The sequence below is a fragment of the Balearica regulorum genome, chromosome 6, assembly GCF_011004875.1.
Source record: "Balearica regulorum gibbericeps isolate bBalReg1 chromosome 6, bBalReg1.pri, whole genome shotgun sequence".
Taxonomy (NCBI): domain Eukaryota; kingdom Metazoa; phylum Chordata; class Aves; order Gruiformes; family Gruidae; genus Balearica; species Balearica regulorum.
This window is the reverse complement of record NC_046189.1, coordinates 2,949,627-3,184,530: the sequence shown is the minus strand read 5'-3', so window position 1 is coordinate 3,184,530 and position 234,904 is coordinate 2,949,627. Positions and strand designations below refer to the sequence as shown.

General features: G+C 46.6%; 2 protein-coding genes and 4 long non-coding RNA genes across 23 annotated transcripts; 1 reads left to right on the top strand and 5 right to left on the bottom strand.

Moving 5' to 3' along the window:
* Positions 1-19,298: 19,298 nt before the first annotated feature.
* LOC142602311 (uncharacterized) lies at positions 19,299-42,554 on the bottom strand. 2 transcript variants are annotated; one of them, XR_012836001.1, is made up of 3 exons: positions 39,123-42,554; positions 38,220-38,427; positions 19,299-19,433 (listed from the first exon to the last, which is right to left on the bottom strand). It is a non-coding gene; the product is annotated as an uncharacterized LOC142602311 (long non-coding RNA). The 2 variants fall into 2 exon arrangements; XR_012835999.1 differs by lacking the exon at positions 19,299-19,433 and adding an exon at positions 19,969-20,132 and having other exon boundaries at positions 38,218-38,427.
* A 5,867-nt stretch (positions 42,555-48,421) lies between these two features.
* Positions 48,422-51,610, bottom strand: LOC142602309 (uncharacterized). The gene is made up of 3 exons (XR_012835997.1): positions 51,411-51,610; positions 50,722-50,876; positions 48,422-49,431 (listed from the first exon to the last, which is right to left on the bottom strand). It is a non-coding gene; the product is annotated as an uncharacterized LOC142602309 (long non-coding RNA).
* A 7,405-nt stretch (positions 51,611-59,015) lies between these two features.
* LOC142602308 (uncharacterized) lies at positions 59,016-168,231 on the bottom strand. Of its 15 annotated transcripts, none has more exons than XR_012835983.1 (9): positions 167,930-168,231; positions 167,176-167,280; positions 166,894-167,093; positions 162,541-166,208; positions 160,240-160,355; positions 153,570-160,108; positions 153,058-153,171; positions 151,206-151,272; positions 144,786-145,552 (listed from the first exon to the last, which is right to left on the bottom strand). It is a non-coding gene; the product is annotated as an uncharacterized LOC142602308 (long non-coding RNA). The 15 variants fall into 15 exon arrangements; XR_012835990.1 differs by lacking the exon at positions 167,930-168,231 and having other exon boundaries at positions 153,570-154,682; positions 155,195-160,108; positions 167,176-167,262; XR_012835986.1 differs by lacking the exon at positions 167,930-168,231 and having other exon boundaries at positions 153,570-155,255; positions 158,626-160,108; positions 167,176-167,262.
* On the bottom strand, positions 81,837-90,614 carry ACKR3 (atypical chemokine receptor 3). Of its 3 annotated transcripts, XM_075755930.1 has the most exons (3): positions 90,344-90,614; positions 90,050-90,255; positions 81,837-83,853 (listed from the first exon to the last, which is right to left on the bottom strand). In XM_075755930.1, the coding sequence occupies exon 3, from the start codon at positions 83,824-83,826 to the stop codon at positions 82,732-82,734; it is 1,095 nt and encodes a 364-aa protein (XP_075612045.1). In that variant the 5' UTR covers positions 83,827-83,853; positions 90,050-90,255; positions 90,344-90,614; the 3' UTR covers positions 81,837-82,731. The 3 variants fall into 3 exon arrangements, with proteins under 3 accessions (XP_075612045.1, XP_075612044.1, XP_075612046.1); XM_075755929.1 differs by lacking the exons at positions 90,050-90,255; positions 90,344-90,614 and adding an exon at positions 88,128-88,236; XM_075755931.1 differs by lacking the exons at positions 90,050-90,255; positions 90,344-90,614 and adding an exon at positions 86,937-87,170.
* On the top strand, positions 128,578-234,226 carry DRC11 (dynein regulatory complex subunit 11). Its single transcript, XM_075755934.1, has 19 exons — positions 128,578-128,810; positions 139,263-139,587; positions 143,167-143,280; positions 145,448-145,636; positions 146,363-146,434; positions 156,448-156,632; positions 180,024-180,108; positions 187,593-187,718; positions 192,199-192,274; positions 197,997-198,103; positions 198,317-198,412; positions 205,173-205,234; positions 208,028-208,110; positions 210,675-210,782; positions 214,020-214,219; positions 222,505-222,591; positions 226,264-226,441; positions 229,624-229,862; positions 233,670-234,226. Exons 1-19 carry the CDS (start codon positions 128,800-128,802, stop codon positions 233,781-233,783), a joined length of 2,457 nt encoding a protein of 818 aa, XP_075612049.1. The 5' UTR covers positions 128,578-128,799; the 3' UTR covers positions 233,784-234,226.
* Positions 170,271-214,159, bottom strand: LOC142602310 (uncharacterized). Its single transcript, XR_012835998.1, has 4 exons — positions 213,967-214,159; positions 183,270-183,384; positions 182,731-182,802; positions 170,271-170,493 (listed from the first exon to the last, which is right to left on the bottom strand). It is a non-coding gene; the product is annotated as an uncharacterized LOC142602310 (long non-coding RNA).
* Positions 234,227-234,904: the final 678 nt, after the last annotated feature.

Here is a 234,904-nt window from a genome sequence, read left to right as displayed (position 1 = left end):
CACTTGAGGGAACAAGATATGCATCTCCTCATCCCTGCATCTTGATAGGCTCCAATCATACCCACGGCTCCCTGGCATATTTCCTTTGGCGTGGCCCGATATCTTAAAAAACCATGTTTTAGAGCAGTTTTCCACTGGCCAGTCTCAAGACATCTTCAAAAGGCATGAGAACTGCACCCAGAGCAGCAATTAGACTGTAATTAAGCAGAGACTTTCCCAGTGAATGCCCCGAGAGGCTATATTCGTGATGTGGGAGGGGGTCTTCAGGTTGGCTTGTCCCATCCTGCTAAATTCATCCCTTCTCGCCACCCTTTGCCAATCTTTTCCACAGCCCAAGCCATCAGTCGGGTTTGTTCTTTGAAGTCCATTAATTGGTTGGGAAGGACTAATTCCATTTTTAGCTTCATTTCCTAGGGAAAGCGTATGTGCGTTTGCCGGTCCTCCCTCAATCGTTACTGGACATATTGGCCAACTTTGTGCAAAACCTAACAGAAGGAGAGAGGTCTCGTTGCCACTCTGTGCCAACGAGTTTCATGAAAAACAGCCAGCCGGGGAGAGGCAAGAGAAACCCATCTGATGTCCCCAGATCAGTGGGTGACTTTCACCAGGCTTGAGAAACCCAACGCACGGACGGACCCCAGGCAGACCTCACGCCTCCGAGCCATCATATTTCAAATGCGAAACGTTTCTGCCGCTTCTGGTTGGGAACTCAGCCACCACTTCATAAATCAACACCCCCGCTATCGCGTTTGCTCTGCCAAGCAGACGGTTTGATGTGAAACAATACAGTCCTGGAGGCGTCAGCTTCCTTGGGTTATCTTAGTGGAAAGCAAACATCAGAGACCCACTTTATCCGCTGGGACCGTGGTATTTTCGAGCTCCTTGCCTCCAACTGAAATTCCCTTGCACGACACCTTGAGAGGTCTAAACTGCCTCTATTTTTAAGCTGCGATAGAACAGCATTTTCAAAAAGCTTAAGATCTCTTGTATCTTAGCACCTCCGCCTTAGAGAGGTTTGCAGATACGTTCAGCTTCAGGCATGCGATCTTTCAATTGCCTGAGCCTGAGCTGGGACTTAAGCACGCACATAAAACCTGCAGGATCAGGGGCTAAAGTTAGGGGAAGGGTAGAAAACAAACTCATCGTAGTCCTGGGGTATTTGCATTTCTCATAAACAGGCCTGCAAAACCACTTAGCAAATGAATGTTAATTGTTCTGCCGAAATCCCACCCTGTTCAAAGGAGAAGGTGGGGGGGGGGGAAAGCCCTAGGTAGATGTTGCCAATTTTTCCTCTGACTGCCCAAATAAAATTCAGGTGATCTCATCCCACGTTGATCAGCAGAGACCAAGTAAGAAAATAAAAAGGAAATTACTTCATCTTAAGTGCCTATTAACTGATGTTGAGCAATAAAAATAAAAAAAGCTCCGTTCGACAGTAAAAATCCATGTGACGAGCCCACGAATACCAGAACAAGCTGGGTATGGCTGGAGCTGTCACAGTGGCTGTCAAAGGCATGTAACTGCAAACCTTTAAACCAATTTAAGTGCTTTCGGTTGGGTTTGCGAGACAATTACGGCCTGAACAAACATTTACATGAAAAAGGCGGCAGGCCTCTGCTTTTGTTGCTTTTCCAGCCCAAAGCTGGCGGAGTATTTTTGCGCAGCTGCTGGGGTAGCAGAAATAGATAAAACTTGACAAATTAACACGGCATACGCCAAACAAAGAAAGAGACCTTTGAACTTGCGGCTGCAAGGATGGCGAACCCAGGACTGCTGCTCTGGCTTTGAGACTTGCCCCCGCCACTGCATCTGGTCTCGGTGAGGAGAAATGCAGCAGCGATGCTGGCTGAGAGGCCAGGAGCAGGGATGGATTGGAGTGTTATCCTTAGCCGGGGAGAAAAGCAGAATAAACCTCAAAAACTAAGCGCGTCCCTCAGGATTCAGGGATTCAGAACCCCCCCCCCCCCAAGAAACGCCTTAACTCCAGCAGTTTCGCAGTTGTTTCAGGCGTTGTTTCCGCAGAGCGAAGTAATTGTGCTGTATAAACCCAAACCGAAACGATTATCGCGAGCCAACGCGTACGCAAGAGCAAGGAGTCACGTTGGGCAGAGTTCAGGCACGAGCCGCTGAACTCGGTTTGACCTACCGACTGCGTGGACCGGTGACTCTCAGAGCAGCCGAGGTTGAGGACGAGCATCCCTCCGGCTCTTCTTTTCTCTCTCCTAGATCCTTCCTACAAGCTCTCCTCAATTTTTGAAAGCCTTCCTTGGTGAAGGTGACTTCTGCCTAGCTTTTGCCTTGCCCAGCAGCCCCACGTCAGATCTTCTTAAGGTGGGAGGGAAACCCCTTCCTCCCTCATTTTTCCAGGGCTTTCTGTGCCTGTTATATATTAGTTAATCCATTGCTCAAGCCGTAACCTTGACTTTTGTTGTGGAACAAACAGAAACTGGGGTGTCTTGACAGCTCTACTGCTTTTTTTTTTTTTTCCCCCCCTCTCCGGATTTCAACTTTCATAAATGAACCTGTCAAAGCTACGCCTCGCAATGCCCCAGTGCTCATTGTTTTGCGGTACGGATTGATGATATTGTATTAAAGCCACTTGGCAGGGATAAGGTTTGACTTTTTCTGTTCGGGTGAGCAGCAGCGTGGATGCTTCAGCGGAAAGAGCATCACTTGGCCTGCGTCCATACCTGGCCACCAGCGCTTCCGCAAGCCAGCGTCTCTGTGGTTAAGTGCATGGCATCATCTCAGGGCATCCTGGAAAATGGAAACCCTTCTCCTTCCTGAGATAAACTCTCTCTTTCAGACCTTCTTCTTTATATGGAAATACTCATCAAGTTCCTTAAAATACAAACAAACAGGAAATTCTTTATGTGCCACTAAAATAGAGTCAAAATCCTCACTAGATTGACACAAAGGTAAACAAAACATGGACTATGTAAAAAAAAAAAAAAAAAAAAATTACTGCAGATCTCACCAAATAACTCATTTTTTTAAAGTAAAACAGATTCATCTTTCTTAATTTTGCCCTTCATTGCTCCAATAAAAGCATTGCCAAACTTTGTGGCAGTTCTCATTTTCAAGAAAGTGACCCACATGACAAATTCTTCTTACGTTTTTTTTTTAAAAGCAAGTTTCTGACCATTCCCTTTCTGTAACATCTTTGGTTCATCACCGATGCCGTTCAGTTTCCAGACAGTAAAAGCCAAAAAGAGAATCCTTAAGCACATAACCCCTAACCCCCTCCTGGGAAATCCTGCATGGGGAAGGTGCGACCGGGAGGGATTGCACAACGGTTCACGTGCAGATGGAGGAGAAGGACCGGCCGCAGAGCTGGGAGAGGTCTGGGGAGCGTCTAACCCCACACATCCCATCATACCTCTTGGCGCTAAAGACTCGCAACGCACAGTGGTCTCGCTGTGAGGTCTGGCCAGGTTCATGCAATGAGGGCTCTGCTGAGGGTTAGTAAATACAGAGCAACTACCAGAGCAGAGCAGCTGGTTTTGTGGGATAATGCCTTAAAAGCAACGTCACCCCTTCACGGTCATCCCCACGAGTCCCACCAACCTCGGCAGGGGTAGCGTAGACTGGGGCTGGGTGTTTCTGAGAGCCCTCACATCACCGTAATCCCACAAAGACTCTCTTCTTTCTTTCTTTCAAGTCTCCTCTGCCAAAACTACGTGAGGTTTTCACTTTCTTTCGGCAGGGAAATTCGAAGACCTGTGCAGATTCCCTCGCGCCGTGCTGGGAGAGGGGAGCGATGACTGATTGATCTAGATTTTTTTCCCATCAAGAGCACCAACGGAGGCACTGAAAGTATCCGTCTTCTGGAAGAAGGTTAATTACAGAAGCTCAGCTTGCACACAGTGGTCCCACCAGTCGGCACAAGATAAGCAGCCTTGGGAGTATAAATTATTACAGATGATAAGGCAGAATTTCCCCTTAAACAGCTTTGTACATATGTTCCTAAGATTGACTCCAGAGACGCCTGTCATCGCATGTCAAACAAGAAGCAACAAAAATTACAGACAATTAATTTCTTGTCTTTTTTCTTGCAATCATGTGACAGTTTCTCCCTTGTTGAGATTAACCGAATGATTTCAGATCCTAACAAGATGTGGCTAGGTGACAGCACCTGGGAACCCGAACTGACGCCCGATCACCTATGCTCAATCACAGCAGGTGGCGAGAACTCCACCACGCCATCACATCTGCAGAAACGGGGGCTGGTTTTAGCCCTAGAAATGAGATAAATTACAGGCAGCAATTGCTACAGGTTTTGTTGTGACTCTCTCTTCTGCAAGCGGTGCATAAACAGGAAACCACGGCCCCATGGCAGGCAACTGCCTCAATACTGGCGAACGCTGATAGAAATCAGATCATATTGACATCCTTTGTTCGCTCCCTGCTTTGATAACACTGTTTACCCTTAGCGTCCTGGCCACGTATTTGGAAAAATTCCCACTTTTCCACCTATCTACCACTCTTTTGTTCCCCAAAACCGTGCCACTGCAAACCCCTTGCCCCTAACCATCACCAGCAGCGTCTCCTTCAGACCCAGACCTAAGGCGACGCATGCTTTTCAGGTACAAACCAACTTGCTCCACTCTTCCAGGAAGTTTTCTTTCTGATGTCCAGGAGCTTGCTATTAGCTTTTGACTGCAAGTGGGAATTTCTCTCCCACCAAGGAGCCAAATCTATTCTAAGCAATCGAAACTGAACCGAACTGCAGCCCACCGCGGGACAAATCCGCAGCCTGACTGTGCATTGCACAGCAAAGATCAGCCTACATTTGGCTGTCGGCTGTTTACTACTACCTGGTAGTTTATTCCAAGCCTGAATTCATCCTACTGGAATGAGGAGTTTACATGCATTATAAATCTCTTCCAATGTTATTAACGCACCAACATCTGCACTATTGCAAACATGATTGATTTGGGATGTTCTGTGTTTTACAGCAGCAGTTCATCTGTTCCTAAACACGTTCCTCCCCCCTCCAGATATGCCAGAAATATCAAGGTAGCGTTCCCACCGTCAGCTCTGGGACATCAGAAATAGATGACACGAAAAGACCCTCAAATTCCTGCGTTCGTGTTTGAAGGATTCCTTGGCCCAGCTGAGTCCACAGCAGGTCATGGGCTTCTGCTGGCAGTTCCTTTTTTTGCATAATTTTGGCCTCTAGAGGAGGAAGGCTATTGCAAAAGTCAAAACTTTGGAGCTGAGAGGAGAAGAAATTTCGAGTGTAAAATCTTATTATCCCACTCCCATCTTTACCAGCTAGGGACCTGCTTCTCCACCCCCACATTTCTGCTGTCTCACATTAGCTCTTGGTCTTTGCAATCTAATCCGATTCATTTTTAAGCACTGCTTCTATCAAGGGAGTTTTTATTAACCACACAGCACGAGGAGTTTAACCTTTACCGTGGGTTAGCTGTACACTGAATTCCTCCCTGCGAATCATCCCCTCTCCTCCGCGTTTACCACGAGTCAGCCAGGCTCAGCCTCGGCGATGTCCAGCCGGACCCTCTGCAGATAGGCAACGCGTTGCACGTTGGTACCCAAAGCCATCGGCTGCACGAGGGGGACCTACACCCCGTTATTGGCCCTAGGCTGGGGTCAGAGAGCCCAGTCCCAAAGCAGAGAGTTTGGGACTAAGCAGCTCGATACCTCAGGGGTGGCAGGATGAGGAAGAGGATGAAGGCTGGGAGGCATTTTGCCAAACAATGACCTACTAAAATTAGCGATAGGGATATGCAGAGAAAGGCTTTGTTCAGGGGAGTTAGTGCCCGGGGAAGCCTCTATCTCTGTCTCCCCGTATACGATACTGGGAGATTAACCGGCCACAGCACCGTGAATGCCTTGCAGGGCTTCATGGTGGGCTTTTAAAACACAAAGAAACATGAAGAACCAGCAAAGTTTGGAAAATGAGCGCTAAAACCTTCAGCGTTCGAAAAGAAAGAGGCCATCTCAGGCTTGAGGACTTATTAGGATGGGAAATACCCTGCTGACCCCTGCCAGCCCAGCGCTCAGTCTCCCGTGGCAATAGGAGACGCTGGTTTGGGTGGTCCGTGAGCCCGGGCTCTCTCTGCTGCCCTTCCCCTCAGATGCCTCCAGCAGCCCCTGCTCCTGCCTGCATCCATCGAGGAAGAAACGTTCCCCCGTTGGCTTCTCCCACTGCCATTTTGCAGACCTCCATCATCCCCTCCAGCCTGAGCAGCCCCAGCATTTCCAGTCCCTCCTGGAAGGGCTCCGTCCCCTCCGGGGTTTCAGCTGCCCTTCCTGATACTTGCTCTACCTCCACTGCCCTCCTCAGGATGATGGAAAAAAAAAACCAAACCAACCCCCAAACCCTTATTACAACTCCGAACCGACACAATTCGGAGCGGGGTCTTTCCAGTTCTCATGGACAACCACACACAGTTAACAATCTTGCAGCTGGTCAGAGCAGCCAGATGCGATCGCCGCAAATTTCCTCAGCCCCGTGCTCCTTTGGTGAGGGGAAAACTCTGGCTTGAGTTGCAGCCGTAAAAAGGTCTGCTAAAGATACGGGGTGGGTTTGGGTTTGTGCTCCTTCAAGGCTGTGCTGGCAAGAGCAGCTCTGCAGATGCTCAGATATTCCCAAGCCGCATCCCAGCGGAACCAGTGTGAACTGGGAAGCTGGGCTCAGGAGGGCCATATCCAGCCTCTGCCCAGAGCATCCTGAAGAAAGGTTCAGAAGGGCCATGCCACTGTGTGGGGCAGGGGTCCATCCTGTCCTCAATTTGCCTGTGGGATCCGAAAGGAATTTTTTCCTATTTCTCTGCCAGGCAGGAAAAAAAAAAACCCAAACACTTTGTTGTTGTTTATACTGGACGGGATTAAAGTTTTCAGTATCTGTTATATTTAGATGTCTTTCAGACCCAGATTCAGGGAAACGTTATGCGTGATTCTTGCTCTGTTTACCCTTCGCTCCCTTCCCTCGCTTTTATTGTTCCTACAGTCTATTCCTCTTCCAATTTAGGTCACGTTCCCCGAGGACCACGGCATAACCCCAGCTTTCCCAGGGAAACCAGCACCCCGCGGCAGCAGCGAGCGGTTCTGCGCCTCCGACCAGACCACCTCGGTCCTGCCTAAAGCAAAGTGCATCCTCATGGCAGAGACCGGGCAAATCGCTCTTTCCTCAATCGCAGCCTAAACGACCCCTTAAAGTGGATAATTCAACCCAAGATAAAGGCACCTATCCACTCGAGCATGACGTTCTGCCTGGGGTCCCCAAAGAGGGGCTCCCGATGCCCATGATGCCGCGGCAGATGTGCAGCATAACCCCAGCTTCTCCAGGGACCGAGGAATTTCTGTTTCTCTTTCCCTCCTGAATTTCTTGAGGAGGAAAGGACGCTGACCATCCCTGCAGCGAAGGACTTGTGAGCAAAGCCCAGGCTGCAATAGATTCTCATAAAACCTTCCCAAAGACGAGCATATGAACGATCACTTTATAAGACAGGGCGGACAGGAGAGAAGTTTACATCCAGTGCCCATTTGTCAGTAAATCATTCCCTTCAACCTAGCTAAAAAAAAAAAATAAATTTTTTTTTTTTTTTTAAAAACTCTGTCTCCCCTACAGTTTTGCAGAGCAGACGCACGTTTCGGTGCGCTCTTCCTTCATCCTCCCTCGCAGGCAAGGCAGGATGGAGCGCGTGATACCCGATCTCTCTGCTGTGCCCTGGCTAATGGAAAAAAGCTGCTCGCTTGGAGCTGCTCTGATTTATTCCACAATAATCTCTCTGACGAGGAGTCTTTGACCTCCCCACAGAGGCTCCATTAAAACCGGGCCTAGTAGATGGGTAGGGACAGGTAGTTATTTTCTCCTGATAGCAACGGTTGTGCACAGTAATGCACCATTTCTGCACCTCATCTTCACCTTAAATATAAAGGCAGCCATCAGGGCAGAAGCTTATTTATTGGTTTTTCAAGGTCTGGTCCAGAACCCGTCGTTTGCTTTAGCTCAAAACCCCGCGCACGGAGCCTGGCAGAGCTCCTGCGCGTGTTTAATTTGAAGAGCGCGGACTATCCGCCCGCTCGAAGCTGAGCTTGTGCAGAGCTGCGTGGAGGAGCAGGATGCAAAAGGCACTTTGACTCCAGCTGAGCCTGACCTATCCCTTCTGGCCACGGGAAACCCAGGAACAGATGTTTGGTGCTGGGATTTTTTCTCCCAAAATATCTCTGCTGTTTAATTCCCAGTTTACAGATCTGCACGAAGGAGAGCACGCTGTCGGGTTGCGGGGAGGTGAAGGTGGTACCTAAAAATCTTTCCTCCTCTTTTTAAAAGATGACTTCAGAGAAGTTTCTGGGTTTGTAAGCAATGGCCAATTTTTCAAACGCGTTCACTACGCTCTTGGGAAGTTTTTGCTACCTTCCACCTTTAAAGCAGCGTTACAGCCTGAATAGCCGAGCGTTGAGCATTTACATCTTTCATTAGCCCAAGCGATGTCACTGGGTAAAATAACCAGATGAGCTTTCAAGCGCAAAAGTCCATCTGCAAGTCTTATGCCTGACTGTTCGCCCAAAGATCACGGGATTATTTAGTTGGTGGGGGTTTCCCCCCTCACCTTCAAGTTTTCTGCTGCTTGCAGTGATTAAATGATTTCGGACAAGATTTTTGCTAGCAGTTGATTGTCACGCTTGCAGGAGTCTCTGCTACGGCAAACGTGGCAAATTTTAAGACCTCCACTCGCTGCATCCCCTGATTTCTTTCATTTGCGCAGAAGCCCACCTCTAAGCTGGCACAGAAATATTAAGGTGCACAGCTGGGTTGTTTACTGGGTTTTTGACCCAAAAGGGAAAAGCGGCTGCGTGCACTAACAGCTACGGAACAAAGCCAGAATATTCCATCAGAAGACAAACGATGTGCAGGAAATCTCTTAGGAGACCAAATATTTACTACATCAACAAAACTGCCCCCCAGAAAAAAAGTTCCTGCTCAAAAATCCTTGGAGTTATCAGACTTTTCCCCAATTTTTCTTTACGTAGTTATAAAGTCCTGGCTGAGTTTTTAAATTTCCTTTTCTGTTTTCGTTTGGGTTTTATAATATAAAGAAAGCAACGCGAAAAGTAACCGGGGGTCGGATAAAGCCTTGCTGCACCTTTCCGGCGGGGCTGGAGGGGGTACAAAGCGGCAACGCAGGGGAGCGTTGGTGGGGTGCTGGGTCATCCTGCCCCCCCCAAGCAGGGGGTTGCTTTCCAGCGTGTGAATCGATGAGGGTTGTTTTCCCAAGCGTTGCAAGAAGTCGGTGGTTGTTACGCCCTCTGATCAGCAGAATAACGCTGTCAGAGCGGGGAGTGACCAGCATCCGCCTCCGCACGGTTCTTGGCTCCATTTAAAGGTCCCGTGGGGGCTACAGATGGGCTTTAACCTGCACGGCGAAGGTGCTGAGCATCCGTCCCAGCTGCCCGGCTCTTCAGGCGGCCGGTTACCGTCCGCGGCATCGCTCAGGTTCCCCGTGGCCACGCCAGCACGCAGCCCGGCACTGGTGCAGCCGCGGGGGCGCGCATCCTCCACGCGCCTTCCCTCTTCTTTCGGGTATTTTTCAGACCGTGAATTCCTCGCAGGCTGGACAGACTGTCTGCAATTACATTATTGCAGGGCATGAAAACCATTTTCCGCCAAACCCTGGGGATCGCGGACGCCAGCCCTGCCGGTGGGCAGGGGGTGGGGATGGAGTGGCGATGTTTCCTGTCCTCCCCTGCCCAGGGGGAGCTGCTTTCTTGGATGGCTCGGCTCCAGAGAGGGCTGACGTGACAGCCTTTACACGTGTGACAGCCTTTACACGCCGTATTATCCACGTGGAGCTGAGCCGCCAGCGACCGAGCCAGAGGGACCCCGCAGCTACCCCCCAGCGCCCACGGGAGCGACGGCACCGCGGCAGTCAGATGTCTGCGTGCCCGGTGCCCTTCTCCGCTCCCCCCGAAAGCTTTTGTCAGCCTGACACGCAGCGGGACACACACACACACACCCCCCACACACACATGTGAGCGCAGGCAGCTGCCGGCACCCGCCGCCGCTCCGCTAAGGCTTGGAAACTTGCTAAAGCGTGTTTGAGCCTTGCCAGCCAAAGGCCAGGGAAAAGAGGGGCTGGTTGTCTTGCCCGGCTGCTCCCGTCGGACAGCTGGTCATGGCTGGCTCCTTCCCCTGGCTCCATCCCCACCGACAGTCTCAGGCCGGCAGCTGCCACAGGGTACGCGGTCCCCTGCCTGCTCCAGGGCGCCCGGGTGGCATTTCCTTCGGGACGGGGTACCGACTCTTCGTCAGCCTTCAGGATCCCGAAACTATCTCGCTTCCCACAAAAGTGCCCGGACCCCCAGGACCGGGCTTCATGCCCCGCCTGGACCCTGCAAGCGGAGTGGTCCTGCACAGCCAGCTGAAATGCCTGGACCCAAAAAAGCAACTGAACCCCCCTGGGGCTGGAGCAGCTATGCCAGGAATGCTCCGGTGGGCTGCCGGCCAAAAATGCAAACTCCTCCAGCAACACGGTGCTGGATAGTTTGAATTGAGTGTTTTGCTCCTTCCATCGCAGTTTCTTTTTTTTTTCTTGGGGTGTTTTTTTTTTTTTTTTGCCTCGGTTCTGCTCCTCGGTAGTCCAAGCACGCGCGCCCCTTCTTCGCAGTTCCTAGCTGCATGTGATGGACCCACATCTCCCGCGATCGAAGTGAGAACAAAACAGAGTTAAAGAGCTCGTATCGTGCAGGCGAGTAAACGCAAAGCGGAGAGCAAGGGAAAGCTCAGCCCTCCCGTGCTCCTTGGCGTGACGATAGGTGTGGGACCTTCCAGCCAAAATCTTGGGAGCTTGGGAAAACACGGGATTTGGGGACCTCACCGAAAGAGAAGACGACAACAGAAAGCCAAACCCTTGGCTCTGAGGAACCGAGCTCAGAGCTGGGACCCTGAGTGCCATCCGGAGCGATTTCCCGAGGGAATTCACATCGGCCCTCGCCGATTCACCCAGCCCTCGCCGTACGCCTCGCCCCGCAGCGAGGGAGGAGACACGACTTCAGGTGCCGTACGGATGACGGGGACTAACACCCTGACGTCCCTCCATCCTGACACAAAACCGGCCCTGCCAGAGAGCAGCACAGTCCTGCTGCCGCAACTCCGACCTCCGATCCTCCGCTAAAAGCTTCCCCCCCATCAAAAAATGCCGCGTTTCCAAGCAATTCCTCCTGCCAGCACCTCTATTTATACAGTATCGAGCGTTGATGCCATTTAACAACCCCCTCCCTTTTCTTGACATTATCTTAAACCGCGCTGCCAAATTAAGCAGACCCGCTGCCCGGCATATGTTATTTCTCATCTTTTTCTCCTCTCCCCACTGCCACCACCATCCCTCAAAGAGACCGAGTACAAATAATTCAGCCTCTGCCACTCGGACTGGTTTTAATCAAAGGATTCTCTGGGGAGAATCCCCAGAGTGGGACACCTCATTAACAACTTCACACCTTTAAGAAGGGGGAAAAAAAAAAAAAAAGAAATCATAAAAAAAATAAACGTGGTGTTACCCATTTCAGCATCGCTGCGCTTAACGCTGCTAAGCTGGCATTTTGTACCAGGGTCCCCTGCCGGGATAAAGTTTTATTTTGGTGGGGAACAAAACAACAACAAGATTAAAAAAAAAAAAAAAGAAAAAGAAAAAAAAAAGCATTGCTGGGCTGAAAGGGCTTAGAGATCGGCAGGAGCGTATTTGTCAGAAAGGAGATTAGAGCCTAATGAAATTTGTCTTTGTGCATGTGTCTGTTTCTCTCTTTTTTGGGGGGGTCTTTGTAAAAAGCCAGGCTTATTAAAATTCAGGGCGAACCCCACACAAAAGACATTTCTTAGGGTCCAAAGGCACGCTTATTAATGCGGAGGTTTTCGATTCAAATTGGACAGAGCGTGCCAGTTTCGGGAGATTTTGGGTATTGTTTGGGGAGAAGAAAGCAAGCCTCACTGATCGTTTTCTTTTCCAGTTTTAATCGCAGCAGCTGAAGCAAGCAGGTGCTGCGATTCAGAGCCCACGGAAAAAGGCAGGAGACGGGGTGGGAAGGGAAACATCACGGTGGAAAACTCACCGACGTGATGGGATTTTACTATTTTGGTTCCTGAAATTGCAGGAGCAAATTGCAGGAGCAAATGGGCGCATTTTCCCACGTACGTCTCTACGGATACCCAACCGTCGGCGCAGAAGAACTTGAGGGGTCGTGGCGGAGATGCCGGTGTGGAGCACGACTCCGATTCCTTCCGTTCGTTTCCAAACACACCGGGATCGACGCCGTGCTGCAGCGAGCAAGCGCAAACACCGGTGGGCAGCATCTGCAGCAGCGTAGCTGCGTAGGGACGGTTTACCTTAACAGGGCCTTCGCGTTGGGAAAACACGGCGCTGTGCACGTAGGGGCTTTTGCGCGGCCGCTGAGGACGGACCGCGACGGCGACGGCAGCCCAGGCACGTTGGCAAGGGCTTGGGGAAAAGGAGGACGAACCTGCAAGAAAAAGTCTGCCTTGTCACCGACTCTTGGAAAAGCAGACGCAGGGGTGGGGTGTGTAGGGTTGGGACCCCGCTTGCAAGAGAAGACAGACTTGAAAATCTCCATGAGGCACTTTTAGCGCTTCCCATGACTCTCAACCCAAAGGGAGAAGCCCACATCTACCTTCTGGTTAGGAAATCTGCCCGAGGCTCTCGCTAACAAGTGTTTCTCGAGCGTGACTTGTTTGCAGAGCCCTTGGGAGTGTTTACTCAAGAAGAGCAACAGTAGGAGTTTCTATTAACTAGCTTTTGACATTTTGACAACAGAGCTGGGTTCACCCAGCTGGCTTTTTTTCCACCCCGCTTGCATGTTTCCACCTGCTACGCTATGAAAACTATGAGAAAAATCTCATGTGTTTTCTTGTGAGATTTTTTCCTTCTAAGAAATCATGGGAACCGGTCCCATGCTGCCTCAGCTGAGAGAAGAGCATACGGAGGGTAAACACCGAGGAGGACACAAGCGGAGCGTGGAGCAGCAAGCTCCAGGAACCGAGCAGCACAGAGAACCGACGGAAAAGCATCCCGGAGAGGCACGCCTGCAAACTGCCTCGGTACTAATTTTTCTCTTTATGTTTGATCTAAGCTCATCGCAACAAAAAAAACCAGCACCGATGCTGAGGATAAAATACCATGGGCTACCTCCGTTATTGAACAATTCACATGAATTATGATTCTATGAAGTATCTGATGGCTATGTAGAAACACCACAAGTAACAACAATAAAATTCATGGTAAGCGTGTTACAGAACATCACCCAACTTGTTCTGCAGAGCCCCAGAGCCAGTCACAGCACATGCTCAGCAACGCCATCCCCTTACGATATAACAAATTTGTGGGTTATACTCACTTATGCCTCCAGTCAAACTTGTGCCAACATCTCCTTCACCTCTTGCAGGTGCAAAAACAGAGCAGACCATAGCAAACACCTTTGTTTATTTTCTAAAAAAACCAAAATGAAACAAAAAGCAAACAAAAACCCCACAAAAACCCAACCCTGCCATCACCCACCCATCGCTGCCAGCCCAACAAGGCACCCCATGGGCGAGGGAAGCAGAAAGCTGAGGCTGGGCTAGAATTACTTAATAACCCTGATTGTTTTCACTTTTGCTCGGAGGATGTTTTAGTGGAAATCAGATGGCCTGAGTCTGGGGATAGGAGATCAGCTCAGAGAAGCAGGAGCTTCTCTCCCTGAGGCGGACAACGGCTCGAGACCTCACAAAATCTTTATTGTTATCGTACTCTTCATATTGTAGCCCTGCTTAAGTACCTCCCTTGAGCTGAGGCCCCAAATTTGCACCAAATTGCACAAGCACATAGAAAGACGTGTTCCCTGAGAGCTTGCGTATAGGAAACACATTGAAAAAAATAAAAATTTATACAATAATAGCATTAAGAAAGTGCCCGGGATAGTTCATCCCTCATCGTGTTGGATGTGGTAAAGGAGGGACCTCTCGATCAGACCCATGGCCAGCAGCGAACGGGGCAGGCGAAGGAGCTCCAATGCTAAGGAGCATCTTTGACTTGCTTTCAGACAGGTAGAAGGAGGATCAGCTGCCTGGCAAAAGCCACGTAACATCTTGGGAGGACGTTTCCCACCCCAAAGCACGCAGAGTGCGGGGGTTATGCCGAAGGATCGATGAAAAGATTGAGGTTTTTAAAAGGGTGCATGATTTGCACAGGGTTTATCTGCTTTTTGAAGGTCACTTTTTCTAGGTTTTGTTCAGCAACGGCAAATGGAGGGTCTTTGTAAGCGTTCATAGGGTATCACAGGGCTCTGGACAAAATCATGAGGACCAGCAATATCGTGGCTGGTCCAAGTAACTCGGGCTCTGCTAAGTCCCTCTCTCACAGGGAAAGGCTACGGATGGTAACATTGAACATCAGCCACATTAAAATGGATCTATATTTATAGATATATGGAAGAGAAATATATATATACACATACATAAACACACACAATCACAGACCCGTGGAACTCATTGCCACAATAGAACTGATTTTAAGATTTTATCCGTATTCAAAGAAAGGATGGATATTTATGGTAGAGGCCTAGTCATCCCAGCCAGGGCTTTCTCCGCACTTCAAGGAGCACATTGAGCTCCATCCACCCAAGGGCAGGAAGAAAGGCTGTTTGTTAATCGCTGCCGTGGGGCTTATTTCCACCTTCTCCTTGAAGCTGCCAACTGGTGGCTGTGGGAAGCCAGACCAGGTGGACCACAACCACTTGATGGCCCTGACCAGATGCACTTCTGGGTTGTTTTCAGGCCCCAAGACCCATCCCTGGCTCCGACCGTCCACGTTACCCGGCCCCGCAGCCCACCAGATGGTGCTCTCGGTATTAGTTAATACCGAGTTAATCTGCACCTTTTCCTACCACTGAGAAACTCCAGCACAGGTGGGGTGTGGAGAAACACCACCAAGAGCAACCGATTTTTGCATTTTCCTAGAGCACCAGCCAGATTGTGTGGCTTCATCCCAGGCATAACGTGGTCCAAAAACCAGAAACATGTTTTTGAAGCATCTGGAGGCGATGGTGGGTTACGGGCGCCGGCATGCACCTTCAAGCCCAAATGCAACGCGTGGGACATTGGTTGTATCGCAGTGTTGAGCCAAAGCACGAGGAGAGATGGGAGAAGCAAAGGCAGAGGGGAACGTGAGCATGGCCCAACACTCAGGACATCGTTCCACGTGCCAATGGACCTGTCAGCACATTGGAAACCCTCTGGTGCATCATTTCTTGAAGGCCTCCTCAATGGGACCAGTTTCTTGAGCTTTTCGGGAGTGATACCCCACAGCCAAGAGAGCTGGCTGGGACGTCGGTGGACTCTGGTATTTCTGCCTGCTAGAGATATGAAACGTTTTCTATTTGAGGGCAAATGTAACAGCAGGGAGAGGTTGCGCAGGGCCGTTGAGGGAATCTCCATCACCCAACGTGATCGGCTTGCACCGACACCCACCAGCTGCGAGTTTTGATGCACTCCGAGGTCCCTTTGCGCCTCTGCTTCTCCTCAGTTTTCTACAAGAGGAATGCCTGCGGTTCCCATACCCTTTGCAGACTGCAACCCTCGTAATTACATCAGGTCCGGAGAACTGGGCTAGTGTCGTAGGGTTGATCCTGAGGCTGTTTCTTTGGCCCAGCAGGATGGACTGTTTTCCTTCCGTATTTCCAGCTTAACGAGGCTTTTTTTTTTTTTTTTTTAAATTTCTCCTTAATAAAACTTGGGGCAAAGGGGAACATTTAATGTGCAGTTAAATAAAAACCAGAAAGCGCACCGTACTGGCTGACTACTTAAAAACTAAGTGTATTTTCTACAGCCATCCGTGAGACATCAGCAATGAAATAAAACCTCAAGCACAGAAGCCTGACTGCTGAGCAAACCGGCAGCTAACTCCGTGGCTTTTGTTTTTTACCAATAATGTATTTTTATCGCTGAGAAGCCGGAAAGGGGAGAGCATTAAAGGTTGCTTGCACGGGTTCACGGGAGCGCTCCGACCATTTACGCCTGTAATGAGTTTTGCTGCCTCTGAGCAGAGCACAGGTAATAACAGATCATAAAGTGGGTTTACCACCCGAATTGCCGGTCTCTGAAGGTTTCTAAAAGCCTGTTCAAATGAGCACGGTCAGATCTGCCTGACCGTTTTTGAAATCACCGCTTTCTTAACGGTTTAGTGGAAACCTCTGTTTCTGCCCTCATTGAAATGGGTGAAAATCAGGAGTGCAGCAAACGGACCCAGCCTGGTTTTGTCCAGGAGAAGAGTCTGGCCAAAATCACTTAAATTTGTCTGATGATGCTATTAGTTTGCTTCATCCAGAGCCGTCCTAACAGCTCGTTGACTAGTTATAAAACTTCCCCGGTTCATGAAAACTGCTTATAAAGCATCTCCAGATTGGACAGTGTTAATCCAAGCCTGGGACGTGTTTTTTCAAGCATTGTACCTGGAAAACCCTGCAGGGCTCAGGGCCCCTTCCTGGGTGGAAAGGGCCACCGCTGTGGCCCAAGGGCTGAACCTCCCCTGGGCAAAGGGGGTGAACCCCCAGGAGGGGGGCTGCACAGAGGCTTTGGGCACAGACAGCCCCCCTGCAGGAAGCTGCCCAGAAAAGCCATGGGTTGATTATCTATAGCGGGGGGAAGAAAAAAAAAATCCATCTCTCCTTTTCTTCTAGGATATGCAGTGGTGCTGGAGATGTCTCCAACAGCCCTTATCACACGAACCCTCTGATTAAAGCCCTTTTCCAGCCCAAAAGGCTGTGAGAAGGTGGGCCACGCTTCATAAGAGAGAAAAAATCCTCCGACACAGTCGCTGCTGTGGTTTCAGTGCCGCATTTCGCTGCCCCTCCACGGCACACGGAGAGCATCGGCCCACCTTCCCTTGTCCTCCTGAGCTGACATACCTGGCACAAGCATCTCCTTGAAACCTCCACCAAGACCAAAAAGTCCTTTTTCTGCTCAGCTTGGACCAGAATTTCTCCTCTTTGACCCAGGTGCTGAGAGAGGGGGAAGAATTGCACTGATTTGGTGGGTGTCCTGGCATGGCTGTGGATGTTAGAGATTACTTCACCTCGGGGTTTCTCTGCTCCTTCGTAGAGAAGCAGGGCACACCACCACCCAAGGAAAAGCAGCATCACTGCGGCAAAGTCGGTACATCGATATCTTGCTTCAAAATTTGGCCCCCAAGAACGGAGCGGCAAAATGCCGGAGATACAGTTACTTAGGCGTGAGGTGTATGAAGTTCCTTGAAAACTCATTAATAATTTTAGAAAACAAAATAGATCTGTTTGTAGTGGTCTGTCTTTGGTCTTGCATTAGCAGATGTGTGCAGCTGGTTAAGAACAAGACGTTAAAAGCACCAAGAGATCAGTTCAAGCTTGGACTTGCCCCGAGGGATGGTGCCCAGGGCCTTGGACCACCTCTGCAGCATCCCATAGCGCCCTTGATGCAGGGCAGGGTATGCACTTGTGCGCATTTTATTCAAGAACCATTTCACCTTTTGGAGAACCAAACTCCATCCTGTGCACATGCCTTTTCATTTACAGCCAAAAGAAAAATTGGGGGGGGGGGGGGGGGGGGGGGGGGGGGGGGGGGGGGGGGGGGGGGGGGGGGGGGGGGGGGGGCGGGGGGAGAAAAAGAAAAAGCTGCATCTCAATTGTTCATTTAGCGCTTTGATTTCTCTCCATTTTCCTTGCCTTTGTCTGTGTGGGAATGCACATTTGTGGGAACGCGTAATATATTTTAATGTTTTCTGCAGTTGTTTAGTGGGTCCCCTTCTGAAGCCTTATGGACCACCATGGGCTGAGAAACTGGGATAGAAGATCCAGAGAGACAGCCTCGTGCAAATCCAGTGTCATCCCTTTGAAGTCCTTGGGGCTTCCACGGCAGCCAGAAGTAATTAGTGAGAGAAGGGAGTTGTAAGAGCCGTGCTGGCTCGCCGTCAGCGCTTCCCGCTGACTTTGAATAAAGTGGAGCTGAGCCAGTACCGAGCGCTGTCGGAATTACGACACCGAACGTCCAACCTATCTATGGAGCACGCTGTGGGGCTCCGAGACGGCTCTCTGCAGCGGGACTCGCGCCGTCAACCTCGCAACACTTTAGCACCAAAGCTACTTGGCCAAAATACAGCAGGCATCCAGGTGCTGTGGCCACACTAAGCTCACTGTCACTCCTACGCCACCGTCCCTTCAAGTCAGCGTGGCTGTAGGCTCCTGTTCCCTTAACCCACCGAGTTCAAGGAAGACCAGCACAAGCAAGAATTACCGAGCGACTTTATGCAGCTCCCAGACTTGCAGAGAAACTGGATAACCAAAATGCTCCTCCTTACCTTACCAAAGCTCTCATACGTCGAGCGCTCCCTCTGCCACGGGGCGCTGGGCTTCCGCGACCAGGACCGCTCCTCTCTCTTGCTTCATGCAAGGGCTCCTGACGTATGATTTGGTTGTTTCTGCTTGCTGTTTGCTCTCTATAAAGCAAAAGCGGGTAAAATTAAAGACACTTGGCTATCGTTTAACATGCCCACTCTCCTGTGCCTTCCCCGTAAACAGATGCTCCCCGTGGTTGGGGATGTCACCTTCCCAAAGACGCTTCACGCACCTGGGAAAATCCCTGCTCCACCGCTGAGCTGGGATCAGGTCTGCAGGGTGCCTGGAGGAGATTACTTTGGAGATATTTTGGAAGAAAAGCAGGGAAGGAATTTTAAATTTTTAGCCTGGAAAGGTACAAATACTCTTCGTGCTTTTTCCCCCCCTCTAGGCATGGTTTTGAGAAGCACGTTCCTCTACCTCTGTTTTTCTTCTGCTATCTTGCTTCCCTTTCCCTCCTCTCTCGTTTTCCCCTTCCCCCTTCTTCCTCCCTCATTATCTCTGAGCAAAGTTACTATTTTCCATGGCAAAGACTGTGGGCATCACTGAGGTCAAAAGGTATCTCGGAGGTCTTTAGTCCAACCTCTTGCTCAACGTAGGGCCAGCCTCAAAGCTGGATCCCAAGTTTCGCGTGTGGTCATCAACTCCGCATTGTAAAGAGGAGCACAGATGCGACAGCAAGCTGTGTCTGGGGCAAACCGCTAAAATTCCCCGAGCGGTTTTCCAACAGTAAATTCTGATTCATCCAAAACAATTGGACAGGCAGAAGAATTTTGATTTTGAAGAAGTCGGACAGCAAAACTTCAGAAATATTTATGTTTGAAACCAAAAGCTTCATTTTTCCTTTTTCATGTCGGTTATTCTAGCCTTTGCTTTCGCTCTGATGCCCGGGTTTTATATCACTTTACCTGGTATTTAGACTGAAACTAAATGGTCCGCTTCAATAACGTCGCTCCCATGTTTCTGACTCTGCATTTCACAAGAACTTCTGCTCAGTGAAAAAAAAAAAACCAAAAACCAACAAAAAACCTTTGACTTTTCTTCCTGATCTGGAACAAAAGCAAATAGAAAAACATCAGGAAAATTTAACTCCATGCAATGGGAATTCGACTTTCTGGACAGCTTTCGTTGCTGTCAAGAAGAAGGGTGGCTGGCTGAGACAGCTCGTGAAAGCTTTGAAAGTTCATACAAAGGCTCTAAGCTGGCAACGCGTCCCCTCAATCCTTGCATCGACTGCCAATATCGTGGGGATGGGATTTTCCAGGGTCCCCTCAAAGAGCTGAATATACAGCTCCCAAGAGGCCTGAGGTCTCTAGTTCTTCAAACTCTCTTTTGAAGACTTCTAGCCCCCTTTTTAAAAAAAAAAAAAAAAAAAAATCATTCTGCTTTAGATAACCAGACTGGGCCTCTAGCTCATGGGAAGCATTGTTAAATGTGTCACCTCCCACCAAGAGAAGAGGAGGGGGGAAAAAGCCACATAAAGATATTAAAACAAGAAACTGGAATGTCTACAAACTGCTTGAAGAGCTCGTTCTTAATTCACATATCCCTATTTACTACGAAAATGGCTATTTATGGCATCGTAAGCAATCACCCTTGGTTTCCACTTAGCCTCAGATGGATGGTTGGCCCATATGTCTCATGCTGTACTTAAGTAGGAGGGGAGAAAAGAGAGGGTGTAGAAGTGAACAGACCTTTTTGGACAGCCACATCTGGTCCCCACGTGTAAGCCCAGCCTCGTGGAAAGCCTGCTGACAGAGAAAAGCCGCACGCTGTGGTTCTAGACAAGCTTCTTTTATAGATATATTATATATATTACATACACACCCATTTTCTATAGGTGTGTAAAAATATATACAGATAGGTATTGAGCAAGAAAGAGCTTTTGATATTTTCCTGTCACGCTGCTGGATGGTGAGGGGCTGGGGAGCAGAGAGGAACTCCGAATACCCCCAAGTTTGGCAGGGAAGGACCTGGGACAGAAAGCAGAAGGGCTGACGTGAAGTGTTGGATAGGTTGATGTGAACTTTCCAACCTGGATGCAGAACGCAGGTTCTGGGGATGGATGAGACATAAATTCTTTGCCATCTCCGCTTGCATGGAAAGGAGATGCCTGGAGATGCCTCCACTTGGTTTTATAAAACACCGCCATCATTTGTGCACCCTCCTTCTTTAACTCGAGACCTCCAATTCACTTATCATTTTTCCCATGTTTGCTTTTCAGCCATCTCACTCTCATCAGCTAGGGAAATCCACACCACCAGCCACGAGCCTTTTTTTTTTAAGGCCAGCTTAACACTGACGCCCCTTTTCTTAAGACCAGAAGCCTCTCCTTTCTCCATCTCCACGGCAGAGTTGGTGTCTTCCTTCCTTAGCACCCCAGGACCCCAATCTCGACTGTGACAGAACAAATAATGCTGCTGGGATGTTATGGCTGATCAGCAGGACATCTTTAACCTATTATTAATTTGGATGAGAAACAAAATAAACAGGAACAAAACCAACTTGTCTCCTCGTTCCAAACATTCGTCTCCCAAGGAACCCATGCTCAATACGATATTAAGGAGAGAGCAAGCCACGAACGTGTGAGCACTGCCGATGACCTGGCGCTTTGCTGAATTAGGGCCAACGGCCTCCTAATATTAAATCCTCGTCAGAGGAGAGATTGCTGCTGGGACTGAAATTCACTCGGATGGGATAAACTAGAGCACGGACGGGCACTTGAAGGAGTATTTTCACTTGGCGAGACCGTAGATTTGTTCCTTGCGAGGCTAAAAGGCATCCACATATTTCTGCAAATTGGAATTTTTGTGGCAGTCCGGGGAGGGGGGAGCGGGATAAAGCCTTTATTTCCCTTTCCGCTTTCACGTTGGAGATGGGTGTCCGACGTCCCTGCGCCTTTCTGAACCCTCGTCCTCGAGAGACCTTCTGCGCGGCCCCCTCCAGGGACCCCTGCAGCAGAGAGAATTAACGCGCCCTGCCACGCAAACGCGCACAGCAAAACCCAATAAACCGGCCCCGAGTTGGCAATTACATCTGGAAGAGCACATCAAGCACCGAGCCAAGCGATCTCAAGTGATGGAGCAGCCTCCAGCCCCCCGGGCAGCTGACTCAGGAGCTATTTACATCACGCTACCAAAAACATTTCAGCTCCCCCCCACCCCCCAGTTCTCGTGCACCCTGGCTTGGAGGAGGCTCACAGCCCTCCCCGTGGAGGGAGGGGCTCCTATGGGTGCCATGGGTCCTCACCCCAGCCTTTGGGGAGGTGAGGTTGAGCTAAAAGCATCAACACGAGCTCCTGTTACCCCACTGCCGCGCGACAGAACACGGCGGGCGCCTGCTACCCTGGGAGAGATTTTTTGGCGGGATGGGGATGCCACAGCCCAGCCCCTGCTCTTTGCGAGGGCAAGGATCTCGCCAATCTCCTGTTTTCCAAACCCAAAGTGGGATGGGTGGAAGCACGCGCCAGCTCTTTGCGATCCCAGGGGACGAACCGGTGGACATCGAGAATCTCACGTGGGAAAGAGGACGGGCAGAGAGTAGAAGGGGGGCTGGCAGCTGGAAAAGAGTGGAAAAATAATTTCAAAAAGTGGAACCAGTGGAAAATATTACAAACCACCACCCATTTCCTTCCACAGCCAGTGACTACAAGACTGACCTCCCCACCTGTCACATTAGGTGGGATTTTTATTCATCAAGCCATCCTCGAGCTGCACGGCAACATCTCGGGGCAGGATCCCCGGAGGACCGGGTCTGAGCAGGCTCGTTTGCGACGCGCCCAGCGACTCGCTCCGACGCGGCGATGCTTGCCTTACGTACGCGCGCACCAAAGGGCCAGCCTGCCCGCAAGGCGTTTTTCTCCATCCCCGACAGCTCTTTCTTCAGCTAGTCTGCTATGGAAACCGGGTCAGGGATTCACATCAGCGAGGATGCGGGCTTATCCATCATCTGCTTTTTCGGGAGAACCCTGCTCGCAGTACCTCTTTGTGCCATATCGGAGCAAAAGGGCTCAGGACCCATAACTGACCTGTTCTTCTCTGCTGGAAAAAAGATTGTCACGTCTTCCTATGAAAAGCTGCCACTCTGAGGCCCCGATTTAAACCAGAAAACTTTTTTTTTTGCCTTCCCCCCTTGCTTTTTTAAAGCACCTGAAGATGATCTTTCAATAAGGCAATGATAAATACCAATGAGTCTCAAATATTCACATTACAATCTGCCATTTGTTATAGCAACAAAGAAAAAAAATCCCAATACGTGCTCAAAAGCCTCTATTTTCCCCCTAGCAGACCCCAGAATGGTTTTCAATGTTTTCTTGACGTTTTACAAGTCAAATCATTCTAGTCTGAAATTCTGTATTTCTGCAGCATCTACCGATATTGAACACGCTGTTTAAATCAGCCTGCTCACACTCATAAGTGAGCAACACGTATTAATTGCTGCTGGCTTTTTCCAGGGACAGGAGCGTGGTTCCACAAGGGCATTAAAGCAAATGTTTCCCGAGCGTTTGCTTTTTTTTTTTTTTTTTTTTTTTACACACTACAGAACACCAAGTAAATGACCGAAAAAACATGTTGTTAAGACGTTACGCAAGCATTACATTTTCTTTTCTTTAGATCAGGCCGTAACTCTTGCAGCAGGGGGAAATTTCTGTGGCTAAAAATGATAATGAGAACCAGGGTTCGAATAAATGGTCCTCACACCCTAGGATGGATGCTGCGGACCCTCTGGTTGGGAGCAGAGGGTTTCTTTGGGAGTTCATAAGAGAGGGGCTTTGCTCGTACGCAAATTTCTTTGCATTTGCCTGCGTTCTTTGGAAAATTTTCCAGTTTTCTTTAGCGGTAAATTTGACTTGAACGAAAGCAGAAGCAATTGGATTATGCAGAACGTACACAGGAGTTGAAAAGAGGTCAGGTTCCCCCCCGGCTCTACGCTATGCACAGATCTGGAAAGCGGCGGCTTGCAAGATAGAAAGATTCCTGGGGATCATCCAAAATTCAAGTCATGTTCCCATTATAAGCGGACTGAAACTTGAGCTGCAAATCCAACCCTCTTAAAAACTGAGCTGCGGTTTGGATGAGACGCCCAGAATCTGGATCGGTTGACTCCCATTTTGATGTGGGAACCCAAGTCAGACCAGTTTCATAATACTGTTTCAGATGTGGCTGAAAAACTCATGCGAGCGACAGATCTTCCAATGTCTTCCTGCTAGCAAAATGGCTTCAAGTCTTGGTTTGAGCCAAGAAGCACGAGTACCGCTAGCAAAATCTGTCAGCGTCAAGTCCAGGACCATTTTTCAATGAAGTTACGAGCCTTTCGGGAACCTAATTCCCAACCAAACTACACCACGGCAGCTTTCCGTAGCTTTCTTGGAGGCTAGCTCCTTTTGGAAAGATGGTTCTGGAGGCGTTTCCTTCATTCGCTTGGCTCTCCTTCCAGTTACCGCTGTTAACGTTCCCGTCTGGTTTGCAAGCTGCAAAACGTTTCCCATTCGCAAACTGAACAAGTTTTAATTACTCCCATAATTTTGCCTGGAAGGGAAGAGCCAACCGGATTCATCAGATAACGAGAGCAATTGCCCCGCGTACCACACTCCCAAATACACAAGCCAGGGCTTGATCTCAAAAAATAAACCTAAAGCACTATTTTGGATTAAATGAATGTGCATTAATACAAAGAAAAATTTACTTGGGAACCTTCTCTCCAGCTGTGGGTCTTAAATATCCTTAAGGATCTCTGCATATAACCTCTCCATCCTCCATCCCCAGCCCCTCTCTGTGCAACAAGGACCTTTGCCAAATAATACTTTTCGCTCTATCTGCAGGATAAGGCATACGAAGCTATAGCGCATTCAAATAAAGATTGGAAATAATTTCCTTACAGGAAGGAGTTATCCCGGTTTGTCTTCCTTTCCTTTTGATTATACAGCTCAGATTAGGGATAGTCAGGAAATTACATCGTCTTCGGAAAAATTAAAAAAAAGAAAACAGAAGAATATGAAGGAAAAGCAAATTTTTTCATTTCCTGCCAAAAACAATCCCACAACTTTTTTGATGTTTCAAAGGCTCAGTTACATTTTTTTTTTTTTTTGAAAGTTTTACTATAACAAATACCACTTTGCACATGCTCCTTGTTTTTAAACAAAACATGGGTCACTATAAGAATGTGCGTACATTTTCTTCCAACTTAATACTTTATATTGAAGACGGATGGATACTGATGGAGCCACCAAAGGGCCAACATCTGCCCCATGATCTAGGGCAGGGCGCTGCTGAGATAACTAAATTTGGCTCTGTGTGTTTAAGGCCAGAGGGAAGAATTTTGGGCTTTCATAGGAAAAATTTGTCCCCAGTGCTTTTTGGTGAACAACTGACCTAGAGAAAAGCACGTTTGTCACTGCGGTGCGTGACCTGTGTTTTTTCTAACCTGAAACGCAAGCAAGCTGAGCATCCCCTGAGCAAAGGTAAGCCTGTCTGGGTAATAAAGTAGGGAAAAAAAGACAAATTGCTGTGAAAGACGTGCCTAAACACAGAATCTATGATTCCGATCAAGCAATGGTCGGTCGGTCAGCATGGACCAACCCGTTGTTTTACCTCTGCTCCTGACAAAACTCGGTGGGGAAGAGGGAGGGAGCCGAGCTTTCCGACCAGCGGCGATGAAACGTGGCTGAGTTATTTACTTCCAGCATTAGATAAACCGCACCGTGGGAACAACGGGACCAGGCGGTTAAAATACTTGCATCAAAATGATTTAAGTTTGGCTTTTGTGAGAAGATATTATCCGACAGGCTATACCACGCTCAGGTTAACTCGACCTGAACAGTCTTAGCGCTACCGGTTTCTTGCAGTTTACACATATATACGATTTTTCTTTTGTACCAATGTTGCAAATAAAGCAAGTGAGCTGTGTGCTCCTGCAAAGAGGATCTCTCGGCTCTCCGTCACCCACCCGGAATAATTTCCAGCCATCACCCCCACGGGCTCATGAAACCTGCTCAGAGATGGTCACCCAAATTTTTATGGCAAACCTGGCCCCAGTTTTTTGGGTTGAACCTGCAGCGAGGCAGGACGAGCCCCCCGCAGAAAGGGAAATGAGGGCGAGCCCTCAGCACCGAGCTGGCGAAGGAATAAATCTTCCTGACGGAGATGACCGGATCAGTCCCGTCTGACAACCCCAAGTCAAGGGTGGCAGGCGCGAGGGCTGGCGGCTCGCAGGGACAACCGGGAGCATCAGGGACTGCCAACGCGTATTTCGGCAGGGGATCAGAGCTCGGCGTAATTCCCCGATGGGACTGTGCAGGGTGTTTGCCTTCAGACCTTTCCGTCCAGGCAGGACCCATTTGTGTATCATAGCCCTGTTTGCATCCAGCCTTAGGTACGTGCACCATCACATCACGGGAATTAATTCCCGATGCGCAGCTGGCAGAGGGGATGCTCTTACCCTTCCCCCCCCCCCCCAAAAAAAAAATTAAAACCTTTGTTATGGAGGCTAGGCGCAACACCAGCAAAAAAAACCCCATTAAAGCATATCTGAAATTTCTGGTGACATGAGGACTTTTCCATGCGCAGGGCAATGAATTTCTCCGGCACGAACGACGACTCCCTCTACCTAAGGTACCGTTTGCATTGCAAGCTGCTGGGGAGGGGGGGACAGAGCGAGCTCAGCCAGCTCCTGGCTGGCCAGCAGCACAGGAGAGAGCAGCTCCCCAACTTTCTGATCAACTCTCCTGCCTTACGCTTTTTGCAGCCATCCTACGCTTGAAAAATATCCACCCAAAACCTTTGATGTTGCTGCCGCCGAGCCCTTTCTAAGGGGAGGAATGCCGTCTGAGCATCCCAGTCCCGTGGAAGAGGGATGCCTCATCTCACAGCTTATCTAAAACCTGTGGGCAAACCCCCTCGCTGTGACTTTGGTAATGGGTTTTTTTTTAGCGTTTCCCTGTAAAAGAAATGTTCTCAGTTGTGCGTTTATCATCGCATTAAGTCCCACGCTTTGCTGGGTGTCCGGCGTTGATGGAGGATGCAGCTGCCTGGAGGAGGCTGGCTCGGGGCTGAGGGGCTTTTCCCAGCTGGCTGCTCTCTGCAAAGCGTTCCTGCTCCTTTGGGGCTCCGGTGGGATGCTCTGCTGTCACTTGTGTTCGGGGGAACGACAGCAGCAGAGCGACCACATGGAGATCCTTCCTTGCCAGGCCAGCGGGTGCCGGCCGTACCGGGGAAGGAAGGAGCAAGAGGGAGAGATTTCATATCAGGAGCTGCAGAGAAACCACTACATCTTCTCTGTCCGTTTTTAAAATATTTGCTCTGGCGTGAGAACGACTGAACTGGGAAGGTCCCTTGAAAGGGCAAGGCAGAGGGGAGCAGTTGCTCTTCAGGTCCCATCTCGTGGGGTAAAATTTCCCCGTACAGCTCATTTTCTCGCCCAAGGGCTGCACCCTGTGCTCTTTGGGCTCTGAGCATGGCAACTTGCACCCTTTGGGAGAGCAGCCCCAGCCCTCTGATCCCACCCTGGCTTTACACAGCATTGCATTAAAAGCCTCGGTAACCTACAGAACACCCCGATCCCGCAGAGACGGTGATTTCCCAGAGAGGAAAAAGCACCGATGCCAGCGTGGTGCTGCGACAGCCCACCCATCCCCGTGCTCCTCTGCCAGCCCTGCTGCTGCAACCCCCCCGACCGAACCCCCCCTTCCAAGAAGCTCCTGGTTAATCGTTTTAAGTATCCCTCCCCAGGGAGCGCTCATTAGACACGGATCTTAGAGCAACAACCAGCAAAGTTGTTGGCATGCAGGTGTTTGACACGGGCTGGAGAAAACCCCATCTCTCATCCCCCACCTAACGAGCATCTTCGGACCAGGGCGAACGCGAAGCATCGGTTTGTTTTCTTTTGTTATTACTGAAGATGAAAACAAAAGCTGGGAGCACGGCAGAGGGTCCCCAGCATCAGCAGGGACACGGGAAGGGGTCAAAGCAGCATCGTTAACAGGGCAAGGCACCGCACGCCGGCTCCCTCATCCAAAGCTGGGTGAACCAGCCTGGGAAGCCCCTCTCCCTCCATCCCCTCCACGAGGAGCTCACGGGGGGTCCCGGCTCCATCCCAGAGCTGCAGGACCCTCGCCACACCAGCAGTCCCTACACCATCCGCAACGACCTGATCACCGCTCTGCCGCAACCGAGACGAATCCGCTTTCACAAAACATCCCAATGCAGCAAGTATTTTTTGGCTAGCTCTTCGGTGGGGTAAATCAGCGCGTCAGGGGAACCACGGGGTTACTTCTGATCCGGCGACACAGCTTGTCCTAACTTCATTTGTCTCTTTGAAAGACAGCGCCAGACAGTAAATCACGCTCCCTAGCCTATAGGGCAAACCATCGCTGCAGCTCCTGATGGCCAGAAGACGACAGTTTTACAGCAAACACCCCGCTGCCCTTCACCCGGGGGCTGTATGCCAGTGTGGCTCGTCTCCCAGAGCCCTCGGGCACCCCCCAACCAGGGCAGGTCCTCCCCGGGACCGGCCCCTCGGCGCCCAGCCACCCTTGGTTCTTGCTCCCAATCCCGGCCAGTCCTTTTGTGTCCATCTGTCCTAACATCATCACTCAAGAACAGCTGGAGCACTGACATATATTTGCAAAACATCTTTCCCCCCCCGCCCCCTCCTTATTTTAAGCATTTGGTTTAATATTATATATTAATATAAATATTATTCAATATTCCACCCCTCCCTTTGAGTAGCATCAAGTGTCCTGTAAAATATAAATGCTGGTAGATAGCGGTGGTTTCTTGACCTTCTCTGCACCACTCACTATTTCATAAACTCTCCGAAGACACCTCTTACTCTGCTCCTCGCTAAATTAAACAGCTCTAATCTGTTTATCCACCCCCTCCTCCTCCTGAGGAGGACTTGCCGAGCTCCTCATCGTCTCTTCTTCCCTTTGCCGGCCCCGCTCCCGTCACGTTTCCCTCTGGCTTGGGCATAGGAGAGCTGCCCAAGGTGATAGCGTTCCTGTCAATTTATGGGATGTAATTCAGATACCCTCAGGGTTGCTCTCCAACTCTTAAAGCAGTCAAACAGCTCCCGGGAAGGGAACCAGGCGTCACCGCTCCCGGCCGTACCACCACGCAATGCAACATCTGGGAATAACCATCGCCAGGGCCGGTGCTGCAAATTATTTCAGGAAAGCATTTTTCTACTTAGGAAGCGTAAAGCTGGACATTTCTGCCGTGGGAGGACACGGTGAAAGAGCGAAACCTGCCTCTGGGATTGTCATTTTGGGGTTAAAGAGTTGATGGGGAAATTACCATCTCCCTTAAGTTCTCTGCCATAGATCCCAAAGATCCCAGTTCCCCCCATTTTGGGTATCCTTTGGACGTATGAACGGTGCTCGTCGCAGCCCTACAGCTGGAATTGAAATGTCACCTCTGGAGGGACAACCCCAGAGCACCAAAGCACTCGGCAGCCTCCACGAAGTCCTGGCAGCTCCCGGCACGCGGGGACGTTCAGGGACTTTGGTTTCACAAAAAGGATGGGTTTGGCAACGCTTCAGTCCCCGGCAGCTGCTCTGTCAAAAGTATTTTGCCAAGGAGCATCCCTATAGCTGAGGGAAAAGCATATTTTCCTCTTCCACACTGATTTTCTCTGGTTTTCCCACTAAGAAAACAAACCAGTTTTTAAAGGATGTAATGGAACTGAAAGCAAAATTATTTTGCTTTTCTAACAAATCCCCCTTCCCCTTTCTCTGGTGGGGAGATGGAAAATTATATGGGAGGTGGGAGGAAAATAAGGAAAAAGTGTTATTTAGAATAATACTTTTTCCACATGAAAACCTGAAAAAAAAAAAACCAAACCCCCCACTTAATCAAAAAGAGCTGAATTGCCGTGCCTCTCCTGGGGTCACCTCATCCCCCTAAGCCTCTCACCCCGCAGTGACCCAGATATTTGCACGCCTGCTCACACCGCAGCCTTTGGGCTTTCCTGCAGTACGATGGTTTAAACCGAAAAGGCAGAGGTCACAGACGGAGGAAGGGGAGGAAAGAGCGAGTTGGATCCCTCCACAGATAAATACTGCCTTGTGGAAACTCGGATGGCTGTAAGCCTCTCACAGCTCATTGCCCCAGAGCAAATGAGCTGGTGGTCTCCATCCAACGACGGGCAAACATCCAACCTGCAGACCCCCCCGTCCCAAAACGACGGCAGCTGTTGAACGTCCCAGCTGCGTCGGCTGGACGCGGAGAACACCCGGAGACGGGACACATGCACAAGCCCTCGCCAACCCAGAGGAGGCCAACGCTATTTTGACGATGCACAGTAACCCGCAGCATGATGAAGATGGTCACCTGGATGCAAAAGAAAACTGCTGGTTTAGATTTAAAGGGTAACAGGGCTTCCCAAGAGAGGTGCGTGCAAAAGAAATTAAGGACCGAGTCCAAGACCAGGCAGGATCTAATCAGCCCAGCTTAAATTCTGGTGTCACCTCCAATTGGCCTTCATCCCAAGATGGGATGTGCAACTCAATCAAGTCGTCCTCCAGCACATCAGCAGGGTGGACTCTCCCACCTCAAACAAGGCAACACCCCTAAGATCGCACCACCAGCAGACGGGCTAGTGCTGCCTACGGCTCTTGGGCCAAGCTGGTGACAGCTGCCACATCCATCCATGAGACACCACCAAACAACCGGAGTGATTTTTGCAACTTGTCGCCGATCTGTTTCTCAGTGTATGGGGATTTCCATAACTTTTCACGCATACGGAGATTTTATTTTTCCCTTCTTTTTCAATTACATGTTTCATTAACCCTCTGCACCTCCTGATTTGCTGATGACTAGCTGAGGTTTCCAGACTGAAGAAATGAAGAGGGAAATAACGCAATGATCTATTACCATTTACAGCTGCCATGGGATGATGCGAAACTTAATCAGTTGTTTGTAAAACGCTTTCAGTAGCAGGGAAAAAAAAAGCTGGAAAAATAGCAGTCCCTTGCTGAAGATCATTTCCACCCCATCTCCTTCTCAGTTCTCTTTCAAGGAAATGCCTAGGGAAGTGGAAATCCTTGAAGTGTGTCCCACTGATGACAGCTCTAAATTCTCTGCTAGAGAAGGCTCCCAAACTCCATCAGGCAATGCCATTGCGGCTGACCCATCCCACCGGTCACACACAACCCATCTGCAGGCAAAAGAGTCACCCTTGAGGGCCAGGAGATCTCCCCCTGGCTTTGCCCAGCAAGGAAGCACTAGCTGTGGTGGGCTCTCAGCAAGACATGGGGTAATTTGCACCAGAGACCATGCTCTGAAGTCAACCCCTTCAGCCCTCCCCTCGGTCTGCCTCAGGTTCAGAAGTCCTCTTTGGTCAGCTCTGCCCATGACAGATGAGTTTAGTCAGCACTCCTCAGATGGGCTTTTTGAGGACAAAGCCATCAGACCCATTTCTGCCAAGACCAGTCCAGTGAGATTTGTTGACCTGATGCAATCCTGCCGGGACAGGGACAACAGATAGATACGGACCTCTGAACAAGACAGTCCCTCTGCTGAACCGTGCAAGGAGCGGCTTCAGCTCACCATCAGCCATCACCACTGTCCCAGCAGCGTTAGAGGAATTCAGCTGGTCCCACACTTGCACGTTCCTCCCTGATAATACCTCTCCGCCCCTCGACTCAGCCCACGTTAATTGTGTACGACATCTTAAAGACCACCCAGCTTGAGCTGCAAAGCATTCAGCGATGGATAAAAATAACAATTGCATTGAACGAGGCTACACTCCTTGCCAAAAAGATTAGCAGTGGGAAAATTCCTCCTTTAGGGAGCTTTGCAGCCAAGGACCAGCCCGTAGGGTTCATGACCGACAGCACGCCCCACGTACGTTTAACAGCTATGGGGGAAACGTGGGAAGAATTACGAGTCTGGTGACTTCCTCTAAATCTTGCTTTTGTCCTCAGATCCTAAAAGGGAGAGCGTGGTCAGGTCAGTGATCCCGGCAGGACGGCCCGCAACTGGCACCGAGGTTCATTTATCAAAGACGTTACAGGGGGAGCTGGTGACAGTACGGGAAGGCTGTACCAACTGCAGCCTCTTCTTTCTCTCCAGCCCATTTTTTGTTAAAAACAAACCAAACCAAACAGAGGATATGACAGAAGAAGGAACAATCACCTCATTCATTTGTCAAACAGATTTCCACTGAGCATCTCCAAGGACGGGTCCGTAGGTAGCCACCCCAATGTGCCAGTGAAGAGCGCGTTGTATTAATGAAGAACCACGAAAAGGCAGGAGACAAACTATGGATTACAGAGAAAAATAGTCCTGGGAGATGGAAGATGAATACTCACACACACACACCCCCTTCAAGTATTTTTATCTTTGCAGAAATGCAAGGAAAGTAAAAAAAAGGCTTGAGAGTTTTGTTAGGTACAAGTGAATTAACCTGTCACTGTGCTGGCAGAGACACACTGCTGCAGTACCCAAAAGGGTTATCATGATCTTACCCGTTGCCTAAAAAGGTGAATTCGAGACCTGATACCTTCGCTAGCTTTGAATATTTAGAAATCTGTTAAAAATGTTTCTCTTCCTTGGGAATCTCAAGGTCAAGGACTGTTGAGTCCAGCCCGTCTAGAGAAGGTGTTTGAAAGAGTCAGCTGTTCTGATGTTTGTAGCTTTAATGATCCTGTTAGAAGAAGGAGTTGAGGTGGGCACAGAGAAGCTTGTCCTCTACACGACCAATTGTCGACTGTTAAAACTTCCCTGCGAGGCTTAAATGATATGTCCGTTTTCCAACCCCCTCCAACACTTGCTCTCAAAATAATTCAGGAAAGTCTATTACATGGTCTTACACCTGGTTTTGCTGGAAAGAGCGCTTCAACGCTTGACCAGAAAGGACTTTATGCACAGAACTGGATTTGTCTGGCTGCCTTTCATCCTTCACGTAAATCAGAAGTTACTTGGCTAATTTGGGTATTTTACAGTGCACTGTGGATGTCACCTTTACATTACATCTCAAAAAAAAAAAGACATGCCACATCAGAAACACAGCAGGGTCTTGCAGAACCATTAGCTTAAGACACAGAAGGCCACGCACGCATGAGCTACGCAACGTTTTTTGTTTTCTCGTTTTCCTAGATAATAGAGTTCTCTTTCCCCATCTCCAGCCAGGCTCTAATCACTGCTGAGAAGCAGCACACCTTGTGAAGGAACAGTAAAACACGGCGACAGGAGAGCAGGCAACAGTAATATTTAATTATTAAAACCATCTCCCTGAATCTCAGACTATTAGGAACTTGCCAAAAATTCTTCTGAATGAGTTTAAGAATTGCATAGGATGACAACTGTGTCTAGACAACCATGTCTAGACAACCATGACAAAAAGACACTTCTAAACACCTTCCAAAATAACTAACAAGTCCGTCCGCCCCCCAACAAAGCCTTTTTCTGAGAGTCCCAGGGCCCGGTTTTCCTGCTTTTGATTGATTTTCCTTAATCACAGAGCTTGTTAGTCCCTAGCAAGCACCTTGAATTAATGGGGCTGCTGCATCACGCTTGACCTCCTTTGGATTCCACGCTTGGGATTCAGTGATGGTGCCACCCAGCCAGATGTTTCCAGCGCCTTTTGAAAAGAAATGTGTCTTTGCTTTTATTGGACACCCTGGCAAGAGAGCCCACATGGAATGTAAACTCTGTGTGCAGAGATACATATTTTCTCTCACTGTTTATAAACACATAGAGCCCGGTTCTTCCCCCACTGGGGTTATATGAGCCCAGAATTTATCAACGTTGGAGAACATACTCCTGATTTATACTGAAGCGAGTGAGCAAATTGTTTGCAGGAGAAAAAAAAAAATAGATTAGGCATGGAATCGTCACTTTGCATATAGATTTGAATACATGTACAACGCAATATTTAGATTACTTGCAATAAACAAACTTGCCTCAACACCCACAAGAGCAAACCTCAGATCCAGAGGGGAAGGCAGGGGTAAAAATACCTTCATCTTCCCCAGGAGGAAGGGAGGCTGCTCAGATGTGAAAAATGCCCTTGGCAACGCCTTGATTTGGCATCTGCTTTGACTTCTCTGAGCCAGCCCTCAATTTTTCTTTGCTAAAAGAGCAGGGCCAGGATGTCACGAACCGTACGCCCACAGACTTACAGAGGTGTTGCTGGCTTCTCACCAGCTCGTTCTTGCTCATCTGTGGCTCCAAGCTCCCTTTCCTTGCTGCCTCTCCTGCCTTGCTCTGCTCCATCCCACGTTTGTTGCCCCACAGGTCCCCAGGTTGGTCCCAAGAGGGCTAGGCTGGTTCTACCTTCTCCCACCCAACTGTTGGCCTAGCCTTCAGTACCTGCAAAATCACCCTGCGATTCTCATGGAAACAGGCGTGCGGTTTCTGTTCATGGGCTAAAAAGCACGAAAATCAAAGTACATTAATTTGATAGCTGGTGAGCATATGGATGAGGTAATAAGGATGGCTAGCATCAAGGGTCCTTACAAGACATTTGAGAAGCCACTAATTTTTGGACATCAAAAAAATTACGATACTTGCAAGCTCTGATAATGATGCATTTTCTGGCCCCAGTACTGCTGTTATAGTTGAAACACCATGAGTGTACTGGTAATGGAATAAAGCATGCTATATATAAATATGTTTACAGCCACACATATTTATAGATGTACACGCACACGTTCACAAATGAGCAGTTTTAGGAAACCGCAGGACACGAGAGAGGATTTTGTTTAGAGAAGAGTCTCCCCCTTCCTCCCCGCGAGAGGAGGTCTCTAACATCTGCCGTCCATCATCTACCAGCCAAGCCAAAGTGGTCGCGAGCGCAAAACAGACGCCGCACAGAAAAGTCACGCTTTGGTAGTGGGGTATTCACTTGATTTCGGATGGATGAGGAGCACCAACTGTGCTCCCCCCGCCCACAGCTTCTGCCTGCCAGGGCTGCAAAGATCTGCTAGGGTGCTGCTCCTCTGCTGCGTTGACTTAAAGGGTTGGGGACACCTCACACAGCCGAAATGAGCCAGAGGTAGGTTTAATCGCCAACACTGGATCTCTCTCCCTTTGCCCTCAGGCACCATCTCGTGACTGTATCTGAATATGCCTGGAGATGCCTCAATCCTTTTCTTCTTTTTTTTTTTTTTTTTTATAATCTCATGGGGGCAATCTGGGATCATCAAGCTTAATAAAGCTCAAAATGTTTAGAAAAGCAGAGGAGGGAAGAAAGAGAGTAGACAAATATACATAAACACACACGAATAAAATCCCAGGAGGAGGAGGAGGAAGGAGAAGCTGTATTACAGCAAAGGAGCCATGTTAGCACAGGACACGGGTCCGTGCATTGCCAGGAGCAGGAGAAGATTAAAACAGGCAGCTCCCGAGCGTCAGGACAGCATCCCTCCCGGAGCAGGCAGAAAAAACCCAACTGTTCCAATGGTGGAACAGGACCAAACTGGTTTCTGAAAGGGCTCTTGGAGGGGAGAACATGGAGGTGGTCTCCATGGCCCAGGGACCTGCCTCGAGCTCTGACTCAAGCCCAGAGAAGCCCCAAAGTCAAGTGCCACGTTGGAGCATCCACCAGCACCGCGCTCGAGGGACCTCTCCTGGAGCAGCGCGGATGCGGGGCTCTCCCACATCACTTGTGCCAGGGTCCCTGGTCCATTCATTTATTATTTGCCAGGCAGCGCTTGCAAAGCGCCCAACGGGCAGCACCCAGCAGAGCCTTCTGATGCTTGCAGGACCTTAACGCTGGAAAAGTTTGGGTGGCTCCCTGTAAACCGACTGCTCCAGGCTGCCCGTAGGCACGCAGGGCTGAAGTAGTTCCACGTGGGGGTTTGTAGGCAGTAGCACCACCGACCCCAGCTAAGCCTTTCCCCCTGCAAACCGTCCTGCCAACTCATCCCCCACTGGAGACGTGGGCAGGTCCAGGTGATTTGCCCAGGGCGGCAACAGTCTGAATATCTCAACGTCTGATGGCTTCCGGTGCCGCATGACAGGAAAAATGGATGGCCATCAGCCAGAGGGACAGGGCCACCGCCAGAACCAGAGATTACATTAGCAAAGGCTGAAGTACGCGTTGCACCCCGAGAAGCAGAGAGCTCTCACAGCTTGACTTCAAGCTTCTCCCAGCTGCTCCTTCAGGAGATTAGGCGGCAGGAAAAGATTGATATCAAACATCTCCCCCTGCTCTGAGATATTCCTTTAGGAAGGTGGTGCCAAGCCGCATGGAAGCACACTCTTCCTTCGCATCAAGCCGCAGGGGACAGCCTCCAGCGCGGCCGCTCAGAAATCCCTGCTGGGGCTGAGCGGCAATCCAAACCATGAATCATACGTGCTTAACAAATTCCTATCATAAACGTCTGGCAGCTTAACTTATAGTGGGCTTCTGCAGAATGAGAAATGCATGCCATTTTTCCCAGGAATAAAATCAAACGAGGCCTCCTTCTTCGTTCCATTATCCCTCCGAGGGGAGCTTGAGCTTTCTCTTTCTGTTCCAGGCTGTCTGGAAGCATATGATGGGGCAAAGATGTGGGAATAAAAATAATAAAAAAACCAAAAACAAAAAAACCCCACCACCCAAACGACACTATCTGTACTTATGATACTCCTGCTTTGCAGCTGACTCTCTTGGTCCTAGCCCAAGACCCATCTTCCATTTAGCCCCAGAGAACCGTTGCAATGAAGTTGCGTTGGGTGGTCTATTAAAAACGCAGACCGGAAGATGAGCTAAACAAACACGGTAGCTGCTGTCACAACCATTTCGCCTATAAGGTTTGTTGTTCTTCAGTGCATCCTTACAGCTCTCCTCTTACCGCAAGAGCCCAGAAAGGACACATCCATTATCCCACAACACGTCGGGACGCGCCACGAGCCCTTGGCATCGAACACGCGCACCAGGGACAGGGCGGACGCTGCAGTCTGAGGGTTATTTTGCGGAGTGTTCGCTCTCGTAAGCCAGCCAGACTAACGTGAATTACCAGGGATGCAGCGAGCTGTGCGCGGGGCCACGGCCAAGCACCCCCAGAGAGGTGGCAAGAGCAAACTCGCCGTGAAAGCCAGCTAGAAAGCTTCTGCAGGAGAAGCTTTCCGACTTAAAAAGCATAAAATCAAAATCCTTCCCTGGATAATATCCCTTTTGTTTAAGGGGGAAAGTAGTCCTGAAAAAAGCAAAGTTTTTCTGTTGGAAAACTTGAATAGCTGAGCCCTGGGAGACTGTTGAACTCACTTCCCACAGCCATCAGGAGGAAGGTGAAGCTGCAATACTCCATCCAGGAAAGGCCCTCGGGAAAACAAAACCTATTTGTTCATTGCCAATTTTCCTCCTCTTTCTTTCTTAGGAGGAAGGGACCTTCTTGATGCAATCACCCACATGGGGAGCAGGGTCCTTTTTTTCTACTCGGCTCCACCTGCCACCAGTTTACACACTCACGCACAAAATCCTTTCCCTGCCGACACACGAGCTGCACCCATTCAGCCCCGTTTCTGTGCCGCGCAAAGACCCCTTTCCTCCGGGTCCAGCCGCCCGACGGAGATCGCAAGCCCAGCGAGACAACCTTTCTCGTTTAATTAGTGTAACCCTCCTCATTCAAACCCTCTGACCACGCTGCAGCAACAGCGGAGAGGGAAAAAGAGCCAGAACAATGCGATTAGCTCCCCCGGGCTCAAGAAAAGCCCTTGGTGGGTCAGGGGCTGCAGAGCATTGAGGTACCCAGCCACCGGAGACATGCCCAATGCTTTGAGCACTAGATGCGAGATTTTGGGGTATTTTTCCATGGGATGAAACAAACGGCACCACCCAAATATATGGTAGTTAAAAATAAATAGATTGATAAAATCTCTTTGCAGACCAGCTCTAGATGGAGCTGGAGATGTTCCTCCCCCAGCCAAAGCACGGGATGCGGGGGAAGACCTTGGCTTTTATAGAAGTCAAGCACCACATGAATGCTGTTAAGACAAATCTCTTGTCTACAAGGCCAAACATGCCTCCAGGGCAGACGGACCTCTTGCCCCCTAACCCCCAAACACCAGGAACAGAAGAACGGGTGCCACAGGAGGGAGGGAGAAGAGCAAGGGAAAGGACCAAGGGGACCACCACGAACCCAGAAGGACTTGCCCCCACATACTGGGGGTCCTGCCCTGGGTCCGGTCCCTTTTGAAGCCAGCAGGACTTTTGCCAGCAATGCAAATAGAGGGGGTGCAGGACTAGAGCAAGGATGATAAAAAAGGGAAACCTCCACGTTTTTTTAAGGCAGCGCGTTGTTAGATTGCCTCCAGCCGCCTCTCAAACCCTGGGAGCCTGGAAAGAACAGGGCAGAGGAGGAAATTTCACAAATTGATGCGAAACCTGGAGTCATCCACTGCATTTCTAGGGTGCACCATGAAGACAGGAAACCAACCAGCAAGGACGAGCTGAATTGTTAGAACTACTGGCAAGCATAAAACCAGACAATTTCTTCAATGTTTTGCCTTGAAAGTGGTGGGAAAACAGCCCACTCCAGGAGGGCAAGAAACAGCCAGCTGCTACCAAAACCACCATGCAGTAAACGCAAGGATTAAGAAAGGAAGGGAAAAAGAACAAAACACAACCTGCCCAAGAATCAAATTCTGGGTTGGGCAGCCTCAGAGCTTGATAAAGCCAGCTAGAAGAGATAGCCCATGCAGACGCATTCACAAAAGAAGAGGCTTTCTGGAACCATTGCATTTGGCCTCAAGATTCAAACTCCAGCCTAAAACTCTGTCCACGGGAGGAAGAAAGCAGCCAGCCAAAAGCAGAAGGTTCTTTGCATTTTTTCAGGTTGACTCTCAGAAACAGAACACAGGAAACCCTAGAAGACCCCTCTCGAAACATCCCCACGCACCTACTCACACGTTACAGAGAGCTGGTATCTGATGATCACGATGGAGACGGTCTTGTAGGGGCTCCTGGACCATGGAGGGAACGAGGAATCCAACAGCTACTCCTCTTCCAGGTTCTGACGGCCACATGCATGACAGCTCAGCATAAAACAAGTCTTCCCGAGTGGCGTGTAGACAAGATGTTCTCGTGTAGCTCTTCCCATGAACAAAAGTTGCTAAGCTGTGTATTCAAAGCATCAGCCATGACATCTGGAGTGGGTGGAACAAGAGAGAGGCAAAATAAAAACGATTGAGAAACAGTGAAATAAGTTCAAAAATAAAGTAGAAAAAGCGTAAGAAAAATGTTCTCGGAGCAGATGGAGCAGGTTGTATCTCCTCCCAGGCTCCCTCTGGTTTCACCAGGTGGACCCACTTATCACACACAGGGGCTGGTGAAGGACAGGCCCACATCTCCCTTTCCTGCTGACTTTGTGATCTTGTAAATCTCCCCTTTCCCTTCTCCAGACCGAGCAAATCCCACGTTTCCAGTCTAACTGCCTGCCTCCCACCATTTTACCTCTACCTAACTCCACCATGCTGCTCCTCAGATGCAAGAAGTGCCCTCGGTGCCCAAGACCCAGGAACACCAAAGCTTTATTGATTGGCAAAAGGCACTCTGTCTTATTCTCATCAGCCTCCTCTGGGAGGCTCAAGGTCTTAAAGCACCTGGTCCCAACACCTGGGGCCATTGGCTATTACTGAGCATCTCTCAGACCAACTTCTCCTGACCTAGGTCTTAGATACCACCAGGACCCAACCCAGAAAGGCCTCTTTTCTTGTGGGTTTTAGGACTGTACAGGTTCCTCTCATTGCTAAAAGACCTCCCAGTTCCAAACACAGCAATATCCCTGCTCTCTACACCACGCTCAGACCTACCTTGCATATGTACACAGAGCCTTCCTACGTGCAGGTGACCAGAGACACCATGGGCTGGACAATAAGTAAGGTGACCCCCACTGCATCGAGGCTTTCTGCCTGCCTCCTGGGCTGCAGATGTTTGCTCTCCGTAGCTAATTATCAACCCAAGTGGGGAAAAGCGAGGTGCAGTCTAGCTGAGACAGCATAGACAGGGACATGAAGAGCAAGAAGCAAACTCAGCTGATGTCCTCAATAGCCCCACTGGAATGCAAACAGCCTTAAACCCTCCTTCTCCTCCCTTGCTATCCCCATTCCCAGACTTGCTGCTGGCTCAGCTCCTGCCCTATATCCTCTCCTGAGCCAGCTCCACCCCATCGTTAGGATGAAGTCCCACCTTGCTCAGCTCCATCACTCCCCTTGAAGGGGCAGCCCCATGGTCAGCACCCATAGTGGCCATGCCAGGCAAAACTGCAGGCAAGGTCCCTTCCCTTGGGGCAGCTCCACCAGCCACACGTGGTTTGGGTTAGGGTTGGGGTATCTTTCCTGCAAGTAATGCCCACGCGGTCTCCCAAGTAGTACCACAATCTGAGATTAATTGCAGCAAGAAGTCACACATTTCGTACTTCTGCTAGCAAGATTCAGCACTTAATTGCATGGCCCCTTGAAAGCTCCGAGGAAGAGTGTGACCATACCTCCCAGCCTCTCCTTCAGGAGTCTTGAAGTGCCACGTAAGAAAGAACATCATTGCTGCCATTTCAACGATTGGGGAAACTGAGGCACGGGAGGTGACATGACCGTTTCTGCTCATCCAGCTGGCCCATGGCAGAGAATCCATCTCCCCAGAGTTATGGTCCAATCTGAACCCCACAGGACCAGATGCAGGGTCATTTTCTGCAGCTGCCTGTAGTGAACATCCCATGGGGGAGACCTGCTCCGAGCGGACTGCCCCCCGATCAAACCATGAGGGTTCCTCTTTGCCAGATCTTCCTGCGGGGAGGACTGGTTGGGTTTTGCAACCTCTACAAAGCTCAGAGAGGTTCAAAACTTCTATTCCAGATTTAAGGAAAAAGAGATACATTTCAGTTAGGGTTAAGTGGGGAAAAAAATAAGTACTTGGAGAGCTCTTTGTCAGCATAGGGGGTGATTTTGGCTCCCAATAGCAACGGGCCTGCTGACGGCCAAGGGAACTGCATATTTGGCTAGCACCAGGATGTCCTTTCAGAGGGCGAAACCCTCTCCTTTAGACATCCACTGCACCCTTATTCCATCCATCTTTCTCTCGGAGAGGAAGGCGGTGAGCTTTGCAAGCATGGGCTGTCACCTGGACCAGGCTTGAAGGTACCACTGCAGCCTAAACGGTCGCCGCTTCACGCCTCCTCGCCCTGGAAACAATCGCTCTGCTGCATCCTTAGGGATTAAAGTTTTAATTCCCCAGGAGATGCCTCTTGCCTGGCTGCTGGATGGTGCAGTTCCATTTGCACCGCAGCACACTCGCTTCCCTCCGGAAGGTCCCGAGGTCCGTTCGTGCTCATCGACCCCCGAATCGCGTTCCCCTGGGTGCGAAGCGGGGCACGGGGAGTTAATAGATGGGATTTTCCTGGGGGTCCCTGCAAAGGGGACTAGCGGGTTCCTGCGTGAGCCGGGCAGCGGCAGGCACGGCTGCTCTCTGCTCTCCCAGCATCACCCGACGCGGAGAGGTTCAACGCAGGCGATTCGCATTTCGTCCAGAGAAAGGTGAAAAGCTAAACATCCCCCGCCTTGGGGGAGAGATACATAGCCCTGGAATTCCTGTTTATAGAACTGCAATCAGGGCAAGCGCAAATTAGGTAGAATCAGTCAAGAGTAGGAAATTGCCATCAGATTTATTTTTTTTTTTAAATGAAAAGAAAAAAAAAAAGCAATTTAAAACCGCTCTGGCTGCTGAGCTTTCATAAAAGCTTTCCAGGATTGCATTTCTATGTTGCATGTCACCATGGAAGACACCCGAGATGCAGTGAATTCCCCCAAGTTAATTTGAATTATGCCACAAACCAGATGTGCTCTTCGGTGCACAGAGAACCTTTTTTTCTTCCATTTCAAAATGACTGCTGCCGCATCCCGTCAGCTCTTATTACCCCACCGCACCGTCTGACGTGACATAACCAGTCATGACACCCTCGTATATCATCGGGAGAAACGGTAGCAACTCCACTCGAGCTGGGAAGAGCAGTTACAGCACTGTTGCGTTGTAGGAGCGGGTTTGATGGGGAAGCTGGGGCTACTGTCTTGAAGGTATTTGGGAAAGGAAAGATTCCCCTTTCTGCACCAATTAAGACCCCGGGCGTGCAGGAATGACGGTGGAATTAATCGGTGAATCGTATGGAATTTCACCCTCTGGGCTCGGCTCCCAACTTGTGGGAAACGACACAGATTTAATCAGAAGCTTGGAAAGCAGGAAGAAATCGTTAGGAACACCCAGCCTGGCCTCCCGCGTTAAAGCAGGTTGTGCTTTTCACCCAGAAATTCCTCCATCAAGTCCCGTAACCCAGGGCTGAGGAGGAATCTGCCGCGGCACGATGGATATAAGCTTGAGATAAAGCTGAAAAAAGAAAAAAAATGCACCAGATCCTTTGGACATCCATTCTAACAGTTAAAACCCTCTCGTCTTTAAAAAGCGCTAATCTAATAGCCATTTTATGACTTCAGCTTGCTGCCACCGTACCTGGATGGGTCTCCTCCTGCTCGGTTGAGGGCATCTCTGCAGCCAAGGCTCGGTGATGTGCGAGCAGCTATGCCAGGCAGCAGATTTGCGGAGCCAGGAGCGCAGCGACATCCAGCGACGTTTTCCAAGTGCCTTGTTGAGCTAAAAGCAGCACCGCTCCCTCCTACGGTGTCCTCCCTGGAGATCTTTCCACCTCCAAGTGCTGGTTCAAGGACCTCAACACACCGCACTGCCACCAGCCACACTTTTCTGCTATCTTTCCCTTGGATGCCCTTAGAGCCCAGGTAACAAACATCTTGTGTCTGGTGCTTTTTGCCTTGCCTGATGAGCACATGTCCAACCTTCTCCATGCCTCCAGATAACCCAATCAACTGGCACATCACATTTCTCCTTCCCGCTCTTGCCACGCTGGGTATGGATAACCACGACCATGGGGAAACACGCCCTTCAGCATGCCCTAACGTTGATTTAACCAGTTCTTCCCCCGCTAAAGCCTACAGAGCCTCCGCAGAAGCCCGTATCTCTCCATTTCTGCTGTTACCGTGACTCGAACTAACCCTCAGCATACAAAGGCACATTTGCATGCTCGCTCTTGCAGGGCAGCAACGCGCAGGGTCACGTCTGGGGTTTTTTTTTCCCCTTTAGGTAAGTTGCTGTAAGAAGAGCTCGGTAGCGAGCTGTAAGGTAAATTTTCCAGATGCGAGTCGTTCTCTGCATCACATTTAGAGGCGGGGGGGGGGGGGGGGGGGGAGGAATCCAATTTTACAGCACTTTTGGTAAAGGAATGCGGAGAATGTGTCATAAACACTTCCCCCATCAAATAGGTGGTAAATTGAGCCATGAACGTTTGAAACGCTGTACTATGGAGAACTGGTGGGGATGGTTTGGAGTTAGCAGGCTCTTTCACCCAAATTGTTTGTTCTTTCCATTCCTCAATTTCTTTTTATTACATTTGAGATGAGGAAGTTTCTTCTCTGCCTGATACGCTATGCTGGTTACTCATAAGAAAGCTACCAGAATTAGTAAGCAAGAAAAAAAATTGTGCCTCTCTATCTCTCTATATTTTGTGATTGGCTCCTCCAGGAAATCACAGCCCAAATGATGCCCAGGGGCTGCGCTGGAGAGCACCTTCCTGCCTGTCAGACGGAAGACGGGCGCTTTCCCATCTTCAGAAGATCTTTATCCAGAAACAGGCAAACAAACCAACCACCCAGCAACCTTTCTTCCCCTAGTGAAAATATTTTAACTATCCCAGATGAAAGAGCCAAGCTTGACAAGGCGTTACATGTGCTTTTCATGAATTTTTTTCCAGGAGGCGGTTTCTGGACTGACTTAAGGAATGCACTTAGCATGCTGTTTCCCCTATATAAAAACACTGAATTAGCATTTCTCCTTGTGATTCTCAGCATGATATTGCTACACGCAGAACAATACAGGATAAGTAAAAACCCATAAAAAGGCTCTCATAAAATTGCACAGTGCTTGGTTTTCTTTCGTTAATCCCTCGACTTCATCGGTCGTCCCGTCTGCTGATAGGAACGAGGGTCTCCTCCGCAGTGCTCTTAGGCTTATCGAAAAAAAATCTCTTCTTTCCAAGAGACAAGTGGAATAGGTGGCCATCAGCCAGCTGAAAACGATCCCAAAGAGCATCTGAAGATACTAACCCTGCCCCGTTTGAGTCGTTATCAGGCAATAGGATGACGGGACACCCCCCCCCCCCCCCCCCCCATCTTTTGACCCTACGGGCAAGCAGACCAAACGAGAGCAAGGCAGCGTCAACAAGGGGAACATAAGTATTTTGTGCTTTTATGAGAACGTCAGCTGGGAGCCGATCTTCAGGGTCCGTCCAATTATTCCTGAAGAGCATTTTAATTCGCAGGCGGTTCTGTTCCTCTTTAATACCTGGCGTCTAATTTATGGGGCAATGTTTCTTTAAGACTGGCATTAAGAGTGCAGAAGTAACAATCTAGGGTTAAGAAGGTTAGGCATTATGTCCAGATTAGAATTACCAGATGACCTGAAGCAGGGGTTATATTAAAAAAATGCCTTAATTAAAAAACTACAGGTCAGAACCAGTTTAAGCTCCAAACCTCCGGTTATGTTCGCTAATTAGAAGGCTTAGACACATGCCTCGGAGTGATGGATGAGCCATATCTGCCTCATGGCATCACATGAAGAGATGGGACACGGCTCCCCAGGCTCAGGCAAGATTGCACCAATTTTCTTCATTTCGACTCACCTCTCTTTTTCTTTTTTTTTCTCCCCCAGAAATGAATAGACCGCAGGCATTCAGGAGCCAGAAATCAGCAGGGCACTATCTCCTCGCGGTTGCTTCACTCTGAACTTCAACTTACGCGCTGAAGCCACGCCAGCTGTAGAAAAGCAGAGAAAGCCGATAGTTTACCGCATTATGAACTCTCCTGAGGAACCTCCAAAGCTCCTACGCAGGAGGCAGGAGATGTATTTTCCTTCCTTTGCCCAAGCAAAAGAGTTTCATGCCTCGGAAGATGCCCTACGCCTCTGCGGGGTGTTCTCGAGGTCTCCAGCCTTGCTCTGATAGCACAAGGAAAGGTTCGCGTAGGAGACAGACCACGAGCAACTACACCTAAAGAGCATGAGTTGAGCAATCTCGAGCAAGAGGTGGGTGTTAAGGCTCAATCCCAATGAACGCCTCCTGATTTTCACCAGACGGCAGGAGAAGACACAATGCTGGCCATCCCCACCCCATTCATAGACACGCGTACAGATGGCCCACCTGGTTCAGATGCGGTAGGGAGTTTGTAGCTAGGATGTAGGTTTTATCCTCGTCTCCTTGGGACCACCACGCACATGCAAGACCCACACCAGAATTGCCAAGGACAGGCTTGGGCCCTAGGTAGCCCCACACTCCACACCCAGATGATTTCACCGGGTGGTTTGAGGTGAAGCCAAACCCCTCCTCGCCAACATCATCGCAGTTCCTTGTCAGAGGAGAGCGAACCCTCCCCACGAACCTCACCAGAGCGGTCCTGCTTGAAAGGTCCACCTGGCGTTTGGACAAAACTGCTTTTTCACTCAAAAAAAAAAAGAAAAAAAAAAGGAAGAAATTATGAGAAAAATCTCTTTCTTTGTATGAAAGAATTGGAGAAGGCCATGGGGAAGTGTCAGGAGACAGAGCGAGGAGCTGAGCAAAGAGACACCTAAAACACTGGCAAGGAGGGAAAGCAAGGGGGTCACCAGGCTCTGTGCTAACAGCTGCAGGTTCTCCCGTTCGCATGAATAGTTCAGATGCCAGAAACCAGATTGTGCCCTCAGTAAGAAGCTTGTAAAAAAACACAACAAAACAAAAACAACCCCCAAAAAACCCTAAAAAACCTTCCTCTTTTTTTTTTTTTCTCCTACAGTTTATTATAACCCATTGAAAATTCAAATACCTTGCAGGTTTCATTTGTTTATCTGCTGCCCTAAGTAGAGATTTTGGTACACAGCTTGTAATTCCTTTGGGAAAGCAAACTGGTAATCTGATAGAGAAAGCCACAAATGGGAGAAGGCCTTCCAATTTTAAGAAGGAAAAAAAAGAAAAAAAAAGAAAAAAAAGCATTTCCTTGCAAAAAAAGGTTCATTACTCAGTTATTTCAGCATGCAAGGAAATTTAGCGAGTTCTCGGTAGGTATTTCAGCTGAAATGGGAAAGGGAGTTGTCACAGCGCCAATTGATTTGTTTGGTATTAGTTCTGCTGTGCTCTGTCAGTGTGTTTCTTCATTAAAGGACATTATTGCTGTCCTCCTGGTTCATTTACATAATGAAAATAGATGAGTTGTCAAGGCCCGCCTGGCGAGGCACCTCATCCCCTTTCATGTTGTTAGGAGGAGAAGACGAGGTGGACTCCATCCCACCACCCTGTCAATCTACCCGGGGCGCACCTTTCAATTAGGCACAGCGTCAGGAGACGCCAGGCAACCCAACCCTAAATTCTTCCTGCCCTCCGTTTCCATCGCCCTCACCCTTACGCCGCACAAGGAATAACTCAGCAAACATCTCCCGCCTTCAACAACGACGGCAGAAACGACCCGGAGCCCCCACGGTGAGATTAACAGCCAAGTACCGCAAAAATGTATAGGGCAAAGAACATCTCCATCGGCAGCACTTTGTCCGGCCCCTCGCACCGCGTGGCTCTAATCGCTGATCAGAGCCGTGCGCTCTCCCCCTTGACAGATACTACATTTCTTTTTTGTAATCCCCGTTCCTTTTGTAATCCCCGTGGGCTCCAGCCCGTGCCCAGGGAGCTCGACATGCAAGTGCTCGTGCGTGACGGAGGGAGAATGACGTTCGGTGAGAGCCGTTGACAGCTGAATGTGTTAGATGAGCGTCGACTCAATGGCATCTTCCAGCCAACGCGGTTGTAAGGCTCCAGCATCCCAAAAAGCTGCGGAGGAAAGAAACAAAGAGGCAACGTCTCCTTTTGGAGAGCATCGTCAGGGTGTTCGGTCCTTTCCCGATGCACCGAAGCATCGCAGAGGATTGGGGCAGGCTTTCCTCCATCCCAGATCTATCACTGGAGAAGAAGTCTCCTAGGAAGCCTATGAGGTTTCTGGTTCTCATCTCCTCCTCCCTGCAGCTGCCGCATCGCTCGGCGCCCCAAATTGCATAAATCTGCAGTAACAGCCAGGAGATGAAAGCGCAAAAAGGCCATCGGGGAAGTTACTGACACGAAAGGGCAAATCCCACCCTGACGGGCACCCTGCGACCCCCCGCTCGTCAGAAGGGAGATGGAAGGGGTGACAGCCAAACCTTGGGACTCAGGGTGCGATGACGGCAGGTCCAACTGATGTGGGCGCCTGCGGGCCATAGGGGAAGATGCTTCAGCCCTACCTGCTTCCCACCGGCCAAGATTTGGTTTTAGCAGCTACCCACCATTTAATGACCCCAAATCCCATTCCCATCTCATAGATTCCAGGGATTTATGCTCGAGCAGGACAGTGGTGCTTGCAGTGAGGCTGGCGAGGATAAACCACGGACAAACCTCGCCTCGGGCTTCAGGAAGATGCTGAGAAATCCCAAGTGCCTCATCTGAGACCTAGTGAGGATGGGGAAGACGGGGAGAAAAGCTGAGCGCGGAGCACCGAGCCCTTTAATTCCAATCTCTGCTTTGATACTTGTATCTTAAAATCTTTTGTTCTTGACTTGCGGGTGAGAAGCCTGGCTTTCTCTGTTAAAGGGAGGGGGAAATCGTTCTACCCTTTAAAAGCTTTAAAAGCTGTGAACTGGCAAAGGAAGAACCCACGCGCGTTCGTATTTAAAACTCCTCCGGGATTTTAAATGCTGCTCCTGAGGGTGAGGAGACCAGGAGAGTCCGCCAAGGGGAAGCTGACACCCTGGGCTTCACGGCTCAGCTTTAGCACGCTGCAAATTAAAAACAAAAACCAAATGAGCAAAAGGGATTCGAAACAACCCTGAACCCCAAAAGGAGTTTCCAAGAGCTTCACTAGAGCGTTTGCACTCAAATTGCCACCCAAGGGAGCAGCAGGACCAGTATCACCAGATGTTTGCACCAGCTTTTTCCCCTCTCTCCTATCTTGCTTCTTTTCACATCACGCTTCGGCTTTCCCGGGACCGCGTCTCCACCGCAGCAGCAGACAGGAGGAATGTGGCGCACCGGGTTTGTTTGGATAAAGCGAGAAGCGGGGATTACCGTTAGCTTTCGAATGGAAAGCTGGCACCACCCGTCAGCTCTTAGATCGGTACGAGGTTCTGCAAATAAAAACTGGACACGGGACGGGGGGAAGCCCCCCAATTCCCCAAACAAATTACGGATCCTCCAGGAGGAGTGATTAGGCAGGATGCCAAGCCGTAGCTAACGTTTTCCAAAAAAATCACTAAGTCAAAAGTCCTTAAGCGTCAGGAATTTCTCGCACGGACGCTACAGCCCGCGCGTCCTCCGATAACGGGCTAGCGGCAAGCCTAGCAAAGCCCTAAGTGGGACTTAGGTGGTCCGGGGAGCCAGCCCCGAGGAGCTGTGTATGTGGCCGCCTTTCGCCCGATGCCCTCTTGCAAATGTTTTCCCGCCGGCGAAAAGCAAAACAGGAGAGGGAAGGGTCAAAAGGAGCTAAAGGCCGAGTTCGGCTTGTTGCTGCATCCCCGCAAGGCAGACCTGCAGCGTGCCGGTAGGGAAACCCAGCGGGGAGGGTTAAATCCTCACCCGCCGAGCCCACCGCAGAGGCACATTATGCCGACAACTGCTCTTCCCGCGCTCCAACTGCTACTGAAACAGTAGTTTAAGGGTTGCTGAGACAGCCCCTCTGCTACCTCGCAGCAACTGCCGTGGGGGAACGCTCTTCCTTTGCGGAGATCGATCTCTCTTCTCTCCCCGGCAGCGCTGTCTGCTCCGCGTAGCGGGGGATTTCGTACGGAGCAAAGATAAAGAAACACAACCGTAAAACTACTTTTACAACCCGCCAGAAACAGGCACAGAGCCGGAAAGCGTTTCCTATCCCTTAACCCCTGCGCCTTTCGGGGTCCCGGTGCTGCTGCCGCACGGCGGAGCGGTCACTGCTCGGAGCCGAGAAACGCGAGCGGATGCTACAGCTCTGCTTACGGACGTACACGGCGTCACTCAGGATGACCACCACGGAGGTTGACCACCGCGGAGGTTTTCCTCCTCTGCTTGCAGACCATCTGTTCCTGCTGGCGCGGTGCAATTAGGCGGCAGCATTTAGGGAAAATCCGAAGGAACGCACGTTTTTCTGCCACGCAGCCTGCCCAGCCGGGTCAAGAAGATCTGTGACATGCCGCTGCATTCGAAACGCGCACGTTTGTTTCTCACCAAACCCGACTTAGCTCGGGCCATCGCCTGGCGGAGATGAAACTCAGGCCATGAAGTGGCTGAAGGTTTTTGCTTCAAGATGCAGAGCTGTCTACGTGGAAACATTTGCAAGGCTCAGCACTTTCCCCAAAACAACCTGAGGAGGAGAGGCAAGCGATCGTACCGAGGCTTTAGCCCAATTCCTATATAAATTGTATTCTTCCAGCGGTACTGCTTTATTTTCCAAAGTGATAAACCATAATCTCATTAGCTTGGCCCCGTTAGCAACGCAGAATCTCCCCTATCTGATCGGCAAAAGGAGGCAGGGTTTCAGAAAGTCGCCTTGCATCCTCGTTAAAGCACACGGGCAGTATTTCTTTTTTTCTTTTTTTTAGCCTTCTCCTGTTTCAACAAGACATTAGTATGTACAACGTGTGCTCTGGAACTAGTTTGGCCTAATCCTCTTCTTTGTTTGCCTTTCAGCGTTGCAGTTTTTAAATTAGCACGGCATTAGCCTGCGAGGAGAATGCAAGGCTGGCTGACTCCGAGTGAGTTAGGAGAGCCACGAGCTCTGGTTACGTGCGGCAAATCTTCCAGAAGCGAATTCTCTCCTGAGCGAGGTCCAGGAGAAGAGGACAACAGCAGCCTAGGATGGGTTTCCATCGCCAGTGACAATACAAGGCGTTAGGGATGGATAAGGCCCTATCCAGAATCATGGTTATTTTTTAATTAAGCATCTTAAAAAAAGTTGACAGCGTTTCCTGGATTTTTTTTCACATCTCTCAAAAGTAGCGACGTTTCAAGTGAAGTTGTCCAGAAGTCTCGTTATCAATAATTTCAACTTTCTGTTAAAAAAAAAAATAAATTATTGTAGTTACAACTTACTTTGACATAAGTGCTTATAAGAAACGCTCTTAAAATTACACCTATTTCAAACCCTGGGTGGGGGGAAAACCCCAAAACTCTAAGTTTTGAACTCACATTTGAATTCAAATTATTCTCCTTTTCAGATGCAGAAAATACTGTTGATTGACGCAGAGGTTCAAACACTTGGCAACGAGTCTTCTATGAGGCGAAGCGCAAAGAAAAAGAAAAATCTGCTTTTAAAAACCTATTTTTAACAGATAAAACCAATGCCACGAAAGAGATGCCATGACGTGCAACCAGCAAAGCGAGTTCCAAAGGATATAAGATATTGAGGCAGAGCTTGGAAGAAATAAAGAGAGAACTGGTGATTATCTGGAAAATAAGAATATTGATTACCAAGCACCTGTTTATCTCCATTTACCTCTTTTTTTTGGGGGGGAAAAAGTTACCCAACTGCAGTATTCCTCCAGTTTTCCTCCCTGCCGTGCCGTGGGACCGCAGAGCAGAGCCGCCGCTGAATCATTCCCTAAGCTCAGCTGCAGGGAGCTGGAACAGAGGAATTACCTCTCTAGTTAATAAGGCGATAGCTCTGCCGGGATATTCAGCCTGGAGTGAAGTTGTATTCATAAAATCCAGAGTTAGAAGAGAATATGGCGTCTGGCAGGTGCCGCAGAGTTTGCTAGCCCATCCTCGCTTGTTCGCACTGGGGAGCGTTTCCAGAGCACCACAGAATTTGCACTGGCTCAGGGTTTTATTCAACGTTTTTCCTCTTTAGTAAATTTTTGCAGATTTTTCTGCCTCTGTGCAACCTCCATAATCTAGCAGCCTGGAAGAAAAGTCAACTGCAAGGCAGAATTGCTCGTTAGGGTGGGCTGGCGTGACCAAAAAGAAATGCAAAGTAGCCCTAGAGACTGCCAGAAATCAGTGGGGGACGGCGCGCAGGCTCTGGGAGCCCTCCGGCCCCTCTGCGCGGCCGAGAAGGAGCCCTGGGATCGGGGAGGGTAACACAAAGCAGGCAGAGACCCAAGCGCTGCCCTGGTTTCCGGGTGCGGGGACCGACGGAGATGATGGCCCGTCTCCTCCATCACCGCTTTTTCCTGCCGAAAGATGACGGGAGGGAGGAAGCGAGCCTTCAGGTGTCCTCGGACAAAAAAGCCCGGGCAGACCCTCAGGGAATTTGCCAAGCAACGAGATATTTTTCTCTCCGGATTCCAACTTGCTTGATGCTAACAAAGGAGAGGTAAATTATTAAAAGCAATTAAAAATACCTCAAAGGCTATCGAGCCCCTGAAGCCTTCTGTCTTCAGAAAGATGTCCTGCTCCCACCTACACCATCCTGCTGTGATTTGTGATCCCGGTTAGCCAGGGTCCGTACCGGCTGTCAGGAGCAGAGCTTTTCAGTCCTCCTCTACCAGGTGACACCCTAGAGAAGAGCAAGAAGAGCAGTTTCCATCCTTTTGGGTTTCTTTTTTTTTTTTTTTTTGCCTGTTTTCATCCCCTCGTCCTTGAAGCCTTTCCCCCAGAACCACAGCAGCTCTGCTCAGAGGACAGCAACGCCCAGAGCGGTGGAAAAAAGGCAAAGCCCCCACGTGAAATTCCTCTCCCGCTTTCGTGCCAAGTCAGCCCGATTTTATTTGGCACGCCTCCCAAAAAAAGGCACTCAGATCAAAGGATGGAGACGAGCAGCCGGAGGGCCGCTGCACATCTGCAATGCCCTTCACCCACTATTCCCTTCCCGTCGGTTACTGGAGTTGATGGACGAACCCAGGCAAACAGAAAAATTCTCAATTCAGGTGCAAATCAGCACACAAATTGCACTGATTCAGCTAAACGAGGGGGCACCGCGTAACCCACAGCAACCTCTGCAGCTGCACGTCTTCAGCAGCCCCAGCGGCACCATCGCTTGCGGTCCCTGTTTCAATACGGCGTATTTTCAGGAAAAAACCCCACGACCTACCAAAATAAATGACTCCAGCGTAAGCGCAATTGAGGAATTACCCCAGAGTTTGCCGTCGGGTCCGTTAAAATCACCGCCGCTGGGTAAGCTGATGCCAGCGACCCTGGGCAGGAGAAGCCAGGGTTGATCTCACGGACCGACGCGCTGGGCACCAGAAGGTTTTACATCCCGCTTCATCAGACTAGCTTCTGGACAAGTTTCTGCTGGGAGGAAAAAAAAGAAAAAAGAGGAAAAAAAAAAAGAGAACATTACTGACAAATGCAAGATGACAGGGTTTGTAAGAGGTGTGGATCTATAGTCCGTGATCATTTTTGTGTTTCACTCTATTTCTTTAGCTTTAGGCTGCGCGGCACATCCATCGGCTCCGATGGTGGCTCCTCCATTAGCCCTGCATGAAAGTTATTTGCCTTTAACAAAAACTAGGAAAAAAGTCAAAAGCAAGTATTGACACCAGATGTCATTTGGACTGAAGGGCCAGGCTACACAGCGCTGGCGGAGGGGAGCCATACAGGATATTAAGCAGGTCGCCGGGTTTCAGGCATCATCTGCCGCGTTTTGAAAAGCAGGCGACATTTCTCAGGATCCCAGCATGGCTTCACGGGAGCTGCACCCTCAGCTGACATAAAAACCATTGCACCCGCTTTCTCCAGCCGCAGGATCTGGTCCCCGAATTTTCCAGCTCAGCATCCTACGATCCTGGCAGCCCTCTACTTCTTCCAAGACAACCCAAGTCTTGGCAGGAATGCCCCTCCATTCAAGTGAAAACATTCCCAATGTTGTGATTTTCCATCTATAATTACTGAACAGATTAAATTCCTCCGTCGTGAACAACCGTGATTGCTCCCTTAAGACTCCCCCGTGCACGGGTGCTTGCGGAGAGGGGCAGACAGAAATGCAGAGACGGGGGGAAAGAGGCTGAAAAAGAAAATCCCACCAAAGCGTTGACTTGTTTTTCTGGAACCGGGTTGCAGTAACGCAGCGGATTGTCCGAATTCGGTATATCCCTCGGCTCGAGACCAACCGGCCCAGGGGAGGAAGGTGGTTTCAAAGCCACGTTCTCCAGCAGGACGGCTGCTCTCCACCCGGCCTTCTGCAAGCCACCAGCTCTACGTGGAGGCTGCGGAGCCAGACGCTCCTCCTGCACAAAGCAGCACCCTTTCGCTCGAGGATCCAGACCTTTGAGAGGTGGGTCAGAAGCTTTTGTTTGAGTACCCCGGTGGGAAAGGTCGCAAGTTGCTCCTTATCCTTCTGCCCTCCGCTGCCGGCAAGCGCGTTTGAAGGCACGTGGGCTGAGCGTCCTTCCTGCAGCCCTGCCCTGGGTGGTTGCCTCCGGTCTGAGCTTCAAGGCAAATCAAGGCCATTTACCCTTTTTTTTTTTTAATTATTTTTTTAATCTTTTTTTTTTTTTTTTGCTAATAGCGCTGCGTATCGGAGTGTGAATTGCAGCCAGCAGTAATAACGCACTCGCAAGATAATGCCCCTGGGGAGCGAGCAAGGAAATTCGGGGCTGGGATACAGAAGCTCTCATCAGGCAGACGGAAGCCTCGCTAACGAAGGGTTTTGCGGCAGGGGAGGGTTTGGATTCAAGCAGCCTGACGCATCGAGCCTTTTACATCTCGTACTTTTTTTTTTCCACCCCCCCGTGCTTTCTACAGGCAATTCTTGCCAGAATTTTTCAAACTCCGCTCGGCGGCGAAGTGTTTAATCAGCGTTCAGGCTCTTTACAGGGCTGTCTCTGGGGGAACGGATTCAGGCTAGCGATAGCAAGTGGTAATTCTGGCTGCTTAATCTGGGTTGATTCATTTTAGCAGTCTGCTTAACAATAGATACCGTGTGGCCACGACCAAAGAAGTTTCATGGTCTTTACTGAGATTTAAAGTAGGTGCGAAACGCTTTAAAAATGCATCATTAAGGCAAAAGCGATAAAAGCTTCATTGCCCTAATGAGTAAAAGGATTGGGCCGAGTTCCAGAGCCATTATTGCTTTTCTCTGTAAGGTCATTCAGTGTCGCCAGACTCCTGAATTCCTGCTATAAACTTGCAGAAGAAAAGACGAGAGTCCGAAAGCTCCAGATCCTGGAGTCAAGTGATGGCGTGCGTCGTTCATACTCTTGTATGAACTTCTGCACCACCTAGGAAGGAGAAGCTTAGATCTTTCTCGCAGCCTCGGAGCATCACCTCTGTGAGGCGGTTCAACTAAAGGAATCCCCAATCTCTCTACGACAGACACTTCTTAGTCCATCCCATCCAAAGCACGTCCTCCTCCCGACCCTCTAGCCGATACTCGGACGGGCAAAAATGTTCTGCACCTGATTCTAGCTTTGACACTGTACACGTATTTCTGGTATTGCTCTGGATTTTTTAAATTTTTTTTGAGGCGAACAACAACGATAGCATGTCTTATCTCACATTATAAAGCATGACAGATGTGTTTCTGTAATACATTTTGCAATTCAGGATTGCAGTCAAGGAAAAGGTTTTGAGATGAGATAGTAATAAAATCATTTTGCATTCCTAAATCAATGCGTGCGCTGGTTTTAAATTACATTTTGTTAAAGTGATCTTTACTCCAATAGTAACGTGGGGTATTATATGAGTAACTGAAGGTCCAAGACCAGAGCTGGCTCAGGTATCGAGTTTCCAAGCCACAGTAATACCAACATTTTTGGAAAACAATGTCATTTTTAGTCCAGCTAAAAAGCAAAGAACTCCAGTATTTCTAGACCTGAAATCACACTGCAGGGGGTTGTTTCTGAGACAAGAAAATACTGCTTTTTTTCCAAACGATGTAGGACTGTCTGCCCAACACCCTTGGGCACTGTTGGCCTAAACTGGCCCGAGACACAGCTACGAAACTTATGACCCGTGTTCTCCTGAGCGACCACTGCAGATTTGGGGTTGTTCACGGGAGGTCGGGGTGGGTGGTCTGGTCCAAAGGGCAGCTGTTTCTCCGAGCTGCGGAGCTCAGCTCGGCTGGGAGACACCCGACTCAGGACACCACGTCCTAGGGCATTGCTTGTGAAGTTCAGACCTGGAAAATACAGCAGTGCTCAGTCCTGGGACAGCCGTGCAACAAAGCTGCCTGAGAGCCGAGGGACCCAAGGAGCATCAGTTCTCCTCCTATTTCTCCTTCACAGAAGCGGCAATCTAAACATTTTGATGATTACCTTCATGACACTTACAATGACAAAGCCCGGAGCATTTACCGGAGAGTTTCCAGCTTTTTATTACAGCACCATTCAGGTCTGAACTTCCCAACCCGCTTTGAGGTCAGCAGCAAACACCAAACCTCAGCGGCAGAGCTGAACTCCAAATCCCTCGGTGCTCATCCGACTAGGATACACGCATAAAATCAGCCCCGCTCCGAAGGCACAAACTGTAACCGGGTCGGTCCCTACCCACCCAGGGCTTTGCTTTAGTACAGCCTCGCCCTTGTGCTTACGCGCACATATTTTTCCATCCTTTCTTAGAAAACACGGGCAGAGCGCGAGCACGTGTGTCAAGAGAGGCAAAGAGGACAAAGGAAGAAGCCCATCTCCAAGAAATCACTGATTAAAATTGCTCCCAAGTTCCCGTTTCCTCCACAAACAAAACAGCTTGCGAAAGTCCAAGTTGGGGGTGGATAAAATATCAGCCACGTGCCTGACTTACAGCGCTGGGACTGAGGTTTGGGCACCACTTCAAGACTTTCCCCTAGGAGTCTATCCAAACCCTCTTTGCTTCTGATGTGGAATAATTTGGAAGTGTTTTTAGGCAGCCGGCTGGGATAACACAAGGACTATTGTAAACACACATGCAGCCGATCAGCACCGAACCCACACAAATATGGTCTGTACGCACATAAGTAACTAGTAGGTACTCCTTTTAAAAAAATAAAAATAAAAATAACTGAAATGTGGAATTAAAGAAAGAGATGAAACCACTGAGCAGGTCTTAAGAAAAAACAGTGTTAGTTTATGGAAAGAGATATGCTTCACCTAATTTTAATAAATTAAATGCACTTAAATGCAGGTCACTAGATTTAAAGAGCTACAGATAAGATACAGCCATCACCAGCTATCATCCAAGCGTGTGCAATGAAGCAAGACCATAATTTCCATGGATGCCGTTTCAAAAATACTGCTGCTAGCCAAGAAGGTTTGGAAACATAGGAGAGCGTAACCAGGGCACGGAGACCCGCACAGACTCGGAAATAACCTGCTCGAGATACGCAACCCAGCCTGGGGCTCTAACCCTGCGTAACTGCTGTTTGCCTGACCTCTGCTTTGGGTAGAAAAGGAGAGAATTGATCTTTCAGAGTCATGGCTCTCTGGGATACTTTGGGTTTTCTCCACTACAGGGGCCAGGAGGAAATTCATCTCACCTGTGAGACGTGTGCCAGCTGGCACGAATGTAGAATGGTCTTTTGGACCTGTCCCAGCTTTCAAGACAGGCTGATGGGAGCCTAAAAATGGGTGTCTTCAGAGGTGGCCTCAAGGGAAGCCATAGCCAGATGTTGACACCATTTGGGCACAGCCACGCTAGGAGACGGAGCATCTCTTCTGAGCATCTTCTGCCAAGAGCTGCGATGTGACAGAGGTTGACAGACCTCACATCAAGGCTGCTACCTACCACGACAACCGCTTTCCCTGCAACGAACGGATTGCCTCCCTATCTGGCCCCAAAAGGACTAAATATCTCCAGGCGTTTCTGTCCACCACGCCAAGCCTAGGCTGGGATTTAAAGAAAACAACAGTGAACCAGTCCGTCAAGTTTATGGATGTTGAGTTTTTTGCGTCTTGCCACTGGATGGCTTTTGCGCAGAACCATTCCACACATCCGTGGGCAGAGTGAACCTCGGGAGAGGGAGGAGGGGAAACGAGATAGCAGAAAGACTTCTCCGCAGCAATAAAGCCTTCTTGATAATAACGGAGCTGCGTACAACCATGTTGTGGCCGCACCATCTGCAAACAATATTTCCCCGAGTAGGAAGTAGCTGGAAATTGAAGTAACGTTCCATGCGGAGGGGCACAAGTTCTTTGCTCTTCCACCGCCAGTGCTACTTTGACCAACCTTGTACTTGAAGCAACGCTTAAAATAAACAAAAGGAGTTATTCAGCCCTTACAGGGGTCTTTGGTATCTGCTGCAATCAGAGCTTAGGAGTTGGATCCCACTTAACAGGCCCAGAGGAGAAGAGAAAGACTGATTAGAGCCCTCTGAATGAGAAATCTTCTGATTCCTGCCCCAAGCTAAGCTGGTTTTGCAGGAAATAGCACTATGTTGACGCTGTCGTCTTAGAACAGCTTTGTTGTAGACTTGATCCAAAGCCTGTTGAAGTCTGTGATTAGACTTCCTCTGCTACAGCAGCCTCTGGGCAAAGCAATGTCATCAACAGCTTCTGTCCCATTCGCGGGGCTAGTCTGATACACCTCCCAAAGCAGAGGACTGGTGCCAAGATCCCACCACCAACCATGGTACAAAGGTAGACAAAGTCCCTGATGTAAAGCACGTCTCAGACAACATGCAGAAAAGGCTGTAAAGCAATTAAACCACCTAATAAAGCACTGAGGGATGTCGAGAGCATGATATTTACATAAGTTCATCATGCATAATGCTTAGTTTAATTTAATCAAGATAGCAACCAAAGTCTGATCCTCCGCAGTAAAATCCTCCCTCAGATCTTTGCCTTTGACCTTGCCTGAAAGGCTTTGCTTAAGCCATCCAAACTGTAGGTTGAGACCAAAAAAAGCCTGAAAATCACCCTTTGTTTGGTGACCAGTCAGGGTTACACATAGAGGGGAGGACTGAGAAGAATTTAAGATACAATCAAGCGGCAAAGAGTCCCAAAGCTTTTCTGGTGGCAGGGGAAAGCGCCTAAAGAGAACGAACCCAGTGTGTAAGGCTTGACTTCTTAAGATGAAGTCATTCAGCTCAGAGGTACTTCTGCAGGGTACACCACTGCGGGGTGACAGAAGGCTTCTGCCTGTACCAACATGGGTTCTTCAGTTGATTCCACACATTTGCCAGTGAGAAATCGCATGAAATAGGAGGAATTTACCCATCCAGCTCCGCCACAGAGAAACCCTCCCTGCTTTGACCTGTCCTGACAACATCATCAGATGATTTCAAGCACTACTTTTATCCAGGATAAACTTACAGGTTACATATGAAGCAATCAGGATCTTGCTTTTAGCTCCCCGGATTCACCATGACACAGTAAAGCCTCTAACCTGAACCAGGAACGAGTTCAAATTTGAGCCTCCTTTAGACCTAAGCTCCTGTTCTGAGCCGCGGTGGGGGCTGCAGTCTGGGTACTGGCTTATCTCCGGCCGGTCAACAGCAGGTCTTCAGGACAGAGCTGTTTGGCTTGCGTTTTTTCATGCTGCGACCCATAGCACCACTGAGAAGACAACTCCTGCAAGAAAACTTAGCTCCTCTTTGGGAGCAGAAGAGATGCCAGAGTGTCCGCATGGGTCTTGCTTTAACCAGCGATTTCCTAAACTACCTGCAGCGCGCAAACATTTTCCAAGGAGAACCTGTGCTGGGCAGAACATAGGATCCGAGGACCTTCAGGGCAGCATGACAGCTGCCCCAGGAAGTGGAAGGAAAGCCAAAGACTGACAAGGAACACGTAGGCTGGAGAAGCAGCAGGAGGCAATGATCTCCACAGGGCCCGTATTCATTTGGGCTTATAAACAGAAACATTAAGGAGACTCTCTCCAGACTTCAGTGACTTTTTTTTTTTATGTGAGAAACATTAGGAGTACATGGTCTGCAAAGTCATTATCATCATCCACAGAAAGGTAAGGAACATTGATTCAACCCAAGGTTCAGGACAGTTTAATATGGGACAAGCATCCTTCACCAAGCCAAGGTTTAGGGGCGGTGGGAGGGGGGCGGGACGAGCATTCATGCACGTCCTTTGAAGGGTCAATTAGCAAAACAGCCTAAGAATATTCTCAAGGCTGGAATAAATTAAGACTTACATTTTCCTGAGATGCCTGGAATGCTCTGTAATTTTATGACATCCGAAGTGCTAAGAAAAGCAAGGCGCTGCCAAGATCGCATTGCTATTCACGTGCTAAAGGTCAAAGAGTTGCAAAAAGGTCAGTTTTGTAGGTTATGAACATCTGTAGCAGCTATAACCAAAATGCGTGCGGTGTCTAAAGCTCTCCTGATGGTTAAGTGACAAGCAAGAACTACGGTCATGATGTAACACCCCACTTAGAGCACCCATCGGTACCAGCGTAGCACAGGAACCCGTGTCTGGTGCTATAGATACGCTGCGGCATACAAATAAGACCTCGCTATTTGCATAGCCCATTAAGCCTTTTCTCGCCTCGGATGAGAGGAGATGGCACGGCGCGTTCGGTAACGGGAGCTAGAAACGCTGATCAGTCGAAGCAGCTCGTCGGGCTTCTTAACGATTTGGTTCTCTTAAGGCCATTACAGAGGTGTCACCTAAAGAAGCTTCTTCCCACCTCTACGATGCTGTACCGTAACGAAACGCCAGACGAGCAGCAGGATGGCAACCACCTCACCGACAGTCAGAAGGCAGAGCAGAAAGGAGGAACTTAAATAGCTTTTATGGCAACAAGATGAAAAAAAAAAAAAAAAAACCCAAACAAAACCATATTTCTAATTTATTTCAGAGCTGCCTCCTCTTGACAAAGAACAGCAGAGATGACAGTCGGGTTCCTGCTGTTCCCAGCAGCCATCTAGTAACTCACAGACAGCTGAAAAGTCACAGACAGGAGGGCAGAAATGGATGTGGTTGCAGTCTCTTTTTCCTGTAATGATCATTTTACATGATCTCAGCTCCATTCCACCCCCCTCCTCCGTTTCTGCTGGTGGAAGCACTGATGGTGAGGACACCGAGCGCGCTAACCCTGCTTCGGTGAAGCCAAGCTCTGGTTGAGGTCGTTCCAGCTGGAACAAGGGATCCTGTAACGCCAGATGCACGTCCGAGGAAAAAAGCAGCGTTCCTGCTCCTTGCTCTGCCACAGACTTCTTGCGGGACCTTGGGCATGTCGCTTAGGGGAAAACGTGGCAAAGTCGGGTTAGGTGCGTGCTGAAATGGGTATTTTCTTTAAAGGCATCATTTTGCAAAATCTCTCCAGTTTTTCAAGGTGCTTTCAGCTGGAAATTTCAATCTGCAAAAATCACTGTATATCAAAGTTGGGAAATTCCCGGTCAGGTCTAATTAACATGATAATTCAAATGCGAAGGGGTGTGTCTGCGCGGACTTCAGTTCAGACGAAAGCAGATGAGCTGCCACATCAGACACTGCTCCTTCTGCAACACGCAGAAATTCCCCCTGCCCATTTCCAACCTACTTCACGGAGCTTTGGATCACGAGACCTCAGGCCATCTGCAGATTCCAAGTCCTGACCCCACTGCCAGGGTCTTGCACAACACGAAAGGGAGGAAACTCTACCAGTAGGAATTCAGTTTAAAACCTTAGCCTGGGGAGAAAAAAAATGAAAAAAAAAAAAAAAAGATCTGCCTAGAGGAAATGCATCTGGCTCGGTAGCAGGGTGGAAAGCACAATTCTTCAAACTGCCATCGCATATTTTTCACTGCAAGTCAGCGCAAAGTGAAACACGTATCCCAGGAAGCAAGAGGCCAGAACCCCCGTCAGAAACATTTTCAGAAGACATCATCAGAAATCCATAGTCTTGGCATACCAGAGGCGCATTCCTTCCCACTTCAGCGTAAGGCATTGCCCGCCGTAGAGGAGAGCACGAGCTGGATGAATCCAGCTTGACTTGCATACGGGCCAGGATTTCAAGAGCTGGATGAGCAATTAGTAGGAGCTACACGAAAACCCTGTAGCTAAACCCCCCATTTTGAGCACATCAGCCCAGGCTCTTCAGAAACATCTACGTGAAGGTGTTTGTTCAGCCAGCCTTTCTTCCCCGTGTTGTGATGACAGCATGAACTGTTCCCAGCGCTGGCATACCTCCACCGTTATTAGCAGCTAATAACCCAAGCATTTCTGGGCTCATCATCAGAGGGTCTGAGGGTCTTTCAAGAGTTCAGAAGTATTTCAGAGTTTGGTTTGCTTTGGCTGTGGAGAATCCAAGCTGGAAATCTGTGTGGCTTGATCCTGGACACTCCTTGTAGGGAGACATGGATGGTGCTGGGCTCTCCAAAGGGGAATCACAACCCAGTGGGCAGCACCCTTGTAGTGCCCAGGAAGAACCAAGTGCTCCAGGTGGTGGGAGGAGGAGGTGCTGCTTGCTTTCCTTACCCATCAGCCTTGCCACCTTTTTTTTGTGCCGTTTCAGAGGTGGAGTTGTGGTGGGGATCTTTCGGGCTGGGGAACAAAAAGCAAGTGGCCCGAGTTGCCTGTTCCCTTGGGCAAGCATTTCAACGCAAGTCCTTACAGGTGGAGAGGGGGGGCTCACCGAGTCCTGCAGCTCCATGGCCAATGGATGGAGCCACAGCTGGATTTACAAGGAGGTCTCATCCCATGAGCTTATACCGGGGAAGCTGAACCTTCAAACTGAGACACGCAGGTACCTGATTTCTCTGTCCTGATCATCCTCGGTCAGTAGACAGACTCCAGGTGGTTGAGACCAATGCAGAGGTAGAACCTTAAGGCACCCTAAAGACTCCAAGATCAACCAGGTTGAGTAGAGATACTCACAGCATCAGCTGGGAGGCGAGTAGGGAGGCCTGTGCGGTTTCCAGGTTTGGACTTTGAACCCTCATGACGGCTTTCATGAGGCCGTCTCTAGAGAGGATCTGTGCTGAATCACTGCATCTTCCAGAGACTACGCTGAAGCCGCTGCTTGGGTGGTGGATCCATCTGAAATGCTGCTAGAGAATAAAACAGCTCAATGGTTACGTGCCACCTGGTCCTGCTCCGAAGGGGTAGACTCACCAACTGCACCTGGATGGAAAGTGAGGGTCCTCCGTACTACATCGAAGCCTTGTCCTCTTTCACCTTCTGGGAGAACTACAGCTGAGCACCAAAGCCACTCGTAACACTTGTCTCCATTCCAGTTATCGTCCTAGAGCTCATGCACATCTGGAAAAGCAAAAAAACCCAACCAACCCAAGAAACATACTGCACTGAATAAGATGCCTTTGACCTGAGTCACCAAGCGGGACGAAGAGGAAAAACAATCATGTGGAGACAAGGTGAAAGGCATTATGCCAAGGAATTGCGCAATGAACAAAACAAACCAAAAACACACACCAAAAAAAATCGCACCCACTGGGGAAGCTGCCTGCCTTGAGGAACCCCACAAATCAGAACCTCCCATGATAGCTCAGCTATCTCTCAACATCCCTGTAACCTGCAGAGCCAAGACATACAAGCACGCTGCGATCTCCTGGAAGAAATCTCAAGGCTCAGTGGTGAGCACAAATCACATCTTAACGCACTTACACTTAAACGTCTCCAAAGCAGCTCACAGTGTTACAACACGGCGCTCTCCCGTTCGCTTTCTAAGTGGGATACGTGAGTATCGGAGGCTTGGAAACGTACTCGCAGCGCAGCCCTTAATTGCCGCGAGGGTCTTCAGAAGGGAGCCGTCGGCCCAGATGGGGAGGTGGAAAGTCAGGGTGCCATCGCTTGTGGAGATGGTGTTTCTTCGAGCTGCTGTTAGCCTACCACCCCGGGCTGTGCTTAGCAAGAGATTATGGTCACAGCTAATACAGATACGGGCTACTTTCTACCTGTAAAAAAAAAAAAAAAAAAACAAAAACAAACCAAAACACAATCCTGTTGTGGTTGGTTTGGGTTTTTGGTTCTTTTTTTCGCATGTTAGTCTTAAAAAATGTAGTTCTTCAGGGCAAATGAAAGATGTTGGATCAAAAGCATTTCCACCTTTCCTTCCAAGAGAAAGGCCTTCAATAGAATCAACTGAAATTGCCTTTTTTTTTTTTAGCTAGTCCAGCCAACCAACAAACATTTTGACTATCTACTTTGACTTTTCTTTAACCTGCATTTCTTTTTTGGCAAAGCTGCCTGGTCCTCAAGTAGGTCTCCTTACCATCTTCTACGGGGACGTATTGCCACGCTCTCCAGCTCGGCAGACTTTGAATCCTCAATATTAATGAGATTTGTCAGACGTAATCTGCTTTTGTTAGATATTGCTCTCATCCTTAGGGGACTCTTCTCTTTCCTTTGAATCTGGCAGGACAAGTCCTGCCGCCCACAGATGTGTATGGAGGTACATCAAGTTCTGCTTCCACAGAGGGCTGTAGCACATAGGACTGTATAATCAATTCTGCATGAAGATTTGGGGGGGGGGGCACCAAAAAAAAAAAAAAAAAATCTATTCTCTGACAGAGCCCTCCACAGCAGATTTTTAAACAGATTTTTAAACTGCTTCCATGTTGCTGTTGAAGAGAAAAAAGAAAAAAAAATATGCAAATAATGAAGTGTTAACAGCTTTTGCGATATTTGGTGCTTTTCCCAAAGCCGCAGCTCAGGGGGGTTAAGCCGAGAACCCAAGCGACTGTGTGTGCTCCTGAGCCTCGCGTTTGCAAAGAAAGAACGTTTCGACAGTCCCAGAAACAGGTTAAACAAACGTGCACACGGAATCACAGAGGTATCGCCGAGCTTGCCTTGGAACGAGAGGAATCTGCTGGATGGGGTCTCCGGTGCCTGTTCCAGGACTGTTTTCTCCTATCCTTTTTAAGTCTGTGTTTCTGAGAGTTAAAGCCACGCTGGTTTTAGCCAAACTCTCATTTTATTTAAGACATGAAGGGAACAATATTTATGACTCAAAGGAGCCAATTCTCTTTCCTCCCTACTCCTATTTTTACCTTCTGCTTCTAGACAAGAGCATCCCTTCCCTGTGCTAATTAATAGGTGGATAAAGGTTCGCCTTAAGCTTGAGAGAGTTTTATAGAAAAATTAATTACGGATCCTGACTTTACAATTACCAGTCGAGACGCTCACGTTATCTGCCACAAGACACCCCCCCCCCCGCCCCGAGGCTTTGCCCAGCTAGAAAGAAGCAATCTGCTGAGAGATGACTTTGAAGGCTGGAGTGTAAGAGCATGGGAAGGGCCACCAAAGACCTCCGTAACGATGACCCGTAGCTGGGGGACATCAACAGGTCAGGAGGAGAGAGAAACAATACTAGGTCAGATACATCACAACGTACTTGCCAAAATTCTCCAAGAGAATGGAGACTAAGACCATAAGAAGATAACGAAGCTACTGCACTGACAATGTGCTGAGTAGGTCTAAGTCTACTGAACAGGCTGGGACAGAGAGTGATCAGAAGATGCAAGATCACAGCAGAGAGAAAGCTCTCCTTGGAAAAGCCATCCCAAAATGTTGATACACAACGTGTGTTGCATGTTCTCAGCTCAGCCTTTGGACCCAGCAATACGCGGTGGCTGAAGATCAAGACCAGTTGTGTACTTACGTCTCCGACCTGCAAACGCTTACGTACGCGCTTTGGTATTTGCTGAGTTGGTGCCTCATGCTCCCCGTTCCATAAATCCTCTTCCCTTTCAGGCTCAAGCGATGGAAAATGCGGTCTGAGCACACAAAAATGCTCACTGAAGTCAAAGGGGAACTTCAGCTAGAGAGGTACGGCAGAAAGTCACGCTCTGGAGAACACAAAGGACTCCTCATTTATAAAACCAAACTTTTAATAACCAGAAGACCTAGGGAAAAACGCTATATTGGCACTGTACAGCCGGGGTTGCACGGACTGATCTGCGTGGGGGTTAGCAGCACGCTGGGAGCTCGCGCTGCTGCCGGCTGCCGCAGGCTGGGACATCCTTGCGCTACGTGTTCGTACAGCCCACGACACATCTGGGGTCCCTTCTCCGTAGGCAACTCGGGGCACACACGTGACTTAGAAAGCAGTTTAAAGTCAACGCCTTACCTATGCAGGTTGATACGGCAGGACAAACGCCGCAACTCGTAAGCTGGTACTAATTCTTCTCCGTGCCCAAGGTGCTCAGAGCAGTCAGGAGCACATCTCCCAGTTTTAAGAGGAACCGTTCATTAAGGACAAGCGGGTCCGCTGTAGAAAGAGCTGCACGTCTCAATGTATGCAAGGCTTTGCCAGCCAATTCTATAAATCAACTTGTTGGGAAAATTACCAAGAAAAGAAGAAAAAAAACAAAGCAATTAAGTGTCACGTCAGCAACATATCAATGCAAACGGGAATTCCTCACACCATATAATCTCAAGCCGTTTTTATAGTCCTTAGTCGAGGCACTGTTTTGCTGTAGATAAATCCTTTAAGATTGTCTTTCAAAAACCCTGTGAGATTAAAAAAAAAGAAAAAGTTCCCGAGTGACTGTCACTGGGAAACAAAGCAAGAAAAGAAGAGGAAACGGCGAGTTGTGGACCACCGTTGGTGGGCACTTGAATAGGAGCCCTGTGCTTGACACCACCGCGACTTTGAACAAAACCGAAGTCAAACAGCTATTTGTCAAGGGGTACAAATGCACACAAGTGGTGAGAACCTGGCCCTGCTGTAAAAACGTGTCAGGGACTTTTCTGTCGGGCTGTGGCCAGCCCCCTGATGGATCGTTGTAGCCGGAGGACAGCATTGTGAGCGGCAATAATAAGACATCTGGTCCGTTCTCTTTTCTGAAAGCGTATTTTGGCTCGACCGAAACCACGTGAGCAGCTCCTCGTACAATGCACAGACGTGGCGTCTCATCGCCACCGATCCGCAGCGCCGGGTCCGTCCTCCCCCGCGCCCGGCAGCATCCCTCCCATCTCAACTCCACCAGCCCGGCTCCACGACACACAGCCGGCAGCCGGCGCGCCCTTCGCGTCTCCGTCTAGACGGCTATGAACGCACCGACGTCGCGTCACCCACCGCAGCCTCCATTACCCCGCTACATCCCCTCCTTGTAGGTGTTGCCCGTTCCTCTTGCACGGCCGCGTGACGATGAGCTGGAGGAAGAGCCAGGCATCGGTACCAGCTATTTCCACACACAGACTTTCCCCAGCAAAGGGGACAACCTCTAAATAAGAAAAGTTTCTCGGACACGATGCTCAGGTCACCGCGTCCGAGCTGACGCACGGCACAAGCTCACGCAGCACAACCCCTCCGCGTTAAATCCGCCTCACGGGACCGCAGCGCGCAGCATCATGTCCCCAGCCGGAGAGGGAAGGACGCGCAGCGGGACGTGAGGATTTTAGCAAGCTGCCAGCGCAAACAGGGTCCCCGTCCGCACGTAAAGCAGCGGCTCTGGGGAAGCCACCCGCTTTCCTTCCCGTGCACGGGCAGGACCCACGGCGGCCAAGCTCACAGGCACAGCCCCAGGGAAGCGGGCGTAAATTATAAAGCCTAATTTATGTAAAAAGTACAACGGTTCTATAGGGAGTTTCGGTTCTGAATGCATTTTACCAAAAAAAACCCAAAAAACCCCTGGAAAACAGGGACGCGAGGCGCTTCGGCAGACCTCCCGTGACGCCCTGCGAGTGACGAGGGGAGCTGGGAGCTGGCTGGGGACGGATGCGAGGCGTGACGAAAATGAGGGTAACGGGAGCAAAGAAAGGAACGGCAAAGCGGAGGAAGTGAAAAGGATGTGTCTGTGCTTCAGGGATTTCGAAACAGAGGCCCCACTTTCCAAATAACGTTTCTCTGGGGGAAGGGGCGGGGGAAGGAGAGGGTAGGCTGGTTTTCATTTCATTTTCACTTTGAAAACACCATTTTTCCACACGTCCACTGAAGTGCAAATTTCCACCGAAAAGAAAAAAGAAAAAAAAAAAAGAAAAGAAAAAAAAAAGAAAAAAAAAGAAAAAACAAAAAACAAAAAACTGAAAAAAAAACCAACGAAAGAAAAAAGAAACAAAAAACAAAAAAAAAAAAAAAGCTGTGGAGACGACACAGAGACCGATTTCTTCTGCTCCAGCTTTTGGCATGGGCCGTGCCAGCGCTGGGAAGAGAGATAAGGAGCCGCAGCTGCCGGGAGATGATAAACGGGGTGTTTGGTCACACAGCCCCCGCGCTGACCACCGCCACCTCCGCCGCTGCTGGCTCGTCCGGAGAGCACGAGGCCGCCCGTCTTTCTCGTCCTTCCGTAAGGACGAAGCGCAGGCAGGACGGGGGTTTAACGTTACGGGAAAAGGGATGTCGCCCATCGCTGCGTCTTTCCAGCTCCGCCACGGCTGTGCCGGACCCGGGCTCGGTACCTGGCGGGGAGGGGGGAGCAGGCAGATGGCTTTGTACAAATGGCTCACGGGGTCTGGAAATCTCTCCAAATTCCCCACCGTCACGGCCGGCAGTCGGCAGCGGTAGCGCTGCGCGCCCCAAGGTCCCGCGTGCGCGGAGGAGACCCTTGTCCTGCGGCTGCAAGGGGCCGGGAGGGGAGGACCGGGGCCCCGGGGACGGTCCCCGCGCTGGCAGCTGACGGCAGGGATGCCCGGGGGGAAGCAGGTGCCCCCTTCTCACCGGCTGGGCGGGAACGCTGGCACCCGGCTAGCCTACGGAGCAGACACACCACGGTCTTTAAATGCATCCAGAACGGCTCACGGTTTCCTCGGGGAATCATAGAATGGTTTGGGTTGGAAGGGACCTCACAGCCCATCTAGTTCCAACTCCCCCGCCGTGGCCAGGGACACCCTCCACTAGACCACGTTGCCCAAAGCCTCATCCAACCTGGTCTTAAACACGTCTTTGGGAAGACCCAAAGAGGACAGTAACGCATCCCAGTCCGCTCTGCTGCGGGTTTCCAAAAGCCCTGTAAGCGCAACACTCCGTTCGTTTCCCGGAGTCGAATAAAGACAAGGGCTCCGAGATACTTCTGGTGAGCAGCCACCAAGGAGGGATGTGCCACCACCCTTCTGCAGAGAGGAGGTCACTGCGGAAACATCTCATTGCCAACCTTTCGGCGCCAGCCACCTCCAGCGCTGAGCTGTGCGTGGAGAAGGGGGACATCAGAGACCTCCCTGCCAAGGGAGCCGAGGCAGAAAGTCAAGGGGGAGGCTAGAGCGGGATCCTGTCTTCTGGCTGGAGGCACCCCTCGAGCTTTGGACGTTATTTAACTCATTAGTATTTCTCTTCCAGAAGAGCGGATGGGGGCCAGAGAACGGGCTCACACACTGATTGCCTGCACTAGTCAATTCCTAATGCTCTCCGGTTCAGTTCAGGCCACAAAACCACCTTCTGTATGAGTATAAGTATAGCCCATTAATCCATTTTTTCTGAATTACGTGACTCCTATACCACACTCAGATTTCCCTGTGCACATTCCTGCTGTTTCAAGGAGAAGATTGTGCCCTGTCTGTCCTTCTCACCATCACCCCATGCCTCTGGTCTCCCCCTTTGACTTTTGCCAGGTGCCGAGAAAGGTCTATAAAGCCTTTTTTTTCCTTTTTTCTTTTTTCCTTTTTTTCTTTTTTCTTTTTTTTTCTTTTTTTCTTTTTTTTTTTCTTTTTTTTTTTTGGCACAGAGCTCCCTGCAGCCGCTGCGCAGCAAACTCAACGTGCTGGGCCGAGCAACCTACAATTTCCCTAACCCGTGCCCTTGAAACCAGATGGCAAGCCAAAGTTTCCTCTGACAAGCAAAGGAATCAGAACTGACATGATTGGAAAAAAACAAGCTCAATTCCTCTTGGCAGGATATTAATTTAGAAATCTCTGGTGTCGTCGCCCCAATTCACAATGAATTTGGATCCGAGCTCTCCTAGTGCCAGACGATACGGAGGTTTGACAGCGAAGGTAATTGGAGGAAATGGCTTTGTAATCTAGCTATTGTGCTGGCAAGATCCAGCTCTCCTAAAGAACAAGGTTCACTTCCTGGCACGGCTGATTCATCATCCTTTATTTGTCCCCGGTGCCTCTTAGCTTTCCTCTGCCCGGCAGGGACAGCACAGACCCTTCAAAGCAGCGTGGGAGGGAGGTCCGCTGGGCATTCAGGCTTTCCCCCAGCCTGGTGAGCGGCAGCAATGGGGTGACAAGCCCTGCAGGGTCTACGACCCCAAGCGTTCCCGGGGCAGGGTGAAGAGCACGCTTGAGCAAGTCTCGTGGTCTGCACGCCCCTTGGGCAACGCGCACACCAAGGCCGTGGAGCCAGGATCCACCGGCCGCGTGGGTTTGTGCCGTGCCGGTGGCAGGAACAAGGATGGGGGACGTTCAGGTGGGAGCAATCCCACCTAGAGAGCTCCAGGGCTTCCGTCCACTCCGCATAAATAACCAGGAGGGTGGGCAAACCTGAACTGGAGCAGAGTCTGGACCAAAGCTTGTAATCGCATCCTTAGTGACATCCCAAAGCGGTACGTACTCCAGAAAGAAAGAGCGTGCCCTCTGTGAGGTTACCTGCAGTTACAGGTCCTGATCGTTGGATCATCCATTCTCACCCTTCTTCTGAAAAAGATACCATAGACACAGACTGCACTACTAGGGGGAGAAAATAAGCATTGAGGGACAAAAGAGTCTGCTCTGGTCCCACCAGGAGAGAGGGAAACAGGGTGGAGAGGTTCCAAAACGTGGTCTGCTCTGAGCTGAGCAGCAATTGCCCAGAAACGTTCATGTACGCGGGTCCCAGATGGTCATACGCAGCATTTTTCCACTGCTCTAACAATAACCACCATTTTATTGGGCTGCGTGTTCACGCCCTTCCACTAATCACCTTGTTTTTCTAACTGCCGTTATCTAGGCTGGATGGTGAGCTGCTCTGGGCGGATGTCAGGTCCGGTCCCGAGCTGCAGCTCCGAGATCTGATCATTTGGCGGCTGGGGCAGCGTGAAACCTGCCAGCTCTGCAGATCCCACCGATGACCCGAAGTCCCCTTCGGGAGCCCTGTTAAAATGAGCTCTTGCCTTTCAGAAGGCTCCTCTCTATTTAAATAAACAACTTGGAGGACTGAGCACAGCAGCAGCCTGACGTACCCCGGTATGTGAATATATCCTTTAGCTCCGTGACCCGATTCCCTGACGAAGCTAGCACCAGCACACCGAGCGCGTGCAAAGCCAGTGATTTTGGGGAGGAAGAGGGGAAGAGCGTTTTCCTACATCTGCTAGCAAAAAAATTATTAGGATAGTAAACAGCTAGAAGTCACGTAAGAATGCCTGGGAGAGCTCTGACCTACTGGCGTGCAGATCTCTCATCCAGAATTCGTTCATTCATGTTCACTATCGGTGCGGTTAGACTAGAGGTGGTTGGGGAAGGACATATTCCAAAGAGACACGAAGTTATCGAAGAGGCCAATTTCCGCCGCCGATGTCACCTCCGGAACTAACGTAACCGAACCAGCAGACTAGCGTTTCAGAAGAAGAAATGCCATTTTCAGCAGCACCAGCACCACCTAAAAATCCAGCGTTACCAAACAGATACGGCTCCCATCACCCTGAAAGGCAGGATGCTTCTGCCTCCTGTCTGCCAAGTCATCAGCGTTACCAGAAATAGAAGGCACCGCTGTTATACGGCAAGTCACAAACATCCAGGTTCATCCATGGGATCAACCAAGACGCGCTAGGGACGCGGTGTCTGGTTCTGCAGCTGGTAATTGCCCATCGCACCTGGCATGACCACTGAACAGCTGAAGTGGGATGAATCCTGGGGGGTCTCAACCTCCCGGAGGAAAGACTGCACAGAAGAACAGCGTATTTGCCCGGTGGGTTTTATTCTACATCCCATTTTGCTGCTAATTCCCTCGGAAAGCTTCACTAGTGCAGGGGGTCGCCTGCACCTTGTTTAATTACATTCGGTAACTTCAACTGCTGGAGAAAACCCGCTTTACCTATAATCATTTTGAGCTCTGAAGAAATCCCATAGCTTGGGGGAAAACGCACATCTAATCTGCGTATCATCCTTAGGCGCCGTCCTACGTGCCTCGCAATGACGCATACGTAGGTACGTACGGTCACTCACCTCGCTTATCCTGAACGTGGGTCCTACAGGGTCAGCAAAGCAGGAGATATGTTGCCTACCTTTATTTTCGGGGCTGTAAATGGAAGATCCAGGAGAAAAGCAGATGCCCCCCCCCCCCGAAGCCCCGCACCGCTGTCCATCATGACTTTCGTGAGCTCCAGGCTTAGGCTCAGCTCTAGGCTTACGCTCAGCACTGCCCTAGGAAGGGACCACACATACTCAGGTTGAAGGAAAAAAGAGAAAAAAAAAGCACATGAAGATCATGGAAGTCTCAGGGCAAGTAAATTACTGTTAATTGTGAGATATTTGATTGCAAGAAGCACCAGATGGCCAGCCATCTGGTTTTTATTATAAAATTAAACAAGATAACCCAAACAGGATTTCCTCAGCATTCTTCTCTGACTGGCTCACAAATACATCTTTAACACCTATGCTACAGATACAGCACAATCAGAAGCTCTTCCTGCCTTTCCCTAATGTACTTGGGCTAAATACTCTGCTGAGTAATGCCCTTGTACATAAAGATTTCCAGGGGATGGATTAATTAAGAGACAACTGGGAAAAGTCAGCTCAAACAGAAGCAAAGTAACCCCAGCAGAACACCTTCCTTTTGCTCTGCTGCACCACCAAACTCAGGTTTGAAGGGCACAAGCATCAGGGCAGGAGAAGATGTTGCCAAGGGCAACAGGTTGCCAGAGGCAACCACAGCTGGGGTACCAACCTCTCCTGCCAGCATCATCAGCGCCCGGTCGGTGCTGGGATGGAAAGGGATAGAATAACAAAAGCTGGGGAGAGTGGTCGGAGCCCCCCCATCCCCTGTCCGTCTCCTCTCAAGGGTAGCAAGACCCTCCAAGCTCCCCTCCTCCTCCTCCTCCTCCTCCTCCATCTCCATCCCCAAGGCAGGGAAGGCCCAACCTCGCTCCCTAAGATTAATTCAAATCCACACACCCCCCCACACGCCCCGAGAAGCGCTGCGGGCAGCTCAGCACACAAACTCGTCCCGCCAAAGCCACGCGCGTGACAAAGAGAGGTGGCAGCACCCTCGGGGCTGGCGGGGGCACGCACACGTCCCAAGGAAAGCCCGTGGCCTCACGTCCCTGCTGAAAAAGCCCCCCCTCGCTGGAGTGCCTCCGCAAGCTCAGGCGTTTTCTGTGCCTTTTTACAAACTTGAGGACTTTCCCCCCCATCCTCTGTACCACCGAAACACCGCTCCTGCCTGTGTCCCAGGAAGGTCAGCACTGCAGAAGCTCGACTTCCCTTTTTACGCTTAGCGATAACGATGCCTTTTGCAGGCTTCGGCTGCTCTTTGCTTCAAGACACGTACGTTCTGAGAGCAAGCCCTGCAGATAGCAGCTCAAATTTTGCCTAGCAAGTCGGACTTGTGGGACCCACTAATGCAGCGAGTTTTCAGTCCTCAGCCCCCCTGCGGGGCTTCCCTGGAAGCTGGGCTGCCGCCCAGAAAGCCTTTTTCCCAGCCCGCCCCGTTGCCCTGCGCACACGTACGGTACCAGATCGGATCTCGAAGCTGAAGTCGGGTGCCCCGTCCCTCTGCGAGCTTTTCTCACGCAGGTGACGCACGGCTTCATTTGTTGGGAACTGAACATAAAGGGTGTTCCAGGGCAGATGTCCCCTTCCATCATTCCCCAGCGTAAATCCCCAGGTCACGGTGCGTCCAGAAACTATCAATAATTCCCCACTCGCGCCCTCCTGTCTTATCACCTACAGACACACAACCTGTTTCACTGCCCGTCAGCCGACAGACAACGGGCCGAGGCTCTAGCTCAGTAAACATCATTTTCTTTTTTCTTTTTTTTTTTTGTTTAGCTTTGAATATCTTTACTTTCAGGGCTATCCCAGAGAGAAAACCACCGTGGTTGTCTTTTTTGGATAGCAGCCAGCTCGCTGCACCCCCAAAGCTCTTTGTGCCCCCCCCCCCGCCGACCGCCCCATCGCTGCTATCGGAGGCTGGGAAACACGGTGCACGATTCCAGCTTGCACCCACTCGCAGGGCGACAGGGCTGCTCGAGGGACGCGTCCCACGCCCGCTGCCCCTTCGGCGCCTTCTCCGAACGCGACAGGAGAGAAGCGCGGCAGGGTTTTGCCTGGCTGCTCGCCCGTAAGCCGGAGCCAAGGTCGCTGCCGGGCGAGCTCGCGGTTTGCATCTCGGCTCTGGCCAAATAGAGCAGACCTGGACCTAGGGTCTGACTCCCGCGCCGTTCATCTCTGACCTTGCATTTGACCGATTCGCGGTCATTCTGCATGCAGAGACACAGGCGTCGCTGCAGGATCTCTGCGGTTTGGGGTGGAGTCTCTAATAAACAACGGTTGGACTCCCCTGCCACAATACCAAGGAAAATGAACCCAAAAGGCAGACGCTGACGGAGCTGATCTTTCCACCCGCAAACTTTGGACGGCCTGGCTCGTTCCTCTCCTCTCCAAACCGCAAGTCCCGGGCTGGAGGTGGCCCAGCAGCGTAAGCTGCCCATCATCTGCTGCACTTGGATCTCCACCAGTTCTTCACTGGTGCTGCTCCTCGCCAGAAATACAGGCAGGACCGCCGCAGGTCCTGAACGAAGCCAGCTCCAGCCTTCCGGTGGGAAACTTTGCACCCCCGGTGGTTTTAGGATGATGGGCTGCCCCAGGCACATCCCAGCGTGATTAGCTCGTCCGGATTTTTACGTGTTCTGGAAACCATATAACTTCTTCCGTTTTGTGATATGGTCTGCCTTTAAAAATAAAAAGGTCGCAGATATGATAAAAGCAAACTGCTCGCATTTCCAGCCAGTTCAACTGCTGCTTTTCATCCTACTGGGAGCCACCGCCTGGAGATCAAGTTCCCCCAAGGACAGGCCACCCATCTCTTTCTGGCCAAAGCCCTCGGGCTCGCACAAACGCAAACACAAGGACAATTCTGCCACCTATTCCTGGGCGCAGAGGAAGACATTGGTGAGATAAAACATGGTCCACGCTCAGGCATATTCCGGGAATTAACTGAAAAGCTCTCGTACATCTTTCTCTTCTTTTCCCCTTGCCTTTTCCACGAGAAAGAGCCAAGCTTGCCTCAACGTGGACTCAATTATTTGGTTTTCCACAGTCTTATTCTCAGAAATTACTGTTTGACTCGGAGCTGGTGTTTCCCCAGAAGAACTCAGTCCAAGGCAGACACCTCAGGTGGAAACCTCCAGTTTCGACAGGCAAAGGTACGTGCCACTGAGAAGGGCATCCCACCAGGAGGAGGAGCAGGGAATTACTAGAGAAGCACGTACTTACAAAGCCTAGCTTAAAAAGCCAGTTTTTAAACGCAGGGAACAGATGCTCCCAGAAAAGCCCTGCGCAAAATGTTCCTTTTGCCAAGAGTGAAAGGAAACCCGCTTTAGCTGAAGGATCAGTTTTTAAAGGCAATCCCTAGTAAATGAGGTATAAAACTGAATTCAGAGCATTTCCACTACTTACTTGTCTTTCCAGCAGAGCGTCCGCTGGGCTGGGTTTGCGCTGACAACCATTCCTCCAGCTGGGGAGATGCCCCAGGAGGTGCAAGCACACAAAAAATAAAATTAAAAAAAAAAAGCAGTAAAAAAAAAAAAAAATTACAAGCTTTTTAACCATGATTTATCCATGCTGAGTACTTCTCTATCTAACCAGATGCTTCCAAACGTCTGGCACTAAAGAAAACCCTATAGCGTTACCCCATGATATATCACTAACCCGTACTAGGCTCGCACGGAAACAACTGGCTGCTGTTGCAACCGGAGGCGGGGAGGGAAGCGGATTGCGCTATAAAACAAAAGTGACTTCAAATAGCTACGGTATTGTCTCAGAGGAGTCACGTACAAAGCCGGTTCGGTCTGTCAAATTGTGGATTTGGAAGGGGGCTGCCTGGGGAACGCGCTTCCAGGGATGCTTTCTACCGAGAGACGAGACCCTCGCGTCTCCGTAAGCGACCGAATAACGGAGCGCGGATGGGAAGCCCCTGGCCGAGCAGGGATCACCTACCAAGGGGCTTTCGGACCAAAACCCATCACAACCGGACTCTACCAGATCACAGGGCCCTGCCGGTAAGGGGGGGGCGTACAACTCCTGCGACGCCTCGCAGCGTTCAGTAGCGCGGGGACCGCGGCGCGTGTCTGTTATCAGCTGGCTGTACACGATGCACAGATACCGTCAGAAAAACCAGCGCTGGTACAACCGGGGAAAAACAGATGTGCTTTTAGCCCGAAGGATGGCTTGTCTGGGGTTTTCCCCCCCCCCCCAAATCTATCTGCTAATCTAACAAGAGATATGACTTCCTATGAATCTTGCCTCGCTTCTGGGAGCGCTGCGGGCAGCAAGACCATCAGCGCACCAGGGAGGAAGCTGGCTGGAAACACACGTACGGTATGGCTCCAGAAGGGCTTTTAGAAAGCATCACCACCCTCAACAGGAAGGGACCTGCAAGGGAAAGGGTGAGCGGAGAACCTGCAGCACCAGAGACGGGACAGGGGCCTGCTCCTGGGTGCAAGGCAGAGATAAGGCCCCCGGGACCGGGGGAAACGCGGGGCACGAATCAACCCCAGGTTAGCGGGAGAGGGTGAAGGAGAAGGTGGCCTCTTGCCACCACGCGAGGCAGAGGAAGAGCACGGTCAAGCCAAGCCAGCAGAACACCTCAGAGGAGTTTTATCCATCCTAACGAACGCAAGGCTGGTTAACGAGCAAATAGAGATACTAAAAATGGTGCAAAGCCCTACCACGTCAACGTGGGCTCCTTGGCCCTCCCAAACGCACGCTCTCGTCTTCACGCCCTGCTCTTCCCCCAGCAGCTGTCTCCAACCTTCTCCTCCTAGGAGGCGTGGGACAATGCGTGACTTCGGAGTCTTGTTTTGAACCTGTCTCCCTCGCTGTCTTCCAGCTGTCAATGGAAGGGGGAAAAGGTGATTAAATCGGCTAACGACTCCCCGCAGGAAGGCACCGTTTGCGTAACACAAATCTGACGACTTGCGGTTCATTCAAAGTTCCCTTTTCCATCACCATGCAAGTTGAAACAGTTTTCGCTCCCAAGCGGCACGGATGTAATCCGATGTCCACCCGAGTAAAGGGCGAGGCTTCTGCAAGCCTACAACTTCAGAGGAGTCGCGGAGCTGAACCTGTCTTGGGGTCTGGTTTTTGTTCTTTATTAATAATTTTCACGGGCCTTTGCGCTTTTGGATTCCAGCCTGACTGGAAGCAGCAAACGCTGGAAACCTCGCAAAGCTTTCCAAGTGTGAAACTCCCCATCCCTAGAGAAAATTTAATGAACTTTGGGTTTGCATCCAGACTTTCGGGGGCTGAGCCAAGCAGTCGCTCCTCTCAGAAGCTCAGGACGTTCACCTGTCGGAGAGTTTCCAACCCAAAATACAGGCTCTCATCCTGAACCGTCTTTTGCAGAAGCAGGACCAAGAGATCACCGGGTGCAAAGGAGTAACGGGGCTGACAGAACTGAGACCGTGCCCAGAGAACAGCTCGTGATAGCAAGCCGTCGGGGCTGCTGATGCTTTTCTCGCTAAATGCCCGCTTTTCATCCTTTCCCAGGGACGTCCAAGGCTCCATCACCCTCATCCCATAACTAGGTTGAACAAACAACGCCCGGCGTCGACACAACTCTCGGGCGAGGTTTAGGAAGCCTCAAGTAATGCCAAAACCAAACGTGCAGAGCAGAGCCGCCTCTCGGCCAGGAGAGCTGGAGCGTGCACGGGGAAGAGCCTCCCTCCCTCCCTCCGTGCTATTTTATTCTCCAGACTTACAATGGGGGCTATTCTCTCCTGGAAGGAGGAATCCAAAACACTCCCAGCTTTTTGATTCACTGCAAAAGAGAAGGTATAGATTCTCCTCCACCGGCCAACTTCCCATTAAAGCAGCCACCTCGGGCCCATGATGAACCGGTCGAGCCGAACCAAGAGGAAGCAGCAGCCGGTGGCTCTCGGGAGCTTGCAGAATCGGCGTTTCCGACTGACTGCCTCCCGCGCTCCTTCCAACTCCTCAACCACAAACACCGCATTCACCGGCCCAGACGGGACGGGAAATGAGAAGAAAAAACAACTTTCTCTCCATCACCGCTCTCTTTATAAAACCGCCACCCCCGTCTCTCATCAAAGCAACAAGGCAACCTTGACATTCAAGCCAGCCATTGGAACAAGTTGGCTGGGTTAGAGACGAGAGCTCCGGACCACGTCTCCAAGGGCTCAGCATCCTCCGCACAGCACAGGATTCCCATACCTTTCATCCTGCGTTGGTTTTAGAGCGAGGCCACGTGGAAAAAGAGAGCCAGGAGGGCGCGCGGCCGTGCCGCAGAGGGCTCACGGGCTGCTTCGTGAAGTCGCGTCCCACATTCAGGTGGTGGGGTCTCAGGTATTTGATGAAAGGAAGCAAAAATGATGACGATGCCCTCCAGAGGAGGTTCATGTGGCTGCCACAGATAACCCCGAGCTGAGCAAATCCACTTTGCCCCAGTCACCACCCGGGACAGCGAGTGACAGAAGGTTGCCGTGGGGTGCTTGGGAGAAGGGAGATACCAGCTCGCTGGTCGGGAGACCAGAAGTTGGACTTTCCTTCCCTCTCACGTCTTCTGCTCTCTGGAAAACAGCATCCCACAGACCCAAAACCAAGCAGCCTGCAGCAGAGCCTCTTTGGGGACAGCCCAGGGGACGCATTAGTCTCAGACTGGGACCCCCCCACCCCGCAGATCCGCACGCACCAGGCAAGTGCTGGGACCAGCGGAGCTCCCCCACCTCAGAGCCCACCCTACCCATCGTCAACAGGGCTGGGACACGAGGTCTGTGGGACAGGCACCGCCTCCGGCGGTGTTCGCACAGCCCGGCGCCACGGGTTCGCTCTCTCAGGACTCCTGCAACCCCAGCCCTAAATAACGAGGATATTGGAGCGTCGTGCGCCCATCGGAGTAAGAGCCGTGGCATCGCCCCGATCGATAAGGAGCTGCTGGGAACAGATCCCGGCGAGCTGGCGGCGATGGGAGCAGACAGACCCACCCTGACGCACGACGACCGTGACTTTGGCTCATTGTGCATCCCGATTCCCCGCCGCAGAAGACATAAATGTGCCCGTAGGTGGCCCAGAAACACTGACTTCTTAAAAAGGAAAAAAAAAAAAAAAAAGAATGAATGCAGCGTCTGTCATCCTTTCGCAGAATTGTTATTTTTTGTGTGTAGTTGGTGCTTGTTTTCCAAAGATTTACATTTTTGTGCATGTGTCATTCGCTTTTCACGCATTTTGAGACCTTGGCGCTTAGAAATTCAAAACACTTGTCAGTCACGTCAATCCTTCTGGACAAAACAGAGCTGCCACTTGGATGGGTAAAAAAACCCCAAAAAAACAAAACACACTTTTCTATCAAGCTGTGACTCGGTCACCCTACTCAATGCAAGCAAGACAATGTTTAGAGAAAGCAAAAAGAAAGATCTGAGTTTTTCTACTCGTCGGTGGAACTAAATTGATTAAGGTCATTTCCTAGGTAGGTTTGAAATCTTCTGCAACAATTTTTTGAAAAGAGAAAGAAAAGTGTGTGTGTGTGTGTGTCCCAAAAGAAAAAAAAAGGGGAAAAGTCACTACTGCAAAAACATTAAATCTGCTTGGGTAACTCAGAATATATGTTGGCAAGGCAACATATCTCAGCTTGAACAGTAAACCTGCTATGTCAGAGGCTCTGCAACATACGAAAGAGACTTGGGTTTCAATATATCATGCTGAATTTGCTTCTTTTCAGCCTTTCACGGCAAAGTATTTGATGTCTGTCCTTTCACTGTTGCAACTGATAGGGTGACCTTACTTAAAAGTTTCCTGACCTTTGCTGTTGTCCGTATTGTTCTGCTAAAATGTAATTTAACTCTTTTTTCTTTAGTCTGGAAATAGCACTGTACAGACAGCAAACGTGATAGGGGTTTGGGGTTTTTTTTCCCCCCTAACCTAGAGGCGAGAGGTAAAACCCATCCGTCATCAGAACTGGCTTAAAACCAGATGATGTCAAGAAGCGTTATGACATACAGCGGCCCAGACCCTCTGCTGAAGTGGACCCGTTGAGTTGCGCTGATCTCATACTTCACGTCAAAGCTGACGTCTTCAGAGGGTCCGGCAGGTTTCCATAAAGCACTTTCCCATAAAGATATATACCTTCTCGGTAAGGTAAATACCCCGAGGGGCCTTATTCTCATGCTCTTACTCCAGTGATGAAGAGCACCCTACTCAGTACTTTAGCCGTAGGATTGAGCGGTCCCCCAGGATTCACAGCATCACCGGGATGTTGGTATCTCTTCGGTACTATGAAGTTACGACGTTTCTAGGCTAGAGACCTTTAGCTAAGACCTTGGACGTGTTCCACATAACCCCAGAAAACAAAATAGGTCAAAACCTACATGAAAAAAGCAAACTGTTTTCAAACAGCAACTACCAAAATGAAGGCAGACTGATTTTTATTTTTTTTTTCTCGTGACAGAAGGTGTTAGAAGAGTCAGCCACATGCTTTAGGGTTACAGCTGGATTATCCATCACACAGGAGCTTTGTGAGCCCGGTAGGAACAATATTATAACCCTGTCACACAAGTACTTGTGCAAAAACGAACTCACGTCGTTATCATCTGTTTTGTCGCTATTATTACGTCTTTGCGTTATGGCTGTACGCGGGTATTACACTGCATTAGTGATGCAGATGCGCACATCTGCACTCAACACACGTACATTTGCACAGGATTATGGCTAAAATTCCTGATCCTACTTATAAAAAGCCCTATAAATCCTGGCTAGCTCCCTTTAAATCAGCAGCGCTATCCTGCTGCAAATCCTGGGTGTAAATCAGAGCAGACCCTGGCTCAGATACTCTTCCAACCGCGCACCGTAACGGAACGGAGGGGGCTAAAACCAAACCCTGGGCTCCGTACACATCAGTTCCCCCCCAAAAAATCCATCCCCGTTGCATCATGCCCTGCTCGGCCCCGGAGCCCGTCCCAAAGCACCAGCTTTGGCACCGCCGCCACGTGCTTAAAATATTGCTCACAGCTGAGTTATTTCTTGCTTCTCGGGAACTTTAAACTGCTTTTACGCGCAGTGAGCTCATCAAAGGTTAGTATCTAAAGGCAGCAGCGTTGAAACCGTGAATTAGCCGAAGGAGAAACGGGCCGCTTAGGCGTTTCTTACGATACATTACCTAGACGGTTGCCAGAGGAGGTGATTTAAAGTCACTGTGCTACACCTGAATGTCGTTTATGGCTCATAAAAGGAAATCTGTGTTTAAGTAACAATAAAGCAGGACTGCACTTTCTATATATATTTTAAAAAAAAAAAAAAAAAATCCTTTCTCAGGGAGCAGATGTATTTTTATTTGCTCAGTGCCTGCCTCCAAGGGACGTGGAGTCTGACAGCGCTGGGATGCTTTCAGCCATAAAGTCCAAGAGTTAAGCAGGAGAACTTGCTCCAGCACGGATTACGGTCAATTTTTACTCGTTTTTCCACCGAGACCTTTACACAGTGAATTTGACCTCGTGCAAAGGCAAGATCTGAACGCCTACATACATCTGTAGCAGTCTGAGGAGCAAGGGAGATCCCCAGGAACGGGCAGCCAGCCCCAAAGCCACAGCCCTGCAGCGGGAAGAAGCAGGGACCCTTCATTAACATCCCCAGCTCCCAGGATGGGGACATTTGGCCAAACAAGGTGTAAGTCACTGTCACATCTACCCGAGGACCTGTATCTGCTGATACATTCCCTCCCATCAGACTCCAAGGGGGCCAAACCCCCTTTTTCGGCATCAGTGCAAATACAAACCGGGGTACTGTGGCACACACAGTCATGAGGAAAGCCTCCTAGAACATACACGTACGGGGTTTTTCCTGTTATACCTCTGCCAAAGCCTGCTTTGTCAGAATTTTCTGCACAAAAACAAGTCCTAATGAAAAACACGCAACAGTAACAGACAAAACTCCATCCTCCCGTCCCTCTCATGTTTTGCCTTCCGCTGGTTTCCCATCACCTGCCCGCTACCGCCCTCCTCCCAGAGTCACGGCCACCTCGGGGCTGCCCACCTCCGCACAAGTAGAGCCGATCCCCGGAGAGGACATCGCGCGCCCTTCCCGAGCCCCGGCGCTGCTGGAAAGGGAACCGGCAGGCAGCATCCTCCACCTGCCCTTTCAACAACAAGGAGACGAGGTGGGTGCTCAGCCCCAGGTTTTCTCACCCGAGGAGCTGGAAAGGACCCACGTGTGTGACGCCGCAGCTGCGGACAGCGAGGGTCGCGGTCCCGACCATGCTGCAGGTACTCGACTGCAGAGAGAGAGAAAAAAAAAAAAGTTGTGAGCATCTACCAAGCTACAGCACGGCATGAGAACATCACGCTGCCCGAGATGGGACCCGAACTGAAATAGTTACGCTGCTACAAACTCAGAAATAGCCTGCAGGCACAGCCCAGCGCAGGGGAGCGGGACGCCAGAGCCGTACCCAGCACCTCTGGGGAGGACACAGCTACGCGCACGGGTGCTGGGCACGGGAAGCAACGCCCCGCTAAATCGGGAACAGTGACTTTCTCGGGATTAACGCACCACCTCCGATTTTAGCTCTCGGCGCTTTCCTCGCCGTTCAGCAGGACCTTAAGGAAGGCTCACGGGAATTTCAAAATAACCATCTCCGTGCAAAACGCTATATGCTGTGACAGTTACGCTGGCAGGCCTCCTCTGCAACCGGCTCCTCCGTTTGGGGACAGATCGGCGCTTTTTCAGAAACCCAGGACAAACGTCAGAAATACAAGGAGGGGACAGCAGACTTCGTAAAGTTGGCAAACGTCCGTTTTTATAAGATCATCTTGGAGAAGGCAGTAACGCGACGTGCAGAAAGAAACAAAGTACAGTCATGACAAAACCATTTGGCTGTTGGGATCTGGGAGGGATAACGGCACGCTTTGATTTAACAGGAATTTAAGCATAGCCTTCAAGGCAAAGCAGTTAGCACCGCGCCAGAGCAGCAAAACATGCAAACCAGCGCGTCAGCCGTGGCTGCGAGACATTGATTTATCCTTAGTTACCTTGTCCTGAGACGAAGGCGACCACGATTCGCTGGCTTAAAGATCGACTTCATAGATCCCGCAGCGGCCGAATCCTGCCCCACACTTCGGCAACGCGGCATTGCAAATTTAACACAAGCCATAACAAAGAGAAGAAGAGATAAAAAGGGATTTAACGCTGTCAGGACTGCTAACCCCCAAATTCCAGCGGGAGCAAACACTGCAGGGACTGAACCTGGATTAGTCCAAATATACGCTCCATCTGCCTGCTTCCGTATTTTCCTTCCACGCGTTTATTCCTAAGCTACAGACTCAGCCTTTCATCGCTCCCAACAGCTTTCCCCTTATAAATCCATCAGCTCTACCTCCCCAAACAGCACAGCCCTCCCCCAGACCCGCTCCTCCCACCCCTTCCCCTCTCGCCGCGCACCGGGGCCGTCTCACATTCCTCCCTTCGAGGGTTTTTCTGCCCACCGTCAACAAACACCAGGAAAATACAGACTGACCCCTTTGCTCCCGCACCAAAAGAGAGAAGGCGGCTTTGGGATTTCTTCTTTTTGGCTTTTTCTCCTAAGGAGGAGGAGGAGGACGGCAAGTCAAACCACCGGCAGGCATAGATAATTATTTTTTTTTTTCTCCCCAGATCTTTATTTTACAAAAATAACTTACAAATAGAGACAACTCTCCGAAGTAAGATCATTCATTCTGTGCATAAGGATACAGCTTTGTGAAGTACAGGCGTAGGAGTTACCAACTCTTACAATACTGATAATTTTAACATGACGGTAACTATATTACAGGACATACATTTCATGCTCCAGACACGTGGGTATGACCACCACATGAAGCTACAGTCGATAAAGTGTGCCAGCCAGGGAGGATGCACCTAAGAGATCATTTCCATACTGCTAATTATCGGCATCCTCTCACCTACGACAGTTTAAAACCAAACGGCAATCTAACACTCAGACTACAGCACTCTGGATACACTCATCAGCAATATACTCCAAATACATGATAAAAATATATTTAACTTTCAAATACAATTGTATAAGGTACACCAAGAGCCAGAAAATAAAGTCTCGAGCTTTTAAATACAACACACTATATATATATAACATATACAAGGAGACGAGAGGGGAATCTAGACGTGGAAGAAAAAGCTTATCCTGGAAATGCATGTTATCTATGGTACACAATGGCTTTGTCTGCTAGAGAGTCCTTTCCATTTGCATAGCGTTGTCGAGAAGTCCAGGCTGGGGCAAGAAGAGATCAAACAACACACCACCAAAAGGCGTAATTTTGGTACCACTTCCATTTCACCCCTGATTCTAACTCTTAAGTCATAGTTTGCTATTTCTCTTTTGTAGGCTGGAATTCACACCCCGTTCGTAACAAGCACAGGCAAAAGGGGGATTAAAAAAAAAAACAAAACAAAAAAACAAACCAAACACAAAAAACAACAAACCAACACAAAACCCCCAAGTCAAACAGTCAAGGTTTCTTTATGGGGTTGCAGTCATTTGGCATTTTGCTCCAGAGCAGAGTATTCTGCTTCCGACACTCTGGAAGCATCGATAAGTTTAGTGAGACCAGTTTTGGCAGAGTACTTGAAAATAAAAGCTTTCATGAGCTCGTATCTGTAGTTGCGGTTAATGAAGCTGTAAAGGATGGGGTTGACGCAGCAATGGACTAGAGAGAAACACTGAGTGATGTGAAGGGTGGCGTACAAAAAGTTCTCCATCTGACAACTGAAAGGTATGAAGTGAAGGCTATAGAAGATGTCAAGAAGGACAGCTATGTGGTAGGGTAGCCAGCAGACAAGAAACACGACCACGTAGGAGAAAATGATCTTCCCGTTGCTCTTCCTCTCTTGGTCACTGGAGGCGGAGATGGTCTTCGCCAGGAGGAAATAAAAGAGAGCAATGATGGGAAAAGGGATAAGAAAGCCCAGCACGATGGAGATGAGCTCCATGCCAATCAACCACTCTTTGAAGCTCTCCTCTGGATAGACAGGACGGCAATAGGTTTCGTTGTTGGAAGAGACGGTCTTGAGATAATAGGTGTCCGGGAGAGACGCGGAGAAGGCAAGGAACCACACTAAGATGCAGATGCAGCGACGGATTATCTTCTTCTTGCGATTGCTGGAATTGGTGAAATAGGCAACTGAGAGGTAGCGGTCCACGCTCATGCACGCCAGGAAGAAGATGCTGCCATACAAGTTGATGGAAAATATAAGGTGAGTTATCTTGCACGTGATTTCTCCCATGTACCACTGGTTATGCTGGACGAGGGAGACGACCCACACCGGAAGGGTGATGACGACGCACAGATCGGCAATAGCCAAATTGAAAATGTAGAGGTGGGTTTCATAGCCAGTCATTTTGGCTTGGAGGTTGACCCACACCACAACCGAGTTGGCCACCAGCCCTATGACAAAGATGAAAATGTAGAAGAAGGACAGGGTGTATAGCAGGGCGCTTTTGTTGAGCGTGCCAGGGCATGTTGTCGCATCAACCGTGATGCAGTCACCGTTGTTGCACGTCCAGTTGATCTCTGTCAAGTTGGCCGTTTCCAGAAAATCAAGGATGGAAGTCAAATCAAGTGCACTCATGTTCGCTCAGTTCAGAGTTCGAGCGACCTACAGGCAAAATAGGATCAAAAGAATCGATTTAAGTTAACAGAGATGTTTCTGCTGCCATCGTCATACCGTAAAGCACACGCAGGACAGGCTGGTTTAGTGATGTCCTATTCTTGTAAAGCGCTTTCCATTAAAGACACTCGTGGAGTAAAATGACCAAAACAGACACATAAAGCAGCTCGTCTGGTCGACAAGAGAGGAACTAGATTTTTGTGTGTGTGTGTGATTTTTTTTTTTTTCCTTGCAGCTCACGTCTGACATCATCAGGTTGGCTATCGTCCCCGGGTGTGAAATCCGCAAAGTACACCGTGGCCAAATAAATGTCAGGTGACTAAATCTGTCTTCTCCAGCATAAATGATGATACTATCGCTTTCAGCAGGGGAATCTTTAAGCCATTTTATCTGCACTCCCTCGAGCGTAGTAGAATTGATCTGGCTGATACACGGTACCGTAAAACATTTACCACGAGCTCTGGTCAGCATCTTGTCGAGCCCAGCTCCAGCTGCATTAAGCACAAATGGGGAACTAAGGGGCTTTGTACCCTCGTCCAATTTTAAATTTAAATCCTGCTCTATCCCCCCCTTTTCCCTTGAATTCTGTTTTACAAAGCATCCCCTGCGTTTAACGATTATCACGTAGCTTTGAGAAAAGAAAAAAAGAAAAAAAAGTCAGAGCTTGACCGCTGAGCAGATCTGCTGGGCTTAAGTTTTCTTTTTAGGAGAGCGCTTTGATTTACAAAACACTCCCCCATCACAGCTGGCTCCACAACAACTGCTTCCTCCCCACCCTTTTGCTTTTCTACATCTATTTTTCTTGCCTCTGCATCGCCTTCTTCCATCGGCAGGCAGCAGACAAAGCAAGGGGCTCCTCATTAACTTCCTCACCAGCAGACCCACGCGGCTTACCCAAAATCCGAGGCCGGGCTGCTAATTACCGTTGCGCTTTTGGGGTGGTATAAAACCACTGCCTCCCCTGCCAGGACCCTCCCACCCTGCAGGGCCAACAGTACCACCCACAGGAGCAGCCGGCCGCCTTGGCTCGTGACCACCACGCTTCAGCCAAGCAAGTTTTGGAGCCCCGTGTCCGTGGGCTCCGGCTTGGGACATGCCAAAATAAAGATGGAGAGGTGAGTTTCTGAGAGATGGACCCCATCTCACCCATAGCTTCGCTTGAGGTGGAGCATCAGGTCAGCCAGCCCACCCATAGTCCCCACCACGGACGCTTCTAGCATCCTCAATGGTGGCCACCTTGTTCTTCCCCATGACCCCAGCCACGAGAGATACCCCCTGATGCCACCCCAGCCCCGGGGAGAGCAGCTGGAGAGAGCAACTGGGGGGAACAACTCCCACAGCCACCTGTATCGCTGAACATCCTTGACCCCACCGTAGGACCTCTTGGTGGGGATTACAGGAGCACAGAGGGGACAGCGAGCAGCGAAGAGCTCGGACACGCTCCCGTGCTGAGCATCCTCTTCTCGCCCCCGCTTCCCGAAAAGGGATGTCGGTTGATACAGCACCTTTCGCTCCTCCATCTGCATAATTGGCTCTTCCCAAACCTCCCACCCTCCCCGGGACACAGGCTACGGAAGAGAAGGGAGATAAGGGGGGAGATTACCGGGGGAGAATTAGGCACTATTGTCCCAGTGGAGGGGAAGCTGGTGGCACTAACAATGAGGGGGGCTGTGCACACATCCAGGGGAGATCAAATCTCCCCGCAAACAGAGCCCAAATTGGCCCCGCGAGGAGATCTAACCTCTCACTTCAAACCTATGCAGCCTTCCAGGCTTTCATCCCGCCGGCCTGCTGAAAGACAGAGTTGAGATTCAAACCAAGCTAAGTGTGGATTCTGCTAAAACGCTGGCTAAAGAGGGAGCCGAAACAGCGGCAGCTTTCTGTCCTGGGACAGATGATACCCCGTCTCCTGGTATCATCGTGGGTGATCTAACCCCGGTCTGCGCAGGGCAGAAGGGCTGATCCTGCCCCCCGCAGAGACGCAGCCCACCCTCAAGCTGGCCGTACCACCCAGCTGGCGCGGGCAGCAGGGACGCGTGCCGCCCAGGCGCAGCTCCCCAGGATGCTCGCTTCAGCCCAGGGCTGCAGGTGGGAGAGAGGGATGAGTCTCCCGACAGACCTCATCCAGGGTCCCACCACTACTGCTGCGTCCCCAGCGCAAACACTTTTCAAGGCCTCTCAAGCACGGGGAGAGGCAGCACCGTCCCCAAGTCCCCGTATCTCAAAACTAAAGCAAACTCCCTAAAAACCACAGAACTCCTGGCCCTGCGGCATGGGCCACCGTCTCCTGCTGGTATTTGTGGCCAGCGAGGCAAGCAGAGCGGGAGGAACACAGGCCACCCCCGTACCACCCCACAGAAGTAGCACTGGTGGGCCTGGGCATCTTCTAGGAAAGCACGTGGTCCAACAAGGAGAGCGGGCTCATTCCACATCTCGAGACCCCAACTCAAGCCAACCTCCAGGACGGGGCCATGACCATCCACCACCAAGCCTCTAGCACATCCCCTAAGGGAGGAGAAACTCAGACCCGGCTGCAGGGCGTCAGATCTGAGGCAGCGAGGGCAAGCAAGGAGGCAAGCAACAGGGCAGCAAAAATCCCATGAAGTTGGGGCTCACACCAATACTGGGGACACCATGGCCACCACGGCCACCAGTCGAGGACAGCAGCTAGGAGAGGGCACCACCATCCCAGCTGCTCAACTCACAACCACTCCGGGGATCTTAATGAACACAAGCGATGCTCAGCCCGAACCTCAGCCTGCATCCACTCCACAAGCAGGTCTGCTGCACGCACGTGCATCCATCTGTCCGGGGCCGCCCGCATGCCTCTGCGCTTTCGCGTCCCCAGCGCGGTAATAAAAATCTGAAAGCGATACGGCCTCCCAGGCTCAAAGCCCTGCCGAGGAGGATGGCTATATTCAGAGATTACAGCCTTACAAGGCCGGGCTCTCTATAGTCTGGGATTAGCTGCTGTAACCCGAGCTCTGATTCCCACCCAGATTAGCTGGGAGGTGTGGGGGGAACCCACCAGACAAACTCAATAAAGCCGCTCTGTGCTCCTAAAAAAATACCTTTAGCGCTCTCTGCAGACAGCACAATATCCTAAAAACTCACGAAGGCAGCTGGAATTGCATTTTGCGTCCGCCGCGCTGCAAAGCTCTCGCAGGCCGTCGCCCTCTGCCCAGCAGGCACGTGTGTCGTGGCCGGTCCCTGCTAGTTCGCAGGAGTTACGGCACGAAGGAAAGGACCTGCACCCGAAATCCTGCTCCAGACACCCAGAGGCGTCCCCGAAGCCGACGCAGCCTGCAGGACTGCACCCTCCCCATCCCGCCCAGGACCAGATGCAGGCTGCGAAGCAAGCAAACAGGCACGAGCATCCCCAGGGCTGCCCAGCACTGCGTGGCAGCGTGCAAGCCCTCGACGCTTTGGGGAACTTCTCAGCATCCCCGTCTTCCACCCAGAGCCTCTTGCAGCCCGGTCCTGCCTGCACTCAGACCTGCCTCCGGGCAGCTCAGGGGTGCGGGCAACCTGGACTTTGCCCTTCCGAAGTGGAAGAGAAAATGAGTTATGCCAGGAAAAGCCAGGACGGCTGGTCAGGTTGTCACCTACACACCTGCACACCCCACCCCCCCCCCCCCCGTGTTAAAGGACCACCCCGGTTCTCCAGCATGGGGAGGTGGGCAGCACGGCCCCTTTCAGGCCACCCATACCCTCAAGGGGCTTTGCAAACTGAGCCCAGCACATTTAAACTCTCTTCTACAGTTCTGAGTTGGGAAAAAAAAAAAAAAAATAGTCTAATTGGAGAAACAAGGGCCCTGCACAGCTCTGGGTCCCACCCAGGCAGGCAGGGGAAAGCAGCACCCAGGGGTGAGCGGGCTCGCTGCCGGGATGCTGCAGTGGCCCGACGCAGGTGACTCCGAAGTCTCAGACCCTCCCAGCACACCGCCCAGCTCCGCCACGGCCAGGCGTGCCAGCCCGCGACCCGGCCACGGGAAAACCAAGTGGGGTGCGAGAAGAGGAGGCTCCCTCCCTTCCCCCCCAAATGCGACCCCGAGACGGGGTGGGACCCAGCCCAGGGAGCCGGCGGGGAGCTCGGCCCGAGGGAGCGTGGCTGCGGCGGCCGCGCTGCTCCAGCCTCCGGGGGCTGTCACCCTGCTCGGCCCGGGGACACACGGACACCCGCGGCGCGCACACCCCCCCCCCAACCCCGCTCCCCCTCCAGAGCCGGCCGGGGGGAACGGCTCCGCTCCGCCCGCCCTTACCTCCCGCAGCCTGCGCGCCGGGCGAGCGACTGAGCGGGGCCGCCCGCCGCCCCCTTATATCCGCGGCGGGGAACCGCCTCTCGGGGGCGGCACCGGCACCGGCCTCGGCACCGCCCGGCCCCCGCGGGGGGGCAGCGTGGGCAGGGAGAGGGGACGGGGCGGCCCTCGCTGCACCCCCGGAGGGGAACGGGGCGGGTGTCTCCGCCAGGACTTAAGAGGAGGGCGGGATCGAAGGGTTGGGGGGGGGGAGAGAGAGGGTCTGGGACACGGGGGGAGGAGGGAGGGAAAGGGGACTGACACCGGGACGGGAAGAAAAAGAGAAAGAGAAGGGAAAAAGATTTTTAAAAAAGGGAAAAGAAAAAAAAACTAAACAAGGGAAAAGAAAAAAAAATTAAAAAGGAAAAGAAAAAATTTTTAAAAGGAAAAAAATTTTTAAAAGGAAAAAAATTTTAAAAGGGGAAAATATTTTAAAATATAAAAAAATAATTTAAAAGATAGAAAAAGTAAAAAATAAAAAAAGAAAAGTAGGTTTATATATAGTTGTTTTCTGTTTTGTTTTTCCCCCCGCCACTATAAAATACTGAGAAGACAAGGCAAGGGGAGGCAGTGCAGTCTCACCTCTACTCCCTCACCCAGGGCAATAACAATTGAGACCACAGAAAAGCAACACGAAGCCAGAAACTCGCTAAGACTGAAAATCCACTCCTTGGCACTCCTCCTCAGCACAGGACAGGCCGGTGACTAAAACGGCCCGTGGAGAGGAAGGGGTTAGGCCTGTACTCAGCTCCAGCGGGGTCAGCCTGTCTGTCTGTCCCGGGGAAGATGCGAGGATCAGATGATCATCTACCTGCCGGCACAACAGCCGCACGATACCGCTCGCTGAAGCCCAACAACGGCACTGACAGCTCCGAGGGATCTGACGCACGTACCACCGGGCTGCTCCGAAAACAGCCGATAACCCGGAGCGGGGGGCTTGGCTCCCCCCTGCCCAAACCTTGGTGCTGGGATGCACCCCGACACGTACGGCTCCGAGCCCCCAAGTCACCCCATCATTCCTGAGCCACTGTCCAGCCAGGAGAAAACAGGTTCGCTAACACATTTTAACCAGTGCTTTTTGGAAGATTCAGGACATTTTAGCTCTTGCAACCCGAGAGCTTCAACACCCCCAGAAAGCACATATTTTGTTTTCCCCAAAGATGCTTAATCCTGTTGTCACAGGCAATTAAAAGCTTGCATTAAAACCTGCTGGCAAACGGCGTACTTAAAAAGAGAACATGTTTTCCCATGCAAGCGCCTAGCACAAGTTCTCAAGCTTAAAGCAAGTCAGGGATGCGGCAAAACAAGATATTTTATTCCGTGGCAGGAGGGACCCATTTAAAAAGAGCGAGGGTGCGGGTTAAAAGGACTCTTAGTTGCCAGCAGAGCAGTCTTAATTCTGAATAAAATAATAAAAAAAAAAAGATTGCTATTTTAACTGTGCTTCATTTCTCAGCCCTTAATTCTGCCCCCATGGAGGAGCAGAGTCAAATACATCAAATTTACACCCCTGCAAGCGGAAGCACAATTAGCTTCGGCTTTTCCACCAGCAAAGGGAGGATCAAGCTGTAGATATTGCACCTCCCACAGCTCCACGCATGCGCTGAAGCTTCCCAGCGCATGCCCAGAGACCTCCAACATCCGACACCGCGCCGGGGAGGGAAACATGCTGGAGAAAGGCCTGACCAGTTGGGCGTTTGGTGGTCCCTCTGTCACCACCGAGATCTGGGCTGCCACCGGCTCCAAGCGTCACCCTGCAGGAAGACCGCAAGAGGCCACCTGGTCCATCCCACCCACCACCACGCTCACAACGCTGCTGGGGAAGGAGGAGGACAGCGGGATGAGTCTCGCCATCCCATGGATGGAGAGGGTGAGATGTCAGGTACCTCATCTCTCCTCTCCCTGAATGAGATCCTCCAAACTTCACAGCTGTCGGTGAGCAAAGCGTTTTGGCATCCGCTTAAATTCTGAGTGCTCGCCCAAGGCCGTGGACGTTGGCGGAATTGAAGCACGATGAGTTCAGACGACGACAGGATTAGGTTTAAAAATAAGCATGTACTGAAGCATTTGGCTAAATCAGGCTCTGAAAATCCTGGGGAAAAAAAAAATAAAATAAAGGCACTCTAGCAGAACTCCAGAGTCGCTTAGCCAAAAAAGCAAGCAGAACGGTTTTTCCTTACTTGGTGTGCCAGAAAATAACATCAAGTAGGACAATCTCTTCCACAGCTCTCCAAAAATACTGGCCAGCATCTGCAACCGCAAAGCTGCTGGCTGTCCAGGAGTCGCAGACAGCCTCCCCTCTCCCGCATTTGCCGAGAGCAGAGCCCTCGTTGCCCTTTCCAGGTTCCTCCCTCCAGCTATCTTTTTATAGCGAGCACGTTCCTCACGCAGGAGAGACAGAGCCTGTTCCCTTTCCGTTATGAAAGCCAGATTTTGCTCAGCGCTCAGGGACAAAACACTTGGGCGGTAAGCAAAACAACACAATCTTGGAAAAAAAAACCCAAACAAAACCCAAAAACCCACATGATATGAAACCACCTCCCTAAAACACAGCAGGAAGAGCTGGGGAGAAGCTGGGCACCCCAGATAAGATCAGCAGAAGGTCGAGATGCTACCTGCTTGCTGTGATTAGTTGGTATCTGCTGCCAGTCCAAGCAGGTGTCCCAAGAGATGTGATCTCAGACCAGATGCAGCTATCCAGGCGAGGCGATCCATCGCTCCTTGAAACCAAGTTGCCTCCAGATATTCAGGAAAGGGCGAAAGCAAAGCTCGGCAGTTCTTTGCCTTGCTACGGAGGAGTCTGTGGCAACGCGACGGGGAGAGACGGGGCACCGGATTTGCCTCGCTGGGTTTTTCTTGGGGTCCTCCCACGAGGAGCCTCTGCTTTCCCTGGACCACGGGGGGCCCCGCGCAAGGTCAAGGCTCCACCGCGCTCAGCGCTGCAGATAAACACACGTGAGGGCGAGCTCTGACCCGCGGAGATAGGTACGGCAGCAGGGGCAGGCACGGGATGTCGGGCAAAGCGCGGCACTGAAAGCCAGATTACGATTAGTTTAACTGCTTACCCAATTGTTTTGCATTTATATTTTGTTTAACTGCCTGAACTACAGATCTTTATTTTTTCTGCAAAAGCACAAGTTTTTACTAACATGGTGGGAGGGAAAAGGAGGAATTTCTCACAGTCCCCGCAGCCTCTCCCTGCTGGCACTGGGAACATGGGCTGAAAGCATCCTCATTTCCCCTTAAGGCTTCCCTTTCCAACTGGGAGGCAGATGGGAGCTAACACCCAGCCCTTGGGTGTTAGCTCAAGTCAACAGAGAAATTCAAGAGAAAAAAATGCAAGTTGGCAGCTTTAAGTACTAGAAAGATTTTTTTTTTTTTTTGGGGGGTGAGAGAGAAAGCCAGTAAGGCAAAGTGCATGTATGTGTTGGGTGGGGGAGCGTTTCAATAGCACAGTAAATATCAAAAAGGGACAAAGGGAAACCGTTCCTCATTGCACAAGAGAGGATTTGCGTGCAGCAAGAGCGGGGCGGGAGCAGCATCACCGACCGGGCGTCCAAAAGCAGCAGCTTCACACGCAGGCGGAGAACAACGTGCCGGCTAGGATTGCAAACACCCACATCAAGACGATAAAGCCAGGGAGAGCCCTGGAGGAAATCAGGCTGTGATCCGTGAAGTGTACGAAGGTAAAAAAGAGCTTCCTGCAGTCCTGGGAGCCAGCGCCAGCGGGCTGCTGGATGAAAACGCAGCGCTCATTTCCTCCCTCTTCCAAGACAGCTAGTTCTCTGTCCTCTCCCGGTCACGTTCCTCGCTGCATCGGTTGGATGATGGATGGAGGAATGAGCCACCGGACCAACAAAAGGGATAAATAGATGACTACATCAGGAGTCACCTCTGAAATCGCAAGCAGAAAGGAAACGAGCGGCAAATTTCCAGCAGGCAGCGACTGCGGTACTGCCCAGCTCCACTTCCCCTACCAACAGAAAACAATCAAGTCATTTAACACCAAACCATGCCTAAAGCAGCATCAGCAGCCCCGGGCAGCCGTCAGGAAAGCCGCAGAGCCGGTCTCCTGTCCAGCCCCGTCCTGTCCGGTTTGGAAGGGACACAAGATGAAGAAACCAAGGGGAAGAGAGCAGGGAGAAGCACCCTCCCCGCTGCTGCACCACGGAAAGGGGCTACTCACGCTTGCGGCAGCGCGGGGAAAGGCGCTCGTACTCGCGGGCAGTCCCGAGGAGATCAGTGTCCTCCTCCACGAAGGACAGAGAGCGCCGGGGTGCCCCAAACTGAAGGAGCCAAGGAGGGTGGGAAAGCGAAGGCGAGGGGCACGGTGGCGGTGCTGGGTGGGATGCTGAGCCGATGCTTGCGAACGCGCGGCGCTACCCTATTTTATGGCTGGGGCAACTGCAGCGGAAAGAAGTCAACCTCTTAAAACCGGAGAGCAAGGGAAGAGATGTGCAGGCAGAGGCTGCCAGGGCAATCGCAACCCATCCTGGGCAAGGCTGCAGCTTCCCCTAGCCTAAACGACAAGCAATTAAAGAGAAATTGTAGCGTGGGACACCTCCCTTTCTCCTCCATACCACCCACCCATTAGTTTAAAGGTTCATGAGATTTTTTTATTTATTTTTGTTTTCTCCCCAGAAAGCCCCTCACGGGCTGATTTCCATCTACGCTGCAGCTCCAAAGCTCTATTATCAACTTCTCTACCGCAACAATAAGAACCAAATTTAAGAAGAAGATTTTAGAGCACGAACGCTGAGCTCCTTGGGATGTCACAGGCCTCCAGCACCTACGGTTTCGAAGCACCGCACACCGACAGGCTTTCGGAAAACCTGCCGGTAGAGTTTTCCAACCCAGGGATGCTGCCGTCAGCATTTACCTCTTGACAAGTGATGGTGAACAGCGCCGATTCAGAGACAGCGCAAAGCACGCAGCACTTCACATGGGACTCGATCAGCTGGGCCACCCAGGATTTTAACCATTCTTTGACTTTTTCTTCCCAAAAGATGCAGCAGGAGAGGTGAACACTCCTGTCCGGCCACCCAGCAGGGCTCCTCCCATCAATCCCAGCGTGAATTGCAGCCGTCATTCCCAGCGAGCTTCCCAAAAAGCCAAGCACCGGTACGGCATGCATCCCAGCAGGATCTGTCAAGCAAAGGGCTGGCAGAGCAATCAATTTACCATTTTCAAGGCGATGAGAGCTCTTAGGAGAAATCAATTGGTGGTGTAATTAGAAATATTACCCGTGTAGCTAATAATTATCGAAGATGGCTCTCTCCTTCACAGTTCATTTCCATCTTACCCTTCCACTAAATGAAGGTGTTACCTATGGATGTTATTTGCAGCTTCATAATCCGCTGTCATAGGCATTATTGCCATTTATTTGGGAGCGTGCGGGAGCGTGACCACAGGAAAGATAAAACAGGACCCCGAGCCAGAAATCCTGCCTGGAGCAGCTAAGCAGCCAGCAGCAAAGATTTTTCAGAGGCATTGATTTTTACATAAACACTCTTCATAAACTTCTCCTCTCTGCACAGCGCTGTCTCAAATTAGCAAGGTGACATTAACATGCCGGGGGTTGGTTTTGACAGAAGCCGTGCTACGGAAAACCGGAATAACTTTGCATCGGCAGCAAGGGTTACAAGTGGCACACCAGGGATGGAGAGGGAGGAAAGGGATTTGAATTGGGATGATGGGATTCCCCCCCTGCCTTCGCTTGCGTCCATGGGAAAGAATCCTGCTAGGTGTAAAACGACTAAATACTCCATGCTGGTAAGAAATAAAAAAATTCATGAAATCATAAATCTTTTGGAAAGGGGATCTACTGGGGAGATTATATTCGCTTTTCATGGACATATTAATTCAACGGTGGCATATCGTATTGTTCTCTGCGGGGGAAAAAGACATATTGTTTTAAAGTATGATATTTAGAGCGGTCCTTTAGGAAGGAAAGCAAATATAATCTTGGCAAGGAAAACCGACTGCATGAGCACCGAGTAAGGGACATTAAAAGCAGGGCCCAAGTCCCAGCTGCCGAAAGTCAGCATAGCTTGACTGGAGTTGTTGGAACTAAGCCCACGCATGGGAGCTGAGAACGAAGGTCATCCCCATTTAGCCACAACTCCTTGAAAATGTTAAGTAAATGAACACAAAGGGTCATTTTCTACTGGGCCCGTTGTGAACGGTCACTGTCTGGCCCGCTAGCAAACACCGACGGCAGGTGAGAAGACAAAAATGTTACAGCTGCGTTCTTCACGAATTTGGTGTCTGTTGGTTGGGAGGTATCTGGCCATCTCCTCCTAGATTGCTTCTGGCTCAGCACTGGAAATTGCTGGGCTCTCCTGGCTCCCAGTCCAGCCAGACACTCAGGATTTGGGTAGAACCAGCCAGCCAGTTGCAAAACGAGGGCTTGCCAAAGCCCTGCTTCAGCTCCTGCCTGGTCTAAGCTCCCTACGTGCCACCCTGGTCTCTGTTCTCCAGGAGGCTCCAAGTCCTACTGTGGCACGTGCCCAGAAGCACCTGCAGCGGATGGACACCTATCTCCTGCCTACACTGCAATTAGATGGAGGCCAATAAACACCTCCCTCCCCTGAGGTCTGACAGACATTTTAGGAGCACCCTGCACGCAGCCAGCCACAGCGTATGGATGAGGTCTCCTCGCAACAAGTAGAGGGGACTGGTCTCACAGCCATAGTCATGCTCCACCTTGGGCTCCCCACCTCTCCCCTGACCCCACAAATCCTGTACTCCTTTCAAATGGGAGCATCCCTCCCCATCTTTCTCCGTCCGTACCTTTAGCGTGGTGGTTAGCGCAGCCCCACAGGCAATGTAGGTTCCAGTCTCCTCCAGCTTGGCTCCAGGCGTGGAAGACACTGGGACAGGACTCCTGCCCACAGTGCACGTTCTCCAGACACTCAGCCCACACTCAAGTGCCCGATGAGCCCAGCTGTCTCTTGGACCACATCTTCTCTCATGAGAAAGCTGTGGATCACAGAAGGAAAAACACGCGCAGACCTGAGCTCAGATCAGATTCACACAGCACCGTAAGCACGCTGCCAAGCATCGTTCTTCTGCCATATGGCTGCTGCCGTAATAGCTACGGGAAGATCTTCATCACACATAGAAGTTACCATATATGACCACGTCCTTCCTCTGTGACAACTCACTAAAGTAGCTTATTCCAGAGAACAGGGCGAGCAGATAGTTTAAGCTTCCTTCACCGAGGGCAGTCGGTCAGTGGAATAGGGTCCCCAGGGAAGCGGTCACTGCACCGAGCTTGTCAGAGTTCAAGGAGCATCTGGACGACACTTAGTCATACAGCTTAGTTTTAGGTAGTCCTGCGAGGAGCAGAGAGTTGGACTCGATGATCCTTGTGGGTCCCTTCCAACTTGAGATATCCTGTGATTCTACTGCAAAAAACAACAGCGACTGTTGAGCAGCTCTTGCACCGTAAATTCGTGCCAGTTCGATCACGTCACACTCAACCAGCTCAGGCACAGGAAACTCAACTTGGCCCATCAGAAAAGAAGGGATTTGCTTATCAATCTGAATTGCGTGGGACTCTCTGCACAAGTCAGAGGGCACACATATTTACAAACACCTGCAGGACTCAGACTCTCACTTTTCTCCTTCCTTTTGCCAACACAGCTATCTCGCTAAAAACTTTTCCATCCATCCCAATGAGGTGTGAAATCTGAAGCATCATTGCTCCCACCGACAAAAGCGCACACAGGACTGTTCCTAGGTAATTAAATGACTAGATAAAATAAAAAGGGCTGATGCAACATTAACCATGAACAGTCAAAACGACAAAGTCAGCACGCACAAACCACAAAGACTCTTAATGCAACATTAAGCCCGTTGTACGTTATTTATGTATTTGCCAGAAATGTATTCAACTACCTGCTCGAGATGAAAAGAACTAATAAGGCCATATTTTTCTCCCTACCTGGGCCAGGTTCTCAGTTGAGACAAGCAGTTTATACTAGTCAAACACTTGGACGATTTTAGTTTCTGTCGAAATCCTTGTAGCTGGGGTCTTTAAGACAGGCTTTAGGCGCAAGGCACATTGGCGGCAGCTCATGGCCCAACGCCGTAGGAAGCCAGAGAGGTCTTAGACTACTCAAATTATCCAATGCGAGCACAAGGAGGAGGCAGCCTGTGCTTTAGCTTCTGTCCAGGGCCCCTGGAAAGTTAATCCTATCCAATTACACTACTACTTTTTTTTTTTTCTCTATAGAAAAAATAAACAGTCTTTTGTACTAAACATAAGGCTGCCTTCTTTTGAAGGAAGATTTATCATCCAGGATAAATTCATGAGTTCATTCCGGTTTTGTCCCAAGTCTTCAAAGCAGTGTTTTTACATTCTGATGCAGTACCAGTTGGTTCTGCCTCTGCACCAGGCAGTCCCCACAAGATATCCCGCTATTCCTTCAGAAAAAAAAGAGAGCACAAATGCAGATCATCTCATCAGCTGCTTAAAGCGTGCACACCAAATTCCACACACGCATGTTACAGCCATACAAACCCATACGTACGGAGCTGGGACCGGCTTTTCCCTTCGGACCACAAACACCACGAATGCAATCAATGACCTTGTTCGATACCGAGAAGTGGACTGGTGGATCGCAAAATCTGCTGGGAGCTGCCCCAGGAGAGGACCCAGCGCTGAAATAAGAGGGATGGCTTGGTCGCCTTCCGCACACCAACAGGGACTCCGTTGTACTGAGCTGAAACCTTGAACTCATTACAATGTCACTCTGTCTTTGGATGCGATATCCTGTGGGGGAATCTTCTGGGAATGTATTTTGGTTCAGACTTGGGTCAAGGAGAGTTGACTTGACCTGAAAATAAATCCAGGCGATCTCAAGCTGAAGAGCTATTGACTACTGTTTGCAATACAATAAAGCGAGGAGATCAAACTCGGCTGAAACCCAGGGTTAACATAAATCCAAGGAGAAAGGAGAACAAGAAAATTCATTCACCACCATGACAAAGGGGACATTTTTTGCACTGGCAGAATTCAGAGCAGGGACTGAAATCGCTTCCCCAGCAGCATTTTTAGCGTCCATATGGTAAGTGTGCGCTGCTTAGCTGTGCTGATATCTTCAACAGACTGGCAGTAAGATAAGAGGTACGCGACCGTGTATGTGTGTGAAAAAGGTTTTGTGGGCTTCTTTTTTTTTTTTTCCTTTTTTAACGTCACTAGATGGAGTTCCTCTGCTCGCACACAGGGCAGCTTTTGTGAAAGGTATTTTATATGGATCCCCAAGGAAAGACCCCAGCGACAGGCTCTGAGCACTATTGTGTGCACGTGTGCGTAATAACTCTCAGCAACTTTCGGTTTACGGTCCAGGAGAAAAGCCGGTTGTACTCACTGGAGCTCCAAGAAAAAAATCCTGCTCCTGGCTTGTGCTAAGGGAAGTTGTACCATTAACTTCACTTAAGCTAGATTTTCTCTTCTTCCAGCAGCTTTTTTTTATTTTTACGTTTGTTGACTAAAGCAATTCTTCCATCGGCTGATACATCCCAGGTCTGTACTGCAGGGAGCCCGAGAGATGCTCCATACGCACGCTGCAATATATCCTCAGAAAAAAGTAGCACATCCCCTCCGACTCTCCCCAGACCTCAGATCCAGAAGCAGCAGTTTGACTCACCAGCCCTTTGCCCAGACCTCTAACACATACCCCAACTCATTAAGTTTTCCACCTTCTCAACGTGGCTGGAGCTGCTGGTGGTCCAGGAAACGCTCAGGAGGGATCCTCTATCCACCCAGCAGTCAAACCACAGTCATTTGGTAATTTTACCAAAGTTAATACTTTGATTGCAACCCCAGAACGAGTCAGGGATAGTAACAAGGTTTAGTGGTGCTTGAATTTAGGTCTAGCGGTCACCTTTTACTGTGCCTGATGAGCGTCCTCAGAAGTATCCCCAGCTCAAGCTTGCACACATTTCCAGCCTAGAACAGCTGGCTCATCTCAGGATTAAAATTAAATGTAGTTTAGTCCTTCCGCTAGCATTCATTACCCACCCTATTTTGCAATAAGGATCTGGTCAAATCCCTCTAGATTTTCCAGTGCCTTTCCATCATCCCCTTCTCTCAAGCATGCAAAGGGACCAAGACACCTTCTCCCACCCTTCGCCAAGGAAGATGCAGAGGAGCTCAGCTCACTGCAGGACAGAGATACACGGGGCTGTGCCCAGGAGCCTTGGCGAGATGGACAGGGCGGGAGCTTCACCAAGGACACATCAACCCAGACAAGACAAAACCCATCTCATTCCAGACCACTCTGACCAGGGTAGCTGCTTAACCACAGAGACTGGTTTCACCTCCCTGTAAGACATGAACGCCACATTCCCCATCTGAGTGCAACTATTTCTAAACACAGCCCAGGGGAAGCTGCGTATTTGTTTTTTTATTTCACTAAACCCCATTTTATTAACCAACTTGCACTCTAATGTAGATGAGCCCTTTGTTTATGGAATAAATTATGCTGCTTCTTCTCATCTCCCACTGTGATTGCACGATTCCTGGTCAGATTGTATAATGTTTGATCTAAGAATGTATAAACTCCACTAAACAAAGCTGCAATAGAAAGTTGAATAATAAGTCAAGACTCCAACCTCTCTAGGAAGAAAAAAAAAAAAAGGTGAGTTTGACAAAGTAATACACTGAGAGAGCCTGGGAATCTTGCAGATGAAATAAAGTATTTTAAGAGGGACTCAAATATTCAGACTCAGCCTTTCACATCTGCACCCGTTAAAAGTGTCAGGAACTTCACCCCTGACTCAAGTGAAATCTTCGCAAAGTAGGATTTCTTTTAACCGCCGTGTGAAAATTAACACTTTCAATTGCAATTCGCAGTACCACAGCCCTGCTCGCACTTGTGCTCCAAAAACAAGTCGCGCATGAACATTCACAGCCAACCAATGTCATCTAACAGCAGCTTTCTGGCACTGGCGTTCCAGGCATACGTGTCTCCTCCAGATCAGGAATGAGAGAAGAAAGGCACGGGCCAGTCTCCCCACAGTGGCTTTACTGGTCATCTCGGGGAGCTCTGGGACGATCGCTTCCCATCTAACCCGCAGTGCAGTGGGGATTGCTCTGCTGAGGACAGGTCGAGGGGTTATACACACGGAAGCACAAGTATTTTTAACAGACACATCTTTCCTTCACAAAAAATATCCATTACCACAGCCCCTCTGCTTCTCAATCCCTGCAAGATGTACGTCTGCAGGACCCACTTAACCCTCCTTTTTAACAGTCAGTTCCACCTACAACAGCAAAAACATGAGGAAAACCAATCCTGGAGTTTTTCCACCCATCAGCAGAGGTCACAGTGAGGAGTGGACCTGCACAGTGTTTTTTATCCATTACCTGCCCAGGTATCGAGTGCACTGCAGTCAAAGTATCTGAGCCCTTTCTGCACGGCATGGCACCCAGCACCAATAAAACTAGTTGGAAGAGGGAGAGAATTATTGATTTTAATAACTCCTTCTCCATCAAACATACGATAAGGGGTTCTTTTAACAGAACAAACAGTCTCCAACTTAAAGCTGTAGCCATTTCAACTCCATCTCTCCTGACCGGTGTAATCAAGCCTGAAGCAGGACAAGAAATGCAAAGAAGGGAAGTCCCTAAGGAAAAGAGGCTGGAAAAAAAACCCCAGTACTACCTCACGGATAGTCACATTTCAAAGCACATGAAGAAACCCCCAGTGAAGCAGTGAAAGCCAAGCATTCCCTCTTAAAAACATAAAAAGTTACGAGCTCAGTTACGAGCCTTCCCAGCGCACGCTGACATGCTACCAACCGGACTTGGACCAGAGACTCTGCCTAGAGCTTTAAAAACGCAAGTAAAACATCATCCCTTGGTGGTGTTTCGTCCCCAAGCCCGTCTGAAGTCATCCACAGAATCTGATGGGTGGCGTTACATACGATTTACTGGAGAGCCAAAGAAGCCACCTCGCTCCACCCTTTGCAGGCAGGATGGTCCATCTTCTCCTCCTTCTGCAGGACCTTTCATTTCCAGGGTCTGCTCCATCACCTTTCGGCTGGCACCAAGTTCGCGAGGCAGAAAAGAAAAAGAAAAGTAATTGTTTTCCAAGTGTGATGTTACCAGCGCTTGTCAAAGAGAAAAAACAGGCTCCCCGAGGCTCCTTTCCACTCTCTGAATAGCAAAAAAAGTTGGTTCTCCACCAGAATAGCTTTCAAATGCAAAGAGCTGATTTCGAGTCCATCAGATAAATCGGTGCAAGCCCTTGCCGTCCTCAAGGAAGGCAGGAGAGCAGAAAGCAGAGAACCACGGTCCTCTGAGTTTAAAAATATTTACTTAAAACTGGACGCCAGGAAGGTGAACAAAAAGTAACGTTTGAAAGGAGAGGGTGACTATTTAAGGGATGGAAAAAAAGATTAAATTTATCCCATGACCCTGTAAAATATATGTCTCATCTGAAACAAATTACAAACTGATTAGGCACTCAAAATGAAAGGAACACCTAAGCCATGTTTGAACTCCTATTTACAGCATTAGAGGAAATTCAGTTTTAAAAGCAAGTTGCAGATGGCTCTGGAAAATGTCTTCTTGCTTTGCAGATAATTTTACAAGCATGAATCAGGTACTAAAGTTCTCACCAGCAGTTGTTTTGCTTGGCCGTCTTAAAACAAACAAACAAAAAACCCCAACAACGCCTTGCATTGCCTAATGGAAACTTCAGGCTAGCCCTGGAAAATTCCCTGGCCCACCAATAGAGCTGGCGGGGAGCATTCCAAACAGGCAGGCTTTGGATAGAGAGAAAAAAAGAACAGAAAAAAACCCCCAAAAACCAACAAAACCCAAAATCCACTGAAGTTTTTGTGTTGGGTTTTATGGAAATATTCCAGTTTTCCAGCAGGAAAAAAAAAAAAAAAAAAAAAAAAATTGAAGGAACAACATCTTAATTTTCGGGCAAGGTTAAGTCATCATTTGGTCTAGATCAACTGCTACTCCCCGCCCTTTGCGGGTGAAGCTTTCTGCTGGAGCTCCGTCAGCATAACTCATCCAACTCTCTCCCAGGAGAGACATTGCTTCATTGGCATCCCTCCTGTATCTTGAGAAACACAGTCCGGCCGAAGGAGAATGAAGACAGCTGCTCCAAGTGGATTACTTTTTTTCTTGCATGAGCCCATCGTGTTTCTTGCACACAAACAGGAAGAGTTAATCATGTTCTTGACACAAAAAAAAGAAGAAATACGTTTGTTTTTTAAGCCAGGCTGCAACGACGAGAGTTAAGATGCTGATGTCAACCACAGCGGTGTAATCGGCACACACCCACAACTGGCTCCAGAAGCAAGGGAGGGTTATTCATGAATTATTACACGAAGCCAGGAGACAGAGCTGCGAGCAGCAGGATTGCTACCAGGCCAGCTGCAATTTCTGCCGGTCCGTCTAAATCCTCTGGATCCCCGAACAAGCTATTAATGGCCAGATGGATGAAAGCAGGGTCAAAAGGCACTTCCAATAGGTCTGCGAGATCTTCACCGAGCAGTTAATTCTTCAAGGCAAGAGGCCCACACATCAAGGATGACTGGTCTTGCGAAACAGACGTTACGCACGCTTTTGGGGCTTTCCTGGTTTTTCAGGGCAAGCATTTTGCTTTATTCTTCAAGATTTGGGTATGAAATATATATTAGCACAGACAGGTGTTTGGTTAGCAGGGACAGCCAGCCACGGCGGGGCAAACATCTGGAGCCCACGACCAGTCACTTCAGAACAACTTCTTGCACAAGCGAGGACACGCTGGGAGGTCGAAAGCAAAACAAGAAGCGAATTTCACTCCCTGGGACTCATTATTGGTCTCACAAACACAGAGCAAAAGGTACTGCTTACCACGTTTGTGCTGTAACCATCCACCACACTTTGTGACTGCCCAGGAGTTCAGGGCAGGTCAACATGCCACGAACAATTCCTTTGCTGCAGAGATCAACGTTCTGCCGTGACGGGTATTTACCTTATGCTGCGGGTGATACAACCATTACCAGTTCTGCACCAGTTGATATAAGTAGACGGGGGAGGGGAGATGCTGATGATATCTCAAACCCTTTGAAATTTGTTTTGTCAAAGGACCGCCATGCCCTGCCTTACCTGCAAGAATTTGCTGGCATTCATTAAGCACGCCTGGAAGAGCGGTTAGCTAGAAATCCCAACGTCAAGCCAGAAATAAAGATTATTTCTCTTTGTTTACTTACTGACCAGCAATCACTGAAGAAAAACACGCCCTTGTAAGATTTCCACCAGCATTTACATCCCCATAACAAATGCACCCAGACTAACACAGAACTTCAACAGGGGAACACAGCCAGATTAAGTGGTGATGAGTGTTTTTGAGGCGATTAAATTATGATTAAAAGCTACATAATACAGATGATAAGGAGCACCGAGAAAAGGAAAGTGGCAGTTTAGAGAAAGAACTGAACACAAAACAGCGTGTCCGATGCTCTCGTTCAAAGCCTCAGATGGTCGATAACTCGGGGAGCTGTTACACAGGGCTGCCGAGCTTCGAGACTCTGGCACAGCAAAGCCCCTGTCCTTTTAGAAGTCAACGGAGCACTCTTCCGGCAAATTTCACGCCGGGCTTCTCTCAAATAATGGAAAAAAGCCATTTATTTACCCTCAAAAGGTATCTGAGGGTGGCATAAGCCTCCCTCACCAGCAAGAGGCAACTGCGGCTTTTCATCCCTTGCATACATTTGTTCATTGAGGTCTTCTCTGAGTCACACCTGAAACTTCACCCTTTGGGACAGTCACTATTGACATCCTTTAGAACCTGATGCTACCAGCCCATCACAAAATAGCCCATCAAGTACTTAATCAGAAAGAGGATTCCCTCCCTGGCAGTGTTCAAGGCCAGGCTGGATGGGGCTTTGGGCAACCTGGGCTAGTGGAGGGTGTCCCTGCCCAGGGCAGGGGTGGCACTGGATGGGCTGTGAGGTCCTTTCCAACCCAAACCAGTCTGTGATTCTATCACAGCATCTAGCAATGTTACTGAGAGTCAAAACAGGCTGAAGATAAACACAAGTTATCGCCCAAGCCATCCAAGGTTAGACCTGGACAAACACACTTTTATTCCCTAGTGATATCTCATCCACAGAGAACGACGCTCTGCGAAAAGGAATTGCTCACCGAGGTTTGCAGGGAAAACACTGAGCTGCTCTTTGCTTCTGTGGCTGAGAGTCCCACCAGCAGCAGCTGTACTTGGCAGAGACAGTCCCCTCCACAAAGCCCTCTGCTTCTCAGAGGAGCAGCAGGGCCATTAAGTCTTTCACCTGTACCTCATCACCAGGGCACAGATGAGCACAAGTTGGGGGATGTAAGCACTGATGCTAATTGGTCTGAAGAGTTTGGCTTGCACCTGCCGAGATTTTCACCAGGTCAGGAGAACAGCTAACTTCAGAGCATGAGCCACAATGCAGCAAGGAGAGATTCCAGTAGGAACCCCAGGAAAAGGATCCAGGAAGCAAAACTGCCACATTTATAACCTTTATCAGGAGCTTCAGTGCCACAAAAGTTCAGGAAAATTTTAGACTTACCATTTCTATCTTCCTTTTCTTCCTACAGATGATATGAGGGTTTTCATGCGAGCCTGGTGCACGTCAGTGCCATCTGTAAGGACCCTCCTTCCCGGGTCTTTACAAATGTTTTATTGCACAGCTGAAAAACATAAGAAGAAATAAATTACAAAACATCTTGAGTGATCATGCACTCCCATGAGGCACTTAAGATACTTATAGGAATAATTTACAACAGCATTACCAAATCCCTTGTCCTTTAAAGTGATGCTGCAGAAAAAATATAAATCAATACTGCAGAGGGCTTTCAAAACAGCTGTTACTTTAGGTCTATGAGCAGGCTGCGATGTCCGAGTTAAACGTGGGAGTTGCATGCCTACAAACCAGCTATGATGTTCTCTTCCGTGGGCTTCAGGCTGTCAAATCAAATGCAGAAATAGCTTCAAAAAGGGTTCAGAAGATGTAGGCGCACCCCAAGAACCTGAGAAACTGTGCCTGCTCTTACAGACACAAAGCCATCTAAACTACTGAGGAGCAGGAAAGCTTTAACACATGGAGAGCTATAGGCTTTTGGTGACACGGAGCTATCGGCAGCTGCCCAACTCATTATGCCCAGCCATCCTTTGAAGGCCATCGTCCTGTGAAACAGAAATCAATACCCCACGCGCTGCTACAAGCTGAGCCAGGGGGTCGTGGCATTATACTCATCGACAAAGCAGAGAACGAAGGGATATGTCAGCGGCCCCAGGTGCAGCCGGTCCCCCCTCGGCACGGGATAACGCGTTGGTTATTCCCGCAACCCGGAGCAAAGGAGGGGAGCTCCTAACACGGCACCTCCAGGTCACTGCTGCAGGTCTGGGTAGCACCGGGGAGCCTGGGCTGCAGTCCCTGCGGGCTAGCACAAAGGCACACGCTGCTGGTGGGTATTTGCAATAAACCCTGCGTGACCGAGCTGACATCATCGGCCCGGTGTCAGACCGATGACTCTTACAAGCAATGCCTCCACTCAAATCACTTAATAAAAGAGCACGCCTTTATCATGAAAACATCATTACAAGTTGCAAAGGAAACGGTCCTTGAAGTGAAGCATTTTAATATCGATCAATCTGAGGAATCTGTGTTAGCAATGAATAAAAATTTAAAAAAAGCTTTAACCATATCCAACAGGATCACCGTTGTTCAAGTCTTTGGATCTCCTCGCTCCCTATAAGACACTACACCGACCCGCTGGGCTAGAACCATGCGATGCCAGAGGCTGGCTCCGGCCGCTTTTCCTCGCTGTCTAAGAAATTATCACAGGAGACTTCACGCAATTAAGCCTCAAAAATGCGGATGTCAGTCCTCCGGGGGAACTAAGCCTGCCTCATGAAAGCTACTTCAGCCTTTGCTTTCGTTGCACAAGGTGGTTTTATTTTTTTACCCTGAGGATTTATATCAAAGCAAGACACTAGCCAAGGCGCGGCAAGCCACTGTAGTTTTTACCTCTTTGTAGCTTGTCAAGGTGAATGTCAGTGGGGAAAAAAACCTCAGAGGTGACCAGGCACAGAGATGGCCATCTAAAGTTACATACCTCGGTACAAGAAAAATAAAAAACCCACCCCTATGTTTTTAGTAAAAGCAAACCCCGTCTCTCCCAGCGACGGGACTCCATTTAGAAATCGGCAACGGGAGCGTAATGAGCTGCACAAAGCCAGCCATCTCACACCTCCCCATTTCTTCACACAGACCGAAACCTCTCTCAGGATCCACCGCCTTTTTACAACCTGGCTGAACACTGCCCAGCCCAGGGACGCTGTACCTTTCACTCACCATTTCTATTTTCCTCTTCACTGGCCTAGTAAAGGATTTTTTTTACTTTTTCTCAGGGTAGCTCTAGCATCTTACGGGATTCAAGGTACACGCTGCAAACTTGCTGATCCTGCACGCAAGAAATAACGGGGAGGACGTATAGGGATAATATTTGTACTGAATGTACGTTTTTCAAGAGCGTACTTAAAAACCAGCTGTGTAAGCAAAGCGAGTAAGGAGAAGTATCTCCGCGAAGCCCAGCTCTGCAGCACGTGGGCTGGAGGTCAGCTCAAGAACAAGGTGGATGGTCGACGAGGAAAATTTAAGCCTCTGGATAGCACGTTCATTTTTCCTGCTCCTTCCGTTCCTGATCTGTGCAATCTCTCAGCTTGCAGAACAAACAGGGGGCATCCCTAAAAATAAGAAGCCTGCAATGATATGACTGCTTTAAAAAGAAAAAAAAAAAAATCCTTACTGAAGCCAGGCTGCTGCATCTGGCACATTCAACCTACCTGGACAGGAACCAGTGCTCCAGCAAGACATACTGTCTGAACTGAGATGATGTTTCCATTTAAGCAGCCACCTCTTACTCGGCCCATGTTGAAATCCCACGGGCTAACGAGATTAGGGAGAGGAGACGCCAGTTCTCGCTTCATCACTCCCCTCAGCATCTTCCTCTGAAAAGCCTAAAGCTTATTACGTAGCCAAAACATATCTTGCATTTGCGCCAATCATGAAAAGCAGCAACAAATTGAGGACGGAGTAGAATCAAGGTTTTTTTAAGAGAACCAGCCTTGTAAAGATTTCCAAAGTCACAGCTGACATACCCACTGGCTAGATCCAAGCCATTCCTAAAGGAATCACCTGGAAGGCAAACAGTTCCGTCTAGAGAAAAACCTCCACGTTGCATTTTGGATGGACTGGACTCCCGCAGCATGTATTTCACAGGGAATTTATGCCTCTGCAACAGCCCTTCACCTACAGCATCCATCACTCCCCCAGCCACCCAGGCATCCCAGGAAATGTGGTCCAATCCCTCCTTTTTCCTCCTGGATATGGCATTTATTCTGAACTGAAAACAAAGAAAAGCTAAATATCTATCAGCTAGAATGACTGCAGGGTTTCACTGCAGAGGTTTTATCCAAAACATTTCCGAAACATCTTCACTCAGTAAAATAGGGCTGGCAGTTTAACTTCTCATTCTGCTTTAAATTTTTATTGCGTCTCTGAAATGGAGACACCATAAAAAAAAAAAAAAAAGCTAGCCTTAATCCATTTCTTCCCTAACTCTGTGCTCAGGGGAAGCTACAGAGAGAACTGGAACAAAAATTTGCAGATTAAAAAAACACATTTAGCTTTATGCAGGGGTAAAGCTCTTCATTGCTGTACAATTATTTTGACCCAAGTAAAAAAAATATCTGCAAAATTTTCCTTTCATTTTTCATCTGGATATGAAATGCCAGTGATAGAGAGGATATCGACATCTGTAAAATCTCCAGCCTTTCTGGCCCTTACCAACAAGCAGAAATTGTTTTCTTGTCAAAACAAGAAATTGATTCCTGGTTGAACTACAATTAAGTTATAGCCTTACCTTAAATTCCAGAGCTTTATTACACAGATTATATTTGATAAAATCAATTATACAGTACACAGGAGATAAGTTAGTGAATTAGCTTTGCTTATGCTAACGCCTATCACTTTCGGGGTGGGTTTTGCCTGGCAGAGAAGATGGGGAGAAGCTGCGATATTTAGTGTGATTTGTTTAGGTACAAGAACATGCCTCGTTATTCCAGGACGGGAAGACGGCTGCGGGGAGGCTTCCACACAGGAGAATCGAGGGCAGAGCTCCTCACGACCATCACCCATGGCATGGGGACGCAAGACCCTGCACAGCCTAACGGCAGCAGTTTTATTAATACCAGCTCTAGTTAATGTAATACCAGCACCAGAATACCGCAGAAGGGTACAACAGATGAATCTGCTGGTGCAAGTAGAGAGCAACTGCTTTCCTCTCTTCTAAAACTGGTGCGTCCACCCTAATACAGCATCAAGCGCTGGAAAAAGAGAAAGGACAGATTTTCACAGTTCTTATGTTGAGATTCTTGGGAACTAACCACTGGACAGGAGGGAGATCTTACAGTGCTCTGACACTGGACAAATCAAAAACAAGTCCAAAGGCTTCACCTGATTTCCAAAGGGGACAATTATCTGCTAACGATCCTTGCTGCAAGGCACACAGTCACACCGAGCTGGACACACCACTTAGAAAGCACAACAGCGCCGGGCGCCAGAGATAGGTGCCAGCTCTCCTTTAAACTTCATTACCCAGAGACTGCTAATAAACCCGAGCGCAGCACGTTTGTACCCCATCCTGCAAAATGCCGAGCGCTCCGGTCCTGACCCAGCAAGCGTACATGTCAAATAGCTTTCTCATGGGTAAAGCGACGGCCGCCGCGCAGAACGTATTGCAGGATGACGCTGTTGGTGACACTCGGTGCCTCAATTGCTAAATCTGTAAGAGGGTCCAGCGGTCCGTCCTCAGCTGACTGGATGTGAAGCACAGAAATCATCTAAAAGGAGAAGAAATTGCTCGAGCGTCCTACTGCAAACCAAGTTTTTGGAGGCTTCCTGCACCGCTTGATGAAGCGATACATTTCCAGCAAAAGAAAAACCAAACGAGCAAAGTCAAAACCAAGGTTTTGTTTGCTTTAGAGCAACAGGAACCAACCCCCAGAAGTGAAACCTTATCTTGTGCCTCTAACCGGCTGGATTCCTGTCTTCACCTTGCTCCTAGACTTTCCTCCACCAAGGCTGGCCTCTGGAGGGTCGTCCTCCGGCCACATGAAAGGCTTTTCACACCGCTCTATGGCACCAGCCTTTAATACAGCCTAAAGGTCAGACCGATGTTTAGATCCCTTCCTGCAACATCCGAGCTCAGGCTTGAGCTTTAAGTCTCCTACACGGAGCCTAAATGCATCGTGAAGAGATCTGGAAACAGAGGCATTTAGGGTTTTCATAAATGGAGATTTACTTAATTTGAAACTCAACATCAGATTGCTGCTGTTCCTAAAGTAAACGCTATTCACTGATGGAGAAAACATGGGATTTTTTTTCCATAAAAATAAACACACAAGACATTTAAAAGCTACAGCCCTTAGCTTTCTAAGCATTATTTCCAATAAATTCTATATCTACCCGTTTTCAGACATGGAAATACTCTAGTCTAAAAAAAACCCAAAACAAACCGTTCCAGCGCTACGCAGCCTTTTTCTCCAGCTCCACAGAAATGATGCTGAGTTCAGACTACCCAAAGCGAGACACGTCAGGGAAGTTCCTACAGCTTGCCACTGCGTAGGTCCCCGTGCCAGGCGAGCTCACACCTACCCACGGCGTACTGCTGGGGCACGCGTAAGTGGATGAACCAGACAGACCGAGGCAGAGAAGATGGTGGAAATTTAAAAAAAAAAAAAAAAAAGAAAAAGAAAATCAAAGCTTCCTGAGTGGGTTCCCAGCTGATATAAAATATCGGCACCAGCTGGTTGCTAGTGGATACAGTCCACACAAAAAGGAGAGGTCTGGTTTCTGTAATTCACAGCAAGAGCAAACGGGCTAAGCCCCACGAACGCGACGAGCGAAGCTGTCTTTGGGGAAAGCATTTGCAAGGCAAGCTGACTCTTCTTTCCGCACGCTGGCGAGGGACACCTGCTTATCACCAGCACTTCTGCGCCGGCCAAGGACAGCGCGTGATGGCACGTAGTGCCAGAGGCTGGTGCGCCAAGACAGGGAGCAGGCGCTCCTGTTTCTCTGACAGCTGAAAGTAATATAAATCCCCAAGGATTGCACCCATCTGCAAGTGTTTTAACCTCATTTCACCCATCGCTGCAAGTTATCCTTATGCATTTCACCTTCGGAGACTTCCCTGCCACCTGCAATAGCATTTCTCACAGGTCCCGTCTCCATGACCTTTCTGCTGTCCTACTCCCCCACCACGTATATATGAACGTCACCTGTAAAATACAGTCTCGGTCAGGTCTCCCTGACCTATCTGCACCATACAAAAATTCTTCGTGCTAAGATTAGACACGCTTGAATTAGCAGGGAAATGAAAACAGGCCACAGGAAAGAAGCGGGCTGGGGGAAAAGATGGAGATGTAATGCTAAGCAACCATGTCAAGTCATGGCTGGACACGTCCTCTTAGCTGTGCTTGAGGGTTCCTCGTGTCAAAATTGCATCTCTGTAGGAAAGGAAGAATCCAGCGTGCGCCCAGTCCTGCAGCACTTTGGGCTCTTTTCTCGGGCACAGGCTCCTTTGAGGCATCAGCATCCAGCGGCCGCACGTCCCATAGCTCCATGGCTTTGCACCAGGAGAACCTAGAAACCACCGAAGGCTCAGTCCTGTAAAATCAACGCTTTCAAAGATGCTTTACAAAGTTACTATGGAATTCTGGGAAAGGAGTTTGGATAGGAATGAATTCATTTTGCTTGGTATTAAGAAATTGGAAAGTCCTGGTAAAAGTCATGAAAATTCCTGAAGAAAAAAAAAAAACAAACCCAAAACTATGTCAAAAACAAGCTTGCTTTCCCCATGGCTAGTTCTAACAAACACCAGGAAAGATTCCAGCACTGACACAAGCAACTCTTAAGCACCTCATAAAAATGGCTGAAAGTGAGATAAGAAGTTCATTTTCTTTTCTTCTAATATCTCCTCAGCCTCCTTTTGTGCTCGTGGATCTCAGGAGACAGTGCAGAGGTGACAAGAACACCGATAACCCCCCTTTTAAGGTTGAGTAAATTGAGGCACTGAACAGTTTCTGTGATTTACCCAAGCAGAACCATAATCCCAACTTATTTGCATGTGAAATACTGTCTCCCAAATTAACGTAGCCTGTTGAAAATATGACTCTGTGGGGGGCAGGGGGGAACTGTCATTTAGTATATGTATATTTCCTAGCTCAAGGGGGTATAAAACTATTTCCAATATTCATTATGCCCATTTCATGAATGTATTTTTAATACTGTGATGTAATTTAGCATTTTTTCATTGTGAATGCTCTTAATAACCCATGTCCTCCAAGAACCCCTTCAGAAGAACGTGAGCTGCTGGAGCAAAAACCACAACCAGAAGAGGGGGGGGAAAAAAAAAAAAAATCAAGCTTTTGCTCTTGGTAGGTTAATTAACTGAGAAATGAGGAGGACTTGCTTCCCAGGACAGGCTATTTGCTCCTCACCACATAAACGAGAAGGATCTCTTGTGTTCCTAAGCTCTCCAGATCTCACCATGCTGCTGTACTGTAGTCTTCAACGTAATATGGAAAGAAATAAAGTGCCTACCTTTAAAATAGCTCCACAGATTATATAACCCTGGGAGAAGACACTCAACAAACATTAAAGATCAGATTTAAATCCACAAATATAATGAAATGAGCAGCTACAGATGAAACTTCCTCCTTAACAGACTGGACCAAATTCAACCCCGCTACAAACCACCCAGCAGACGAACCTAGCCCAGCCACGGCTCAGATCTCCAGCCATAATGAAAGCTTGTCCATGGTTTGAACCCAGCAACAATTAACCTTAACAGAGGGAGATAAGATTCAAGTTTCAAAGAACAGAGAGTTTACTGGGTTTTTGTGTGCTTTCATGAGGCTTTGATTATTATTTTAATGCAGTTGTTTGTGGTTTAATTTCCTTTTTTTTTTTTTCCCCTCCCTAATGGTCACATTGAAAAGATAAAAGTCTATGCAGTCATGGCAGGAGCCAAAGGATGGCCGAAGTCCAACCTACCTCCACCCCACCACGCTTATCTGATACGCTTGCAGAGAAGGGGGAAATCAGACAAATAGATGCTGTGGATAGTTTAGGACTGACTCACCTCAGACTTTTTGGAAAAGGGAGAAGAACTCATTAGGCTAAAAGGAAAGCCAAAAGTAGTTATGAGAGCGCTGTTTTAGGGGACTAAAATAAGAAGCCAGCCGATCTTTACATACTTCCTAGCAGGAAGCCTACAGTCATCCATAACACTGCCGATAGCCCTCCATGCTTGGCAAGGATCCCACTCAACCATCTGGAGCTCATCCATCGAGGTGCAACTCTGAGGAAGGAGACCGAGCGCCTGGCAAAGGTGTTCAGACAACAGCTGGGAAGAGGGTTTTGGCTCCCAAGCTTCAGCGCGGTTTCACTTGACAGCAACTGAGGGTACATCTCTTCTGCAGATGGCGCGAGCAGTCCTAAGCTAACTTTGAGATAACTAGCTGTCACCGCTGACAGCGGAGTTCAGCGCGTGCGTTGAAACCCTCCCGAGAGGCTAAGCAAGTAGTTGGGCCGTTCGCCCAAGCGGCTGCTGCACTTTTATCGGTACCAAAGCTAGTTAAAGCCAGTTCACCTCGTGTCTCCAGGAACCACAAAGCCACCGCAGCTCCTGCATCATAGAGGAATACCTGCATCACTTCTGTTCTCACCAGCCGACGTTTTGATCTTGCTGATGTCTTCGGCAGAGCTCCATCCGACTGAGGGCCAGGAGTTTGCTCTGCACCTCTGTCTCTCCTTTGAAGGCAGCGGCGATATTCACCCTCCTCGAGGGCTGTTAATGAGAGCGTGTTCTCCAGTTAGGGGGAAGTACGGCTCTGAAGCCTCTACCGGAGCTGTTCCAGACAATGCAGCCACGGGAGGTCTTTAAATAAGAGGAAAGAATCAAAGATGGGGAGTGACCTGGTCAAATCAGCTGGGGAAGAAGATGTAGGGGGGAGGTGGGAGAGAGCAAGCGCACTGGAAGCATTGCAGTTTTCTTCACGTGTCCGTTCGATGGCAAATAGCAGCCGCATAAGAGTTCCCAAGAGCCCTCGATATTGGCAAATACCAGATAGGAGGGCTTGCCATCTACCCTGCCAGAAAACGTGCCACCGGCACAAGAGAAAAGCAAACTACAATCTAATATAGTGCATATCTGTACACCCATTTATAAACCTCTCCCAACACACTTGTGTCCCCACGGTGTTTTCTTGGCTGCACTTCCAACCCCTGCTTTTCATTCACACAGCATGGACTGAACCCCGGCATTAAGTTAAACGCGTGGACTTTGCTTCTCTTATCCTAAAGTTCACTTGGAGGACACCTTGCTGGAGGTGAGGGGAGCAGTGGGGGGGAAAAAAAACCAGAGGAATGAGAAAGGGACACGTTTTTCACCATGAAGCCACCACTAGAGCGCGTAACAGCCACCCATAGCAGTAATGGAAAGATAGCCTAGGTCAAGCTGTTCCTCCCCAAAACACACCTCCGTTTTAAGATGAAGCTGCCACATCCTCCCTTCCAGCCCACTCCCATACCTCCTCCCCATGGAAGCCCTCAAAGATGCAATTCACCCACCTCCAAGTAAGGCTCAGTCCTACCCAGAGCAGCTCCTCAAGGCTTTTTCCCTGTACTTTTAGGTATTTTGTTCTTTGTCACCATGCTGCAAGGCACACTCAGTTCTCTCCTTAAAGCTCCTGCAGTTCTCCGGCCTCACGCTAGGAGCAACCACTTTCTCTTTGATGACCATACTCGGCCAGAACCTGGGAAGCTCTTTTTCCAAGGGATGTATAGAGCCCAGGCCTGTAACACGGCTTTTAAAGCATATTGCTCTCACCAAGACCACTAGCCAGAGTTAAAGCAGAGCCTGTTTTCTAAATACCAATCCTAGGAGGATCTGCTGCCACAACTCACATCACCTGGCAGAGGAGATTGGGGGGGATGAGGAAGGCAAGACCCAGGGACGCACCTGGCCAGACCCTGCAGAAAAGATGCACCTACAGAACTCAGCCTCCCTCCCAGAGCCCCAAGCAGCCCCAAAAGCGCGGCTGAATCGTGTCTTTTTTCAGGTTTTCACAGCCACGAGATCACAGAACAAAGGCACAAGGGCACAGTAGTAAGCTGCAGCCTGACCTGCCCCAGATTTTTTGAACTACCCTGGAAAGCTACTGCAAGGGCTTTAGGGGGGAAAAAAAGCAAAACCCTCCCAATAACACAGAAGAGCTAGGTTTTAATATGTTCTGCATCATGGTCTGGCTCACAGCAGGTCACCAACCTCAGACAAAACCAGGTTAGAGGGGGAAAGTCTTTCCAGTGGCCCTGGAACCTCTAAAAAAAGGAAGAAATGGGGCATTGCACCTCCAGAAAAACAAGGCACACTAACAAACTGACTGCACACAGATCCCAAGACATAAACGAGCCATGGGCAGACTTGACTTTTAAGAAGAAATCGGTAACGGTTTAGTACAGACCTATAGAAATAGCTCCTGGGGCCAAACCACCAAACCAGGACTACTTAAATATACCACAGCTTGCGAAACCTTGCAGAGCAGCGCTCAGATGTGCTGCTGAGCACGGGATGATTCAACCTCTGCCACATCCTCCCCTTTCCAGCTTTAAAGTGCCATCCGAGCACGGCTTTTTTCCTGCTGCTTGATGCTCTCAGATCCTTGACCTGGTAACGATATCACATCTGCTAGCTATTATCCGAGGAGGAGAAAGGCTCTCCCCCCATACACAAGCTGGTATGAACCCAGCACGGCAGTGTTGTGTCTGAGAGAGCTGAAAGCCGTCAGGCTATAATTGAAACAAATCAGATCTAATCACCCTTATCAGAAGGGCAATAAAATCAGCAAAATTGAGAGGCTACAAAAACACAAGCCGGGGAGGTATTTTGTGATGGGCACAGAAAGCCAACACCTCTCAAGAGCTGTTTCCCCCATAGAGATCCCACCCCGCAGAGGACATCAGATCACAGTGGGACGTTGCTGAAGATCAGTGTCTGTGCAGGTTCTCTGGCATCTTTTGCAGACCTAAAAAACATTATTTCTCAAACTCTGCTGCTGAAAGAGGGGTTCAAAATGCAGAGGGCTGTGTTCCAGAATCCCCTGTGGCTCCTAAATTTTGGACAGACACCACATTGTCCAGACAGTTAATAGGTGCCGTGATGTCCAAACAAAGCACGGAGACCGATCCAGGTGCTGCAGAGGTGACTGCTGCTCTTATTTTCTTCACACACCTCCCCAGCCCCAGGCTGGACCCTGGCAGAGGCACGCAGCTGGAGATGAAGGTTTCCTGCGACCGGGACCCCACTTCACAGGACAATGAAGTCCTGGATGTTCAGAAAAGCATAGCGGGGCTGTAAGCATCAATCCTATATCTACGTATAGCAGTATCCCACAGCTGGTTCTCCTTTGCCTGGTCAGCAAGCCATCGCCTGCCCCTGATCCCGGGACAGTCCTTGGCAGGTTTCCTGCCTTGGGCTGCTTGTACTTTCTGGACCAGGGGTGCAATGAGATTTTTCATAGCTCTAGAGGAACCACCTGGAGTCCTTGGCCAGCCAAAGGAGAACCTCTGCCCTTGTATGACTCACCTTCCCATGGCAGAAGAGCCTGAGAAGCATTTAGGGGAAGAGCCTTTTGCAGGATGAGGAGCATATGAGTACGCAAACGGACAGGGAACTTCCTGACACACACCCTGTAACTGTCTGTTAGTCACGACGGCCGCCGAGCCCTGACCTCCCCTCCAGCGAGCGTGATGCAAAACAAAGCTCCGCTTACCGATTTCAACACTAGCGGCGAATGTCACGCAGCGACGGAAAAAATAAGGGTTGGAAAAGACCTCGGGAGGTCAGCTAGTCCAGCTCTGTGCCCCGTGGAAGAGTCAGCGCTGTATTATCCCCATCAGGCACACGTCTAACCTATTCTGAAAGGCCTCTGGTGATAAAAGCAACGTATTCTAGGCTTTTGCTATTTATATCATGATTTTGAGCACTACTTGAAGAATGGAGGGCGCAGAGGGGAATAGCAACATAATAGCTGAACATTGCATTACAGGAATGTTGCAAGACCCGGGGGTAAGCTGCTGAGCAGATAAGCTTATCTCAACCATACATCAGTGCAAAAACGTAAGGACGGGACCACCAGCAAGGTAACAAGGGCACGAGAGCGGAGTGCCTCAACTGATCTGGCCTGGCCACCTGGCAGGGTTGTGACATCCGTGACATCGTGCAGGTACAGACCTCAGCGCCGCTCACGTCCTGCATCCACCGCTTGCCACAGAAGCTGGTCTGACATCCTTCTCGGGGATTAAAAAAAAAAATCCAGATAAACAGAAAAATAAAGCCGTGCTTCTCAGCGGCATGGGAGAGAGCGTCTCAGCAAGACGAGGGTCTGGACATATTTACACAAACACGCAGACTGTTGAAAAGAACAGTGGAAACGCTTTGCACAAAATCCCATTAGCAAATAACGGGATTTCTGGGAACACCATCTGTGCACCACATTGAACACTCGCCCCAGAGCACGGAGACTAAAGCATGTTGCACGTAGAAACCCAGACAAAAGAATATACAATAATACACAAAGGCAGGGGAGAGCACATATAGGACGGGGAAGAAGCCAGAAGAGATGTTTTCCTCCCCATCCTCACAATACCCAAATCCCATTCCCTCCGCAGCGTCCCCACAATGGTTCCTGAGGCATCTCACGTCCCTTCTGTGCCCACTGCGAGGCCCCGTGGTGCTGCCACGGAAGGGGAAAAAGCCTTGTTGTGAATGGGAATCAGCTAGCAAACCAAAACCGCTCAGTGCGAGGCGATGCAGAGGTCTAATATTGGAAACATTTCTTTTCCTTGAGTGTTTTTCGAGGAGGCATCCCATATTTCTAAGTCGAGAGGTTACCTGGGAAAGGCTCTGTGAGCTCATCTGTGAGCTGCTTCAGCTCCAGCTCAGCAGAAGCGGCCCTGGGAAAAGTCCAGGAGTAGCCACGCTGGGGTAACTCTGAAACAAGATTTGGTGTGAGTGGGTTTTGGAGAGCAAAACAAACCCAACTTTACAAATCAGCAGCTTGAATGAGCCATCCCCAGTGACTCTCAAGCACCCTTTTCTTCACACTTCCAAACATCTCCCTCTTTGTCCACGCTCCCAAGGGCTCTTCGACAGCATCCTCCAAAACAGCTATTACGGCAATTACTGCAATTAATTGATTTGCATATCCCCAAAGCCCCATCATTAGTGCAACACAGCCAAGCGTGTTAGTGTTTAATAATATCAATCAACAATTATTCATAACATCCCGCCCCAGCAGACCTAAATATAGAGACATGCATTCATGCGAAAACAAAAAGGAAGAAAAAAAAAAAAACCAACCCCAAAACAAAACACAACAACCCAGCAGCTAAACAAAAGAATTAATTTAGAGCAGAATCAGGATCATAGAAACAAGACAGACAAGAGACAAGGTCAGATGTCTCGCCCCCGGCTCACGTACAACTCCCCTAACCTGCCTGCTCTCAGTTACTTAGCTAGCTGCAACTAAATAAAGTGATTTTTCTCCTCGCCTAAGTAGCCGGCGAGCCACAATAAGCATCTACGCAGTGGGGTAGAAACAAGAGATGACTTTCACAGCCTGCTGGCCCTGCTTCAGAAAAGCATTTCAGTAAAAGCTCGAGAGAGTCTCCATTCAGGACAACACTTAAGCACATGCTGAAATTGAAGTCCGTGCTTAAATCCTGCTCCTCCTCAGGCCAGGTACCAGTAAGAGGCAAAGGCTGCTATCCAGTTTTCCAGGCATTTTTAGCAACACAAGCTGCATCTCTTAGGGATGCTCTTTGCTAACCTCTGGATTCGGAGCAAAAGCCTGTTCGCTTAACTCGTGAGCCCAGCGGTCCTTTCATGCTGGGACTGGAGAGCACCTTGCGCCAACACCGGAGCCCGGAGGTACCATCTGCACGGAAATAGCGTACGACAGCACGAGCCAATGAGAAAATTAGCATCAAGGCTGCTCTTCTTTATCAGTGCATTTTACGTGATCCAAAAAGAAAATAAGGCTCTAATTAAACCTGGGAACCTTGCTCACGAGACAGGAGACTCGGTGAAGGAACCACATCTAACCGAGGCATAGCTCAGAAGAGCCAGGAACCCGCACTACTGATACGAACCTGCCGCATTTCACACGTCAAGAGGGAGACGCAGCCGCCTCAGCCTGGTCTCCCTTCTCTGTGATGCAGCACCCAACATTTATGCATTTGCCATTTCTGTGGTCCCTTCTCCTCTTGTTATGGGACCTCCTCCTCACCAGTGCAGGAATGAGATGGTCCACGGCCTGTCCACACAATACACGTGGCCAGGACCAAGGTACTCTGCTATGGGATGGTGAAGACCTGGACGAGGAGCCTTGCCAGAAGGTACATTTCCCGGCTGCAGCTGTGCAAGGCGATGCGAGGTCACTATGAGACCATCACCGCCGGCATGACTCCACACGCACACGAGGACATCAGAAAGCTGACAGATCTTCACCATCCAGCGTGTTTCACGTGGCTCAGATGTCCCCAGATCTCCCACCCACCCTCTGATCCCACATACGCTGCTTCATCACTCGTTCCAGTGAGGGTCTCCATCACCATCTTCAACAGCAGGAGGAGGTCTTTGCAAGAGCCCGGCATCAGACTGCATTAACATAATCAACAGACACTTTAACGCGCACGCTGATCAAGCAAAGAGAACAGCATCTTGCTCTGAAACAGCTGCCGAGCAGAATTCAGGCGTTCAGCACCTCTGCTGGTGTAGAGGGATGGAGCACAGCAGGCAAAGGCAAAAACATCGCTTGCACCACTGGAGGAGCTGGCATGACCATGGTGACACAAAGCCACAGCCTTGCTGCAAGTCACAACTTTTCACCGAGCTGGTGGAATCCTGCTCTGAGAACACATTTTTTAAAGAAATTAGGCCAGGAGGAGCTCAGTAGGTGCTTCCTGCTCTCGCAGACACGGCTGGATGGCTGGTGGGGCAGCAATGTCTTCAGCCTTTATCACTCGGTACGTCCCCACCATCCAGCAGCGCCCCACGCTGCGGCTCCAAAGCCATCTTAATCTTCCTTCATCCTCACCCTGTGCATCCCGAGGTCCCACAGACAGCTCCGCCAGCACAACCACGGGGCAGCACAAGGACCAGATATCGCAGAGGGCGGCGGGAAGGGAAGAACTGGCCATCAAGAGAAATGTCCCTGCAAGCATGGGCGTGGGGAAGGAGCAGCTCTGTCCTCGCACCTCACCCTGTGGCACCAAGACAAGCTCTCCAGCACACGTTTCCCCTCTGCTTTGGCTCCGTCGATCCCGCAGCTGCGCTGGAGCTGTATCCCAACACTGTAAATCACGCCAGCTTGAGAAGGAGGACACCTCGCTTCCCAGGGCTCACGCTAAGAGCGACCACCAGCTACCGACCGCAGACTAAACAAAGCTTTTTTGACACTGCCCACAGTCTGGACTCCTAACTGGGGGCTCATCCAGCATGAAATCTCTCTCCTATTCCCATTTCTTTCATACCCCTCCCTGCCTCCATCGGTGCTGACGCTGGGGGAGATATTGCACCTTGATGGTAGGAAGGAATAAAACGCCAATGTCTCGTTAGCAGCATTCTACATAGAAAAGGAAATAAATAAGGTTTTAAAGCCTCGCCTCTTGTTGGCCTTCCAACTTCCCCCAACCGCCTGTAACCACACACAACGTGCCGGGAGGTGTGCCCAAGAAATGAACTGCCAAAAGCATAAGCAGGAAGCAAGGCAAACTACGATTGCAGCAAACCACTTCAAAAAGGCTTTGGTTTTGCTCAGAATCGCTTGAAAGGAAACTTGCTGCTCACGGATGTTCATCTTCCATCTCTTACTCATTTTAAAAGAAATACTAGTCTGATTGTCTCCATTTTTCTTGGGCAAAAAGGGTTTCTGGAAGGTAGGGTCTAAAAGCAAAACACAAAGAGGAAATATAAACGCTTCCTTAAAACCATATTTGGTTTCTTTGTAAAAATACCTAGCAGCTTTCACTGCCTCCCAACAGCAACTGATAGATTTTAGGGGAAAACTAAGACAGCAGCAGCCAGGATGCAGTTTTGCAGAAGAACATGGAAGGGGAAATCCAAACCAAGTCTCTAAATGCACAAGCTGAAGAGCTAAAGAGAGGTTTGCCTGGGGCAAACGTCTCCTAACTGCTGTAATTACTGCGAAAGGTCATCAAGGACACCTCCCTCTGCAAGCTCGAAAAATTCATGTAAGCATTTCATGTGCTTAGTGCAGCATTTTTAGTAAATGTAGCAAAGCTCTGACACAGAGCCGTACAAGATGATATCAGCAAACAGGCATTTTGCTCAGAAAGCACGTGCATAAGCAAGCTGAGGACATTTAAGCATCTTCCAGCCCCTTGCTATCTTGTTCTTAAACACGGCCAGTAAAAAGATGGTTCAAACCAACCAAAACGCCGGGTAAAAAGGAAAGGCTTGCACACGCGGCACTTCGCAAGGACAGAGCCACATCCTGAAAGGAGTACAAAAGAGTTCGCTCTGCAGCTATAAATGGATTTAAGACACAAATTCCTCCCACGTGCTGCTTATTGAGAGGTTATCGTGCCCCACCTCCACCCCAGGAGGGTCCCTGTGCCCCCCTGTGCTCCAGCAAAGGTCGGCTTGTAGCAGCTCTCCTGCCCGCGGTGCCTGTGGGGTGGCATCCTCCAGCAGCCAAATAACGACAGGCACGCTACGTGCCGCTTGCTCCGCGGTCCAGGGACAGCGTGTGCTCTTCTCGCATGTGGACGTTCACACACGCCAACACAACACTTTGCACGATGGGGTTTTTTGGGTTTGTTTTTTTTTTTTACACGTGGCTTAACGAAAGGCAGACGCACAGGGCGCTTTGCATGGATGTTTATCTTCAGGTGCTTTCCTCCCTGGGACCCCGCTCGCAGGCTGGGGGCCGAGGAGCAAGAGCAGGAGGGTGGGCTCCCTCCCCAACAGATTATGGGTCTCTCCATGGCTTCACCCCACAGCTGGAGCAGTGTCCTCTCTTCTAGGACACCCCTAAGAGCCCAGGGAGTGCAGGAGGACACGTGGGATGATTGGAGCAAGGAGTCCTTCGAACCCTGCCCTCTGCTCTGCCCAACATCTGGGGCTGGCCACGTCTGTTCAAGCAGGATGAAGCCACGGCACATGCAGGTCTGGCTCCCGATTTCACCTGTCTCAGACAAAAATTATTATTTTGGAGCTGGACTGCTTTCTTTCTAATCCCAGATCTCATTTTTAGAGGTGGGGGGAGAAAGCCTTTGACCCATTAAGTGCTTTTGTAAAGGACCCTCTGTTGGCATCTGACTCTCTCGGCAAGATAAATATACAGTCGTTGAGGATGGAAGGGACCTTTGGAGGCCATCTGGTCCAATTCCCCCGCTCAAAGCAGCAGTAAATAAATCGCAGCACGTCTCCTTTGCTTGTGCAGCCAAAGGCACAGGTGGGGGACGCAGGAAGAGCGGGGAAGTACAGAAGAGACCTCGACACCAGAAAAATCTCTCCTGCTCTGAACAACACTGTGGAAAACAAGTTTCCTATCCGAGAAGGGGCTGCTAAACCGCATGTTGCCCTCACTGACCACCTCATCTCTCCGACCTCTTGCTCCAGAGCCTGGGAGGGTCTCCCCTCCCCAAAAAGCAGCTTTTAGCCCTCAAGTCCCAACCAACGAAACATTCAGGTGTGTAGAAGGTGCATAACTGACCTATACCTGCAGAAACAAGCATACTCGGTGCCTTCGGTCCCCTTTCTTCCAAGGGCTGGTGGCATTATCGTGCACCTTGTAAAGCAGACCTGTCCCAGCGAGGGTCTACCTGACTTCACTTACCCTACGTAGGGAAGAGCTGAGACTGCAGTCTCAAAGGCATTACACCACCGTGGGCTAGTGCCAGATAAAGAAAATAGTGCAAAGCCTCCGTTTAACTGAGCAAATTCACCTGTTTCATGCTTTGATCTTGATGCAGGAAGCAGAAAGACCCCATGCTACCCTTCAAACACAGATAAAATCTTTCCCTGTGCTCACTCCCAGCTACAACATTGTGATAGCTACGAGCTGTTTTCTCTCTGGCCTTTTTATTTCATCTCATCATACCAAAAGCAGAGACGGGCCTGGAAACTAAAACTGCAGCCACCAGTTTCATTCATAAATTTGGCTGCGCCCTTGCATAGTGAACTATTGTTGTTATTTCTCACCGTTGAGCACCTCGAAGCCAGCAAGTATTGTTTTTATTGCTATTGTGAGAACGAGAGCAGGGGAAAAAAATAATCTTGAGCTTCCCTTCCCCTCCCAATCAAATATAATGAGGAAAAAAAAAATACAACAACAAAACCCAGGGCGGATGTCAGATCCTCAAGGATTTTTTTTATTTTTTTTTTTGAGCTATCTACAGGAGCTCAGCCTGGTGCTGCAGGTTTCTGAGTCTGAATTTTATCAATGGGCTGGCATTGGGTCCATTTGAAAGGACAGCAGGTGTTCAAACAATGAACCCAGGCTGCTTCTACATCTGGGCTACAAAAGCCATCGCCAGTGTTTACAAGAAACAGGATAATCAAGAAAACATCCTGCCACAGGCACCTAAAAAACTACAGCCCCTTGTTATTCATTTTTCTCTCACACTGCGCCGTTTATTTATAGCGCGAGAAGTTGAACCTGGAGGAGGGAAGAAAAAAAAAAGAAGTTTCACACTCATTTCCACGCAGAAGTGACGCACGTGCAACGCGGAAGGGACGGACGGCTTGTATTGTTCCTTCAGCTCTAGGTGGGACATTGTTAACCCTTGAGATCTTGCTGTCACTAATGAATCAGCTGGGCATAAGTGGTTGGTTTTGCTTCATTAATACAACCATGTTAGTTAAACCTAACTCATTCGACACTCCAGATGGAAACTGAGTCACCAGATACTGGATATTATGTCCCTAGAGCCTAACCACAAAGAGAGGAGCAGTTATGGGGAGGGATCGAGGAAACTCCTCATCCACCTTAGCCTTCAGCACTTAAGGTTGGATCCTGATGGCCAGGGGAAAAACTCTTCCAGACCTTAGAGAAGACACAGAGGGTCCCTTCCCAAGACACCCTCGGGAGGAATCTCTTTCCCTGCACCAAGCACATCTGCAGAACCAAAGGTTGCCACCAAATTTCAGCTGCTGATGGCTTGTGGCTCCCTACAAAAAAAATCACTGTATGCTCAGGTTACTTTCTGCTGACATTTTGTTCTTTCTTCTTGCTTTTCAGCACACAAAAACACAGGATGCATCCAATTTAGTCAGACACTGTTTTGTTTGCTTGTTTTTTAAATCAAATTAGTTTTCATTGGAACCTCTAGAACATTTCTCACCATCCTCAAGAACAACTTGGGAAGCTCCAAAGTATCTCTCCCTCCCAGGCTAACATTTCTTGACTCAAGTCATCCTTATGTCCAGCAAAATTAAGTATTCCCTCCCCTTGATATCCTCCCTTCCCTGCTTTGATAGTTTCGCTTCTGGAAGCCTTCAAAACACACCAGCTAGAGCCCTCCCCCAGAAACCTGGGGAAATGAGAGCTGAGCTGCTTGGCCTCTCAAGGAGTTCGACTTCCTTGCTTCTGAGTTGAATCAAAGAGGATTAACTCAACAGGTGCTTTTCTGGACAGCAGAAGGGAAAACAAAACAAAACACAATGAAACGACAGCCTTCGTGCACGAGTAACAGATGAATTCCTCCTCTTCTGGGCAATGAACTGCTAAAGCAGATGGTTAACATCCCCTTCTCCTTTAGGCCCAAGCCACTCGCAGTTGCTGGCTTTACAGACATCGCGTCCCAGAGCTCAAATTCTTCCCTTTGACCAGGCAGTGGGACTGGAAGATCTTCCTAATCCAGACTTGACCCCTGAAGGGTTGAGCTGCCTCTCCTGCCCCCTGCTCATCGTCTTCTCTACCCTGGTCATCCTCCGAAACACCAGCTCCCCAGCCACTTTCCAACAGCCTCTCCATCTTACGCATCAAGGAGGACAGCTGAAGCCAAGACTTGCCCCATAAATTCACGATAACACCTCACAGCTATTTTTTTTTTCCATGAACAGAACCACCAAACGGCGCACGTATAAACTGACCACATCAGAGACCAACATCTTCATCCTCCTCCCACCATGGCACACAAGTGGCACTTTGCTGTTCTGAGTTCTCGCCAACCTGGCGCTGGTCCCACCAAGCCTCCTGCCCGTTCGCCACGGCGTGAGACATGGGGGCTCAGCTCAGCTAAAATCCCACCACAATCGAAAGGCGCAGCTAGCAGCTTACGTCATGTAGCATTTTCTCCTCATTTGCTTAAAAAGTGAGAATTCTTGAAGTTTTCAGTGATTAATGTACACGTAGCCAGTGTTAACAATCAAACTTCTTGTCATTTTTCCATCAAAACCATAAGCGAGAAGCATATACAACATTTTAAATTGCTGACTGGTGAGTCTATAAAGTGAATAAGTGGTTAGAGGGTCTGTATATCTTAAAAGAACTGAAATGGGTCCTTTCAGAAGTGCCATTTCACGTGCAATGTTGAATACATCTTCGCATTACACAACCAAAAAAAAATGCTACTTATTTACACTATTTGTTTTGCAGAATAATGTAGAAGCAACCTTTGCCCTAAGTGACTAAAGCTTGACACAGTGTTTGCATTAATTTATTAAAAATTTGCTAGCTGAAGCCAAACGTTCAAGCCAACCAGTTTTCTAAAATCTCTGCTAACAAATTACTTGGATAATTGCCAGAAGTCCATGTCTGATCTTTTTTTCTCTTTCTTTTGCACACACAAAAATAATCAAAAAACCAAAAATCTGGTGCATGTTAATTGTCAATCTGTATCGACTGCAAGATTGATGCTGGTAGGCATCTCTAAGAACAGCATCCTAGATAATTAAATAGCCGAACACCGATGAGCAATTGTCAATACAGAATAAAATCAATATGCTCCCCGATGTTTCCAAATGAGAGAGAGCTGATGCTATTTGAACCGGCTTCTTTTGAAAGCTTTAATTTTATCGAACAACATTATTTCAGGAGAGATGATTTGGGGTTTTACTTTTCAACAAAGAGAGAAGTGGAGTGTGGCATGGCATTTAATATCTGGCTGAGATTTAAAACGCACGCTCCTTATGAAGTATGACATTTTATACCTGAAACCACAGGAACATTTCCCACATTTAAGTGATAGAGGAAAATTCTTTAAATTAGATTTGAACTTTATACCTTCTAATTCTGCTCCAATCCTCCTCCTCCATGTACCACGCTCGGGCTTGATGAACACGCTGGTGCTGTGTCAAAGTCTAACAGACCTGACTGCCAACAAATCCCCTTCGCTTAGCCTTGAAGTAAGCAGCAGACCTCCCGTAGATCCAGTAGTTAACTGGCAAAATAGCTCAGCGACCGACTGCAAGGCTACATGAACTGACCGGCGCACCCCAGCTGGTAGAACTGTCCCTCCTGGGTGTCAGCCTGAGCTGGAAGCCAACACTGAAGGCGCGAGGCAGACCTAAGTCCCCACGTTTACAGCAAAAAGCCACCCAGAGCTCCTTTACACACTTTAATCCAAGCCTAAAGGAAAATTAAACACCCACCTGCAAGGAAGCCCTGAGCAACATCTCCCCAGGCTTGCTCATTGGAGGTCCTACTTCTCATGTTCCTGGACTCACAGGTCTGCTGTGCATCTCGATTGCAACCAGGTCCCTGTTTGGGGACAGCTGTCCTGCTCTAAGTGCCATCACAGCTGCTGTCCCTTGCAGGAGAGATCCTCTATTGAGTCCTCCAGGATGAGACACACCAATGCTCTGGGGCAGGGCTGTGGAACACTTCTTTCTTCACAAGCCCAGCTTCATCCAGCTCGTTAGCAGCACACAGACAGGCCCCTTCGACAACCTCTGACGTCAACGAGAGACATCGCATCCCACACCCCAGGGAGATGCAGATATCTCATACCTGTCCCCACGGCTAAGCAAGCAACAGGATCCGTGACTCCCAAGCAGCGGACCAAAACCTCAGCTCATCCATCCCGCACGATAGAGGAAGCCCCGACCCACAGCCTCTGCAGGCTCTTTGGGCCAGCAACACGCAAAAAAACCCTATTCCTCCTTCCGTCCTGTGCCTTGAGAGACAATCCAGACCTTTAAGCGCTTTGAAATATGAGTTGCAAAGGCAGAACGTTTTTTCTGTTCTGTTCCTTGCTTTACTTAAGCTCCTACTCAATAAGAGACAGGTGCACTAAGCTCTTTGCCAAGGACCTGCGTTTAGAGGGACAAGGCCCTCCAGTTTTATACATTATCCCCTTGTAAGCTCACTAGTCGCCTCTTAAGCTCGTAATAAAAGACTTTTTTTGAAAAAATGATGGCACCTAGTTTCCAAGGCAGTGGAATTTTTAAGCTTGTATTTGTAAGAGCCTAAGGAATTATCGATGCCAAAAGGAACACGCTGTATAAAAACCATCACCTATTCCTGCTCGACAGATTAAATAACACAGTTTAATTTTTAATGCAATGTGATCTGGATGAGGAAACTGCTATCGATGCTCTGTAATATACAATACGCTGCTGTTGATGCTATCGATGCTCTGTAATATACAACACTACAACTCCCTTTAATCTCTGGTGGTATCTAGAGATCTCAGATGGTTTGGTGCCTGTAGGGATTATTGGAGACACGCGATCCTGGACTGGAAAGAGCGAGATACTTCGTGGCGTTGACTGTCAATGCTCTGCTGGACCTCAGCTGCAATTCGGGCTGCAGTGCGCCAGGGGAAAAGATGAGAAGGGAGGTAAAGGAAAGAAAAGGAGAAGAAAGCTGGAAATGGGGATGGAGAGTGGCTGTGACAAACTCAAAGCATAGATGCAGCCACAGCAGAAAATATATCACAGGGCAGTCCTTTGAGGATAGCACTGTCCAAACAGCCCAGACAAACCTGCGTCCTCTCAATTCAAGTTACTTGAAAGCTCAAGGATTCAACTGGAAACCTACAGCAAACCAGAACATCTCAGACTCCCCAGTTTGTTTATAAATGTCCATTTCCTTAGGCTAAACCAATTACTTATTCTCAGTTGTATGCTACTCCCATTTCAGCTACAAAGCAGGCTCTTTTCCCATAAAAAAATATCAACTCTGCTTATTTCGTAATTAATTTTGCTGCATGACTTTTCCCAGCAACATGATTTTTTTTTTTCTTCAAGTTCCCTACAAACTGCTGAAAATAAAAAGCCCCTCAGCTCGCACACAGGCTCCCTGCATGCTCTTATGCACATCGTTTTCTTGTGGCTTAATTTCCCATTTTTAAAAGGAAGATGTTTGCTTTCCTCCAACTTTTTTTTTTTTTTTTTTTTGAGGGGTGGAGAAGGAGGAGAGGAAGCGAGCAATGGGCATTACTTTATCTTAATATAGTTTCCGGCACAATAAAGACCATCCTTTGCACCGTGGCACTGAGGTGCTAACAGAGGGCAAAAAATTCAGATTAATAATTAACATCCGCATCATATCAGGCAATCTTGTTGCTCTCACTTCAATTCCTTCAGAAAACTTCCTATTTCTTTATGTGAAACATGTGCAATGGGTTGCTTAGCTATTAATTTTAGAAGCTATTTGGGTGATGCATTGCAAGTTAAAAGAACTAAAGTAATTTTCTATTCTGGCTCCAATTCTTGAATTTACTTACTGAATTGCAAGCGTTACTCCCTTTCTCTTGGAGATTTGGGAACGGCACCTTGAAGTCTATGGGAAAAGTTATATTACTTAGGGGTTACGGCCAAATCGGTCCTTAAAACCACACGCACTGATGGAGACAGAATTGCTGCAATTCTGCAGGTAAAAATCTTAGCTTAAAAAAAAAATAGTTCAGCAAAAAACTGATGTACAAACGCTCACATTAATGGAAATAAAAATATGAGGGTCCCATCCGGGTTCCAAAGACTCGGTTAAGGTATTAAATAAGAACAAAACACAAGTTACTTAGCGCTTTTGAGTGCTCCCTGACCTGCAGACAGATGAGAATCAGGCGCTGAAAGGAAGCAGACAAACTTCCCACGTAAACTGCATCAGCTTGAAGAACCACTTTCAGATTAGCACAGCTAATTACGAGCTGATTTTACACCATTTTCTGACACCTCCACCAAAGAAACTCAGATTGCTTACTTGCACGGCTCAAACCCACCGATCCAATACACCAAAAGAAATCACACGACGCGCACAGCCAGCGTAACGGCTCAAGAAATAATACGCCTTAGGTGCCTTTTGTTATGGTCTTGATCCTTCAAGGTTCGCATTTTCCAGCTTTTTCTCCAAAACCACGGGGGCTAAGAACTTTATTTTGAAAACTTGCTAGCCAAGAGTCTCACCTAATTACACGAGCTAGGGCTTCAAGGCGGGGGGGGGGAGCAAAGGAACCTAGATACTGAGATTTATGGCAAAAAATCGCAACTGCTGGCAAAACACTCAATGTCCTAGACTTGCTGGTTTTTCCCTTCCTCACCCGCTCCCCAAAAAAATATGACATGCTGCAATCCTGTCTCTCTAGCTTTGATTTTCCCCCTTTTAAGAAGGAACCTTTTAATGTTCTGCAACAGATGCTTCTCATTCTGCACACAGGCAATAAATTAAAACAATTATTCTTTAAAAACTCCAGCTTCACTACCAGCTAGACATCATTTACAAGGAGTCAAAACAGCTGTATCACTCTTGAAACCGGCCTCCTACCAAACAGGGCTCAGAAATTACAATTTTACAGGCTGCATCGCAATGTGCTCCTGTTTCCCTCATGGCTTGCTTTTTTGTTTTAAAATTTAAAAGGAAAAAAAAAAAAAAAAGACAGCAAAAGAGCAAATCCTGCTAGGAGTGATGAAATGCCAATAGGTGGGATGGAGACAGATGTCCCCAGCTGCCCTGGGTGTACAGATGTGCTCGGTTTGGGGATGCAACCAATGGAAGAAATACAACAGCATGAGACAGGTCTCCAGCTGTTGCAAGGGGAAAAATAATAAACTGGTTTTTAAGTGGTAAGGGAATGGGAAGCCACTAGAAACTTAATTAATAGGTACTCAGGGAAAGAAACAAAACAGGGGGGAATAGAGGAAAAATGCCAATGCAACTGGAAGAACAACTTAGTAAGAAGGGGGGGGGGGGGAGAGAAAAAGAAAGGGGGGGGAGCAAAAGAGAAGGGGGGGGCAAAAGAGAAAGGGGGGGCAAAAGAGAAAGGGGGGGGGCAAAAGAGAAAGGGGGGGGGGAGAAAGGACGGAACCTCACTTTGTTGCCAGGACCGGTCCTGAAGCCGCACCGGGCCCGCAGCCGCCTCCCCCGCCCCGTCTCCGCGGTAACGGCAGGGGCCGCGCAGGGCGCACGGTTGCCCGGGCCGCGGACACACCGCCAGCCGGGGCAGGGCAGGCCGGGCCGGGCCGGGCCCGGTATCAGGGCGCCGTACCGTGCGGCCCAGCCCCGCGGCAGAGCAGCAGCAGCCCCCGCGGCGGAGAAACATGTCTCAGGCGTGAGTAGCGCGGAGGGGACCCGGCGGGGCGAGGGGCCGCAGGTACCCGGGAGAAAACCGCGTTTAAGGGGAGGGGGGTGGCTAAACTCCAGCACGTACCTCCAAAGCAAAACACCTGCCGGTACCAGCGCGGTGTAACCGGTTCCGCCGGGCCTTGTCCGCCGGCCTGGGCCCCTGAGGTGGCGGCGGAGGGCAGGCAGCCGCAGGGGTGCTGTGGGCAGGGCAGGATGCGGCCCTCGGAGTAACCGGCTCACCTCAGCAGTGCTTAGCCAATATTAATATTATTCCTGCTCAGACACCAGGCTCTTTTCTGCTTGCAAAAACCCACTTTTTCCTCTCTTACAGACAAAAATGTGCACATAATGGGTTTTTTTCCCCCCCTCTAATGAGCTCCTCATGCCTTCAGCACAATACAAACCTTTAAAAGTTTATTTGCAATAACCAGGCACTGATGATGGCATTGGATCAAAGTGCCTGCAAGGAGCCGTACTCATTTCTCCAGAAACATTACTAAGATACCAAGCCCATACATTAAGAAAGTCTTATTATTGCTGTACTACAAAGTTGGGAACCAGCTGTGAGCATCATTTGTGACATTATCCCTCAGTATTTTGCTCTTTGCTGCCTCCAGGCCCAGCAGCATGAAACCCTGGGCACAGCCAAGGGTTGGGGTAGCTCTTGTTCCCAGGGCTGAGCTGGATGTGGCTTGCTCAAGTTCAATAAATCATAGTACATTAGGGATTAAAAAAAAAAGGACAAAAAGAAAGAGCTGCTGGCTTCCTACCCACGGTCTTTTCCATGCCAGCAGTACCAGCCTCAGCACCTCCCATTTCTTTTGCTCAGTATCATCAACTCTTCACCAGGTAGACCCCCTCAGACTCTAAAACACCCTTCCAGCCTCAGAACTAGAGCAGCTGTCCTTGTCACCTCCACGTCGGCTTTCCACTAGCCCAGCCTCCTGCCTCAACAGACTTGCAGTCCCAGCGACACACCACCGCCAGCCCCTGGCTTTGTAGCTTCCTTTTCCTTGCTCCTTGGCTCAGGAGAAAAGGATGAGCTGAGAGGAATAAAGAAAATCACCACCAAGGACACAGCAGAGACTGTGTGGGGGCTCTGTCCAAGGACACAGACCCAGCCCAGCCTCCCAGCAGCGCAAAGTTTGAGGAAAGCTTGCTCAGATCCCTGGCTAATCCAGCGCAGAGCTTGGCTTCTAACAGCACTAAGTGTGCCTCGCACTGGCATGCTGACTCAGGTAAGGGAAGTTCACAAAGTAATGGATAGTTAGTTAAATTGCACTGTGTAAAAGGAAAAAAAAAAAAGGAAACCCCCCCCCCCCAAAATAGCGTTTGACCGCTTCCCGAGCACACGCACTCAGAATCTGTCATTCCTCCTGAGTGTCTGAACCACGGCTGCTGTTATTTAAGCTAGATTAACACCAAAGGAATTAAGTCAAGTATAGTTGAAAAATACTTGTGCTTCGACTGTTTGGCTTAACTCAGTTTAATTTTAACAGAGGCAGGGCTCCTTAGCATTTCCTATCACATTGCCAGCAAATCCACATAAACGTGATACACATCTCCACACCCCATGACAAAAATAGATACGGTTCTGTTTCCGAATGAGGAGGTGGGGGTAAGGGATTCTGGTTTGACATTGATGCTGCTTGGCTCATAATCACCCTATAGGTGTGCACAGCATTTACAGCTGGGCTAATCCAGGCCTTCGTAAACCCAAGTCTGAATATACACTAGTTCATCAACCTTGAGTTAAGCAACAGGCTGGAGTGTTTTATTCTACACCTCGGTGAATGTACCACGTTTTTCTGGATTGTTTGTGCTTTTCTTAATTGCCCCAGCAACTGGATTCAGGATATAATCTGAGAATCTCAGCATTTGTTTTTAAAAAATAAGTAATAATAATTTAAAAAAATCCAACCAGAAGTGTGAAGCAAAAATGCTCCCAAACCATCAGGAGAATAAAAAGTACTAAATTCTTACCTAAATATATGTGGCTTTAAAGGTTTAATTTCATGATTGTTAAGTGGTTGGGGCTGACCGTGCTGCTGGCAAATCCATAAAAATTTTATTTTAATGTTTACTGTTAACAGCCTTGTGCATTCCTCCCCAGCACAGAGCTGAGTTGCAATCAATGCCAGTAGTTAGGAAATCAGAGCATGCTTTCCTTTTGTCCTAGCCTATCTTGTTTTCCAAGGTTCAGCTGAGTTAATTCTCAAGTAAGTTACCGAGGCTACTGTTACGCAATTTTATGTAGTGAGGTTATCCTGGCTGTGTACCCTAAACCATGCTAAATTAAAAGTATATATAAATATCTTACAACAGACTACCTTAACTTGAAGGCAGCGAAGCAAAGAGCTAATAATGCAGGTTTTTTTGGGAAAACCCCTGCAAAAAATACTTTGGGCAAAAGTATTTTAGGAGATATCACCTTATTTGCCTGGGAACGGGGATGGCTGCCTATCTTGCCAAATCACACAGAAAACAAACTCCATCCTACAGAGAAGTAGGCGCATCAGTAAGTGACAGCCGAGTCTATAATACTGAGTTTTCCATACTGTACGGTCACATCCTGTGTCCTGTATAGAAATGCTACACAGCGCATAGCTTTTTTTTTTTTTTTGAGCTTGAGGTAAACAGCTGCTTTTTAGACATCTGGAAGAACAGCTGCTCCACACACAGAAATTGCACACGTCCCATGCGGCCAGTTGGATGTGCTAGCTGTAGTAAAGCATGCGCGCAGGGCAGTTGTCTGGCATGCACCGCAAGTCGGAGCGGTCAGGCCAGCAACATTTGCAGCACTGCACACAATTTACATGGCTGGGATTTTGGTATTTCCAGTTTGTGAGGCACGTTCACCATCCTCAAGGCCTCGTGATTTTAACGGAGGTGTGGGGGTAAAGCTCACGGAAGCTTTAGTAAGCTTTGTATGAGGGTAGAGACAGGACACTCAGCACTTGGCTATATTCTCATTTGGGTCAGTAAGCTCCAGCAAAAAAAAAAAACCCCAAAAACAAAAACCAAAACACACCCTCAGCTTGTTCAGACGTGTCTGACATTTTCTAAGGACAGTTGCAGTGCTCACGAGAGAGCACGTTACCTTTGCTGTAGGGTTGGTGAAGGAGCGCTGGACATATTGCACTTCCTAAAGTACTCAAACCCCAGCATTTGCACACAGATGTACATTTTGTTCCAGACCTTAAACAGGAGATTTACATAGATGTTTTTGCATTTATGTTTTCTTGCTGTGCTTCCTCCTCTTTTATGACTTTGTTTACCATTTACTTAGCCTGTAGGATCTTGACCAGTAATTTCTTAACTTGCCCTAACAGCCCTAGTCCAGACGCGTTCAAAGCTGAGTCTTGGCACTGCTACCATTTGTGCCAGGTTTTAATCAGCTACAAAAGACATTTGCCACTGCCACCAAGGAGCTTTAAACAATCAAAAAAGCTTTAAAATTTAATCTCATGTCACAAATAGAATTTATATTAAGTCAGTAGTTAAACATTAATCTAAGACAAGATCTTTAGGATCTCCCATTCTGCTTCCGACAGAAGCAACCAAAGGAGAGCTGTGTATTTTATATTACATCCCCAAAGCTCAGTTAAAAGAAAATTAAGGTTGCAAAACCAAAATATAAGAAAAAGTCAGTGCAACTTTGAATCCTCTCTTTTCTCCCCCACTTCACATGGCTGCGTTACGATGCAGTTTCTTATGTTGTGATCACATCCTATTTTCTTCCCACCGGGCCCCAGCCCCATTCAGCGATTGGGCTGTTGTTGAACATTTCTTCTTATCCCCTCATTCAGCGTGTGGCCCCAGGCCATATTCTTCAAATTCCATCCAAACGCCACAATTATTAGCTTCCTCCTGGGCATTCCTAGCATGTTCTCTCTCTCATACATCTCCCAAGCGTTCACAGATTCATCTTTGCCCCTCTTTCCACCCCTGGTGAGCATTAGCATGTCATCCTGCTTATATTAAAGGAGGAAAACAGAATCAAAGTGATCACAGCTAAGACTCAAAGCTTCAGCTCCTTCCCATGCCTCCATCCTTAATGAGCAGGTAGGGAAACAGCTTGTGCATTACTCATACCTTGTCTCCTTTGAGAGAAAGCATCGTCAGTGGAAATATCCCAGCAGCACTTCTGCTAGGAAACAGTGAAAGAAGCAGCTATGATTCTCAAGAAGCTGAGCAGACCGTGTTAGTTTTGAGCTTAAAGCCTCCTGATCCTAGCAAGGGTAGAGCAGCACCCGGACATAGCATTCGCCCTTTATGCATCAACCAGGCAACTGGACAGGCGATTGCTCTTTCCTTTTCTAAGGAATTAAAAAAAAAACCACACATGACACACATAGGATGGCTAACACTGAAATAAATTTCATTACCGCACCCAGTAAAGCATGGTATAAGCAAATGCTGCTTGGAGCTTGAGTACGTAGGGTCTTCTCGGCTCTGGCCATCCGTCTCTCAACAAAGAGCTCACTATAGCATCTGCTGCAGCAACGCTGCACAGTAATTGGATATACGTTACCAAAGCTCTCCTTCTTCCCTTCCTTTCGTGCTTCCCTGGCCAGGAGGAATACTGCTTGCAAGAGGAGAGGAGGCTGATGTTCTCCTCCTCACCTCAAAGCGAAGGGCAGCCTCCAGCCCAGGTGGGATTGCAGCCTGACAGACAGAAGGACAGCCCTTGGAGCGTGCTACAGCAGAGTTCAGCTTAGAGTAGTGTCTCCTCTACCTTAATCACTTCTTAACATCCTCCTGTAAGAAAACAGCCATTTTTCCAATCAGCCTTGTGAATTTGGCTGAAGCAGGCGTGCTCGAGACCTGCCGAGGCACAGTGTTGCCACCAGCGCCTAGCGAAGCAGGCTTCCTCGCCTGCCCTGCAAGTTTCCCATTATGTCTATGCCACAAAAATCTTTTATCCCCTATTCGCTTTCTGTCATAGTACCAAAGGCAGCAGTTGGAGACGACAGAAGCACAGAGCTGTTCACGTGAACAACGCCAGCAGGCTGTAGATGTCTTCTTCCCCCATCACAAACTAAAGCCTATTGAGATTTATCCTTTCTTCTCCCCAAATGCTCCCAAACCCTGTAAAACATCATGGCTAGAGCAAGTACACTTAAAAAGTCATCTGGCAGCGTTACGTTCACCAGCAGCTAAGAAGTTTGGCATAATTGCAAGGCTAGTTATATTTTAGGAGCAAGGCAGATCTGACCGAGCTCAGAACCACAATTCCACGCTGCTCCAGACTGCAGGCTAAAGGCTGTTAAATCAGGAATTGATTCAGACAACCTTTCAGTCAATCTGGTCATGTCATAAGGCCACGCTGATCTCTGTTTCTGTCTGCACCTCTCCACCCCCAAAAGTGTTTTGTCTATAATAAGACAAAAGAAAAAAATAAAAGGGCTACTCCTATAATATATTTAGCCCTGCAGTCTCCACGCAATATCCGAGCAGGTTGTAGCGAGGGAGCAGGTAACCGCTGACCTGAATAAGCCAGCAGTCGGTTTAAGTCTGGTGATTTGTAGAAAGAAGGGGAAAAAAGAAAAAAAAAAAAAAGAAAAGCAGCAGCATTTGTGCAAGCCCCTTTTTTCCTCTCAGGGCCTCACTTTCCCCTCCCAACCTTTGTCTCTTGTTTCTTTATTTTACAGAGGCTGCAGGGCAGGGTTTCCCTCCCCCGTGTTTGCCCAGGGCTTAGCACAATGGCTGACCTGTCAAGCCCCAACTATCTAGAGGAGACCCTGAGGACTGGCCCCTGCACGCACTTCCTTGTCGCTAGACCCAAGTCTCGGCCGCCTCTCCTCTGCTCCGTGACTCTTGGCTTGATCTGCGCAGTGGTGAATACGTGCTGGGCTCCTTGTTGATGCCCTCCGCATCCCCTCGCTCTCACAAGCCCTGCTGGTGCTTTCTCCATTCCCTGTTAGCCCAACACAATGTGGTTTCATCTTCTGAGAAAGGAAAAATGCAGGTAGCTTACAGTTGACAGCATGGATGCTTCCGAAATGTTTGAAAACACACAGAATTCAGCGCTCATTTAATCAAACAGGAGTTTCGCTATTAGGTGAAGAGACCTGGGCCAAGTCAGAATCAAATATTATCCCATCCATCTCTTTACATGTGCCCATTCATCAGAAAAAACCAGCAGGGCCCATGCAGTACTACACTCTGCATTTGCACGGTTGGCATGTGAAAGTGTGAGATATTTCTGTCCTCGGAGGACAGCCCAGAAAAACCAGGCATCAAAGCCACCCATATACAAATCCAGAGACAGACACAGCTTAGAGTACAAACTGTGCCATGTCCTGGAATAACAGAAATAGTGTTCCCTTTGGCAGCTAAGTAAAAACACCAAGACACTTTAGGGAGGGGAGAGGGAAAAAAAAAAAAAAAAAAAACCCACACACACAAAGGTAACCCCACTGATGCCAGATTCCACTACTAAGGGACAGTTTGCATGCTCAGCACAAATCCTTCCAAGAAGGGCATGCTTAAGTCTCCAAACCAATTCAACACAAGTAAGCAGGCTAATCTCAGCTGTACTCAAAACCTACATGTTTTTCCAAGAGATGGGTCAAGCAAACAGGCAGAGTTAGAGGACCCTGGAATATTAAAATGAGGTGATGCATAATTTGGCAGGGTTTTAAACATCTCTTTATAACTTCAGCAGAAAAACATATTTCTGTGCATCACTAAATAAGCAGAGCAGGCTTTGTTTTGAGCAGTAAAAGTGAGACTCAAACTAGAAGTCATGCTATGGCAAAAGAGTCATCTTAAGCCCTTGTTTTAGACTCAGTTTCTACTTTGTGGGAGCAAGGAGAAGGGACACCAGTTAGGCAGTAAAACCCTGACCTTCCCTCCAAGCTGTAAGCTGCCAGAAAGCACTCTCGGGGCTCTGGAGTTAAGTCACTTTATGTGTTTTTTTACTCATCCCATTACAGCGTTGCTTATTTTCCCCATAACACTCCTATTTTGTAGTTGCTATGACAATTTGCAGCATTCCTTATATTGCTATACACTTGCAAAGATCAAGAGACAGATCTTCCTTCTTTTCCAGCATTTAATAACCTTATACCTTGAGTAGGAAAATTAGGCTCTGTCCTGCTGGTTACCACCACTCGGACCTTAAGTCAGATGCTCTAATCCATCTCTGATACAATATCATCCTCTGGCAGGGATACAGCTCGCAACCTTCCTGTTACAGGACAGAAACAAGCCTACGAATTGAACCAGTAACAGTAAATAAAAAGCCAGCGCACCCAGAGCTACGTCATGCAAGCAATTTTGAGGGACTTTACAACTTAATGCAAAGGGAGACTGGGTAAATAGGCAAAAATTCAAATAGGGACTTAGGGGTTGCATGCTGTCTGATTAACAGGCAAGGACAATCAGTCCTGTCCTTTGCTTTTAATGCGTAACCTTGAAGACATGCATCACTCCTCCTGACCACCCTTGAACGTGTGTGTCTCCAAAGCTGAAGGTCTCCTCAGGATTATAGCAGCCCTGCCAAGTCCTCCAGAAAGGGCTATAAACACCAAGCACATCTGATCCTTCAAACTAGTCCAGAAGGGCTCCCATTTGGACACTAGTAAAACCTGAAATAATTATTTTAATCCTGTTTTGGGGAGGGGAAACAAGTGGCTGTGCGTGTGTTCTCCAGTTTTTAATCAGGATGAAGCAAAGAGACACTCAAATCGCACTTCCGCTGGCACTGTCCAGTTACCAAGTACCTGCTGTTCCCCATCACGTCCCTAAGGAACTGAAGCACTAGGGCCAGGTCCCCCCAGGGTGTCCGTCACCCCGACCGCAATGGGGGCGCAGGAACTATCAGCTTACCACAGCTAAAAATTTAGCAGTTCCACATCAATCTTCTGCTTCAACACTTCATTTTCCAGTGGGCCTGTCCCTTCTTTTGCGCAGACCATCACTGCTGCAATAGCTACAAACATACCACAATATCCATAGTCTTAACATCTGACCCACAGCAACATGCTTGCAATCATCTTAATGCTTATCTGATCAACTAATGCTTTATGGAAGCAATTACATTCCATCTATATTACCTTATGTTAACGTACTCTGAAGGGCTAAAGCACTCTGTCCCCCCTTCCTCCCTCAAAAAGTCATTCAAAATATAAAAAGAAACTGGATATTAGCTGGCTCAGCAGGAGGAACCACTTGACATTCCTCAGTCAGAGGAGGGAAGAAGGGAGATTATTGTAAATTGGAGTGGACAATCGCGGAGTCGGTTCTCGTTGCGGTACAATCTGTTGTCTCCGTGCAATAACCTGCATTCGAAACGCTTTAGCCCAAGGATACCCGCTGTTCATAAATCAACAGTATGGTTTTGGGGACAACCTGCAGGACCAGGCTTCCTCTGAGGTTTATAACCTCTCTACTATCAAATAGTCTGTGAGTAGGCACAGCTAAGTAAGTACAATACTGCCTTGTTTCCTCCTGTGCTGGAAAACCCCGTGAACCTCACATCAGTATATGTTCTTCCGTGTCCTGACTTCAGCGGAAGCGTGCAAAATTCCCATCCATCAGCCAGCAGAGCTGTTAGGTCAGATCTAATGCTGGTCTTGTTTGCACCAATCTTCTCCACTCTGCTGGTTTTATTTTGTTTATCTCCTGCACCCGGGTTAATTGCTGCAATTGAGGGATTCGGGTGGTGCGAGGGGATGTAAATGAAGTTGGAAAAAAGGAAAGGGAAAGACCTGGGTGGGCTGCAGAGGCATTAGGAAAAGCAAGACCAGCTGCATCCTGCAGAAACCCAGGTCAGCTGAAAAGTATAATATGCACTTTAAAAAGTTAATGGTGCAAATTCAATGGCAGGGTTCAGATTGTTGGTGTTTTTGCTGACGGCTGCAGGGAGTCCCAGCAGCATCCTGGACCTGCAGCGCACACCCCGCGCTCGGGGCACTAGTGGGCTGGAGTTTGTCCTGTCCACCCCTCTTGCAGCACAAGCCTGGGATCAGTCTGTACTCTGAGACTGGGAATGATAAGATCAACTGACAGAGCTCCAGTTTAGGCTTTTATTACCAAGCACAAGCAACCTTAACAGCTGCCCAGCTTTCTTGTCAGAATTAATACACAAGCACTCCCTGTGGAGTCTTCAGGTCTGCTCTGAAAGCTCATCTAATGGTGGCAGGGCCTTTTGCTGTCTTCATCCTTCTCTGAGAGGCTCTAGGAACAGCAAGCCAGAGCAAGGTTAAGCACGTGGATGGGTCTAGACTGCACCATCGAGGCCAACAGCCTTTCTTTCTAGGTCTAAGAAACAAAAAAGCCAGCTTTCTCTGTTACCTTAGCCCACCGTTTTCCTCTCCTCCTGCAAACCTGACAATACGAGTCAAGAAACTGTTTTTCTCCCAGCATAACCGAGTCTCCGTGCAGCAGAAATTTCTCTTAGCCCTGCTGCTGGTAGAGAAGTATTTTCAAAGATGTAAGATTTTTTGACACCTGTCACTCCCAAGAGAGTGTCTCCACCTGGCAAAGAGAGGTCACAAAGTAGAACAGGACCTAAAAGGGTCTTTCGCTACCGCAGATGTTAGCACCTGTCAGTGACAAACCTGCTGTTCCAAATAAAAGCCTCGTTGCCCAGAGTCCTTTTCCTGCTCCTTTAGGATGATTTCCCATGATTTTCTGCACTGATCTGCTTTTACCACTGAGAGCCAGCCCATGCTCACATCAAAGCTCCACCTATTCCTACTGAACCTACCAAGTAAACAGCATTATCGCTTCTGGAAATTAAACTGGCCTTAGGTGACATCTTCCATGTCACTTAGTCCTCTAGCCACTAGAGCAGACATTTAGCAATTGCTTGGAGTTCAGTTGCTGCCATAGACATAAATCAAATTATTTTCCTCACTTCACATTCTAAATAGCACCCACAGCTACGCTTTAGCATTGGCACCCACACAGCCTTTACCCTGCACAATTAGCTCTGAGCAACCACTTCAGAAAGGCAGAAAAGCAACACGCACTTTAGAGACGTGGATTTGGCCTCATCCCAAACACAAAGAGACCTAAAAGAGACCTTTACCCATCGTAAGGGCTTTGGGGAGAGAAACCTTTTCTATTAGACCATTTTCTCAATTAGCACAATCAAATGAAACTTGTGGCACTGTTGGGTTTGTAGCTTCAAGCAGTTGAAGGATGCTTCAGGCGTGTTAAGGGTAAAGTTGAAAAGTTTTTAGCTTTCTAAGCTTTCGTTATTAAAACAGCATTTTAAGATTCCTATTTTTAAAACAATCAGAAAGAGAAACTTTTGCTAATGGTTTTTAAAATACACTGTAGTTACAATCTCTTTATAAAAAGATAATGGCTCACATTTCCAGGCTTGCTCTTTTGAGAAATCCACACACAGAGCACGCAATGACGCCAGGGCTCTAACTCTTCCTTTCACGTCAGGTTAACAGAGTCTTCTCTTTTCAATTAGCACTTACAATAAGATGTGGACAGATGCCCAGAAAGACCTCGACATCCAGCTCCGGAGAGAAAGAGAAGAGTTCCTCCAGCCAGAGAAGGACCGCGTGAAAGTATTCAAGATGTTAGCCACTTCCTACATCAAATACATGCAAATCTTCCGTAACTTGGAGACGGCCCACGACCAACTCATTCACCGGCAGAAACGGGCAGTCATTCGGCAAGTACTAGATGGTGTGATCGGCCGGATCCTGGAGATGAAAAAAGAAATGGTGGAGCTGGAGAACTCAGAGTTTCATTACATTGATAATATCCTGGAAGATCTAAAGCTTCTCCCGGTAGGTCTACCTCTACTATGAGCAAATTCATAGGAATTTTGCCTATCCTGTATTTTAAGGATAGCCACATTTACTTGCAGTCTGTGAAGTCCCACCAAGTGATTTCACTTCCTGCACGTTCGCTAGTATACTAGTGAACTAATTATGGCATTTTTATTAAAGATCAGAGCATATTAATACCTAATGTTCATCATAGATCAAGAGTAAGATTTTAAAGCTGATCCACTTGATCAATATGCTGCATTTCTGCCTCTCCATAGCAGCATAGGCTCTGTAGGTCTTTCACTTGCACATGTCCTCACGTGAAGTCACATTAGCTTAGACAGCTTCGCTATTAATGACAGCAGCTTGACTCTGCCTGATTTCACTGTGGGATTAGACAGAAAATGGGCAACTGATAAGGTACAGTCCGCTTCAGTCTGCCCTTTGTAATCTTCCAGAGATTACAGGTAATGCTAAAAGCTATATGGCCTGGTCTATTAGTTCTAAACTAAAATGAGAAATCTGAGACAAGTCTCATATTGCAAAGGAGGCGGGAGCTGGGAGCGTATTCAACATCCAGGGTTGAGGATTTCCTGATGTCAAAGCAGCCCCCTGACAGACAGCTCACTAAATCACATGAATATGACAATAAGGCAAAGTCTTGAAGCTGCGCTCTAAAAGCAGTATGAAAAATTAGCTGCCAAAAAGTGGTTACTTCTCTCGCAGACAGCTCCACCTATTGTCAAATTTAGGTACCGCTGCTGACAGCTTTTCTGAAGAAAAAAGTTGGAGCTTAAATTACTGCTGTTTTCAGGATCCCAGTTACAACACAGAATAAATTGCCTAATGTCTTTATAGCGTTATTTTGAGGTTTGCAAAGATGTTTCTGTTTGTGATTGCCTGTGTATTTCACTCTGCAAATTTAGCATAGTAATTGCCATGAGTTTTCACCAGCTCTTTACCTTCTACATTAGTCATAGCAGAGAACTATTTTAAACTATGAGAAGGCAAACTGGAGAGTATAAAGACATATCCAGGAAAATTGATCCTTCAAATCATATTTTGAAATTATTAAGCACTGCTGTTTTCATGACTTATCAGTAAATCCACTTGCAGCAAAAAGTTGGCAAGTCTGAAAAGTCATGCTTGACATCTATTAAAAAACAAGCATAAATTCAGATTCCAGCACCACACCTTAATTTTAAGAAGGCATGACATACCTACCACAAAAAAAAAAAAGTACTGAAGAGATTTCAGGCTTTTTTCAAGCAAACTTTGTTTTCCATAGTAGATAAGAATACAGATTTATGGTTTGGGTTGCTTGGGGGTTTTTTTAATAAAATAGTCACATGTTCTTAGATCCAAAACAAAATTACTGGCCAGTACCTGACAAATGACTTCTGTTTCTTAAAGAATCTGTCCACAAAGAATATCTCTAGTCCTTCTTTTCATATTATTTATGAGCTAAAATCCAGCATGATTGCAGGCAGAGAACACAGAGAGTAGTCTCATTTTAAATCTTACACAATAATATTGCATACTTTTTGCTATGTCACTGTAAGGCCAAGCTTCGTCTTTCTTTAGTTCTCTGCCTCATGTTTTTGTATGGTTGCCTTCCAACACTCGGTCACTCTATTTCCTGGGGTAATTGTAAAGGTATTTGGATACACAAATCCCATCTGGAGCCAGGAGTAGCTAAAAAGCTGCAAATTTGACTTGAGGATAAACATCACAAGCCTAACTTTTCCATGCTGAGCCCCAAAAAGAGATGAGGAAGAGGAGCAGGCTCCCTCCTCCCCACCCCTTCCAGTCCCAGTATTCAGGCTCTGATCTCATCTTTACAGTCAGTAAAAGTCAGAGTCCAGAATGACTTGTAACTAAAGCCCAGGTTAGGCATCAGATACACTCACCGCCCCTACACTGACTGACTTGCACTGCTACGCGACAGCGTAAAAGCCCTCTCATCCTATTGCAAGGGTGTCCAGAGAAACTGCTTGATTTCTTATACCTAAAACCAGCCAGATTTGTAATCCAGCCTCAAGCAATTTGCACTCTTGAAGTACAACGTATAATCATTTCCATCAACAGTCAAGGATGTTAGAAGGTGCAAACAGGGAGCTTAACAAGACAAATATTTAGAAACTTTAGCAGACCAGACCTCTGCATTGATAAAAATCAATAGGGATAAACAGAGTCCTACTTGGAAGCTTTCTTATGCTGCCATAATAGGGACGTCCCGGTCCGCACAGCGTGCAACCGAGGGAATTAGTAATGAAATCTTAAAGTTGGCAGTTCACAGGGGCTGTTTGCATTGGCCACAGCCCTCCCTGCAAATTCTTGCTCTAAATATTGGAAGGCTCACAAGCAGCACATTTACCACACGCCTACGTCAGGGCAGGAGCAGTGCTTGTTCTTTACAGCCAGCGCTTTTCTCCTCCACATCTGTCCACACCAGAGGTGGCATCAAGGCTGCAAAGGATCGAGTCAAAGGTCTCCCCGAGCAGGTCAAAGCCCACCAAGTTTCCGTAGCAGACAGAAAAAGAGAGCAGTAGTAGCACAGCATCAAGTCTGGCACTTGCCGCAGGCTCCCTGGGCAAAAGTACCAAGTGTTCACGTATACCTGGGGACAAACTATTGTGTAAATCGATCGTGCATCTCCTCAGGAGCAGCACCACAGGGTAACTACTGCCTGTCTCCCTCATCCCTCCTTCTATCCTTCTGGGTAAACCATTTGTTTGAGGAGATATTCTAGGTGTTCCTGAAACAGTCTATAGGGAACACGGCACCAGTATGAACCAGACCTATAAAGACACATTCCCCCCGCCTCCCTTCCCCAGCCCCCCCAAAAAATCAAAATATATATATGTACTTGCCAGTAAATGTGCTTGGAGAATTATCTCTAGTCTTCAATAGATACAAAGAACTGGTCATGCCACTCCACAGCATCTTAACTTTTGGGGCGGGTTTTTTTTTTTTTGTCTTCCTGTGTCTTTTTGATTTCTCAACAAGAGTGAAATTCTACAGGAGAAAAATCAGTAGAAATGTGAATCAGTTATCTTGTTAATGACAGAAACAGGTAAAGGCAGCCACTTCTAATCACACCTGATTTTGAGAAGTGACCAAGATATTGCAGTCACAGACGGTGACTGTTTGTCTACAGGTAGACTTGTGCTTTGGTTCCTTGTAATGGTTAAAAAAATGCAAGAGAACAGATCTATTTTTCATGTTGATTAAAAAAAAAAAGAAGTGGGATGATCATACAACCAGAGGTATTCAATTTGGTGGAAATCATGTTTAGATTTCCAGCAACCCTGCCAAATATTTTAACAGTTTGATAATATAATTGAGCCATTATAAAAAGAAAAATTTCTGGGCTGCCATGGTTCAGAAACTGAGTTGATTTATTTGTTTTTGTTGAATTAGGCCTTAAGTAATTGCAAAGTAACAGCTCAGCAGCTGTTACAGAGGTCAAATTCCCCAACACTCCAAAATATTCAACAGTCTCAGTCCAATTTAATTGCTTTGTGAAGGTGTTCAATAAATAATGTGATTTTAATGCGGTTCTAAACAGCATCTCATGACTATTTCTTCCTCTAGGAAGACATAGAAGTACCTATCCCAAGGTATTTCATTAAAGAGAAGCTGGAAGTCCTGCAGCAGAGGGAGAAAATCCTCGATCAGGTTTTGCTTAATACTGGATTGCAAATACAGGTAAGCATACCACATACCTACATAATAACGTGCTTAACTTTTTTTAGTTTATAGCCACACGTGTCTGAATACACGAGCCACTGAAGTGAAAAGTACTTTTATAGCGGTTAGGAAGTAAAAGTCTGTTTATAAATGAGGCACAAATAGAAAGTAACATTAAGTTTTCCTGACTAACACTATCCAGTCACATCTTGAGCCTGGTTAAGCCCAAAATGAATGGACTCTGCTTTATGTGTGTGAGAATGTCAGAGAAAGGGCAGCACTCTGGCCAAGTTTAGTAGGTGCTTTATTTGCCTAGCTAACTCTCATCACATAATTAGTCCTACTGAAATCAAGTCAAGCTTTAGTTTTACTGAACCAGGATTCGTAACTGGAATAGGCAAAACTCAGAGTTCAGGTCAGCACAACTGTTAGCATTCAGTTGTTCATAACCTCTGAACAATGACTGCAGTCTCTTCTCTACAGCTATAGAGCTGCAGCTGCTAGGAGGAGTAGAAAATTGAGTTTTGGCAGAGCAGAAGTCATTACAGAGTCGATACGTGAGTGCTCCAGTGAAGACTGTTCTGGATTTGATATACTTTTGACCTTTTGGAAATGGAGCATTGCCTACAAGCAGTTGTAGCGAACCCCTTGAAATAAACAAATGTGCCTATGCATCTGGACAACTTAGATTCATAGATGGTATAGCCATAAGAGACAGTCCTGATCAGACCGCTTAGTCAATCTGCTGCGCCGCCCCAACCGTTGAATTCACCACCGGTAATTGCGCTGGTGGGGGAGGTCTGGATCCCAGAAGGCAGCGAGGGAAGGTTCCCAGGGACAGAAGCGGCAGCAGTCAGGCAGAGGCAGTGTGCAGGCTCTCCGCTAGATTACTGCAATGGGCAGCTGCAGTCCTCTCGGCCTCCGCAGTAAATCTCTGGGTAAATTCCCCGCTCTTCTAGCCGTCTGGTGTCAGTCTGCAGAGATCCTCTGTTTCGGCACATTACATCTTGAAGCCTTTTTGTTTCCCACAGTTCTGCTCTCCCCCCTGTTCAATGTGGCATCCGTAACAGACGAGATTATCTGGTGCGCAGCCCGCTCACCTGGGAGCACCAGGCTCTTGCACTCCGGACCCTGGCAGGGTCCGGGTCTCCCTTGCCAGGATGCCACAAGATAGGCACAGGATTCAATAAACATGAATAAAATAATCTCACACAGTATGAATCCGGTGCCCTGCGCTGCACTTCCAGTTCAATCACCGCTGGGATTGCTTGAGGGTTGTCAGCACTTCCACATGCATCCTCCAAGCCGTGTACGCTCAGGAAATCCTAAAAGTGCTGCGTAACAGACCACCGTATTCCTCCGTGGCGGTGCAGTTACAAGCGGTCTAACATAAATCAAAACCAGCAGAGTTCATCAGAGGAGTCTGCGCTGCAGATCATTTGTCCTTCTATGCAATGCTGTTATAGAAAGCGCTGCAGAAAGTGCGGCATAACGAGCTCCACGCAATATACATATAAGCGTCAAATGTGATCTGTCTCCAATAGGGGGATTAACATTGAGAAAGCACAATAATTCAGCTTTTCCACAGGGAGCATAAGGGGTTAACAAGAGTTCTGAGGAGTGAGAAGGGGGAGTCCCTCTGTCCAGCTGCACTGTTCGGACATGGTTTTTCCCAAGCCTCTTCTACTTAGGCTGGGCTGACCAGGCCTGGGCTGGCTGAGAACAGCCTGTCCTTCCATTCAGCAAGAGAGCCGGGGTCCCAGCAGCATGTCCAGAAATGTAAGAGGAAGACATTCCATAGCTTAAGAAATCCTCGTTTTAATAGCACAAAGCCCTGTGGTTCTTTTTTTTTTTTTCCTCAAATGGATAAAGTTCAGCAGGACACATAATCCATACAGAGCTGTTGTTGTTTCCTCAACTATAGCATCAGGCTTTCCTTGGCACGCATCAACACCTCGGGTTCGCTTTCTCCTGAAGGTCCTCAGAAAAAGCAAGATATCAAACTTCCAAGATATCGCAAGATAGCACTCAAACAGGAGCCTCTACTGCTTGTGACAGGGATTTTTTGTCTTAGTTTCCACAAGAAGTTCATTGGTTGTTTCGTTTGCTGAGGTAGGCAATTAACAAACACACAACTAATACTTTGCTTTGTCCATTCCTTTTTCCTTTGGCTGTACCATTGAAGCAACCTCTCAAGGCCATGACATTTGAAGAAGCCATTAAAGTGATCCAGGTTGCCGAACGAGCTCGCCAAGGCCGTTGTCGAGCAGCATTCATGAAGCAAATTTACCTTGAAGAGAAGAGAGAAAGGCAAACTAAACTTCAGGTCCAGATGGGTCCAAATCCAGATGATGCTGCTACTCGCATTCAAAAGGTGAGATCTCTGATTTAACAACAGTTCTGGCAGGACCAAATAACAATGTTTTGTTCAGAAGAACAGCAGTAGACAGAAACACAGCTCATAGGAAGGGAAGCATTCTTAAGTGATAGCTTTCAGGGTGTCTAGCGAGGTGAAATACATCATTTAAATCGCTTCACAAAATGAAACAGGACCCTCGATGCAAGATCAATGGAAACAGTCCTGCACTGGCAATGCAGGGTGACTTTAGAACCTACATGGTGTTTTTCCATTCTGATTTTTCATGACCTCAGTTGCTCTTTCTGGCATTCCCTTGGAATCCAGTGCATCTCAGGGAATTCATGCTTTTTCCTGTGATCTCCAGGGAAAGGGTTCATTTCCAGATCTTGAAAAAGATGAGAAAGGGACACCACTGCTAAATTCCAGCAAAAGTCCTCGCACATGAAATATTCAGACAATTCAGGCTGATGAGAACAGCAGCTCAGTCTAAATCTGAAGTCTAAACACTTTTTAAACCCTGATGAAGTTGTGTTTAGAAGCTAGATATACCAGTGTGAGGGGATAACAAACCTCAGAATTTTCTTTCTTTTAAAAATAACAGATGGCAACCTGTTAAAGAGTAATAGTTTCAATTGTATATTGTGCCTTTCCTTCCTCTATTTGTTTTTTCCTGTGTCTGCCACAGTAAAGGAAGCTGTAACAAGGCCCATTTATCTCATTAGAGTTTTGTTTACAATTCAGGTTTGGCGTGGATATATCCAGCGCAAGAAAACAGTAAAAATGAGAGAAGAAGAAATGATATTTCTGGGGATGGTAAGTAGTGCTGCCTAGAGAATATAAAATGCCACAGATCTGTTTGTTCTTCAGTCTTTTGTAATTTAGCAGCAGATGAGAAATTAATTTCTAAGATTCTTCCTATTTTAAAAGGAGTCTCTAAGGAATACAGAGCTAAACTGGAATGATAGATGGCACAGGAGTAGCACAATCCGTCTTATGCCGCATGCCTTTGTGCTATATATACATAGTCCGATGTATACGGCAGATGTGGAAACAGGCGGTGTAGAACTTGCCCCAGATTCTAGGGAATTTGACCCAGGCACGATAAAGCAAGGAAATTTTATTAATCAGTTTTTAATTCGTAATTCCAAGACACTTGAGCTGCCTCATTCCTGGAGTAGAATTAAAGCAGCAAAGTCTTCTCCCACCCCTTTGCAAGCCAGTGCATATGTATGTCAAGAGTAGGGAAAAGGGACATTAAAATGCCATATCAACATTTCCATACGGAAGTAAGCAAAACATTCCTCACATCATACTGCAATAGTACAGGGAAATCAACAGCTCTCCATGGTCGGTTAGATTGTGTGGGGTGAAAGAAAAAAAAAGTGACAGCACCCCTTCCAGAAGGAGGAACCTCAGTCAGAGAAGGTACATCATCTCCTCCCACCAACATCTTCCTTCCTAGCCAGTACCCGAGAAAGAATTTATAAACTCATCATTTACGTTTGAATTAAAGCACGCCTCCTTCTTATCCCAATTTAGATGATTTTCTTACCCAGCAATGGAATTGTCCTTAGCTACGTTACAGGTTTATGAAAACTAATCGTGCCTCTAGCATACCCCTGACAAACATGTATCATCAGTTAAGAACCACCTTAAAAAAATCTCATCTTTAGGAAGTAACATGCACATTTACCAAAGTCTTGCCATATTAAATACAGTAACACCCTATGGATTATTGTCTTTAATAACTGCTGGTCATTAACCGTAATTGCAGCCAGCATAGCTAAACAGAGCTTTGGGTGCCGATTCTGCTTCTGTTTAAGACAGGGGCAATTCCCAGAGATTTTCACTAGTGCAGACCTGAAATGGTGAGTATTTGGGATGTACTGAAAACGAATTAGAAATTATACCTTTTGCAAAACAAGGGATCATTTCCTATCAAATCCCATGACAGTTTCTGTCAAGTCTTACAACTAGAGTCTTAGGAAGGAAATCTAAGGCTGATATCAGTTCACAGAAGGTTCACAGCCAAGGACTCTTTTCATGGTGGCCAGTGGTAGGAGTAACTGATAACCAGGATGTAAATAGCCTAGTTTATGGGGAGGAAATCTATATGATCACAGGGATGAGGGGAATTAAAGCCAAACACATACAGTGTATTTGTTTCCTGACCTCCATTTAGGAGCAAGAGAATTGATGTTTGCAACTCTGCACTCAGACTCATTACTCTATCAAGTATATAATCAAAGGATGCAGGAAAAAAATGGATACCTCTAAATAAAAACCAAAAATCTGTTCATCTTTCTAGTGTTTTTATATTCCCCATTTCTGTTTCCCTTTTACTTTTCATGCTGCATTCCCTTCCACAGTCTCCAAAGGAAGCAAGTGGCCAGCAGACATTGGTTCAAACTGATAGATAGGCAGCGAGCTCCAAAGGTCAAGTCCCTTTGATGTATGATCACGTCAGCCCTCTAAAAAATGACCACTGATCTTCATGTGTAAATATGTTTAATTTGCTTTTCTAATGCTGCACGACTTAGATAAATTAGAAGACCTAGCCATCCATTACTCCAAGTCCATCCCAAAGGAGACTTGACTTTTACTGCAGTAAATATAACTTCTCTTATGATTATAGCTATTTTAAAAACATCTATGTTATTTTCATATAAAGACTGCTTTGCAAAAAGAGCTAGTCCGTTTGAAGTTCTGAATAATGATTATTTTTTTTAATTCAGTTGTGTTGGCCTAAAAAAAAAAATCAACATGTGTGCAAAGACCAGGAATCTTCTAGCCTCTTATTTAATTCAGTGTTATTTTCTTTACTTGCTTCAGAAAAAAATTATGTATCTTTTCCGGAATTCAATTGTTTCATCTTTCGCTTGATGACAGAGTAAAAGCCTATGTTCCAGAGATTTTTCTTGGCTCAAAAGTAAAGGCTCGTTATTATTATTATTTATTAAACTTAATTGCAGAAACAGCATGATTCCCTTAGCACATGTTTTTCTCAATCTCTGATAAATCACAATTTGCAATACCAGTTTAATTTGTAAAGAGAAGCAAGCCTCACTAAGAGCACATATATCTTGATAACTGTATCCTGACCTGTTTCCTGATCTTCCTCACATTGCTACCACGGCGCTGTTTGCTACCAGCTCCATCGTGACCATTATAACTAGTGTTCCAGGCACAGGTCTGGTTGAGCCACGCCGACCACACTGATGTTGCAAGAAAACACATTAAATAGTCTTGAAAACGTGCACGTGCTGTCCAATCAAACCTGCATTTTCTTACTCTATTTTACCATTACAGCCCAATTATAACATACTATTTTCCAAGTTTTTTTAAACTGGTGCGTAATTCCACTTGTCTGTTTCTGGCATTTTTAAGTTCCCTGTCATTAAACACCACAGTTGGAGGTTGCCGTGATCGTTTCATCTTGCCGCAGCGCAAACTAGCTATCAGCCTGGTGTAACTGGGTGTGTGAACTGGGCCGAGCCTAGCCATGGATCCACGCTCTAACGCTGTTTATTCCATAATTCCAGCCCTTACCAAGGGGCTAGTGGCACAATACGTGCTGATCTGCAATTTTCTCATGTAGTATTTCCGCCATTCTTCCCTCTTCTGAATCCTTTTCACATGAAAGGATCTGTGTTGTCTTAAATAAAAACACAGTTCTCTCCTTACCTCTTTTAAATATACCCTAATTTAGGCATGTTGTCTTGGATAATGCTTTTATTTATATCTGAGAAAACACTCTGCCAAACATTCCTTGTTCTTTGAATTCCTAATAAATATAATTCGTTTCCATCCAGTCAGAAAAAGAAAAAAAAAATTAGCATTTCCCAGAATAGCCTTCTCTGTAAACAGTATAGGCTATGGCTAAATAAATATTGTATGGGATTTAACAAATTGCAAACTCCTCCATAAGTAAGTGAAACTGAAAATATTTCTTCAGCTCTTGAAAGGAGGTAAACAGTTACAGTGGTGGCACACACCAGGTCTGTTTTTATCAAGCATTAAAATTACTTCTGTTTTCCTTGCAACCTAGATGATGTTTAGTTGTCAGCACAAAGTTGTATGTTATTTCACCTGGCATACATATACATCTAAACACTGATAACTAATCTGTTCTGTTTTCAATAGAATTTTTAAACCTGCTTATTCTTGAAATAGACGCTGGGAAGCAAGAAGCCCATTAAATAATTTGGCTTTCATTGGCTGGAGTCACACTAACAATGAAATCACTGCCTTTCAGAGTCCAAAACATACTTGCTATTTTTAGTAGAAGTTTGACAGCATGCCCAGGTATAATATCAGAAATAAACATGACCAAATTTATATAAACTTATATGGTCACAAATATAAGTGTTTTCTCCGCTTTAATTTTTCTTTCCTCTTTTAAAAAGTGTTGCACGTAAATATTTTTTAATATATATATGTAACGCAAATCTATAACAGACATTTTCAATATTTTTCTAACAAGGCCTCTTACTACAAATGCTTTGTTTGAATGCGTTTGACAATTACTTTAATTGGCAAAGCCATTGAAGTGAATCGTATAGTAGGGAAGCTTTAATGAATGCAATATATTTTGCTTAGTAGTTCCTTTTTTGTGCCTAATTTAGGAATGCAGCCATATAATTGATGTGGCTATCACCATTTGTGTACCACGGACCATATATGAATACAATCTTCCTAAGACAAGAGACATCTTTAAAATACATTCTTCCTGCAGCCAGACAAAATACATTGAGGAAATGAGAAAGCAAGAACTGCAATGGCAAACTTTTAAGGAGAATTTGGATCACCATTTAAAATTCAATAGAATAAGAGTCATGAGTAAAGTACAGGACCTCAGTTGCTTAAGCGGTAGACTCCTTTAGTCTACTAGTAAGGAGTTACTTGTCTGTGTAGTCCAAATATAAACTAAAAAAATTCTCAGTTTCACTACTGGTGAAAATAAATGACCGTTAAAAACACTTACTTTGGCAATTAAGCCCTTCAGAGAAGCAAACCGTACTAGTTCTAAAAACAAGCAGTCTACAGCAAAATGCTACCCAACTACTACACCTATCAAAAGATTACAATTACGGACAATACCGTCTGTAGCAGAACATTTACTGAAGAAGTCCCATGAAACCGTTGAGCGTGTGGTTCAGCTGTGCTGTTTCAGGTCTAAGAAAAGAAGCCGTCTTAAATTAAGTACCCAGTCATAAAAGCTGCAGTAAATCTACCTTTCAGGCCTAATACGAATGTTAGCCTTACAACGTGAAGTAAAATGAAATGTATTTATTTCACCGAAATGAAGACTATCTTTCCTTGTAAGCGTAGTCGTAATGGAACAATTGAAGAGCAGTTAGTTCCACAGCATGGGGCCTCCTATATGTAGAGCTGTAGCCTTAAGCATGTTCAGCCAGCCTGCACACCTCTAAGTGTTTTATAATGAACAATAAAACAGTCTGCGTTGGAAAAAGCTCTTGAGCTGACTAAGCAGAAAGGCAGGCTAGAAAAGAGTGATCTGTGCAATTGAGTTCTTAAGTAAAAAAGGGGAAAAACTTCAGAAATTTTCATCGTGTTGGCTTACCTGGGAGATGTAAGGAACTTCTTTCCTTCTACTGGTGGGTCTTCCACTTTCACAAAACCTAAATTCTCTTTGGGGAGGATAAGGGGAGAAGGAGTAAAGGATGCTCTCATCAGCATACTTGTGACTGATGAGTTGGAATAAAATTGTCTTTTAGACAAATGTCCATTTTGCCTTATTAATTTAAACAAGGATTTTAAAGACAAAGCCCATCAAACATTAGATAAGCATTTTAAGTTAATGGACCGTGTAGTCCTATTTTCCCACAAACTCCAGAATCTTCATATTATGTCCTGTTTTTACAGCAACATCAATTATTAATATGTATACTTTTGCTGACAGAGGACCACACTAAAAATGTGAGTTTCGTTATCCAGTTCTGGGTCATTAACTGTGAAAAGCTTGTAAATATAATGGTTTATTCACATGGGAAGCCTTCATTAAGATGCATTATTCTACAACTGATGTGGCAGCATTGCATTATCAAGTTCACTGTCTCCATCTAATATTTGTAATTTGTTTCTAAATGAGTTGCTGTTTGTAGGGCACGTTAACAAATTTGAATTTCACATGGCCAAAGAAATTTCTTGAAGATGGGAAAACGCTTCTTCCCCCAAGGAAAAGCTATTTATTAGTGTCTTACTGTAGAATGCCTCCCTTTGATTCAGAAGCAGAAACATTAGAGGCACTGAGAAAAGCAATGTTAGAAATAAATTGGCTTTTGTCTTCCTACATTAAGCGTAGAGGGCTATAAAAGCAGCTTGCATCCCCACACGGCCAAAGCTTTTTCAGACGTACTTTCTTCTGAAGTCTGCTCCTTGACAAGGGAACACAAACTCTCAAGGCTCTCACGTAGACTCCTTCTCCCTTTGAAGACCCCAGACTGCTTCCACACTCAACTTTCATCTAGTTCATCTTTCACGTTCTACCTATGCTCTACCAACCGATTGCTTTTCTTGATCATCTGCGCCCTTAAGTACACTTGGATCAGTTCTTATAGGCCAGGGAAGCAGTTTTATAAGATATTCTCTGTTTTACTTGTTAGCCCACGTACACGTAAGTTCTTTTGATACTTCCTCATCCTGGTTTTCCTGATGTCCAAGTCCTTTTTTTGTTGACGTAAATGCATTGATCTCAAAGTAACAGAACAGAAAGTCAGGCCAGTTGTACGTTCACCTGTAATGTTTTACCTAAAAATCAAACAACTGTGGCATGATTTCCCCGCTGCCGTTCAGCACTCGCCGCCTCCTGCTCCTCCCCCAGAACAAAAGCCAGCCTTCAGTTCCTGACATGCGCCGGCCTCCTGGTCTTCACTCCAGCAGGGCACACTGCGTATGTTCCGCATTAGACAGCCGTGAATCCTTCAGGACCCATTTGTCACACCCAGCTCTGCTCTTCATTTCATGCTCTTCCTCACCCACCCGAGCCGGAGCATGTTGCTGCCAAAGCTGTTGCACTGTAGCAGGAGCCCCTGGTTTGGCAACTGTCTGTCCATCGTTAGCCCAACTTCAAAGGATGTCATTTGTTAATAACGTATCTCCTCATCGCAATAGCTTGCCTGGCAGCACCGACTCCGGCTCGGATCAAGCGTCTTTCCGTACCTGCCATGTCATCTTATCTCGTTGTCTCCTCTCCAACACCTAACCCTCCTCCCCAGCTTATCTGGCCACCTAGGTCTGAGCCAGCACTGCTTCCCCCAGTGGTGCAAACCATCAAGCAACAGCCCATTGCACATCAGCAACGGCCTCTTCCTCCAAATAGACTCTTTTCCATGTTATTAACATTTAGAAAATATTAATAACCAGAAATCAGTAAGACTGGGTGAAAAAAAAGTCAAATGAGCAGACGGTCTTACCGGCTTTCCCTTTCTCTTTCGTTCCTTTCTGTAGTGGGTTACCAAAGGTGGGTAGCCAGACTCTTGTTGGTAGAATTGGTTTCTGTTTCTTGTGTTTTCTTGTAGTAAAACAGTCTTTGAAAAGAAAAAATGTGAAGGGCAAATACAACAGAGCTTCTTTTCATAAGCTGTTCCACAAGGATATATTTGTACTTCAGCCTTAGGGCTTTGAATGCAGCTCAGAAACTAGTACCAGCAGATATATCGATAACTCTGTGGTGCTCAGACAGGTAGCTGCACAAATATTTACTCAGGGCTTGCCTGGAGTTTGCTGACCAGACCATGTTCTGTAGCCTTGTTGCTATCAGCATCTGTGCCAGCTGGTTTAGAGCTACCTGGACTGCGTCCACACCAGCTTCTGACTCTGGACTCAAACATAGATATGGTCTGTATTAATTCATTTAAAGATAAGAATCTCCTACTTCTGGTCTTGCTCATGCGGGCATGTTCTTGCCAGTTCAAACAGTTACTGCCTCGTCTGGCTTTGGTGCTGATGAAAGACACGCTGATAGTAAATTCACAGTGACAAGTAGCTGGTCAACAGCTCTCTCCAGACGTGGTGGAGAGCAGTTCAGAGAAGCTGAGCAGAGGAAAGGTTCAGAGAGGGCAAAGAGGAGCTCTCCTGTCTGTGCTGCTGCAGGGGCAATATCTGCTCTCCACCTTGGTCCCATGCCCACCCACCACTTCCCTTGCTATGGCTCTGGCCCTCAGCTGCCTCCTTTGCTAGCTGATTCACCTCATTATACCAGGAGACAATTAACCTGAGGGGGTGAGAGAGAGGAAGAAAAGACAAAAGGGATTATTTTCCACTTAGAGATCGGAACCGGTTCACCACCAGAGCCTGTGCAGGAGAAGGGACCACACATCCAGCAGTTAGGGTGGAGGGGGAGCTGCCCCTTCCCAGCACCAAAGCGCTGTTCATCTGGTGAGCCATCTCATGACAGTCCACCCCCAAGCCTGCTGTAGAGGAGCCTGTCTTTAGTGAGGCTGATCTGCAGCCGATGGAGAAAGCTGGAGATATCCTTGTGCCCCTCGCACCGAGTTGCCTAGACCTGAACATCAATTTTGTCGCTTCCCAAAGGAGACAGGAGGGGGGCAGTCCTTCTGGCCACCCAGCAGGACATCTTCAGCATTCATCACAGCTGCCTTTGATCATAGAAATACTCATTCAGTCCCTAGATTTCTTTCTTTTATCCCTTTTCTTCTCACATATCTTCAGCAGGAATACACTGGAAAACATACTTCTAAATCAAACAGCCCTTCCCCAGCTTCCTTTGGTGACTTATCTAGTTAGGAAATCTGTTGGTTGTCCTCTGCGCTGTTCAGACCATGGTGCACCAGTATACAAAGACATGGAAGAGTTGGGTGGGCTCTAGCTGGCTCATGTCTTTGGCAGCAGCCCTGCTGCCGATACCTCGAGGCAGTAGTGCTCTGATGGGAACTTCTCAAAAGCAGTTCCCTTGAGCATCCTTGTAGGGAAGCAAAAGTTGAGGGGGAAACTGCCTGAAGGATGTGGATCTTGTTTCTGGATCTCAATCTGGGAAGCAGACCTCCTGGGTCTTCCTCTGGTTTCCAAATGAGCCACCCTGAGAAAGCAGCATCGCATCTGTCCTGAGGTTCATTTAACATTAGTAAGGCAGACAATGGTGGAATCCAAATAAATAGCGTTAATATTAGTTGTGCTGATAGGTGCCGGTGGAGGTGAAGATTGGAAACGCTCGACTTCCATGGAAACCAAGAATTGAGTGAAGGTAACATCTCGGGGTGAAAGGCAACATTTTGGGTCATATATTCAGGACGAGAGCACGTGCAGCCGCCTTTCAAAAGCGCACTGCTGCTCTTGTTTCCTCTTGAATATTTTCTCACTGGTGGCCTTGACCGATTCCTTTTGCACAGCGCAAGTCACACGTTGCAGATGCAGGGAAGGCAGTAAATTGCTTTCCTGAACGGGGCCTCTGCGCTTATTTTGGATAGTCTGCAATCCTGCTGTGTACTTTCTGAAACCAAATTTGCTTGGCACTTGTTAGTGATTTTTGGAACCTGGTCGAAGCATAGAAAAAACACCGAATAACAGATCTTAAATATAAGCTGGCCAAACCTTTGATAGAAGCTTTTTTTTGTCTTTGCGGGAGACCTCTGGAATTAGGACTTGGAGCACACTAGGAAATACATCACCGGAGCGAGGAGAATGTGTTACTAAATTGGTCATGCTGATTTAAGAACAGTTTCTATACATTCTGAGGGTGGACGGCCAGAGCGGAATAGTATAGGGTGGGGTTTTTTTCATGCAAACCAACAGTCCCAGGCTTTTGTTCACGTATGCTGCCACCTATATGTCAGATGGTCACTAACTTTGAAGAGTAAAACACATCATATTACAAAACCCAATCATCGTGTTTTCTCCTCTTTTCCATCCTTAAATTTGGCATACACTATCAGACAATAATTGCTTCTTCCCAAGTACGTGGAAAATACTTTGTTCTAGAATTGCGAAAAAACCAACGCTAATTTACAACTTAATTTTTAAAATATACTTTTTCTCTACACTTGCAAGGGAGAAATAGCTTGTAAAACACTGGGAACATCTTAACTTTATCAACCATTGCAAACTAAAAAAATGCGAAGTTTCAGACCACCCACGCAGATGGTATTTTTCATGCTTCTGTATTTGCATACCAGAAAGACTTTCATTTTTCTCTCTCAAAGTACACATGTAAAATCAATCAAAGCAGAAATCATTGTAAGACTTTAAACTGGCTTAAAAGTCCTTCTTGCCAAGGTTATCAAATCATGGGAAACTTGGGGAGCTATAATTTTTATTACAGCGTTTGGAGGGTTGTTTATTCTTTTGTTGTTGTTGTTCCTCAAGGGAAGTTGATTTCCTAAAGGAATATGACCAGCTGCAACAAAATACCAGGAAACCACTGACCAAGCAGTGCATATAAAAATTTAAGCGAACAAATTAAAAACAATACAGGCTAATTAAAAAGTACCAATGGGAAGTCCAAACATTTGAAAATTCAATTAAAAAAAATCTCTGGCACCCTTCTGACATGGATAAAGTTGGCATTTGCAGAACAGCAGCTTTCTCACCTGTCTCATTGAGATCCCAGGATCCCACGCTGGAAGGGTTGTTTTTGTACATTGCAATGTTGTTAATTAATGCTGAAACACTAACAATAGGCCATTGTGTGCATCCAGGCACTTTTTATGAGCACAAGGGGTTTTTTTTCCTGGCTTCCCGCAAATAAATTAAGGCTTAAGCTCGGATTCACTGTCAACCTGGCATTCCAATTTATATTAAGTTTCTTTTCATTCATACCTTTTGTTTTCTCCTCTTGTCATTTTCAGAGCCTGCCTCCTCACTTAAAGGCAACAAGTGTTTCGCAGATGTATGCTGGGCAAGTAAATGCCCTGCAAGGTGAGGTCCAGGAGAGACACGAGGAGGACATCAAGGACAAGCTGAGAGAAATGGAAGGGCTCAACATCAAGGAGACTCTCCAGGATCAGATTGGCCAGTGTTTCATCGAGTGCCGGTGAGCGGGGATACACACTTGCCCCTTAGAAAGTCCATTTGCCCCAAGGGGCCGAATTTTGCAGTTCTTACAAACTGCAAAATCCATCTTACGGTGGGGATCCCAGTCCCAGCTGCAGAACTAAGTTCCCGAACAGCAGGACTTCAAATTGGGGAAACTGGAATAGTGCATCACTGCTTGCACAGTCCAGCAGGGATCAGGGGTGTGCCTTGAAAGACTGACTGCAGAACCAGGTCCACAGAGATTAAAACGAGGACACGTTCAGATTGCATATTAGCTTGAGCTCCAGCTTTCTAATTAGAAGGAGACTTAAAGTTTAGGCACACTGACTTTTTTCCCCCTGCCTGAATACATAAGGTTTAAGAGAGAGAACGCAGTCTTCCATGAGATAGAAGTATAATTATTTGCTATAGCAAATCACATCACGTCACCGGTGCTGCAACCCAGGTGCCCGCTGCCGGTATTATCCGGCAGCCGACATGAATCTGAAGTACGTCCGTACTTGAGGCCTGACCTTCAAGACACTCCCCCAGATGTAACTTGACTGAAGTAGTGCTGCTGATCTCAGTGAAACTTCACGTCTCAGTAGAGTTAAGCACGTACTTACACGTTTTTAAACTGAGTGCTGACACCTATAGTTCTCTCAGGAAGTTTACTTTAGCTGAAGAAGTTTTGAGACTGGCAATTTTAATATGGCAATACTGTAAAGCCTTGTACTACAGAATATATGCTGGTTTTATCATACAGGTAATTTTTTCCTGGGTTTACCCCATCCAGTGGGTTAGTATGTAAAAGCAAATTGGGAAACAGTGCCCAAAAGTTCCAGGATTTAGCAGCAAGGTTTCAGCTGCTCTGCAAAAACACTGCCAGTGGTTTTGTGTCCTGAGCTGCTTGGGGATGTTACAGGACTCGTATTTGTCTTGTGGACTAGTGTCACGTCCATTAATCACTCGGCGTTTTTTCAGTGTCCTGGACCTGCCTTCCACATGCAGTTTCCAGTTGGAAACACAAATGCATTCTGATGAAATCCTGCTCTATTTATTCCTTGACTACTTTTAATCAGGTTTTGTTAGCTATATGACAGTGTTAAAAGAAAAAAGCAATTATAAAAATAGCATTCTCGCAGGTCTGCCACAACCTGTTTCTCTTCTTTCTTGTAATTCTGCCTTGTGTAGCCACTCAAGACTCACATATATTTTTACCCCATCTAGCTCTCCTTTAGAAAGGACTGTGGCTTTTACAAACCTCAGTTATTACAAAGCACTTCCCTGCTCCCTAAATCAACCCTCTTCCAGGGCCCGGGTCTGCACACTTCTTGAGCTGCCATTTCCTGCCGCTCCCCGCAACTCCCAGCGTGTTCTGAAGTACAGAAACTTCTTATTTCCTTTGCTTAATATTACTCATCTACCAGTAATTCTCTAACACAGGTCGGTCACGTCCAATTAACTTGACTCTAGAGCTTGAGGAGAACTAACTGAAATACTGTGTGAACCAATAACGGTGTTTCTGTAGATTAGCAGAGAACAGCCCATCTCCCAGAGAATAAGGCTGAGCCATAAACCTCTTTAAAGACAGTTACGAGACGTCATTAGAAGTAAAATCTGTTCCATGGAGACACTTAACAGCAGAGCCAACCAAGAGCCTAACCAATCCAAGGGGTCATTTGGAAGAAGCCGAAGCCATCCTTCGATCAAGGGAGGTGGAGAGGAATGGCTGAATGAGCAGTTCATCAAAACCCTTGCTGCCTAATGTATAAGCGACCTCAGTCTCGTGTATCTGTGAAATACTCGGAAGACATAAGGTGGAGTGTAAATGCTGAGCTTTCTTATTCGGTAGCCCTTACGAGGGAAATGGGACCTCGTTGCTACATTTATGTCCCAGACGTGCCCAGGGGCCCAACATTAGGTGAGACTTCAAGGCTACAGGCAGCCATAGTCAGTATCCCAGCATATAAATATGCGATTAAACAAGTTTAAGGAGTTCTTTAACTAACCTTTAAGGTGTCTGGTCTGGTCTAGTCAGGTTCAGTAGCTTTGAATCTCATCTAGACTTGAAAATGAACAAAGATTAAAGCAGATGTCTGAATATAAGCACCACATTAACTGATCTTGGATAACTTTATGGATATACTTTTCCTGAGCAAGTGATTATATCAAACAGGACTAAGATATACCCACACAGAGAGTTAATCAATGACACCACTGCTTATAGATAAGCCTTTAGTCAGACATGTTGTTCTGCTGCAGCTGAGAGACTGAGAAAACAGCTCCCCTCCAACCTTGTAAAATATCCACAGGCAGAGCTGCTTCTCTACCCACCCATCTGAAACAGTCCCATGTTAAATACAATTAACCAAAAAGCGGTTTTAAGCTAAATCAGACTGTTTTGATAGAGCACTCAAGAGATGCTGCATGTGCAGTTACGTGGTGTGCTTGAGCGCGGGGTCGCCTCTGATGGCAGAGGGTCAGCGACAGACCTGGGGCAGGCAGAGCAGGGCGTTTGTTCATATTCCCCCTTACTCTCTTTTAAATTAACCATCCAGCATCATCTCTAAAAATCAGTAAGGCATGTTTCAGCCGAGAAAAGTCAAATCTCATTCATAAAAAAAAAAATATTCTGGTGATTTAGCAGTGCAGTAGATAAAATTGTGCCCCCAGTGAAGCCAGTGGGAAAGCTGCCATCAGCTTCAGCAAAGGCTGGACATCACCCAATATTTTAGTCCACTGCAATCTGGGCTGAGTGATGCAGTGATTTATGGGACTGAGAGGGGTCAGAGTGAGCTGTCTGCCATCCTGCTCTTCACAGGAGGCCTCTGTTTAAGTGACCAAAATAATTTTCCCTGCAGACATATTCACTCGCGGCCAAAATAGGTTAAAAAAAAAAATCAGCAAATTTCTACACATGGGGAGCACGTGCATCACGCAGAGCCAAGCTTTCTGCATGGTGTGTGCCAGAGACACCGCAGAACTAGCAGGAGTTGTGTCCTGCTTCTGCCTGGCCTGCTGAACAGTGGCCAGATCTGAAGTGTCAAGGTTTACATTAATTATTACCTGCCAGGATATATTTTGGCTCTCCACTAAGCCAGGCTACAAAAATCAACAGCTAAATGCAGCTTATAAATTATTCTTTAACTAGGCTCTTTGACAGAGAGTTTACCATTTTCCATAGTCTATTAAATAAACAGATAGCTAAAGGGGAACAAAGATTCTTTTGAATAATTTTTGCTGTACGTACTAAAAAAAAAACCCCAAACTGGCCCATTTTATCCTTCAGTTGGAAAAAGATCTGATAGGAAATACAATTAGCAGGTATTGTCTTTCAGCACAGCTGCTATTAGATTACAAAAGCAATGAGCCCATATTAAATTTCTCCACTCGCACAATCTGCTATAAATATTCACCACTTTCTTTGCGCAAGGGAACAGGCATAGCTTCAGTCACTTCAAGACCCAAACCAGCTTCTTACAAAGACAGGTTCTAAAAAAAGGCAAAATAAAGCAAAACCCAAAGGAACAGATTAAATGAAAACATTGCAGTTGATTCTAGCAATCCCACTGCAGAGAAGACAAAATATTTTTTATTTAACCTTCTGCATTTCGCAGCCTTACCCATCCATCGTTCTGCTCAGCTGTATTGACTTCTGTGGAGCTGCTGTTCTTCGGCTTGCAAGTTATTCGCATAAAGCTTTCTAGATTTTTATTTGGCCTTGCCCCCGTGCACCATACTAGAAAAGATAGTTTGGTTTTTTTTTAAAAAAGCTTTTTTCAAAAGCATCATGCAGTATACCTACAGGCCTCCATTTTTTCAAGATAGCTATAAGATTGATAGAGCAGGAGTACAAATGTTCCAAAATTAACAGTTGCTATGCTTATATACATCTGAGTCTGGATTTTAATCGCCTGACTCACACCCATTCCAGCCATTACATTAATAACAAAGTTTTGTATTAAAATACAACAATTGCATAGCTGGGGATTTAACTGTCAATTTCCTGTACTTTTCCAGCCCAGAAACATTTTTTTTCTCCAATTTCACATTTAGGTTTTTGCACTACATATGCAAAAACTATCATCATCATCATCTCTGCTCTTTACCCACTGTACATACCAACAGTTCCCAAATTACTGATCTTCCTTGGAGTCATCCCTAAAATAAATAAAAAAAAGGGGTGGGTGGGGAGAAGAGGGGCAAAGGATCCCCATATTATACAGAGAAATATAGTAGTATCTTTGTCTAAGAAAAGTCTTCTCTGACAGAAATCAATACAAAGGATAAGAAATCAAGATGAGGTTTTTATTACCAGAGATAGCCTCAAGAATCACAGGGGAGAGCCTAACACACAGGCTTTGCTCTAACATGTCTTATGCCCTCTAGCTGTAACAAATTACGCTGTGAATTTCTTGGAGGATTTATATGCCGCTGCTCAGCGCTCTGGGGAGCATTTCATCAGTGGCATCGCTGACCTAATAACAGGGGATCTAAAGCAATAGCGACTTTTATCTACGCTATGCGTTATTCCCACAGATTTGGGGATTGGTTTTCTGGAGGAAGGAGGCGGCGAGGGGTAAATGTGCTTTCATAATAGGTTTACACTTTACTGATTAGCTTTGAATGATCTTCTCGCTCTGCCTGCTGACTTGAGTACTGTCAGAAAAAGAATTGGCCGAGCTTCATGGTGAGTGAATGAGACTTCTTCTGAAGCAGGGGGGTTCCTGCGCTTTATTTATTCATTTTGAACATTCCTGACAGCCAGCCCAGGCTTTGATACAGAGGAAAGGAGAAAGAAATAGGAAGTGATCATGTTATATTTCCCTTTTTTACAAGGCCGTTTTGTTGAGCTGAGTTTACTGCCAATACGCCTGTTCGCGGGGCTCCCTAGGTAGCAGGGGGTGGGGAAGGAGGCGGCAGGAGGAAGATGAATGGAGAGAGAGGTTTTGGAGTGAAATTCCACAGAATAGGGAAAGTATTCATTTGTGTCAGGCGCTGCCCGTATCGCATTTCACACTCTGTACACGCTGGTTTTTATGAAGTTCACGTTAACGTGCGTGAAAGCTGCCAGGCAATCCATCAGCAGCTGAAGTCTTGCCAACGGGACAGAGACAGATGACACCTCGGCCGTGCCAAGCGGTGGCATCCCCTCCCCGTACCGCCAAACCTCTGGTTCGAAGGGATCGGTGCTCTAAATCCATCTGGACCCACGGTGGTTTTTCAGTCCTGTCTGGCTCATCATCCGTGCCCTCAGCCTGCCAGAAGCTCTTTCCAAGTAACCAAAGGGTATGGAGCACGGTCTCTATGCAATATGGCAACAGTTCACAAAACAGCTGATAGGAAAACTGCTTAATAACCAGTTTTAGTGCAACAAACCTCCACGGCAGACAGTTCTCTTAGAGAGCAAGCTCCAGGCTGGAAGTCCTTGGAACACAACCAACCAGGGATATCATCTGCTCCTTAAATCACAGTCCTCTTTCCATACAATGCCCCGTTACTCCGGAAAATGCATTCCCTCCTTGCCTGCCACCCCCATAAGGGCATTTCTCCTGTAGGAGCCTACCAAAAAATGCCTCTCTGTTACCTGGTACTTTATATTCAACACAGACAGGAGTTACTGCCCACAGGAGCCATTTATAGATGGGTGATGAACAGCTCTCTTTCACCTAGTCTGTATTGTCATTACCTGTTTTCCTTGTCATCATTAAAGGATTGTCACACACTCACAAGCCACTTGTATGCGACATTCCGCTCAGGAGCCACAATTACCAGCCAGAAGCACTTATGAGCTCAATGTAAAAATCAGGATATTCTGCAAATGGGGATAAATAAGGGATTTTCTGCTAATCCTACCAGATGAGGAGCTGAACTAAATTAGAAAGAGATCTGTATTCTGCGCAACAGTTTTCTCCTGTCCTTACTCGTTCACTGGGCTTGAATATATCTTCTACCCTCTTGTATTTTGTACACTGAAAGCCTACACAAACCAAATTCTTTAGGAAGTAGCACAAAACCAGTAGAAGCTTCTTCTGAATCCCTCCGCAGCCAGTCTGGGTTGGGTATCTTCTCAATCTTGTCATTTTTCTCAGAAGAATGAAGAAAAGTTTGATTTGTGGAAATGAAGCTCTGAAAGAGGATGGCACAGGCTTGGGTGTCCTCCTCTGCCCAGATATTTTGTCTTCCTGCAAAACTACAGAAACATTAATAGAGTAAGTGGGCACCTTGCTAGATGTTGGCTAATTAGTAAAACTTCTATGTTGTTCTTTCATCAGGCCTGTTGCAGACAAAGCAAGCTCAGGAAAAGATAAAAAGTAGTTTTGGTGGGTTTGTTTGAGGTTTTTTGGTTTTGTTGTGGGGGTTGTTTTTTTGGTTTGGGTTTTTTGGGGGGGTTTAAGAGCCAAAATCTCTCTCCCACAAAGGAGATTTTCCTGTTGGTCTCTCAATCTACTGACCCAGAATAGTTGGCATAGTTTACATTGGGACAAAACCTGTCTTTTACAAAGCCTCCAAGAAAGGGATAGAAGAGACAACGTCCATTTTCTCTATCAATGGTTTCACCTCTTTTTTTGACAGAGCTAACAACTTCAGATTTTGCAGAGGCTATCATCTCTGTATCGTAACAGCAGTTAGCGCTGGTACAAAGTGCTCTCCGAACGCCTTTCTCCCCAGCCAAAAGGCCGTTCTGCCGGAACAGCTTACGTTTCACATCAGTCTTCCCGACCGCGGCTCAGCCTGCTCCCAGATGTTTGGCTGTACGTGGCGTAGACAGTCAAAAGCTATCTTCAGAATCCAACAGGAACAAACCCGGCCGTGAATCTGACGGCACTACCTGTCCAGGGCCCCGCATAAATATTCTGGCAGCTAGACCATGCTGAGCTCCTCGCTGCAAGCAGCCGTGCCACTGAGTTTAAAGTACATCTGTGGGAACTAAAATCCTGCCTTTGGGCTGCCGAGGGAGACAACCTCTAAGACTGATTAATTAACATAATTAGGAGCTGTAAACATTCATGGGTAATGTTCTAGCCTTTCCTAACACATTCTCAAAGCTTCCACTGAGTAGTTATCTATTGACTAATTTTGGCAGACATCTTTAGGGCTGGAGGGAGCAAGGGAATGGAATGCAAATGCATCACTGACTTACCGGAGGAGTACCAGAGCAAACAGCCCACCGGGTTTCTTTGAACAGAGGGAAAATAAGTTATCATAAACAAGAGGATTATTTGTGTGTGGCGGGGGGAGAGCAGAGCCCACAGTTCTGCAACCTGTTTTCCTATTGATCAGAACCAACTATCTAGCTTTGACAGTCATTTAAAAAAACAAAGAATAAACCTTCAGTCCTCCTTTCTTGCTTATGGGAACACCACATTGTCCTCCTAAAAAGTGTGAACCCCTCTAATTCCAAAGGAGGGACAACTGTTAAGTCCATCTGCAGTTAATCTACTTTATTGGGTGTCCGTAGATTTACAGGAGGCAGGGGACACCTCTGGAAGCTTCTGTGCAGTGGCAGAAGTTGCCTACTGCAGTGCATGCTAAAAAATTTATGAGTGTGCTGACATTAATGGAGGCGGCTTGATGGCTTTTGGGGGGATCAGCCAGAAGCCCCCAGACTCGTATATTACTCATACTTGGTGAAACACCGATAAATCTTGGTGGCGGGTATCTGAAACAGTAAGACCAGTTGAACCTTGGTGTCAGGCCTCCCGAGAAGCATTGATAACATCGCTAGTTCTGCTTTCTAAATCACCACAAACTCTGAAATATGTTGCCTTTCCAGTTTTGTAAGGCTCCTTGAATTCACACTTCAATTTATGGTTGCCGCCTCCTATGCGGTGATTAAAAACACATGCAAAGGATACTGCTGCTGATCCTTAATTTTGCTCACCGAACTCTCCAAAGTTTGAAATAAGTAAGGAACAAAGAGAACATTCTTACAATCTCAGGTGCAAATCAAGATTCTCAAGAGGTTTTCAGCAAAAGTCATCCTCACGAGCTACGGTTCCATCACTAAGTGCACCAACGCTGCACAGAAGCACATCTTCACCAGCTTTCCAAACGCTACTATTCCCTTCCAGATAGATATTCAGATATCTTAAATCACAAAGCTGTTAGCTATCATTCCCTGGATGATCTCCCTTTTCCCTGATAGTTTGCTTACTGACTTTCTGCTACTGAAACAGGGTCAGGTCCCAATACTACTTAACACAGCTAAGTCCTTAGTCTAAGCAGACTCCCATCAACTTCCAGAGGGGCTCATGGAATAGGACAGTGTTGTTTCTGAGCAAGTTGATCAAAATCATGGCTTTTTCTGTCTGTTACAGACAGGTAGAAGCACATACTCATGCTCCTCAAGGACTCGCTCTCCAGGCAATTCCCCACCAGTGTAAGATCAGGGAAAACTATTTCAGTGCACTTTGGGCTTTTCTGGTGAAAAGCTCAATCATAGGCTTTCTGCCTGCGATGGAGCTTTTCCTCAGTATCTTGCAGGAATGCTCAGAACTTCAAGTATCTGCAAGCACATATTCATCTCTTCATCAGGCGTGATTTGCATTGCACACCTCTTGCCGTGCTTGCATATAAATTATGCATTAGCGACATTAAAAGCTCATTCAGATCTGAACAGTCACGCATTAGCAAAGCCATAACGAGCATGGTTCTTCTTCAGATCAGTCTCTCCTCCTCCTCTTTTCTCCTCAACCTGCTTGCTTCTAAATCAGTTTGCCCAGAAAGACTTAACCTTCTCACTGCCCAATTTCACAGTCCCAGTTTCTGTCTCCGCAGTTTTCAACTGTAAAGCTCTAAACACTCTGGTGACTGTAGACCAAAGGCAAAATTGTCCAGAGCCTACTAGCTCAGCCCATGGAGGGAGGATTTTTACAGGGACAGCAAAAACATTTCTATGCCAAAGGGCAAGATGAAACTCCTGGTTCTAAATCTTGAGAGCACGAGGATGGGTCCAGTTAAACATTTTCCTTTATTTAGCATAAGCAAAATGACATCTTTAGTCTCCATCTTGGAAAAAACCTGAATCATTTGAGCCAGTATTTTCAGATCTCTATATTGTAAGTTGAATGCTCAACATCTAAACTTTCAGTGCAAATGGTTAATAGCTTGACAAATCTGCAATAGCTGAGAAACCGAGCTTTAAAATGGATAGCATCAGGCAGTGACACTGAGAAAGTGCTAAAACCAGGAGTGGAAAATTAGTACAGCTGTTTTGGTGCTGTCAGTCCCTGCCCAGTGCAGAGTGCACAGCTGTTCACGCAAGACAAGAGCCAGGCTAAGGTTAATCATCACAGGTTAGAACACAAGAGGAACAAGAGCAGGCAGATTCTTGAGCACATGACAGACGTCCCAGATAAGGCACCGATCCATGACAGGAAGCAGGTCTTGCACCACCTTCCCCTACAGCGCTGCCAATGACCGGGCTCTCCGAGTCCCATTTCTGGTGCATAACTTTTCCACATGTGTTACAGGGATCCATAGCGTCCCCCTTACAGGCTCGGTTCCAGCCAGTTAGCACGGTGTGTTAGCCATAGGTGTAGTTCTGCACATACAAACAGGACGGCTCTTTACTCTCACTTTCTCATTCCTAAGAGCACAGGATGAGACATGGGTGTAAAATAGATGCAACAAGTAAAGCCAAAGCAATAAACCTCAGCCTACTATTTGGTGATACAGCTGCTATTCAGCAAGAAAAAAAAATTAGAGAACCAAAACCACAATCTTTTAATACAAGGGCAAGTTACTCTGTCCTATCCTGCTAGTCACTTCTAACCCTGTTCTTATAGGTATGCCCATCCTGAGAACTGTTCTGTAGGATGAATTCCCAGCTTCATTTGCTTCCTCCTCTTTGATTTGTAGCACTACAGAAGCAACACCAACCATTACAACAAATTTAGGTTAGATTCCCTTTTTCTACCTTCTTCAAAGGGCTGAAAAGTGACCCACAGATACCCACAGTCCATTGACCTTGAGTCTAAGCCTCCCGCCTAGCATTAAAGCTCCTAAAAATATTCACTCCTTTATATGTCTAAAAAGTCTGGAATCAGCTAAAATAAATAGCATTACTCTGAGTTGGTCCCATTTGCAAACAAGAAAAAAAAATCTTGTAACTAATTAGTTCATTTTCCTAAAGCACTCATTCCCATCTATAGTAATACTTAGGAATTAAAAGTCTGAGAATGTTAAGTGTTACCGACAGAATGCAACAAACCCCCCACTGGTATTCTCAAGGACACTTCCCAAACATTAGATTTATTTGTTGTCATAGATACTCACACAGACACAAACATCAGTTATATTCAGGGACTCACACTTGCCAGCAGCTTATTACAATACAGCTCTACACATTTTAAAAGACCGGATCGGGCTTTTTCTGGAAAATGCTGCAGTAGCGTGCCCCGTCGTTCAATGGATATGGTAGGTTGCAGTTCTCCCACACTCTATTTTCTTTATTCCTTTCTCAAGCAGAGTCCTAAAGCAGCAGATGGGATTTCTGAAGGCAAGAACAGACAAAGGGGGTGTTTTAACACTGATAGCTAGGGGATGATTTTTACCTCGGAGCTGGTTTCTGTTCCAGTAACCCAGCTCGGTACCTGCTGTGCTTGGCCCAAAGGCTCTACCATCTGATCTATTCTTGGTTTGACCGCCGTAGCATAGTCCTAATCAATGAGAAAGGAAGAAGGGAATGAATCCCAAGGGGAAGAGGAAGAGACCCAGCCCAGCTATTTTCTTACTCTACTGTGACAGGGAGAGGTACCTTCTCCAGCAAGTTAATACAGAGCAGGTGGAAGAACCAATTTTCCCACTTCCCCATTTCCAACAGCAAAGTGAATGAAGATACACTGGGATACAGGAACAAGAAACAGGCAGAGAAAAAAGAATCAGGAGTCCCACTGGTGCCTGGTGGAAGGACAGAGAGGCACTGAAGAGCCAGTGGCTGGTAAAGGAGAGGTGTTTGAGGGATATTCTGGGAAGAGAAAGACTGAGGAAAAGCTTAGAAGTAAGAAGAATAAAAAGGAACATGAAGGACAGAGCAGTGGCTCCCAAGCTACAGCCCTTGCTCCACAGAACAATCTCTTTGGAGAAGCAAGCAGAGGAGATCGAAAAGACATTTTCGGCCTTGGCTCTGTAGAATCCAAAGAAGAAAGGAGGTAGGTGGGGGGAGAAAAAAAAAAACTAAAGATGGCATGGACCAGCACAAGCAGAGCAAAGGGGTAGCAGAAACAGTCATGAGGAGCTGGAGAGGCAGAATCAGAAGAGGGATGAAAGAGGCATACAACTGGAAGAAAAAAAACTCCTCTATGTTACCAATCTGAAAAATAGGGACACTTAAAACCAAAAACTGATAACAAAATATTAAATGCATCCAATGCAAAGACAAAAGAGCAGTCCTCAAACATGTATGCCAGCGAGCAGGCTCAGGTGGATGTATAAAAAAGGAAGTCAGATTTGACTATGGAGACAATGAAGGCATGCAAGTCATGGCTGGGAATGACAGCCTGTTATTCTTTCTCACAAGAGAAATATATTTAATTCCGAAATACAGTTGTTTCACTGTTTTCAGTGGCAGTGGGGTTTTTTGGAGTTTACGTACTGGGGACTGTAGCAGCAGAGTGCCTGACATAATATAAGGCTGATTCAGGATGTTGCAGCTTCAGTATGCCAGCATGTTTATTTAACTGTTGATAAGTTACTCAAGTGCTGAATTTCAAGTGAAGTACGCACCCGGGAGACTTGTATCATCTCGCATAGAAAGTCCAGGCTTATATTGGAAATCGGTGTGACATCTACCGCACCACTGAGAGCGCTTCCCCTCCAGTCTTGTTTCTCCTTGCCATCCCTCACCTGTACGTTGGACAAAACAGCTCATCTCTTCTGGAGTCAAATAGCAAATACACAATTAGACTCAGCTGCCATAAGGTATCACTAAGGTTGAGAGCACAGCTTCCAAGTAGGTTCTTAGGTGGTTAATAAAACACCCAGAGGCATTTAAACAGAATGAGTTTATGCCCTTCAATTTGGGGTAAGCAGAAATGATGGGGAGTTGGGGGAGGAGGACACAGGCAGCAGAAGCGGGTTATCCCATCAGCCTCTAGATCTCCGTAGTGGACTAGCTGGTCCAGCTCCGGGAGACAGCAGCACACTAACTGCAAATCCCAGGGTTGGCAAGCATCTCAAGGGCGCATGAGGCAAGGCATCTTTTTTCCACCGAGCTGATTATTTCCCTTGAGAGCCCCAAACTAACCCTTTGCTAGGTGGGCAGCGTGCTGCATGGTTTGGCAAGCATCTAGGTAAACTCTTCCCAATGCAAAGTTAGAGTTAAAGTTGCTCCATCCAAATCCTGTACTTGGCTTGAATCTTGATTTGACACTGAAAAGGTTTGAAGACAGTACTTCTGTGGGCAGAACAAGAACTTGCCTGAAACCTGAGTCTCATTCACTTCTTCCAGAGTCAATATGTTTCAGTTTTACTGAGAATTTCAGCACAGGGGAGATTAGTCAGATTTCATCAAGCAGGTTGTTTTTATTATCCAGGTCAGAGTCCAGGGCTTTTAAGTCATGCTGCATTTCAATCCCGTGCAGATACAACAGAAAATCTAATTATTTATAGTAATTTACTTTAAACACACTCAGCTATTAGCATCGCAAACTAGCTATATGTATTTTGTCTGCCCTGTCAGGCATCTGCAGGACTTAGGCAAGAGCAGTATTAAGAGTTGCCATGCTAGGCTGAATAAGAGACATTTAACAGTGCGTATAAGGGAGCTTACTAGTCCTCATTAGACTCTACTTGTACAAAATAACCATATCGACATAGTACCATCCAGTAAGATACCCTACCAAATACAATATTGTTCGATTTGGGCGAAGAACGTAGAACCGTAAAAGAGCTGGTTCAGTATTTACTGAGATACTTCTGTAATACCAGGAAACTGCGTTACCCTTAACTACAATCCGTTCAAATACTCCCCTCTCTCTTCTTAGAGCGTCTTACTGACACAGTAATCCTTCGGTGGCTTGGAAAGGAAGTTTACTCTCTCCTTTTATATTCCCCATCACACAGGGAGGCTGGCTCTTTCCTGCAGATTTTTCTGGAAAGCATCTAATCCAGCAACCAATTTTGAAGATACTGGTTTATAGCGTGGCTATAAGTTAAAGGCTACAGTCTGTGTCGCTGCAGGAGTCCTCAAAGTATGCGAAGTCAGAATACAATTGCTCCGAGGGAACAAATTCCAGAGGCGGAGCTCTGCCATCTTTCGTATTGCATACACGTGCTTCCCATCACTGGCTCAGCTCTGAGACCTGCTGCAGAGGGGGTAACGCTATGCCCAAAATATCATTTCACCTTCATTCTCTTCTGGGAAATCATGTATAATGCATGGGTTTATTCTTTATGTATTGCAAGGTTTGCAGTTGTGGGAGGCCTGGGAACTCGTGGGAGCAGCTGATCATAGTCTCTCCCACATACGTGCCTGTATTTCATTCCTCTCCAAACCTAATCTTTACATTCTTTGCCCTGGGGAGCTCTGCTATCCTATAAGGCCATTCCAGACAACTGATCCTCTGTATGGGCCCACAAAGCAATACATTAGGTCTCTGCTACTGGAAAAAAAAAAATACAAAAGAGCCCTAAGATTTAGTAAGTGAGTAAACTTGTCCTTCAAGTCTCAACCTTCCCACACCAATTTACCTGTTACGCTGCTTTGGTAGAAGGAAATTACCGACGTCTGGGCACTTCGCTTCTACCAAGAGTGGGCTGCAGGTCCAGTTCCAAACTCCCAGAAGGCATCTCCATGCCTGTCCTTGGGTCTCCAGCCAGGTGTCCGCCTCTCCTGCCACATGTACAGCAACTCTGTGCAGCAGTGGCCTCACCTACCAAAGAGGTGCTCAAAAAGCACGTTATTAAGCCATCGTGTAAACAAACAATAACAAAAAACCCTCCATTTTGTGCTTTTGATTAAAGCACATTCCAGGGAAGAATTCAGTCATTCAGAGAGGCAATACTAAAGTTCTACAAATACGTTCGATTATTTATCGGTCTCCAGGATTGTCCACATTTTCAGCTAATTTAATGAAACTACTAGAATATACACAAGAGAGATGCACCAAACAGGTACAAAAATACAGCGCTCCAATTTTTCTTTCACAAAACCAAAAGGTGAGGGGTTAATGAACTTGGCATCTCAAGGCATTACAATGTGTTTCTTGGACTGCAGAGATGACCGGGTTTTTCAATTAACACTGTTGATGAATGGATCCTCTTAACACCAGCCTGAGACTGTCTTCTAATTGAGCTCATCTGGAGTGTTTCTCCTCATCTTTCCTCACATTTTTTTAAGTTGCCAAAGCAGAGATTCTAAATTATTTTTCTTGCTACTGAGCTATTTGATTATTAGCATTGACCAGGAGTCTGTAAATATCTCTGACTTCATATATGGATTCTCCCCACTATTCTTCAATATCCATCTCAGTTTTTTCCTGGTTTTACACTCTGTGTACATACACCTGATTGCAATTTATTCAAATAAGGCTGCACAAGCCAATTGGGAAGAACAATGAAAAAATCAAGCACTGTGACTGCTTTCATATGCATGAAATTGCCTCAGATTTATCATTAAATAGTTCATTTAAACATTCCTGCAAACCACAGAGAACTGGATCTCTTGAAGGGGACAAGAACATTAGCAGCAGCGAAACAAGAGCAGCATTTTTGGTTGCTGCCTTTAAGACTTAGGAACATACTATTGCCATTTTCAGCTTCTCATTCCCCCACTGAAGTTTTCCTTCTGCATCACAAGCGCTTTTCAAGGAGGGGCAGTCTTAGCTACAAGTCCTGCCGTAGCACTTAATATCAGTCTTAAATGAAGTAGCAAGCCACTCTCCCAAGCAGTAATGTGATGCCCGACAGATGCTGATTACCCATTGTTCTTTACAAACGCTTAAAGTCAAATCATGGGCAGGCAGCAGGTCAGAGGGACAGCCATCCTCAAATGGGACAGCTGTGATATAGTGGTTGAAGAGGACAGTACGCACATACAGATCATGTTAATGCGGGGAGGTGAAAAACAAGGCAAGTTTAGGTTAAGCCAGGCTGGACTGTATTTCTGCACTGATACCATAAGCAGACTTGGAGATGTTGCTACTGAAATGCGTCTGATGCCACCTTTACCATGGCCTCAGATTTACCAATCTTCTTCACAGTCAAGAGGTGCAAACAGTTACAACCAGGTTAAAAAAGAAAAGAAAATCCCATTTACATCAGGTAGGCTAGGTTGTTTTAACCACTGACACAGTCTACGCATTACTCTTAACATACCGTGCCGTATTTACTCCAGTATTTAAATACGAGTACATCAAAGCACAAAGCTTCTCTGTTCATTTTCAGGGTCTTAGTTCCCAATTTTCTGGACAGATACAAAGGGTGCATATGCTGCATAGCACACGCAGGGAGTTTGACGTGCCCCAAGCGCGTTGAATTTATTACGCGCGCATGCAACTATCCATCCAGCATATGAGCAGTAGGTTCAGGGAGAGCGCCGTCATTTCGAAGAGCTTTTAATACCTTTGAAATACTTCAGGTACCTTTCACAGTCAGGCAGTGGCAGAAGAAATACAACCTATGCAAAAAGATTTCTGAACAAGGAGGAGGGCGAAGTCCTGAGAGAGCTGACACAGAGCTTGGGTGCAAGTGGCACTTCTCCAGGTGGGTGACCTGTCCAGGCCACCGTTGCTCAACCCTCCCCAAAGCCTTATCTTCAGGTTAAAGTGATGGGCCGTGGAAAAACAATTTAAAGCAGCCATGCCCAGTTTACAGCCTTCTTTCCCTTCCGTAGAGACGCATTTTGTTTTGCTAACACCTTGACTTCTAAGAAGCAAAAGTCATTGCTTGAATTTCTCATAAACAAATCCAATAAGACAAAATGCTCTCTATACTCCATTTCACTCCAAATCCCAAAGAAACCAGTCATGTAGGAGGGCAAGTTATTTCTTTTGGCTGGCCTTGCTGCAAGAGTCACATGCTTTATTTTCGTCCTTACAGAATTCATATTGTGTTAATAAAGTACTGTTGATTCCCTCTGGCTGACTCTGCAGGAAAGCTATTCTCGCAAAGCTTCTAGTCTGAGTTAAAGTAATCTTGCTTAAAACTTGCCATAATTGTTTCAGTCTCTTAAGTTTAATACTAAGCACAGGAAATATTGCCAATTTGAGTCAGGATTCAGGATTCTGTGAAGGCAGGATAAGCTGACCAAAGGTAAGGAATTCAGTAAATGCAAGGGGAATTTGACCTGGTGTTTCTTCGAGCCGGCTTCTGTATTGTTGACCTTGCTCTAAAGAGAACAGGAAGATAGAAGAAAATAAAAACAGATGAGAGTTTAATGAGACTTGTGCGCTCCAGAGCGCTTGTTATTGCCATCAGCCAAGTCCCCCAGACGTGGTGCTGGGCCCTGAGGGGAGTTCTTCCTCCGCAGGAAGGATTGCTCAAACCCACTCTCCTTCCAGCCGGGTTGACAGGATCGCATTCCTGGAAAGGCTGTAGACAGTCATCAGGAAGCTGACACTTGGAAATAAGCCTGGGGACAGTCTGACTGAAAAAAGGAGAGCACTCCTTCAAGGACATCCAGGTGTCCTTGGGTCTTCCAGGAGATGCTTTCACTGCAGAGAGCTTCACACCAGCCTTACCCACAGCTCTGCGCAAGACTGTTCTGCATGGCAGAAGTCAAGCAAAAAAAACCCAAACCACCTTACAGGAATCTGCTTTCCAGCCCCTTTAATCTTATTTCCATTTCCAGCCATGGTGGGTCAGTTTAATACTCATCCTCTCCAGGTTTGTCCAAGCTGTCAGTATGGGCTGGATATAATTAACTCTTGCAAAGTTGTTCACGTGCTTAGGTTAGCATGTCACTTCTCCCAGTCTGAAGTTAATTCACATTTGAGCCCTGAGAAAACTTTTTGCAATCTTTTCTTAGGGGTAGAGAGGGACATGCAAACTCAGCAGTACTAGAACATTTTGTCAGTGCTGACGTCGCCAAGTTTTTGTTCTGATTTTTCCAATTTTTTTTTTAAAGCTAACATTGGAACTGTAAGATAAACCTGTTTGTTTCTCCTTGGCGTTATTCATGTCCATATTACCTTTTATTTCTATTCAAAAAAAACTTAGCAGTAATTTGCAGTGCTGCCTTCTCCACATCTCTGATTCATTTCAAGGAGAAAAACTATTGCCATTTTAAGCCAGGAATATTTTTTTTTTTTTTTTGTCAGAACTTTGAAGTAACAGTTAAAAAACCCTCCTTTTCCCCTGTAGTTTACAGCAGGAGGCAGGATAACCAGGAGTCCTGGCAGAGAAAACTCATGCCCAAGTCTGTCTGAAGGGGAACAGAGATTCCCTTTTTCCCAGTACACTAATTGCCTATTGCTATCCTTAAAAGACCAGAAGGATCCCTGAAAAGGTAAAATAACTTTATGACAAAGCAGAACAGACTATTTCACTGTAAGAACACAAGGAGCTTAAGAACAACTGTACTGGGTCAGCCAAAGGTCTACCTTTCCAGGCCAATAATAGTCCATGTAATAAAACTATCAGAGAGAATTACCACATTCCACATTTAGGTCTGTCCCCCCCCAACAACTGTTCCCAACTATTACTTGGCTTTGAAGCTCACTTCTACCATTTCAGATCTAAGGCAGGCACCGGGTACCCAAAAGACCATCTATTGTTTCTAATTATGGTAGTTACCGTAATGAAGGATATCACCTTTCCCCACAAACCTTTCACACTCATTCCTCCATGGGAATGTTTCGTCTTGCACATTGCTGGTCTCACAACACTTGATCTTAAAACTTTTAAAGCCGAATATTTATCCAGAACAATAAAGTTTCCAATCCTCCAAGAACTTCTCCCTGCAAGTCACTCCACTGAATTACTTCCACACATAACGATCACACATACAAGCGAACATTTGGAGGATGAGGACCTTAGATAAAACCTAAGTTGTAATATGCCTGTGTCCAAACCCATTAAAGATGACAAGAAGCCTATGGAAATTAATCTTGCTTTATAAGTAATTCTATATTTGTATAGGTTACTTTTTTCTGGAAGTGATTTTCAAAGAGCTAAAGAAAGCACACGCAAAAGGAAAGAAAATGCCACAAGCAAAGACACCTAAAATAAACCACCGCTGCTATTTAAGTAGTTTGAGAGAACCCATATCAGGTGAGAATACAGGAACAGGCAAGAACTACAAAACAACTGGTTTATTTCTTTAAAGGGTTCCCCACACCCTTCAGTTTTGTTCCTTTTCCGTGCAGAACGCTCTGCTGCCCCTCTGCCTAGGGCGTGCAGCCATCATTCATGCCTTTTCTTCTGCACGCAGCCCACCTCCTTTCTTACCCTGAAAAAAGAGTTAAACGCTCTTTTTCCTCCAAAGAACAATTTTTTATTTTTCCTGACAAGGCCTTTTATGCAATTAGCTAGAGAAGCCGTGGCCAAAAAGCAAGAATAACACATGTAAAATCATGCCAGAGAACAGAGTAGGTAGTAACTTGTTGAGTCTATTACCAGACAAAATGTTTAAATCAATGGTGTGTTCTCATAAATCAACAGCCATATTTAGCCTTAACTATAACCATCCCTGAGCAATATGGAATAGAGAGGAAAAACTGGGGGAAAAAATGGTGATGCTCCTGAAATAAGGAGGGGAGGAAGCAAGCCCAGCATAGGGTCATGTCCCAGGCAAGGGATTTATTTCATAGGTCAGAATTGAGGTGCTGCAGGTTTCAGGGCTGAACAGAGACCGCACCAACTCACACCGAGTCTGGTGGTGATTTGGAGATGTTAAAGAACCATTCAAACCTAGTTAAAACTTGGACACTTATGTGGGTTGTGCACTAAAACCACAATTGAGCCCAGAAGAGCCAGAACTTTGTGCTACGCAGTCGGAGACAAAAAGGGTTTGCTTTGCAGACCATAAAAGATCATTCTTTTTCAATTACACTTGACAGATCTATAAGAGGAATAAATTTGGAAAAGGGGAGAGCACTAATAGTGAACCAGAGGACATAACGTAACTTGAGAAACGGCACAAGAATCTTATTAGATCCTTTTCTTACTTCGCTGGGAGTGGAAGAACATCTCTTTTCACCCCTCCATCTTTGTTCATCCCCTTACTCTTCCAGTTGAGGTGGTTTGATTCAGATTTAGGGCCCCCATTCCTTCCAGTTAGATAGCTTTTCTGTAAAGCTGTTTACCAAACCCATGCTAGGTTCCCATTGACAGGATTTCACTGCTTTCCAGAAAAAAAATGGATTTCTCACATACCACAAGCTTCTAAAGGTCCCTTCTTCAGCGATATCCTCCGTGGCACAGAACCATGTAGTAGTTCTGTTAAAGCAGTGGCTCGGACCCAAAGATAGATATTTTGCCTACTGTGCGCTCTTCGGCACTCAGTTCGATTTGCAACAGCGCTAAGCGAGGCTCCCAAACGCAAGCTCCGGTTCAGTGACCTGCGAATACACGACGGGGAGCAGGTCACCCCCAAGAACCGCCCTCAGCCTTGCCTGCAGACTGGGAAGCAGCAGGCTTTGGGGTCCTTGGTCTACAAGCACTTCCCTAGGCTACTGCTGAAGTTTGTCTCAAGGTGGAGGTTTCTTCCTAGCCCTGCCCCTTCCATCTCACCTTGTTTGCTTCTGTGCAGCTGCCAAGTCCAGTCCTACCGAGCAGCCGTACTTTTTACGGGTTCCGTTTGTTCTTTCAGGCAAAGTTTTACCAGAACCGCATCATCTGCATGAAATCCAATAGAATTTATTTCTGCTTTTGCTTGTAGTCCTTAACACATTGTCAGCACTCCCACTGAAGCAATCGCATTGAAAATAAGAGTTGCTTCTTCCAGTTCTGGCATTTCCACGTTTTTATGAGATGCTGGAAAAGCACAATTGGATTCCCCCACCCCCACCCCCCCGCAAATATTGAGACAATAATAAGTAACAGATTCATTGAGCTTTGACTTGCCTCAGAACCAGGTGTTTCTGACATGTACCACGTCTTTCAAATATATTACACACTCCAATACTCTTTGTACCAAGAGCTTAAGCTTTTTACATTCTCCACTCCCCATCAACATGCAACAAGACTTTCAGACTTGCCTGACCACCGGTCTAGTTTTTGCATAGCGCTCCCTTTTCAGTGAGATGCAGAGAAAGCATCGGGGTGTGTGAACTTTGCGGGTGAGCTGTCAGCTAGATGTAGCGACTGACATGCAAAGGAAGTGTCAAAGTACTACGAATATCGAAAATAAATGCCGGGCAGATTAGAGGAAATGCAGACCGAGTAATTTTCTTTTTTCACTTGACCAAGAGAGCAATCCAACCAAGTCTGAAATTCACACTCAGTGATCTCTAATGGGCTAAAACCTTACGGTGACTGTAGTTACAGCTCGACTTTTGGAGCCAGTGAACAACGCGGGTGCAGGTACAATGCTCCTCTAGTCCCCAGTGCAATTTCGGGCAAGTTGGCTGATGATGGGAACCTCTGCAGCTCCACCTTCTGTAAGTCTTGATTTACAGCATGGCTGTGCCCTTGGTTCCAGAGGTGGAACCGAGGAGCCCCGCAGCAAAGCCGCCCTCTTAACTCCTGGCTCCAGCAAAACAAAGTAGCATTCCAGGCTCGAGTTTGGAGCAAATTCTTACATCAGCTGGATTAATTTTCTTTCGGTATTACTGCCTTAGAACTGGCTCTAATCATGAATACTTCATTGTTTCTAGGAAGATGCAAAAGGGGAGGGCAGTTTAAAATTATTTGAACAATTCTTATCATAAAGCAAGCTCAGAATCATTCTACAGGTTTGGAAGATCCTCCTAATTCACGAGCTGTTACCTGTTCAACATGGGACATGCCTGGAGGAACCCTCTTGATCTACAGGTGATGTGTAGCATATCTGATGGAGCAGAGATATAGGAATACCCTTGGCTGTTCACGGAGTGCACGCTGGCTGCTCATTTTATCCTCATGTTTTGCCATTATCCACAATGGTAAAACAAGCTTATACAAAGTAGTTTAGGTCCAGTTGAATCCAAATTAGCATCTTACAATAAATGCACAAGACGACCCATTGCAATGGTTCTGAGTGGAACACTGCTGAGAAGTGAACGGGGAATAAAAATTGAGATTTATCACATTTAAAATGGACTTTTGACCAGGAAGATCAATCACTGCATTTTTCTGTGCAGATTTACAGGCCAGATGAATCCCTGGTTTAACCTCTGAACTCAGAGGGTTTCCAAAAGAGAGGAATGTGTCTATAAGGGTCACGCCTGTGCATGCTTTCCAGGCATTACAGGATTGAAGTTGTAGTCATTTAAGCCTAGAAGAGAAAAAGGAAAACCCACAATAGTTCAGATAAGGAATGAGACTTAAGAATACTGCTCCCTGATCATCAGACAACGATTGATATGCTAAACAACAGTACACAGGAAAGGATGAAATCCAGAAAGAAAGAGGAAAAAAAAAGATACAAATGCTGCTGAAGAATTAGCATGACTGAAACGTGCGGTAGCTGTCTGCTCTCAGGGTCACCGACAGCCGTGGGAACTCACGTTCTGCATTGCCCCCAACCAAAGACCCAGCGCCCACAGAGCTGGCTGGTTAGTCAACGGCTGACACGCTTGTGTGAAAAGATCGGCATTACCGTCTCTTCGCCTCGAGTTATGTTTCGACGTAAGCGCTTGCCGTAGCTGCTGCAACGAGATGAGATGAGCCACATCATCCCGAACAGCTGCGCCAGCTGTGAGCAGAAGAATCACTCAGATAACACAGCTTATAAACAAACTGGAACCCGCTTCCAAATTTGAGAATTTGATAGGATTTCTACAACGCTCAGATATACGCTCGTCATACATGTCCAAAGGGTAAATATTTCTGTCTCTGAAAGCTGTGAATGATTTAAAAGTCAAAAGCTAATACAAATACCAAGCCTAACGCTAATAAATATTGAAAGCTGGCACTGATACCACTGATTCAGTGGGCGGTGGACTCCAAACTGATTCTTCACCCGCAGTGCATATTGCCTTTCCTTCCTCCCAGCTGGCATTAGTAAAGTAGCAACAGCCTTAATATCGGGTTTTGAGAAATTTGTTGCCGTAAGCCAGACTTGTAGCAGCATTTAAAACAAGATTGCATTTAACAGAAAATTGAGCTATTTTCTGGCCGTTTATAAAAAATGAAACATGATCTAACATTAAATAAACTAGATGTGGGGTTCTGAGGCCAAAATCCCATTCTTACTAGATTTTATAAAAAAAAAAACCCCTAACAATGATACCCCTTTGTTCATGCAAACTGGTTTCTGGAAACGCAGTGACTAGAGTTTTGCATCTGTTTGCATACAGAACTAGTAATTGTTGCACACGCAAGTCAGAGCTTACAATCGCAGATGAATGTTTGTTTATTCTTTCGTAATTGGTATTACATTAATACCAGCTAGGGATCCAAACCGTGCGCATGGTACTATAGAAACATAACTGATGTTCTGTTCCAAGAATCTCAGCTTAAAATTGAGTCCACTGCTTAACAGTAGATGAGGAAAATCCCTTAAGGTACCAGTTGCTTTAAAAAAAAAAAATGAAAGCAATTTTTATGAATCACATTGACCTTTCTGAGCTATTTTCTTCTCAAGGGAAATTTAATTTCATTTAGAGGAAACATTACCATTCTATTCGAGAGTAGCAGAAGTATTTTTCAGAAGTGTCAGAATTTTCTTTGGAACAGAAAATCTTCCTGGTATTACAAAAACAGAAAATCTTACTGCTATAACCCAAAATGCTACAAAAGCGAAAGAAGTTAGAGTGTCCTATCAATATAAAAATGGCCTTTGGACTGTAGTTATTATTTATGTCTTTTAACCTCTTTCTGAAAGCACCCTATGTTATCCATGCCATCCATAATACCTTACCACAAAGCCCTTCGTTCCCCCCTCCCCAGCTTCTATCGCCACCCAATTGCACAAGTACATTGGAAACTTCTGAGGGCGGAGATCCTCAAACAGAAATACACCCTGGAATTTGTAGATCAAAAACCCAATTTAAATATTTTTATTTTTTTTTAAAAAAACCAACCTGGATATTGAAAGCAGAGGTATAAACACAAACGCTTTAGGCTAAGTCTCTCGGTTGGGAAGTGACTTACAGTCTTGAGAAATTCCTTGAGAACTTTCAATGTTTGATGGGCCACGGGAAAAGAGACCTAAGTGGTTTTAATGAATTTCCTGGACAAAAAGCCACTGTCACAGGAAGCTGTCCAGCTCTCTGTTTTTGAATAGGAGGTGAAGGAGAGCATGCATCCCCACCATCTTTCTCAACCAGATGAAGAATTATGGATTTTCATTTCTTTTCCGCTTTTGTTTCTCACACAGGCATATCATAGGCAAGTTTCCTGACTATCCTACTGAAGCGGCAGGAGGTTCAATGGCTATTCTTTCTGAAAAAACTCCGGAGCAGGTACTGTCACTCGTCTAATGAAAAAGGTTAATGGGACTGGGGAAGGAATTGCCACAAAACATGTCTATTTAAGTAGCAATTTTTCATAAAAACAGCCTCTAGCACTACAGAAACCTTATCACTAAGATAAGTGAAAGGATTGCTTTCTTCCAAGATAAACCACTAAAGTCACGTACCAAAATTTGTTCCCTTTCAGGATGGGCAGGCACTTAGTCACGGTGCAAGGTGCTTAGGCATGCAAGTTACAGACAGATAAGTAAATATTGAGGGAGCTAAGAGGAAAGGGCTCAGCTGCAAAGAGTTGCTCTGCCTCTTGCAAAATCCATGTGGTTAGACTGAACAGAACTATACATCAGATAGTTTAAAGTAGCCTTAGTTTAAAATAGGCATCCGAAGCTACCCCAGAAGCTGAAATTGGTTCCAGCGTGTTTGCATTCAGTATCAGCACAGTCTAGCGATAACTAGCTTAAGCAGAGTTTCTTATGCAGGCAGGCCTAAGCCTTGATTTACTGCCAGTTAAACGAGCTTGAACAAGGGGCACGTTCAAGTGAAGGAGGTATCTATGTTTATCTACGTATCTTTGTAATGAACACGTGTGTTTTTCCTGGTAAAAACCCTCTCCTGGCTTCTCTGGCTAATAGAAGTGGCTGATAACCTCTTCCTCTGATTACCTGGGGGTCACGTAAAGGGATTAAGACCAGTTGAAGCAGTGAAGACAGTGGCTGGCACTCAGAGCCATTTCCAACCACCATAACCATCTTAGCAGGATGATGAGGCTGTTGAGGGACATTACAAATAGGAAGCCCTGCACACAGGAGCAGGATTTGGCCCCTGAATAAACCAAATATGGCAGCTACTAGTGGGCTAGGAACACTAAGTTGTCAAAAGCTGATTTAACACAAGTATTGTAAGATAACATTTTGGATTCAATCCTTCCTGGAACCCACTAGCAGCATCTATGTAGTTTGGGGAGGATGTAAACACAAACTAGCTCACCATAAAGGACAGTACCTAACCATTAGTAAGCTTGCTTACAAAAACATGCAAGAAAGCTGCTACAAACAGCTCTCCGTGCCTCATTAAAACCGAGCTTAGGGCATGCTCCTGGTTTTAGCAAGTTTGGAGTACTCCAAAGGTCAACCCTGCTGGCCTCTGTATCTAAGCCGCGCTGTTGTTCGGTCCTGGACAGAGTGAAGGAGAGCCATCGGTTAAGTTTTCGGCTTCTAAAGTAGAAACACATGCCAGAGTCAGGAAGGCTTTGTTGGCTGCTCTGAGCAGGAGAGCAACCCAGAAAGTACGGCTTATTGCTGGAGAAGCCATCAAGGAACAACAGTGTAGTTAGACCTGCTACCAACAAGGATAAACACAACTCAGTAAAAGAAAAAAGAAATTCTACTGAGCAAAACTGGATATGTTAGTAGATTCTGGAGAAATACGTTCTTCCTGTCCTGCTCCCAGCTTTGAATTCCCACTTTCAGCTATTTTGTTGTCTTTCCTGGGCATCTGCTTTCTCTTCGCATTTAAAAAAAAAATTAAAGGAAGCCAAAAGTCTAGAGAGATTGTCTGTTTTCCCCTGCATATAAAAATACTCAGAAGAAAAAACTGCATCTGTTTTCCCAGTAAATTTTCACTAGCGATTATTTGATTTTCAAAGATTTTCTCCCCTTTTAGCCAGCACAACCGAGAACAGATGTCACATAACCTTAACAGATATCCAGAATGCAGCTGGCAAAAGAAAGTTCAGTACGATCACGATGTTACCTGAATGTCAGACAAGTGAAACATTTTTTGTTCAACCGAGTCTGCCGCACATTAAAAATCCCCAAGGCAACTGGTTTTGTTCCACACTGGTCTACTGGGCAACATAGTAAATGAAATCCTGGCCCCATTGGAGTTAATGGGAGTTTCGTCCTTGACTTCAGGGGAGACAGGATTTCACCTCTTGTATATATTACCTTCTGTGAAGGGGTTGGTTACTCCCAAGTTAAACTCCATGAAAAATCAGGACCGAACTGTATTTAAAAACCGAGCATTTTATAAGACTTAGGTAAAGACACTTTGGGGAAAATAAAATACAAATGAATCACTTCACGAACCATTGCTGCATTATTATACATTCTATATTTCTTTCTCCTTTGACAACTCTGACCTTACCTGACTTTGCAACGTAGCTGGCCTTCTGCACAAACTGCTTTCACGACATTTTGCAAAATACCTTTCAAGAAAATACGCCAAAGAAGGTCCCGATGCAAAGTACGTGGTGGTTTCGTCAGAAAAATATGTACCGTCCCTTGACTGAAGAGAAGCTTTTCTTTACTTCACACTCTTCAAGAGAAATTTAAGATTCTGGGACACCAGTGTAATCTCCCGGCATCTGTTCCAGAGGCCTCTCCCTAATGGTTTTTTTATGTTTTGCTCCAAAGATAGTCATCAGATGTGACAATTTTTAGCTTTGCCCTTATACTGCTGCCAACAAAATTACGATCTCTTCCTGTAGTTCATTAAATCTCATCGCCGTGAAAATAAGCCAAGAGAGTTGCCATTTAGCAGGCATATCCCTCCTCTCCCAGCTTCCCCTCATTTCCAATACTAAATAACTTATCAGAAAAGATGTTTACTTACTGAGATCTTGGTTGTACATTCAATTGCTGCGTGGAGGACAAAGTCATTCCCACATTACCGTAATCGCAGTATCTAGAGAAGGGGCGAGAAAAAGTACATGTTAACTGCTGTGCAAACATATGCTCCTGATCCTTGCTTGGCACTCCATGTAATACCACCCTGCTAATTAGTATTCATTATTACCAACAGCTAGAGATCCCCACCAATCCCAGTAATCACTTTGATTGTAAGCAGCAGTGCAAGAGATCCCCAGTAGTTAGTGTTTAATTAGTAAGCCTGACTATTGCCCAGGTAGGGACAGTAAAATGCAATTATGCAGTCAAATACCCCAGTATTCACACACACACAAATATAATTTCTCACTCCTACCAAATGAATGTATCACAAATAGCTTTAAAGTGTCAGAGGAGGACTCAAGAGGCTTTCTGGAGTCGTACTTCTTTTGTACCCAGCGTTGTGCAAATACGTTTTTGTCCTGACAGCAAATACACCGAGCATACTTTTCAGTAACAGAAATTGATGCCTACAGTCACACTCACCTTTATTTCCTCTGTTCCACGCTATTCTGGGATGCTCCTTTTAGAAATTATCAGGCTGGATTTTCAAAAGTGCCAAATGCGTGGTGCCATCAGCTGGAGCCAGGCATCTCAAAGCCTTAAAAATAATCTGATTATTTCCAGTTAATCAGGCAGGAGGACAGAAACGGTACTCAGTTTCTGTTAAGCTACACCAGGGGCAGATGTATTCACGTCCAGATGATTCTCTGCAGCGAAGCCATTCTGCGGGCAGACTCCTAGTCCAGCAGCTCTCCACTGCCTACAAACACAATCTCTGTTGGCTGAAGCCAGTAGCCTAGGTTGAATACCTAAAGCCAGGCAGGATCAACAACCCCTTTTCACCTCTATCACCCACCTTCCTTAAAAAAATAAAAAAATAAAAAAAATAAAACCACCTATGCCAAGCAAAGCCAAGAGATTTTCACAAACACATTGAATGGAGACTATCATTTTGAAGTGTTTGCCAAAAGATAAACACAAGTGTTTAACATTTGGGCAACATCTGGCAGATGGAAAAAAAAAACCCCACAACCCTAGAGCATGGATCAATCATGGACTGAAATGTGTAACAGTCTATTAAAGTCAACCGTAAGATTTTGCAAGATCCCATAAAGCTATGAAATCCCACCCAACGTTTTGAATTCTTTCCTGCAAGAAACAGATCACCGGGGCTGTTTCTAACAGCTTAAGCTTTGCTTGCCGGTGCACACCCAAAAGTAAACAAGGCTCACAGAAGCGCCTTGCCAGGAGAACGCTACGTTATTGAAAGCTACACAAATGGATTTGCCTGCGAGAGGGAATGAATCCAGATCACTGGCCCTCAGCTAGCTCGATGACACGGAGCCCCACGCCCACCATGATGAAAATAACGTAGGATTATAGAATCATAGGATGGTTTGAGTTGGAAGGGACCTCAAAGATTATCTAGTTCCAACCCCCTGCCATGGGCAGGGACACCCTCCACTAGCCCAGGTTGCCCAAAGCCCCATCCAACCTGGCCTTGAACACTGCCAGGGAACATCTCCAACTGATAAAAAAACCAACATCACCTTAAGGGAGTAATCAGAGTTGTAATTAAGTGTCCCCAAGCTAGGGGTGTTAGGACAGGGAGAGGTACATTTATACTGCATTTTACGTGCAAGTGATGCAAATAGGCCGTCTAGTGTTTGGCACGCTACTCTGGAACACGGGGATGGCATCTCTTCCCATCTCAAACAGTCCTGTTCTCTTGAAGAAACTTCTTTTTTTGCTTAGATTTCAAAATAGCTTCTTCCTGTAGAGTTACTACTCGAAAGAAAGCACATTTTCTCTCCAGGAACACTAGGCTACCTGTGTATAAAGTGTTCCTGTTCCAAATGGTTTCAGAGCCAGATTTACAAGGCTGAGGCCATCTCTCACCCGCTGCAGCTGGAGATCCAGAATTCCCAAACTCACTCTATCCCTGCCCACACCATTAATAAAGGTGGGAGGTTCAAGTAAGGTCTTTCTTTCAAGGGGTGAGGAAAGAGCTTATTCTTGAGGAAGAATATTTGCCTCAAGCATCCACTTGCCTGAGCCACCACCAAGCTTTCTATGGCTGAGGAACATCGAACACGAGTGACAAACTACTGGCAGTTGGGGGTTTTCACATAGTTGGCTCAAAAACCAACATCAGGTATTTCTATACATAGGCTGCATTCTGTTTCAATGCCCTTCTGTTTCCCAAAAAAAGGGGATTTGCACTGCAAGAGCTTGGAAACACACTTGAACTGATGTATGAATAGCAAAGTTAATTTGATTTTTGTGGGCTATCAGTTTAGATGAAAATGTCTTTTCAGCCTCAGAAGAAAACGTTACTGGAGAGGAGTCATCACGAGCACGACAGGAGTCCTATGGCAAGACTGGAAAAAAAGGAGACTAAAATTCATCTGTTCTTACTGATGCACATTCTCTTCCCCAATATTAAGAGTTTTCTCAGTGCTTTCAGCATCGTTGCAAAAGGAGGCAACCTAGCAAAGAAAAGGGTGGTCCAAAATAATTTAGAAATACATCTGCTTTCATTTCCACTGTGAAGTTTTCTTCAGGGGAAAAAAAAAAATGTATTATAACATGGGTGAATTGCTTAATATCTCAAACTGACCTTTGCTTGCCCTTCCCTTTCTTTCCTCCTCTTTTGTCAGATTCTTCAGGCATCTTGTAGCTGGAGGGAAAATTGGTCTGTGTAGAAGAGTACAAACCACCCAAGGTTAGATACACAGCCAGCTTCACCCCAGCTCCCAGTCCTCTGCAATTACAGAGCTGCTTAGAGCAGAGGTGAAAGCAGAGCTGGAGAAACTGCACCAAAGGAGTACAGAGGAGAAGGTGCATCTGACAGGGAAAAGGAAAAGTTATATTTGCTTTCTCATTCTCTTTTGGGAAGCAGAGCGCCACTTCAGAAAAAGTCAGGCTCTGCGTGCTGACGGCATTGCCAGCTGCTTCAGAGCATTCCACCAAAACTTCTTGGCATCTCAGGCTGCACATACATTGCCAACGCATCCAGGAGAGCGACCGTACAGGCGTTGCTTGGATGGGCGCAACCTCTGCCCGCAGTCAGTGTGCGTGTGTCTAGGCTTGGCTTCTTGTGTGACTCTACATTTCACTCGGCGCTAACCGCAATTGCGATTTTTCTGTTCCCTATGTGAGCAGTTAGTTCAAGACTTAGCACTGTGGCTCACACTGCAGTTCAGAAAGTAGTAAACACTTTGTTTTCTGCCACCTTACAAGACAGAAGAAGCCAAGGCAGAAGGATGAGGACAGTTCCACAATTCAGTCCCATTATAGCAGGTTCATGAGAACAGGAACTCTGCATAACCCTTTCCACTATCATCCATCTAGTATAAAAACACAAAAGCAAATCATTCCAATCAGAGTCTGGATATACTTAAAAATACCACCAGTAGAACTCCAAAACACTGCTTAAAATGAAAACCTTTTGTCCATCCCACGTACGCTTACAGGTATCCTGCCGGATAAACCCACCCCGAGCTGCTGGAAACCATTACGGTTACCCTTTGGTAGGCTGGCGGAAGTGACAAGGTTGGATTTCTGGCAGGGTACTAGCGCTACAGTAAAGGCTACGTCTGGAGTAGCTCTGTTGGTTTTGGATACAAACGGGCCTGCCGGGACACTAAAAACCTATTTTGAACTCTAGTCAATCTGTTAATCTATCCCAGGGAATGAAACGCTTCACTGCTTATCACCGCAAGATATGACTGAAAAGTGCTTGGGGTTTAAATTACCATATTTAATTAAATGTAAGATACTGAAATGCTTGGGGAAATCTACTAATGAAATTTCACTGGCTGCAAAGTATAGCCCTTGTCTTCATCTCCCTTCGGCTGTCCGATCTTCAATGCATTAAAAGGCATTCTTTAGAAAACAAATATTGTTTGCTGTAACAGCAAACATGTCTTACAATTGAAAATTTTTTGTTTTCTACTCTTTCACAGTACTACCAATATTAATGGTCCATTAATAAACTTCAATGGCCACAGATTTTCTGATTTACACTCATCAGTGGATGATCTTACAAAAGAACACAATGAAAGGCACCTGGCAACAAGAGAAGGGTAGAAGCAGCAAATTTCACCCTCCACCTTTTTCTGATAGGGTATAAACACCCAGGAACTAAAATTACAAAAAAAAAAAAAGATGAAGCTGTACCCAGTTATCAGCTGCTACTGGCTTGCAGGGATAAAGATGCTGGGCAAACCACGTGTATCTGCCAGTGTTTGTCACAATCTCTCTATCCAGTCTCTCTCGCCCACTAGAACAATTTCAGTCTTCAGCCACATTTTGAAATTAGACATGCCTCAGGGCAAACTCTCAAAATCCATCTCTATAAAAATCTATCTGCCTTAGAAACGCTAGGACAAATTCATAATCCGAGTCCAAGACCAGAGGGAGCTTTAAGTTGTATGTCATTAGAATATTGTGCTTCTGGGTGGTTTCAGGAATGGGTTGCACTCCATAAAAGCCCTTGCTGTTTGGACATAGAAATCGCCTCTTTCCCAACGATGTCGGGAAAGTCGGCACCTACGCCAAAATTTGCAGGTAGGAGTGCCACCAGCATACCTTCACAGGATTTCTCTGTAATGATCAACAGCTCTGGAGTTTGTAGAGGGCTACCAAGCAATGTCTTGGATATCATGTTTCCCCAATACTGGAAAGCTGAAAGCGAGAGGGGAAGAATACACATGGGTTCGTAACTCCTCCAGCACATGTCCAACACGCCTTGCACGTGAAAGTATTTGACCAGCTCTTCACATTCCTTTTTGTCTCTTTCAGGTCGCTGCAGAACTGGCTGCCAAGGAGGAGATGGCTTTGCAGAAAAAAGCCCAAAAGGAGAAAAAAGAAAAAGAAGGAGGGAAGGAAAAATCAAAAGGGAAAAAACCACAGAAAACTGGAAAGAAAGTAAGTCTTCCTACAGTAAAAACAGTTAGTTTATAAAAATAGAGCCAAAGTCCAGCTTATCCAGCCATGTGTGGGCAGAGGCTATTAAATTTACATTAGAGGGCTCACCAGGCTTCAGGTTTGGGTTCAGAAGACAGAGGAACTGGCTGAGGCCAGTCCCTCTCAGCCCTTCAATTACCTTGATGATTCTGGGGAACTGAATTTCACCTCTCATGTTATAGGAATGACCATTTGCATGGCCACGACTCAGCTCAGTGAAAAGACCTGATGTAGGTGCAGACTGGCAGAGGCACAGATGAGGGGAAAAAAATACATTTTATGGCTTTGACGTTGTTGCTGAGACAGTGTGCACATACTTTTCAAAGCACTGTTGCTTTTTTTGTGTGCAGATAACGCTGTGCCCAGCGATCTAACCGAGCATTTCCACTTTCAATGCAGGGGACACAAGTTAGTTACTGCCACCCCTTCGCACAACAACTAGGAGACGAGAACCTTCTTCTCACTCGGATACCCACCCCAGAGCTTCTGTGGATTTCAAACTAATTTATAAGTACAGTTCTGTATTGGCCAGCTGCGTCTTTTGTACCACAAGCCAATATTTTGTAAGCCTGTAAATAGCAGTCGTGCATTTTCAGTCCATGTTCTTAGGGTGTGAACTATTTTTTGCTTCAAGTCACAGTGGACACCACTTAATGTATGATATACTCCCTGAAATCTTTGATATGCTATGGGATGGTTTCACAGAAGGAATGCTTCCAAATTATTTCAAGAGCAACTTTGCTGAGGATAACACCTGTGAAACAGCATAGTGACCAGAAGGCATCTTCAAAAACAAGCTATGCAACAAAAATTGTGGGCTTTTGCTGCAGCAGCAAATTTTGTTTCTCATTTACTTTATAGTATAAACAAAGCTGAAACAGTACATTTATTTTATTTTAAATAAGGGTCATTAATCTCTCACCAAGTATGTGGAGGAGAAGGGTGAGTTTTCTGGGGCAAAGCCGACTCCTCACTGCAAATTTTACACAAATTAATTTTACGTCCTAACCCTGGAACAACCATATAACAAAAAAGATGCTTTTCTTGGACAACATCCATTAGTCTGGCCAAAGCTCTCATAACAGCTAGCCAAGAACCTGAACTACATGAACTTAGGAAGCATCAGTCTATCTAATTGGGAGGTGATATCTAAGTGTTAATTTGTAACTTTGATAGCATCTTTGCCACATGAAAAGACTCTTTGGGTCATATAAAACAGAGGGTTTGGGGGTTTTACCCTGGAACATCTTCAGGCGTTCATTTGTCAGGGTGACGCAATCATAGAGTGCACCATCACAGCATTAGTGAAGGGTTCATACTCCAAGTAGTGGAAGGTGATTACTGGTACCACTTCATTGTACCTTAGTGGCAGAGCAAACCAAACCCAAGGCAGCAAGAGAGCAGAAAGAGAGCAGCAAGAGGAGCGCGACACCTCCAGACCGAAGCCAAATAATACCCATCCCAAGTTGGTTGTTGTCCGTAAGACTTCTGGTGACTTGTATTAGTGCTGAGTTCGGCTCTGCGGGACCAACTCATGCTGTGACCCCTCAAATCAGCATGTGCACTGAAGAACTCCACGAGAAAGATCAGATAAAAGTACACCTACAAAGGCGGTTGCTTAGAAAAGCTTTTGAAATTAGAGACTTCAAAGAGCATTGTCATTCATTCACAGTCGTAGAACCCTGTAGCATCTCAGACCGACCGGTTCCTCTCCGGAGGATTCAAGAGGGTGTCCTCTAATGGCTTTGCCCTTGTCCTCGCTCCTTCCCAGAACAAAGCCCTGTGATACCTCTGGTCTCGCACAGGCAAGGAGAAAGGCTGTTCCAGACACTTCAGCCACGCTAAAAACACTAAACCCAACCTGAGCTTCTGAAACCGGGTGGCAACTCACTCATCTGCTTAAAAAACCTGACTCTGACAGGATGAATTTGATTCCTTGTTGGTTTTGCACGTTTCATTAGATAAGAACCAACAATACCAAAAATGAATCTCAATCCCCTCACAGTCTCTACAAGGTTGTTTTCAAATGGGGTGAAAGAACAATGTAGAGCTCTGGGTCTTTATAACTTCGCGTCGCCCTCATTTCTTCAGCCATCACGAGTCCTGTCGAGTAAAATTCTGAGCCATTATATCAGGTTCTGTATGGTTCATTGAGAAAGAACAAAGGGAACATTCTCTCCAAGGTTATAATACTGACAGGGGGGGAAAAAAATAGTATCTAAGACCAGTTGAGAAGTTTTTGGAAAATTTCTAACAGCAGGACCCTTATTAAAATAAGTATAGGCTATAAGTCCTAGCAATGGAGGCAGAAAAAAGCCCTGTTCCTAACTTCAGTTCTTAAAGAAAACAAAAGTTTGAGCCCAGAAGGAAATTTAAATATTTCTGAAAAGCCTGATAGCAATCTTTAAAAAAGCATATTTGATATCAAAGTAACTCCGTTTTCTTTTCTCTGCAAGGTGCTGATTTGATTTCCCATTGGGCACCTAAGAAAAAAATAAAAGTTTCAGCACCGTATGATCCCTCTTTTCAATAGGAGAACGCATTAAACCAGTCTGGACTGCTTCACCCAGTAACGTGCTGCAACCTGTCTCACCAAACACGAGCAAGGCTGCGTTGCATCCCTAAATTTCATCCAGAAATTTAACGACGAGATATATTTTTTTTTGTCCTTCACGAAACCTATTAGAAAAATTTCCATAGCAAAAGCGCACAATGGACTCCATTCAAAATTTTCCCTGCTGTCGAATGAGAATCGCCTAGTGGGGGCTAAGCTTTGGAGAGCTTCAGAAGTATGTTCAAACTCTTCTTTCCATATCTCTGCTTAGATTGAAACGTATATTGTTGGTTCAAGGTGCCTTAATACAGAGCAAGCATGGAATCAATCAACTGAACATAGAAAAAAAATACATCAACTGACTTCAGAGGAAAAGGGGTTTTTTATATTACATTGACTCCTGCGCTGTTAATAGAGGCAAGACAGAACAGCGTTCGGCCACTGTCCTTTAGACGTGCAGGGGTTTTGATTAAAATCCCTTAAATTGATACAACAATATTATTTATATCAGTGTATAAAATCCTTGAAGCTAGTAATTCAAGTGATTTAGCGGCTTATTCGTAACAATAAAAGAAACCTTAATGTGTCCTATGCTATTAAGAGGCTGAAAGCGAATAACCCGTTTTTAGGTTGGTTTAGGGGGGGGATTTGTTGTTTGGGGTTTTTTTAATACTTAGCACTTGCTTTCCTCATAGAGCACCATTTTTAAATCACTTTCTATAAAATATCATGGAAAAACATGAAAAGAATAGATTCTGCCTACTGCAAAAGATCCAAGGATGAATCTCAAAATGCCACACCCTGCAAAAACCGAGAATACGTTAGAGGAATTGGGAATTTGAACTCTGGGTGTCAGATTCTCAAAGTCTTGTTATACTTCAACCAAACAGTTCTTGATGTTTAAGTCAAGAAACTCCTAGATCTCTTTCAAATGTATCTGTAGAGCTTAGGGTAAGAAGCGATAAGTGTATTTACATTTTGCATGTCCTTCTGGGCCCAAACTTTAATTACTGTAATAACACTTTAATTAAAAACAGATATTTAATAGTTCACATGATCTGGCTGCAACTGTAATCTGGCAGTAGCAGGTATGCAATAGCATCTAATTTAGGGGATTTGTTCAGTTATTTCGGGAGCTGTGGTTTCCATCTTGCTGATAACCAGTGGCTTCCAGACTACACCTCGGTTAGCAAAACCTGATACAACTTGTGCAGGCTTGCATAAATCCACGTTCACCTCTTCCCACTAATAACCATTACCTTACTGACATTTTCAGACTTATGACTGGTACAAGATGAAGAAGCTTTGATAATTTTCTGACAAGTTTTTTTTCCATCAGAAATACTGGTTCAATGAAATCAGACTCTTTCAGGAACATGTCAGTGTTGTTTAGACAGGAAAACATGAAAGTGTTTTGATAAAGCTGAAACAAAGTGTTTTGTTTTGCAAAATACACCAAGATCACTATTTTTCTTTCTGATTACACATTAAAATGAGGTTTCAACACCTTGGAATTATTCACAAGTTGGGAACTCCTTGAGGGGGTGGGGGGGAGAAACCTTACAATAAGAGTAACTGAAAAAACAGCAAGGTAATTGCATTTACGTGTTACAAGTCTCCTATCTATATTACACGTTCAGACAAGCCTACGTTTAATTCTTGTGGCCTCAGTAGGCCAACTGATGAACTGACACCCCCTCTCTCAAGGGGATAAAACTTCCTTATATCCCGCTAGGAAGATTTTAATTGATGAAACAATGCTGTCTTAACTCCTCAAATTAAAATAAAGCTTTAAAAATTCAATTACAAATATGACACTTTTTCACACTTGAAGTTTCTACCTATTAATATTCTGATTTTTCTTTTCACACACTCCCCCCAATCTAGGAAGAGGATGAAGGCTGGAAAATGGGTCCCAGTAATTTCCTTTCAATAATGGAAGAAGGAAGCAGTCAATACAAAGGTCAGTAGGAAAAGATAACAATTACAGCTGGAATGTTCTTCTCATTTAGCTTAATCTGGATGTCATTCCTATAAGGTCAAGCTGGGCAGCTGCCCAAACTATGCAACGTTATAGAAATGAGGACATTAGATTAAAGTGCTATTTAGGAAGGTGGTCCTTTCAGTACCTCAGGTCTTCCTAGGAGTCTCTCAAATTCGTTGAGCTAATCGTACAGGAAGGTACATTTCCACGAGCGAGAGCGGCCGAGCTAGAACTGGAGCGCTTTAATGTACGTGCAAGGGCTTGCTTAGATTTTCCAAGTGCAACAAAAACAGCATCTGAATAGCAATAGTTCAAAAACACCGTACTGTAGATACACAAGGGAGTTAGCAATCACTTGTGCCAGGCCTGGAAGCAAGCAGGGAAGTCCCACGCTTGTCTGGAATGGAAAGGAGCTTCTGTCCCGGGAACTAGAAGTGAACGGCACGACAGGACTCCAAAGGTCAGACAAGCCAAATTGAAGTCCTTGATCGTACAATGTGCCCCAACAAAGCTTTCAGGACTATTTTTTGATTTCATGCAGACTCTATTCTCAATTATTAAAAATATCTTTTCTGCTCCCCCACTTTGCCGAGTTAGCAGCTTGCTAAAATTCCTCATATGAAAATCCTCCATTACTCCCTCCTGCTGACAAATTACTGGCGTCAAGTTTTCTGCCCGATTTGGGTTGGCTGGAGAGAAAGATGTGTACAACTTACTTGCTAAATATACACCAGAACAGTTTTGCCTGTTCTCTGTCTTCTAACAATTAGGATTTTCTTACAAATTATAAATCACAAAGCAGTTTTATGGCTGAAGTTCTTCATTCCAGATTCTACTCTTGAATGCTACATCAGAACCCTATTGAAGTCAGCAGGAGCTTTAGATAAGGATCAAATTCAGCCACGCTTCTTTCCTTAACTGGCCAGGAACATTACTTGTGCTTTTCTGGGCACTCAGGACAAAATGGCATCTTTTAACTCAAAACCACCAATAGCAAGACCAGGGTTCCTATCCAGCAAGTCCCAAGAGCAATGAAGGAGCAGCGTAGAGACCCTACGTGTTGCAAAGTAACAAAAAGAGCGCAGGAGGTACATTCATTTTGCACTGCCACATGTGCTCATCCAGCACTCCGCTAATGAGTAGGTGATAGAGTAGCTGTGCTTTCCCCCGCTGAAGCTTCAATGCAACGCTGAACTACAAATTCACCACCTCCTCGGATTTGTGCAAACAACTCTCCTCCAGGTTGTAGGAAACACGTTTGGCTGTAACCTCACCGCAGTGCTTCCCAGCGTGGCAGCGGATGCCAGCGTTCAGAATAAAAACACCACAGAGGTCAATAGATTAGTTTAATAAGAATAAAGAGTCCCAGATTTCACAATTATCTCAAGTAGTAACAAGTCAGGGGGTTTATGAGAGGACTGGGGACACGTTTGACGCCCAACGTGTGTCTGAGCACCAGCAGTGCCATTGCTAACGAGATACCTGCTTTGGGCTCTGCAAGCGTATAACTTTTGGGGGTTCCTCACGCTAACTTTCTGCGGGAAGATGAGCACTGAATCAGGGGTGTTGTGTTCCTGTACGTCTCCCAAGGGCAGCTCAGCAGCCTGTTAACTGTCTGAACAGGAGCGTGGGCTCCACAGACACCTGAACTGGATGTCTAGAGCCAGTCAGCGTGAGGAGTACCTCCATCTTCCCATGACGTACCGGCAGCGCTTGCCACCAGTACGCTGCAATAACGTGCTCAAGTAGGTCAGGCACGGGCAGCATCCTTTTTGTGGTAGATAAAGACTCTAGCCCGGCATTCAGAGTGAAACACGGATGCTCATCTCCAACCCGTCCTGCCAGAGCTGACGGCTACTCGCCTAGCTCTAAAGGCACAGAAGAAGGAACCATTTTCTGCACCGAGGGCAACCAGGAATCCTCAAGAGCACAAAGAGTTCTCTTGCCAGCTTCAAAGAGTAGCTGCAGTTCTCTTAGGCACAGTAAGAGTCTATAGCTGCTCAGTTAAACTTCAGGGGGGTTTGGGGTTGGGTTTTTTTTTTCTTCCTAGTGAACCAAATCTATTTGGCATCATATTTAATTTTAGTAAGCAGCTGCTAATTGCCCCATGCAGCACCCTTCCCTGCCTCACAGGTCACAATGGTGACTACCTGGTGGTTGTTCAGAATAGTTTTAGTTTTAATCTGGCCATGGATGAGGTTCTTTTTTCAAGGCCTCCAGAATCAAATCTAGAACAACTTCTGACCAGAGCAGTGTAAGCAGTTTCTTGTATTTTTAGTTTTAGCCTCCTTTCATTTCAGTACTAGAATTGTTTAGGGGAAAAAAAAAAAAAAAAAAGATTTGAGTTTGGTCTTTCTACACTAAGAACTTCTTTCTATTCTTATGTAGAAATACCTCAGTTACTATCACAATTTGCAGAGAAATGTAAATGTATTAGCGAATAAAGCTTAAAATATCACTGAAGTAAGGGAGCTTGGTTAAGAAACAGTTTATCAGATGCCTTTAAATGATTCCATTGAAGACCCTTATGATTGTGTCTAAAGCTTACAAGTGATAGATGGCCAAACAACAAACATTTTTGTTTAGTCACACACCCCCAAACACAATTTGGAAAGTTTTCCCATCCCCTGCAAACTGGTTACTTTGTTTTTAGGTTACTTAAATACTTAAAAAAGATGTAGATAGGTTTTCACAGAGATCAAGCATTTCAGTTACAGATTTTTCCACCCAATTTTATTCCCCCACTGCCTTGTATCAAGCTAGATCCACTACCTAAACTTCACTAGAATTCATGAAGGCATTTATTCTCCTAAAACAGTATTTGACAGCTTTGCTAGTTGCCAACCTACATTTGCCAAGCTCTAAAACATTTATTTTATAAACTGTTGCTGGAAACAGCCAGTTTCTGTGTGACATCCACTTTTACACTGGAATAGCAAGAGTTGATGTGGAAAACTTAAGCGGTCTGAATCATTACCTCCATCTTCCTGGGTTTTATTTTTGCAGTACCCTGTACTGTGAGGCAGCAGCGTGTTATTTCTCCCATTATACAGATGGCCAGTTGATATTTTTGACTTGCTCGGTGTTGCAGAAGATATTTAAATAATTCAACCCAAATACCCCATGGCCCAAACCTTAAGGTGATATTGTGTATTTTGAACCAGACATCAAGAGATTCAAATCCTTTTGCCAGAAGGTTGAAAGCAGTCATTTTAAAAAAGCTTCACGCTTCAGATAAATATATTTCAATTATTAGTCACAAGCTGTTCTCTGAAATTCAGGGATGTTGGAATTACCTACTGGTCTGCAGAGTGAAAGCTAATACCGCTGTGACAGTGATGTTAGCAGTCACATTAGCACCCTGGCCTGTCTTTTCAGTCCTGAGCTAGAGATACACATATAAAATAATCCAAAAATAAGCAGGCACTATTTTAGAAGAGGTGATATAAATTGCACTGCGTACACACGCGTGCAAAAATAGCTCCCGTGGCTGGGTGACCCTGTCTGTAACAAAATACCGAGTTCTTTTGACCAGCCAGTGAAAACATAACATCCTTAGCCTCCTGACCTTGCTTCAAAAATAACTTTGAAACATTTTGTTGATCTATAAAAAAACCCAACATAGCATCTAACACCTATGAGTTATTGATCTCTCTCCTAAAATCAGGGACCTCTAACCTAGTGGCTAATAGAGCACTCGGAAAACTCGCTGCCAGGTAATACCAAAGGCAGCTGCCCGAGCTGTGCGGACTGTCACTGGTTTGCCTGCAGTGGCTATTAACCACTAGTCAATTTACAAAATGACAATAAACTATCACGAAAATAATGGAATGAAAAATATCTATGGACACCTCTATGAAAAAATGAGTATCTAAAACCTGGTGCTCCTATGAAAACATAGCACTCGCAACCTGTTGACCCAGTCAGGAAAGTGTTTAAAAATTCACATAACTCCCATGTAATATCCCCTTTCCCCAAGGCTAAAATTCCAGGCTGGTAACCCTGGAGGAGGTACCTTTTAACTAGGGCAAATCAGCTTTCCCTCTTGAAATATTATGTGACATCTGTCATGCCATCCGATGACTCAAGTAATTTAAAGAAATTAATGCCTATACCTTTGAGTTTCTTTCCTCATTACCAAAAAAATCCACTGTCCTCCTCCACCTCTGCCATTTTCAGTTATGAAATTAAGACTACTCACCTGCAAAAACTATTCCCTATGTGGAAAGCCACAAATACTCTGCACGTAATTGGACTTTGAAAATTTGTAGGGGATGGAAATAGCAGCCAGTATTATATTAACTGGTCTAAAACGTGAATGATCTCCTATGGGTACTGTGAAAACCTTCCTGAATTTATAGTGCCTTAGAAACAGCAGTGGGTACAGGAAAGAGTACCCTGTACAAAACAGATTCGTAAAGGAGCCCGTGTCTTAAAAGTGGAAAGCTGTCATTTTAAATCATCTGGAAATTTAATTAGCACATACTGCTGGAGATTAGCTGTCATTTATAAAGATACTATGGGGCTTAAAATGCAAGGAAATTAAATACAGTAATTGTCCTCTAAATTAACTCCAAAAACGTAGAAGGAAGAGAGGTGTTTCCACCAAAAAAAAAAAAAAAAGCACCTTTTGCTAATACGAAAGAATGCAGATATGCACTGAGCTTGCCAGACTTCATTTACTTTGCTTTCTGAAGAACAAATTGCAGTTTGTCTCAACAAAAAATAAGAGCTGCACTTCGGGATCATCAGCTACTTTATTGTAAATGGGTTTTGTGGCGGTTTTTTTGATCATCAGTTTGCACAAGCTCGCTTTCTTCCTGGAGTTTGGTCTCCTCGTTGCCTATCCTTTACATGACGTGAAGAAATAGAGGTGCTGCATCAGGTGGGCCTTGTCTGTTTTTGGAAAAAGACTTCAACTACCTCTTATATTACTGCATCAAGCTTAAAACTCCCCAGATAGAGTTAAAAAACTGTGTGACCGTATGTCACTTGTGGGTTGGATACAGGTTATCGCTCAGACTCGCTGTCCCCTCAACACCTCCATTTCCACATTCTCCACGCAGGCTTTCGTGCGTATTCCAGTGCTCCTGGCCCAGATTTCAGCCTCGCGTGAATTATTACAAAGGCTAACTTAACTCACGAGGTCGCAGCAGCTTTAACTTAGCATTAGATAACTGAGCAGACGAGGAAAACTTCCCAATTTAAATTAAACACCTTCTTTTGGTCCCCAAGCCAAGAGACACACATAGAGAGAACACGCTCCTCAAGACAGGAGTCATCTCTGGACTTCACAGTAAATATTTAGACACAATGCTGTTAAGCAGGGAGAGAAAGAACGCCAATATCAGGCACGGTATGGTTCAACCGATACTGCACTACCTGCCCTTGAAGGTGAGCAGCGCTCCAGGCATTCAGCTTTACAACCAGAAAATGATAACTGCCATGTCCCATTATCCTCCTGAAAGCTAATACCCATTGACAGCCCGAGGCCAAGAAAAGTTAACCTCAAGATTTACAGATCCTAGCACAACAGGGCTCTAAACTTGGTAAGGGTCCCTAGAGCCTGCTACTTTCATACAGCTAATAATTTAATAAAAGCTGCCTACAAGTACCTATTTTTTGTCTCCAGAAGCAGTTGGAGAAACCAATAGCTTCTGTAACTTCCCCCCCCCTCTTTCTTCTTCCTTTTGGATAACAGCCGTTTGGCAGAACAGAGACGAGGGATGGGATTTTCTCCAGGATCATGACCCAGAGCTGATCAAAGAAGAGAAACGGGGAGAAGTAGAAGAAGAGATCAGAGTGCAGGTATGCTTACACTAGTAAGAGGACACTAATAACGTGTGTTGCCTGTATATGTTTCTCTACAGCTCTAAGAAGCGGCCCTGGCATAGACCTCACCTCCTTCCAGAGTCCCTACTATCTGTTCTTGGCTTTAACGCTTGTTTAGATGAATATTTGTCCAAGGTGCAGTGGCGGAACAGAAGACTTAGAAAAGTTCACCTGTGTGTGTCTGGATAGGTCGATGAATTGATGCAACAGAAACTGCGGAATCTCAGACTGGCTGTGGATGGAGAGAAGAGTGACAAACAGAAAAAAGGAAGAAAAAGTGAAAAGGTAAGAGTAGCCAGTTGAGAGAATTCAGGGTAAATGTCAGATCTCTGCCTAGATACAGTGGTATTCAGTGCAAACCCTAGTCTCACAGATACCACTATCAAAACATCCACTTTAAACATTTACTGAATCTTAAGTCAGAAGCGTTTAAAAATCTATTCACCTGCAGTTTTTTTCAAGGCCTTTTCTTTTAGTTATTGTTATTCCTTACGCTTTATAAATATTGCTTAGGACAAGTTGAACTATTCCAGAGATAAGTCACTACAAGATAACACCAGATTTTCAAGAGGGGTACACACACACACCCTCTTGAAATCCTCTGATCCAGCCAAACAGGAAAATCCAGGCAGTCCCTCTCTAAGGTGACAGGTTCAGATTAATACAGTTTTCCAAGGCAGGCATGGATCTGGGTGTGTTCAACTGCTGGCTGGTTTTCTTCTAAACGAGCACTGGTTAATGTGTTTCAAAACTGTACACCAAAAAAATTTACTTTGAATGTCTTGCTGTAAGCTCTCATTTATCTGCATCAACACATAAATCACGTACAGCCAGGTACACGTTGTTTAACTGTGGTACTACTTACTGTTGAAGGGTTTGGGAACTCGCAATTTAAGCCAAGTTTATTTAAGCATATAAAATAGGTTAAACCCGTACATTATTTTAATGCGTGTTACCCACTGAGATGCAGCCCACGTCATGTTCGCATCTAATTTCACAGCATTACCACATGCAGAATTCCAGGGCTCGCGGTTCCCTGAATTCCTTACCCAAGCGTTTAAACTATAGATCACGTCAGTGCAAAATAACTCTAAGCTCACAGACCCTACCATTCGATCAGCAGACCCACTTCAAATCCTCAGGGCAAATAGCCAACACTAATCTCGCGTTATATTTCATTTCTATAATCCCTTTAGCACGCAAATACTTGTCTTTGCGGTACTTCTACTCAAATTATCTTTAAAAAAAAGCTCTTTCACCTGACAGAGGTGCAGGGGCAATTTGATAACGCAAGACTGGAGCGACTCTGAAAACTGATACCAATTGAATTGCTAAATCTGTTTCAAAAATAGGGAGGTTTAAGATACACAGACGAAATAGTACAACAGTCTTCCCAAAAATGTCACGGGCAGATGCATTTAGATCAGCTGGTCAAAACTGTTTCAAAATGTCACGTTGGAATGATAAAGCTTTATGTTAGGGTTGGGTGTTTTCCTTCTATATAGTGTTGGAATGGGTTTGGGTGGAGGAAAGTTATTTAACTTTTGTTTTCCCAAGTTGTGCCAGTAGCCTGAGAGAATGAGGGAGGGGAGAAGAGGGGAAAGTACTACTAATTAAATAATACAAGTTCCCTAAAGATTTTTTCCTCTGGAAAAAAAAAAGCAGTTCTATTTTAGGGGTGGGGAATCGAAGGAGGTATCCAGTTTTAGTCAAAACACATCTTTCCCTTTGCAAAGCTATTTGAAATATCCAGTCAGCATTGGCAAAGGCTTTTTCTAATTCATATTTACATAAATAGCTCAAACCAACTCACTGTTTGCATACCTGTGCACACAGACTTCAGATCTGCTTTGTCCTGTCTAAGAAGGATAAAATGATCTTAAATGTTTTGGAAGCAGCATATTAATTTGTTATTCAGCAAAACTCTAGTTTTTCCAAGGCTTGTGTTACCACATCCTGGGTCCCATACATCCGCCCTCTGAACTGTACAATGAAGGAACAGTGGGTTTGGATTCTCGTTATACCCATGAACACATCTGGAGCACGATGTAAAACAGTTTTCTCTCCTAAAAAGGGATATTCTGCAAAGACAAGCATTCTCAGGAGAATTCACCATTCTTCAGAGAATACAAACCTTTTTCTGCACTCTGGCGGCGAGGAATGGGCAGTAAGGGTAATTTCTTTAAGTGAACTCTTATAAGTGGAGTTTTCTGTGTCTAGGGGCACTTACCCCTACCCCTCCCCAACTCACGATGCCACCTTTGGCCATCCCATCTGTTGTGAGAAGGGATTTCTTCTGGTTTCTGTGTAGGAAGACATCACAGTACGACTAGGGCTTTTTTTGGTTGTCAGGGAATAGTCACTACCCAGGAGCAGAGATCCTCTGCCTTTTCAAGCACTTCTTAGGATAAGTAGTTTACAACTCTGAAAACTTCTGTCAAGTCCATATTAAAATAAAAAAAAATAATCTGCCCCACCCACAGAAAATAATTGGAGTTTGAAATCCTGTTTGAAAGCCCCTTTGCTGGGGAATTCAGCGAGGATATTTTGGAGTTGGACTGTAAAGGCATAAGGAGGCTAACTGCTCCCTCCCGGTCAGCGGTACAGATAGCTCAGGTCTTAGATAAACAAAATTCAGCAGCTCCGGGCATACCGGCAGGCCACTCCTTTATTGCCATACGCTTTACTTTCCAGGCTGAACTTTATCACCGATTCCCAAACCTTCAAACATCACTTCATGATCTGAACCCTACCAAGAATTGTTCTTACTGTCCCTGAAGATAAAAAGCCCATTTGCCACCTCTGTGGAAGAATGATCTTGAGTGGAAAGGCAAATTGTTCTTCCCCTTACAAATGGGTCTCCAGACCAGTAGGCTGGTCTGAAAATACCTAAACTAATTAGATTGCACCTAATATGCACCAAAAAGCCACGCTGCTGTTTGAGGCACACATCCTGTGCCTCCATCCGTGTTAGAAGCATCTCAGCCCACACTGTCCCACTATTACTTGTCCTTCTGGTCCAGCATTGAGAGGGTGTAGAGCACAAGTGTCCTCGTTAAGAGACACACTGTGCTGGACTCTAATTGCTCCAGACAGCTGCTGCTAACTGTCACAGGGGAGGGGATGAGAATACCGCAGAAACAGAGCAACGTTGTTCAGCTCCGCTGCAAATTGCATTTTTCTTCACTGTGCACAGTGGCAGCTTGTCACCTGCCCAGCCACGGATCACCAAAAGCTGGGATCCTAAGCACCCGTGTGAAAACAGGTTGAAGAAAGATCTGAAGAAAGATTGCGTCCTAGTGAGGGATGCAGCCTTGATGTCTAGAAAGGCTGGCAAAGAGATGTCAGAAGGTCTAAGTGCCCACCCCAGCCTAGAGGAGCCCCTTACAAAGCACCTGAAGTGAAAGAGAAAGGGCTAGCATTTCCCAAAGTATTTGATTTCTCAAGGAATCAGTAGAATCCTTCTGCCAGCGCTGACTTTTTAGTGAAATGTTGTTATTCTGAGCCCACCCCTCTCTGCTGACGGCCCAAGCTTCTGATTTGGGTGGCTCAACACAACCCACCAGCTTTACAAGTCTGTCTTTAGGTGGATGCCACATACCCTACCACAGTACCAGAGGTCTTAGTAGCCAAGAGCATTTCTCTTCAGAACCTGCAGCCAAGTAAACCACCACAGACCTAGCTTCTTTAATCTGGCTTGCCACCCAACATAAGAGCCAACAGATTAGCTCTCTGCAGTTACTGACCTGGAAGTTCCATTTGAGTACTTAGAGCACTTCTTATCAAGCCCATTGTGCTGCTTTTCCTGCTCCGCTCCCCCAAGGATTTGTTTCCGATCCAACTGCAGGTAAAACTAACCCGTTGCAAGTGAACACACCCACACGTACACAAAGGCATGGCCAGAATTTGGAAAAAAAAAAACAGAAAGAGGGGACATGGGAACTCAAGCATGTAAAAGTTGCTTCTGAAACAGGCCTTGCTAGCATCTCAACACAGCTTTGGGGATCCCTTTCTGATGCAGCCAGCAGAAGCAAAGAAAACCACAAGAGGTTAACTATAGCGATGGCTACGACAAGAATATTGACATCAGTCTCCAGACTTGCTCGGAGCAGAGCCATAGTGAATAAGGCCAGGAGACAGGCTGGGTTTGAGGACAGCGATTCACAGTCCCTGCTGGATTTTCTGTAGCTGATAGAGATGAGCACCCAGCGCTCTCGACCAGCCGTGGGGCCTGTAACCTCTTTGGATGCTGCAGCTAAACCCAGCAGGGAGTACGGATCAGAGCCCCTCATTTAGCAAGAGCTTAGTAATCAGCGGGAACATCTTTGTCTAAGGACTTGTTCAGTACGAGTGTCAGAAGCTGCTCTCTATCTTGACATTGCCAGAAGAGACTTCTCAGTCCAGAGCAGATGTGCACACAGTACAAATCCACACTTGCTCAGGCTCCCACATGATCCCAGGAGTCCACTCAAACATTTCACAGACTGCTGCTTTTACACCATCTCTTCCCTTACACCACAGAAGTACTTCCCTCTCCTTACTTTTCCACGTACTCAGTGGCGGTAGCCGCAGACAGCCGATGGCAGCAGGACTTGTGCCATCACAGCCAAAGGGTGACACAGCTCCTTGCGGTTCCAAGGTGGAACAGTTCCCTCCATGAGACATTTTGGCTACCTTCTCCCTTCTGGTACCAGAGACACTCTGCTCTGGAATCTGCTTGTAGCAACCTCTGCGCTACTCAAAACATTTCCATGAGCCCGTGCTGTAAGACGAGGTGCCACGCTGAGCGTGAAGAGAGTCTTCTGTCATCTGCCAACTAACGACTAACGCAGCTCACTACACGTGACTTAGCAAAGCGGAAAATAACCAAGTAAATGGATGGCTACACAGAAGCTGGACTGACATTTCAGAGAGAGAAACAAGGAGATTTCCATTATAAACGATGAGCATGTTCACATTCATTAAACATTATCATTTTCTAAATAAAAGCAGTTCCCAATAAGACATTTTGGAGGAAAGCCACTGTCTACAATTCATATCTCCCCTTATCACATCTCAGTGTTTGCCAAATTTCCCATAAGTGCTGATGTTAATTAGGAAAACACATTTTTTCCCCTGCATCGTTCATTTTTGTTTTGCTCTTGAGTTACTTTATTGGTGAAGCTGCCTTGAGGACAATACCAGTTGGGCAATAAATTCAACATATGCTTAGTGTCTTTACTAGGTAGAAATGAGCTTTTCTTCCCAGTCAGACCCCATGATATGTAATTTCTAGCTTGTTGGAAGAAAGGTTAAAGAGACAAAGCTGGAGGAACACCAGAAATAAACCGCTGACAGTCTCAGTATTTCCTCAGTTGTTAAAACAGCGTGGCATATGCTTTGTTCTTCCTGCTCCTTTTCTTTAAAAGAAAACCCCACTAGCACATTCTAACGAGTATTTGCTGCCAAGCTTATTTATGTGAAGAAATCCAAGGTGTGGTTCTGCAGACACAGAGTTGTTTGCACGACTCTAACCCAAAATTTAAAACACATTATCACCTCTTCCCAGTTTGCTTATCCATATAGTTCTGAGTTTAATTTACATTTTTAGCTAGAGTGTCTTTGTTGCATTGTGAACAGAAACAGGGGATTGAACCATAGGTGATTGACATTGCGGCTTACAACTGGTATATTTTTGAACATTGCTAATCCATTCTAGAAAAAAAACCTGAGTGTTTTCCAGATAATTGGATAGGATTTTTTAACTCAACAACATACCCTCTAGAGCTCTGCAGAAGTATTCACTATTACAAAAATAAACGACTGTATTCCCAGGAAAGCGAGCATAAACTTTTGGAAAGAATAAGCTGTCTTGATCAACTAAGCATTTAAGCACACGCTTAAACTTAAGCTGTTGAAGAAATCCCATGGTGCAGAAATGTCACTGTGTAAATAGTTCCACTGAAGTAATTCTAAAGTGCTTTGCAGAACTAGAGTATGGACACCAGTGGTGGGCACTAACATGGATTAATGATGCCTTCTCCACTACTAATTATCCCTAACCATATTTATGGTTTGTGAGCTGTAATTAATGGAGGGGCTTGACATTACTGATTCACATCTCTCTCATTTGTGTTTTCCATGGGCTTATTGCAATATGTAAAGAAACTAGTCACACAAGTCAAAAATCTTCCTGTAGTGGAAGTATCAAGAGAAGAGCAGGTCATGTTTTTCCAACCTCTTCAAGCTTCTTCCCTGAGGCATTAGGAAAGAGAAGGCAGAAGGATGTCTAATGGTTAGGAGGCCAGCCAGCAACTCGGGAGGGTTGGTTTCAGGTCCTGGTCCAGCTGTAAGCACCCTGTGTGACCCTCAGGGAAGCTGCTTATGTATTTTACCCCAATGAGGTGGGGGGAAAAGAGCCATGAACAGGCTCTGGAGCAGCTACTTGGACCCCACACCCTTTTTCTTCCTGCTTCCCCCTTGGGTAAGGACCATACCCACTCAACCACAAAGTCCTGCTCCAAACAGGAAGGAGCAAAGAGTTTTCTCTTGGGGCAGATGACCCTGGGATTCTTTTGTATGCAGCCTCCACTGGAAGGGGCAGGACTGATTGCTTTGAAGTATGATGCTCTGGGCATTCATCAGGGAGGTGGCAGACACAGGTGAGGTACAGAGGCTCCCCGAGCAGATATATTCTAGAAAGAATAAAGCAGCAGGTTTTACTTCATGCAGAGTCCAAATTCAAGAGCACCTGCCACAGGATCTGCATGAGATTTGTAGGTTGGACACAGCTCCTCAGCCCAGGGTGCTTCACCTCTGCTGTGCCTTGGTGAAGCACTGAACAATGGGAGCATCTCCTGTGCCTTTATAAATGGGGACATGACTTCCTTCCCTCAGGGCATTCAGGGATAGGATTTTTCCCTTTGGGTTCTTCAGCAACAAGGGCTACATTCAGACACTAAAATGTTTGCTTTTCTGGCCCTCACTTTGCTTCAGTACATTAAAAAAATATGTATATATGTCTGTACTAAGGTCACTAATTCTTGCCTGGTTTTGTGGTCTGCAGAAAAAGAAGACAACCACAAGGAAAAAGATACCCAAGATAGAGGAAGACCTAACTCCTGACAGGTAAGGAGAAGACCTGTTTACCCGAGATTCAGACAATGAGACTGCATCTTCTTTGCATTTATCAACCCTTCTTAGTTTTTGGTTACACACAGAGCACCTCAACATTGCAGCACTTACGAGCATCAGGAGCCGTACAATAAATAAACCCTCTTTATTAACAGCTATAAACATCCATGAAAAGCCTAGATGATAAAATCATTCGCAAACCCGAGGCTAAAGCTTTAGCTAAAAGGTCTTTTTTGCATTCCCAGTGTACACCACAACCTTCCCACTGCCTCTCTCCCTACCTGATGGCTTCGCAGCACCACAGATAACAGGGCAACAAAACATTGCTTGCTTTAATGCTACAGACACAGACCTTGTTCCCCCCCGCCCCATCTTCAACAATGCATCCAAATTAAAACCCCAGTCTCCATTAGCTTCAGCCAGGTTAATTCCAGTATGCAAAGCTAGGCACATGTAACATCTCAGCAGACAATCAGCCCCATTTCCCCCTTTCCCATCCTCTCTGCAGGTGCAGGAGCACCTGGCAGTTTTGTTGACTGTCAGATTTTCCACCCCAGCTAAAACCTGATAAGGGAGGCTGCAGACAGGCCCCTGTACTCTATAAATTGCCCTTCATGTCTGAGGTATAACATACATGTCATAAATCAGTCTTATTTATCATTAAGAGTTCTGGCAGATCTGGCAATTTCTTGTGTACCCTTGCACCCCTGTTTTATATGAAGGATTGGAGAGGATTTCTTCTTTTGACGTTACATTTTCAGCGAGCTCCTGATGCAGTCACCGATAATCTGGCCATTTTTCACCTGTACGCATCGTGCAGACACCTACGCAGAGATATCACCGCTGGGATGTGCTGACCCAGCAGCAGGGCAGGGCAGGAGCAGACCCAGCTCCCAAGAGAGCAGGGCTGGAGAACAGCACCAAGACACACGCACTCAATCACTGCAGGAGGAAGCACCAGGGATTCACCCCACAAATCCACTTATACAAGACGTGCACAGCAAGACCTGGACTAGATCATTTGGGTGCTAGCGCTACACAATCAATGATCTCTTTACCTGCTTTAAAAATAAAAAAATAAAAAACCCACTCTCCAAGCAAATATTTAAAATCAATGTGTCATGAATTATAACAGAGCATGACCTCTCTTACAAGAACAGTGCCAAAGTCTAACAAGGACACATATATTCTTTGCTTTTAAAATTACTCTTGCACATACGTGCTTCTTTATATATAAACTTAACACAACATACAGCCATTTAAGAACACGAGCTTTTTATAGCAGCTGGCTTTTAATCAGAGTTTATGTGGCATTTTGGCTCCAATGCTTTGCTCTTCCCTGCTGAGCAGGGAAGGAGGAACTATTTCAGAAATATTTCAGAAATAACCAAGAAAAGCTCAGGTTCATCTCTGTTTTGGCATGGCAGAGGGGGCACGGGGGGGCTTTAGTCAACAGAGACTGATCACATTGCACTTACTTGGAGGAGACTCCAGGCATGCATCATTAAGCTTGCACAGTAAAAATAATAAGACAGGAGAAGTAGAAGTCATGCTCCCAACAGAACTGTCAGGTTAGTCCCATTCTACCTTCTGCTTGGTTTATGATGCATGCTCAACATAAAATCGCTGAGAATGAAAGCAAAAGTCAGAGTGGCAAAATCAACGTTGTTGAAGGTATATTAAATTTTCTATTTCCTTATTACTACTCCTATATTAATTGTGTCACTAACACTGCATAAACATAAAACTTCCCAGCTGAAATGGAAAAAGGCTACAGACCTCAAATTATATATATATGGTTTTATTAGCCAGCTGAGAGTTGCTATTAAATATTTTTATTGTAACAATACCAGAATGTCCCAATTAAGATAGGTGACAAAGACAAAAAAAAGCTCAGACATTGAAGGGAAAGGACATGACAAGTGCACATACAGTAGAAGACCTAGAAGGGTTCAGATCAGTGTCGTTTACACTAATGATATAACAAGAATTACCCACAGGCTTATTTATTTTGTGTAATCCTTGAAGCAGTATCCATCTGTAGAACCAAGTGCCAAAAAAAGTCATTGCAACTAATACTTAGACAAAACTCCAAAAGAGAGACGAAGTAGAACATCCATAGCAATAGAAAGCCAGTGCAAATGTAAGCATATTAAATCCTCACTTAGTGGGAGCTATTTCCAACCACTGGTGGAGATAGGAAGAAACCATTCCACTGGAGAAGTTATTCCCATTTCCACTGTATGTTTTTTCTCCAAAAGCCTGCTTTGGCCAACATCACCCTAACACTGCAGACAGACCACCGGTTGCTCCGATCGAACCATTCCCAGTATGTTCCTGATGAGATGAGGCTGTCTGTTGCAAACAGAATAAATTCCAGGAAGAATTCATGAATTACTACTAATTGGAGAGCTAAGTGAATAGGTATAGTAGTGTTAGGATTGCTGTTATATAATTTAAAAATAATTTCCCAGTAATTGATATTAATGAATGAGTCTATTACACAAGTCAGAACTGATCTTGCATCACCTAGAAACGGGTAGCGGGATCAGTCTGAGAGGGAGCCACGCGGCGTGTGGGGTAGTAAAAGAGATTCCTTGCCATAACACAGAAAACAGTACTTATTGATTTCATATTGATGGAGCTAATCACCTTTACCTCTGAGCTACCAGGTAATTTTATAAAGCTGAGGAAGCATAAATAACTCTGAAGCTAGTTCGGTTATTGAAGGAGTGAGCTTTTACTTGCAGTTCCCTAGAATTTCTGAGTGATGTCTCTTGTCCATAGGACCATCGATTCTCTGTACCAAGAGCTAGTGGAAGAAGGATTACTAATAAAAGCCAAGACCGTGAATCTCTCCGATTATGTTGGTAAAGTACACATTGTACAGCTAATGGGGTGGCTAATCTAACCAAACCTCCAGCCATTCAATGTTCACTGACCCCTGTTTCCAGTCAAGAGTGAGTTCAAGAGTAATGACACTTGCAGGACTTTCAAACTTGAGTATCTAGAGCCACGTATGCAAATCGGGTCTGTTTCTGCAGGGTGCTTAGTGCCTTTCACTTCTGCTGCTGAAACCAGGACCTGTTTGTGAAGCTGGTGCTTGGCTCCAAGCACCGACACCTGGAAGCCTTGAATGGTTTTGGATGTCACAAGCCCCTCTGAGGCAGAAACCAGGTCATCCTTTAAAGGAGCACTGGCCAGGTATTAGCAAGACACTGCAGATCTAACAGACCTGAGGTCATAATCCATCCAGAATATTTCCCAGAAGACAGCAAAAAACCACCATACCTTTACCACCTGCTCATTCAGCAGAGAAGACTCACCCCCTTACCCGCCACCTCCCTGACTGCCCCTGCACGTCAAGCAGTGCTTTGAGGCATGTCTGACCCGTCATTTGACTAAGATGTATCTCTGCCTAGTTCTGCATTTCATAGTCCCCTCGCCTGGTTTCTGTTACCTGCAGCTGCAGTCAGACACGTTTGCTCATGCTTTACACAGAGGGGAAAAAAAACCAAAACACACCCCCTTGCAGGCTGGGCAGGGGTCTGACACCATCCCCAGAAGCTTTTGGTGACACACAGTAAAGTCACAGCAACCTTAGCAGCAAAAACCCCAAAACTCCATTGTTTGAAAGGCCACCATTATTTGACTTTGCAGACATCCAGAAGCCACCACGCCACTGGTTGTTAGTACAGTGTGTATCGTACATCACCTCGAAATGCCACATTTATATAAACTCTTAGAAGCACCAGTTATTGCCTTCAAAGTCTTTGCCCACTGTGTTGAAGGTTGAATTAACAAGTGTTCCATCCGTTTTATGCTCATTAAATATCACAAAGTAATAGAAGGGTTTCATTATTCCTTCATTCTCTTGGCCAGTACCATCAAGGTCACTTGTGTCCAACAGACATTCCCTACCACAGATGTTTCAAAAGCACATCTTAGCCAGCGGATAAGAATTAAGAGCTGATAACATCAAACTTGGAAGCAGGCTGAGTACTCAGTATTCTCTCATGATTCTTGAGCTGCCAGAGCAAGATACAGAAGGTAAAGTTGGCCTAGGATCTGGACCTCACTTTTCTTTTTAATCCAAAAAACCAACCCCAAACCCTCCTTTTTAAGGGTCCAAGGACACAGTCAAAGCCTGCAGAAAAATAAGTCCTCATCTACTCAGCTCTTACAGGGTTGAAGTCTAAGGAAGGTCACTTACTCCCGGTTCCTGGGAAAAGGGCAAAGAGCGGAATTGTGCTACACAGTGAGTAAAGGCACTGAAATGTCCCCCCTCTATGACAAACCGGCATCGCTGAACTAATTTTCTTGGTGACCTTATCTAAATTAGTCAGAGAATATCCACTGTGATTTATGTTCAGTTGCAATTAAACCCTTTGATGCCTTCTAATTAAATCTGTGAAGATTAATTCCTATCCAGTTCTTTTGATTTCTCCTTAAATAAAAGATAAAACCTGAAATGAATTCTAGTCTTCTGAAGGGAGGGGGGTAGTTGCAACTAGGGCTTGTCTGCCTTTTTGCCCCCAAATTACAACTCCACTTTCTCTTAACCATTGCTAATTCACCTCTGCTCCAGAGCGCTCTAATGCTCTCCCTTTTTGTCTCCAATAAAACATAATACACTATTTTTTTTCAGTAATGTTCACCATAACGACACGTGATTTATGGTAAAAAAAATAATCATCAACTCATCACGATAGTTTTCCTGCTTGTGGCCCATCCTTCTGGATCTTTGTGCTCCAACATGTCTTGTATATGGACTTTGACAGGGCAAGCCATGTGATTGTGGCTCTGTAACAAAGGCTGAGAAAAGATTAGATCTTTGCAGTTCACGTCAGATTTTTTTAGTTTTCTTGGGTTGTTTTGTAGAGGGTTTGTTTGAACAAAAAAGACCTGCAAAGCAAAAGCCCCACCAAATTAGGGTGACACACTTAAATGTCTTAGCATAGCGAGAAGCTGAGATGTGATGCAGCCAGGGGAAACGCTTGTTAAAGTATCTTTTCCCCTTCCTCTGAAATCCTTTTGATAGAGCATGGTTCACTGGGATTCCAGCCCTGCAAAATCCCAAATCTAGAAATCCTTTGCCAGCAGCATGATTTATGGTGCTACTAATGACTCTTCTCCACAAAGTTTCTTTAAAAGGTTACTCGCGACCGACTGCTCTGCTGAACGCCTTCTGCAGCCTGGAAGGGAAAAGTCTGTAGCATGTTTAACTTCATTTTCCTTTGCAGTTCACCTTTCCAATTTCTGGGGGCCACATTCCACAACAATATTGCCCCGTTCGAATCCCTGTCCCTTGACGGTACTGGGTTTGCCGAGAGCACGTTATATTTGTATTCTATGGTAGTTTTTCATTACTTGAGTTATGCATTTTATAACAATGCAGTGTCACGTTTATTAAGCCCGTGCTTCCTCCCTACAGGCGAGTACAGCTATCTGGGGACCACACTTCGTCAGGTAGATATAGAGCCAGTGCCCTCTCTCGCAGATGTCAGACAGCTAATAGCGCTGTACGGAATATTGCCATTAGGTAAGAGCACAGCAGAAATTACTAGAGGGCAGAATACAATGGCTTTGCTTCCTGTCAGTAACATGCATTTTTACTGGCTTTGACAGGGCTTGATTAATCGTAATCTAAAGCATTTTGCAGTATAATTGTTTTTCAATTAAGCCTTCTGAGTGAAGACCGTATCATTTTAATAGTGCATAAAGGAGCTCGCACATGCTATTGTCAGGTATTGCATTTCCATACCGTCTCTGTTTGCATGTTAACAGTTTGTGAATGGCAGCACATAAAAGGAAATCACTTGGGAAAGATAATAGCTAAAACAAGCTCCAGTGATCAAAATTAATCAAGTTAAGGGAAGGGCTAAGGTTGCAATTTACCTTTTACAAGCTGGCTAATGTTACTCAGTACTAAACAATGCAATCGTTTAAGGAATTAGTCTGAATACATTTTGTACATCAGAGAGAACATTTTTTAAATGCCCTTGCAGTTTTAATGCCAGACTTAGCCAATATCCAGCAAGGCTTTGCTGGCTCAGGTTGTTTGCTTTTAGTATAAAATCTATCCCATATTTTACTTGGGAATGGCATTAAGCCAAACTCTCATGATTGCAAGAAGTGCCTGTCTCAAGGGCCTCTACTCATACTTCGCTTGCGTCCTGGTTCCATTCCCGAGGGGATTGCGGGGAGATTTTAACTTTATCCTCCCGCAGGCTGTGTCATTGTCCGCTCATCCCCTTTACAGGGCAAAAATCACTGATGTCTCCCTGCCTCCCATTCTGACAAACAGAGCAGAGACAACGCAGAGCTTCTGCTTTTCCCTCCCCTTTGCACGCCTTCCAGAAAGGCCGGTGCTCGGGCTATTCTGTACATACGTGCTCTCTGTGGCTCTCCTCCGGCATCTCCTGGCTCCCCCCATCCCCAAAGCAGGCTGGATGTGTTGTAGAAAACTTTGGGTTTCAGGAAGAGAAGAGTGCTCCTTCTGCCCTACACTCAACCTGAAGAGTCAGGTTAACAACCAGCATCCCTGCCTTCAACCTAGGTGGGGTTCTTCCCATCTAAAACACTCTCAGCTGGTTTTGGGTAAACCCCCAGGGGCTGGCTGCAAGTTTGAATTGCAATCAGCTGAGACCAAGCTCAGCAGTTATCCCTGTCTGCACTGACTGCAATGTGCTATTTCCCATATCAGATAACTCCTCCAAGGTTATGTTTTAACACCATCTAATCTAGTGAAATCAAGCCCTGAGACACCCCCAAGGCAAGAGGAAAGAGAACCCATAAATTTGCTGCCATTTATACAATTGGCTAAAAATCTAGGGAGAAGAGACCTCGGACTAGTTAAACAAACAGAATGTATTTGCAATAGCAGTTTGAAAAATGCCTTTGATTAAAAAAAAAATATATTGCATGAGCCAAAAAGAGGCACAGGAATGGTTTTGGGTGATCTTATGGATGACATTTTCCTTAATTGGCCTCAGAACTAGTTCATCATTATACAATTGTGTACCTGCAGAAGTGAAAGTTTTTCTCAGAATTGTCACTTGATGGCAAGGAAAGCTCCAGCTTAAGTGGCATTGAGAAAATTATAAGCAGCTGAAAGGAGAAGTAATAGAAGAAGATATACTTCATCTTTAACCACAGAGGAGTCTGCTGCTCCCCTCATAATAAATCTATGTGTAATAATAATAGATCGGTATGGAACGACCAAATATTAATAAAGCTTGGGTGGCTGACAACTTCACTACATCCTGCACAGTGCTGAAATCACAGCATTCATCTTAGCACTCAGTCCATTGCCATTTATTTGGGACTTTAAGCCATTAGGACACAGATAAGCAGCCTGATTAGATTTATTTTTAAATACCATTCTTACCTAGCTGTCCCCCTTAACCCAGAGAACTTTTCCAGGCTAAGCAATAGGCTCCCTCCGCAGCCCGTCACTTTTGGGGCTGGTTTCCCCCACAGTCCAATAGACACCGGTCTCAAAGACCTTCGGAAGTAGTGGATGCTCGCCTAGAGTCAAATCTGACTTTAACAACCACCACCACTACTGACACGGGATGTTTTTAGGCATCGAGGCAGCGATGTTACTGGCCTGCCAGTGGATATGGATAAAGCATTTGGCATTTTCCTGCTACTTCCATCTCTGGAGGTTCACCTGTACCTAATTCACACAGTGACAGAGCTGCAGGGCAGACAAGTTTGTCACCATCAGCCACCTAAATCTCTTTCTGTGGTTCTGTTTCCACAACACAGGCATTTCTGCTAGGCTTTCCCAGGTGACAGAGCATATTTCTTACAGCCCAGAATGTATTTACCTGGCACAGCCATAAAGATGGATTTAGAAGTGCTGAGCAGTCATCGCTGCCGGCAGAGCAAGTGAAGCATAGCAACTCTGGCATTTGCTCACCCGAATAAAACAAAGAGAACAGAAGAGAACCCTCCTTCTCCTAGCAGATACATCATACCCACTCTGCAACGTGCAGCTGCCACGTTCCAGACTGGGGAAGAGCATTGGCTGCTCCGCAGATGAGCTAACGCCACACTCAGCAGGCACACGTAGCAACAACATTTAAGAGGAAAAATTACCCAAAAAGAGGGAGGTGCAGGCAGAAGTTGAGAAAAAAAAAATAATGTACGGTAACATCTGGTTTCAAAATCACTGACAGACACAGCTCCAACAGATAGTCCCATTAGTTTGTTTTCTCTAAAGATGGGGAAGCTGGAAAGTGTCATTTCAGACAGCAGGAGGAAGGAGTTCTGCTGGTCCTACGCCCTTGTCCAGTTGCAGAAAGCGAGGACCTGCTCTGACAACAGATGCAAAGCGTAAAGCCACGGGTACATCTCTAACTCCACCTCTGCCCGACAGCTGGGGGAAGGCGGTCGTCCCCGTGCAGAACCTGTCTGTGCACCACCACCAGCAGCTTCACGTCAGTGCTCTTATCTTGGGTCAGTCCTCAAAAATTTACCGATGAACTACCTGTCTTTCAGCTCACAGATTTAGAGCTGAAGTTTGCCCATCAGAAGGTACAAACAAGGGTAGGTGAGCTTTGTTACAAACAGGGGTGTTCACTCAAATGTGCTGTGGCCACAGCTCTGGTTATACAGAATTGAACTCGAGCGCTTGTGGCGTATTAAGGAAACAATGAATTCACATTATAAATTATTTACAGCAAAGAAAAAAAAAAGAGGAAGAACCATTCCGTTACCTTTGTAGCAGACTTAAATGAAAACAATGATAGCGCCTTATGCTTTTTTACAGGTTCCCAAACAGTCCATGAGAAGGCTCCCGTGGCGAAAGCCTTGTTACTAGCCGGACCCGCTGGTGTTGGAAAGAAAATGCTGGTCCATGCCATCTGCACAGAAACAGGAGCCAACCTCTTCAACTTATCTGCTTCCAACATCGCTGGGAAATACCCGGGCAAGAACGGCCTGCAAATGATGCTTCACATGGTTCTCAAGGTACTACGTTTTGTGTTCTTCTCAAAGTTGGTTTCAGTTAATCGCATCCGTTGTAGAACAAATAGGGAATTAAGATCGTAGTTCCTCCATACCAAGGAGCATACACACCAGTTGTAGGAGGGCAAAGCTGCCCAAGGTCGAAAGGACTGCCAACCCAATTTGAAATTCCCTCCCTGCTTTCAAATTTTCAAAACCACTTGTTGACAGCCAGTGCGTGCACCGCTGTAGAGAATTTAATGCCCCTTGAGAAATCACTCATAGTAGCCATATTTTTCACATTAACGTTTGTGCAAGCTTTGTGTTGCCTTGAGTATGAAAAGCATCACAGATAAAGAAAACGCTGTTCTCTGTTTATATGCACATCAGTCAGGAATGCTTGCCACGCAGCATTTAATCAAATACTAGACTGGGGGTGGTCAAAAATTGCCTCTGGGACTCTTGCTGTAAACCAGCTCTCCTCTATACTGCTCTCTGTTTACCTATCAGCAAGCTTTTCAAAAGAGGGAATCCTACCTCAGGATTACATTAACAGAAACGTATGAGAAGTCTGGAAATGAAAGAAGGCGTATGAACTGTGAGGAACATATCCCAAATCCTCTTTAGAAAAAAAGACACTATCCTGGCAGGATTTCTACCACATTTTAAAGTCCTCAGCATTTCTGCTAAGGAAGGAAGCTGGTAAACGGTTCCAGACAAAATACTCTTAGAAAGAAAAAACACAGCACATGCACGAGAAAAAGCCAAATACAGTATTTTTCCAGTGCCAGAGGCCTACTAAAAGACTGAATTCAAATTGGCTCGCCCTGGGGTTTATCAGATGTATTTTATTAAATCCAGTATTATATAGCAGGTTTTGTGACAGGTGCCTCCACATCCCCAGAAAAGGCAGGTTTCACAGTTAAAAGCAAAGCAATCCCCAAGGACCCCGCTTCTCGCTGGTCAGAGCGGCGCCTAAGGAAAAGCAAGGACGCTGTGATCACGCACCTTTGATGCCGTGACACTAACACTGGGTCTAGCACTCCCTGGCACAAACTAGTGCCATTAGACTGAGCTAATACTCCCTTCTCCTCCCTCCGCTCTGCACGTTTCACCCTTCTCCACTTAGTTCCTCCGCCCTCGTGAGTAGCAAAGCGCACGTCTGGCTGCGGGCGCAGCGCGCACCCCATCCTTTCCATCATCTAGTCCCTGCTAGGGCACAAGGCCTTTAAACACACGAGCAAGGAGGGCAGACTTTTTTACTCCTATAGAAGGTTCCAGCTAAAGATGAGAGGGTTCATACACACACCATATATAATATACACTAACTGGAACATACATAAAGTATGTATCTATGCACATCAGATAAGTATATACACACACATTATGTATATATGTACATAAGATCGATATCTAAAACCCCTTACGTTTTTCCACATTACTTAAGAACAAATGGAAACGTTACCCAACACCTCCCCCAGAATTACGGGGAGCGGTCCAAGCTTACTTCTCTACTGCAGCTCTTACAAAAGCAGCAGTGACACTCTGGTGAACCTCCGTGAGTTACCAGCATGGAGGTTGCTCGCAGTCAATCACATGGAATAAGGGCTGTCTGGGCACTTACTTATCAAAAGGTGACTTGTTCCAACTGCAACAGCAGTGCTGCTTCAAACTCCGCTCCTTAAACAGCAAACGACACGGCACGGAGGATCTCTTTCCAAGGGATACATCATCTGCATGCTCATTTCTCTCACCGACATAGCACCAGCCTGTCTTAGCATCAGTCAAATCAACTACGTTCCATTTCCATTCCTAATTCCTTTGGTGGTTTCACCTCCCCCTGCCACCTTCTTTCCCCACAGCCGAGTCACTGATTTCTCCAATCTGCTGACGATTTCAACTCGAGATCCTGTAGGTTCTCAGAGCCAGGCTGGAAGCAATCCTCCATCCACACAGGCTCCGCAGTTACAATCCCTCTGGGTTTGGGTCTTAATGATGCCGAATGTGTCTCGCTCTCCCTGTCTTTGGGCACTCAAGTCCCTGCCACAGCCATCCAACCCCATTTCTCCTGCCATCGGTTGCTGCTTCTTCACAGCATCCCATGCTCCCGTCCAGTCCCGCACCCGGGATGGAGTAACTCCACGCAGCAGCACAAAGAGGTCCAAGCTGTAGCCCACCACCAAGACAGCAGCTTTACAGGAAAGGACTGGGGATTCTAAGGACAACAAATTGAATGCAGATCGGCATGTCCACGCAGCAAGAAATCAGCCAAATACTGGCCTGTATCAGCAAGAGTATAGCCAACCTCTTAAAGCAATTAATTATTCCCCACTATTTGGGAGTTATAAGACCACAGCTGGACACTGTGTCCAATCTTGGGCTACCCTGTTACAAGACAGGCATTGACAAGCAAGCAGGTCCAGCGGAGAGCCAGGAAGATGAGGCGGCTGGAGTGCACGAGAAGCTGAACAAATCCAGTTGTTTCAGCCTAAGAGAAGGCTGGAGTGAGAGGGAGTCTAACTGCTGTTTTCATGGGATGAGACAGAGAACGGAGCCAGACTTTTTCCCAGAGCTGCGCGGTGACAGGATGAGAGGCAATGGACACAAGCTGCAGCAAGGTAACTTGTTTATATGTTAGGGAAAAAGTTTCACAAGAAATCAAAAGAATAAGGAATCTTTGATATCCTGATTTGCAGCAATCTACCGTTTCCCCGAGCTGAAGCAAACACAAGGGCAACACACCTTGAAAACAAATTCCTTAACAAGAGGAAGGTGAACACTGGTATTTGCCCAAAAAAGTTTATTTTTCACCACGGTAAAAAAAAAAGTCAGGTGTAAACATATTTGGATTATTGTACAGCTACATTATACAGCGGCACATAGAGCAGACAAGCCATGAAAGCAGATGGTATCTTGCAGCTGACATGTATATTTAATATTCACAGCTCTCCCTCTACTATCTGACACACCGTCGTACACCTCGTTAAAGTGCTTTGCACGCAGATGATCACTGAAAGAGTCACCACGTCTCCAGAATCAGACACTTCTGGTCATGGGGGTTTTTTTTGGTTTTGTTTGGGTTTTTTGGTTTTGGGTTTTTTTTTTTGCAAATAGAAAGCTTGACAACAGTCACAGTTGCTACTCCAGCTTTCCAAAAGTGCCTTTATATAGAGTTACTCAAGCAGAATACAGACTTTTCACTTACAACTCTAAGTGAATGACAGGAAACATGACAGTTCTTTTTCTGTTATCTTATGATCCATGTAACCATCATGAAACACCAAGATTTAGTAAATAAGAATTAATGGTGCTCTGTGATAAAGGTGAAGTAACCTTGTGCTTTCGATTACCTATCGAATCTGCAGACAACTGAGTTTCTGTAATGAAAGGAAACTCTGGAGAGCATAAAATGACCATTAGGAAACTTTCCGTCCATAACCAAGTGTTGGCTGCTGGCAGTTGTTTCGTGGGAGACACCCTAAACAAGTGAATAGCATTGGAAAAAATGAAACTTTAATTTGTTTCAGATGCAAGAGCCAAATTCTTTTTTTTTCCCCCCCTCCCCTATTTCAGGGAGGAGACTTGCAAGAGACATACCAGCCCTGATCCAAAAAGAGAGGCTTGTGTGTTACTCAAAGCAGGCACTTTAAATGTCATACGGAGGAAATGACTTCTCTCTCATACCAGAACAGGAAAACACCGACATTTCAATCTGCCTATTCAAAGGAAATGTAAGGAAGATTAATATTAAATAGGAAGACTACTGAAAGAAGCTGCGAACACCAAGCCTGAGCACTTGTGTTCTCCATAAAGACACAGCAAAGCCTGCCAGGTCAGCTCTGCTTCAGAGTGAAAAGAGAGGATCTGTCTCCAATATAGAAACATTTCCCAGCAGTTCCCAGAACAAAACTCATCCTTCAAGCGTGAATCAGAACACGCTGGAATATTTCAATTAAGCCACATTTTTCACGTCTTGAGCCAGCCTGAACTCAGCCGAGCTCTCTGCCGGCGTGTACCAGCCGATGGCTTGGCTCGCCCCTCTTCCCATCCAGGCACAAAGCACCGCAGCAGCACAACAGAGATGCAGATATAAAAGATGCAAAGAAAGATCACAAAGGACACATAGAGACAAAAGCGAATCCAGAAAGGATGGAGGGGAGAAGGTAGAAGGCACGGCTCCGTGACACAGAGGTGGAAAAATGCAGGTAGTTCATAAGGCTTAACTCCGAGGCAGTAAAAATGACAAGGCCCTCCATTAGGAACCGTAAGGCAGCCATCAGGTTAATCAGTACCAGAGCGAGACAACCCCTCTCGGGTCCTTCACCGGGGCCGCAGCAGCGCACAGAAAGCGCATTGTACGAAAAACCACACATGGGAAAGTGTTATTAGTGCAACACTGACCAGGCTAAAAGGTTGGGAAAGAGGTGGCCGGGAGGAAATACCAGCGGAGAAGACACGTACGCGTATCAACAGCTCAGTGTGTGCCACGCAGCCGGCTCCGCTGAACAAGGAGCTTTACAGAGCAGCAAGCTGCAGAAATATTTCGACACTGTCACTGCTGGGCAACTCTTATCAGGCTATTTGGTTGTGCTATTTAGCAACTCAGAGGTGACTATACAAGCGTTACACTAAAAAGGAATACGATGGAGTTATAAGTGATATAATCCCAGCATTTAGGGGCAATGTAATTGTGAAGTCTTACCATCAATATTTGTTCCATAAAGGAATCGGGTTCCTTTATGTGTAACCGCTGCTGTATTGTCCCTTCAGGTCATTTTTCTGGCAGTCTGAAGAACCAGGTACAGTTTACCCAAGTACATTGCCAGAAGTCTCTGTATATTCAGCACTTCCGTGCCACAAAAGACTCTTCCATTGCAATTGAAATTTGGGAACAGTACGGTCAGCCTTTCTTCCATGCATCCCAGAGCAATTCTTTTATCTCCAGCCTGTCAGAAAAGCCTAAACCCTTGAAGCGTCAAATATTGCCAGTACTCAAATATACAGTGTTATTTCTGTGACAAAGCAGCTTTACGCTGCGTTACTCTAATGTCAAAAAACGAAATGCATCCTGTTGGAGACAGTATTTATAGTTATTTTCTGTCTAGCAAGCCAGAATACAGCAGCAGAATCACCATAGCACTAGAATATTTGCCTGGTGAGGCTGCCACATTTAAGGTCTAATGACAGGGTTTGGCTTCTTGCTGCTTTGGAGCATTTCCGTGAATATAAACTGCAGAGCATTGAGCAGTTTTCAGCAACAAATTGAGCTTCCAGAAAAATCTTAGTCTTGGATCTTTTAAAAAAAAATTCCATCAAAGCCTTCAAGTTTGGAGGAGCCTTGTGCACATCCCCTCCAAAAAATCAAGTTCCTGTATTTTCCAGTATAGCCATTTAACCGTTAAACTCTAGGTCTCAGCTTTGAAAAGTTTAACCCAGGGCTTTCAAAAAAATCCTGTTTGATCTTTGATAAATATTGCTAGACAGCAGGACAAGAAGGCTTTCTTTTTTCCCCCCCATAACAGTTTTCCTGAAGAGCAAATCAAACCTGCATAACCCATCAGAGCGCGGTTTGCAGCGCGGTATTAGAAGGGTTAAGGAGCCATCTGCTGGCAACTCCAACAAATTGTTGAATGCAGCAAAGCTAATAAAATTTCAATTACAAATTAATTATGTACAGTGCATTTAATTATCCATGGATTCCAACTGTCCGTGGATAATTCAAATGAAGCACTTCCACAGGGGGATATACAGTCTGCTACGTATCTGCCAACAATTTAAATTAGATGCCGATGGATTCTGGGTGTCTGATTTGTCTTTTTTTTTTAAAAAAAAAGGGCCAGCTCTAAATACAGTGTGTTGAATTTTGTGGTATTACTGTGTGTCAACACCAGAAAAAAAAGTATATACGTGCAGGCCAGTTTATAAATTTAGATCATGGCCCCCAAAACAAAAAACACAGGAAAGTATCCCTTGAAGAAAGAGCCAGAAAGAACTGAGGTTATTCCTTGTATTTCCACTTACTCAGTGCGGAAATAAGGGGGACAAAAAAAGATGACAAGTGTGACAAGAGCAAGGGTTCTTCCTTAAGAGTTAAAATGAAGGTAGAGTCTGATGAAAAACTTACAGCTCCATTTTAGAGTGCTGCCAACCACAGAAACCATCTCTGAGCCAAACGGGGAAGATCTGCGCACACCCCCCGACTGGAGGGTGACCCCCCAAAAGGGACAGCACGGTTCCTTCTGAAGTGCAGAAGCAGAGTTCAACCCTTGCCACCAGGTTTTATAGCCTCTCTAACCTCCCCCACCTTATTCCCCCCGTCACATCGCACTGCGGCATCGCACACACGCAGGTATGGAGAATATATTGCCGACTGGCTACGTGGCTCCCCAGACTTCACGTAGCCGCAAAGCCAAAATACCGGCCGGGGACTGTTCTCCCTCGGCAGCAAACGCACAGCGCCTCTTTGCACGAACATTAACACGCGCAATTAGCGGAGAAGTAACCCTTGTCAGCAGTTCCCTTGTCCCCACTTGTTTCCAGGGCTCTTTACAGACATCCAGGAGCTAACCAAATTGACCTGCAGATGGGTTGGACAGACATACATTTTCTGCAAGGTGTCCAAGCTCTTGGCTAGCAGGATACTCAGCAGAAAATCCCTGAGCCTCAGGCTGCTGCACAGCTCGGGTCGATGAAATCACAAGCTTGCCCTCTCAAATGTACCTTGCAGAGTGCACGCAGGCTTACGGGATATGCCAAACATACCTCTGGAAATAGATAAATGGGATATAGATGATAAAAAAAGCATCTGGCCTTAAAATGGCAGATACTATCGCTGTACAATTTTAATCTGGCATTACATTCCAGCTGGTGTACTCAATACACTGCTGGACTAAGTTACCCCTCGACTCGTGCATGCAGATAAACATTCACACAACTGCCTAGGGCCACGCATCAGTTTCTGCGGGATTTTCACATTACCTTTCACGGTAAAGTTTTGGGGTTTTTTAAATCCTCATTATTAATGCTAAACATTTGAGTTCCTGCCTTCCAACAAAGGAAAAAAAGCTCAGTTTTCCTCAGTGAAGCCGTTCTGAACTTGGAGGTACCACTTGACATAGTCTAGGACTGACGAGTTGCCACAAATAAAGCGTCACATGCCGAAGATGGCATTGTTTCCACTTCACCCCGTCGGCAGCACGGCCGAGCAAACGAGTCTAACAGCCCTCATCTATTCTTTTCCCCCCCTCTCTTCAATCCATTTTTACTGTACAGACCCGCACACGCGCTTGCTGCTTTTGAGATGCACCCGTAAAAAATGAACCGCGGTGCTTTGAAGAAAGGTGTTCGTGACTTAATTCTTCCTGCACTGGCTGTCAGTCAGACACCGAGCTTGCGATGTCTACAGCCTAGGGATTTTGTAAGCTTCCTTCCTGGAAGCAGCAGTTTCAACTTGGGGGGGGGGGGGGGGGGAAATAAAGCAGGACAGAAGAACGCTGTCTCTCTGTCCTTACCCGTTGACTCCTCGAGCCATCACTTTTGTTGCTGAGCAAACTAGCACGGCTACGAGAGCCGCTCAAAAGTGATTAAAATTTGGCAGCAGAATATCTTAAACCACTGGCGTTTCTATAGCAATAGGGAGAGTGCAAGATCTGAAAAAGCCTGTAGCATTGCTGCCATCCTGCTGTGAACCAGAGGTATAGTGCCTCCGACTTTGGAGCCGGAAAGCCCATTTGTATAGACACCCCCCCCCCCCGCTTCAAATTTAACAGGTTCCATTTTAATTGTTGGCCTAACTGCAAATTAAATGCTATTTTGTAAGCCAGAAGATTGCATATCAGCTTATTTTGCTGTACCTTCCTTTCTCACGCGATAGCCATGCCTTGCCTGTCTCCCCATGGGTTTTGCCCTTGGAAAACCAGGGAGGGATCCTACGAGCCGGGCAGCCAGTCTAAAGCTGCCGGTGGTCTGTTGTTTGCCATGGAATTCCAAGTCCAGGCTTTCTTTTTGCAGAACTGTAACTGAATTTGGGTTGAGATAATGAAAGGTAAGCATAGCAGGCAAAATGATCCAATTTGGGTTGGGTTCTCGATGTTAGATTCCTAACTAGAAAGGGTTTGATTTGCCAAGGCTGCTGAGCAGAGCCAGCGCTGTCCGTGAGTGCTCAGCATTTCGAGCGGGGGGGCAGAAAATAAGCCAGGCTAATTTTAACTGTTGAAATATGGATTCAAAAGCATAATTACAGACACCCAGGTACAAAATTGTAGCCATTTTAATCAACTTCTTGCCTCCTCTCCCCCATTTTCTCTTAGGTGGCTAAGCAATTGCAACCTTCAGTCGTGTGGATTGGAGACACAGAAAAAATATTTTCTAAAGCGGTGCTGAAGGCTGAAGAAGAGGTGAGTTACTCCTTTTTTTTATTTCAGTGCAGATAATTTCTCCTGTTGCATTACAGCCATCACAAAGGAACAAGTGTATTTCTTAACTTAGCACGTACCAGTATGACCAGACCTGCCAAAGCTTGCTTGATAATAGCTTGTCTGACTAACATTTTTTTCTTTTAAGACAGTCTTGTGACTTCTTAAGAGCCCCCAAGAGGTCACGTTTTTCTCCTACACACCTATACTTGCTTTATTTAAAAATAGTCCAGTCACTGCTCATCAGTGCACTGAAAAGTAGAGGGGAATAATGGAGAATTTCAAAATATGAGGCAAGAAACTAAAAGTTAAGATGAGCTTAAGTTGTTCAGCTCTATTAATTTGAGAAATTGGATGGAGCCAAAGTGAACAATAAAGTAACAAGGATAAGTTTCCACTGTGAAAACAAAGAGCCTATGTTAAATAGATATGTTTACAGATTATTTTCTTTAGGCTCCCAGGAGTCCTATTGCCACTGCTTCCATTCCTTCCTCTCTTGTGTAGCTTCCCCACTAGAAAGAAAATTAAAACGCTGCCCAATAGGCACAGCAGCTCAACCATCGCAGCAGAGAGCAATTCACCTGAAATCCTGATTAGATTCATGCTGCTTGCAAAATATTTTACTTTTAGCACTTCATGTGAAAAATTAAACTTTTTTTCTAAGCTGAGTCCTGTGCGTGTAAGCTGCGGGATGGACACAAGCCTGTATTTCGGAAGACCAGCCAAGCATCACCTTGGATGAGGGCTGTATAGCTGATGGGTGTGCAGTGGTTGATGCCCTCTAGCGGTCCCCAAACCAAAAGGGGAACCTTTTTCTTGGGTTCAAGCCTTGACAGCAAGTGCAGATGGGGATTAAAATTAAGACTAGGGGCCAAAGACTGCCTGGAGCACGCGTGATCTTTGTCTGCTTTGATAGCCCTGTGATCACATCCATAGCCCTGCAGGTATTGAACAAAAGGTCTCATGATCTTGGTGGAAGTGAATGGCTCCAGGCTTGAAATCACTCGGGTCCAAGGTGGTTCACAGCATAACCCATGTTTGGGGCTAGAGAGCATGAAACAGGACGATAACTGGGAAGCCTTCCTTTGGAGCAGAAGAACTTGAGAAGATGAGCTAAGCTCAGCCCTCAGGAGAGGCCAAAGTGACTGGAAGTCACTTTGCTCATTCTAGCATGATGTTTCTGGCACCATGAGCGAGAACCTGGTAAAAAGAAGCCTTAAATTCTTCAGATACCCACGAGAACAGTAATCTTTCTCCAGTCCTCCCCAGAGGATGGCAAAGCAGTCAAATATCAGATATGTTCTGGTAACCCAGTTGCCAAGGATGATGTGCAAGCAGTTCAGCCACTCCAAATTAAACAGATAGGGGTCACCTTCACAATTCATCCGGCTTCTCTGCAGCTGAGGTCCACGTGGTGGCTGAAATCATAGCTGGCCTCTTCAGCAGCCTTTCCTGCTACTGACACATTTCTTTCAAAGCAGACAAGATATTTGATTAGCTTTCAAGGCATATCCCTGAAATGCGTACGGTATGGACACACACACTGGTTTCACAAACAGAACCAGAGCTGCGGATACGTACGCGCCAGTCTGGCTTAGTGGGCTTAACATGAGCGGGGTGTTTAGCTTGGTCTCTGATACTGGTTCAATTGTTTAAAATATTAAAATTAAGATTCCTACAAGCTGAGCAATGAACACTTGTTGTAACTCTAGATCAGTGGGAAATCCATGAAAATCATTTGTCACTCAAAAAAAAATCATGTTCTAAATGCAGGAGATAATTCTCTGACTCCTAGTTTGCCACTTGTTTGTGAAAATAAGTCCTAATTTGTTTTAAAATTTCTCTGCATGTCCTGGATAGAGTCAGTTTTTCCAACAGAAGATAAGCCCAGATAACACCGTGTCTCACTTGAAGCAACTATTATCTTCTATCAGTCCTTTCAGCGACATGGCATTCCTCTCCCCTCCACACCTAAAATAATTGATAATTCCCACTTTTCTAGCAATACTGATGTCTCGAAACATTAGAGAACATTTGTACTTCCTTCCAATACACACGAAGAGGAGGAAATCTTGAAGCCTCTGTGTAACAGCAGATGATAGGTAAATCACAGAACAATTTAGCCAGCATAAAATGTGTTTAAAACAAAAGTAAATCTACATTTCAGTCATTGCTGTGACCAGATCGCCCTGGCAGAGCAAACACCGCGAGGTTGGCTCAAGCTTCCGAGGTAGATATGTAACAGCAGCTTGTTTAATCATCAGAGAAGTCAAGTTCATTACCAAGACCTTCCTAACAAGGGAATGGCAAAGTCTGGTTAAGAAGTTGTGATTTGAAGTCACATCCTCAGACAGCAAGCGTACTGTTGGGATGCGGACAGAGCAACATCCTTTCTTTCAGAGCACGGGAAAAGCCAAGGCTTCTCCTTTGCTCCAGGACAGACCTACTGTGGTTACAAGTTCCTTGGGAGCAGGTGCAGGTATCTCCGCTCTCCTGGGAGCGGTGGGTGCATAGATAGGCACAGCAAGGAGGGGATGAAAAGATGGCAGCTTGATTTCCCAATTTCCCCTCCTCCATAGCTTTCACTCCAGAGAACAGAGCTTCGTCTCCTTTCTGTCAGCTGTCTGCTACTGCAGCCAACAGAAAAATTGGATCACAAAGACTGTACGCGCGATGCAGATTCACAGATGTTTATTACCACCTTTCAGCTGAGAAGGTTTACAGGACATAGTTTCTTCCTTATTGACATTAAGGAAGGCTGATCCGAAACTGAAGCTCAGGTTTCTCAGGGAGCTGCCTACTATATAGTAAAAAAATATAATAATCACAAGGTGGTCTAGAGAGTAAAGTTTTCAAGTGAGTGTTGGTAACTTGGATGTTAAGTCCCAATCGTTTCTGAAAAGAGGCTTCCAGGTCATTAGACTTCTCTGCTACGCTATCCTAACCCAGCTATTCGCTTATGGATTTATTATCAGTAGAGAGACACCACCCACAGCAATTTGATTAAGCTTCTCCAACCAATATTCACTTGAACATTATCAAACCTAACTATCCAATAACAGGTTTTGCTCAATACTCATCTGCTCTTTAAATAGCATTTAAATATTTGTTATAAAGTCAAATAGTAATTTATTGCAAAGAAATGAATGCTGAGTTCAAAGAGGTTGTGTTCTCAGGCTGGAAATCACAGCAAAAATTAGGGAGTGTATTTTTCACATCTAAACCATGGGTAGGAGTTGTTAGATCATAACCTCCAAGAGCTGGGAGGATTCCACACCAGGTTACGTCCCCTGGCAATTTTCCTATCTGTTAAGGTTCATCAGTAACACAGGTCCAAGCAATAAATCTCCTCAAACTGGAAATCAGCATTTCCTTCTTTAAATGAGTTGTTTCCTTCCTGCTTTTCAATACCAGGACCAGCAAATTCAATAGTGAAAGGCACTAGCGCGAACCCACAAATACGTAAGCAGAAATCAAGTTGTTCTTTGGTCGAGCATCTATAGCCTGCTTACGCTAAATGCGACTAGACTACTAAAAAAGGCACAAAATCCTGTTGTATATAGTGTGTCTACATACAGCTTTACCTCGTTAACTGGAAACTATCAGCATTGATAACGGCTCTTTCCTTCTTGTATTTACATGTACGCTCTGAAGATGAACCCAAAACGGCTGGAAAAGATGCTCCCCAAATTCCTTAAGGCTTTGAAAGCACAGGACAGAGTGCTGCTAGTGGGAACCACCAGCCGTCCCTTCGATGCTAATCTTAAACCTTTCTGCAAAGTCTACCAAAAAATCATTCTGATTCCTAGGCCTGACTACGCTTCAAGATTTGGCAAGTATTTCAAGTCACCCTGAAGACTATTACTGTTTGAAATCCATGTGTCTTGTCTGGTTATCCTCAGAACAGACTTTAAACTCAATTCATACTCCAGGTACATCTCAATTCCTAAAAATTTAGGTAACACTATTACAGGTGACCCAAAAGATCAAAAAATTAGAAGTGGAAGTTGGGAGAAGAGTTGAAAATGCTGTTCTGCTGCAATTAACATTTTTTTCATTTGTTTAGTGTGCACTGAGTTCAGCCAAAGCTGGTTTTTTCCCCTGTGTGAAGGATAAGATCCTATTTCAAGACACACTTTCTATTTTAAGCTTTTCTTTTTACACGGGGATTCTGAATTTCTGTTATTCCTATCCAGTTTCCATACTCTAAACAATACACTTCAGGGTCTTTCCTTAAACAGAACCACATCTGGACAATTGATATTTGTCACTATCAAATTCCCTTTTTCTACTTGGAGATCACAAGAGAAATTGTAGAGGCCTCCAAGATTTTTGCATGTCTAATCCATCAAATGTTTACAGTGACAGACAGGCCCGCCCAAAGTCTAACGAATTCTCCAAGTACCCCATATGCTGAGACTCAAAGCTTGTAAGGAAAACTGTGTCTTTTTAAACCAATTTACGTGGCTAGAAAAAGACAAACTTCCAAGAATGCAAGTTTGTTTTCAGATCTGAATCACCTTGAAGTTCAGAATAGCTCCGCATTGCCTAGGAAGAAATGCTCCAAATTAAGTGTATTAATATAAATCAGTTACTGCAAGGAAAACGGGAGTTTGTCCACATCCTTCAGAATTGGCTGGTAAAAGGACTTTTGTTCCCAGAAGTATTTCTCCCCCCCTCCCTGTGGTTTTATCACAGATGTCACGTGGTTTAACACACTTTTCTGGGTACTGAAGAGTCTGGACATGGTGACTCATAAGCAGAAAGACTGTTTAGGTTCAGTCTAAAGATAATGCGGAAAAAAGGCTTTGAGCTCTTCGGAATGGCACAAACACTTCGAGTTAGGACTCGCGAGGGTGTCTTTCTTCTACCAGCAGCTCCTAGCACAAGTATCCCTACTGATCACCATACCGAGGAAAACAGACTCCCTTCGTGCCTCTAATCTCTGGTGAACCGTGTCCCAGAAGAATGCAGTAGTGAAGGAAACCACATGCAGTTGGGGACCTCGCTACACAATTGTATTTAACAACAATATCGCTCTGCATAGTCACCTTATTACAAAAATCACGCGACTGTATTGGGAAGTCCCATTTATACTGCCTTTCATGGAGGCAGCCAAGGTACCGAGATGATGTTTGGGCAAGCTCAAGACAGGTTTTGACTGCCTAGCACATTGTAAATCTCTCCCACGTTCAATAATTTTCGTAGTGTGGATGGGAAATGGTCTCTAAGCAAGCTAACATGTGTTTCATGTTATGTTACAGCTCTGATAACTTGCTAGCAGATAAGGGACATGCATAAGACCTAGAGAAAAGGAGGTGATAGCAGCTGAATTTAGCTGTGTTTGCTTCTGGGGATTGAACCATCACATTCTGGGATTCTCATTGCTAATTTGGAGTCCAAAAAAGGGCCAGCCAAAGAGATTTCAACTGCAAACTTAAGATTGCCCCAAAAAGTTAACTCTTGGCACTTTAAAGCAGATCAAACTTGTCTCTCTACTTCTTTGACAGTGCCTGGCTTGTTCTTTACCTCCAACCCTTCCCTGAAGTTCAGTGGAAATACGGTCTTTACAAGTACAAAGAACTCGCCTCGCAGTCTTGACAACTTTCAGTGCCTGACACCCAGTTTGAGAAGTAAAGAAGCTTGTTTTGACAGAAGAGCCATGACATGACAAATATTCATAGCCGCAGTGCGCCGCTACCTGTCTGCTACAACCCTCCCTTTTGTTACACACCAGCCCGTTCTAATCCATGCCCAGTGGAAACAGCAAACATACAATGGAAATCATTAAACTGGGAGATTCACGATCCCATACTGGTGTCTTGCTATTCGTCACCCAGCGAGTCAGCATCTCGTGTCAAGTATGATCCTACCTGCAGCAGAACGCATGGCACACGATATACGGCTGCGCAGTAGCGCTCGCTGTTGTGTGCGTCAATTCTTCTTCTATGATTTAGTGGTTCAGCCAATAATTATCGGGCATGGCTGTAATTCAAGTGGAAGATCACAATTTGCCCGAGCGAGAAACAGAGGGCTGCATTATCAATAGTTATGGGCACAAGTCCGTAGTATCGACATTGCAGTCGAAGCAAGAGTAAGCAGGTTTTTCTCCGTTACACTGCTGCCTTGACATCCAGTACCATTAACGTTCCACCCAACATTTTTAAGATACTTAAACCACCAACTGTCTCATTCAAGAACCTTTTTAATCTCTATGTGTAAAACTTGTTATTCTTTCCAAGTGTTTTCTTTAAAGGAAGACACGGCAAGATGGCATGAAAGTTTTACTAAGCTTCTCCGAGACAGACTGTTACTTTAAAAAGGATAAACCAAAAACATTTATTACTCCTATTAATTTGGGGGTCTGGAAGCAAAATCTCAGGCACTTCACAAAAACATTAAAAAAAACCCTTCCTGTCACAGAGGTTCCCAGCTAAAAGACACAAACAGGTTCACCATTTAACGAGCAAAATGCCAATCACAGCAACATACACCTGGCCTTTGCAACACGTGCCTGCATAGCTGGAAGCCTTTGGCTTCCAAACCAGACATCGAGTCCCCGGAGCAGCCCTCAGATCGGCAGGAGTAACCTGTGATCAGGGTCACGGAAATAAAAACCCGCTGTTAATATAGGTACTTAACTCTTCGCACCCAAATGGGAAAATTCTGGACAGGTTCTCTTTCTGTGTATACACGCAGGCGTATTTTAGTCGGTCTTTCTGTTTTTACACGCGTATCCACCTCACATTATTATGGGTCCTTAATGACTTTCTGAAAGGGCTGACTGGTAGCCAACAAATGATCACTAATGGTTTAAGAACAGATGTGCTAAAGGCCTCTATGCTACAAATCTGTAGACAAAGGAAACAGCAAACAAGAAAAATTTGAATCTCTACTTTCCTGACTGATATCCCTTATTTGCCTCTTTCAATTTCAAAATGCAAAAAATATTTCTCCTACATTCCTTAACGCATGTCTCTGGCATTCTCTCTTTTTCTGCATCCCGATGAGCAGTGTTATGGCAACACATCATCCTGCAGAGCGGCGGAGCCATCACCAACTTGCTGAACGTAAGCTGCCTAGCAAGGGTGTCCGATGGTTTCACCCAGGGCCACATCGTCCAGGCGGTGCGAGCTGTCCTGAGCGAGCTACGCCTCCTGCAGATGACCAGGAAGCCACTGAGGACTGCCGAGTTCGTGACTTCTCTGGCCCGACAGGACCCCGTGTACAGAGAGGAGGAAGAAATGTTTAAGGTGACGTTAAGAGCTGTGTTAACTGGCTGTCTTTCATCGTCCTCTGCCATGTCCTTGTCCAGGCACATTTGATCTAGAGACCTGCTAATTCTGCTGACGGGTTGGCACATCGCTATTTGAATGATGATGTATGGCTCGACGGCTCCGAACACCCATCTCCCCCGTTTTGGGACGTTTGGCAGCCTGGGCAGCGGACGTGCCAGGCGAACTGTCCTTATTACGGGCAGCAGCTCTGCTGGCAAACTGCTCTGCTGAACCTACTGCCCGCACCCAGCTCGTCTCGAACACGCACAGATAAATTACACGGGTGCTGTTAGTATAACGCATTGGTCCTCTCTCTTTCGGGGCCGAGGTGTTTGGCAAGCCTGGCTATATTTTCTTGAGAAAGCAGAAAACTTGGACACGTCCGTCTCTCTGCAGGGTGCTTCGCATAGGGATTGAGTTTTAAAGCCCTTACTTAAAACTATTTCAAACAAAAATTTTCTCCATCTCTGGCTTTTAAAAAAAAAAATTCGTTTCTGCTTCAGACTCCATCTCTCTCCCCACCCTCAGGGCTATAAAATCCTTAAGGCAAAGCCTAGTGCATTAGAGACGCCTTACACATACCTTAAATATATATGGATCACCCTGCAAACAACTACTTTTTTTCCCCACACGTAGCTCAGTAATGATTACTGGTTCTTTCCCTAGACTAGGATTACCATTATGGAGTGGTTAATTCTGCTTTCGGTTTTCCTAACGATGGGAACAGTTTGTCAGGCTTAAGTACAGGTCTACGTTTCTGATAGTGACTTCAGCGTAGCTTAGGAGAGCTGAACTGGGTTTGAACTAGCTAGTTGAGTGCAGCACTACAGCTTCGCAGCACCGACACCCCCAAAAAATGGGGCAACGCTTGACTAAAGCACTTCAAGCCCACTAAAGCTAGGAGAAACCTCGGCCACCCAACAGGGAAACCCTGCTGTGAACCAAGGAGCTGCAGGCAGCCCACACCAGGGGCTCCAAACGGGATCGGACATCTGTACTGAAGCCAAGAGACCCCAAAAGAGCTTCCTCAGTCCCATACTCCCCAGTTTCTACCCAGACATGCTTATAACCCACCCAGTTCTCCTGGCTGAAAGGTTTCCTTTTCGTTCTGCTCCGAATCCCCTCTGGTTTTGAGTCCTCGCAGTGCCTCACACAGTAAACAGGATGTGGTTTCTAACAACTTTGTCCAAGTCTTCTTCCACTCCTAACCTAATGACAGTGCATATTTCTCCCAGCCCTGTTGAATCCTTTCCAATTTCCATTTAGAGCCATTTGGCTCACTCACCATAGGCAGCATTTGTGATATTTGGCAAATTACTCTTTTTTTTTAACTCATGCTTCCTATCTAAACCAGCATCTTTCCTCAGGGAAAGGCTAATGGTTCAGTGTTGCAGCAAAGGAGGAGAAAAAAACCCATCATTCCCAACTCCGAGTAGTAATCCATTTGTACCCTGAAACATAAGCACTAGTACTTAGCACAAGTTTAACTTGAAAATATTATTCCACGTACTAGAAACATGCCTGGTTTATACAGCACAAAGTACGCAGGCAGCACTTCATTTTGAGCACGGCTAAACCGATACCGGCCTCAGCATCCCATGGCAATCATTTCCTTGCATTAATTACAGCCCTTAAGAAAGTATTTCCTTTTATCTGTTTTAAATTTGTTTCCCTTAAATGTCATGGAACCTTGCCCCAGCACCTGTAATACGGCACAGGGGAAGCGGATTGTCAAAATGGCCTCGGTGCATTAATTAACTCCAGTATCTTCATCTCCCCTTGCACAGAAGCTCCTCTTCCTGAGCCTCTAATCATTGCCATCGCTGGACCTTTGCTGGCGCTTTGTCCTTTTTGAAGTGGGGCGGCTAAAACGCAGCATTCAAAGTGAAGATTAGCCCTGTGATGAATCTTTGATTTCTATTCACTGGAAACATGAATCTCCCTGTTTGACATTTATATTCTGCCAGTATTCCAAAATGAATATAAATAATGCAAAATTTGCGATAATGTGATTTCTTCATTCAATTTACTCAAATTTCTGCCCCAATTATACATCCACATTTTTGAAATGATACATGATTGCACCAGGGTGATTGATACAAATCCTTACACAGCAATAACAGTAGTCCTAGAGGAGCAAAGGGCAGTCCAGCTACCGCACTAGTTCTTCCTGGCAGCGACCGGTACAAAATACTTATAAAACGTAAGAAAATCCATTCCAAAGAACCGCAGACATCATTCCTCCAACAAGCAAAGATTTTTAACTCTGATCAGCCACTTACTGTCCGTAACTTCCATCCCCAGTTCAGATGCTAGTGCGTGAGCGATAAATCTACTTTTATTTTAACCTTATCCAAGGACTTGGCTTCATTAACAGCATCATAGCAGTTCTGCCAGCTAAGAGTCAAAAAGCAGCCATCACCACGTGCCGACAGGCAGAGTTACTGCGCTGAAATATCTGCACAACGAAATGGGAACAGGAGAAGGCATCACAAGTCCCTCGGTCACTGCACCGAGAGCCCAGGGGTTCCTCCCATCCCACCGTCGGGATGCGGATGCACGAGGGGTTGCGTGATGTTTTCCCCAGCGGAGCCAGGGTTCTTAGAGGAGGGGTGCTCAGCTAATTTGGGCAGTTAGAGCAGAGATCAGAGTGTTAGGGCTGCTCAGCAGCCAGCTGGACATTTGACAGCTCTCAGACTTCATTTACCTGCTGACAGTATTTAATCTGCAAGACAAGAGATCCCAGTGGGGTAGCTGCCACCAAAGCCTTCAAGAAGCACGACACCAAGAAGGACCACCTGCGCCTGGGAGAGGAACAGCAGGGGTTTCCCTTCCCCCTACGGTTCCAGCACGTATGGGACGAGGCAGATTCCCAGGGGGAGCCTTACCCGGCTCGAGCTGGAGGCAGCATTTCGGATGAATTGTACGGAAAAGGCAAAGTTTGCGGGATACCGCATCAGTAGGAAGGATGAAGGCTACCCAAGCCAGGGGCAGAGGAAAGGCAGCATGTGGATGAATATGGTCAAGAGGAAAGTAATTTTATTAATCACGTCAACAGCAAGGGGCATTTTAAACTCTGGCGCAGGCAGGATTTTGTTGATGAAGGTTCCCGTACGTTCATACGGGGAAGGACCCAGTCCTACCCTTTAGAGCACTACCCTCTCCTTCGCTTGCCGTTATTTTCACACGGCCTAGAACTGCCTTGGTGACATTACAGTCCAGGAGCTTGGCAAGTTCGCAGAGCAACTCTACCAAAATCATTTACAAGTCACAGGACTGTGAACAGGCATCTGAAAGCAATAAACAGGTTTTTAATGTTCGGGGTTTGTTTTGCTTCTTAAGCTCTCTCATTGAAATAAAAACTGTCTGGATTGATTTGCAGAGCCACGAGAAGTAGATGCTTTGTCTGTTGCCAAGTTTCAGACCAGAGGGAGTTTTGACAAGAGCTCTATACCTCAGAAATAGGGTTGATCATAGAAGTTCTAACATTTCCATAACTATAGCAACACAAATGGCCCAGCTAAGTATTCCTGTTAATGAGACACACTTCAAGCAAGCAATTGCTATGCTTCTTGTTATAATAATGTTCTCAAGAGATCTGAGGATTTCATTTCTGCTTCTCTACAAGCCAGCCAGGATTTCAAGATTCTTTTTTTTTTTTTTTTTTTAAGGAATGCTCCATTGTACTAGTAAAAAGTTTAAGTGCTTTTTGGATCAGGGAGGGGTTGCTGGGGGGGAGTTTTAAGTTTTAATAAAACATACACATGCTTTTTGATTCTCCAGGCTTGGTATGCCAAGACACCGCTGGGCAAAGCACGAATCAGAGCACTGGCAGAGAGCGAGAAAGCAGGAAAAGGAAAAACAAAAGAAGGAAATAAAGGAAGAAAGAAAAACTAGCTTCCTCAAGCATTTCACATCTGGCAATATCGATCACCGAAAAGGGGGAGATGCTAGGAAAACAGACGCTTCAGAATAACGCACCCCAAGTCACAGCTATTTTGGGAAAGAGAATTCCTTTCTGAATGAGTTTTAAAAAGTAAAAAAAGCCAGGTGAGACATCAATGTGACATGTAGCTCTCAGAGGATAAAGAGTTAATGACCACTGACTTGCTCGAGCATTATTTATTCTACGAGGTTTTAGGGGGCAGAGAGGTTCATTACTCAGGACTGTAACATGCCATCAACTTTTAGGCTATACTCATTTATTTCAGCAAGTAACTCTCCTTAAAAATTGATGTCACATTAATGTCTTTCATTACTTTAATATCCTATATGCTTTATAAAACTAACTGCTTTATATATCTGTAGGTCTAATGTGTTACAGTTCTCAATAAAACTATTACAGCTATAAAGACTGCTTTTTAATTGGGATGGATTAGAAGACATTTAATGCGATCTACCACAAGCCGAATATATTTACATAGCCGCGTGAGGACCAGCACTGTTTCACCTTTTGATGCCTCATCACAGACACATTCCTGGAGGTGAGCGTTGGCAGAAAGCATTAATACACAGAACAAGAGCAAAGTGGTCAGGTGGAATTCATTTTGGGGGATGCCCTGAGAATTTATTTTGCAATAAAAAACAATGCCCGATCACCCTGTTTGCACAAACAGCAATATATCTGTTGCTTAAAAAGAAAAACCCCAAACACGTATGTGGCAGAACAGCAGCTGTTGGGCTTCCTAAAAGGTTATTTCATGCCACGTTGAACCCACTTCACACCTAGACCTGCTTCAGCTTCTTCTGACCCCAGTCCTGCAAGCTCTGTTTGTGTAAGCCGCCCACTGGTGAAAGCCTCGCCATCCCGTACGCAGCCGTAGCCCGTGGGATTGCAGCGGCTATTTCTACGTGCTCGAGGCAGCAAAGCGTGAAGCCCTGCGGCAGGAATGTCTTAAGCCCAGAAGGAGCTGAGACACTCGGAGGCGGAGGTTTCCCGGTGGCGTGCTTTGATGTAGCGTCTCCTGCTCGATAGGGTGCGTTAGGCCCGATACCCAAATACTGCCAGCGCGGGGAGG

What these genes read in the sequence shown, in the direction of transcription:
- DRC11 (XM_075755934.1), top strand. An exon ending in AGGAAGCAGTCAATACAAAG is followed by an intron (nt 192,275 to 197,996) that starts GTCAGTAGGAAA and finishes TTTGGATAACAG; the next exon opens with CCGTTTGGCAGAACAGAGAC. An exon ending in GTACGGAATATTGCCATTAG is followed by an intron (nt 210,783 to 214,019) that starts GTAAGAGCACAG and finishes GCTTTTTTACAG; the next exon opens with GTTCCCAAACAGTCCATGAG.
- ACKR3 (XM_075755930.1), bottom strand. Translation starts at nt 83,826, where the DNA reads ATGAGTGCACTTGATTTGACTTCCATCCTTGATTTTCTGGAAACGGCC.